This window comes from Schistocerca piceifrons, chromosome 9, assembly GCF_021461385.2.
Source record: "Schistocerca piceifrons isolate TAMUIC-IGC-003096 chromosome 9, iqSchPice1.1, whole genome shotgun sequence".
In the NCBI taxonomy this organism is placed as follows: domain Eukaryota; kingdom Metazoa; phylum Arthropoda; class Insecta; order Orthoptera; family Acrididae; genus Schistocerca; species Schistocerca piceifrons.
This window is the reverse complement of record NC_060146.1, coordinates 220,938,496-221,187,342: the sequence shown is the minus strand read 5'-3', so window position 1 is coordinate 221,187,342 and position 248,847 is coordinate 220,938,496. Positions and strand designations below refer to the sequence as shown.

General features: G+C 41.6%; 1 protein-coding gene across 1 annotated transcript; it reads right to left on the bottom strand.

The window, feature by feature from the left end:
• Positions 1-29,625: 29,625 nt before the first annotated feature.
• Positions 29,626-136,112, bottom strand: LOC124717031 (acid phosphatase type 7). Its single transcript, XM_047243686.1, has 9 exons — positions 135,880-136,112; positions 111,917-112,111; positions 111,523-111,743; positions 105,819-105,916; positions 97,893-98,070; positions 90,530-90,672; positions 64,303-64,474; positions 49,592-49,729; positions 29,626-30,497 (listed from the first exon to the last, which is right to left on the bottom strand). Exons 1-9 carry the CDS (start codon positions 135,968-135,970, stop codon positions 30,429-30,431), a joined length of 1,305 nt encoding a protein of 434 aa, XP_047099642.1. The 5' UTR covers positions 135,971-136,112; the 3' UTR covers positions 29,626-30,428.
• Between the last annotated feature and the right edge of the window lie 112,735 nt (positions 136,113-248,847).

Sequence of the window (248,847 nt, the reverse complement as noted above, 5' to 3'; positions counted from 1 at the left end):
AATTTCCCAGCATCAGTTAGTGAAAATGAAATATCACAAATTGTATTAATGCTCATATACTAATTTTCTAGTCATTATTGTGTTTTTTTTTTTTTTTTTTAATACAGATATATTTCAAGTCATTGTAAATGGGTATATTATGATTTATAGAAGCCAATTACCAAAGATCTATGACCAACTGACCTTTATACTTGTGATCCATTTTGTCTGTCAGCAATTGCTGGTTGTGTTGTTTTGCAACTAGATTTTCACTGAAAACAGTTAAAAGAAATGATTAGTTTTTTTAGATTGGAACCGCAAAACATGTAACAGATAATTACAACAAATAAACAGCCCTGGACACAGGCTAACCTCATTTACAAAATGATATAATCTGGGCACTAAACAGGAGGGCCACCCCCTAACTTCGAGTCAATAGTGTATTTTGTTACTGTCTGAAGAAACAGACTTCTTACACGTTTCAGTATGCCAGTATTTATTTCTTTTCTTTTTTTTTTCTTCACCAGTTGAATGGAATGTTTCATAATTTCTACTCATTATTAAGCCATCCGTTTACCTTCTACTGATGATCAGTACTCTTTCTATGCAATTGTTTACCAGACATCTGGCGTGTTATTGGATTCTGTTTCTGATACTTGCCATCACACGACCATTATCATCATTTATCTAAGGTATGATATTTGTAATATGGTCTATAGAATGAAGAGAAAAGCATCTTTCCTGTTGTATTCAATTTTTACATTCATACAGTATTAACATCCTATAAATTTCTTAGTAGCTGTTACTTTCTCTCCATCTGATATTTCTTTTTGTGTGAAATGTTGAAGGTGATACATGGACATAATCGTATGCCTTTATGTAACAGGATGACTGTGATTGGCTTGTATTTCTGAAAGTACTAGTTATAATGTAGCGTTGTTTATGAATGTCTAAGCTATTTTTCTTCACCATCAGTTGTGAAATACACCTTTTTTTTCCCTACATTGTTGGATGCAACTCAGAAACAACACTACCGAACTTAAATTTGTGTCCCCCCCCCCCCCCTCCCTCATGAAATTTTTCAGAGGAAAAACTGCAAGGCAGTAAAAATACATATGGCTTAATAACTAAAATTAAACAAATGACTTACATCACTGTGGTATAACAGTTCGAAAGAGAAATGGAAGAATTTTCTTAAATTCATCTTTGTCTGAGCATGATTATTTTTTAATGTATAATTTTATATGTCGTAGAGTTCCAAAAACTGTTTTCCAAGTATGTATATAAATAATGGATACAAGGATATAGGGTGTAGTTTAAGATCAAGCAATGTAACCAAAGGCCCAGAGAATTATTTATTAGATGTAGTCATCATGTTACCAATAAACTTGTAGTGTGTTTAATTTGATTTGCTAATAAGCAGCATTAAACAGATTTCCAGCATCATATAAAAACTGACTTCAGTCACAAACTTGGTTCCAAAACATACTCTTATGTCCATACTGGACAAACAATGTAGTAGAGAATGAGAAATTCATGTCATGGCAGAAGTACTATTCTTTCAGTGTGTGTGTGTAACATCTACACAATGGCAGCATTTCATTCAGTGGTTTAACTACCATTAAAAATGTACTGGTAATTTAAAAAAAATGAAAGCTTTAACATTAAAAATAACTAAGTAGTAAAGGAGCAGTGCATTGTGAATCTGAAGTATTATTTTCCTGCATGATAACTTCCAATAATTTATTACTCAGAAACTAAATTTCAGTTTTAACTAAGGAAAACACTGAAACACTTAGCTAAAATAATGCTGTCATGAAACACTCCAGATATTGGCATAAAAAAGTGTTTGAGAAGCATTAGGATGACAACACTGCCATTACAAACAGAATTTTCTTAGCAGTATACTTATCAGAAAATAGTGGGTACAAAAAAAAAAACATGTTTATGACTCTTTGGTTACCATTTCCTGTTTGCTATAGCAGTCATTAGGCACTTTAGTGCATAAATTTTTAACTTTTCTTTATGTCTTAGATATTATTTGATTAAAAATGGATGCATATTTATTTGCCATAATTTTTAGAAACAGAACATTTTATGATGTTAATTTCTTCATAAATTTTAGCTTTACTTGCAGGTCAAAGCTATATAATTGTCAATGATAGGAGGGTCACAGCTATCCAGTGTTGTGTTTAGCCATAAAATTAATTTGATTCTACTGGAGAACATACAGCTGACATTGTCCTGAAAAGAATTTTTTTTATATTATAAACCAATTTATTTATATGCTGCACTTTTGATGTAATTTGTGTCCGTTCACTATCATTCATTTATTATACTTCAAATAAACGTACATTTACAGAAAACTAAGTGAATTACTATTATTTTCATACTACCTCTAAGAGTAGGTTTCTTACAACACTACAAGCAATTTGCTGTAAAAACATTCCAGTGAAAGAGCATGATGTTTCATTTGCAGAATTGGGGGGACTTTTTATCTAACAATGGGAAATTTTGTTTATTAGCCTCCAAAAGGCTGTCAACTGAAACTATTATGGGTATCAGTGTAATGAAACAAAGATGATGTGACTTACCAAATGAAAGTGCTGGCAGGTCGATAGACATACACACAAAATTCAAGCTTTCGCAACAAACTGTTGCCTCATCGGGAAGGAGAGGGAAAGACGAAAGGATGTGGGTTTTAAGGGAGAGGGTAAGGAGTCATTCCAATCCCGGGAGCGGAAAGACTTACTTTAGGGGGAAAAAAGGACGGGTATACACTCGCGCAAACACACATATACAGACACAAGCAGACATATTTAATGACAAGGTCTTTAAATATGTCTGGTTGTGTCTGTATATGTGTGGATGGATGTGTGTGTGTGTGTGTGTGTGTGTGTGCGCGCGAGTGTATACCCGTCCTTTTTTTCCCCCCTAAGGTAAGTCTTTCCGCTCCCGGGATTGGAATGACTCCTTACCCTCTCCCTTGAAACCCACATCCTTTCGTCCTTCCCTCTTTCCTGATGAAGCAACAGTTTGTTGCAAAAGCTTCAATTTTGTGTGTCTATCGACCTGCCAGCGCTTTTGTTTGGTAAGTCACATCATCTTTGTTTCTAGATAATTTTTCCCACGTGGAATGTTTCCCTCTATTATATTAGTGTAATGAAACAGTGACATATGTTTGTGTGGGACAAGAGGGTATCTTTTTACTACCCTGTCTGGAAGAAGCAATCATCTCTACCTCTTCCAAAGGCTTCATCAAAAAAGGGGCTGCAGGATGTGATACCATGTTTAATTATTCAACAGACAGTCACGTTCTACTTAATAGTTTTATCAAAGTAGAAAAATAAATCAACTCTAATTCATGTAATAGGATATTCAGGCACAGGTAAAATTTATGAACCTACAGTACTGACCTGGTCCCTACATCTCTCCTCCCTTCTTCCCTTTGCACCCAACTTGTCAATGCCATCCTACCATTCTCCATATTTTTCCTTCTCCTTTTCACCCTGCCATGTTTTCTTGACTCCTTCCATAACTCTAATCCATTTTCTAAAACATCTCTAACCTTTAAACTGCTTCCCTTCCATACTACCTTTAAACTTCTGTAGACCACCCCGTTTTCGTCTCTTTCTCGCACTCATCTCTCCTACTTTTATCACTTCTCAATATCTCTACACTACATTCACTCAACCGACTCTTCTCCAATCCACTATTCTTATTTTATTCTATTCTGATCTTGTGTTCTCGTCCATGGAACATGTGGTGTCACCGCCAGACACCACACTTGCTAGGTGGTAGCTTAAATCGGCCGCGGTCCATTTAGTACATGTCGGACCCGCGTGTCGCCACTGTGTGATCGCAGACCGAGCGCCACCACAAGGCAGGTCTCGAGATACGGACGAGCACTCGCCCCAGTTGTAAGACGACTTTGCTAGCGACTACACTTACGAAGCCTTTCTCTCATTTGCCGAGAGACAGTTAGAATAGCCTTCAGCTAAGTCCATGGCTACGACCTAGCAAGGCGCCATTAACCGTATCTGAAGATAGTCTTATTTGTATTATCAAGAGCGATGTACCAAAGGACTATATAAAAGTTAAGTATTCGAGGAGCTGCATACTTTTCTTATTACCATTCACTACTTATCCTGTTCCAGAATTCACGCCTGTCTGCAGTAAATAGCATGCATTTAGGCCTCCCTCTATCTACAAGATGTTGGCACATTTACAAACACATCAGAACATGCACACACCCAACCACCACGATTTGTACTATCACCACTACCAACTATAGCACTGTGTGTGTGTGTGTGTGTGGTTGGATCACTATGACTGTTTTAAAGGAATCCTTACATATTTCTAGTTTTATGTTATTAATTACCTGTTATTGCAGTGTATCCAAAGTACAACACATCCTCATTAACATTTTTAACAACTCTGATTTAATATGAAATGATGAATAACTTTGTTTTTGTAAGAACATCTTATTTTTGTTTATTGTGCACCTAGCTAACCAAAAAGAATATTATCTTCAATACCATCATGTTACAGTGCAGCCACCTGCACCAGAAAAACATTTGGAAAAAGCATTATCTAAAAATTTTCTTTATGCTCATAGACTTAAAAAAAATTTGCTGCTTCGGCAAGATTCAATACTTTTTCTATATGTAAATAGGAATCCATTTTCTTGAACCATGAGTACATTTATTTTATCAAAACTTGTACACTGAATGTGCGGTGCTAAATGACACTACTGCTTTCCTATACCCAACTAAGCTTACTCATAAAATTAAGATAATATCTAGTTATATGTGGCACCCTCAGTTTCTGCACCAAAAAAAATTAATTTATCTTTTCTCTCATATCTGTGATATAACATCTCCCAATGCGATACTATCCAATGATCTATCAATAGAACTCAAATACCATGTCTAACCTGGAAGTAAGAAAATACACTTCCTTTTAATATGTTCTTGCATATTAACATAGATAGATGCAATACCTCAATGAAGTCAGATGCAGACTTCCTACACAAAATAAAAAACTTACACACGTGTTTTTCTACAGACAAAATTGCATCTTCATAAACAGTAAACCCTCCACTGTGAGTAGCCATAATTTTTTTTTCTCCCAGCAGCCTCTGATATCCAGGTTCTCTCCGGTAACTCAGACAGCAGACAATAATTGTAATTAAACAATTGAAGCCCAGGAAAAAAAATCAACAATGTAGGGAAAGACAGATCACTACTTACAGTCAGAAAAATAAGTAAAGTTGCAGACTGGCACAATTAAAGGACCCTTACATAAAGCTTTCGGCCACACACAAGCGAGCAAGCTTCATGAACATTTGACTGCCAACTACAGCATCTCGGACTGGAATGAAACTATCATGTGGGATGTAAACAGCAATCTGGAGTGGCCGGGAAAGGGGAAGGGATTGTAGTGTATGAGTGGGGAGGGAGACAAACATTGTCTGGTGAAGTGTGCAGGGACTAGAATGCCATCAGGTGCAGTGTCAGAAGGTTGTGGGGAAAAAACTGAGAGGAGCGGAGAAAGATGTGTGGGTGCGAGACAAAGAACGGGGAGGAAAAGATAGGATAGAGGGGTTGAAAACTGTTGGATCATAAGTTGAGGCTGGGATAATTACGGGAGCAGAGAATATGTAGTGAGGATAACTCCCTACTGTGCAATCAAAAAGCTGGTTGTGGAGGGAAGGTTCCAGATGGCTTGGATAGTGAAGTGGCCATTAAGATAAAGTGTGTTATGTTCAGCTGCATGTTGTGCTACAAAGTGGTCTACTTTCTCTCTTGGCCACAGTTTGGTTGTGGCCATTCAGCTGGTTGCTAGACATACCAATATAAAAAGTTGTGCAATGATTGGAGCAGAGCCAGTAAATGACGTGGCCCGGCTCCTGGTGAGGTAGGACACACCTAGGACAGGACTGGATTATGGAAGTTCTGGGTGGTGGATTGGGAAGGTTTTGCACCTGCATCCTCAACAGGGATATGATCCTTGTGGCAAGAGGTTGGGATTGGAAGTGGCACAGGGGTGGATTAGGACATTGTAGAGGTTGGACAACAGAACCCCACTTTACGAGGGGATGGATTTATTTCAAGTAGCATGTCCCTCATTTCAGGAGACAATGATAGGTAATCGAAACCCTGGTGACGGATGTGGTTCAGTTGTTTCAGTCTGGGGTGGTACTGGGAGATGAAGACACACTCCTTTGTGGCTGGTTCTTGGGGGTGTGAGAAGGAATGGCATGGGAGATCTGGAAATAAATCCAAAACACGTCACGCACACTTTCTGATCACTAAAGTCATTATTCATCCACTGTACAACATTTTATGCATCCTAGCCAGGTGAACTACAGATCTACGTGTATTTACAAACTATTGTCCTGGCATGCTCTTGTGCAACAAAGGCTTCCTTTCTTAAGGATGAGTTACAGAAGAATACAATTCCACATGACAGTACTCAGTGAAAATAAGCATACTAGTTTACTGATTCATGGCTCTTCAAGGTGAGTGTTCACCGGGTGTGCAAAAGTGTCTGAACAAAGTTTTTAAGAAGAGCTAAAATATGTTGTTGTTTTTTTTCAGTTTCAGTTCCCATTCTGGCATTTATGCTTTATGCCACATCTCCACCTACATTTCAGCACCATTTTAGTGCTACATTTTAACGTTCAGCACAGGAAGATTCATGTCCCTGTAGGGTGGTGAGAAGTGTATAAGTCACACCACATGACAGATGGTCGCAGAGCTGTGTGGTGCTGGAATCTGTACAGACACCAGGAATTCTCCTGTGACGCTTGAAGCGAAGGAGCGTGACTTCCATCATTTAAATTTACTTTTTAAATATTAATACTCATCTCCAACCATGCTTTACTTGCACTGATAACTTCTTGATAATAATTTCAATAACTTTTGATCCACACAGAAAAACTAAATACAAACCTCAATATTATGAAAAGGATAGATTGCTAGTCACCATACAGCAGAGATGTTGAGACTCAGACAGCACAACAAAAAGACTACTGAACACTTACATTTTCAGCCAGAAGGCCTTCTAAAATACCTGACTACATACATAAGCGCGTTAACGTAAGCACACCCCCCCCCCCCCGCACCTACACACACACACGATGTAACCACTGTCTTTGGCTGCCGAGGCTTGTTTAGTAGTCTTTTTGTTCTGCCTGTCTGTAATTCAACATCTCTACTATCTGGAGAGTAGCAATCCTGGATTTTCCGTTGTTTTAATACAAATAATTATTGTTGATATCAATTGGTGAAAACTATGGAACAATCACATGCTTGCACTCGGAAAGCACGCACCAAAATGTTACAACAACTCAATAGGAGCCTACAATCAGTCTCCAGAGAGGCAACACATACTTAAATTTGTCGAGTGTGATTACTAGTAAAATTATTAAAGAAGTCTCATTACATATTTATGTGCAATCTCGTATGAAGCATTTTGTTATGAGTATTCGGAAACCTTATCGTGAGTACTGACTATAGACTGGCTCTCAGAATCTTTTTTTCTTGATTTTATGGTTCTGTAAACTGATATACACATCAAGTAGCATCCCAATATTCCATCATTTAATTTTTTAACAGCTGTGAATTCTTTCTCATTTGCCAGAATGTTGAAGCATGTGGCTGCAGAGAAGAAACAAATCACGACTATGACATTGAGACATCATTACAAGACAGTAGGTACGGAAGGTAGGGAAGTGAGCACAGACATTAATTATTTAAGTCTACCATGTTTATTGATCCTGGCACACATCCTTTTTGTGGGAATTGTTATATTCAGGAACCCATTGTGGAGTATATGAAGGTTAAAATCTGAGTTTACCGTTAGTCTGCTGATAGGAAGAACATGGAGGCATTAATTATTGCACTTAGCATTCCCCCTATTACCCTCACGACCGTTAGCAGCGCACTGTGTGTAATAAACGTGGCAGGAAGTTATCTTGAATGATTTACACTGTGAAGTGGAAACGGTGCATGAACTTCGAAAGACAATGCTCAATGTGTGTCCAGTTCTGTGGGAACATGCAGTTCCTTGTGTAGCGTGGCTAGCTGCATGCTGATAACACTGTCACCCCTCCCCCACTACAATCTGTCAGTCACAAAGCAATTTTAATCAGAGTAAATGCGTGATATTATCTGTTATACACATTGAACATTAGCAGATAACATTATTTTTGAGCTGTGATTTCACAAAAGAACATATTATGACATTTGTTGTGGAATATTGCAGTTGAAAGATACTGTTCATGGATGTTTATTGCCACAAGATTAATCTGATGATGGATGTAAACTGCAAGTGAAGTTGGATGAGAGAAGGTTATGCAGTCAGCTGATGACATGAGCAATTTAGAGTGCTGCAACAGTGGAGATGTGGTACCAGCAGGTGGAGGCAGGCAGACAGACAGACAGCAACAGCTTTGACTTGGCAAAATCACCAGTGTGTGGTGGGGGTGCGAGCGAGGCTTTAAGTGCAGAAGTCAGTACGGGTACACTACCAACAGTCGACGGGGGTCTGGCTGAGTCAGCAGCTCAATGCATATGGCTCCAACTTTGTGACAGTGTAGAGGCAGTGCCTGACTTTGCAGTGATTATGTAAGTTGTGCTTACGTTCTGAATACAGAAAATAACGTTTTTCATATTTTTAGAAAACTTATCTTGCCATTTTAGGACTTAAAATTTTGTGTTCTGTGAATTACTGCCATAACAAGTAAGGCAAGATGAGTTATATTAATGGTGATTACATCACCAGTCAAGCGGGATAATAATGTGGAAAATGTTAATTTAGATGGGGAAAAAGATCTTAATGATACTATAAGTCATGCTGAATCGACAGAATTACCAAAAAGTGATGATGAGCTTACTGTTGGAACTCCAAAGACTGTGATTTTAGGGTATTATTACATGAAATGAGACAAATATCAGAGAATTTCCGTAGAATGACCAATCTAAATAAAAATGAGTTGTCAAAAGAATTTCATAAGGAACTGAAAGCAACCAGTGAACAGCCTAATAAAGATAAGATACAATACTTTATTGTCACATAAAAATCATTCGATTGAGAACATTGGTGACTCGTCAGTCTTTAACCTAAGTTGTTATAGATATTCCATGGAAGCCACAGGTACCAAATTTTTGGTACAGTAGCATATGGTTTACTGTGTCAAATGCCTTTGAGAGGTCACAAAAAATACCAGATACACTTTGTTTGTTGTCAAGGCATTTATTTACTTTAGAGATTAGTTCATTTACAGCTTGTAAAGTTTTTTGTCCCTTCCTAAACCCATACTGGTTATTGAGAATAATATTACCTTCTTTATTGTACTTTTCTAATTCTATTCTATTCGTTCAACTATTTTAGAGAAAACTGGGAGTATAGACACTGGGTGGAAATTAACTAAATCATCTTGTCACATCTCTGCCACTTCCTACCTTTACGATATTTGCTGGAAGTTCATCCCAGCCCACAGGTTTAAGATTTTTTAGGGATTGTATGATGTTAGCTACTTCCTGACATGATACTGCAGTAATGGGTTAAGACAAATTAATAAAGGATGAAAGCAAACTAACAATAAGATTGATAAAGCTAATGAGCAAGCTGATCAAATATTATGATGAATTTATACTCAATTTGTCTAAATCTAAGTTTTAAATCAAACGTTGGAAACTCCAGGTTGTAACAGTCTGAAATGACAGGTGTAAAGAACATGTTTGAAAAAGAAAATAGAGAGAGACTGATCAGCTTAATAAATTGCTGGAGAAAATGGAAGGGGAATTATCAGAAAGAATTAGCACTAATGAAAATAAAATCCAGGAAAACGATGACCAAATTACTGAACTAAAATCTAATGTTGAGAAAGTAGTAACTAAATCGGATAAAACTTCTGGGTTATGCTATAATCACAAAATTTTATTCCAAAATTACTTAAGCAATCCCAAAAAGTAGGTAATGCCAAAAGTCAGTCTCATAATAAGACAAGTAAAATATTTGTAAAAATAAAATAAACTGAAAAATCTACAGCTTAAAATATTGACGTTAGTAAGCAGAAATTGATTGACTATAATGCTTAAGTTTGAAATAGCATTAAGGAAAGGTTAGAAGGTTCGTATTTACAGGAAAGAATTTGAATCTTGCAGGTAATTGTGACACAATTGATCACGGCTTTTTGTATGTGCTGAAGTTCCATTAATGTTTTACAGTAAGTTCAGTCCACCCTGTCACATTTGTGAAACAATTTGAGAATACATTACCTAAATTGTGGTATGATAGAAAGAAAATTGGGTTTGCCATAAGTAGATTGGAAGGTGAAACACTGTCATGGGGTTTGAGAATGGGTTCTTCTTTTAAAACATGACAAATTTGTTAATGTTTTTGTCAGTCGGAATTGGTCAAACACTGGATAAAACAGTGTGCATAGTGACATTTTCATGGAGAGAAATTTTGTTGACGGTGGGTGTCACTGTTACAAAGGATTCTTTCAAAATTACTGGGAATGAAATTTTTACTTAAACAGTCCTTTAAAAGGAAGGCATCAAATTTCGATTGTAGTATTAAAATTACCTTTAAGTGTGCAAGGAAAAATAAAATTACTGGGAATTTTGAACACAGTGTTGACAGCATTTTGCACATTCTTGCACAACTGGATTCATTGCCTGGCATACATCAACATAGAGAAGGATGGAGACAAGGTAACAGGGATGAGGGAGAGATGAAGAGATAATTGTAAGGATATTTTGGGGACCACCTACTATAGGTAGAAGTGGAGTGAATTGTGGAGGTTTTCATAGTAACTATGGACATAAGCAAAGAGAGGTGAGAGATGAGGAGGAAAGAATGAGACCAGATGAAATAAATAAGATGAGGGAAATGGACTGACTGCAGCAGAAAATTATAAAAAATACAAAACATTGTAACAACCATCCTGGTTGAGATTTGCAAATGCCACTTTGGGATAACTTATTGAGGTTCAACAGTGGGATTAAAATTCAAGATGAAAGGATATCAATGACAAATGAGACTGCTACCCTCACTGAAAGTGATGAAGGATTACAGAACCTGTTGAATGGAATGAACAATCCAATGATTACTGAATACAGGTTCAGAGTAAACCGAAGAAAGGTGAAAGCAATGAGAAATAGCTAAAACAAGAACAGCGAGAAACTACATCAGAATTGGGGATAACAAAGTACACAACGTTACGAAAATCTGCTACCTAGGCAGCAAAATAACTGATGATGGATGGAGGAAGGAGGACATATAAAGCAGACTGGCACTGACAAAAATGGCATTACTGGCCAAGAGAAGAGGGCTAGTATCAAACATAGATCTTAACTTGAAGATGAAATTTTTGACAATGTATAGCTGGAGCACAGCATTGTATGGTAGTGAGACATGGATGGGGGAAAACCAGAACAGAAGAGAATTGAGGAGTTTGAGATGTGGTGCTACAAAAGAACATCGAAAATAAGGTGGACTGATAAGGTAAGAAATGAAGGGATTCTCTGCAGAATTGACAAGGAAAGGAATAGATGTAAAACACTGACAAGAAGAAGGGACTGGATGATAGGACATCTATATCAGGGAATAACTTCGATGGCACTAGATGGAGCTGTAGAGGGTAAGAACTGTAGACAGGACAGAGATTGGAATACATCAAACAAATAACTGAGGACACAGGTTGCAAGAACTACTACAAGATGAAAAAAAGAGAGAGTCACGTAGTACGCAGAGGCATGGGCACATGATTAAAGAGAGAAGCAAGCAGTTGTATGTTCTGTCAGTTTGATGTGGCAGTGCATGTGAAAACATCATGATGTTCACATTGCAAAATTGGACAACTAAGGAGCAGCGAGATGACATCAGATTTCTGACTGTGGAAGAGGTTAAACCGGTTGGTATTCATCACTGATTGCTGGCCTTATGTTGGGGGAGACTGCCTGTGTGTCCAACAAGTCAGTGACCAACTGGGGTGCCCATTTCCATGAAGGCCAGGAGTGTTTGAGTGATGACCTGAGACCAGGCCAGGCAAACATGTTAATCACAGACACTCTACAGCCTACCCAAGTCCATCAAGAGCAAACAGCTTTTGCTGTTCACAGAGTGATTGATTCTGCTCCACAATAACACATCCAAAGTCTCCAAGACCACAAAAAGTGTAATGGCCAAGTTCAGGTGGGAGAAGCTTAAGCATACGCCCTAAAGCTTGGACATGTTACCCTGCCACCACCACGTGTTTTTTCTGCTAAAGAAATATCTCTAAGGGAAGCGCCTCAACTTGGACAGAGGATTGGAGGACTGGCTCTTGTCACAGCCACAGGAATTCTGGGAATAGTGAATCCTTTGGCTCATGTAACACTGGGATAGTTGTTATCCAGGCCTTTGGTGATTATACAAAAGTAAACACTTCAATTATATCAACAGTGTTTTTTTGTACCTTTTCTTTTGAATGTCCCTCATAATTAGGAGCTCTGATGAGGTCCAGTTGAGAAGTGAATCTTAACAAGGACCAGTCAGTGTTAATTATTTAGGATATGGTGAGAGGGATGCTATTAAGGAATACTTCATATCTGAGAAGGAAAAGGAAATTAATAAAAGCAATCAGTCCACGTTGAAGGTGATTATGTGGTACACAAGTATTAGCTGTTCTAGATTCAAGAAGTGGCATTTGTGCCATTAATGATGAGCTTCATGACAAGCTAAAAAAGTGAAATCAATCGATTATTGATAAAATTATGTTAATTGGGTAGATAAAAAAAAATCTACTCAACAAGTGGCGACAGAACACACACATAAAGGATTGTTGTGATACACAAGCTTTTGGAGCCAGTGACTCCTCCTTCAGGCAGAAGGGTTGAAGAGCAAAGGAAAGGGACTGCAGAGATCTGGGAAACTCAACCTGAACTGCGGGTCAGAGGAGACTTACTGTACAGGTTGAGAAGGAAAGACTGATTGTTGGGGACTGCATCAGACAAGATTTGAAAACCTGAGAGCTTAAAGGTGGAAGACAGGGTAATATGCAAGACAGAAATTACTACTAAAACATTGTGCACGAGTTTATTAGAGTGATGTTTACGTAGTAATCTCTGTCTTGCATATTATCCTGTCTTCCATCTGTAAGCACTCAGGTTTTCAAAACTCATCCGATGCAGTACCCAGCAATCAGTCTTTCCTTCTCATCCTGTACAGTACGTCTCCCCTGACCTGCAGTTTTGGGTGACTTTCCCAGAATCTACTCCTTTTGCTAGAGCTCTCCAGTCCTTTTCCTTCACCCTTCAACCCTTCTGCCTGAAGGACAGCCATTGGCTCCAGAAATTGCCTATTGCAACAGCCGTTTGTGGTCTGCTGCCTCTTGGTGAGTAGATTTTTTTATATATCCAAATTAAATAAAAAGAGTGAAATGATATTCCAGAATTGCCAGTGGAAGAGGCAAGAATTACTGGAGCCATCCATACTGAGTAAGTTAATACTGAACTGAGCAATGTCGTAAACTGAGATTCAAGGTTGGAGATTTAATGTAAATATAATAACTCCTGTACTGTGTGTGGAATTAGTTATTGGAATCAGATTGTTAATAGTAAGTTGTGACGTGGATTTTGCAAGAGATGTTCAGATAAGTATGGGTGAATACAAAGCTGAGCTGTTGTTTACGGGAGGTGCAATCCCAAAGAAGAAACAGGATGAAGTGCATATTAAAGGATAAAATTAATGATTACCGTGTCTGATGAAAGTTGCAGTGGAATAATGGGAATTACAAGTAGCACAGACACAGAGTGTAGAGATGAGATGACTTATAATACAAGTATGTATGGCAAGGAAGATACGTTACAGAAAAATGTAGAAGGCGACTGAGCTTGAAATATGCTGATTCATGTTAAAATTAATTGCATATTGAGAAAATGTTGGTGATAAAGTAGGTCAAGTGGAAGTTATCTTATATGACAAAAAGAAATCAGTAAAGAGGTTGTTGAGGAAACATGTAAAAGTGTTTTCGGATATACATGACATAAGGAAGGACTTTATCTACTGTTTAGAGGAGAAAGAGCACAGACTATTTAAGTAGTGGCTGTTTGTTATCCCAATGGAAAAACAGGAACTCACTGACAAAAAGATTCAACATATGTTAGAATCGAATATCATTGAGAGGTCACAGCGTCAATATTGTGTCAGTTTGTACTGGTCTTAAGGAAAGAGGAATCTGTCAGAATAGACATGAATGTGAGAGCAATAAATGAAATAATAATTCCAAAAATGGATAGACCAGAAATATTAGTAGAACTGATTCAAAAATTCAATAATATTCAGATTATGACTACTATTGATTTGATGGCCAATTACAGGCAGATTCTACTAGCAAAGGAATATAGTAAGTACACAGCATTTGTTTACATGGGTCGATGTTCTTATTTTGATGTACTGCCATTTGGACTAAATATTTCCATGTCAGCATTTATTTGAATGTTGGATGGTGTGCTGGGAGAGAAATTGCTGTCAAAAGTGGTGTGTAGTGTTTTATGTATATGATGTGCTGATTCTGGCCATCATTGGAAAGAACATAATGAAGTCTTACGCAAAATATTCAGTTCTTTGCCTGATAATGCTGTCAAAGTAAATATGAAATCGGAATTTGGATGAAAAGCGATTAAATTTTTGGAATGTGTTATTTCGGCACATGGCATTAGGCCAAATCCAGAACAGGTGTGGACAGTACAGGAAGCACTGGAACCCAGAAATAAAAAATGAATTAAGAGCTTTCTCTGGTTATCATTTTTATAGAAAATTTGAGAATAATCAGGCCATGAATGCTCCAGCACTACTGGAATTAACTAGAAAAAAATACCACATGGATTTGGTCTGAACAATATATACAAGAATTTCAGAAAATAAAGGAGACTTTTGTGAAACACTAAACCTACATCACCCAGATTTCTGTTGCCAAGGACAGTTCAAAGCAAAAATATTCCAAATAATGAGAACCCCAGAAGGAAGTGAATGAAAGACAACTAGTTTTTCAAGTTGAATGTTGAACAAATGGGAATGGAGTACCCCATGATACAAAAAGAGGCTCTAGCCACTGTGTGGGGTTTTGGCAAGTTTAAAAACTATTTGCTTGATAGAAAGGTTATAGTTTTCATGGACCATAAAGTTTTATCATTGTTACAGGGCTGTAGATTGACTCATGGTAGGCTCACCAGATGGGCTTTATCAGTACAGGAGAACGGGTGGCACAGATAAAAGTAGCCCATGCAAGTATAAAGGAAATGCAGTGAAATTACAGAAATGAAGAGCTGAAATGGACTTGCCACTTATTTTCAAAGAAAAAAAGGTGAAAAACACATTTATAGAAGATACTGAAACTGACACCCTGCAACATTGATAAACAGCTCCACATGTCTAAGCATATTCCGATACACCCGGTGTACAGTTTGGATATCAATCGGGACAGCTTCATGGCTGATGTCTTTAATGTCCTGTATTGTGTGTGGATTTGTTTCTTCAAGGGTCCCCACAGGAAAAAAAAAATCACATGATGTTAGCTCTGGCAAACATGGTGGCCATTAATGTCTGCTGACAGTTCATTCCTCAGTGAAGAAATCATGGACTCGTTCCACGGATACCTTACATGTGTGGCATGATGACCCAACTTGCTGGAAGAAGCTGTATTGTCTCTCATATTAAGGGAGTTGAGCACAAAATTTATCAAAAATTTCCATATACACAACTGAGTTGAGGCTAGTGTCAAAAAATATCGGTCCAATGACACACGTTTCCATTATACTGTGCCAAGCACCAACTTTTTCATCAGAGAATGGTTGCTGACACACAATGTTAGGGTTCCCCACTGCCCAGTACCTTGTGTTCTGTGAATTCATACGAGAAGGGTGAAACAATGCTTCACTAATCATGGATGTTATTCAAAAGCCACATAGCCACATGCGGTAATCTTCAGATTTTTTACTGTCATCCTCCCATAATCACTTCACAACTGTCACACGATATGGCTTCAGATCGTCTACTTACATGCAGCTATTGGGCCAATTTACAATACACTTTTTCGCGCTTTTATAATTCTTCATCGAATGTCTGCAATAATTTACGGTGTGCGAATTGAAGGGATTCCTTGTCATTTTACCTTCTACACAGATCTGTAGGTGTGCCAATTTTTATTCAGACTCTGTACTGCTCTCTTTGCTGGTAGTCCTCTATCTGGATACTTGACCTCAAAAATTTAGCAAGTTTCCTCAATCGAATTCTTCCACAGTTCCAATTATTTCTTCCATTTACAACGTTTTTTTGCATACCAGAGAGAGAAACATCTAACTTCACTGATAAAATAAACTGAAATGCTGACAGAAGAATGCTAACAATCAATTATTGCATAAAACTGTCCACTGTTGTACCTGTTTACTCTATTTTGGATGTCAAAATCTTGCATTCGCATTGAAGGGGGAGGTGGGCTACTTTTCACTGTGCCACTCTTTATAATTTTGAAATAAGGTATCAACAAGAAAAGAAAAACATTTTGGCAGATGCTCTATCTCAGTTACCAATTGGTGTGAATAGTGTCAACTTCAAAGATAACAATGGTAAAGATGTCAAATTACTGCTAATGAAAAATGTCCCGTCTGAAAGTTACGTGGAATGAGTATTAAAAGATACGAGAAGAGAACAGAATGACGATATTTTAAAAATGATTTAAAGAAAAATGGGGCAATAAAGGCAAAGTTAAGCTCCACAAATGTGATGTAGTTAGAGATGGAGTTTTGTTCTGTAAGGCCAGTCTGGAAGATTTGTCTACCAGAACAGGTAAAGGAGAATTTCATACAAGTACGTACACTTTGCACACGGTCACTATAGTGACAAACAGTGCACAAACAAACTTAAAGAAACATGCACCTTTAACAATGTGGAAGAGAGGCCATGGGAAGTGTCAGCAAAGTGTGAATTGTGCCAGAAAACCAAAGCCCTTAATCAACAGATAAAAGGGCTTATGTATATTATTATTATTATTATTATTATTATTATTATTATTATTATTATTATTACCTCTTTACTAGAAATAGTTGCTGCTGACTTGGATATGTTCCTCCCTTCAACTAAGGGAGAGCATACTTATGGGTCAGTGGCTTTGGATGTGGTATTACATAAAAGTACATAAAAACCCCTCCTTTAAGAGAAAGTATAGGAAAGACCACAGCAACTGTCATTAGAAAGCATTACTTTAAAAATGTTGGAAAGCCATAAAACATCCTTAGTGAGAATGGGCCTCAGTTTGGCAGGATATGTTTAGGGAAGAATAGAAAACAACTGTATATATTTCATAATACCACCATGAGGATATTGGAATGTAGTGAAATTAAATCACGTGATACTGAGAGAATTAGATTAGGAAATGAGACACTTAAAGCAGTAGATGAGTTTTGCTATTTGGGAAGCAAAATAACTGATGATGGTCGAATTAGAGAGGATATAAAATGTACACTGGCTATGGCAAGGAAAGTGTTTCTGAAGAAGAGAAATTTGTTAACATCGAGTATAGATTTAACTGTCTGGAATTCTTTTCTGAAAGTATTTGTATGGAGTTAGCCACGTACGGAAGTGAAACATGGACGATAAACAGTTTAGACGAGACGAGAACAGAAGCTTTCAAGATATGGTGCTACAGGAGAATGCTGAAGATTAGATGGGTAGATCATATAACTAATGAGGTGGTACTGAATAGAATTGGGGAGACGAGCAATTTGTGGCACAACTTGACTAGAAGAAGGGATCAGTTGGTAGGCTGTGTTCTGAGGTATCAAGGGATCACCAATTTAGTATTGCAGAAAAGCGTGGAGGGTAAAAATCATAGAGGTTGTAGGTTGCAGTACTTAGTCAAAGATGAAGCTTGCGCAGGATAGAGTAGCATGGAGGGCTGCATCAAACCAGTCTCTGGACTGAAGACCACAACAACAACCACCCATCATCAAATATGGCTGAGAGGGTGATGGCCAGGTCATATAGGGCTTATTGTGCTAAGAAACACTCTGGCTGGGCCAAGTATATAAAATATTTCAAGCACATAATGAATGAACTGCCACACTCAACCATTACCTCACAAGGTAACATCTGGCGAGAAACTGTCAAATAATTTGTTCAAATATATCATATTTCCACCCAAGACACAGGTGTCACAGGATGTGATCAGGAAGGTAGCACTAGACAGATCAAAAAAGAAAGTGGAAAAGAGACAAGAAATACCTAACCACGGAAAAATATCCAGCATCAGTGCATATGAAGTCATTTTAGAATCATCTTTTCAACACTTAGTGAGTGAGCTCATCAAGCTGATGTGAAGGAGTGGTCTCTTCCTGGCTTCCTGAACATCAGCACCTTGACTGCCTTCCAAAAGGTGGGGAAGTGTTGGTGTTGTAGGTTGCCGTTAATCATTTGTGTTAAGCATTCTATGGCTTTATCTGTAAACTCCTTGAGGAAACGGTTTTGAAAGCCATTGGTACCAGGAGCTTTCCTAGCTCAGGAGTACTTTACAGAGCTAGCACGTTCAGTTTCATTGCGCGTGGACTAGGCTATAAGTCGCATAACCTTGTGGAACGTTTGTAGTGTTGATAATGGGTCTGAGGAAACCAGACAGTGTCAAAGATGTTGCTAGAGTTCTGGCATTGGTTCTGCCTTCTCCTCTGCAGAGTAAGCAGGCCTGTTTGGTCTATGTAGAGGGAATGTCTAGTGCCACACACTGGTTAAATGTTGAGCTAGATTCCACACTCCTGGCTGTGTGGTGTCCAGCTCAGCAAGTTTTTGGCCCCATTGAGTATTTTTCAAAGTTCGTATTTTTGGCCATATGATACCCTGGGGCCTGTTAACGTGCAGTTTATACAATGGGTTCCTTGTGCACTGCCATTATCTGCTGAGACAGTTTCTCATTGAGATAAGGTCCCGTACTTCCTGGGACAGCACTGTTGAGTGTTGCCATGTGTGAGAACTGGAATGGCATCGCATCACATCACATCACATTTTAAATTTAATCGCTGCTGTTGTGCCCGTTGATGTGGGAAGCTGAATATGCCCTAAAATCACAGCGGCACAAGGCAATACAGCTTGTATACACATTGTGAACGATTTCCTCAATTGCTTTACATTTCTTGGGGTTGATTAAAATGTAATACAAAACAAGTACCTGTGGTTCTGTCACGGTACTGTTCAGTGTATCAACAGCAAATGAACGCACATTGTATGGAGTTTCCTGAACACAGAAGACAATGATTAAAAAAAGAAGAGGATGATATGGATACTTACGAGATAGAATCTAGCGGCTGGTTCATTGTGGGATGGGTACTCTCCGACGATATAACTCCACGCAAGTCGCCATATGTCTTAGGATGGAATATTTCCACCTGATGCTGACAAGGCACCTATCTGTATAAACTGTTCACTGTTATTGACCATTTGCATTGCTGAGGCAACCGACACTGAGAGCGGAGAGACTGCACTCGACAATGAGAGCTGCGAAAGCAGTGCAAACAACAATAATCCAAAGAGTGCTTTTGAGAATGAAAATACAGAGACTTGCAAGAAACAAACTTTGTATTAGATACACTGTAAACTAATATAATGGAAGGAAACGTTCCACGTGGGAAAAATTATATATAAATACAAAGATGAGGTGACTTACCGAACAAAAACGCTGGCAGGTCGATAGACACACAAACATACACACAAAATTCAAGCTTTCGCAACAAATTGTTGCCTCATCAGGAAAGAGGGAAGGAGAGGGGAAGACGAAAGGAAGTGGGTTTTAAAGGAGAGGGTAAGGAGTCATTCCAATCCCGGGAGCGGAAAGACTTACCTTAGGGGGAAAAAAGGACAGGTATACACTCGCACACACGCACATATCCATGGATATGTGCGTGTGTGCGAGTGTATACCTGTCCTTTTTTCCCCCTAAGGTAAGTCTTTCCGCTCCCGGGATTGGAATGACTCCTTACCCTCCATGGATATGTGCGTGTGTGCGAGTGTATACCTGTCCTTTTTTCCCCCTAAGGTAAGTCTTTCCGCTCCCGGGATTGGAATGACTCCTTACCCTCTCCTTTAAAACCCACTTCCTTTCGTCTTCCCCTCTCCTTCCCTCTTTCCTGATGAGGCAACAATTTGTTGCGAAAGCTTGAATTTTGTGTGTATGTTTGTGTTTGTTTGTGTGTCTATCGACCTGCCAGCGTTTTTGTTCGGTAAGTCACCTCATCTTTGTATTTATATATAAACACTGTAAACTGTATGACATGGATATTTAAACTTTGAAAGGCCCAAAAATTTCAGTGAACAGTACCATATGTCTGAATTTACCATTCTTTATACCTGCATTTTCCTACATTTTTCTTTTACTTTGTTTCTAGTATGTCAGTTAATTATAATTTTTTTTTGAACAGACACGAACCTTCAAAGAAATGGTCCCTATCCCTGGACGAAATGATAAAAGAAAATTTTAGATATAAGTAAATTATGTACAATAAAGCCAAAAATGCAATTGTTTAAAATCTTTGTGAAATATACATATGTACCAGACATACCTGCTGTATGCCATTATTAATAAGAACGCTAATATTTCTTACAGCAGACAGGGGCAAATATAATGTATTGCTTAAGTGTTCAAATCTTGCTGTAGGCTGATGTTTAAAATCACGGAATTCATCCTAGTAAGTGCTAAAAGTGCTGTCAAATGAGAAAGAAAACCAAATAAGAATATTTTATAAAGTATGCTGTAAGTGCCTTGAGCATAAACATTCCATGTCAAGGAATAATTATTGTGAGAGAACACACATCACATACACTGTAGACTTTTGTACATTAAAGACATCTTATTACATTGAGTCTTACGAACTCTACATTGCATTGCTTCAGCTTTTTCCCAGAACTGTTCCTACACCAAAAGTCATTTCTGAATAATAAACAAAAGTTATTACATCATGGAGGTGATAAACACTTCAACTGTAATGTAACACAGCTGTACTTATAGCAAGAATACAGTTTCAAATGAAGGAAAATTAAGTTTGGTCCTTCTCGCTAAGCAATGCTAGGAAGGAAAGTTCATTATTTTAAAATCTAAGTGACATTGTCAATAAAGAAAGGGTACACCATTGTGGCTATACAAAGACTTCAGAAGAATTTTCCTCGTGCAAGAGAGTAATATCGTGGCACAAGAGCTTGGTAAAAAAAAAAATACAAGAAACTTCAAAAGACCTTTAATGAAAGATGTAGATTCCAAAATTGACTTAGGGATTAACGGTAATGATTTTTGTAACATATGTCTAATTTTCTGATCTCAGTCACACCATTATATTATTACCTAACACAATATAGTGTCTTCTATCAACTGTGAGAGGATATGCTTACGTGAATCTGTGATGTCCGAAAGAACAAACACCACAATTTCATATAATTGATTCACCTCTACGGCTAATAGATCCACCACATCAGTGCGGATGCACAATGACGTCCAGCCTCCTGTGGAAATCTCTAAGTAGCAAGCATGAAGGACACGGACATGAGACTGCGAACAGGTGGTGCTAGGTGAGAATGTGGGTCGGCCGAGAGGTGTTTCAACATAGTCTGCACAGTTTCAATAAACAACTGTGTCCAGGAGGTGCAGTGGTTAATGCAACTGACCAGTAAGCGGGAGATCCCAGGTTCAACTCCTGGTGCAGCAAACATTTTCACTTGCTGCCACTGATGCCGCAGAAAGTCCTGATGCAGCTGATGACAATAATCCCTTCCCTTCCCTTCCCTTCCCCCCACCTCCACCTTCAATTTACATAATATATACTTATGTGTTGGTAGCTTTGGATGTGCTACTGATGAAAAAAAATTCTTCTCCTTACGGAAAAGTATGGTAAAGGACATAGCAAGTGTCAAGAGAAAGAATTACTTTAAAAATGTTGGAAAGCCACAAAACATCTTTAACAGTAACGGGCCTCGGTCTATATATTTTTAAAAATACCACCCACCATCAAATATGTCGGAGAGGTAGATAGCCAAGTTATTTAGGGCTTAAGAGACATTCAACCTGGGGAAAGTGTGTAAAAAACATTCAACCACTGAACTTTCACCTGATAAAGTAACATTTGACAACAAACCATCACACATATTTCCACCTACGATGAGGATGTCATTGGATAAGATCAGGAAACTAATGCTGGATGGATCACAAGAGAAAGCAGCGGAGACAGGAAAGACATAACCTAGGAAAAATGGCCAGAATATTTATGGTGGGAAATATTGTGTTGTTGGGGCAAGGGCAAAATATTCAAAGGTAGACAATGAAATAATGAAGTTCTACAAGAGATATGAGGGTCCACACATGATTATTTGTGCAGCTCATGCCAATGCAACGGAACTAGCAACACCTGTAGCAAATGTGTCAAAAATTGTTTACAGTGTGGTAGGTATGAAACACTTTTGTAAATAAATCATCAATTGTTATTATCACACTGAGAGATTAATTACTTTATGAGTCAAGACAGAACTAAAAAGAAAAATCTGGTGTAAATATTAGTGTGATGTAACGTTAAGTTCATTATAATATATTACTAATATGGTGTGGCATTGACCGCAAACTGTGTGTGTACGATATGTTTAAAGTAAGACAGAGGTTTCATACAATGACTGCACACCACATGGACTGCTAAATTCAGTTGAGGAGACAGTAGCAGTTCTGGAGGCGTGGCAAATGATGTATGGGGTAACAAACTACCAGCCACAAGCTGACGCAACAAGGCTGCTGCAAGGGCACTCGACAGAGCAGAATGCAGGTGACACACCATTACGTGGCATGTGACAAGTTGTAAGAGGTCATTTAATGTTTACAAACAAACCAGGCATCTAGCGGGCCTGTAGAATGGATTATGTTGAAATTATTAATCATTTATGTAATTAATATTATTGTACTTTTGTCTTTCTTTCAGGAGGATGGTGAGATTGTATGTTTCTAATGTTTGTATTATTGCACGTACCAATAGGATCGAGAGGAGTGGAGAATGGATGCCGACAACACGAGCAATCTGTGAATCAACAAATCACTCAGCAAGTAGCTACACAAAATAAGCAAATGCAGATGATGTGGAGGTGTCATTAGTGTTGACTATGAAATTTGTTATTTAGATGCATTTAAAAGCAATGAAAGAACAAGGAGAATTTTTAATCAATTGTAACAATATTTTATTGGAGCCAGATTTTTCACATAATTAATTATGTGCATATGTTAGTGTATTTTGACAGTAGGGGTAAGCACCTTAAGATTTAAGGTAATTTTGAGATGCTGAAAGCAGAATAGTGGGAAAAATATCTTGTAACAGTGCAGTTAAGGCCTTGGTAAGGTTTGTGCTCTTGTGTCATTTTTATAAATTTTAACAAAGTTCAAAAACTGTAAACATTTTTGCTGAGGGGATATGTGGTGTTCATGCCATAATTCTGTCAACATTTCATTACAATTTTATTGCTATATTTTAACATTCAGTACAAGTCGCTGTGCAGTAGCAAGAAGTATACGTGTAATTTCACACGACAGATGGTCTCGGAGTGTGAGAATAACAGGATGCGAGAGACATATGGTCCTGGAACCTATGCAGACAGCAAGTAAGCTGTTAAAGCCAGGAGGGGAAAGCAGTAGGCACCCGTTGAGATGAAAAATCAAACATAGTTTTAACTGTATGATGTTTGAATGCCATAAAAGGGAAAGGCAGGCTTACAGAAGCCACCGAGACTGAATGGGCTACCACGAAAGAGAGGCGAGAGAGAGGAGGGTGTCTGATCAGTTTAGAAGCTGCCAGCAGAAGAGAGCGAACACGTCTCTGCTCCCTGCAGCTGGCTGCGGTTCCACCTCCACCTGACCGCCTCCAAGCCTCCCTACTGGTCGGCTCAATCCCACATTACATAGTGGAGTTTGGATACTTTTGATTAGACAGGGTACAAAGGGAGTCCCAGGAGATATGGTCAGTGTTCGGACACATGACTAGAAGGCTCTACATCTACAGTCTGCAAACCACCGTGAAAGGCATGGTACAGGCTACATACCATTGTACCATTTATTAAGAGTTTTTCCCCGTTCCATTCACGTATGGGGCAGGCGAAGAATGACCATTTGAATGCAATAATTATTCTAACGTTATCCTCAAAATCCCTATTTGAGTGATACGTAAAGGGTCATAGTGTATTCCTACAGTAATCATTTAAAGCCGGTTTTTGAAACATTGTTGATAGACTTACTCAATATTGATTAAGTCTACCTTCAAGAGTCTTCCAGTTCAGTATATCTGTGACACTCTCCCACAGATTAAACAAACTTGTGACCATTTGTGCTGCTCTTCTCTGTGTACTTTCAATGTCCCCTGTTAGTCCTATTTGGTACGCGTCCCACACACCTGAACACAGATTAGATTAGATTAATACTAGTTCCATGGATCATGAATACGATATTTCGTAATGATGTGGAACGAGTCAAATTTTCCAATATATGACATAATTAGGTTAATTTAACAACATACTTAAGTTAATATAACAACTTTATTTTTTTGTTTTTCTTTATTTTTTTTAATATTTTTGTTTTTTTTTTTTTCTTAATTTATATCTAAAACTTCCTCTATGGAGTAGAAGGAGTTGTCATTCAGAAATTCTTTTAATTTCTTCTTAAATACTTGTTGGTTATCTGTCAGACTTTTGATACTATTTGGTAAGTGACCAAAGACTTTAGTGCCAGTATAATTCACCCCTTTCTGTGCCAAAGTTAGATTTAATCTTGAATAGTGAAGATCGTCCTTTCTCCTAGTATTGTAGTTATGCACACTGCTATTACTTTTGAATTGGGTTTGGTTGTTAATAACAAATTTCATAAGAGAGTATATATACTGAGAAGCTACTGTGAATATCCCTAGATCCTTAAATAAATGTCTGCAGGATGATCTTGGGTGGACTCCAGCTATTATTCTGATTACACGCTTTTGTGCAATAAATAATTTATTCCTCAGTGATGAATTACCCCAAAATATGATGCCATATGAAAGCAATGAGTGAAAATAGGCGTAGTAAGCTAATTTACTAAGATGTTTATCACCAAAATTTGCAATGACCCTTATTGCATAAGTAGCTGAACTCAAACGTTTCAGCAGATCATCAATGTGTTTCTTCCAATTTAATCTCTCATCAATGGACATACGTAAAAATTTGGAATATTCTACCTTAGCTATATGCTTCTGATTAAGGTCTATATTTATTAATGGCGTCATACCATTCACTGTACGGAACTGTATGTACTGTGTCTTATCAAAATTCAGTGAGAGTCCATTTACAAGGAACCACTTAGTAATTTTCTGAAAGACAGTATTGACAATTTCATCAGTTAATTCTTGTTTGCCACACTCTAGAACAGGTCACATGAGTGATTTGTAAGCAATCTCCTCTGTAGACCGATTGCACTTCCCCAGTATTCTATCAACAAACCGAAGTCTAACACCTGCTTTACTCATGACTGAACCTATGTGATCATTCCATTTCACATACCTGCAAAGTGTTACATCCAGGTATTTGTATAAGCTGCCCAGTGACACACTGATATTACAGTCACAGGATTCTACATTTTTTTAGTTTTGTGAAGTGCGCAATTTTACATTTCTGAACATTTAAAGCAAGTTGTCAGTCTTTGCACAACTTTCAAATATCATCACAATCTGACTTAATATTTATGCAGCTTCTTTCAGACAGTGCTCCATCAAAGATTACTGCATCATCTGCAAAAAATCTGACTTTACTTTTAATATTGTCTGCAAGGTCATTATACACAACATGAACAGAAAGAGTCCCATCACACTTCCCTGGGGCATGCCTGAAGTTACTTCTACATCTGATGATGACCCTCCGTCCAAGATGACATGCTGTGCCCTCCCTAACAAAAAGTCCTCAATCCAGTCACCAATTTCACTTGACAACCCATATGATCATACTTTTGGCAGTAAGCATAGGTGTGATACTGAGTCAAATGCTTTTTGGAAATCAAGAAATGCTGTATCTACCTGACTGACTTGATCCAAAACTTTCAGTATGTCATAAGAGAAAAGTGCGAGTTGAGTTTCATACGATCGATGTTTTCGAAATCCATACTGGTTGGTATTGAGGAGGAGGTTATTCTGTTCAAGATACCTCATTACATTTGAGCTCAGAATACATCCTAAGGTTCTACAGCAAATTGATGTCAGGGATATTGAACAGTAGTTTTATGGATCACTTCTACTACCCTTCTTGTAGATGGGTGTTACTTGTGATTTTTCCCAAAAAGTGAGGGATCTATGATAAATTATGGTTCAAAGTGGGGCTAAGGTGCAAATTCAGTACAGAATCTGACAAGGATTCCATCAGGCCCTGGGTCTTTGTTCAGTTTTAACAATTTCGGCTGTTTCTCAACACCACTGGCACTAATCCTTATTTCAGTCATCTTTTCAGTGGTTCGAGGGTTAAATTGGGGCAATTCTCAATTCTACTGTGTTTTGCTTTGTAAAGGAATATTTGAAAACTGAGTTAAGCATTTCAGCTTTTACTCTGTTGCCCTCAGTTTCATTTCGTGTCTCATTCGCTAGGGACTGGACACTAACTTTGGTGCCATTAACAGCCTTTATATGCAGGCAGGATTTTTTAGGGTTTTGTGAAAAATCATTTGACAACATTCGGCTACAGTAGTCATTGAAGGCATCACACATTGCCCTCTCGACAGCCAAATGTGTTTCATTCAGCATCTCTGTAACTATAGTCCTATACTTTGTTTTACATCTGTTATGCAGTTATCTCCGCTTCTTCACAGTGACTGTATACTACGGAGGTTCCCTCCCACTATGGACTTTTCTACTGGGTACGTATCCATCCAGTGCATGGTCAACTTTTCTTTTAAACTTGAGCCACAATTCCTTTACACGCTCCTGCCTTTTGCTGAAAGTTTCAAGTTACTCACTGAGATATGACACTGTTAATTTTTTATCTACTTTACAGAAAGTATATATCTTTCTGCTTGTTTTAATTGTCCTTTGTACTGCGGCAATCATTGTTGTCACAATTGCACCGTGTTCACTGATAGTAATTTCAATGCGGATGTCCTCAAAGTGGACAGGTCTGTCTGATGCCATTAGATTCAATATATTTTCATTGTGAGTGGGTTCCTAGGTATCTGTTCTAGGTAGTTTCCAGATCATTCAAAGCAAAAAAAGTCTAGTAAATTATGGGTTCTAAAATGCATACCTTGAGAGCTACAAGCACTGTATAACACATCTCATTTTCAGTACACGTGCTCACAGCTTTTAAGGTCTTTAGAGCCAATGTTTACCATCTGGATTCTTCCTCCAGATACCAGTTTCTCAGAACTCTGCAGGTGGGAACTAGCATTACAACGTGTCCTTGGTTCTTACCACCCACCAGGCCTAATTTACATTGATTTCTTCCGTCTCAGCATTTCTTCACAGTAACTACTCCTTTACTCACTTCGTTTTAGTTTTCAGCATCTTTTTTTCTTACCTGTCTATTTTTTGCCATCCCCTCCCACCTCTGTTACATACAACATAATTAGCTTTTCACTCTTATTAACTCACACGCAATGTTTTAGCAGTAATCTCTGTCTTTCATATCACCCTTTCTTTCACCTCCAAGCTCTCAGGTTTACATATCTCGTGCGTTGCAGTCCCCAACAGTCAGTCTTTCCTCCTCATCCCATCCAGTAAGTCTCCCGTGACATACGGTTCTGAGTGACTTTTTCAAAATCTACCACTTTTCCTAGACCTCTGCAGTCCTTTTCCTTCACCCCTTTTTGTTCCACTTCAACCCTCCTGCCTGAAGAAAGAGCCACTGGCTCTTAAAGCTTGCCTATGACCACCTTCTCTTACGTGTGTGTTCTGCCACCACTTGATGAGCATATTTTTTATCTATCCAATTACATTAAACTGCCAAAAATTGTTTTCATTGTTATAATCTATCCTTTTCATGATTTTATCTTTACAGTCAGCATGTTTTGGTGAAATTTTCATTAAGAATTATTCCCTAGCGATGATATTTTGAATTTATTCGCTGTCATTTAAACAGAGGTCAACAAACAGTGAAATTGGGCAAGTGTTTCAATAATTACATACTCAGTCGGAGGAGGGATATTATTAACTGGAATGACAAGAATGACCAATTCACTTGGGAGACAGTTTAAAAAAACTAAGTACATTTCCTTGTATTGGGAGTGTGCTAATTGTTTTTTGAACCAGGTAACAGAGAGAAAGTGCTAATATGAAGTCTGTTTTGCCTGAGGACACAATGGAGGAAACAGTACGGTAGCTTCACTGTACACCTGAGGAACTCCACTCTCATTAGAAAATAACCAAATTAAACTTCTAACCTGAAATCTTTCTTTGTTCACAGACACAACTAAATCCAAAATAATCAGTAAGGTCCACATGTACCATTTTAAAAACATTCATTTGAACTGTTCTTGTAACTGGAATTCCATATATGTGCTTAAATTATTAACACAGTAATACTTTTTAACTGCAGAGAGACAACAGCTAGGCAGGAATTGACACAGTAAGGGGAAATTCATAGTACTTCTGGCAAAAACACTTAAAGTGGAAATGACTGGTCCTTGATTTCTGGACCTTCATGTTTATTTGTATCAAAGGGAAAATTCATTTGGGAAAACTATTAAAAATTACAAGCAGCCAGAATGGCTGGACAATACTTACCTTCAAGAGGCAAAATTCCAAGTACTGCTGACAGATCCATTTACAAGGTGTAGAAAAAAACTACACCCAGCTTTCAGGAATGAGGTTTGAAAGAAGTGGTGGCTCACTCAGGATCCCATATTGTGAGGGACTACTTTCCGAGGGAAAGAACACATTACAGCCCAAAGAGATAGGTTTAGTATTTTCTGCTTTAACTGTTTTATATAGGCTGTATTAGGAATTTTATCTCCTGGAGGTAATACTGGATAGCTATTTCCTTTCCCTATTATTTCAACAGTTTCTCCATCAATTTCCTATTCCATAATATTTTTAACTTTTGTACATGTGATATTATAGAAAATAAACAAATTGACTAAAGCACAATCTGTCATTGAGAACATATACAACAGGAAAGGTCTCTAGTAGCTACAAAATTAAAACATTTACAGAACAAGAAGTAATATGTCGGAATGAAATCACTTTCAAAACAACTAACAGAAAACTGGAGACAGAAAGAAGTATAATAAAAAAGTGCATCAGAAAACTGACATTGTAGACTAGCTTCCAATGAATCAAATGGAACCAGTAACGCGCATGAGGAGAAAGCAATTCATTTCATTCTTTAGACAGCTAATTAGGACAACACAAAACAAAATGACCACAGGAATTATAGAGACATTATGGAGCAACAGTGTATCTTTAATCTCCTATTGTAAGTTGTAGTCCCTCATATCCTCATTTATTTTCATAATTCATTAAAGTGAATCTTGACTTTCTTTCAAGATCTGATAGAAAAATAACCCTTTTTCTAAAACAGAATAACCTGATATTAAAATGTTTGATAGGGTAGCACAAGTTTTGTAAACAACATACAAATTAAATACATGTGTTATTTAATAATACACTTTACTGGACAACATATACACAAAATATACTCTGACCACAAAAAGTAACAACAATAGTGGATCACTATTAACAAGGCTACAGATACAACAATACTGAGAACACGCCTGTTTAATAACAGAACACAACAAAATGATCACAGTTCTTATTGGTTCACAGATAACAATGAACTTTCAGTTTCTATTTTCTGGCAGGAGTTATGGGAAAACACTACGGTCCTTAAAGCATTTTCTGGGGGATTCTACAGTACCTGCCCTCCATATATACTGCCTACACCACAGTCCTTAAATTTGCAATCATCGTACATAGTTTAAGTACCATCACAAAAAAGCCTTAAGAACTGGAATGTACACAATACACTCAATATAGAAAACATGAATCCATATTACATACAGAGAACAGATATTAGAAATTTCACACTTTCAGCAGTATAATTTTGCTAGGTTACTTGTATATTACAGACACCCGTGTAAAATAATATATACCATCTACCATAGGTGTGAATGACAGTAGTGCCATAAATGTCAGACTAATTTTCAGAGAATTTTCAAATGTAAGCTAAAAGTGTTCAACCATGATAAAAATACTAGAAAAATATACCAGGTATTGCTTTCACCTTTAATAGCCACCAAGACAATGCAACAAGTTTCAAAATACCCTATAAAACTATTGAGATGTCATGGCAACAAAAATGTTGATAAATATTGTCACTGTGAAGATTCAAGATATTACTGGAATGGATATGCACAAATTTCAATGGGTGGAATGTATTATTCACAGCCAGGAATTTTATCCTGAGCATTCGAACGGACCATGCTCATCTCTGACCAACCACAGGTGGTCAATAACTGCTCCTTCCTGTAAAGATAAAAAGTTTTAGTTTATTGTGTGATAGAGATCATAAATCAAACACTCATACTGAATTAATGAGTAATTTTATTGTTTGTCTTTGTCTACCTTAATTATAAGGAGGAAAAACCAAAGAGAATTCTTACGTCATGTGATTCACACATTAGCAGAAACACAAAAGTATCTTTACCAAAGCAAACATTTGAAGTCTCTTATAAGCTTGAGCCCACAATTATAGATTAGATTTAATTTGCAAACTCATTTTTCTTGCACTAGGTTGTTTTAATTTGAAATGAAAGCTTTACTTCACTAGCAATTAGCTACTTGTGCTCCCTTCAGAATTATCAAGCAACAGCAAAAAAGTTTCAAAAGAGTTATGTACGAGTCCTTGTTGATGTGTTACAATCCACAAAGCAGTACGAAACATTTAAACATAAACAGCACTTTTACATTACCATCAAACGTCACATTGAGGTGTTTACGATAATAGGAATTCTACTAATAAAAACAAACAATGGAAAATCCAGGCTGGAGTATCAACAGTATAAGACAAAGCTAAGATTGCTACTTACCATCAAGATGACACATTAATTTGCAACCAGGTACAACTAAAACACTTAGGCCCTACTCATTAACTTTTGGCCACGGCCTTCATCACAAAAGGAAACACGCACACACTCATTTGCACAAGCATCCCAAAGACAGCAAGGGCAAGTAGGTGTGGGAACTATTGTAAAATCAGCTCACGCACTTGAGGTGGTCACAAGAATAGTGTACAGATGAATGGGAATGAAAGTTGATGAGCAGTTTGGCTTTTAAGAAAGGTAAAGGGAACAGAAAAGCTATAATGATGTGAATTTACCATGGAGGCAAAAGTTAAGAAAAACCATAGTACTTTTTTATGGGTGAGGGGGGGGGGGGGGTAAAGTAGTTGCAAATGTTTGAAATTTTCAAAATTAGGTATACACTACAGTGAAAGGTGGGTTATATATAATGTGCACATGAACTGCAAAAGAACAACAGAAGGAAGAGCAAGGAACGTGAAGCGACAGGTGCAGCATACAAGCAGGTTTGACAGACTCTGCCAAAGGAGTTATCTTAGATGACAGGGTAGGGATGCGGGTAAACTGAAAGGAATTGTCTGGAAATGATCATATAAAGGCAGTATCTGGCATGAGAGTGCCAATTTGGTGGAAATGAGAATGCATCTCATTTTAGAATACTAGAATAAAGCTAGGGCTACGCAATAGGAAACAGCATTACATGAAAGAGAAAAAGGATGGGAGTAAACATGTTTCAAAAGCCACTCTGCGAGCAGAATGCTATATTAGCCAGACATGATGAAAGATTTAGCCCAACATTTGCTAAATTTGACTGATTAAACACAATAATTTTATTTTACTTACACGTCTAGTTCCATAGGATCAAATTGAGAAGCAACTCTCCAAGGTCATGGAATGTGTCAGTGCATGAAATTAAAACATAAAAGTAATAACACATAAAATAAAATGTTTATGAACCCAAAAAAAGTCAAGCCACAAGTTTAAGTAAACGCAATCAACAATAACATAAGAATCAACTTAATTTTTCAAGGAACTCTTCAACAGAATAGGAGGAGTGACCCACTAGGAAACTCTTCAGTTTAGATTTCAAAGTGCATGGATTACTGCTATGATTTTTGAATTCTTGTGGTTGTTGTTGTTGTGGTCTTCAGTCCTGAGACTGGTTTGATGCAGCTCTCCATGCTACTCTATCCTGTGCAAGCTTCTTCATCTCCCAGTACCTACTGCAGCCTACATCCTTCTGAATCTGCTTAGTGTATTCATCTCTTGGTCTCCCTCTACGATTTTTACCCTCCACGCTGCCCTCCAATACTAAATTGGTGATCCCTTGATGCCTCAGAACATGTCCTACCAACCGATCCCTTCTTCTAGTCAAGTTGTGCCACAAGCTCCTCTTCTCCCCAATTCTATTCAATACCTCCTCATTAATTATGTGGTCTACCCATCTAATCTTCAGCATTCTTCTGTAGCACCACATTTCGAAAGCTTCTATTCTCTTCTTGTCTAAACTATTTATCATCCACGTTTCACTTCCATACATGGCTATACTCCATACAAATACTTTCAGAAACTACTTCCTGACACTTAAATCTACACTCGATGTTAACAAATTTCTCTTCTTGAGAAACGCTTTCCTTGCCATTACCAGTCTACTTTTTATATCCTCTCTACTTCGACCATCATCAGTTTTTTGCTCCCCAAATAGCAAAACTCCTTTACTACTTTAAGTGTCTCATTTCCTAATCTAATTCCCTCAGCATCATCCGACTTAATTCGACTACATTCCATTATCCTAGTTTTGCTTTTGTTGATCTTTATCTTATATCCTCCTTTCAAGAGACTGTCCATTCCGTTCAACTGCTCTTCCAAGTCCTTTGCTGTCTCTGACAGAATTACAATGTCATCTGCGAACCTCAAAGTTTTTATTTCTTCTCCATGGATTTTAATTCCTACTCCAAATCTTTCTTTTGTTTCCTTTATTGCTTGCTCAATATACAGATTGAATAACATTGGGGATAGGCTACAACCCTGTCTCACTCCCTTCCTAACCACTGCTTCCCTTTCATACCCCTCGACTCTTATAACTGCCATCTGCTTTCTGTACAAATTGTAAATAGCCTTTCGCTCCCTGGATTTTATCCCTGCCACCTTCAGAATTTGAAAGAGAGTATTCCAATCAACATTGTCAAAAGCTTTCTCTAATACTACAAATGCTAGAAACGTAGGTTTGCCTTTCCGTAATCTTTCTTCTAAGGTAAGTCGTAGGGTCAGTATTGCCTCACGTGTTCCAAAATTTCTACGGAATCCAAACTGACCTTCCCCGAGGTCGGGTTCTATCAGTTTTTCCATTCGTCTGTAAAGAATTCGCGTTAGTATTTTGCAGCTGTGACTTATTAAACTGATAGTTCGGTAATTTTCACATCTGTCAACACCTGCTTTCTTTGGGATTGGAATTATTACATTCTTCTTGAAGTCTGAGGGTGTTTCGCCTGTCTCATACATCTTGCTCACTAGATGGTAGAGTTTTGTCAGGACTGTCTCTCCCAAGGCTGTCAGTAGTTCTAATGGAATGTTGTCTACTCCAGGGGCCTTGTTTCAGTACTCTGTCAAACTCTTCACACAGTATCATATCTCCAATTTCATCTTCATCTACATCCTCTTCCATTTCCATAATATTGTCGTCAAGTACATCGCCCTTGTATAGTCCCTCTATATACTCCTTCCACGTTTCTGCTTTCCCTTCTTTGCTCAGAACTGGGTTTCCATCAAAGATTCTTGTGGTAGCTTATTGAAAATGGATGCAGCAGTATACTGCATACCTTTCTGCACAAGAATTAAAGAAGTCCGATCCAAATGCAGGTTTGATTTCTGCCGAGTATTAACTCAGTGAAAGCTGCTTACTCTTGGGAATAAGCTGATATTGTTAACAAGAAACAACAGTAAAGAAAAAATATATATTAAGAGGCCAATGTCAAAATACACAGACTAGTGAACAGGGGTCAACAAGAGGTTCGTGACCTTACACCACTTATTGCCCGAACTGCCCGTTTCTGAGACAAAAATATCCTTTTAGAATGGGAAGAGTCACCCCAAAATATAATACCATACGACGTAAGCAAATGAAAATAAGTAAAGTAGACCAATTTTCGTGTCGAACTATCACTTACTTCAGATACCATTCAAATAGTAAAAGTGGTAGCATTAAGGTTCTGAACTATATCCTGAATGTGGGCTTCCCGTGACAGTTTACTATCTGTCTGAACAACTACAAGTTTGAACTGTCTGTTCCACTAATCATATGCCCATTTTTTGAAATTAAAACGTTGGTTTTTGTTGAATTGTGTGTTAGTTTTTACAGTTTCTGAAACTTACTGTGATTTAGCGTTAGTTTATTTTCTACAAGCCATGAGCTTATGTCGTGAACTGCACTATTTGGAACAGAGCCAATGTTGCACATGGCATCCTTTACTACCACACAAGTGTTATCAGCAAACAGAAATATTTTAGAGTTACCCATAATACTAGATGGCATATCATTTCTATAAATAACGAACAGGAGTGGCCCCAACAATGATACCCGGGGGAACCCCCATTTGACTGTACCCCACATCACAGCCATTCTCAACAGACGTTTTGCTGTCTTGCTGAAGTAAGAGGTAAACCAATTGTGAGCTACTCCCTGTATTCCGTAATGGCCCAACTTCTGGAACAATATTTTGTGATCAAAAGAATCAAAGGCCTCATTTAAATCAAAAAATATGCCTAGTGTTTGAAACCTTTTGTTTAATCCATCCAGTACCTCAAGAGAAAAGAGAATATAGTATTTTCAGTCGTTAAATCACTTTGAAAGCCAAACTGTACACTTGATAGCAAATTATGTGATATAAAATGCTAAATTATCCTTACATACAAAGCCTTTTCAATAACTTTAGCAAACAGTGATGGCATAGAAATTTGTATACATTATTACTTTCTCCATTTTTATAAAGCGGCTTTACTACTGAGTACTTTAATCATTCAGGAAACTGACCATTCTTAAAGGAGGAATTACAAATATTTCTAGGTACGGGGCTAACATGTGCAGCACAGTACTTTAATATTCTGCTAGGTATTCCATCACGTCCATGAGAGTCATTAGTCTTCAGTGATTTAATTACTGACTTAGTCTCGACCTTGTCTGTGAGGAGTATTTCAGACATCTCAAAAAGGCATTTTCCAAGATAGTTACATGATTCTCTGTAGAAATTAAGTTTTTACTTAATTCACCAGCAATGCTCAGAAAATGACTGTTAAATAATGGACACATATCCGACTTATCAGTAACAAGAATGTTTAAACTATGGACTGACTTTATATCATTGACCTTGTGCTGCTGACCAGACACTTCCTTCACAACTGATCACATGGTTTTAATTTTATCCTGTGAATTAGCTATTGCATTTGCATACCACATACTCTTTGGCTTCCTAATAAGCTTTATAACCACCTTACAATACTGTTTGTAATGGGCTACCATAGCTTGATTGTGACTACTTCTCAACTTTGTTATTGCTCCTTCTTTGTTCTACAGGGTATCCTTATCCCACTAGTCAGCCACTCAGGCTGCCTCTTGAGCTAGTAACACATTTAGGACGTTTTAGCGGAAAGTAACTCTCAAAGAGCACTATAAATGTCCTGCTGCTCTTGTTCCTTAATGAGGTTTAAAAACTCTCTATTGCCATTGGATTAGCTTTCCTACATAGTTTTTAATTACATGTGACATTTGTTTGAGTACAAAAGCCTTTTAGTGTCAAAATTTGTGCATCATGGTCTGAAAGACAATTCACCCTTTCATTAACAGAATGCCCATCTAGTAATGAAGAATGAATAAAAATATTGTCGATAGTTATGCTACTGTTCCCCTTCACCCTAGTTGGGAAAAACATGATCTGCATCAGATCATATGAGATCTACCAACATCCTTTTTCTTGCACAATCATATACAAAATTAATACTGAAGTCACCACATATAACTAATTTTTAGTACTTCCTATAAGTGAACTAACAACCTTCTCTAGCTTGAGCAGAGTTAGGGGACCTATAAACAACAACAATTAGAAGTTAATAGTTTCATTAAATTCAACTGCCCCTGCACAACATTTAAATATCTGTTCAGTGCAGTGCCTCGATATGTCAATGGACTCAAACAGAATACTGTTTTTTTATGTACATTGCCACTCCCCCGCTCTGCAAGGAACTCCATGAAAACCAGCCAGCTAATCTGTATCCTGGTAAAGGAAGCCTCTCAATTGTCAAATTATTTAAGTGGTGTAGTGATATATCACTAATGTCAGGATCAACATCTATAAGCAGTTCACTAACTTATCTCTAATACCTCTTATATTTTTTAGGAAATATGTTAATTCCTTCACTACTTGGCTACCTGACACCCTCTGAAGCTGATTTCTTAGTTAGAGGGACTTCCTTTAAGCAGTTATACCTATCAGCTGGCTTCAATCTAAAAAAGGTGCAGCTCTAACACCAAATACTGCAGGAATTTTTCCACGAGTGGTCCCAGTACATTGTCACCTATAAGCTTTGCCAGACTCCCCTTCCCCATACCTACTGAGGTGCAGGCATGCCTAGTGAAACCTGATCTACTGATAGACTCAACTAAATCCCAAAGTAGATGCCCCAGGAGAAAAAGGACACCACCTAAAAGTTGGGAGTCCCAATCCAGACTGATACACACAGTGAACCTGAACTTCAACAACAAAGTAACGAAGGCTGTTCAGATATTTTCTGAGTATTTTCTTATGAAGGACTCATGGCTTGTTAGGCTGTGACAGGATTTAATTTCTTAGCCCTTTTAACTTTGTATCTATACTGCAACTCAAGTATCTGCACAACAGCATATCTCTCAACAGTATGTGCTGTATGCCTTGTCTTGTCTGGAAACTTCTCACAGTATTCGCTGTTATCAATGGTAGCACCTGTGTGTGTGTGTTTTTTTGTTTGTTGGCGAAGGCCAATGGCCAAAAGCTTTGATTGTGAGAGTCTTTTTGTTGTCCCCATCTGCGACTCAGCATCTCCGCTATATGGTATATGAGTAACAACTTTCCTTCTCATAATACTGTTACATTCCATCCAGGATATTCCATTGTTTGATTCAAACTAAAGTCTTAGTTCACACCTTACAGTATTTTACAATGATAGTTTTCAGATAATAGCTTGTTAACCCTCTGTTTGAAGGGTTTAGAGTTGCTAATGAAGTTTTGGCAGAGTAAAGCAAAACAAATTATGCATCTCTTAATTTCCATCAACTTCCTTGGTAGAACATCCAAATTTAAGTATACAACCTAGAGCCAGACTAGGACAGGAAGCAGCAGACAACAATGTGGTCACTCTTAATGTTACACAAAATCACATCATTAACAGAGTGCCAGGAAGGGAAACTCACCCAATACATCTAAGAAATGAGCTCAGAAAATCCATCTTATACAACTCTGGGAAAATAATTTGAATTACAAGTATCACAAATTGATATTCCATACAAACATTGGACAAGTCCTGTGTCAAATTTGCAGTGTATAGGTGAATCCCACACCTAACTGGAATTAGTAGATGATTAATCTCATGGTGAAATCTCGCCATAGGAACTTTGTGGTTAGAAGTACCTCTCTACTTCATTCATGTGTGCAGAAATACTCTCATATTCTAGAAATTTCTACCTTCAATGCTTCCTAAGGCAATACACATGAAGTTCTTGGGTCCTCCCTCTGTCAAATCACACAGCAGCAATATTGCAAAATTTATACACAGATAAGCTGCTCAGTATTTTCATTCAGTGACAGGTGGGAGGAGTGGAAGGAAGACTTGTTTGTGTTGCATCAGCTTAATTCAGAGTGTCACAGTGAGGTCTCTCAAAGGATTTTTCTTATCGTGTGCCAACACCCGAGATATTGGACGATGTTTGCGACAGAAGAAAAAGCTGATTACAGGCAAACTTTAACAAATCAGCGATCAGTAAGAAATACATATATAAAGAAACATTTCTGACAAAGACTTTGGTAGGGTCAATTCTCCAGTTTTGGTCACTACCACATTTATGCCCACTTTGATGTAATTAATGAATTTTTAAGATTGTTTTCAATACCAGAAAGTCTTAAAATAGCTTATTATAAACAACACGAAATATACTACTCAAACAAATAGTGGAAAATCCAGGATGGAATGTAACAATATATAAAAAGGATAGCTGCTAATCACCATACAGTGGAGATGCTGAGTCACAGGAAGGCACACCAAAACTGTTCGAAAGTTAGCTTTCGGCCAACAAGGCCTTTGTCAAAAGCAGACAACACACACACACACAAATGACCACATACCCTGGCAGCTACAGCCAGACTGCGACCAGCAGGGCATTATGGGAGAGGCAACCAGGTGAGGGTAAGGAGGACGCTGGGGCATGGAGGGAGAAGGATAGCAGGGTAGGGGTTGCGGAGGGTAAAGTGCTGTTGGGAGTGTGCAGGGACAAGGTGGAGTCTTGGGCAGCTAGATGCAGTTGGGAGGTTAAATGGAGGGCTGGGGACAGGAGGCGGAAGGGGGAGGGGGGTAGCAGAAGAGGAGAGAAGTAAAAAGACTGGTAGCGTTGGTGGAATGAGGGCTGTGTAATGCTGGAATGTGAACAGGGAAGGGGCTGGATGGGTAAGGACTAACAAAAGTTCAGGCCAGGAGGGTTATGGGAACATAGGATATGTTTCAGGGAGAGTTCCCACCTGCACAATTCAGAAGAGCTGGTGTTGGTGGGAAGGATCCAAATGGCACAGGCTGTGAGGCAGTCACTGAAGTGAAGGACGTCATGTTGGGCGGCATGCTCAGTAGTAAGGTGGTCCAGTTGTTGCTTGGCCACAGTTTGTTAGTGGCGATTCATGCGGATGAAGAACTTGTTGGTTCTCATGCCCGTGTAGAATGCAGCACAGTAGCTGCAGTTCAGCTTCTAGATCACATGATTGGTTTCACAGGTAGCCCTGCCTTTGAAGGGGTACGTGAGGTTTGTGACAGGATTCGAATAGGTGGTGGTAGGAGGATGTATGGCACACATCTTGCATCTAGTTCTATTACACGGATATGAGCCACGAGGCAAGGGGCTGGGAGCAGGGGTTGTGTAGGGATGGATGAGGATACTGTGGAGGTTCGGTGGGCAGTGGAACACCGATGTGGGAGGAGTGAGAAGGATAGTGGGCAGGACATTTTTCACCTCACAGCATGACGAGAGGTAGTCAAAAACCTGGCAGAGAATGTAATTCAGATGCTCCCATCCTGGGTGATGAGTCATGAGAGGAATGCTCCTCTGTGGCCAGACAGGGGGCTTTGGTAGGTGGTGAGTTACTGGAAAAATAAGGCACAGGAGGACTGCTTTTATACAAGGGCGGGAGGGCAATTAAGATCTGTAAGGGCCTCAGTGAGACCCTCTGTATACTTTGAGAGGGACCACTCGTCACTACAGGTGGGACCACGGGTGGCTAGACTGTATGGAAGGGACTTCTTGGTATGGAACAAGTGGCAGCTGTCAAAGTTGAGGTATTGCTAGTGGTTGGTAGGTTTGATTGGACAGAGGTGCTGTTATAGCCAACTTTGAGGTGGAGGTCAATATTGAGGAAGGTGGCTTGATGGGTTTAGTAGGAGCAGGTGAAGCAACTAGAGAAGGTCCTGATTTTCTGGAGGAATGTGCTTGGGGTATCCTCACCCTTGATCCAGATTGCAAAGATGTTACCAATAAAGCTGAACCAAATGAGCGGTTTGGGATTCTGGGTGTTTAGGAAGACTTCCTCTAGATAGCCCATTAATAGGTTGGTATAGTTGTGCAAAATCAAATCGATCAGGCCCAAATCTCCTGACTATACATTCTCTCCATCCGTAAAATTCTCTTGCTATGCAATCCTAAATTCCTGTATCCTATAACACACATTGAAAGAGTTGCCCTCCAGGAACTACAGCAACAAGACAACGCCACCTTAAAAAACTCTCCAATCTGCTCACTTCCTACTCCTGCCTTGGACTACCACTGTATGCCACATCTACAACAACCACCAAACCTCCCCTGTGTCCCTGACAAACCCTGTCTCTCGGACCTACTACACTTACACCACCCTCCAAAATTCCCTCCCACCACCACACAGAATACAGAACTCAGACGGACCCAAAACAGTCATGAACCTTTCCTCCAAAAGCCTTAGCCCTGCAGAAGTATGAGTCCTTTCCAAAAGCATCACCTTTTGCCCCACACCAAAATTCAATCAAGCAGGAGCTGTTAGACCTTCTCCCAGACACTGCAGTGGAAACACTTTTTTTCCCCACCAGCACTACCAATCAGACTCAACTGAAGACCAATGTTGAACCCTGCCTGACTCAGTTCACTCCATCCAACTGTGTTCCACCTCCACTGTCACCAAATCACCCTCTGTTAACTTTCCAGAATTTCTTAACCTCGAACCTCGCTCACCATCATTCCAAAAATCCCTCAACATGCAAACTAACCTTACATCTGCAGAAAGATCTGCAATCCACCACCTAAAAACTGGTCCTTACCTTATAACCATACCCGCTAAAAAAGGTTCCACCACTGTTGTTTTGAAGCGCAAGGATTAAAATGGCGGAAGGAGTCCGCTAGTTGTCAGATACATCCAACTACAAACCCTGCCACAGCGACTCCGTTCCAGAAATCCATCAGGATCTCCAGTCTCTCCTCAAATCCTTAGACCCATCCCAGAATCTCTCCCAGGAGTCCACCCCTCTCCTCACCCCTTCCATTCCCCGCACTCCTAACTTCAACACGCTTCCTGAAGTCCATAAACCCAACCAACCAGGATGCCCCGTTGCAACCGGTTACTGTACCCCACTGAGAGAATCTCTGCTCTCATAGACCAACATCTTCAGCCCGTTACACGCAGCCTGCCCTCCTACATAAAAGGCACCAACCAGTTCTGCCACTGACTCTCCACAGTTCCTGTCCCTTTACCGCAGAGTGCCTTGCTTGTCACTATCTATGCCTCCTTCCTTTACCCTAACATCCCTAATGCCGTCCACAGCTTGTAGTCTAGTGGCTATTGTTGCTGCCTCTGGATCACGGGGTCCCAGGTTCGATTCCCAGCCAGGTTGGGGATTTTCTCTTCCCGGGGACTGGATGTTTCTGTTGTCGTCGTCATCATAATTTGTGACAATGACAAGATTGGACTTTGTAAAGAATTGGGACTTTGTATGGGTGCTGATGACTGTGCAGTTGAGCGCCCCACAAACCAATCATCATCTCTAACACGCCCATGGCCTTACCGCTATTGAACACTACCTTTCCCAAAGCCCAATGGATTATAAACTAACCATCTCCTTCCTAACCACCATGACCAATTATATCCTCACCCACAATTACTTCTCATTTGAAGGTATTACCTACAAACAAATCCAGAGTATGGCTATGGGTACCCACATGGCACTGTCCAACACCAACCTATTCATGTGCAATCTAGAGGAATCCTTCCTAAACAGCCAGAACACCAAACCCCTCACCTGGTTCAGATTTATTGACGACACCATCATGATCTGGACAGAGGGTGAGGACACCCTATCCACATTCTTCCAGAACCTAAACACCTTCTCCACATTTGCTTCACCTGCACCTACTCAACCCATCAAGTCACCTTCTTTGATGTCGACCTCCACCTCAAAGATGGCTATATCAGTACCTCTATCCATATCAAACCTACCTACCAACCACCAGCAGCAATACCTCCACTTCGACAGATGCCACCCATTCCACACCAAGAAGTCCCTTCGATACAGCCTAGCCACCCGTGGCCGTCACATCTGTATTGATGAGCAGTCCCTCTTGAAATATACCGACAGTCTCACTGGGGTCTTTGCAAACCATAATTACCCTTCCAACCTTATATAAAAAAAAGATCTCCCATGCCTTATTTTCCCGTCATCCACCACCTTCCAAAGTCCCATTGTGTGGCCACAGAGGAGCATTTCCCTCGCGACTTACAAGGGAACCTCCCCATCGCACCCCCCTCAGATTTAGTTATAAGTTGGCACAGTGGACAGGCCTTGAAAAACTAAACACAGATCAATCGAGAAAACAGGAAGAAGTTGTGTGGAACTACGAAAAAAATAAGCAAAATATACAAAGTGAGTAGTCCATGCGTAAGATAGGCAACATCAAGGATAGTGTGAGCTCAGGAGTGCCGTGGTCCCGTGGTTAGCGTGAGCAACTGTGGAACGAGAGGTCCTTGGTTCAAGTCTTCCTTCGAGTGGAAAGTTTACTTTCTTTATTTTCGCAAAGTTATGATCTGTCCGTTCGTTCATTGACATCGCTGTTCACTGTAATAAGTTTAGTGTCTGTGTTTTGCGACTGCACCGCAAAACCGTGCGATTAGTAGACGAAAGGACGTGCCTCTCCAATGGGAACCGAAAACATTTGATCGCAAGGTCATAGGTCAACCGATTCCTCCACAGGAAAACACATCTGATAGTTAAAACCGGACTGATCTGTGTTGATAATATATGCATCTTTATACTGCTGGAATCTGACATTAGTTTCTGTAACAAACGTCTTGGAATACTCTACAAGTTCTTCCAGTTTATTAGCGTAGTTCTTGCTTACATATTTCGTAATCTTCCTGCTCATAATTTTGTATTTTCTTTTGAACATGACAAGCCAATGAGATGAAGCCTTGAAGTCAAGGCCAATTTATTTAGCGTAATGCAATCCCCAAATCTGTAGATCTGTATCATGCACTGCACTCAATTCATTTCTGGCTTTAATAAATTGTCGGTATACATGGTTTTCTAGTTCACTGAACTTCTGTCTTCGGGTTCCACCTTGTTCCACGACTTCTTTGCAATATTTAATTGTGCTTTTTTCCTCCATCCCTTTAAATTTCTTAAATTTATTTGTTACTTCACTCCATAATCTATATATGCATCTTTTAATTGGTTTGGACAGTAACCTGTATTAGAGCATTTCCTTCATGTAACCCAAAGAAATACCATCAGATTGAAGTCACAGTATTTCCTCTTCGTGTTCTTCGTTATGGATCGTCAACAATCTCATGATCTGGTATATACAGCCCCGCAGCAATCAGCAAGGTATCGTCATCACTACATGTACTGTTTATCAACAAATGTAGGAAATAATCATACAAATGTTCGACAATCATTCGATCCCTTAAAGAACTTTCCGATTCCTTACAGTTCGGAAAATATTCATTGACCTTGTTATTGAAGTCGCAAGCTATATTTGCTGGATTCATATTGGCCACAGAATACATCTCACGTATTTAATGCACTCTAGTCCAAAGTAGCGAACAGTGAACTGCCAGCCAGGGAGCCTCGTTAGCAGGAATACTCTCTCTTCTGTGTGCTGTAGTCAACTGACGTCGTGTGTTTCAATGGTTGGTTATGTGTAGTGTCCCCATACTACGGTGCAATTGCCTCACATCGGAAGGACGGACAGACAGATAATAATTGTCTGAAAATAAAAAATTAAACTTTTCACTCAAGGGAAGACTTGAACCAAGGACCTCTCGTTCGGCAGTTGCTCACACTAACCACGGGACCACGGTGCTCCTGAGCTCACACTATCCTCGATGTTGCCTATATTGCGCATGGACTACTCAGTTTGTATATTTTGCTTATTTTTTTCATAGTTCCACACAACTACTTCCTGTTTTCTCAATTGATCTGTGTTCAGTTTTTCAAGGCCTATCCACTGTGCCAACTTATAACTAAATCTGAGGGGGGTGCGATGGGGAGGTTCCCTTGTTGGTATCACCCAGGACCGGAGAAATTGAATTACATTCTCGGCCAGGGTTCTGACCATCTCTCGTTGTGCCATGAAGTGAGGAATGTCCTACCCACTATCCTTCCCACTCTTCCCACAGTGGTATTCCATAGCCCACCGAACCTACAAAATATCCTCACCCATCCCTACACAATGCCTGCTACCAGCACCTTGCCTCATGGCTCATATCCCTGTAATAGACCTAGATGCAAGACCTGTCTCACACATCCTACCACCACCACCTACTCCAGTCCAGTTCCAAACATCACCTATCCCATCACAGGCGGGGCTGCAACCACTGTGCTGCATTCTAGGTGGGCATGACAACCAACAGGCTGTCTGTTCAGATGAAAGGCCATCAGCAAACAGTGGCTCAGAAACAACTGGGCCACCTTACTGCTGAGCACGTCGCCCAACATGACGTCCTTCACTTCAGTGACTGTTTCACAGTCTGTACCATCTGGATCCTTCCCACCAACACCAGCTCTTCTGAACTGTGCAGGTGGAAACTCTCCCTGTGATATATCCTACATTCCTGAAACCCTCCTGGCCCCAACCTTCATCAGTCATTGTTCTTACCCATTCAGCTGCTTTCCTGTTCCCGTTTCAGCCCCACACAGCCCTCATCCCACCAAACAAGTCTTTTTACTTCTCTCCTTTTCCGCTAACCCTCCACTCCTCCCCTTTTCCACTCCCCCTCTCCTCCACCCTCCACCTAACCCCTCGACTGTACCTAGCTGCCCCACTCTCCATCTCATCCCAGCATGCTCCGAGCAGCACTTTACTGTCCCCGACATCTACCGTGCTATCCCTCCCTCTCCCCGCCCCAGCCTCCTCCTTCCCCCCACCTGATTGCCTCTCCCTTAATGCCCTGCTGCTCACAGTCTTGCTCTAGCTGCCAAGGACTACGGTCATGTGTGTGTTAGTTGCGTTTGCGTGAGTGTGTGTATGTATGTTTTCTACTTTTGACAAAAGGCTCATTAGCTTTCGGCCAACTTTCCGACAGTCTTTTTGTTGTGCTTTTCTGTGACTCAGCATCTCTTCTACATGGTATCAACTATCCTTTTCATATACTACTCAATCAAGTATAAAAGCATTTCTCTCTGTTCTTGTTTGGAGTCATAATTTTGTGAAAAGGTCTGTGCTAAAGAAATTGAGTGTCGTAGAGTTTTTCTTTAAGCAATGCATAATCAGTTTCTCATATTCTACATTTTTAAATAAAACATCGGAAGAATCTGTGATTGAATATCTTCATTTGAAGAGAATGATGCCCAAGGAAATTGTGGAGGACACGAAGAGTACACTTAAGGACAGTGATCTGTCTTATGCAGCTGGGTGTCTGACTTCAAATGTGGAATAATGTGGGTGGAAGATGTGCCAAGGAGCGGAAGACCTGTCACCATTGCCACTGATGAAACAGTGACTGCAATTCACGGTACGATTTTGCAGGATCATTGAACAATATTGCGGCACATTGAAACCACGTCTAGAATCTCCCATGGGTGTGCTCATGACATTGTTGTGGATATTGTGGGAATGCAAAAAGTTTCATCTTGGTGGGTCCCAAAAGACTTGAATGCAGATCAGATACAAGAGTGTGTGCAGTGTTGTGAAGAAATCGTCTGCCAATCTGAAGCAGATGAAGACGGCCTTCTTGCAAAGTATGTGACAATGGGCGTAACGTGGGTTCACCACTTCGATCATGAGACAAAACAACAGTCACGACAATGACAACATCCTTCACCCCATACCCCAAAAAAATTTCAAATTACTTGCAAAAGGGTGTAACTATCAATGCACCATACTATTGCACTCTTCTGTGCAGTTTGAGAGAAGAAATAAAGAAAAAAAGGCATGGAAAATTGGTGCGTGGAGCTCTTTTGCATCAGGACAACGCACTGGTGCACAAAGTCCTCGCCACACTGGAAACTGCGGGTTAGAATTGTTACATCATCCATCATATTCTCCAGATTTGGCTCCATCAGACTTTTTTCTTGTCCCAAACCTTAAAAATACCTCTAAGGATGACAATTTGACAATGATATGCAGTGACAATGCTTTGTTGACCTCGAAATTGAAGACCTTCTATTTGAATGGTTTGCAGAAGTTATCTGAGTGTGCCCGCAAGTGTATTAGTGTACATGGGTATTATACTGAAAAATAAATTGGTATTACAAAATTTCTATCATTCTTTTATTTCTTAGGTTAGAAACTTTTTGACCGCCCCTCGTAAGTCTCCTGCTTTGTTCACTTTTAGAAACATCTATAATACAGATTTGGACTGGATTCTAGCTATGCTTATTTTATTTAAGTACGCTTATTTAAAATATTTCTGGTAATTTTTATATTACTAACAGTCTTGCTTGAACATTTCATATTAATTACCTATCCTTATAATACAGTAAAATATGAAATACAAATTACGAAAATATAACATTTTTTAACTCAAGAGTTTTGAGTCACATCACACTAAGACTAAGATACTTCAGTATTCTCCTAGCAAAGTTAAAAATGCACTGGGGGCTATTGTTGAGGGAATGAAGGTTGTTAATGCAAGCAAGTTTGACATTATTCCAACAACATTAAGAATTCAAATTTATGGCCTATCTCCACTAAAATCTACAGGGCTTGTCACCCACATTCTCTCTTAAGGGGAGGTCAGGAGGGGAAGATGTTGATGGACTTGGTTCTGGACTGCTCCAACATGGGGTTTCTAGTTACTAAGGAAAATCTACGTGCATCTACAGAAAAACTTATTGAAATGCATGTCTGTGAAGTTCTAAGGCTATATTGCACATTATGAACCTGGAAAAAAAGTTATGTCACATCTGTCCCTTGACACAAAAAGATGTTGAATGTGGGGCCCAATTCTATTTACAGGGAAGAAAAATAAGAAATTGGTTCCAGGAAGTATTTGTAACACTGAATGATAAGGATATGTCAATTGATAGCAACAGTTTTAATATTGATGAAACTTCTTTTTTTCTGGTTCCTAAAGTGGAATAAATCATACATTTTTCTGAGCCAATCATTACAATACTTCTTATTAATGATTTTCTGTCCCACTAAATTTCTGTAACTTGTACCTACTTTATGCATGTTTTTTATCTGCTTGTAAAAAGAAAAAATTACTTTCTAGCAGATTGATTCTGGAATTTAAAGCCCCAGTTTTATAATAATATACAGTGGCCAAAAATGAGGAAATTACTTGCCATAGCTAGAATTAATGTGGCCAAAACTGGAAAAATACACCATTTAATATCCAATACTTTTTTTTTTGCTTTTGTTATAAAACTTAGAACTTCTGTTCCTACATTATATTGTAATGTAAAGACTTCGAAACAACAGACAAAAAATATTTGAAATAATTTGTAAACGTTTTCTTATAGTGAACATATACGGGTGTACATGGAGACAAAAAATTCCCAGATTTCCGGTTTAAAAAACACTTCTTTGCCGAGTGAAAATACACTTTTTCCGTGTTAAGTGACAGTATATTTTCTCTTGGGATGGTAAAACATGGTAAAACTTATCAAACCTTTGAATGATTAATGTTTTATACACCAGCGTAGAACTTCCCAACACTAAGGCAAAGATTTCACATAATACTGGTCTCGAAGATAAACTACAAGAGAAGCTAAACTTCCACATATAACACTGGTCTCTCTTTGTGTGCATTACGCTTTAAGATGCATCGCACAAATGTGCCATTAAAATTTAAAATGATGGCATAAATGTCTGGTCTCCTAATTCTTCTAAGTGGCTGGTCCTCAAGGTGTTGAGTTATGAACAAGAGTCAAATACTTTGCTATTTAAGAAATTCATCGCACATTCTCATTCTCACAAGTAGCGCAATTCATCTTGTGTAAAAGGAAATTTACTTTGAAAGTAATGCTTTTCAAACCGCCATTCGCAATACTTTCCTCTGAGTCCTGTTTGAAATAGGGTCGGTTCAGCAGTTGCCAGAGAGTACCATAAAACCAGTGTTACTGTGCGTGCACAACTACAATGACGTAGGAAGCCCATATGTATAAAGCATTAAGAGATCTTACATCATAAAAGAAACAGGACATGAGAGGATACTGCAAGAGCATTGTAATTTTGTAAGCTGTATTAAAACGCACAATTTGTATGTCCAGATTCACAATGAAGTAGGCCCCAAACTGATACTAAGCTTTTCAGTGAGGTTTTCAGGATGTAAATTTTCTTGGAGTACCTGTACTGCACTATCTCCTGTTTGGTTCTTTGCTATGGCTTATTGCCATGTGTGCCAGAAGATGAAAATGTGCTCTTGAAATTCAGTGAAGAGTTTGAACTAGCCAATACTGTGGAATTAAACACTTTGTTTCACATAAATTGACTGCCTCATCGGAAAAGATTAATAAAAGCCAAATTTCTTTAGCAAACTTCACTGTTATGTGAAGCGATTAATGCTTCACTGCCAAAAATGTGGAAATAAAATAAAATCAGAAAACAAACTAATAATATATTTTAGCCTTCCGCAATTATGTGAATGTATTTTAGTTCACCTGATATCTCCCGGCCACAGAAATCTGTTTCGTTTTCATTTGATGTGGGAGCTGTACACGAAGAGGAAACAGCACAATCACTAAATGTAAACACTGGTCATGTGGATACTACCCCCTCCCCACTACATCTCGGACTGCTCTGCGCGTGCATGACTCTGGCAGCTTGGGCGCACCACAAAAATTTTTCTGGTTAGCAGCTGGCATCAAGTAGCCAGAGGCAGTAGGAGGTACTGCTCACACATGACTCAATTGTGCATGCGCATCAGCCTGCTGGCAACTGCTCAAACGAACCTAATGTAAGCACTTGTGACATCACGCTCATCGAGAGCAGTTTGTTGTTAGGATGCATTGCATAGTCTTCATCCTAAGGCCTTTGACGCATTTTGCTGTTGGCAGATGCTTGGGTGCATGCTGTGTTCTGTTGTTATAAATGGCACATTTCCTTTGCAACTGAAGTTTTTTTCTCTCTCTCTCTCTCTCTCTCTCTCTCTCTCTCTCTCTCTTACACGTTTTATTCTGCAGTAGCAGGATGCAGTAATATTCTTTGTTAGAGTACTAGTTCTTACCAGTATGAACTAGAACAATTTGAGTGAAAACTAAAACAATGAAAAAATTCCCAGGTTTTTCCCAGATTTCCCGAGGTGTATACATCCTGATAATACACCCTGCTATAGTCTATCTTGAATTTTCCTTAAGATGGTTATTAGAGATGCCTCAACAAAACTTGCCACATATCCAGAATGGCAGAAAAGATTCTATAATAACGTACCACAGGTACCTCTTTGGCCCCCACTACTATGACTTGCTTGGGGTTAATGAAGAGAAGCCTTTATATTCTTGTCAGTAGTCCCTGCTACAATTGTCTTGATGAAACAACATTACTTTGACTCTTAAGCATTTGCAAACAATTAGATACATATTCAATGCTCTGAAAAGTGAACTGAAACTGAACATTACTGACAAATTCTATAATTTTGAGCTTAAGCGTTATCTCTTAATAACTTATGGACAAAGGGGAGAGACAAAACAGGGAAGGAAGATTAAAGATAATGGAAATTATTAACTAGTTAGAATCTCTTGTCACGAGAACACACAACACATACTAAAATGAAGACATGTAAAGTAATGGAACACAACAGTCACAACTTCTCAGCTTGTCTAGAAATATGAGCAAAGTAACCTTATACGCACCAGGTCTATTGATATTTGTTCCATATAGAGGTGGCTGGCATTGAAAATCTTCATCCGCATGTAGCCGTAGTCCTTAGAGCGGAAGGCCGACCAGGATGGTGCCTCCTCTGTGAAGTTGTCGTGCAGCTCCTCACAGCCCTGCAGACCAACAGACCGTCATCAAACGGGCATCTTGTAACAACATACTTTCTCACATGTCTGTAAAATTTTTTTGAAAACAGGTTTGTGTTTTTATTTGCAAATGACACACTGGATGACCAATTCACATCTATGTTTGTGCAGTGTGTGGCAGAGGGTACACAGTGTGCCAGAATCACTTTCCCACCTCCATCTCCTCCTGTTCTACTTGCAGATGGAGTGCAGAAAGAGAAGTTCTTGGTACCCTTTTGTACACAAACAAATTTATCTATTATTACATGGGCATTAAACAATGCACTCTTAGTCTGCAAAAGTAACATATTTCTCAACTTCTACTGAAATGTGGGCTCTCAGAATTTTGAAACGGTCTGCCCCTCCCAACAGCTGAGTTCGCTGAACATACGTGAGAGTCTCACTCATCCTCACATTGTGTCCTGCAAATCCTGTCATCAAGGAGAGCCTCCAGGGGATGTGGAAAGAGTCAATTTATACAGCAACCAACTGAAACTAATAATCATGGAAATTTCTTGTAGATTACTTTACACACGTGAAAACAAGAGAGAGAGAGAGAGAGAGAGAGAGAGAGAGAGAGAGAGAGAGAGAGAGAGAGAGAGAGAGAGAGAGAGAGAGAGAGAAGAGAGCGCATCTATTTGCCTTCCTACTATACTCAGCTGCTTTCAAACCATGTGTTTACTTTACACAGACTGCGACCAGCTGTGTATACAGAGGGAGTCACGTAAGATGTAACACACTTTCCATTTTTTGAACGGTTCAAGGTATTGGAAAAAAGTTTGCAGCAAACAACAGTCCTGAATCGGGCACAAAAAGAGAAGGAAAAACTGTAGTTGAATATGGGATGAGGGAAAGGAACGAAAGAGGAAGCCGTCAGGTACAATTTTGTACAGAGCATAATTTAATCATAGCTAACACTTGGTTTAAGAATCACGAAAGGAGGTTGTGTACATGGAAGAGATCAGGAGACATTGGAATGGTTCAGAATGATTAAATAATGGTAAGACAGAGATTTCAGATCCAGGTTTTAAATTGTAAGACACTTCCAGGTGCAAATGTAGCCTCTGGTTTATTGGTTATGAATTGTAGATTAAAACTAAAGAAATTACAAAAAGGTAGGAATACAGGGCTATTACAAATGATTGAAGCGATTTCATAAATTCACTGTAGCTCCATTCATTGACATATGGTCACGGCACACTACAGATACGTAGAAAAACTCATAAAGTTTTGTTCTGCCGCCAGAGCGCTCGAGAGAGCAGTGAGACAAAATGGCGACAGGAGCCGAGAAAGCGTATGTCGTGCTTGAAATGCACTCACATCAGTCAGTCATAACAGTGCAACGACACTTCAGGACGAAGTTCAACAAACATCCACCAACTGCTAACTCCATTCGGCGATGGTATGCGCAGTTTAAAGCTTCTGGATGCCTCTGTAAGGGGAAATCAACGGGTCGGCCTGCAGTGAGTGAAGAAATGGTTGAACGCGTGCGGGAAAGTTTCACGCGTAGCCCACAGAAGTTGACGAATAAAGCAAGCAGAGAGCTAAACATACCACAGCCGACGGTTTGGAAAATCTTACGGAAAAGTCTAAAGCAGAAGCCTTACCGTTTACAATTGCTACAAGCCCTGACACCCAATGACAAAGTCAAACGGTTTGAATTTTCAGCGCGGTTGCAAGAGCTCATGGAAGAGGATGCGTTCAGTGCGAAACTTGTTTTCAGTGATGAAGCAACATTTTTTCTTAATGGTGAAGTGAACAGACACAATGTGCGAATCTGGGCAGTAGAGAATCCTCACGCATTCGTGCAGCAAATTCGCAATCCACCAAAAGTTAATGTGTTTTGTGCAATCTCACGGTTTAAAGTACACGGCCCCTTTTTCTTCTGCGAAAAAAACGTTACAGGACACGTGTATCTGGACATGCCGGAAAATTGGCTCATGCCACAACTGGAGACCGACAGCGCCGACTTCATCTTTCAACAGGATGGTGCTCCACCGCACTTCCATCATGATGTTCGGCATTTCTTAAACAGGAGATTGGAAAACCGATGGATCGGTCGTGGAGATCATGATCAGCAATTCATGTCATGGCCTCCACGCTCTCCTGACTTAACCCCATGCAATTTCTTTCTGTGGGGTTATGTGAAAGATTCAGTGTTTAAGCCTCCTCTACCAAGAAACGTGCCAGAACTGCGAGCTCGCGTCAACGATGCTTTCGAACTCATTGATGGGGACATGCTGCGCCGAGTGTGAGAAGAACTTGATTATCAGCTTGACGTCTGCCGAATCACTAAAGGGGCACATATCGAACATTTGTGAATGCCTAAAAAAACTTTTTGAGTTTTTGTATGAGTGTGCAAAGCATTGTGAAAATATCTCAAATAATAAAGTTATTGTAGAGCTGTGAAATCGCTTCAATCATTTGTAATAACCCTGTATAGGAGATGGCACCTAGATAGGTTGAAATAACCACATGTTGTCGGGAGCTTCAGAGGGAGCATTAGGCAACGATTGATTACAACACGGGAAAGAAATACAGTAGAAGATGAATTGGTAGCTTTGAGACATGAAATAATGAAAGCAACAGAGGATAAAATAGGTAAAAAGGCAAGGCCTAATAGAAATCCTTTGATGACACACAAGATATTGAATTTAACAGATGAAAGCAGAAAATATATAAAAGCAGCAAATGAAGCAGGTGAAAGGGAATACAAACGTTTATACAATGTAACTGACAGGAAGTGCACAATGGCCATGCAGCTATGGTTGTTAGAGGACAAATGTAAGGATTTAGAAGCATATTTCGCTAGAGGAAAGACAGACAGTGTCTACAGGATAATTAAAGAGGCCTTTGGAAGAAAAGAGAAGCTAATGTATGAATATTAATAGCTCAGATGGAAAACCAGTACTAATCAAAGAAGGGAAAGCCTGAAGGTGCAAAGACTATGTACTGGATCTATACAACAGCAATATTATAGAAAGGGAAGAGAACATGGATGAAGATGAGTTGGGAGATATCATACTCCAACAACAATTTGAAAAAAAAGGGAAAGAAAAACAAAACTGAAAGAAGGCTTCAGGAGTATATGTCATGCTGTAAGAACTACTGACAACCTTGGCAGAGCCAACCATGACAAAACTCTTCCATCTGGTGGACCAGAGACAGAAAAAATACCCTCAGACTTCAAGAAGAATGTAACAATTGCAATTCCAAAGAAAGCAAGTGCTGACAGGCATGAATATTGCCATACCATCAGTTTAATAAGTCATGGTGGCAAAATGCTAACATGAATTCCTTATAGAAGAATGAAAAAACAGATAGAAGCCGACTTACGGGAAGATCAGTTTGAATTCTAGATAAATGTTCGTACACACGAGGCAATACTGACTCTCTGACTTACCTTAAAGGATAGAGTAAGGAAAGGAAAACCTATGTTTATAGCATTTTGTAGTGCCCCCAGAATTTTACGAAAGTCTGGAGACACTTGCGTTCCAGCCGTTTCGAACACGCGTTATTTTAAAGCAGGGTGTAAGGATGAGCATGGGATACTGCACCCATTTATTGTTTGTGCAGGTGAAACTGGAAGGGAGATAATTCGTCAGCGCTGGCAAGTGTTCAGCGCAACCTGCCAAGAATAAGCAAATACGGCCCGGAAGCTCCGTGGCCAGCTGCAAAGAGTAATGTATCATTGTATTGTTAAAAAACAAATGGAGAGACTCGAAATAGTGACTGTTTATTAGATGTTGAACTGCTGTTGAGAGTATGTGGATAACCAGCCACGATAAAAGCTTATGTATTAATTGTGTTCAAAAATGTGTAATTAACTGATTCTGGGTGCCCGGTAATGTGTGGGCTTACGTCATTAAGTTTAGTTGCTTTTTTTCTTTCTTTCTTTTTTAAGTGGAAATAAATATGTTCTGGTGCATTGAATGATAATCCAATAGTAGCGTATTTTTTAAATAAGAAGAGAGAGAGAGAGAGAGAGAGAGAGAGAGAGAGAGAGAGAGAGAGAGTGAAAATTACCCCTTCCTAGCAGTGAAATCTTCGGAGAAGCATCCGGTGCTAGCAGAAGACATTGGTGCTGCAAGAAAGCAGAACCAGCATTCTTCAAGTCCACGAAAACGCTTAAGCTGTATAGAGAGAGCTTAACATTACACTGGGCCACCGCAATTTGTAGACTTAGAGAAAGCTTTTGGCAATGTTGACTAGAATATTCTCTTTGAAATTCTGCAGGTAGCAGGGCAAAAATACAAGGAGCAAAATGCTATTTACAACTTGTACTATAACCAGTAGGCCATTTATAAGAGTTGAGAGGCATCAAATGGAACAAGTGGTTGAGAAGGGAGTGAGACAGGGTTGTAGCCTGTCCATGATGTTATCCAATCTGTAGACTGAGCAATCACAGGGTGTATACATTGACAAAGAAAAAAAATTCCCAGATTTCCCGGTTGAAAATACACTTTCTCCCGGGTGAAAATACACTTTTTCCGTGTTAAGTCACAGTATACTTTTCCTCGGTACTGTAAAACTTATCAGTCCTTAGAATGTTTATGGTTTTCTACACAGACATAGAATTTGCTGGCACTTTAGAAAACGAAACCCAGGGGAGGAAAAAATACGTTTTGGAAAGATCTTTGATGTGCAGCAACATGTACGCTCCTTTTTTTTGTGTTACGAAGGTATAAATTCGAATTCCACTAAACACAACATGTTACTTTCCGAAGCAATGAAATCAAGATTACAATGCGCTTTTGTAAGCCAGTCATAGCTCATGTCACGTGATCTCGCCAGCTGATGACAGCATAGGACACGTGACGTGGTCAACCAATAGCAAAGATCAATCTTCAGTAGGCCGAACACACAAAAAAGAAAAGTTAATGGTTTAAATTAATATACATAGTGTTGCTACAAGAAAAACAAAGCTTTCACAAAATAATATTGGTCTCGAAGATTAATAGGCTGCAAGAGAAGCTAAGCTTCCACATATAATGCTGATCTTTTTGCGCGTGTTACACTTTAAGATACATCACACAAATATGCCAGTATAATTTTTAATAATGATGTAAATGTCTGATCTTCTGGGCTCGAAATTCTTCTAGATGGTTGTCCTCAAAGAGTTGATTTTTAAATGAGAGTCAAACACTCTGTGATTTAAGAAATTCATCGTACATTCTCGCACATAGTTCATCTATCGTAAAAGGAAATTTACTTTGAAAGTAGCACTTTTCAAACCACCATTCGCAATATTTTCCCTGACCTGTTAGAAATTGGTTCGTTTCAGCAATTGCGAGAGAGCGCCAGATAACAGGCATCACTGCACCTGCGCAGCTACGATGACGCAGGAACCCCGCATGTTCATACGTGTAAAACATTAAAAGATCTTGCATTATGTCATAAAAGAAACAAGACATCAAAGGATACTTCAAGAGCATCGGAATTTTGTGAACCATACTAAAATGCATAATTTGGCTCAAAGTGCACAATCGTATGTCCAGATTCGGGTGTAAATTTTCTAGAGTACCAGTACTGTATTATCTCATGTTTGGTTCTTTATTATGGCATAATGCCATACAAGCTAGAAGGTGGAAAACGTGCACTTGAAATGCAGCGAACAGTTGAAACTAGCCAACAGTGTGAAATTAAACACTTTTCAAATAAACTGACTGCCTCAGCGCAAAAGATTAATAAAAGCCACATCTCTTTAGCAAACCGAAAAAAATAACTTCACTGTTCTGCAAGGCGATTGATGCTCGACTGTCAGAAAGGTGGAAATAAAACCTGAAACTAACAACATATTTTAGCCTACTGTAATTATGCAAATGTATTTTAATTCATTTGGTAGCTCTCAGCCACAGAAATTCGTTTTGTTTTCATTTAATGTGAGAGAAATAAATGAAGATGAAATAGCAAGATCACTAAACGTAAACACAGGTCACGTGGAGACTACCCACCTCCACACTACAACTTAGACTGCTTTGTGCATCAGCACCGTATCTACGATATTTCCGAAGCGGAGCAATTTAGATAGTGGCGCCCAGCCATACATCTGTAGCCAGAAGCAGGAGAAGATACTACTCATACGCGACTGAACTGTGCATGCACAAGAGGCCTCCCGGAACTGCTCAAATGAATCTAATGTAAACAGCTGTCACAACCCATTCATCGGAGGTAATTTCTTGTTAGGAAGCACTGCATATTCTTCCCAAAGCCTTTGACACACTTTGGCTCGCAGACGCTTGTATGAGAACTGGGTTTTGTTGTTGTATATGGCGCATTTCCTTTGCGATTTAAGTTTTATTTTCGTTTTTTTTTTTTTCTTTTCTTTCTCTCGTTCATGTTTTGTTGCTGCAGTATTATTCTGCAGAAGTGGGATACAGTAATATCCTTCGTTAGAATATTGGTTCTTAACAGTCAAAATCAAAAAAATTTGGCTGGTAACGAAAACAATGAAAAATTCCTGGAATTCTAAAAAATTCATGGGTTTTTCCGGTTTCCTCCTGGACGAAAAAATTCCCGGATCATATACACCCTGAATCAGTAAACGAAACAAAAGAAAAATGGGAGAACAAATAAAAACTTTGGGATTTGCCGATGACACCGTGATTCCGTCACATACAGCAAAAGAATTGGAAAGGCAGTAGAATGGAATGGATAGTGTCTTGAAAAGAGCACATAAGATGAACTTGAACAAAAGCAAAACAAGGATAATGGAAAGCAATCGAATTAAATCAAGTGATGCTGAGGGAATTAAATTCACTGTAGAAGAATGCTTAAGATTAGATGGGTAGATCATGTAACTAATGAGAAGGTACTGAACAGAATTGGGGATAAAATAAATTTGTTTCACAACCTGACTAGAAGAAAAGATTGGTTGATAGGACACATTCTGAGACATCCAGAGATCACAATTTAGTATTGGACGGATGCCTGGGGGTTAAGAATCGTAGGTGGAGACCAAGAGATGAATATAGTAAGCAGATTCAGAACGATGAATGTCACACTAGGTATTCAGTGATGAAGAGGCTGGTACAGGACAGAGTAGCACGAAGAGCTATATCAAACCAGTTTTCGAACTGAAGATAACAATAACAGGAGAAGAAAATACTATTCTTGATGCTACAGCTAATAAAATATTAACTTTGTATGGTTACATCCAGTGAATACATGATAACCAATGGCCAGAAAGAAACTATGAATCACCAGCTGAGCGAAAGAATCGTCGCCGAAGCTATCACAAACGTTTTCAGATGCTTCCCAAATTACCTTTCACTGAGAGGCAAGTGCTACTCGTAGTTCACAAAACGTTCTGCCAACCAGGTACAAAGCATTACCTGCTGCCAACAACAATTCTGTACAAGTACATCCTCTCTCCACCTCGTTTCACAGTTCTATGTACACGGTGTCAATAATTAAAGTTGCAGTTTCAAAACGCTTTAGAAGGAGAACCACTGTTCAGAATGATGCCTAATTTGAGGAGGTTATTATTGATACAGGGGGAAACATTATAGAATAAAAGAAAATAACACTTAACAAAACTTTGACCAATTGATGGGGCTGCAAGCATCAGAACACACACACACCAACAGATACGCAGCACACGGCTGTTCTCAGTCTGTGTCCCAGATGCCCAACATGATTGTCTCTATGAAGGACTGCATGCGTTGCTGGTAAAGCTCTTTTAAAAGAACTGTGACTGTGCACCAGTAGCCTGCAGAAGTTCTAGACACTCAATGATATGAAAACAGGCATTGGTCCAATGTCTGCTAAGAGTCTGGAGAAAATGATCACCAAATTTGAAAAGACTTGTTCTTTTAAAGTGCCATTTGGTAGAGGGAGGAAAGCTTTCGGCCCGACATCTGTCAAAGGTGTGGTAAAAGCATTACTGGCGGGGTCGAGCAGTGATGTGCGAATGTGCAGTGCACGGGCAATGGACATGCCTGCGAGAAGCGTACTTAAAATCCTGCGAAACATCCTGCATTGCTAACCGTACAAAATCACTCGCAGTCAGGAGTTGCTTCCCGCTGACCTGCCAAAAAGACAAATGATCAGTCTGGAATTTCTTGCTCACATGAAAGTGGACAATGAATGGCCATGGCACATTTCTGGACAGATGAAGCCCATGTGCATCTCCAAGGATATGTCAATATGCAGAATTTCAGAGTATGGGCTACAGAAAATCTGCATGCCTATCAACTGGTACCACTTCATTCTGCAAAGGTGACAGTGTGGTGTGGTGTGCGTTGACAGCATTGTTTATTGTGGAGCTGTATTTTTTTGCGGAGAAGAGTCGTGTGGGTCCTGTCACTTGTACGCACTATGAGAGTCTTTTGGCACCTATGTCATTCCAAACCTTCAATAGTGTGGATAGGATCATTTTTGGACAAGATGATGCTCCTCCACACGTTTCACAGCCAGTGTAGTGGCTTTTACAGAGGTATTACAAAAATGACACAATTATCAGCTATCATTTTCCTACAGCCTTGCCATCCAGATCATCTGATCTTAATCTGTGTGACTTTTGGCTGTTGGGTTATCTGAAATATATTGTGTTCAGGTCTCCAATGAATGTAGCTAAACTGAAATTGCACAATGTGCAGTGCATTCTGATGTGATCCCCACGACACTCCAGCCTGTTGTGGAACATACTGTGTCTCGATTTCAACCTGTGACAGGAAACAGTGGACAGCACACTGAACATGTATCGTGCCAGTCCCATGACAATAAGAAACCGATCTCGTTTCGCTTCTTATGTAGTTTTTGGCTGCAGGACAGTTAAAAATGGATTTTTCTCATTCGATGTAGTACGGCCGTGCCATGGTGGATGGGCTTACCTTACTAACAACACTACAAATGTAGACTGTCAAACTTGTGCACCCGTGCACACTGAACAGTACGGATGGTGTAACATACAACTCAAACCACTGCCATCATATTGTGGTTCATCTTCCATTTGTAGCCGACCCCATCTATGTTAATATGCTTACAGTATCACCTATTTGTAAGATTTTTGTTACCCTTTTTTTCGTTCCACCGTGTTTTCCCCTGTGTTAATAATATGCTGTTCAAATCTGACTTCACTCTGAGCAGTGGTTCTCATTTACATTGATTTGAATCTGGAACTTAAATCGTGGACGCCCTGTACACTGATCAGCCAAAACATTTTGAACACTGCCAACTGTGAGACTGAATGTTTTTTGGTGGCATTACAGGCACCGTGGCATGGTAACGGAAATATATACACATAGCAAAAGTGAGTGAGGAGACAATACATGCAAATCCACTGTAGTGAGAGACAAAAAAAGGGCTGATTGTTATGGTCTGGTGCCCGAGAATGAGCATCTCAGAAATGTCAAAAACGGTCAGCTGCTTCCATGCTGCTGTCATGTGTGACCATCTCTAGGAGGTCGTTGAAAGACAGTGAAACCACGTGTTGGATGTCCGTGCATTGTCACAGAATGTGGATATGGGGCACTTGACCAGTTGGTAAACAAGGATAGCTGGCAATACCTTGGCAGATCTGAAATAGAGTTCAATGCTGATTCAAGTACTACTATTCCAGAGCACACACTTTTGAGCGTGGGACTCCACAGCAGACGATCCTTCTCTGAGCCCGTCCTGGCCCAATGATGTTGCCAATTACAAGGGTAGTGTGTGAAGTTCTCAGAATCACCACCAAATGACAGTGCTAGTGCAACAAGATTCCGATGTAATGACAGGTTATCGTTTACAAGCATTGAGATCTGTAGTGCAGACATCACTCTGTTGTTCCAGTGTGGTGATTTGTGAAGACGGAAAAAAATTTAGATTCAAGCACTAATTAAGTACTCTGTAGAGAAAGGGTTGAAACTGATGGAAATTCACCCCAATTTTCAGAACATACTGGGGGATTCAACTGTTGCCAAGAGTAGAAACGAGTTTAAATTTGGTGGGGGCAGCTTAGATGACGATTTGCACAGTGGCATGGGAAAGATGTGCTATTGTACCAGAAATTATTGCAGAAGTGCATACAATGATCACATAGAATCGCCGACTGAAAGTGTGAGACATTGCTGAAGTTGAAGTGATGTCATTTGAACAGACATATTACATTTTAACAGTGGAACTCAATATGAGAAAATTATCTGTTGGATGGGTGCTGTAACTGTTACACAAGATGAGAAATGGTACCAGAATGGAAATGTCCCGACAATGAGCAGGGAGCAAGCAACAAGATTGTGTGCATCGATCAGCGACCACAGATAAAATCTGGATCCATACTATATTCTTGAGACAAAACAACAGTCAAACCAGTGCAAACATGTTGAATCATGATCACTGAGGAAAACCAAGGCAATACGGTTGCCTAGAAAGATTATGCCATTAATTTTCATGGATGCGAAAGTGGTTCTGCTTATAGATTCCCTTCTCACTGATCAAATACATGATGACACTAGGATAATCTACTGCAAAACATGCACAAAAAAGGCCAGTTTTGGCCAAGAAGAAAGTCATCTTTCATCAAGATAAGCCCTGCCTTTCCGCAAGTGTCATTGCCATGGCAAAAAATACCTAAACTAAGATGAGAATTGTTGCCACACCTGCCTTATTCATCTTATTTGGCTGCATCAGACTTCCATCTCTTCCCAAAGCTGAGACTTTTCCTCAGTGGATTGATATTCTGTTTAAATGAAGACCTGGCAGCCGAAGTTGATGGGTATTCTGCAGACCTGGCGGAATCTAATTTTCGAGATGGGATCAAGGCAGTGGAACATTGCTGGAGAAAGGGCATTAGTGTACAGCAAGAATACACTGAAAAATAAAAAAGGTTCACTGATGTTACTTGTTTCTTTCTATTCCATTCTGAGAACTTTTCAAACTACTCCTGGGCAACTCCAGTGGGCATAGTATCATCAAGACGGGAACCTGTATCAATGGAAATGTGTCATCTGATCAGGTGAATAATGCTTCTAATTGCATCAGGCCAACTGTCGTGTCGTGGTATGCTGCTGTCCACTTGGAAAGCTACTCGAAACATGCACCACGCCATGGGTGTAGGCTGATGGGGGTAGTATTATCCTGTGGGGGATATTTACCTGGGCTTTAATGGGAGCTGTGGCAGTAACAGAAGGTGCTGTGACAGCCGTGGATTACACAGACGTTGTGGGGACCACCTGCTTCCTTTTATGCATTATGTCTTCCCTGACAGTATTGGCAGCATCGGACAGGTTAACTGTTCATGTTACAAGCTGGGAATCTCACTTCAGGGGTTTCAGTAGCACAGCAGTAAACTCACACTGATGCCTTTGCTACCACCCTCGACTGATCTGAAAGCAATGGAACACACCTGTGATGATATCAAGTGCCAGTTTCACGCCCACAAACCAGCAGCTCATAATTTATGGTAATTTTGCATAGACATCTGGTACAATGTACTGTACGAGGGCTGTGTGCGAAGTTCTCAGCCTCAACCGGGGATCACGCCACTACTTGCACGATTTTCCCCCCTTACATTAGTACACGTGATAGTAGACGCCATGTAACATTGCGTGTCATTCTAGACAGCAGTTGACTTCAGGCTGTCATTTGGAGCAGTTGTGGTGTATGTGGTGGTGTAAAACAAAAATAAAATAAAATGAAATTTATTTGATTACTGTGCAGTGCATAAATTCTTTGTAAAAGAATGTTAAGCACTGACCAAAATCCATTTGCAGTTTCTGAATGTATTTGGCAGCTCTTCATCCTCAATTTCCATCATGAAGAAATGGGTGGCCGGCTCTCTTTAAATGTGGCTGTGAAAGTGTCCAAGATGATCCACATGAAGGACATCCAGGCAGTTAAAGCACACCAGAAATAATCAACAAAGTAAATTATATGATTTTGGAAGATCGGCATATAAAGGTATGTGAAACTGCTAATGTTATAGAATACCAGAGGAACATGTCACTCACATATTGTACCAAGAATTGAACATGAGAAAGCTTTGTGCAAGAGGGGTGCCGTGTGTGCTAACTGCAGATCACAAACGTGTTCACACGACACTTCCCAAGATGTGTTTGGTACTGTTTAAGAAAAACAGAAGTGATTTTTTGTGTCATTATGTGACACTGGATGAAACGCGAATTCACCACTACACATCCAAATTCAAACAGCAGTCTATGCAGTTGATAGAAGACAGTTCTTCAGCTCCAAATAAGGCAAGGATGGTGCCAAAGCCAACAAAGATTATGGTGTCAGTGTTTTGGGACGTGTAGTCCTCAAAACTGAAGCAATTCCTCGTCGGTTAGAAGTTTTCGTTGAACCGAAAAACACTGCAGCTATAGATGTGTACTTTGCAGCAGTTCCAGAACACTACAGAGAGGGGATAATGGCATTAGGACACCACTGGATGAAATGGATTTATATTAGAAGATATTTATTTTTCAACATAAACTTCTTTGAAAACGTAAGTTGTCATTTTCACTATCAGGCCCAGAACTTTCCACTATGAAAGCATAAACTGTCCTTTTTGCCATCATGTTGAGAACTTTCCTTTGTCGAATCCACACGATGCACAATCACTGCTGTATTGCATTCCGAAGTTGGACCAACGCACATTTAGCAGATGACCACATTGTCTTGGCTCATCAGTGTGTGGTCTGAGTTGGGGTGTACTTATTTCAATACTTTAAAAATTGAATGCTGGAAGAGCGCACACCAAGCAGTAACAAAGTCAGTTCTCAGACCAATAAATGAGCAAGTAAATATGAAAAATTTGCACTAGAATAACTGCCAGATAATGAATTAAATTAAGTTTTTTTAATGGCAATGAATACTTTTTGAATTTAAAACTGACTATCTTTACAAACACTCTAATACTTGAGAGTGTTCGGTGACCAGGAAAGTTGAAACTTCCTGCGGGACTAAAACTTTATCCAGATGTTCTACTGACCAAACTATCCGAGCACGGCTCACGACCCACCCTCACATCTTCATTTCTGCTGTCAACTTTCCATCGCTTTATAAACTGCACTCCTTTGTTTCAAGAGTGCTAGTCCAGCAGGACAATGTCTGTAAGTTTCGAAGGTAGGAGAAGAGGAACTGGTGGAAGTAAATCTGTGAGGGCAGGGTCACGATTCTTGCCCAGATGGTTACAGGTACCATTATTGATACTCTTTTTAAAATATCAGAATCAGCAGCTCATTGCTGGCTGCAGCAGACCTAGGAGGAGGTCTGGAAACTACAGGAATGCGACAATGGTAGGCGAATCCCTGGGGACTGCGCAAGCTTTTGAGTCGTGAAAGCGAGTCGGCTAGTGGCGACCGGTCGAGATTGTCGAGACTGTCGGCTAGGGTGCGGCCTACAGATGTGAACAGAAGTTTAATTTTGAAGTATACCGAGTCTGATAGTGAAAATGAGAAACATCAATCATGTACATTTTTGACTACTCAAAAACATTAATTTGTGATGTAAAATCATGTAGAACAGTTCAACTTTGGGAACCTTTTGAAGACTGGGGAATGTGATGAGAATGTTAGCATATAGCAAATAAATTTCTTATATAACTGTGTACAAATGTTGAATATCTGAAAAGTAACTATATAACTGAATTATTGTGCCTCATGATAGTTGAGAGAAGGCAACACCTGTGCTTAAGTGAGCCGAGAGCAGTTTCACCAAGAGAATCTGATGAGGGTCTACAAAATGGAAAAAGCTGAAAGAATAAACAGTGTTTAATTTTGAGACTTACTGCTGCAAAACAATCATTAATTACAGTTCCATATACATAGAGAAAACAGCTTGTAGCTCGGTCTAGCCACACCGTTTAAATAACTGCCACCGGGATAACTGATGCACAAAATCCCTGCCACGTGCCTGACAGCCATAAACTCAAAGGAACTCTTCAAGTAAATTCAGAGATGAGAATAGAGGGTCAGTCATAACAGGTCACTCAACAGAGCATTTTCCAGCAAAAGGCAAAGGTTCTGGGTTTCAGAGTCCCTGTCTGCCACGCAGTTTTAAACTGCGAGTGAAAATTCATTCTTAACTTCAAAAATTATTTACTTCGGCTTAACTCACAGTTTATGCTAAGGTAATATTATTTAAGATCATAATATAATTAACACACTTTCCCTTGTATTTTAAATAAACAGTGAAATTTTTAAATTAAAATTGCTTCATAATTACCACACATTAGATAATACCAAACATATTTCTATAATCAGGAAACTTACAATTAGTACAGGTAAAAAGTTTATTAGCAAGGTCAAAATCTCTTTTGAGCACACAGTACTACATAACCTGAGAACCAAACTCTTCTCTAAAATAAAAACCACTCACAGCGACACTAACTTCACCACAGCAATCTGCAAAACAAAAATTACTGTCTGAATAATATGAATTAAGGAAACAGTCTCTGATGTAACACTGATATTTACCAGGTAATTGTTGTCTGAAGGCAAGGCTATGCACTGAAGTCACACTACTAAGTACATCTGTGAGTACTCACCAAAAGTTTTCTGTACTTTCACACTGTAACATTAATTCTCTGTAAGGAAAGCAGAAATAGCACTGCAGATTGTCAAACAAGATCATCCACTTACTGCCGATCCGGTTGTTACATGGACAGGAGCGCGCGGGTTCCTGTAAGGAGCTTCATAGCTGCCATTGCGTACCACGTAGTTGTAGATGGGCCACAGACGCTCATATGAATGCTCGTGAGCCCAAATCAGCAGGTCCACACCGTATTGGCAGAAAACTTCCTCTAGACCAAACCTTAAAAAAGAAATAATAATAATAATAATAATAATAATAATAATAATAACAATAATTATAATAACAAGCAACAGCTTAAGGTACAAGATGTAGGCACAGTCCTTTCACAGTCTCTCATTAGAGTACCCAAAAGTTGGAACACATTAGTGCCATAAACATGGTAACCAAAATTCCTGGTAGAATGTAAATACTTTAGGAGTAATGTAGATGTGTTATCAGTAGGCACATAATGAAACTCAATAACTTTACTAGCTCTCCGAGCCATCCATACAGCACATCCTACATCAGTCCCGCAACAGGCTTATCCTACATCATCAGATGCTGGGTCACCTGTAAAAGCAGCCGTGTCATACATCAGCTCAGCTGCCCAGGTTTTTATGTCAGTATGACAACTGACCAGCTGTCCACCACAATGAATGGGCCCACCAAACTATGGGCCACAACAAAGCTTACCACCTGGTTGCACAACATGTAGCTTAGAATAACATCCTCTACTTCAATGCTCGCTCCGCCCGGGCCATCTCGATCCCCCTCCTCCCACTCATAAGCACTATTTTTTCTGAATTATGTATATGGGAGTAATCTTCACTACACATCCTTCATTCTCCTAACCCTCCAATAAACAACAGTCAACAGTCTCCTGTGCCCTCCTCCAAACAGTTTCCTCTTCCTCCGTCCTATCATCCCCTCAGAGTTCACGTCCCCACACCACTTCACCGTGCACTGCTTGCCACCAGCTCCGACACCTGTGCACCATGTAGCCATTCCGGATGCCTCCATCCCTGCTTTCTGCATTCCTAGCTGGCAAACTGGCTCTTCCCCCCAGCCTCTAGATAAGCACTCCAAACTCCTCTTCTTACTCCTCTCCCCATCTATCCACCCAACTTCACGCAGTCCCCAATCCAAACTATTCCACTGCTGATTTGCAATCCTGGTACTAAACATCCACCCAGCACTATGTAAGGCATGTGTATTTGCATGCGTGAATGTGTTTTCGGTGTGTATTTGTTCTCTGGCTCCAGAAAGGATTTGCTCAAAAGCTATCAAGTCTCCTTTCTTTTGTGCACACCTGTCAATGACTCAGCACTTCTGCTTTTTGGTGAGTTGTCTCCTTTACTCATACAGTATTTACATTCTACCAGAACTTTCTTTCTATAGTTAATTTTTACATGAAAACATGTGTGTTTTTCAAAGAAAACAGTTACCTCCATTTGTAACAACAGAACATTGATTACGATATGTTATTACCTGTCATGCAGCTCTACAACAAACATTTTTACTTTCCATTAGCAGACACAAACTTTGCAGTCCTTGAATCTACATAATCCCACAGAATTTGCGAAGCAGTGGCTATTGAGCCTTCGTTTATGGTTTTCTTCTGAGCAGTGTGATTTATGTTGCATGGGAGTTTGTAGGATGTCTTTGCACCCAAGCACACATTTGTTCTCTCTCAACTCTTCACACGAACAAAGTGTAGAGTATGGCTGATCGTAATGAAAACTGAGAATAGTCCAGGTGGAGAGGTTAATCATGTTCAATCTTTCTCCCACCTCGTGAGGTTCCTGTTAATACAGACACCATTTATTTGATATTTTTAACTTTGTACTGTGCTGCTGCAGTTTCAACAAATAACTTGCTTTCTTAAGCAGTGGTACAGGTTGCTACACTGATGAGTAAGACTGGAAGTCGGGCAGCGAGACTAGGAGTGCCATTGAAGTCATTCTGCTGTAGGGTGTTAAAATATTATTTATTAACAGAATGAAATTTTCATCCTGCAGTAGAGAGTGCACTGATACGAAACTCCTTGGCAGATTAAAACTGTGTGCTGGACTGAGAAGTCTGGAAGGTGGGAGATCACATATCAGCAGAAGTAAAGCTGTGAGGTTGTGTTGCGAGTCACACTCGGTAGCTCAGTCAATACAGCAACTATTCCCAAAAGGCAAATGTCCCGAGTTTGGGTCTTGGTCTGCCATACAGTTTTAATCTGGCAGGAAATTTCATTATTTATTACGATTGCAGTTTTGACATTCATTGTCAAGCATATTGAAATGTAATTATCCACTCAGCAACATAAAGCTGTGGCATGCTGGAAGTTAATTACCAGCAGTTTGAAAGCATTTGGCAGTGTAAATTTATCTGCTATTCCATACACCAAGTGAGCACATACTAAAAGGCTGGTGAAATAACAGCATGCCTGATAAACACTTAAGTCAAAATCTTGTGTAGCAAATAATCATCAACCACACCCGTTACACGAGATTTTAACTTAAATGTTTATTGTATCTGCTATTATTTCACTAGCTTTCTAACACGTGTCCACATGGTGTATGGGACAGCTGATAAATTTACACTGCTGGGAACTGTCTTCTAAAACTTTACAGCTGTATGTTATTGAGTGGAGTACTACACTGCACAATGCTCAACAATGACCTCGCGTCGAAATTGCAATAAATAATATTTTAACTGCCTAAAGAAGACCAATTTTATTCAGAAACTCCAGTCGGTATTAGGATTCCTTCTAGATCGGTCTCAGTGTCAAATACGCTCCCGTATTTTCCGCATTTTTTGAAGTTAACTGTACCAAACTGAGTGGTTCTGAATTATTATACAGTATTAATCAATAAATGCACTGCAATAGCATACTAGAATATTATTTGAAGTAGCCTAGCCACCCACACGTCCAATTGTAGCCACATAGTTACATTGTTTGCAGCTACAAGATACTGTATCAGAAAGAGTACAGTGCCACAGAATAGCTAGGAGGGAAGTTCTAAGTGCTGAGGCACAATGCTAACCTAGGTAAGGTTGAACTTGAATTTTGCGGTCTCGAGTAGGCAGAAATGACCAGACATACTGCACGCAACCTACGCCACTTTCTACACACTTGTGTCTAGTTAGAGAAATATTTATGGAGATTTAGTACATGAAGGTATCTTGCAACAAGAGCTTTTCTTCATTAGAGCTTGTTGAAGAAAATTATTTATATTTTTCATTCACCAGTCTTCAGTACTGCAGTACACTACACTATGTATTAACAGTTTGTCAACAAAACAGTTTCTGTGCCAGTCACTTGTTTATTTTGCCACTAACTATTTCAGTGGTTCACACCATCATCTTCAGGTGGAGAATTGTTTATTTACATGGCTGGTGTTGGTGATTAGTACAGGTATCTTTCTCAGTCACAGACGAATACCAGTGAAGGTTGTTTTGCATCTCTGCTTTTCATCATTAGCAAAAAAAATGCAAAATAGCCTACACTGCCCTCTGTCTATAACAATGGAAAGACGTCTGTACTCTTCACCAACACCAGCCATGTAAATACACAATTCTCCACCTGACGATGGTGGTGTCAACCACTGAAATGCATACTAGCAAAATAAATGAGAGACTGACACAGAAACTGTTTTATTTGTACACAGTTACAGCCCTCACAATGCCATCTATTATGGATTAAATAGTCATTATTAACAGTTTATTGTATTCACTCTCTCTAAGCAATTCCTTTGGTGTCAGAATGTGCTGATGTGGAAGAACAAACGGCCCCCTCTAAGTAAACACTTGGCAAGAATCAATAGAGATCTAAATACACTGATTGGCCCCATTTCTGCTGCTTCACATTTCAGCTATCAGGAAAAACTGTGTTTAATCCATTTAGCTTGTCAGTAAATACAACGATTTCAAATCCAATCATGCACAACATTTCAGTTGTTGATTATTTTACATTTTGTTTCTGCTTTCATAGATACGGTTGCACTGAACACAGTGTTGTCTGCTACTTAATGTTGGCAGATGCGTAAAGGCATTCAAGACCGGTTAGTATGACTTGATTGCCATTGATTCGGCTACTCACATCATTGAGTCTTGTAAGTCTTGCTGAGAGTCTTGTACGGTTGTGATGTAATTGGCACCACAGTCCTTATGGACACCATGAACACACGGTGGAGGAATCAGTTAACCACTGCCTTGTACTGCTGTCAATACAATGTACATCAGTTAATACGGTAGAAATAATCCTGTTTGCTGACGATACATGCACTGTTTTGGAGCAGTGCAAAGAAGTATCAAATGATGTCTTCGTGCAACTTACAGACTGGTTTTGCAAAAATGGGCTAGCTTCAAACTCAGAAAAACGCAGCTGTTTCAGTTATGTACTACTTCAGAAGTCAGTAAGTTAACATATTTTGCACATTTTCACTCATTAATGTCTTAGAGGATAACATTTTTAATTTTATCACTCAAGTCACAGCTACAGCCATTACTGAAAGTAACAAGTTTGTCTGTAACCAAGTTTGAAAGGCAGTTTCTGATAAAACAAAGTACTACACAATGGTAAACTGCATTTATGTAAATTTGTGGATGCTGGGAGTTTGCAGTGATTGTATTGTAAGCAGATGATAGTTTTTTGTGTGGAAATGATGAAGAAATGTTTCTTTGTGCTAATGTTTACATCAAGTTCCAAGAGATTTATAAGAGAGCCTCTCAATTACACTGCAACCTAAAACTTATTATATTTAAAAATGTATTTGTCTTGTGATACCAGTCTATAAATACAGCACATAATCCATGTACCTGACCCTCTATTTAATTTTTTTCTGTAAGTAAATTTGTTCAAAAATTTCAGATCGCACAGAACTGATGGAAAACCACAGCTAAGCCATCAAAGTGCCTCTAAAATCTGTTCTTAAACAATAAATAAATCTGATTTACAAATGTTTGAGCAGAAAATTTATTAATTTCCTGTGTAAGTAGTTTTTTCACTAACATCTGGCACATTATTTCGGTGGTTGCTGCAATAAGATTTCACTTGACGATGCCCTAATGAGCTGAAAACTGATTCGTGATTAAATAAACAGCTGCTTCAGAAAATCAGGAAAGGGTTTCCTTTTTGTCACTATGTACCATCCCTTTATCCCACATTATCATACAGTCTCAACCTTGAAGCCATATTCAGATGTGATTTACATAGACCAACAAGACCCATCATAAGAAACAATTTGTGGCTTCTTTCTTCGTGAGTATAATTTTCATACTTCACAAACACAAGTATATTTTAAAAATATTATTATATTACAGTCTACATGTTAATCTACTTTTCAGCATAATTTCCACCAATATTTCGGCATTTATCATAATGAGAAACCAACTTCTGAATTCAGAATTACATTCAAAGAAAATCAACACACAGTATCTTGATTGATTCCAATGTTTAACTCTACTGGGGACTAGTTTTGATGAAGCAAGCTGGGATCTTTTTACTTCCTTTATTGTTTTTCCATCTGCCTCCTTAAATTCAATTTATTTTCATTTTTCCCTAATTACCATTAACATGCTTAAGTATAACCTGCTTTTTCATAAAAGAGAAAGGTTGGTCCTCAGTATTAAGGTATGTAACACCAGATCTGATTTTGTTCTTAGTTTTCTGTATGTCATCAATTTCCTAATTTATTTTGGCTATTCCTAGTTAATATCTTTTGTTGTACGGTGAAATCAGTAATTTGTTTTGTGACTTAGATTCTATTGTTGACTTATAAACAAATATAAATTCTGTAATAATTATAAACATTTGGAAGAACAACTGCTAGGATTCTTAAAGTATTTATTTGGCTCTATTCGAAAACATATTAGCAGAGCCATCATTTAAACAAATAATTTGGCTTTACCCTTGTAGTAGAAGAAACTGTTAAAAAGAAGGAATTTTTCTATATTCAGTTAATTGAAGGAGTTATGTTATAGTTGTAATTTCTGTAACTTACACATCAAACAACATACAGTTTCAGTGCCTATTACTGCCAGGATATATAATGGCCAATTTTCAGACGTGAAATCTGTATCAGTTAGAGTAACAATAATACAGTGGAATTAGTTTAATACCAATGGGCTGTGTTAAAACAATGACAGTGTATTCTGTAAAAACTGAACTGTGTGAATAGGTTTTTACTGCTCATAGATGTTCAACAGCAAACTATCATAGCAGTATGTCGATATTTGCCTGTAGCGTATTAATAAGGCTTATCAAAAGTTAACCAATAGTGAACTGGTCATATAACTGTGTAATATTGGGGGTTGTGAACAGTGAAAGAACTGTGAAACGCAACTTTGCAACTGTCAGCTACATCATTTACAGTAGTAAGTGTTGAGCTTCCACACCCCATTTTCTCAGCCAGTATAACAATGCAGTACGTCAACACAGAGGACTATTAATGAAGAAATAAAGAAGGTAAACATCACATAGTGCTTTCTAATTTTTGTCTCCTTGAGTTTTTCATCAAAAGGAGATTTCAATTGAGAAATCCTGAAAATTTCAAGAAGACAGCACTGCTGGGCAACTGCAATTACTGCCAACAGACACATTAGAAAACTCCATCTTTCTCATCCCGTGCGGTAAGTCTCCCCTGACCCGTGATTCTGGGTGAAATCTATCCCTTTCCCTAGACCTCTCCAGTCCTTTTCCTTCACCCCTCTTCCTTCCCCTTCAACTCTTGTACCTGAAGGAGAAACTGGCTCCGAAAGCTTGCCTAATTACAAGTCTATAACATAATGTTCAGCAAAGCTGACTAGTTACGAAAATAAAGAGGATAAAATTTCATACAAAATATGTCATAGTGCTTCTTTTCATCAGGCCAATCATACAGTATGTAGCATATGTTGGAAGCTAGCCGACGTTCAAAGCCGAGGAGACGGGTCAGCTCAGTACCTGTCCCTGTGCCCCTGCCATACTTGGTTGCAAATCCATCGCAGAATTCCATTCTCCACTTGTGTCACAATGCTATTGGATTAGTTGGTAGTTGATACGTGCTGCAGTGGAGGGGGAAGAGGTTTGAGAGACGGCACTGACCTCCGCCTCCTGACTGGAGGGGGGGGGGGGGGGGGGGGAGGCTGTTCCTTCGTGTCAGTCTCCTGCACTGGTAGTTTTTCATGAGTTCACCCTCAGATGGTCACTTAGAATGTATATGCAGTTGGTAAATTCAGCTTAAATGTACAAAACAGTTATACGTAATGAGTTCATATGTCCGCCATTATAGCCAAGTGGTCAACGTGACAGACCCCCAGCTGGGTTTGCCTCCAAGTTCTGCCACAGAATTTTACCTTGTGGGAGGACTGAGGTGCACAAAGCCTTGTGATTCCAACTGAGGAGCTACTTGACTGGGAGGTAGTGGCTGCGAGGTCAGAACACTGAAGACGGCCAGGAATGTGGTGTGCTGCCCTGAGCCCCTCCGTACTGGTTCTGATGATGAATGACAACACGACACAGCAGTTGGTCAGCTATTGCATGGTCTGGAAAGCCTGATTGTGGGGTTTCCATTTCTTTTTTATGTGTTCAAGTCACACAAGTGTGTTCTATGTGATGGTATGTATATATGATACGTGTGGTGTACTGGATGACTGAAGAAAAGTTTCTTCACTCTGGCTTGAATTGACCTTGAATAATGTTCTTGAAGCAAGGATGGGATAGCTGCCCTTCTGAAACGAGAAACTGCGGTTAAGGTTCATGAACCAAGTTGAAAAAAGTACACTAGTGAAATACTAACTGCAGCGGAAGCCAAGAGGGTTGCGGCTGGTTGTAGCCAAAAAGAAACTCAATCTGCATGATGAGATTTTTATTTAAAACCGAACTGGTGTGTGTGTGTGTGTGTGTGTGTGTGTGTGTGTGTGTGAGGGGGCGGCTATTATGACACAATTTCTGTTCCAACAAAACAAGCTTCCAGCCAATCGACAGAAACTAATGAATTGTGTGCATATGCTGGGGCTGTGAGAGACAGTTCTGAACCTTACTGAGTGAGATAACAGTGAAGTAGGGTGACCCGTAATACATTGGACTGAATCAGTTCCTGACTTGGTTGCAGAACATGTCCAGTGCCACATCAAAGGCATGAAGGGCCTGCATGGTAATATGCCACTGAAACTGATGGTGCTGTGCAGCATATTTTCAACAACTTCAGTGGAAAGGTCCTACAAACACATCTGTGTACAAATAATCTTCTATGAAACAATGGCCACTCACAAGATATTCCTCTCTAATTTCAAGAACAAGGACCATTTGATATCAACGTTGATGACCAAATTGGCCAAAGCACGCATAGCTTCCAAGCAAGCAATGGAAGATCCTGATACCTTGATTATCAACAAAGCACTATCTTTGGATTGCACACAGTAAACCGTCATAGCTGTTGGGGAAGACGTGCACGTCTTCATCATTGTAACAGGCCTCAATCAGCAAAGTAATACATTATTGATGAAACCAGGGAGGCGGAAAATGCCACAGCAGTTTTACTTTCAGGGAATTGGTCAACTTGCTTGAGAGAATACCCCCCCCCCCCCCCCTTTGCATCTAGTCAGTGGCTGTGTCACTAATTCTGCTCATTACCTTCAGGGTAAAGTGAAATGCATCACTACCCTGAAGGAAAACCCGAAATGGGAACAAGTACAAGGAGACTATTGTGGATGATTCCTCATCGAGTTGTGTGGCGGTCTAAGTCTCTGAACCACCTTCAATACAGAAGCTACAACAAACCAGCATTCAGAATGACTGCCAACATCATTTCTGTGCCAACACCCGAGGATCGCCAGATACAATAGTGCCTTGGCAAAAATAAAAATCTCAAGTAATCAGGCTGCATGAGTTCCAAGGATCGTCTGGTTCCAACTGTTATGTTCCAGCAGCCAATATTATCCTGACCCATTGCATGCAGATGCAAAACTGAGTTCTGTGCTACTCTTGTAGCTGCTGAAAAACAGGCCTCCACTTCTCAAAAAGTACCAAATATGATACAGCTCGCACAAATGTCAGCCAACATGATTCGCTAGACTTGAAAGCAGCTATGTTGGAAGTAGCGGAGGAACACAAGACTGAAACAAGGACAGTAAATAATTACTAACCTGGTATTCATCTGATATAAACTAAAATTAGTCATCTATAATCTTATTTAGCTATAACATACCCATATGTATTCTCATTTTGCAGATGATGAGGGCAGTGGTGCACAAAGCGCAAAGAGGATGAAACTTTTTTGATTTTTAAAAAATTATTATATTATTAATATACCACTCAGCGTGGCGTCAGTTGCGTTTGTGTATGTGTCTGTCTGTCGTGCCTATCTGCAACTGAGCATCTCTGCTACATGGTGAGTGGCAACTTTCCTTGTCACAAATTCTTATGTTCCATCCAGGGTTTTCCATTGTTTGATATAATATAATCAATAATTATTACCATATTCTAAAAAAGACATGGTTATTGTGGGAATTACATCAAGTATCTGAAAACCTTTTAATTGTGGGAGAGACGAAAGTTTTCATTTCGCCATTTGAATGCACATCATAGCATACTGATGGATGAGGAGTTGGGTCTTGGTGCTGGCACCTGAAATCATGCTAACTTCTACATGTGCTACACAACATACGGTTGGTCTGTCGATAAAGTTCACTCAAACATAATCTTAGGAAAATTTTATCCTCTTCATTTTCATACATAGTCAACTTTATTGAAAATTGCTTCATTTATGAATTGTAAGTAAAAATGTCTGTATTTTTTCCTTAGGCTAAAATTTTGGTGGAGCTGCAAAAATTCGGATTCAGCTCCGTGAAAAATGTGTGAAAAACTAGTTACAAAAGCTTACAGTGGGTTACTTGAGCAACTCACTGATACGATTTATTTTTTTCTTTCCTTCTTTCTTTGTTTGGGTCATCTAAGGACCACGCACCAATTTTAATGCTTCCTTCTTTGTTGTTCTTTCTTTTTCCTCCACTATTCTTTCATCTTTTCACTATGTATCCTTTTTCTCTCCTCAGACCATTTTGACCCTGTCTTCTTCTCCCTCTTGCCTTGGAATCCTTCCATTTATTTTATTTTATATTATTATTATTTGTTATTTTTTGGGTCATCAGTCTTCTGACTGTTTTGATGAGGTCTGTCACGAATCCCTCTCCTGTGCTAACCTCTTCATCTCAGAGTAGCACTTGCAACCTATGTCCTCAATTATTTGCCAGATGTATTCCAATCCCTGTCTTGCTCTACAGTTTTTGCCCTCTACAGCTCCCTCTAGTACCGTGGAAGTCATTCCCTTATGTCTCATCTTTTCTGGTTTTCCCACAGTCCATGTTTCACTACCATACACAGCTGTAATCCAGATGTACAATCTCAGAAATTTCTTCCTCAAATTATGGCCTATGTTTGATACTCATAGATTTCTCTTGGCCAGGAATGCCCTTTTTGCCATTGCTAGTCTGCTTTTAATGTCCTTACTCCGTCCGTCATTGGTTATTTTACTGTCTAGGTAGCAGAATTCCTTAACTTCATGACCATCAATCCTAATGTTAAGTTTTTCGCTGTTCTCATTTCTGCTACTTCTCATTACTTTCTTCTTTCTACGATTTACTCTCAATCCATATTCTGTACTCATTAGATTGTTCATTCCATTCAGCAGATCATTTAAGTCTTCTTCAGTTTCACTCAGGATAGCAATGTAATCAGCGAATCGTTTCATTGATATCCTTTCACCTTGAATTTTAATTCCATTCCCAAGCCTTTCTTTAATTTCCATCATTGCTTCTTCAATGTACAGATTGAACAGTAGGGGTGAAAGATAACATCCCTGTCTTACACCCTTTTTAATCCAAGCACTTTGTTCTTGGTCATCCACTCTATTATTCCCTCTTGGCTCTTTACAAATTATATATTACCAATCTCCCCATACAGCTTACCCCTATTTTTCTCAAAATTTCGAACATCTTCCATCATTTTACATTACTGAACCCCTTTTCCAGGTCGACAAATGCTATGAATATGTCTTGATTTTTCTGTAGTCTTGCTTCCATTATCAACCACAATGTCAGAATTGCCTCTCTCATGCCTTTACCTTTTCTAAAGCCAAACTGATTGTCGTCTGGCACATCCTCAATTTTCTTTTCCATTCTTCTGTACATTATTATTATCAGCAACTTGGACGCATGAGCTGTTAAGCTGACTGGGCGATAACTCTCGCCCTTGTCAGCTCTTACAGTCTTCGGTGCTGTGTGCATGATATTTTTCCAAAAGTACAATGGCATGTCGCCGAACTCGTACATTCTACACACCAACATGAACAGTCATTTTTTTGCCACTTCCACCAATGATTTTAGAAATTCTGATGGAATGTTATCTACCCCTTCTGCCTTATTTGATCTTAAGTCCTTCATACCTCTTTTAAGTTCTGATTCTAATACTAGATTCCGTATCTTTTTTTAATCAACCCCTGTTTCTTCTTCTATCACATTAGACAAATCTTCCCCCTAACAGAGGCTTTCAAGTATTTTTTCCACCTATCCACTCTCTCTCCTTTACATTGAAGAGTGGAATTCCCATTGCACTTGGAATATAACCACCCTTGCTATCAATGTCACCGAAGGTTATTTTGACTGTCCTGTATGCTGAGTCTTTAATTCCAACAATTATATCTTTTTGGATTTCTTCACATTTTTCATGGAGCCATTTCGATTGCATTTCCTATTTATTTCATTCCTCAGTGTCTTGTATTTCTGTATTCCTGAGTTTCGTCGAACATTTTTGTACTTCCTCTTTTCATCGATCAACTGCAGTATTTTTTCTGTCACCCATGGTTTCTTCGCAGTTACCTTCTTTGTACTTACACTTTTCTTTCCAACTTCTGTGATGGCCCTTTTTAGAGACATTTATTCCTCTTCAACTGTACTGTCAACTGAGCTTTCCTTACTACTGTATCTATAATCTTAGAGAACTTCAAGCGTACACTATGTGATCTAAAGAATCCCGACACCTGTCTGAAAATGACTTAGAAGTTCGTGGTGCCCTCCATTGGTAATACTGGACTTCAATATGGTGTTGACCCAACCTTAGACTTGATGACAGCTTCCACTCTCGCAGGTATATGTTCAATCAGGTGCTGGAAGGTTTCTTGGGGAATGGCAGCCCATTCTTCATGGAGTGCTGCCCTTAGGAGAGGTGAGGCGAGGCACGAAGTCAGCATTCTAAAACATCCCAAAGATGTTCTGTAGGATTCAGGTCACGACTCTGTGCAGACCAGGCCATTACAGGATGTTATTGTCGTGTAACCACTCCCCCACTGACCGTGTGTTATGAACAGGTGCTCGATCGTGTTGAAAGCTGCAATCGCCATCCCCGAATTGCTCTTCAATAGTGGGAAGCAAGAAGGAGCTTAAAACATCAATGTAGGGCTGTGCTGTGATAGTGCCATCCAAAACAACAAGGGGTGCAAGCCCCCTCCATCAAAAACACGAGCACACCATAATAACATTGCCTCTGAATTTTACTGTTGGCACTAAACACGCTGGCAGATGACGTTCACCAGGCATTCTTCATACCCACACCCTGCCATCGGATCGCCACATTGTGTACCGTGATTCGTCACTCCACACAATGTTTTTCCATCGTTCAATCGTCCAATGTTTACGCTCCTTACACCAAGCAAGGCGTCGTTTGGCATTTACCGGCGTGATGTGTGGTTTATGAACAGCTGCTCGACCATGAAATCCAAGTTTTCTCAACTCCCACCTAACTGTCATAGTACTTGCAGTGGATCCTAATGCAGTTTGGAATTCCTGTGATGCGCTGGATAGATGTCTGCCTATTACACATAATGACCTCTTCAACTGTCAGTGGTGTCTGTCAGTCAACAGACGAGATCGGCCTGTATGCTTTTGTGCTCTACATTTCCACTTCACTATCATGTCAGAATCAGTGGACCTGGGGATGATTTGGAGTGTGGAAATCTCGTGTACAGACATGACACAAACGACACCCAATCACCTGACCACATTCTAAGTCTGTAAGTTTCGCGGAGCGCCCCCTTCTGCTCTCTCATGATGTCTAATGACTGGAATTCAGATTTTGCATATTTTGCATGTAATTTTTTTACAGTACGTGGTGTTGTATCTTCACGAATTACGATATTTTGGAGGTACTAGGCTACTTTAAATTCAAATTTAAAATGCATATATTTGCATATTTTTGACGTTTGAGCATATTATTGTCATATTTAGAGGAAATGGCCATAAAGATGCACATTTTTTACGTTTAGAGGTCACATTGAGGTTCATTTTGTTCCCTGGCAACCCAAGAACCTCCCACAATATTAGGCCAATAAATTTCCAAAATGAAATAATACTGGATGAGCCATCAGAATAAAAGCCTTTCAGGTATACGTGGGTAGCTTATGGAGAGAAATTTGTTTTTCCACTTAGGTAGTCTCTCTGATAAGGATGCTAAAAGACTTGTGATGGTTCATTGTCGAAAGATGGATTATCGGAGTAGAAACGTGCTTCAGTATTTGTTGCCCGCAGTTTATGCGTGTTCAGGTCGCTCACCTGATCTCTGCAGCGCGCCAACAGTGCCCTACTAGATATTATTGGCATTCTGCAATATGAATCATTCTTACAAGTGTTTCTGTGCTGTTCACATCAACTCTTTGCAATTTCCTTCACATTACAAATACTCCCAGACCAAAAACCAATAATTTACGGAAATGGATCGGGAGCGATTGTGCTTTCACAACAGACGTAAAAATAATATTCTGCCAACTATATGAAAAAGAGGTAGGTTTAATTCTTTTTTTTTCCTTTTTCGATAATTTTTCCAAGAAATTAAAACAATTATTAAGTTCATCCGTAAATTTGCGTGCATGTTTTCTGCGTACGAATGGGAAGGAACAAAAAAAACCTTCAGGAATCACCTTTGGCATTCTTGTAAATTAAAAAAAGAAACGTTAAATGTTGTGAGGGGATCAAAGTTTCAATTTTTAGAAACTTATCTGTAGTCTTAATTCACTTTTTTGAGTGACCATCTCGCTGGTACACACTATTCTCTTACATATTTGTACAATTGTACAAAATTGTACAATATTTATTCACTTCTCCAATGCTGTGGATCAGAGGTGAGAAAAAATTTCAACTGGATGAGCATAAAAAGACATCTCAGCACCAGAACACTGTAACCAAGAGATAGTTAAAAACTTCACAGCAACCATTCATCTCCTCATTTTCAAAGCAAACGAATAACAAAAATGAGTTCGATGAAGATCTTTGCAAGGCTTTAATAAAAGCAAACATCCCCTTGAATAAGCTGGAGAATGAAGGATTAAGGACCTTCTCGAAAAAATACACAGGAAAAGATATTGCTCTCGAGTCTACGCTCAGAAAGAACTATATGGACCCATTGTAAGAAAAGGTAAGGTTTTTCGGTAATTTTTATGAACATAGGTATTTGAAAGTCAATGGGTATAATTTGGAATATACATGGGCCAAAATAATAGTTGTTTGATTTTCAAAAACTTGAAAAATATATTTAAATTATGTTTGAATATTTATTTTTATAAAATTGTTTTTGTTTGTATGTCTCCTACTAGTATCCACATGTTTATGTTTAAAAAATAAACTTAGTTTCTCTATTACAGACATTGGAGAATATTAGGAAAGACATTGGCGACTCTCCAGTCTGCCTATCTGTTGACGAAACCACTGATTCTTGCAGTCGGTATATGGCGCACATCATAGTTCGAAAACTCTGCTGACGAGGCTCCACGAGGACACCTCATACTGTGCAAAGAAGTGGAACGAATGACACATGCCACGATCGCATGCACGGTGCAGGAAGCATTGCCTAAGTTTCACCAACATTGAATAGTTTAAAATAAATTATAGATAATATAATAGTGCAGTTTTCCACATCATATCCCGAGTCAATAATTAGTTTACCACATCATGTCCTGAGCCAATAACAAAATAATAATAATAATAATAATAATAATAATAATAATAATAATAAAAGTAGAATCCTTTTATTTTCTTTCAGGCGTGCTATGGAGAAGTGAAGAACAGAAACATGGGTAGAACAAGGTTTTGGTCACTGTGACGAATAGTGCCGCATGTATGCAGAAGGCCACAGAGTGTCTCTGGATGTTTTATCCTAAAGTTATTCATCTAACATGTCTGGCTCAAGGCATCCATCAAGTCGTTGAATAGGTCAGAGCCACACAGCCAGAGGCCAACTGCCTTATATCTTTGGCAAAGAAGGTTTTCATCAAAGCACCAAGTCGAGTGAGAGCTTTTCAAGACTGCTCATCCAGACTGTCCTCTGCCACCTGAACCAGTCTTGATGAGGTGGGGAATGTGGATTTCAGCTGCAAACTATTATGCAGACAACCACAAAAAAGTTGAAGAGGTATGGATGCGTACGTAGTACTGGATACATTGAATAAGCAAAGAAAATGAACACAACATAGAATTCCAATATTAAGCTTATTTCCCTGTACAGCAGTTTTCAGCTTGAAACCCACATTCACTAGATTACTACTTTCTTGTTCCAGGTCCTAAAGGGCTTTGAAGATAGCGAAAATTTAACTATACCAAAAGCCAAGGACGCCCTGAAGAATTCCAGTGTGATACACAGCCTACCTTTCACCCGAGTGCACTTGGGTGGCCTTCCAGACCTAACTGAGGAACTTGAGACTTGTAACATGGAAGTTACGAAGGCAGTGGCTCCTCGTCAAAGGACTCAGGACACAAAGCAAGAGTTGGCCATGTCCGATCGATCAGAAACTTAGAAGAAAATTGGATGCAGTTCTTCACAGATATCCTGGTTGGCCTACGATTCGGAAGATTGCTCAGTTACTGGAAGGAGAGAAACGCTCCGAGAATCTAGATGATGTCACGTCGTCTGATGTCGCTACTCTTAAATTTTTACCTGTAGTGTCATGAGATGTTGAACGATCATCTCCAGGATTGAAAATGTTATTATCTGACCACAGGAAAAAATTTCTTGTAGAGAATATGGAAAAAAATGTTGGTAGTTCAAACAAACACTAATTTTTAGAATTTACCTAACTTATACTAAAAGTACCTATGTTATACTTCATTTTATTCATTGAATTATAGGCATTATTGAAAATATTTGATGCTTATTCATTAATTTTCCCAAGTAAGATGCATATTTTAAAGAATTTATCTAAGAGAAATGAATGATTAAAGAATGTTAGCTACATATTTAAAGGCATATACTGGCAGTAAGAGCATATTTTAACTGCATATTTTGAGGAGATTTGGTGCATATTTCGTGGGTTTTACGTGCATATCAATCCAAACACTACTAATGACTACTGAGATTACAGATATTGAGTACCCAGCAGTAGGTGGCAGCACAATGCACCTAATATGAAATATGTATGTTTTTTGGGGTATCTGGATACTTTTGACCACATAGTGTATCTCATCATTCCTTAGTACTCCCATATCCCACTTCTTTGCATATAGATCCTTCCCGACTAATGTCTTGAACTTCAGCCTACTCTTCATCACTACTATAGAGTGATCTGAGTCCATATTTGCTCCTGGATATGTCCTTACAATCCACTATCTGATTTCGGAATCTGTCTGACTATGATTTAATATAACTGAAAGCTTCCAGTATCATCCAGCCTTTTCCGAGTATACCATCGCCTCCTCTTGTAATTCTTGAACAGAGTATTCGCTATTACTAGTTGAAATTTAGTACAGAAGCCAATTAGTATTTCTCCTTTCTCATTCCTTGACCCAAGTCCATATTCTTCTATAACCTTTTCTTTTACTCCTTCCCCTACAATTGTATTACAGTCGCCCATGACTATTAGATTTTCGTTACCCTTTCTGTATATCTTCACCTTCAGCTTGCGACATTGGCATGTATATCTAAATTATCATTGTTGGTGTTGGTTTGCTGTCGATTCTGATAAGAACAACTCTATAACTGAATCATTCACAGTAACACACTGTCTGCCCTATCTTCCTGTTCATTTTCTGCTGCTGTTGATATTACCCTATACTCATCTCACCTGAAATCCTTGTCTTCTTTGCAGTTCACTTCATTGACCCCTACTATATCTACACTGAGCCTTTGCATTTCCCCCCTTTAGATTTTCTAGTTTTCCTACCATGTTCAAGCTTCTGACATTCCATACCCCGACTTTTAGAACGTTATCCTTTTGTTGATTATGCAGTCTTTTTCCCACGGTCACCTCCTCCTTGGCAGTCCCCTCGTGGAGATCTGAAGGGGGCTACTCCAGAACCTTTTGCCAATAGAGATCATCATGACACTTTTTCAATCACAGGCCACATGTCCTGTGGAAACACGTTACATGTCTTTAATGCAGTGGTTCCCATTCCCTTCTGCATCCTTATGCTGCTGATCATTGCTGATTCTTCCACCTTTAGGGGCAGTTTTCCACTCCAAGGACCAGAGAGTGCCCTGGACCTCTGTCCGCTTCTCTGCCCTCTTGACAAGGCTGTTGGCAGAATGTGGGTGACTTTCTTACACCGCAGTGGGGGATTCAAACCCGGGACCGATGACGTTTTGATTGCTAATCAAAGATGCTACCCCTACACCACAGGCTATATTTTTCCATCAGAACTGACAGCAAATCAGCACCAACAGTAGTTCAAGTACACATACCAACATCACAAGCAGAAGATGAAGAGATGGAGAAAGTACATGAGGATACTGAATGTCAAACAATGGAAAATCCAGAAAGGATTATAACAATATTATGAAAAGTGTACTTGCTACTCACCATCTCTCTGAGTCGCAGGTAGGCACAAGAAAAAGACTGTCAGAACCTGAGATTTCTGTCAACAGAGCCTTCATCAGATATAGACAAACACATACACACACACACACACACACACACACACACACACATACACACACAGTCTCTGGCTACTGAGTTGCGTTTGCATGAATGTGTATGTATATGTTGTCTATATTTGCCAAAGGCCTTGTTGGACAAAAGCTCACTTTCTGACAATCTTTTTGTTGTGCCTCTCTGTGAATAAGCATCTCCACTACATGATGAGTAGCAACTATTCTTTCCATAATACTGAATGTGAAATTCAGCACATAAATGGAGATGAAAACCTAACAATCATGGGTGACTGAAATGCGGTAGTAGGTGACAATAGAAGACAGGGATATGGGAGAATTTGGGATCAGTAGTGGCAATGTCAGAGGACAAGGACTAATACAGCTCTGCAGTAAGTTTCAGCAAATAATACAGAATACATTGTTAAAAGAGGAGGCAGCCCAACAGATATTATATGTTTGACTGTAAGGCATATGGAGGAGCAGATATAGACCCTTATTGCAAGTTAGTAACAATGAAGAGCAGACTGAAGTTCAAAATAATCAGTGTGGAAAGAAGTGGGATACCGAAGTACTGAGGAATGGTTATGTACGTTTAAGGTTCTCTAAGAGTGTGTGTAGTGTGTTAATGAACACCACAGTAGGCAATTCAGTTGAAGAGAAATGGACACCTCTAAAAAGTGCATTCACAGACAAATACACATGCAAGGAAGACAACAGTGAGGAAATCCCAGATAACAGGATAAGTACTTCAACTGATTGGCAAAAGAACGATGTATGAAAATAGTCAGGAACTGACAGGAATACAGAAATTCAAGTCACTGAGGAATGAAATGTATACAAAGTGCAGGGAAGCCGGGGCAAAATGGTTGTGAGAAGAAAGGTTGTAGTAAGGACAGATTCAGCATACAGAAAAGTCAAAAAATATTCAGCAGAACTAAAAGCAAAGGAGTGAAATTAATAATGCAAGGAGAATTCCATTGTTAAATACAGATGATAGGGCAGATATGTGGAAAGGGGGAAGAAATGTGTGATGATGTGATAGAAGAAGAATTGAGATTCAGTATGGATGATGTAGGTGATCCAGTATTACAGTCAGAATGTAACAGAGTTATAGACGACCTAATGATGAAATATAGTAGAAGGCATAGGTAACATTCCTTCAGAAAACTATGCAAACTGATGTGTGGAACATGTGGGACTGGTGGAAAAATATCAGCTACACAATCCAGAAGATAGTAAGGACCGGTACCTGTGAAAATTATTGTACAATTAGCTTATGCATCAAAGTTGCAAACATGAACAATACACAGAAGAGTGGAAGAGAAAACTGATGATGTGTTAATTGATAATCAGTTTGACTTTAGACACGATAAAGGCACCAGAGAGACAGTTCTGATGTTGCGCTTGATAATGGGAGAAAAATCAAGACGCCTTCATAGGATTTATCGACATAGAGAAAGTGTTGGACAATGTAACATGGTGCAGGATGATGTAAATTCTGAAGAAAATAAGAAAGACGGGTAATAAGCAAAATGTGTAGGAACCGCGAGGGAACAATAAGATTGGGAGACTGTTATAACTTCAAGTTGAACAAATATATTTCAAGGAAGACGCAATACATGAAAGTCACAGAGCAAGACGTGTGTACACTTTAACAGTCAAATCATAACTGAGTCCGAGTCTAGCGGCCGCTGGCTGGCCGCTTAGGTGGCGCTGCTGCTGCATGGCTGGCAGACAGCGCCGCACGTAGAGGACGTGCGAAACTGCGCGGCGGCACTTTGAAAGATCGGCGGGTCACATCACTTTTCCCCCCTTTGAAGTTTTTGCACAGGTCTTGATGGAGGTGGCCTGTAGATTGCTAAAGTCCATAGGTGTTGTTTGACTGGTCTTAAAGTCTCGAGGAGGAGGCTTCCCGTACGGACGGAAGTGTCCCCGATAATAACGGGTCGAGATGACAGGAGACCTGGGGGGCCGTGCACCAATCTGCCTGTTGTGGCAAGCCCAGTTGTTATAACAGGAGAATGGGCGATGTGTCCGCGTCCGTAGGAGAAGGAGGCGAATAGAGTTGCTCTGACAGGTAATGGTCATGTGGTTCCTGCATGGGCACGTCTCCTGCTGGTGTCAGCTCTTGTGCTGGCACTGATACGATGGTGAGAGGACTGCATTGTCAGTAATGAGAGATTCCAGTATCCCGAGTGTCAGGTAGAGCCGAAGGTGGTGTAGCGGCATCCGGAACAGGCGTTGCCGGCACACGAGGCCGAAGCTGGTCCGGATGCCGCACTGCAACACCCGTGTCCGTCTGGATTTCATACAGGCATCGGCCACGGTGCCGTAAGATGCGGCCAGGACTCCATTTTGGCCGCCTGCCATATCCCCGTACCCATACAAGGGTGTTGGCGGTGAACCGGCCAACCAAAGGCACCCACAGCTGTGAGATGGAGGCCGCAGAAGATGACGTAGCATTCAGGGCTGTCGGCCATGTAAGAGCTCAGCCGGGATGTGGCCGCCCGTGGGGGTGAAACGGTAAGAAGCCAGAAATTGGAGAAGCGCATCATCAGCAGCAGAAGAAGTCAGAAGTTTCCTCATCTGAGCCTTCAATGTGCGGACCAGTCATTCACCCCTGCTGTTTGACTGTGGATGGAACGGAGGGGCCGTGACATGTATGACGCCGTGCCGAGCACAAAAATCCACAAAATCGGAAGAAGCAAATTGCGGACCATTATCAGTAACAAGAGTAGAGGGAAGGCCTTCCAAAGAGAAAATGCAAGCTAGAGCATTGGTGGTTGCCGCGGTGGTAGGCGACGTGCAATGGACAATGAAAGGAAAGTTAAAGTAGGCGTCAATAACGAGAAGCCAAGAAGTACCTAAAAAAGGTCCCGCGAAGTCAGAATGAATACACTCCCAGGGCTTCTCAAGCGAAGGCCACGGGGACAAAGATGACTTCCGGGTGGCGGCCTGTGACGCCCAAGGGCCACAGGCACCAACCGTGTCTGCGATTTCAGAGTCGATGCCGGGCCAGTACACATGACGGCGCACCAGAGATTTTGTGCGAGAGACACCCCAGAGCCCATGGTGAAGGAGGCGCAAGACCGAAGCACGCAAAGACCAGGTACCACAACGCGCGGCGAAGCATTTTCGGTGCAAAGGAGGAGGACACCATGCCTAGCCATGAGGTGGTAACGCAAAGCATAGTAGTTCCACAACGGGTCAGAAGTCTTAGCAGAGGGACGATCTGGCCAACTCTTCTGAATACAGCGTAAAACCCGGGAGAGGGTAGGGTCAGAACCCGCAGCAGCTGCCAACCGGTCCCCGGTGATGGGGAACCCGTCCACAACCCGCTGCTCGGCAACATCCAGGTGGAAACACTAAAGTTCGTCCCTATCGAATGCCAGATCAGGACCAATGGGAAGGCGAGACAGTGCATCAGTATTAGCATGTTGAGCCAATGGCCGGAAATGAATCTCATAACTGAAACGAGACAAGTAAAGAGCCCAACGCTGGAGGCGGTGTGCAGCCTTGTCGGGAAGTGACGTTAATGGATAACACAAGGAAACAAGTGGTTTGCAATCCATAACGATGAAATTTGGATCCATAGAGAAAAACACCAAACTTATGAAGAGCATAAATAATGGCCAAAGCTTCTTTTTCAATTTGAGAATACTTTCGTTGGGCATCCATGAGCGTTTTGGAGGCATAAGCAATGGGTTGTTCAGAACCATCAGAAAAACGGTGCGCAAGGACTGCACCAACCCCGTATTGAGAGGCGTCCGTGGCAAGAACAAGATGTTAGGCAGGTCAATAAGTAGCCAAGCACGGAGCCTGTTTCAGCATAGTCTTCAATTTCTGGATATCGCATCACATGACGCAGACTAGTGGAAAGGCACGTTTTTATGCAACAGGCGATGCAACGGCTGAGCCACCGAAGCAGCAGACAGTAGAAACTTGTGATAGTATGCTATTTTCCCCAAGAAGGCCTGCAGTTCCTTAACAGATACAGAGTGAGGAAGGGCATCGATTGCAGCGACAGTTTGCTGAGGCATCTATCACGTACTTGAGGTTTCAACGCTCTCGGGATGGTTCCCGAGAGCGTTGAAACCTCAAGTACGTGATAGATGCCTGAAAAATTTTTATTTCTGAAGATTACACTTAAGACCGGCACTCTGTAAGACATGAAAAAGTGTGCAGAGATTTTGAAGATGTTCGTCAGTGGTGGAGCCAGTGACAACAATGTCGTCCTGGTAATTTGTACACCCAGGGACAGTGAGCAATAATTGTTCCAAAAATCACTGAAAGAGAGCAGGGGCGCTGGCAACCCTGAATGGCAATAGCTGGTATTGATAGAGGCCGAAAGGCGTGTTAAGGACCAGAAACTGCCGGGAAGCAGCGTCGAGAGGAAGTTGATTACAAGCTTCTGACAAGTAAAGTTTAGAAAAATACTGGCCTCCAGCAAGTTTAGTGAACAATTCTTCAGGTCGAGGCATAGGGTAAGTGTCGATAAGGCATTGAGCATTTACAGTGGCTTTGAAATCGCCACAGAGACAAATATCACCATTTGGCTTGACAACGACAGGAGAGGCCCACTCACTGGAAGTGACAGGAAGCAAGACCCCTTAAGCAGTGAGATGATCCAGCTCCCGTTTGACCTGATCACGAAGGGCCACAGGAATGGGCCGAGCCTGAAAAAACTTAGGCCGAGCAGTGGGTTGAACGTGATATGAGCTTCAAAGTCGTTTGCACATCCTAACCCAGGAGAAAAAAGGGACGAAAATGTCATCGACAAGGCATCCAACTGAGCATAAGGAATAGCATCAGAGATGATACTGACAGAGTCCTCTATGGAGAACCCAAAAATGCCAAAGGCATCGAAACCAAAAAGATTCTCTGCTTTATTATGATCGACCACAAATATTGGAACAGTGCAAACGACAGATTTGTAAGATACCTCAGCATCAAATTGTCCCAAGAGAGAAATCTTCTGTTTATTGTAAGTCCGTAATTGCCTAGTGACAGGTGACAGGATTGGAGAACCCAACTGAAGATACGTCTGAGAACTGATGATAGTGGCAGCAGAACCAGTATCCACCTGCATGCGACCATCTCGACCAAGTATTTGGACAGTGAGGAATAACTTCCCTGAAAGGGAAGAAGTGCAATTGACAGACAACACAGAAGCAGAATCAGAGTCATGTGCATGAACATCATCATGTATGTGGTTGGATTTGCAAACGGATGACACATGACCTTTTTTTGCATTTGTGACACAAGGCCCAACGTTGTGGACAATCTTCTCATGAATGTTTCATAAAACAGCGCGACATGAAGGAAGTTGCCGTGGGTTTTGCTGCAGTTTCTTAGAGGTTTGTTTACGGTTAGGCCGAGGCTGCGCTTGGGAGCGTACTGCGGCCACGTCGGCCAGCGGGAACATGCCACACGCTTCGTCAACATCGCACAGAGGTTGTATTTCCCGACATCGCCCCATGCCTCTATTTGCGGTCCAGCGGCGCGAGAAATTTCAAAAGATTGAGCGATGGATAGATCTTCATCTGGAGTCGGATTTGCCAACTGAAGGGCACGTTGCCTAACTTCTTTGTCGGGTGCCGATAGGATAATAGCATCCCGTACCATGGAATCGGCGTAGGATTCTTTGTGAACTTCAGTAACAAATTGACACTTTCTACTGAGGCCATGAAGTTCAGCAGCCCAAGCGTGATAGGATTGATTCGGTTGTTTTTGGCAACGATAAAAGACAACACGAGAGGCTACCACATGTGTTTGCTTTTGAAAATAGACAGGCAGAAGTGAGTACATTTCAGCAAAGGACAAAGACACAGGATCTTTCAAAGGAGCCAACTGTGACAACAACCGATACATTTGAGGTGAAATCCATGAAAGGAACAGAGAGTTACATGTTTGTTTGTCCGCGACATGAAATGCCAAGAAGTGCTGTTGAAGACTTTTTTCATAATCAGACCAGTCTTCGGTCGTCTCGTCGTAAGGAGGGAGAGACAACGACGAGAGACGCCCTGAATTTGATGCTGCGATGAAAACACGAATCGCATTTGTGAGAAGCATTTGCTGTTCTATGAGACCTTGGAATAGTTGCTCTAAAGTAGCCATGGAAACATGTGGGTCAACGGTGGAAAAGAAAAATCACTACCTTGTCACCAATCGTTATAACTTCATGTTGAACAAATATTTCAAGGAAGACGCAACACATGAAAGTCACAGATCAAGTAAACAGAGCAAGACGTGTGTACACTGTCAAATCATAACTGAGTCCGAGTCTAGCGGCCGCTGGCTGGCTGGCTGGCTGGCTGGCCGCTTAGGTGGCGCTGCTGCTGCTGCATGGCTGGCAGACAGTGCCGCATGTAGAGGACGCGCGTAACTTTGAAAGATCGGCGAGTCACAATAGAGAAAAAGATAGAAGTGCTTGGATTAAAAAGGATCGAAGACAAGGATGCAGCCTTTCTCACCTATTGATCAATCTGTACATTGAAGCAGCAGTGACAGAAATGAAAGATAGGTTTAGGCATGTTATTAACATTCAGGATGAAAGGATGTAACTGATGACATTTCTATCCTCAGTGGGAGCAAGAAAGGACATACTGTACAAAATGAACAGGTCACATGAGGAGTAGCAGAAATGAGATTAGTGATGAAATTTACATCAAAATTAGAGACCACGAAGCAGAAAAAACTGAAAGAATTGTTGCCATGAAGCAATATAATTTATGACAGATGAAGCAAGGAGGACATAAAAAGCAGACTAGCATAGGCAAAGAGAGCATTCCCTTAAGTCTACTAGTATGGAGGACAGTGTTGTACAGAAGTGAATCATGGACTTTGTGAGAAGATAAGAAGAGAACAGAAGCGTTCGACATGTGGTGCTACAGAAGCATCCTGAAAAGTAGGTGGGCTGATGGTGGAGGAGGAGGGGGAGGGGGAGGGTGTCTCTGCAATACTGGTGCGAACAGAAGTACATGGGAAACACTGACAAGGAGGGGGGACAGGATGACACGACAAGTTTTAAGACATCAGGGAATCATTTCCACGGTACTACGGGGAACTGTAGAAGGTAAGAACTGTAAGGAAAGACTAACATTGGAATGTATCCAACAAGTAACTGAGGGCGTAGTGTGCAAGTGCTACTCGGAGACATCAACTCAGTCAGATGACATAACTAAAAAAGTAATAGTAATAATAATAATAATAATAATAATAATAATAATAATAATAAATCAATAAGTTTAAAAAGAAGGCATGAATGTAAAAACTGACCAAATAACGCATGAGTCGGCACTTCTGCTATTCAATTTTACCTTTTCCTCATTCTAAATTTTTGATTTTCATTGCAACCTTATCAGTTTTCCATAGACAACTTTGGGTATCACTGGCTATGTAACCAAACTATATGGATTCTTTCAATATCTACTGGCTCGGCTCACTTCCACAAGCTTTCCTCGAATGGGAGATGTGAGGGCTGACAGTACTGTTAATTGTTAAACAGCTCTTTACTATTCACATTTTGATCCAGTTACTTAATTTTAGTTCACTGCACTGGCAAATACAAAAGAACATTTTCCATACAATATCACCTGTCTATAGAGGTACACGAGTATATGTAAGGATTTTCCATTTACTGGAAAAACTGGAGTTGCACAACTTGGCGTTGGGTTTCTTCTATATACACAAAGGATTAGGTGTCTAGCAGTCTCATCTCAAATTACTTCAGACTCTTTTTTCCCACTATAACATGCGATTTGTACGAGACAAATTCAATACTGTATCTCTCTTACAAACCCATGAGAAATAATATGAAAATTTCGTTAAATGTCAATTTTTGAGTTGTTGAGGCCAACCTCTATACAAATTTGGACTGCAAAGGTAAGCAATATGTTAACAACACTCTCGATGCAAGTCTGTGTAGCTGACACGAGTGATGCTTCATCAGACTATAAATCAGGCTGAATGAGTTTCAGTGGTATAACATTCTTTTTAGTGTAATAGATATTTAGACCTTTGTAGAATCTAACACTCAATCAAGACTCTTCATCACAAAATCCCTAGCATTTACATGGCACAGAGGTTGTCATATTCAATTTAATTTTCTGTTCTACAAAACTATGATGCAGAATCTTATCTCTCAGAGATTCACTATTCTCATGCAAAGAATACTTCAATAAAATTTAAAAAAAGAAAGTAAGAAATAAAGAAAAAATGAGTCGATGCCTAGATCTTAATGATCAATGAAGTTGCAAAAATATGCTTGTCTTCATATGAGAGAGCTGGTCACTATTCACCTAAGTAGAAAGAGATTACTCATATCTGAAGCAAGATTAAAGTTATCCGAGACAAAAAAGATTTAATGCAAAATAATAGAAATGCCAAGGCTGCCAGCTGAAGGAAAAAAACCTCACCATTTGACTACGGGAAGACCAATGCGTGTTAATGTTCCATAAAACGTGCAGTCATCAGTGTTGTTGTTGGAGCAGTACATGGGACGGTGGCCGTAGACAACTATCCATGGGCGCACAGCACGATTCTCTGGACGATTAGCTTCCTAGAACCAAAGCCGTAACTCAGTCAACAATGATAAAATTAAGTAAAATAAAAATAGTAAAAATACACACTATTAGGAAAAACACCGCACAAGTGCAAGTAGGACTCACACTATGAGGAACCCGTACTAACGTAAGTATATAGACAGTTCATCTACAGGTTTCAATGTGCGAGTCTGAGAGTATCAAAATATGTGACATCAATGGACGTACCTGTTGACTGCATAGACTTATAAGCTTAAATGTTTTACACTGCCAAGAGACTGTAGATTTCGGAAATTTCAACTTGATGCCTCTGAGCATTCCTGAGAAAATGGAGACATAACAATAAAATGATCCTACAAGGGTCCTGTTTTTACCGACTGAGGTACAGAACCCTAAAAATGAAGTATACAAATGAATTAACAGAGAGAGAGTATTATTATTTAGCCACAGATGAATGGGTGCTACTACAGGTGTGAGCTTTTCAGACTACATTTTTGCTACCGTTTGCTTGTCATGTCAGCTGGTCCTATATTTTGTCCAGTTATAAGGTATGTAATTCCCTTCTTGCAGTTATTCAGTGTAACTGAAAAAGCAATAGCTCTTCTTCAAATCTACCAGGCTACGATTAGCTGTCATAAAGACAAACAGTATTAAAGTTGTATAGATGTTAGTGTTAGTGGTGTCCGTAAGCAGTTGAAATTGCTAAAATTAAACAAGGCTGCATGTTCTGATGGAATCTCTCATATTCTGTACAGAATTTTTTTTTTCAATTGAGTAAGCTCCAATTTTAAATACAAAACATGCTTTGCACTAAAAACTGTGTCAAGTGATTGGGAGAGAGCACAGGTCACATCTGTCTACAAGAGTGGTAGCAGAAGTGATCCACAAAACTACTGTTCAGTACCATTGCCACCAATCTGTTTTAGAAATCCTGGAATGTACTTTGCCATCAAGTGGTACAAGGTATCTCAAACAGAATGACAAAAACATCTGTCATATGAAACCCAACTCACATTTTACTCACAATATTCTGAAAGCCATAAATCTAGGACATCGTGTGGATGCAGTATTGCCCCTGTGCGTGGTTTAATTAGTCAAATTTTGCCTCTGTAGTGTCCGTGGAAATGGTATGTACAGGACTGGTGACATCTCTCGCTTCTACACTCACCACTGGTTCTTAAAATGTCATGAGTAGGGTTTAACTGATAGTTAGTGTCTAGCAACTCGGGTTTACTGACATTTCTGTGATGCTCTCCCATAAGTCAAACAAACATGTGACCATTGGTGCTGACCCTTGTAGCAGTTCACCTACTTTGTTTCTTTGTTTGTTTGTTGCCCTCAGTGTCAATGTACTGAATTGCTACAGTGGTTGAAAAATGGGGTTTGTAATTTGGACACTGACAACTGTAAATAATGCAGCCAACAGATGCACAGTTGCGATTCACAGTCTTTTACTTTCACTATTCACAACCGCCCAATATTACACAGTTATATGGCCCGTGCACTATTGATTAACCTTCAATAAGCCTCATTAATAGGTTTCAGGCAAACCTCCACATACTGCTACAATAGTTTACTGTTGAACATCTACAACCAGTAAAAGCCTAAACATACAGTTCACAGTCTTTCAAATAAATAGACTAGTCACTGTCATAGCTTCAATGGCCAGTTGGTGTAACACTTATTTCACTGTTAAGTTGATGCACTGTTGTCGTTCTAACCAACACAGGTTCTTCGTCTGAAACTCAGCCGTGGACTGATTGTCTCATGACCAAAAACCAAGCCCTTATATATTCTAACAACAATAGGTGCTGAAACTACACATTGTTCGAAGTTAAATTTACAGAAATTACAATTAAAACTTAACTCATTAAATTAACTAATACGTCAAAAAATTCATTCCATTTAACAGTTTCTTCTACTACCAGATTTAGGCCGAATTATTTGTTTAAATGATGAAATTCACAGCTATTGTTATGCAAACAATACTTCTGACAAAACTGTTAATTACTTTGCAGGTATTTAAGGGCTGGCTTCTCTACGATGTTTTTGAATAGAGTCAAATACATACTTTAAGATTACTAGCATTTCGTCTTCCAAATGTTTACAATTATTACAGAATTTATATTTGTTTTTAAGTCAACAACAGAATTTAAGTTATGAAGCAATTACTGATTTAACCCTATAACAAACGGTACCAACCAGGAATAGTCAAAAGAAATTAGGAAATCAATTACATACATAAAACTAAGCACAAAATTAGATCTGCTGTTAAAGAATTTAGAACTGAGGGCCAACCTTTCTCTTATATGGAAATGCAGATTATACTTGTGTATGCTAATGGTAAATAGTTAGAAGTAACAAATCGAATTTAAGGAACGGATGGCAAAACAAGAGGTGAAGTAAAATTATCCCAGCTTGCTTCGTCACACCCTTCTTTGTGTATGCTCTGTGTCCTCCGTTAGTCCTCTTTGGTATTGGTTCCACACATTTCACCAATATTCAAGAATAGGTTGTACTAGCCTTGTAGCAAAAATGTTCAAGATTGGAAGATGACAGAAAAGTCTGTTGAAAACAGTTGTTGAAAATAAAGAAATACTTCACGTTGCTTCTTGTCATTTCTCAAAATGAGAAAATTCAATTCAACAAAACTAAACAGAAAGATTACTGCCTAATGGGAATATTTTGGGAAGAAATGTGCTACTCACTATATAGCGGAGATACTGAGTCACAGATAGGCACACCAAAAAGATTCTCACAATTATAGCTTTCGGGTGTTAAGGCCTTCGTCAGCAACAGACACACATGCACACGTGGCTCCCCCCGCCCCCCCCCCCCCCCCCCCCCACACACACACACACAAAACTGCAGTCTCAGACAACTGAAACCACACTCATATATTGTTACATTCCATCCTGGATTTTCCCTTGTCTGATTGTTGCCTGATAGGAATACTTGCATGTACGACAAGGCCTCCAATGGCAACAGGAATTAGTCTGTTGACTTTTAATTAATTCCTAGTAATTTAACGTTTAAGACTCAATACTGTAAAGCATTCTAGGAGTGTTGCGCAAGAGCACTTCAGTTGCTGCATACATTTAAATCTATGACATGTGAAAAAATATCTATATCCCTTACAGGTAAGGTGTTGTTGCTTCACTTAGAACTACCCATGTAACCATATCAATCAAGCAATATATTAAATCCTACAATTAGCACCTCAAATAATGTCCACATTTGGTATCAACACACAAATACATGTACATATATACCAATTCTCCGTTTCTCTTTCTACATACCATCCACAAATTGAAAAGGCACAAAGAATGTTATTCTGATACACCAAGTACCTACCCCACAAATCATTCAGAACACACACACACACACACACACACACACACACACACACACACACAGAGCTGTGTGTCATAAGCGTTTGGATAATAACACGAACATCCTATGAAAGGTATTAATAGTTGTTATGTGAGGTACTGTGTTGCAGTGTGAGTGTGTGTGTGTGTGTGTGTGTGTGTGTGTGTGTGTGTGTGTGTGTGTGAGAGAGAGAGAGAGAGAGAGAGAGAGAGAGAGAGAGAGAGAGAGACTATACTGCGCAAGCTGCTTAATTTCTGCTACAGCAATCTGTACCTATTTACCGTAGTCACGCCTTTATCTCCTACAATTTTCATCCCACACATCTTCACCCATCCCCAGACTGGTGGTTCACTTTCAGCCTTAGAAAATGTCCAACCAACCCATGCCTTCTTTAGGCAACAGTCAAGTTGTGTCATTTTCTTTTACTGCCTCATTTCACTTCATTACCACCTCATTAGGTACTTGAAGTCCACACCTACATCAACATCTACATATACTGAGTGAACATTGATAAAACCGATAAACCGCAGGGATGGGCTTGACCTGAACTGGAGGAAAAAAGGTCCTAAGAACATCTGTGAAAGTTCCTCGTTGCCACAGTACATGGCGCTGACGAATGACAGTTCCTCTGACAATGTGCCTTGTGTTGCAGCCTTTGTGATTGATGCAGCATACTGTAAGCTGCAGAATCGTTCGTATTCTGTCAGGAACACACGGAGATGGTGTTTGTGGATGACTGAGCACAAGGAAACGGTCGAGAGGCAGCACGACCGTACCAAAACAAGTACCCTCACCAACATCAACCACATTACATAACACTTCAACCCTTTTTTGGATGTTTGTGTCATCACGGGTCCTTTCAGACAGACAAACGTGCACTGATGCAGCAGACAGTGCACACATCAAATTTGGAGAACCAGGTTCTACAGAATATTGAGACGAACCCTAGTACAAGCTCCAGGCAAGTGGGCCACCAACATAGTGCGAGCTGAAATGCGATTATTTGTATTCCTGCATGAAAACCGCTACATGGAGGCCACTCTGAACATCTGTTGTGATGCGGATTTACTGCAGCTCTGTACTGTGTTCCTGAACAATTTTTTGTTGTTATAGGCACACCTTCTGTTTTCGGATACATGTTCATAGGACCTTTTTTCCTCCATTTCAGGTCAGGAATCTGTCCCTGCAGCTTGTCAGTTTTATTGATGATCATCATGTTAACTCCACAAGGAACTGCACATTTCGTGGAGGAGGGTACTGTACCACTACTAGCCATTTGCTTCCCTGTTCCACTCGCAAATAGAGAGAGGGAAAAACAACAGTCTGTATGTCTCCATACAAACCCTACTTTCTGGTTTCAGTGTCCCTTACACAAAATGTATGTTGCCACCACTAGAACTGTTCTGCAGTTCACCTCAGATGGTGGTTCCCCAAATTTTATCTGTGTTCCGTAAAAAAGAATGTTTTATTTCTCCATTGATTCCCATGTGAGCTGCCAAAGCATCTCCGTAACACTGACTTGTTGATCAACCCTATCATTAACAAATCTAGCAGCCCACTTCTGAATTTCTATGGTGGCTTCTTTAATTCGACCTGGTGAGGATCCCTAACACTTGAGCTATACTCAAGAATAGGTGAGTCTACTTTACAGATGAACCACACTTTTCTACAATTCTCCCAATAAACCAAAGTCAGTCATTGGTCTATCCTACTACAGTCCTTACATGCGTGTTCCATTTCATATTGCTTTGGAATGTCATGCCCAGATATTTAAATGATATGACTGTGACAAGTAAAACACTACTATGAGCAATGCTGTATTCAAAAGTTATGGATTTGTTTTTCCTACTCATCCGCATTAACTAACATTTTTCTACATTTAAAACAAGCTACCATTCACCACACCAACTAGAAATTTTGTTTAAGTCAGCCTGTATCACCCTATAGTCACTAAGCATTGTCACCTTCCCGTACACCACAGTATCGTCGACAAATAGCAGCAGATCGCTGCCGACCCTGTTCGCCAGATCACTTACTTTCTATATACATAATAGTGGTCCTATCACACTTCCTTGAAGCACTCGTCACGATAGCCTTGCCTCTGATGAACACTCACCATCAAGGACAACACTGGGTTTTATTATTCAAGAAGTCTTCAAGCCATTCTCATATCTGGGAACCTATTCCATATGTTCATACTTTCACTGATACTTTGCAACGGGGCACACTTTCTGGAAATCTAGACATATGGAATGTGCCTTTTGTCCTTTGTCCAAGATTTAAAGGACGTCATGCAAGGGAAAGCCGAGTTCCGCACAAATGACACTGGAAAACTGTGCTGATGTTTGGATAGAAGCTTTCTGATCTCAAGGGAATTTATTATATTCATTCTGAGAATATGTTCCAGAACTCTGCAGCAAACCGATGTTAAAGATATTGATTTATAAATTTGTGGTTACATTCTTTCACCTTTCTTGTATGTAGGAGTCCACCTGCACTTTTTTCCAATCACTAGGAACTTTGCACTGGGCGAGAGTTTCATGACGAATGCAATCTATGTAAGGATCCAATGCCCCAGAGTACTCTTTGTAAAACTGAATTAGGATTCCATCTGGACATGGTGACTTATACGTTTTCAACTCTCTCAGTTGTTTGTTTATGCCAGGGATGCCTATTACTATGTGGTCCATACGGGAGTCTGTTTATACGATTCTCCAACATGAACCATTTCTTAAGAGCGAAATTTAAAACTTGGGCTTTCCTTTTGCTATTTTTTACTGCCACATCGGACTGGTCGAGTGACTGGATAGAAGACTTAGGCCACTTTAGCGGTTTTATATGGAACCAGAATATTCTCGGGTTCTCGGCCACATATTTTGCTGAGGTATGACAGTGGTAGTAGTTCTACGCTTCATGTATAGATCTTTTTACAGACACAAGAATCTCTACTAACCTTTGTCTGTCATCATTTGTGCATCCTCTTTTGAACCGAGAATGCAACAGTCTTTGCTTCCTCAGCATTTTCTGAATCTCAGTGTTAAACAACTGTGGGTCTTTTCCTTCCTTAATCCACATGCTTCTCTGCATCACAATTTACCATTCATTTAAACTTTGCTCAAAATATCTCTCTGTCCATCAAACTGGAATTGAATGATTTCAGTTCACTGTATAAGCACGATGCTAACAACTGCTCATTTGCTCTTTCTAGCAAAAACACTCTTCTAGCCTCCTTCACTGATGTTAACGTCAGCAACCATTATCACTATGATCATGTCACTAACTCCTGACTCTACACTGAGACCGTAGATCGTGTGAAGTCCGTTTATAGCTACAAGATCTAAAATGTTTCCAATGTGTCTAGGCTGCAAACTAGCTGCCCAAGACAGTTTTCCGAAAACTGCTAGACTGACTGTCTGTCAATCCCTCCTGTACCCATCTGATGTAAAGCATTCTTCTGTACTACCACAGTTCAAAAGCTGCCACTGTCTTTTTACCTGTATTGCTTACTGTCAATGTTTAACTTTCATACAAGGCTACACACTAGACAAGAACCTTTAGAAAGACTTCAGAACACTTAAATTTATAATAGATGTTAACAAATTCTTTTATACTAGGAAAAGTTTTCCTGGTATCTCCCCAAAATACAAAGCTTGTCTGTTACATTTAGTACTTCATTTTCCAATTAATTCCCTCACCATCTCCTGACTAAATGAGACATCACTCCAGTACCATCACTCTACTTCTGTCGATGTTAATCTTATAATCTCTTCTGAAGACATTGCACACAGTGTCCAGTTGCTTTCCCAAGTACTTTACTGCCTCTGACAAAATTACAATGTCACATGTAAAACCTTAAAAATCTTACCTTCAAATCATTCAGAAGCCATTCAAACTGATTTGCCAGAACTTTCAAGCCATACTCCAGGAAATAGTAAACTTCTGTCGATATGGAGACAAAGTGGACAGGCCCCATGTTGAAACTGTAGAAAAGTCCCTCCGTGTCTCCTGGCATTGAGAAGCGTGCACGGTATTCACTGAAGTTGCTGCAACATTAAGGACTGCAGTCAATGGCTGCCAGTCTGCATATGACCATGGAGTGAATAGCAGTGTTTTACTTGTAGAAATAGATGATATCTGACAGTCTAACTTCACCTGCTGGAGGGAAATGCGAATTATTTCAAATGGACATATCATACAAGAACACACTATTTTATAAAGCATTGAATGTCATTTATGAGATGCATTCAAAACGTAAGAAAGGCATGTGTTCATAAAAGCTTTTATTGACTTTTTCGTTTCCCATAAACTTAATACTTTTTGTTATGTTGCACTACCTTGTTCAATCACTCTGCATTAGAAGTTCTCTGTCTAACAAGTGAACCAGTAGACAATGGCAGCCTTTTGGATCGACCATTGCCTTAAAACTATTGCCTACAGTGCCACTGCTTCAGAAGCAGAAAGAGAGAGCAGTCGCTGGTTGTTAGGTCGGGCCTGTAGGGTGCGCGGTCAAAAACTTCCAAATGGTAAATGCCAACCCTAACTCCTAATGCGGGCAATGGTGCTTTGACACGTTTTGTTGTGCTGGATGAGGACTATCCAGAATGGTGAATCTCAGTCAGCATTTTGCAGTATACTTCAGCTGTAATGGTTGATCCATGTTTCCTGAACGTAATCATAAGAATACCACTTTCATCGCAGAAAACAGTAGCCATCATTTGCCAACTTCAGGATTTGGTGAAGTTGATTGGTGCAACTGCAATGACTGTTGCTTTGATTCTGTGCTGGTGGAGAATATCCGCAGCTACACACCCATAACAATGCGGGAAAAGAAATTAGCTCCATCTTGTTGAGAGTGGTCCAAAAACACTTGTCTGCTTGAATGTTTGGCTCTTTGTACAGATTGGTAAGCATTTTCAGTACCCACCTAGCACACAACTTTGAATATCCCTTAACTGGACAAAGCACTGTTCATGCTGCTGCCATGGCAAAGCTTGGACATCAATCAGCCAGAGCATCAATGGTTTACTGTTCAGAGAGCAGTTTTCAGTCCATTCGTTGCAGGATTCCATCAGTCTCGCAACAGCAACAGTGAAATATAAAATTTCTCTGCCATGTCATCACCTTCAGCATTCCACTATGGCCTTGCAGCTGTATAAGAATGGCCTTGCACGTTCTGCCACCAACATACAAATGTCTGCCACCCACACTGTGATTCCTGCAAGCTGCCAACAACCTTCAACATGTTGATAAGTTTATTTTTCCAACTGATTCAATGTAAAGAACATCTCTTAACAGTCTACACTAAGCAACTTTTGCATTATAGGTTATAGCAGCCTTTGTAGATAAAAATGTCGGAAAGTTGACTCACTTTTCCTGATTTCATTCACTAATGTATAACTGTTTCTTATCCTGAGTAAACTCTTAACTGAAGGAAGAAAATTTTCATTGCACAGAATCATGTAATAAGGATAATGTGTTGCGAACACATCACAATCTCTTGTAGACAGCTCGTGAAACAGTTAGGCATACAGCTAACAGTCTTATCACATTTACTCCATTGTGAAGTTTATTGTCAACAATCAATATCAGCTTAACAACAGTAAAATTCGTAAGTATAATACTAGAAAGAGAAATGACTCACATTATCCATCAGTCAGTCTTAGTATAGCACAGAAAGGAATGATGTATTCAGGCACAAAAATCTTGTGACCATTTATCCCGAGATTTCCGGTATTTTTTCTCTGTGAATGTATGTTAGATTTGTAACACATCTGACAAGTACATACAATGTCACAGTGAGAGATCACAATAATTATGATAAACCACAGAGAACAGCCAACTAGATAAATCAATAGTCTTTTGTATATAGAGGTCCACAACTACTTCGTATTTTCTGAGGGGAGTAATTTTTCTGTGTAGGCAGTTTTATTTAGATATAAATACTTTAGTGTTATAATACAATAATTCTTATTGTAATTTATCTTGTTATTTGCTCTTTTTTGAAAAGAAGAATGTCAAAATCAGCTTTCCCACCAAAAATAAACCTCGACAAAAATTAGTACAAGCACTCCCACAAAATTAATACCCCCCTTTTTTTCAAAAAAATTAACACAGGAATTTATAAACTGAACAGTAATAACCGTCCCAAACTCTACATTAACTAAACTGGTACAACTTTTGAAACAATGTTTAAAGAACACCTTGGTGCCGTTTGATTTAATAGCTTAAGCAAACCAGCCTTTGCCATCCAACTTGCAGAAAATAATCATACAGTCAAAAATTGATAGGAAATAACTTGCAGTTTGCAGGCAGGCCATATTGGATGAACTGTTACGAATGCCAGAATTATCTGGAATGGCAGACGTTCTGATGTTTGGAAATATATACAAAACTGCTTACAGATATGGGTGGCACAAAGACTTTTCAAGATGTAAGAATACCTTCTCTGATCTAATACTGAGTGAGCAAACAGTCAGCTACCTGCCTAAATAACTTCCGAGAGGTCTTTTTACCTTTTAAACCAGCATAATACTGCCACAGTGCAATATAGCCGTAGTACACCTTCAATGGTGTTTCATTTCAAAAGAAAAAATATTTTGCCAGTATAAACTACCTATATCTTCACTGTAAAAAAAAATCACATTTACATGGTATTCATAGTCTGGTACAGCTTATTTTTTCCTTTATAACTGCCCAATCAGTAAAATATATCAGACAATTATGTTTAATGTAGAATGGAACTTTATATTGGGTGTTCGAATTTCGTTTTATCACAACAACAAGAAAACGTATCTTACTGTGCTTTTCTCCTGTACACGTTGTCGGTCTTGTAATGCCCAAGTTCAACATTGATTCTCTTCAATGTACTAACATTACAGCATATCTTAAATTATAATTGCCCAATCAATGTAAAAAAATGTCATAATACTGTTTGTCTTACAGAATGGAACTTTAGATTCAATATTCATACCCAGTTTCATCAATGTAGCAAAAAAGAAGCAGAAAACATAACATGTTCTATTGTGCTCTTTAGTTTACACAGTGTTCATCATCTAATGCCCATATTCAATGCACAAATGTCTTATCTGTGCACAATGTAACAAACATTAGATCTGATTAAATTTAACAAACACTCGATCTGATTACACAGCTCACACCTAAAAACCTTTCATTGTTTATATACAATATTTGTAAAATTCTATTGAATGCCATATTATAATTTACTGTACATAATTTTGTATCTCTTTTCGACTCTTTAATTTCACTGTTCTAACAGAGGCATATTTTACAGTGCCCATGCACATTTGTAACCCAACATTCTTACTACTCCAACAACTTTGAAACTATTTTTTTGTTACTCATGTGAAGCTGGGCCACGTTTTGTAAATGATTAGCTGTTACAGCAGTTTCCTGGGAATTAAATAACACCCACAGAGCGCATCTGCAAAAATGTGTTTACTTTATAATACATAACAGATATACAGGATGAATTTGTTGTGCTGAAATATCCACCACGTAAGTGTTCATTACATTTCATGTTTTATTAATTTTAAAATCATTTCACAAATGTTTCCATGAAGATCAAACAAAAAATCTCTCATAAGTTTATTGTATTATGATAAAAAAAACTTTTTGTTGATCTTAGTGTACAAAACCAGTAACACATACAAAAAAGGACCCCAGCAAGACATAAGGAAATCTGTAAGGACTATCCCAAAATGGATTTGTAATAAATCTGAAACTGGTAATAGTTTGAGTCAAACTTTTTTAAACTGTGCTTGTGACTGGCTGCTGCTGCTTTATAACTGTACTACAGCCAAGGTTCTCATTATTAAACAGTGCCATTCATTATTCCAGATAGAAATTCTGTGTTTAATTATGGTTGTGAAACAGAAATCTTTTCCTATACAGATTAGAATCACCAGTCAACAACTTATAATGTTACTGATCCTATCTGATAAACAGCTTATTAATGTTGAGACCATTCTAGTGTATATCAGTCTGCAACTGTGAACCAGACACGTGTACATTCTTCAGTTTGTCAACAGCCAACAATCTCACCATATCAGTAACACGAGTTCCTGCCCAAACACTGAAGTTAAACAATGTCGGACGGACCCAGTTAGTACTCGGATGTACGAACATCCAGAGAAAACAGAGAGCTGTGAAAAAACCGGGTGTTATCGGTTTTAAGAACACACGAGTCGCCAAAGTGGCTCGCACCATGCCGAGGTACCACACGAACTTCTTTGAACTCTGTCAACATTTCTTGAAGGGTCAATTCAAGCTCTGACCTCTCACCCACCCACACATACGCACTGTCACTTTACACCAAGCAGAGCTTCCAGTACACGAAGTTCATTAATAGAACTGCCGCACACAAGAGTGACACGATGTAAACGTCAAGTCTTCTGCGAGACACACAACGCTGAAGACCCGCCTCACACCAACTGACGGGCACTACCTACAAATAGTGATACTGTGAAGAACTGCAAGCTGCCTTCTCGGAGGCAACGAGGACGGGTGTGTCAACCCAGACAGTAGGAAACTGTCTCCACACTATCAGTTTGGTCCCTACGCATCCATTAAGAATAACAGTACGTATTTCCCAATGCTGTGGTACGCAAATACGGTGAGCGAAGGAATAACCTGGAACAAAACCTGGATCATTGGTGCTGAAAGTGTGAAATGTTATGTCCCTTGATCAATTAGATAGGTCAGACAATTTAAAAAGGGGAACGGATAGTGTAAGGTTAGATGCACCGAAGTAAGGTGGCAGGAGTAAGAGTTCTTGTGGTCAGGTGACAACAGGGTTATCGAGGCAAAATCAAATAGGTTTAATAGAAGAATAGGTCTAACAATGGATAAGAAAATAGGAACACAGGTAAGATACTACGAACAACAAGGAGAAGGTAGTTAAGGGAGGTGAAAATTTAGGCATTTTGCAGAGCAGATGTAGATTCTGTCCATAATTTACTAGAAAAGAACTGTAGATTAAAAATTAAGAAATTGCAGTACAGTAGGGAAGTCATCATCAGCCAATTCAATCATTAGATGATGTGGCCCCTTCGAGTCGTGGATTCAGGTAGGCTTTCAGCAGTCTTCTCCAAGTGGGACGGTCTCGGGCACTTCTCTGCCAGGTGTCACCAGCGACCACCTCGATGTCTCTGTCCCATCTGTCCGGTGGTCTTCCTCTAGGCCTCCGGTGCTCTCTCAGACTCTACTCCAGTACTAGCTTCGTCCACCTGTCGTCTTTTCTTCTCGCGACATGGCCAGCCCACTGCCATTTCGAGGAACCTACTGTCTCTGAGATGTCGTTAACCTTCGTCACAGACCGGATGTCATCTGCCCTTTTCCTGTCTTTTCTTGTATAGCCCAGTATTGATCTCTCCACGGCTCTCTGTGCTGTCCTAAGTTTCCCTTTTGTGAATGAGTAAGTGTCCGTGTCTCGCAGCCGTACGTCGTCACAGGAAGAATGCATTGATCAAATACTGCTTTCTTCAGATTTACTGGCATTTTTGATCTGAATACTTTTGAATTCTTCCCAAATGCTTGCCAGCCGAGCTCGATGTGTCGACAGATTTCTGGCCTTATGTCTCCCTTCGTATTTATAATCTGGGCGAGGTAGACATATTCACTGACCTCTTCTAGTAGACTGTCCTTGACTTTCACATCTCCAACCAGCTGGCATTCCGATGCAAGATCTGTAACTGAGTTTTGGAGCTCTGCGAAGTCTTTGGCCAGTAAGGCAATATCGTCAGCAAATCTCAAGTTGGTAAGCCTTCTTCCATTAATTCTAATTCCCTTACCTTCCCAGCTCAGCTTTGACATAGCCATTTCCAATACAGCAGAGAACAGTTTTGGGGAGATGGGATTGCCTTGCTCGACACCCCTCACGATGCGGAATTCTCGAGTTGATCCGCCGATGTTAACATAAGCTGAAGAATTCTCGTAGATTTTGCTGAGCACTTCAATGTATGCTGCTCCCACTCCTTGCTCACTCAAAGCTTGGAGGACAGCTACGTGGCTAACGGAGTCAAATGCCTTTTCAAAGTCAACAAAGGCAATGCAGAGAGGTAGTTGGTATTCATTCGCTCTGCTTATCACTTCACTAACTACCTTCGAGTAGGGAATTACGAGACAGGAAATGGATAAATTGAAAGAGGTGAAATGTAGAAGATGAGCAGAATGCAAGTTTTTGAAATGTCGAGCCGCAGAAGAATGATGAAGACTACAAGGGTAGACAAGGTCACTGATGAAGGGATACTGATTACTTATTTGAACTGGGGAGAAAAGAAATTTATGGCACAACTTGACTGAATGAAGGTATTGGTTGATCAGGAAGAAAAATGGGTTTTTCCAATGTAGCTGATTAACTTCTCATGATCGGGTTTCATAGTCATGTAGGATATTTTAAAGAACCTCACACAGTCAACGGAGATAATGATGTCTTTCAAAAATTATACAAAGTACTCCACACGAAATTACAGTAACTCACAGTGTGAGTTCATCAGCACCAGTCATAGTTTGTTATCAGTATACTTTTACAGATGTAGTCAGCATTAGCTGCTTTTGCCTGTTAATATATTAAGTTCTCATTCGCTTCCCAGAAAACTCCCCTTCACAGTCGTGTTGTGGAATGGCCAAAGTAATGTGACACTGAGGAAATTCAGGACACGATGTTCCAATTATGATCCTGAAGGTCTCGGATGATGACACACCTAACCTGGAGAATATGCATCATTGTAGCAAGACATTCAAGACTCTCCAAATAACCCACACTGTGCCAATCAGCAGTGCATTCCTTTGCCGTCAGAAAGCCGAACGCTGACCCAGTCGTACTTACAAGCACTGACTGAGCCACTGGTCAGAGGTTACAGATGGCAACTGTAACTGGAAGCCACTTTACTGATTGACTGCTGAGATCTAGAGTTCGGCTCGCCCCATATGTACGATGCTGCACTACACACTTTGGCAGCCAGCACTGGATGAGCCACGGAGACCTCAATCGTGAGCTGCTGTCTCGGCACCTGGTGCATCAGTTCCGTCCAACACCCACCCTGACGCCTACTCCACACATCACACACCACAGTGCAGTGTCACTTCGTGCAAGGCAGAGATTGGTGCCTGACCACACCACGCAGCACAGACACTCCGGATCAATGCTACGTTGTGCCACTTGATGAGGGCACGCACCTGTAGCTGCTCTAGCCCTTTGGAACAATAAAGAGTTTTCAGGAGTGACATCTGTCTTGCTGCAGCCACCTTAGTCCTCCAACGGACTCCTGCAGTCTTCACTGACCCGTCGAACCCACCACACTCAGGTGGCAGACTCAAATGCCATCCTGACAACCAGGAGAATTGCTCTTCTGCCTCCATATGCTGGTTTTTGCACTCTGCCCTGCTATAATAGGATTTATGGAGCACAATGTGTGAATGAATGAACATCTATATCTCTACACCCAACAGCCTAGATAATAATCTGCTTCCGAGTCTAAACTTTTGTCTGTTCAGTGCAATTTTTTTCTCCCCTCAACTGCTCCTCCTAGTGTCTAGGTAACTGTTACAAGATATCCCAGTGTGTTTCATCACTCGCACTACTACTAGTTCCTATCGTCTTCTTTCTCAAGCTACATAAATTTCAAAGAATTTTAAAAGTAAAATGTACAATTTTGCTTTTTAGATTTGTCTTCATCTCTCCTGCACCATGCAGCTGGTAGGTAAATCCCCCTACCCCACATCAGGAATAAAATAATGAAATGAATAAACAAATGTGTTCCTCGCAACTTACTTCGCCTCTTCGTGGTTTCCGGGGCAAGTCATGTACGGAACATACGCAGCAACAGGTTGTATCTGATTCATAAATTCGTCACCAACTGTCCCATTTTCCTGAAAGTCAAATGAACAATTAATGCGTTACGAAGTTTTTCATATGTCACTTAAAAACATGCATAAACACCTGATATGACAGTCCTGATATAATGGGTGACCTGCTGTCTCGAGTAAAAAAGGCCGTGGAATGTGGAAAACTTGTGCCATCAATATGACTGTAGCTCTTGATGTAAGAAACTATATCACCATATGTAAATATTTTCTCATTTGGGCACAAAAAGGACTAAAACTTCTTTAATTCTTTGAAATTTAGTACCACAAAAATCTAGCTTAACAGTCTTTATCTTAATTATCTTGCTTTTAAATTTAATGTGTAATATGTTTTGAGTGAAGTGACTGTTTAAGGAAACTGATATTTTGACATGCAAAGCATAAAATTTCCAAAGCAGAGAGTTTTCTCCGAGAAAAGATTTACTGAGGTTAGGCAGACACAAACAGTTCAAACTTTAATAATTAATTTTGGAGTACATATTCAAATGTGGAACAAAAGCCACACATCCCCCTAATTACAAGGTATTTTAAAGTTTGTGTAAGTATTATCGTGTCACACTATTCAAGCTGCTAATATAAAGGGTGCACTTATAAAGGACATTCTGGAGGAAGATGTGTAATGAATTGAAACACAATGGCAGTGAGAACTACGTTGCAGGAAAAAAATGTGACTCCTTCAAGGACTGTGTTCACTTGAACCAGGGTATGATATGTGCAAAATGAGGGGTGATTTATTTGTCGTCATCGTCTGCGATCAGGAGGCCTGTCTGTGTACCCAGTGTTTTGACTCTGCAGGCAGTAAATGTGTTGAGTTTAGTAATGAACACTATTTGCAACATTCATTCTAGGGTACAGCCACACTCCACAGTCAAGTGCACACTCCTGTTGAACAGGTTTAGCCATTTGCACGGGTTCATACTGTGGAACTGTTGGAAGTGGGATGGCCATATTGTTGGATTGCTGCATATGTTGGGTGCTGTGGCGTGCACAGCCACACAAATGCAACGGTCGGCTACTGCGGCAGAGTTAAGCGGCGCCTGCAACTTAGTGCCGGCACGCTCCGCCAGCTGACGCTAGAGGCGTTCCCGCCAAACATTTAATCAGCCGAAAACTACACACACACACGAGCCACACTATGATATCACCTCCACCAGTCAGGGATCGCCAACGGCCACCAATCGTCACTCCGGAATCAGTGGAGGAAGAGGGAGCCACCATGTTAAATAGCCGGAAGAAAGAAAAACCGGCGTCTTTCGACCCGCCGTGGACTGCCGCCCGGAAGATACGTTGACGCAGCTGGAACGTCCAGGTGCCACGTCTTCGCTACGTCGGCCATCGACCCCGGACTCTGGGCCCGTCTACTTCCTCGCCATCTGCCGGAAAGCGTCGAGAGAAAACCCGGCAAAGGAACGTAAATTCAGTTCAGTTGCTAATATTTCAATTCAATAAGGTGGCATATTCTTTGGCTTGTTATAAAAGTTTGGTAGGAGAAGAAGCCTTTTGTTTTCGAAGAAAGTTTATCTTTTAGTAAAATTAAGCGGTGGCCTTGCTCCACCTAATAAAAATGTTTGTTCATTGGGTGTTAATCTGTGGATATAACATTGGGCACACAACAGTGGTCTGTGGCACATTACTGCACCCGTAGACCGAGTTCTGGACATCTATGTAGCACAGAGCGTGTCAACACAGACACACCGTGTGGTCAGTGGTGGCCAAGCAACATCATCTGGGAATGAAATTTGAGCACACATTGTACCTGCTGGGTCTTCAAAGACCACTGCCTACCATCTGCTTTCATTAGGACTAAAAACGTGCATGAATCTTGTCAGGCTACCACTGACACCAAGACACCAGCGAGCACGGCTACTCTATCGTAAGGTAAGGAAGTGGTTTTTTTTTTTTTTTTTTTGGGCACAAAACTTCTATGGTCATTAGGGCCCAGCCCGTGACTTAGGAAACAGTAAAAAACCGAAATTTAAAATCAGCAGCAAAGGTACAACAATAGCATATTTCAGTCTATCAGGGAAAATGCCCTGTTCCAGAGAGCTGTTACACAGGTGGCTGAGAATCTTACTTATCTGTTGAGAACAAGCTTTTAGTATTTTGCTGGAAATGTCATCAATTCCATGTGAGTTTTTGCTTTTAAGCAAGTTTATTATTTTCCTAATTTCAGAGGGAGAAGTGGGTGAGATTTCAATTGTATCAAATTGCATAGGCATGGCCTCTTCGATTAACAGCCTAGCATCTTCTAATGAACACCTGGATCCTACTATATCCACAACATTTAGAAAATGATTATTAAAAATATTTTCAACTTCTGACTTTTTGTTCGTAAAGTTTTCATTCAATTTGATGGTAATACTGTCTTCCTGTGCTCTTGGTTGACCTGTTTCTCTTTTAATAATATTCCAAATTGTTTTAATTTTATTATCAAAGTTGCTGATTTCAGACATGATACACATACTTCTGGATTTTTTTAATAACTTTTCTTAATATAACACAGTAGTTTTTATAATGTTTGATAGTTTCTGGGTCACTACTCTTTCTTGTTGTCAGATACATTTCCCTTTTCCGGTTACAAGATATTTTTATACCCTTAGTAAGCCATGGTTTGTTACAAGGTTTCTTACGAGTATATTTAACTATTTTCTTGGGGAAGCAGTTTTCAGTAAGTTGAAGGTGGTTCAATGAATACTCTACCACACACTTGATTGTTAAATGCAGAGTAATCATGTAGATATAGATGAAAGGAACCATCCCCGCCCTCTGACTCAAGCCTTTTGAGGAAGTAATAGAAAACTTATATGTGGAAGCCACCACTGCCCTGATGACTGTATGCCCAGCGTCTGAGCACTGTGCCACCTCATTCAGGCAGTGCCAACATACTGAGTGCTTGGAAGGTAAGTGTGGCTGGTCATAACTGTAGAGGGAGATCAAGGGTTATGTACAGTGATCAGGTCCAAATGGCTGTAGGTCACAGTAGCCATGTAGAGATAAAGAGGCCTGCACAGGATGACACTAGTGTGGAAAGCCGCATGAAACCAGTCTTAGGTTGAAGACAATGATGACGACAATTATATTGCATTAGGTTGAAAAATTAAATTGTTAGGTTTAGACACAGCCTACACTAGGAACAACAACGTCCGGAGGAATTATCAGCACTACAGAAATATTGCATCACTGTTCCATCTCGTTCTTTGGTACAGCCAGCAAAATCACTTAACTGATGTGATGTCAGACATAAACACAACAGATTTTTTAATATATAATGTAATTTGATACATAAAACATCTACACACCAAGCGTTGTCAGGATAACACAAATATAAAGGTATTTAAATCTGCAAGCTTTTGGAGCCAGTGGCAGAATCATTGAAGGGGAAGGAAGAAGGGTGAAGGAAAACAACTGAACCAGTCTTTCCTTATCGTCCCGTCCAGTAAGTGCCCCATGACCCAGGGTTCTGGGCTACTTTTTTGAACGCTCCACATTTCCTAAAACTCACCAGTACTTTCCCTTCAGACTTCTTCCTTCCCCTTCAACCTATCTGCCAGAAGAAGGAGATGTTGCCTCTGAAAGCTTGCAAATTTAAATACCTTTACATGTGTGTACTCCTTCACTTGGTGTGTAAATTTTTTATCTATCCAATGGCATTATAAACATAACAGATACAAACACGTATCTCCACATCTTATCCTTAGGCTATTTCACCGTTCAGCATTTCACATATGGATTAAGCATACCTCTATGCTGCAATGGATGAAATAGAACTTTTCTTCAACTTAGTAAAATGTATAGACCTTGATAACAGAGTGAAGTTCTTTATAATTATGGATGCTACATTATGTTACTGGGGAAAAGTGTGAAAATTGTGTGGGAAAGCCTCACTACCATCTGACAGTTTGCATGTTAGAATGAGGGTGTGTGATGCAATCTCCAGAGAAGGAGATGGAGCAGCACCAGTGTGCTCTCCATTTCTGTTCCTTGGCCTACCCTCCAGCTCTTGCCTACCCTGGGGACAAGCTATCACTGGAGTGAAGGAGTGAACACCACAATGGGCTGCTGTTTCTGCTTCCGACTCACCTTGGATAAATTTAAATGCTTGGTAAACTATTGTTGCTTCTTAATGTAATACTTGTCATGTCTGCGTTGTTCCACCCACCGTGAAGACTATAGCAGCTAAGTACATTCATTACACTGTATTGGTCACAAAACTGTTGACACTAACTTCGTGCTCCCAACATCGGGGCAATTACAGGTAATGCCAAATTGAACTACACTTTGTAATCCAGTTATTGTAAAATTCATACACAATGAGTTTTTTTGACGCACAATTATTTTAATACATTTAATTTTGCTTTCATAGGAACTAATCTTTTTCCCCTGTGGAGCTAGCAAGTGCTGCAGTCAACTAAAGCTTGTCCACTGCCCACTACTATGCCTGCCAAATAATTATTTTAACTGATTTTTGTTTCAATGATAAAAGGATGGAAGATAAACAAAGTACACATGCTAGATCTATTAAGCACAATGTAATATTAATGAAAGAAAATATACTCGTATATTAGCAAAAGATAACTGCACTACATTGTATGCATAGTGATGGAAAACCTATATCACTTTTTGTAAACATCAGATAAATTGCAATTGTGAATAATGAAGACATTGAAAATTTGTGCCGGACCAGAACCCAAACCCAGGTTTCCCACTTATCGCGACCAATACCGTACCATTTGGCTATCCGTGCACGACTCACAACCAGACCCAAACTTCCGTATGTCTACAAGCTGTACTCACACATCCATTACGTATATTCCTGTACAGAGCAGACGTTGTGCTTGAATGTCGCGTGCCCAGTAACGGCAGATAAATATGATATTGCAGTGTCTCTGTTATTCTGATGACAATGTACTGTGGCAACCACACAGACGCACGGTTGATGATATTTGGAAGTTTGGGTCTCGCCACGAGTCGTGCACGGATAGTAAAATGGCAAAGTGACTTCTCGCGATAAGCGGGAAATCTGGGTACGAGTTCCAGTCCGGCAAAAATTTTCATTGTTGCCATTCCATTCTACAGCCGATCGTGGTCATTATTCGCAATTGCGAATTCATCTGGTGTAATTCGTAATGGCTGTGGTCGCCACAGTGCATCATCATCAGAATAATGCAGGCACTGCAATATCATACTTATCACTTTTTTTCCAAGTTAGCTGCCTTTTATAAAAATGGTCATTAAATCTGCAATCTGAGGAAAAATCAATACAGGGAAAGAACCACTACAATATCTAACCTAAAATGAAAATCGACACTAAACGTTCTCTGTGCATCTGTAAGGACAATGTACAGACGTGGCACTACTGGCTGGAATGTCACAGAGGGCAGTGCTCCTTGCTGCTGTCTATCTACCCACCATCTGCCTTTTTATGTGCACACTGCTATAGGTGCAGTATATTAAATCACTCATTCATTAATTCAAAAGTATGGCTGGTTGTACTTTTTTCTTCAGTAATAAAGCTTATAGTTTTCATCCCTGAACTTCAATTATTTTTCCCAGATTACTGCACAGTTTTCTCCACTGCTTTTGTATCACAATGTATAACTGTAACAACATACCGTATTCATGTCATACGCAAAGTCACCGACATGGATGATGGCATCGTACATTCCCCTCTGCACCTCCTCCTGCAGAAATGGCAGCGACACAGCGTTCTCGTTACCCATGTCACCAAACACTGCGAGGGAAGGCACCCACTGCACCGGGCCTTCTGGGTCGGGTGGGACTCGGAACCTGAATAGTTCCGACCATCCGTAGTCTGGGTTCCCACAGTGATACACTGCAACAAGGTAGGATATAAGTTTACATCATCCATCTTACAGTGTTTTCGCAAAACTGATACCGAATGATTGACATTTTGTAGGGATATAGGCACCTCTGAGCCCAAAATGAAGTGTCGAGAGATTTGCGTCGAAATGTGTAAGTACAGAGGTAGAGAACAATCTGGCTTACCGTATATACTGTCCCATGTGAGATTCGCTAGTACAACTCTATGGATGTACTGTATTCTCTCCAAACTGCCAGCACTCTGAAAAATCTTCGATGTTCCCTTTGATTCTAAAATGAGGCCACCTATGCCATACTCGACAACAGATTTGCCAGTGTTATTTAAAGTGCTCCACGTAACGACGATTGTGTTGGGGACATCTGTAAAATTTAATAACATCAAATTACATGAAGAAATAACATAATTTCCAGGTAGTTGGAGGAAAATAGTATCCTTACATAGAATAAATTAATAAATGGGTCTGTTGCTAAAAAGGGAGCAGAGGACACAGAGTAAAAATACGGGGCAGCAGATGGGTGACGTCTGGCTGTGACCAAGATGTTATGAAAAATAGTAGAGAAAAATACAAGCAGTAACTTCATCCACCATACAAAGAAGACAACTGTGTTATAGGTACACACACAGACAATGACTAGCTGATAAGAAGACATGTAACTTTAGAACCCCCACGAGTAAAAAAACTGAGATGGTTCTAAGAATGCATAAATGATCTGCAAAGTAAATTCATTTCTCCCTGCTATGCACATAGCAAACTTGTCTCACTTTCTTGATCTGCAGACAGGACTGCTAGCATACTCTGCATGCCTCCACTTAATTCTGCCCTGCAACACCCTCTTCTTGGATAATGCAGCTCATAAAGTACTTATTCTAGAGAAGAGTGCAGAGAGAATATTATGTAAAGATGATAATCAAAGATTATGCAGAAGCCTCTTCAGGACCAATGAATTCTTATGCTTACAGAGGTCGGACAAAAACGCGGAAACCTGACGAAAAATGCAGGTTTTTAGCTTTCCCGATGTATGCACATGAGTATTCTATTGCTTATGGTATCATGACAGGTGGAGAATGCTAGACAACTATTTTTAAGTTTCATATCCACCCCGGTCAGTTCTGATCCAATTCAGCTTGCACGAGTATTGTCGGGACAGATGAAAACCTGCTGGTCGTTCCCAGGGAGTTTAAAATGGTCGGTGATGCATCGAGGAAATTTTCTTCTGCCATTAATTGCTCCTGGCACCTTGCAGGTAGAAATTATTGTTGTGCAGACTGATTGCTGTGTGCCACAATGGTTTTCTAGACTTCAACCGCTAGGGTTATGTTGATGAAAATTATGGCTGAATCGGTAATTCTGGATTGGTTTTTGTTCTTGTATACACACTCATTTTCATCTGCACCTACATACATACTCCACAACCACTGTACTGTGCAGAGCTGCTTACCACTACTACTCATATCTTTTCCTGCTCTACTCACGAACAGAGCGACGGAAAATTGACTATCTATTTTCCTCTGTACAAGACCTAATTTCCCTTGAGTTGTCTTCGCAGTCCTCACACAAAATGTACGTCAACAACACTAGAATTGTTCTGCAATCAACCACAAATGATGATTCTCTAAATGATCTCAATATTGTTTTGTGAAAAGAACGTTGTCTTCCCTCCAGAGATTGCTATTTACATTCTGGAAGCATCTACATAATACTCTGATGTTCATCAAAACCACCAGTAATAAATCTAGAAGCACAAGTCCGAACTGCTTCCACGTTTTCCATTAATATGACCTAGTGGGGATCTCAAACCCTCAAGCAATACTTAAGAGGAGGTCACACTAACGTTGTACACTCAGTCTCCTTTGTTGATGAGATACACTTTCCTAAAATTCTTCCAACGAACCAAAGACAAATATTCACCTTCTGTATTACCATCCTTACGTGTTCATTCCATTTAATATCGCTTCGCAACACTATGCCTAGAAATTTAATTGACATAACTGCATCAAGCAACACAGTACTGATGCTGTATTCAAACATCACATACTTTTTTCGCTACTCATCCACATTAACTTACATTTTTCTGCATTAAGAACACCAACTAAAAATTCTGTTTAAGTCATCTAGACTCCTCCCCTATAGTCATTTAACGACAACATTTTCTCGTTCACTACACCGTCATTACTAAACAGCGGCAGATAGCTGTTCACCCGGTCCGTCAGACAATTTACCTATGTAGAGAACAAGAAGGGTCCCATTACTTTTCCATACATTCAACAAGGACTGTGATCTTCCCACAGATGGTGATGGAATATTACTACGAACCAGTACTAAATGCGTGTTTGTGGAAAAATCCACCTTGTTACGAGGTGCACAGCTTGACTGAGCTGAATGTCTATTTTCAATATGCATCAGTGAGGTTATATAAATGTTTAATGTGAAGCTGTAGATAGAAACCCCAGCTGAGCAGTCTACGAGGGCAAGGCACTTTCCAAAGTAGTTGAGTTTCACAAATAAAGAGTAACATAGAAGAAACTACCATAATTGTATATTAGACAAGATTAGCACAGGTCATAATTTGCTGGTGGTATACTTTACAGAGGTCTCAAACAGCTGCTACTTCTGCATATCAGTGTATACATTTATTCATGCCACGTCTGTGAAGGCGCTCCGTCATGACAGTGTTTCGAGAACATTCTGGAAATTCGAGCAAATGATTTGGCTGCCGACATCACCTGACATTAATCCCATCATCATGTGTCAATGGATGGCATCTGCTGTCATATATGAAAAATGTAAAATTCCCAAAAGAACTGAACTGATATCCAAATTCAGACAAAAAAATATATCAAATGGCGAACTCCTTATGTACACTGAACTAATTCCTCACAATAATATATAATATGACAGTACTCCTCAGTGATGCAGTCTTCCTCCCATGTACTATGTTCCTCAAATGAATAAACAGCTCGATGCACACGGAACTACTGACAGTGGAGTATTTTCTCTTTTTCTAGCCTGGCTTGCCCAGACCTTCACGGTTCTGGTGATGACCACTGTTGACAGCTACAGAGCTACTGTCTTTAGTTTCCAGCGTGATGTGGCCACGCACGGTGAATTTATTTACACAAAGACAGCAAACTAGACTTTTTTATGGTCACTTACTTATATGGGATGACAAAAGCTCAAAACCGCAGTCCTTCCCATTAAAGATGTTGGTTTAAATAACCCATGTAAACAAAATGTTGTAGTACTGTCTGTCTGCTTGTGTCTGTATGTGTGGATGGATATGTGCGTGTGTGCGAGTGTATACCTGTCCTTTTTTCCCCCTAAGGTAAGTCTTTCCGCTCCCGGGATTGGAATGACTCCTTACCCTCTCCCTTAAAACCCACCTCCTTTCGTCTTCCCCTCTCCTTCCCTCTTTCCTGATGAGGCAACAGTTTGTTGCGAAAGCTTGAATTTTGTGTGTATGTTTGTGTTTGTTTGTGTGTCTATCGACCTGCCAGCGCTTTCGTTCGGTAAGTCACCTCATCTTTGTTTTTATATATAATTTTTCCCACGTGGAATGTTTCCTTCTATTAAAATGTTGTAGTAATTGTGAACTGGCAGTAGAAATTCCACATTATTTTATTACACATCATTATCACCATCTGATGATGACTGAACAGTGCACAATTCTTTTTCTGTTCCCATCTCCACGGTTTCCTGTGATCTACAAACTGAGGTGATAAAAGCCACGGGATACCTCACAATATCATCCCTGACCTCCTTTTGCCCAGTGTAGTGCACCAGCTCAACGTGGCACGGACACAAGAAGTCATTGGAATTCCTCTGCTGAAATACTCAACCATGTTACCTCTACAGCCATCAATATAACTGCAAAGGTGTAGCTGGTGTGGGATATTGCGCACGAACTGACATCTTGACTGTGTGATGTTTAAAGCTTTCCCGGAGTACTGATTGTTCCATAAAAACACGGGAGAACTGCCGGATATCAGTAACGTCTTACCACGATATTTCAGCGAAGAGTCTTCTGGCCATCTTCAGGTGAGTGCCACTGTAGTAGTACTACAGAGGCAGAATGTTACTGATATCCGGCAGTATTCCTGTGTTTTTATGGAACATCTCGACTGTGCATTGTAAAAGTCTCATGGGATTCGAGTCAGGTGATCTGGGTTGCCAAATCATTCCCTCAAACTGTCCGGAATGTTCTTCATCTACTCCGCAAGCCACCTGACAGGTGTGTGGCGGTGGGTACCGTAAGTACCTCTATCAGTACACCCTTCTATTCCAGTCTCGCATTGTTTGTGGAAAGAAGGATTGTCGGTATGCCTCTGTGTGGGATCTAATCTCTCCGACTTTATCCTCACAGTCTCTTCGCGAGATATTCGTAGGAGGGAGCAATATACTGCTTGACTCCTCGGTGAAGGTATGTTCTCGAAACTTCAACAAAAGCCCGTGCCAAGCTACTGAACATCTCTCCTGCAGAGTCTTCCACTGCAGTTTATCTGTCATCTCCGTAACGCTTTCGCGATTGCTAAATGATCCTGTAAAGAAGCGCGCTGCTCTCCGTTGGATCTTCTCTGTCTCTTCTATCAACCCTATCCGGTATGGATCCCACACTGCTGAGCAGTATTCAAGCAGTGGGCGAACAAGCCTACTGTAACCTACTTCCTTTGTTTTCGGATTGCATTTCCTTAGGATTCTTCCAATGTATCTCAGTCTGGCATCTGCTTTACCGACAATTGACTTTATGTGATCATTCCATTTTAAATCACTCCTAATGCGTACTCCCAGATATTGTGTTTAGTCCTGAGGTTTGATGCAGCTCTCCATGCTACTCTATCCTGTGCAAGCTGCTTCATCTCCCAGTACTTACTGCAACCTACATCCTTCTGAATCTGCTTAGTGTATTCATCTCTTGGTATCCCTCTATGATTTTTACCCTCCACGCTGCCCTCCAATGCTAAATTTGTGATCCCTTGATGCCTCAGAAGATGTCCCACCAACCGGTCCCTTCTTCTACTCAAGTTGTGCCACAAGCTCCTCTTCTCCCCAATTCTATTCAATACCACCTCATTAGTTATGTGGTCTACCCATCAAATCTTCAGCATTCTTCTGTAGCACCACATTTCGAAAGCTTCTATTCTCTTCTTGTCCAAACCATTTATCGTCCATGTTTCACTTCCATACATGACTACACTCCATACAAATACTTTCAGAAACGACTTCCTGACAATTAAATCTATACTCGATGTTAACAAATTTCTCTTCTTCAGAAACGCTTTCCTTGCCATTGCCAGTCTACATTTTATATCCTGTCTACTTCAACCACCATCAGTTATTTTGCTCCCCAAATAGCAAAATTCCCTTACTACTTTGTCTCATTTCCTAATCTAATTCCCTCAGCATCACCCAACTTAATTCAACTACATTCCATTATCCTCGTTTTGCTTTTGCTGATGTTCATCATATATCGTCCTTTCAAGGAACTGTCCATTCCGTTCAACTGTTCTTCCAAGTCCTTTGCTGTCTCTGACAGAATTACAATGTCATTGGCGAACCTCAACGTTTTTATTTCTTCTCCATGTATTTTAATACCTACTCCGAATTTTTCTTTTGTTTCCTTTACTGCTTGCTCAATACACAGATTGAATAACATCGGGGACAGGCTACAACCCTGTCTCACTCCCTTCCCAACCACTGCTTCCCTTTCATGCCCCTCTACTCTTATAACTGCCATCTGGTTTCTGTACAAATTGAAAATAGCCTTTCGCTCCCTGTATTTTACCCCTGCCACATTTAGAATTTGAAAGAGAGTATTCCAGTCAACATTGTCAAAAGCTTTCTCTAAGCCTACAAATGCGAGAAATGTAGCTTTGCCTTTCCTTAATCTATTTTCTAAGATAAGTCGTAGGGTCAGTATTGCCTCACGCATTCCAACATTTCTGCGGAATCCAAACTGATCTCCGCCGAGGTCGGCTTCTACCAGTTTTTCCATTCGTCTGTAAAGGATTCGTGATAGTATTTTGCAACTGTGACTTATTAAGCTGATAGTTCGGTAATTTTCACATCTGTCAACACCTGCTTTCTTTGGGATTGGAATTATTATATTCTTATTGAAGTCTGAGGGTATTTCGCCTGTCTCGTACATCTTGCTCACCAGATGGTAGAGTTTTGTCAGGACTGGCTCTCCCAAGGCCGTCAGTAGTTCCAACGGAATATTGTCTACTCCCGGAGCCTTGTTTCAACTCAGGTCTTTCAGTGCTCTGTCAAACTCTTCATGCAGTATTGTATCTCCCATTTCACCTTCATTTACATCCTCTTCCATTTCCATAATATTGTCCTCAAGTACACCACCCTTGTATAGCCCCTTTCTGCTTTCCCTTCTTTGTTAAGAACTGGGTTTCCATCTGAGCTCTTGATATTCATGCAAGTGGCTCTTCTCTCCAAAGGTCTCTCTAATTTTCCTGTAGGCAGTATCTATCTTACCCCTAGTGAGATAAGCCTCTACATTCTTACATTTGCCTTCTAGCCATCCCTGCTTAGCCATTTTGCACTTCCTGTCGATCTCATTTTTGAGACGTTTGTATTCCTTTTTGCCTGCTTCATTTACTGCGTTTTTATATTTTCTCCTTTCATCAATTAAATTCAATATTTCTTCTGTTACCCAAGGATTTCTACTAGCCCTTGTCTTTTTACCTACTTGATCCTCTGCTGCCTTCACTACTTCATCCCTCAGAGCTACCCATTCTTCAGCTACTGTATTTCTTTCACCCATTCCTGTCAATTGTTCCCTTTTGCTCTCCCTGAAACTCTGTACAACCTCTGGTTTAGTCAGTTTATCCAGGTTCCATCTCCTTATATTCCCACTTCTTTGCAGTTTCTTCAGTTTTAATCTACAGTGCATAAGCAATAGATTGTGGTCAGAGTCCACATCTGCCCCTGGAAATGTCTTACAATTTAAAACCTGGTTCCTAAATTTCTGTCTTACCATTATATAATCTATCTGATACCTTCTAGTATCTCCATGATTCTTCCATGTATACAACCTTCTTTTATGATTCTTGAACCAAGTGTTAGCTATGATTAACTTATGCTCTGTGCAAAATTCTACCAGACTGCTTCCTCTTTCATTTCTCTCCCCCAATCCATAATCACCCACTATGTATCCTTCTCTCCCTTTTCCTACTCTCGAATTCCAGTCACCCATGACTATTAAATTTTCGTCTCCCTTCACTACCTGAATAATTTCTTTTATCTCATCATACATTTCATCAATTTCTTCATCATCTGCAGAGCTAGTTGGCATATAAACTTGCACTACTGTAGTAGGCATGGGCTTCATGTCTATCTGGGCTACAATAATGCATTCACTACGCTGTTGGTAGTAGCTTACCCGCACTCCTATTTTTTTATTCATTATTAAACCTACTCCTGCATTACCCCTATTTGATTTTGTATTTATAACCCTGTATTCACCTGACCAAAAGTCTTGTTCCTCCTGCCACCGAACTTCACTAATTCCCACTATATCTAACTTCAACTTATCCATTTCCCTTTCTAAATTTTCTAACCTACCTATCCGATTAAGGGATCTGACATCGCTCCGATCCGTGGAACGCCAGTTTTCTTTATCCTGATAATTTATGGAATTAACTGCTTCCAGTTGCTGATCTGCTATATTGTAGCTAAATGATAGGGGATCTTTCTTTCTATGCATTCGCAGAACATTACACTTGTCTACATTGAGATTCAATTGCCATTCCCTGCACCATGCGTCAATTTGCTGCAGATCATCCTGCATTTCAGTACAATTTTCCATTGTTACAACCTCTTGATATACCACAGCATAATCCGCAAAAAGCCTCAGTGAACTTCCGATGTCATCCACAAGGTCATTTATGTATATTGTGAATAGCAATGGTCCTACGACACTCCCCTGCGGCAAACCAGAAATCACTCTTACTTCGGAAGACTTCTCTCCATTGAGAATTACATGCTGCATTCTGTTGTCTAGGAACTCTTCAATCCAATCACACAATTGGTCTGATAGTCCATATGCTCTTACTTTGTTCATTAAATGACTGTAAGGAACTGTATCGAACGCCTTGTGGAAGTCAAGAAACACAGCATCTACCTGGGAACCCGTGTCTATGGCCCTCTGAGTCTAGCGCGAGCTGGGTTTCACACAATCGTCTTGTTTGAAACCCAAGCTGATTCCTACAGAGTAGATTTCTAGTCTCCAGACAAGTCATCATACTTGAACATAATATGTGTTCCAAAATTCTACAACTGATAGACGTTAGAGATGTAGGTCTATAGTTCTGCACATCTGTTCGACGTCCCTTCTTGAAAACGGGGATGACCTGTGCCCTTTTCCAATCCTTTGGAATGCTACGCTCTTCTAGAGACCTACAGTACACCGCTGCAAGAAGGGGGGCAAGTTCCTTCATGTACTCTGTGTAAAATCGAACTGGTATCCCATCAGGTCCAGAGGCCTTTCCTCTTTTGAGCGATTTTAATTGTTTCTCTATCCCTCTGTCGTCTATTTCGATATCTACCATTTTGTCATCTGTGTGACAATCTAGAGAAGGAACTACAGTGCAGTCTTCCTCTGTGAAACAGCTTTGGAAAAAGCTGAAACTGATAGAGAACAACTGTGGCCCCATAACATGACATCTTTGTTTAGGAACATGAAGTCCATAAATGACTGAAAATGGTCTCCACGTAGCCAAACACAACTATTTCCAATCAATGATCAACTCAGTTGGACCAGAGAACACAGTCCATTCCATACAAACACAGCCTACACCATTAATGAGCTACCACCAGCTTGCATAGTGCATTGTTGACAAGTTGAATTGGGACTCACCTGACCAGGATACTATTTTTCCAGTCATCTAGGGTCCAACCAATATGGTCACGAGCCTAGGAGAGGTCATGCAAGCAATTTTGTGCTGTAAAGCCCGTCTCACACGGAGCACGATTCGCTCTAAGTTTCCTTGCTGGCTCGCGCGACGGCTACCTTGCGGGCATCGTTGTCTGCTAGAGAGCTACCTTGCTGGGAACCTTGTAAGATTTCCAGGATTTTTCTTGTAAGGTTTTCTTGTAAGGTTCCCTGCATGCTACCTGCATTGGCCCATCATGAGACGTTTCATTTGTGATGTCAGACACGGAAAGCTTGGGCGGGAAGCCTTTGCTGATAGTCGCTTTTCTGCTGTTGTGAGGTGCGGTAGGAAGTTCTTTTAACTATTAAGTAATGGCACCGCAGTGGTCCAAGGAAGCAATTGAAGCATTGATATGTACTTATAGGGAAGAACAATGTCTGTACATCGTGAAAAGCGCAAACTATTATAATAAACACTTGCGTGCAGAAGCACTCGAAAGAGTTGCAAGTGCCGTGTGTCTTGTTCGACCATATACGACGAGCAAGAAGTGCAATAGCAAATTGCACAATAAAGTCGTATATAACAGTCATTATTGGTGTATATATACATATGAAGTCAAACAGTAATGAACTGGTGATACTTTTCAAACAAAAGTAGGTGTTATGCGAACTAACCTCAACTCTTTATGAAGCATGGAGAGCACACCTTTTCCATCGTTTCTCCTCTTCATCCAGTTTTTCGTCCATTCTTTCTTTCTTCTTATCTCTTTAGCATGCATTTCTGCATCGTTTAGCAACAAAACAGCTAATAACGCCAGTTTGCTCTGAACATCTGTACCTGAAGCAGCCATCTTCGTTCGATACAACATGCAGCCGATCACAACACAACTAGCTGCCGATCTTGCACCGTGGGAGAGCTTCGGCATGGAAGATAGCCGGCTCCTTTCCCTGCAAGCTGGCAGGCATGCATGCCATCTCGCAAACTTGCGGCGAACCTTGCTCCGTGTGAGACGGCAGGCTTTAGCAAAGGCTGCTGCCACAGCCCAATTAACACCAAATTTTGCTGCATTGCCCTAACTGATATGTTTATCATATATCCCACATTGATTTCTGTAGTTGATAAAGCAGTGTTGCTCGTCTGCGAGCACTGACAAATCTTTGCAAACGCCACAGCTCTCGGTTGTTAAGTGAAGGCAGTCGGCCACTGTGCACTGTGTTGTCCATGATTAGAGGTAATACCTGCAATTTGATATTCTCGGCACACTCTTGACACTTTGGTCCCAGAATACTGAATTCCCTTAAGATTTCCAAAATGGAATGTCCCACATGTCTAGCTCCAACTACTACTCTGCGTTCAAAGTCTGTTAATTACCATCATGTGGTCATAATCGTGCTGGAAATTGTTTCACCCAAGTACAAGTAACAGCTCCACCAATGCACTGTCCCTTTATAGCTCATGTAAGCGATATGACCACCATCTGTATATAAGCTTATCACTACTCCATGATTCTTGTCACCTCCGTGTAATATTGGTACTAACAAAATGTCCCAACATCCCTTTGTAGTTGGCCTAGCAACATGAGGGTCGCCTTGTTTTTACCAAAAACCGCTAGATGACACTGCTGACATGTGACACTATTATTTTAAAATTTGCATTTATTGTTGTAAAAAAAATGACACATCAGACACTGACTGGTAGTTTGTGTATAGTGAGTGTTAAAGAAACAGTTTGGTGAAAAATGTGGAATTTTCAGAAGAGATTTCATAAGATGATTTCTGTAACAGCCTAACTCATCAGCAATAGTGCCTCCATCAGTTACAAGTTTCATGAAGGTCAACCAAAATCAGTTGTTGCTCCAAAAACCAGGGATGCTGTGTGCAGCATAACTGAAGAGCATCAACATAATAGTGTCACATTGAAGAAGGTGTAATTAGATGAATGACGAACACTAACTTCACTTAACAAAGGTTTATTCAGCACTTGCTGGTACAAGAGTGCGAAGCGAACTGCCTCCGGCCAGAACACATACAGTATATATACAGCTACAGAACATTCCAGTACAAGACTCTTGATATTGGTGGATACTTCTAGAATGTATTTGAACCGAATATAGAAATTAAAATTGTACAGTCCAGGTGAGTTTTGAACTCATGACCCTCCTTGCAACAGTTCACTTAGTATCACTAAATTATGATGATGCTCACAAGGGAACCTCCCCATCGCACCCCCCCCCCCCCCCCTCAGACTTAGTTATAAGTTGGCACAGTGGATAGCCCTTGAAAAACTGAATACAGATCAATCGAGAAAACAGGAAGAAGTTGTGTAGAACTATGAAAAAAATAAGCAAAATATACAAACTGCATAGTCCATGCGCAAGATAGGCAGCATCAAGGAGAAAGTGAACTCAAGAGCGCCGTGGTCCCGTGGTTAGCGTGAGCAGCTGCGGAACGGAAGGTCCTCGGTTCAAGTCTTCCCTCGAGTGAAAAGTTTACCTTTTTTTATTTTCGCATAAAAGTTATGATCTGTCAGTTCGTTCATTGACGTCTTTGTTCACTGTAATAAGTTTAGTGTCTGTGTTTTGCGACCGCACTGCAAATCGTGCGATTAGTAGACGAAAGGATGTGCCTCTCCAATGGGAACCGAAAACATTTGATCGCAAGGTCATAGGTCAACCTATTCATCCACAGGAAAACAAGTCTGATATATTCTATACAACACTGGTGACGGCATGTGCATCACACGACAGGAATATGTTGTCGACCCACCTAACTTGTACACTTGGGAAATGGGTAAAAAGATTCTTCTACCTTGCCCGATTTAGGTTTTGTTGTGGATGTGATAATCACTCCCAAAAAAGTTATCGCATCAGACGGACGGACGGACAGATAATAATTGTCTGAAAATAAAAAAATTAAACTTTTCACTCGAGGGAAAACTTGAACCAAGGACCTATCGTTCCGCAGCTGGCTCACGCTAACCACGGCACTCCTGAGCATACATTATCCTTGATGTTGCCTATCTTTCGCATAGACTACTCAGTTTGTATATTTTGCTTATTTTTTTCATAGTTCCACACAACTTCTTCCTGTTTTCTCAATTGATCTGTTCAGTTTTTCAAGGCCGATCCACTGTGCCAACTTATAACTAAATCTCAGGGGGGTGTGATGGGGAGGTTCCCTTGTCAGTTTCTTCTGTGACATTGCTCCCTCCTTAAGAGAACAGCATCTCGGTGTTACGTCCTCCTAGTCTGGGAACAAGTAATTAGTCTTGCATACTCTGACTCCTGAAGACTGATTCTCGCCCTGGCGGTGATCTTCTTAGAACTTCATTTGCCAATACGCTCTTTGTTACCTTTCCGAATGTTGCCTGTCGCTGGAGCATCGAATTTACCCTGGGTTGCAGTATCATTATACGGCTTCATTCGAAGGATGCGGACCATATCTCTGATCTTTCATCGTTTTGTGTCAGGATAGAAATCTTCAACTTCATAAGTAACAACAGATAACCGTCTTACAACCTTATAAGGTCCAAAGTAGCGCCTGAGGAGCTTCTCAGAGAGACCAACCTTTCAAAAAGGAGTAGATCCAGATGAGGTCACCAGGCTTATAGACAACAGAGCAGTGGCTCACGTCATACCATCGGCGATCGTTTTCTTATGCCTGAAGCATGTGGAGTCGAGCTAACTGCCGAGCTTCCTCAGCTCTGGTTAACAACTGGCCAATGTAGTCGTCGTACACATTATTAGGATATAACGGAAACACAGTGTCCATCGTCGTAGTTGCCTCACCCCCATGTACCAGGAAAAATGGCATAAAATCTGTGGTGTCTTGTTTGGCGGTGTTGTAGGCAAACGTCATGAAAGGTAGTACCTCATCCCAGTTGCTCTGCTCAACATTGATAACATGTCAGCCAAGGTCTTAGTAAGGCGTTCAGTAAGCCCGTTAGTTTGTGGATGGTAGGCAGTCGTCATGTGATGAGTAATGTAGCACCAATGGTTTGACACAAGATTCGACTGAAAAACTTTCTCACGATCCGTAATTAATGACCTCGGGGCACCGTGTTTTAATACAATGTCTTCCACAATGAATTTGGCTACCTCAGATGCTTCGGCTGTTTTCACAGATTTTGTAATGGTATAACGTGTCAGATAATCAGCGCAAACAATAATCCATCTATTGCCACTAGCAGATGTTGGAAATCGTCCGAGGACGTCAACCCCAACATGCTGGAGAGGAGTTTCGGCTGGTGGAATTGGTATGAGTCGGCCAGGTGGTTTCTGAGGAACTGCCTTTCTCCTCTGTCACTCAACAGTGCGACACATAGTGACAGACACTCCTAAATGAACCTGGCCAGAAAAATCTCTTGCCGATTCTATCGTATGTCTTAATAAATCCTAAATGTTTGGCCTCAATGTGTCATGGAATTTCCATAGAACATCTAAGCACATGTATTTAGAAACCACTGGTAGCCACCTCTTTCCAAACGGTTCAAAGTTTTTCTTGCAAAGTAATCCATTAACTATCTTACATTGTCCTTTCACATCCTCTGACCGATTTAAAGCAAGCATAATTTGCGATATCTTGGTGTCCTCCTCCTGCTCAGCAGAGAGATCCTGGAGTGCAGCGAGTCAGTCACTGTCTTCATCAAAGTCTTGATGGTCTTGCACAGGGTTTCCTGAGATACAGTCAGCATCTTGGTGTTTTCTTCCACTTTTGTACACTATGGTAATGTCATACTCTTGAAGACATAGTGCCCACCTGCTGAGTCGTCCTATTGGACCCTTAAGACCTGTCAACCAACAAAGTGAATGACGGTCAGTAACAACTGTGAATGGCCTTCCATATGGATGCTGTCGAAATTTGCACATGGCCCAGATCACAGCAAGATATTCTCTTTCTGTAGTTGGGTAGTCTCTCTTGGCTTTTGTAAGTGTCCTAGAAGCATAGGCTATAACCTTCTCCTTTCCATCCAAAATTTGCACCAGAACAGCACTGATCCCATACCCACCGGCATCTGTGTGTAGTTCTGTAGGTGCTCACTCATCATACAGACCAAGTACAGGATCAGTTGTTAGAGCTTTTCACAGCACATCGAAAGAATCTTGTTGAGCACCACCCCAGATAAATTTAGTATCAGCTTTTAACAACCCTTGGAGTGGCCTGGCTTTGATACAAAAATCTTTGATAAAACGACGGTAACAAGAACATTATCTGAGGAAGCTTTTCACATCTATAATACTTTTAGGAAATAGAAAATTCTGTTATAGATCTCACCTTTTCTGCGTCTGGCCACACACTTCGTTTGATACAAGGTGTCCACGTATTTTGATTTCATTTGCTCCAAAGAGACACTTTCCTGGATTAAGTTTCCGTCTGCCTTGTTGGAGACACTCAAGAATGGTCCTCAGTCTTATTATGTTCACCAGATGTCTCTGAGAACACTATAATGTCATCTAAATAACAAAGACGCGTCGTCCACTTCAGATGCCTAAGAAGATCATCCATCATCCGTTCAAAAGTTGCTTGTGCATTACACAAACCAAATGGCATCACCTTAAACTCATACAGGCCCTCAGGTGATGAATGCAATTTCCTCACGAATAGCCTCATCTACTTTGATTTGCCAGTATCCCGAGTACATGTCCATCATTGAGAAAAACTTAGCCCCCTTCAGACAATCTAGTGTGTCGTCAATTCGTGGAAGAAGGTAAATGTCCTGTTTAGTTATCTCATTAAACTTCCTGTAATTAACACAAAAGCACCAACTGCCATCCTTCTTCTCGACGAGGACCAATGGTGACGACCATGAGCTCTGCGAAGGCTGAATGATGTCATTCTTCATCATTTTCTCTACCTCATCGCGAATTATCCGACATTCTGTTGCCGACACATGGTATGTTCTCTGGCTTATTGGTTGATGGTCGCCAGTGCTAATCCGGTGCTTCACCATAAATTTGTCTAATTTGCTCTTCACCTGTGGATTGAAGCATTCAGAGAACTCTTGAAGAATGGCGAGTAGCTTCTTCTGTTGTTCCTTAGTGAGATCTGGTGATAGTCGAGCTAGAAGATCTTGTCTCATAGTGGTAGCCCAAAATTCACGCACAGACTCAGCATGGGAGGTTTCTATGACGCTCAGCTGTTCTTCAATTAGCGGCTCAGCATTTGCTACGTGCTTGCGTCTTGGAAGGATCTGCGGTTCTCGGCGACAGTTAACTATCCACAATTCATCGAATCCATTCTTAAATGAGATGACAGAGGCTGAGATGGCCAAGTTATTCTTCAGTGGTATGCTTCTCTTACATCCTACTACAAGATCCATGGGTTGATGCATGGCATGACACGTGACACTTACCTTTCTAGTGGTGACTGCAGGAATGATCACTTCATCCAGCACACACAGTCTCCACACACTCGGATGCATATCTTCCTGTCCACAGTATCTCATCTCGTCTAGCATAAGCTTCGAGTGACCACAATCTATAATAGCCTGAGAATCTTTCAAAAAGTCCTATCCGAGAATGACATCATGACTACACTCTTGTCAGACGATGAATTCTAAGGGCTGTGTATGACCACTTATACCCACACGAGTGGTACATCTTCCTGTAGGTTTTACATATTTCCCATTAGCCACCTTCAGCACAGATGTTTTGTTGTCGACAAATATGGTTTTCTACAACTGGTGATGGTACTTCTCCGAAATGACTGAATATGATGCTCCAGAGTCCACAACACCTTGGGCTGGTCAGCCATCCATGAGGTTATTGACGTAGTTCCCAATCATTTTTGTAGTGATCGATGGTGGAGGATTTTTCTCTTCGGCGGCCTCACCTCCAAGGAAGGTCACAGCCTTTAGTTTTCCAGGTTGCGGCAGCTAAATGATCAGCTGGAGACCTCGACTGGCGGGTTGGGGAGCGTCCTCTCCAGCGGCTAGCTTATGGCGATAGTGACCTGTGTCATCCTGCACCCACATTTTCTTGTTCATCTTCGTCGTCCCGGAATTGGCATCGTCTAAGATCAGTCTGCTGTCTTCTGGTGCGGGCGTTGTCATATATCCGCCGCCTTTCTCGACAATAGCGTACCACGTCCTGGTCATCCACAGTAGAAACATACTGGTTGGTTATCCTGGGTCCTCCAGACGTCAGTTTTCCTTGGCGCCCAAACAGGTTCCTCATGCCACATTATAGGAAAGTAACTCTGGTTGGGTCTCGACTTTTTCAGGACGAGAGATTGGGTTCAGTGTCTGTTCCACTTCCTTCCCGATGACCTCTTGAAGTGTCTCGGTTTTTTGCTCGCCGTGCAATCCAAGTGCCTTTTGAACCTCCTCTCTCACTATCTGACGAAGAACACTTGTGAAATCAGTTGCTTTCTCCATCACAGACATCGTACGACATTTGAAAGCAGTTCAAACTTCTTGCGTGTAATTCTTTTTTGATGCATTGTCTCGATATATTGGCACCATTTTATGAAGTTGTCTGCTGTCGAAACCTCCTTCAGGAGTAGGGCTTGATACTTGTCCTCAGCAACACCTTTCATGAGATGTGCAATCTTGTCTTCCTCCTCCATTCTAGGGTACAATATTTTACACAGCTCCAAGACATCTTGAATTTAGGATGCTGTAGTTTCTCCTGGACGCTGTGCCCTGCACTTTAGTTTATCTTCAGCCATGCACTTCTGTCGTCGTGTGTCGCCGAAATACTTGTGCAGTTCTGCCTGGAACACTTTCCAGCTTGTGAACTTCTCCTCGTTGTTCTCATGCCATTGCTTGGCAGTGCCCTCCAAGCAGAAAAATACATTAGCCAAACACACGGTGTCATTCCACTTCTTAAATGTGGCTGTATGCTCATATACATTCAGCCACTTGTTTGGATCTTGGCCATTGTCAACAGAGAACCTGGAAGGATGTCTCATGTGGTGGCAAGGAGTTGCTGTCATCGTAACGTCCTCTTCTTCGTCTGTCTCCAATAGATTGCAATCTGTGAATATGGCTCAAACTCAGGTTTCTTGCCACGTAAATGGCAGCTCCAATACACAGCGCTTCCACCAGAATAATGTCACGTAAAAGAACGTGTAATTAGATGAATGACGAACACTAACTTCACTTAACAAAGGTTTACTTAGCACTTGCACATACAAGACCACAGAGCGAACTGCCTCCAGCCAGAACACATACAGTATATATACAGCTACAGAACGTTTCCAGTAAAATGATTCTCGATAGTGGTGGATACTTCTTGAACGTATTCGAACCAAATATAGAAATTAAAATTGTACAGTCCAGGTGAGTTTTGAACTCATGACCCTCCATGCAACGGTTTAGATTTTTTTGGTTTTGTTTGAACATTTATCAGTGAAAAAGATTTGTTCCTGAGGATTCCGTACAATTCAACCGAAGCTTGAACACTTATTTGTGTTGACTGGTTTAATGAATAGCTCAATATCTTCATCAGAGGGAATGTAAAATCCATTTACAGTATCATAAGGAGAGCCAAAACTTTGTCATATATATTGTTACAAGCCAGGAACCTCGCAGCAACTAATTGTTTGGGTGTTGTGAGAGAATCCGAAATAAATGGATGTCGTATGTTTGTGAAACATTTCCAAGAAAAACACTTGTTCCCATAGTTATGCTCGATACATACTGACCATTATTGTAACACAGCATGTCAAACAATTGAGTATTTGATGAAAAAAAACCAACATGTTGATGTCTCATTGTCCATATTCACAATTTATCACCTCACAAATACTTTTTGTTCCCTTACCTCAAACAACAATAGGCAGGACTGAGATTTTCGTCACCTGCAGAAGTTACTGTATCTGTGCAAAACCACATTTTTCGGGTACAAACGTCAGACTAAAACACGTGTTTCCACAACTGGCTGGACAGCACCAAAATGTGTGTAAATTTTAAAAGCAGATATTCTGAGAAACAATAAAACAATTTGTACAAAAAAATCCTTTGACACTGTTTTTATGGCACTTGTAAGAAGTGTCCTTCACTCTACTGACTTGTAGACGAAACTGCTAGGTTGTGTTCATGTTCGTACCATGTTGGTAGGCAGAAATCATTTTTGGGGTCTGCAGCTTAACTCAATAAACTAAGGAATCATCAAAAGCAGGCAACATCATCAGCTTAAGATATAGCTTTACACACTGTAGGTGACTCCAAAAATCTCTGGATTTTTGTACTCACTCACCAGATTCAATTCCTGGCTGGGTCGGAGACTTTCCCCATTCGGACTCTGTGTGTGTGTGTGTGTGTGTGTGTGTGTGTGTGTGTGTGTGTGTGGTATCTAACCTTCAGCCACATGCTGATTTCCACTTCGCCCACTTCCATTTCGCTGACAAGTGAGAAGACCTGGCAGCCTACACTTTGCCATTACTAGAGGCAGTGAAGTCCTGAGGTATCCTAAACCACTTAGCAGTGTCCCTTAATACGAAGGCTTACGATACTGTCGATAGCAATGAGAACACTGAGCCCACCACACGTAAATGTAATGTATTGCAAATTCAAAGGTGATTAGTTAGGCAAAGAGCCCACTGGGTCAAAAAATTTCCATCCTATTTTTTTTTTAAACAGCCACCTAGATTAGCTACCTGAAAGAATGATTCTGCCAAGAATAACAACCAAAATCGATAGAAAACTTATCCCTCAAAAAGCTGGTTCCAGACCAGACAAACATGTGCTGGTCAAATAATGTTATGATTCAACACACAGAAGACAGTTTTGAATGGAAAAGTAATAACTGAGCACTGCTGTTTGTGTTGATCTTTCTGCTGTGTGCAATACAGCAGGCCACAAAAACATCCTCACGAAGGGCAATGAAATAACAAAGGACATTTGACTGACTGATATGTTAACAGGCATGCTGCAGAACAGAGTATTTTACATAACACTCCAGCCGCCCCCGATAGCTGAGTGGTCAGCGCGACAGACTGTCAATCCAAAGGGCCCGGGTTCAATTCCCGGCTGGGTCGGAGATTTTCTCTGCTCAGGGACTGGGTGTTGTGTTGTCCTAATCATCATCATCATTTCATCCTCATTGACGCGCAAGTTGCCGAAGTGGCGTCAAATCGAAAGACTTGCACCAGGCGAACGGTCTACCTGACGGGAGGCCCTCGTCACACGACATTTCATTTTCGTAACACTCCAGGGGAAGAAACGTAGATGGAGAAACTGAAAATATATATATTATAACAAGAGAGTGTTCTTTTCCCTACTATGTTCCGCGTGTACACAAATGACAAGCCACATCAGCCAGAAATAAAATGATTCACACATGCAGATGACATCACCATCACTCATCAAGGAAGAAAATTTGAAGACACTGAAAGAAAACACACACTCTCACTCTCTCTCTCTCTCTCTCTCTCTCTCTCTCTCTCTCTCTCTCTCTCTGTGTGTGTGTGTGTGTGTGTGTGTGTGTGTGTGTGTGTGTGTGTGTGTGTGTGTTTGTTTTTTTTCTGAAAGCCTGCATGGGCAATGTACAAACCCCGTCAACAAATGCTGTAATAAATTGGTCGTTTAGTTCAAAGTATTTTTCTGGAGTATCTAAAGCAGGCATGAGTTGTGCTCGTATTAAAGAATTATAAGAAAAAAGAAGACAGATATAGGCCTGTTTCCCTACTCTCGTCAATCTAAAAACATAACAGAATCAATCATTAAAGGCAGACTACTGATTCACCTGAATAAGTAGAACCCTTTTGTTGTTGTTGTAGAACCTTTTTAATGATGTGAATTTTTTGCTTTTACCGTAGAAAATGTACAGTATTTGCCATAACAAAATTTTACAAAAACTGACAGGGGTGACTGTGTTAGAAGTATATTTTAGACTTTTCCAAAGCTTTTGACACCAATAACCATGAAATATTACAAAATAGGCTACATGCAGTAGGCAAAAGAGGAAACTCTAATGAGTAGTCCCAGTAACATCTGGAAAATAGGATGTAAAAATGTGAAGATAGCCCACATCTATGAAAATGCTAAATTTTTATTGAAACAATTATTATAGCCAAAACACAGTGTTCCTTCTCAAGGCTGCACACAGGAAAATAAAAATCAATGAAAGCAGGCTAAAATTGGTGGTCTTCAGGACCAAATAGTTTTACAATGATTTACATGATATGCTGTATGTGAGAAATGGACAAAAAAGTTGAATTAATGGCACCATTAGCCAACTGTGGGGCTGAAGGAAGACCATGTATGAGATATAAAGATCTCAGCTGAATCAGTACTGAACAGAAATTATGAAAGTAGGAATAATTATGGAGAAACAGAGTGACATATAAATTGTTAAGAGCACTTCAACTATTGATGCTTATTTTCACTTACACTGTCAAGGTTCACTTAACGCTTACTCCGTTACTGAAGTATAGACCCCTATTTCTAGACGTGTTCATACATCTCACAAAACAGCTTTTCCTTCTGGTTTCCAGAGATTCTTTCCCTTAATCATTTCATTTAACATCTGTAATATTTCATTCTGTAAATCAGAATTTTCATTTAGAAAGTGGGTTTTTTTTATTTTAGTGGAATTGAAAGTATTAGCATCCACTGAATGTTTACAGTGATGGGTTAGCATTATAAAACTCTACTTCTTCACTAATTAGTCTCTTCCAAGAAGGCAAGTAAAATGCCACAGTTTGCTACAAAAGAATTGCTACAAGACGCATGACCACAAAGGTGCAGAAGACTATTGACCTCTCTCTCTCTCTCTCTCTCTCACTCACTCACACACACACACACACACACACACACACGCACGCACGCACACACACACATCAAGCATAGAACACAATTTCTTGTACACCCTATAGCAGCCCTTCAAAAAATTAAAGAACGATAAGTGTTCCTACTAGGTATTTCCCATTTTCAACCTACCTACATCAGTTTTTAATTTTACTCAAAATCACAACCAACAGTACGTTGCAGATGATACCTATCACTCAGTCTTAGCAAGCACAGAAAGGAGCAAAGTGACCAGCCATAACAATCTCTGACCACTTCTGCAGTGATGGAAAGAATTCAATAGATAGTAAAATAAAATTCAAACACAAAATGAAATCTTATTTGCTTGACAACTGCTCCAATTCTGAAGAAGAATAGTAGGAGTAGGTGTAGGTGTGTGTGTGTGTGTGTGTGTGTGTGTGTTGAATTAACTGAAGCTTTCAATATCGTATGGTCTGACTGACCACAATGGACAGTTGCATATGACATTATGTTTTAACAATAAATCTTAACCAGTTTTTAGGTCTTTCAGAACAATCAATATGGACACATTAGAAAAATTCAAACAGCTTTTGCAGCATAAGACTGACTGGAGCCCAATATATGAAGAAAGAAATGTTAATATCAAATTTAAGTTAGTCACAGATGAATTCAAGTCCCTATTTGAAGCAGTATTTCACAAGAAAACTGTAAAAATGAATCCTCAGGTTTTCAAAGTGAAACTGTGGATTAGAAAGCGATGAAAATTTCATGTAAGACAAAGAAAGTTAGATACAACACAAAGAAGTTCTAATGTGACTGCAATAAAAGAACACTATAGATTATATCATAAAATCCTAAAAAGAAATGTAACGTGCTCCAAATCCTTACATTTTAAATCTAAAATAGACAACTCAAACAGTAAACCATCTTGAGTGTTATCAAAAGGGAGTTGGGACAAAAAGATGAAAATGTATCCAGCATGGAAATTATTGACATTGTGGTAGGCCTAATTTGATTAACGAAACTGGACGCACTTACAAATGTCATTAATGAGCATTTCCTAACAGCTTCTGAGAAAACTGGTTGCAAGGGCTCACAGTCCATGAGGCTACTGAGCTTCAGAAAGGATCTGGATTGTGCAAGGTAAGTCAAATGCACATAGCCTATGTTATGGTCAATGAGGTGAAAACGATCACCACTAAAATGCAAAACAAAAATTTTAAAATGATATTAAAGATATAATGTGAGAAATCGGTCAGATAAACGATCAGTGTGTTACCATATTTTTCACTGAGAAACTGTATTGCAACTGACAAGTTTTGTATCACTGCCTCTTGCTGATATAAGCAATTGATCTTTTCTGAAAGGTACATTTCCACTGTGTTTAAAAATTGATAAAGTAGTCCCTATTCATAAGAAAGGAGACTAACTAAAACTATAGACCAACTGCCATATTATCAGGATTAAGTAAAATCACAGAAGATGTGACGTATAACTAGTTAACAAAATTTTTAGAGAAAAACAAAATTCTCACTGATGCTCAGCATGGATTCAGGAAAAACTAGTGCCATATTGAAATTTTCACTCTGCAGCCGATATGAAACTTCCTGGCAGATTAAAACTGTGTACCAGGCCAAGACATGAACTCGGGACTTTTGCCTTTCGCAGGCAAGTGATCTACCAACTGAGCTACCAAAGCAGGACTCACAGCCAGTATCTCGTCTCCTAAACTTCACAGAAGCTCTCCTGCAAACCTTGCAGAACTAGCACTACTGGAAGAAAAGACACTGGCTGAAGTAAAGCTGTGGGGACTGGGCGTGAGTTGTGCTTGGGTAGCTCAGCTGGTAGAGCACTTGCCCGTGAAAGGCAAAGATCCCGAGTTCGAGTCTCATTCTGGCAAACAGTTTTTATCTGCCAGGATGTTTCAACTAGTGCCATCGATGATTTTAGTCACACTGCCCTACAAGCAATGGACCACAACATACTGTTGGACAAGCATGTACTACAGGAAAATGACTTCCATCTTACCTGACAAAAAGGAAACAGAAAATACAAATAAAAATGAACTAAAGGAAAATTATAGGATATGTTTCTCAGATGCAGATTTTTTTTTGCAGATGACACAAACATCCTTATTACAGGAAACACCCAAGTCAACTAGAAGCAGCTGTAAATAAAACAGCAGCACAGCTAAATAGATGATTTGATTGGAATGAACTACTGATAAACACAAAAGAAACACCTAAATTTCTCTTTAAAAGTGACACATGCAGCACTGGTGTGACAATAAACTAACAAAATTTCATTGTCTCTGGAAACAACTTTTTTAGGCATGTGGCTTCAAAATAACTTCAAATGGCACATACAAATAAACAAAACAAATTTAACACTAAATAAAACGTGTTATAGTCTACAATTACACTCTATTAAAGCAAGTTTTAACAATGTCTAAATTACCTACTTTGCTCAATTCCATAGCATTCTACTGTACGGAGTTACATTCTGGGGTAATACACCACCTAGTTCACTCATTTTCCTAAACCAGAAAAGAACTGTTACAGGAATGCAACATGCTCAAGAAACTGATTCTTGAAAACCTCTCTTTAGAAAGTCATCAATCCTCCCATTGTAATGTACGTACATAGGGCCTATAAATCTATGAGTACGTAAGAAAGAATTTGCAAACAGAAATGAAAACTGTATCCATGAGCATGTTACAAGGAAAAGCTTCATGTCCACTCAGTAAGGCTATCAGCCTGTAAAACCTCCACAGCAAACAGTGGTATAACAAATTTACAATAGTCTTGAAAATACGTTAAAAATCATACCACCGTTCACACTATTTTCTAAAATCCTAAGCACATTCTTATTAGATCGTTGCTTCAATTCAGTAGCAGAATATTTCCAACATTTGAGATATAAGACACTTGAAGCAATACAGTGCAACTTGTGCAAAATCTTTCGTGGCTGTGTCCCCACAACCTGGAAAGATTTTTTGACGGATAACTAAAATAAATCATAGTGAGTCACCGCAATTGTGACGAGCATTTTTAATACGCTGTTTTGTTGTAGCCCGATACGCAGTTTCAATTTAGCCCTATAAACTTTATTATGATTTCTTTTGTTCTCCATGTTTGATCTGGAATTTTATTTAGGCGGACAAGATCGGAAATAACATAACGCAGGAAAACACTGATAAATTACGAAAAATTAACATCCTAAAATTCACTGTGATGATATATTTAATTTCTCATCACTACTCTCCGTCGAAAGTGCTACAAGTTTCACTCTGTGTTTGCTGCCTGTAGTTAGTATCTTAATTTAGCAACAAACACAACATTTCCGTGTTGTCGTACACAAACGCAGTTTACGTAGTTTTTATTACCTCGTTCATCAAACTCAACGAGTTCACAGTATTTCACATTTAATTTGGACTGTCAGTATTGAAGTCGTGAAATGTACATTTGCACGACAAATTAGCAAATGCTTGGAAACGAAATGGTAATTCTGCATCTGACAACTATTTACAACATACCTCCATATGAAAGGTGTATCTGCTCTGGTTGATAAAACACAAGACAGCTTGCAACGTGAATACAGAACAAAACAGTCACAAATCTCCACATCTTGAAGTTTCACTGAGGCTAGCGTTGCACTGACGTTATCGAAAAGTCACACGGATAACTCATAACAATGCCCCCTCCACAATCAAACCGCAAACAACCAATGACAACAAACGCACACCACACACTGCGGTAATGCAAAGATCATTGACACCATGTAAAGATATAATCACTTCTTCACCAAACAAAGATAAATGCTCAATGTAATTATCTCTAACAAATTTGACTGTGCGGAACATTCGAGTGATCTCCAATATGGTGACATCTAAAAAGACGCATTTTATATTGACATTTCCTGCATTTGCGCAGTCGGGCTTGTTTGACCTTGCATACTGTGCATTTAACCGCTATTCCACAAATAAACGATATCTTAAATCAAGTAGAAATAATTCAATGGGGTGAACGGAGATCAGATGCAACGTTACTTATATTGGTAATACAAAGTAAATGCTGGTAACAATGGTGTTCCCCTAAGGTCAGTTTTAAATCGTGTGACTGTCAGCTGATTCTCCCCGGCAGTTTTGCAGCTCATTCGGTATTGTTTACTTGAGAGGTCATGTTATGCTTTTTTCAAGGAATTGGAAATTCAGGTCAGCTGAAGAATAGGATACAACCAACACCTTCTAGATGGTGTTGATACAACTCGTTAGTTTTGATGAATGACTAAAATATGACGTCATTGTTTGTTTTCGAGCCATAGAAAATAAATACTTATATTCTGTGGCAAAGGTCATAATCATAAATAAATAAACGTTATTAAGAGAGAGATATTGTGTACGCTTTTTGTCGCTTGTGGTAATTTTAAATCCTTTTGTGTACACAATTTGAATTATACCTTCGTCTGATAGTGAGTCATTTCTATTGATGTTTCCTCTGTAGTTGTTTCATATCCTGTACTATGTAGGTCAAGTCAAGAATAGGCTACTAGTATAGCGAAAGCAAAAAAGCCACATACATAACACTGGCATCATACTTCCCAGTTGAACTACGAAGGTTGTATTCTGTTCTTCAGCTCACCTATGTAGGACAACGGAAGTACAGGATACAAATTTAACATTTGTCGAATTTTTGGCCTTCGCTCGTTCTAGTATCCTATTCTTCAGTTGCTACTAGTAATCGTGAAGGTGAAAAACATGACATGCGTCAAATCTGTATCTTGTACTTCAGTTGATCTATATGGCTCAACTGAGGAACAGGATACAACCTATACATGTCAGCTAAGGTATTCCATAGCAATGTTATGCATGTCCCTTTTTTTTTTTTTTTTTCTTTCCCTAGCCCTATGTCGCTTTTTTTTTTTTACTAGCCCTATGTCCTTTTTTTTCTTTCACAAGCCCTTGTATTCTATCTTTCAGTTGACCTATATAGGTGAATTGACGAATAGGGTAGTAGGGCTTTCTACTGCAAAAAATAAAAATAAAAGAGCGATATGCGTAAAATTACAGTCGAAAGTGGGTACGTGTGGTACATGTCTACGAACTGTTTTCTCCATGGAGGTAGAATAAGGGGAGATGGCGCTACAGACTTGCGCTGCACGTTGTTTTGAAGCCAGTGGGCGGGGCCTGCCGCCATCTTGGTTCCCCCAAAACATCAGCAGACGAGTGTTTACAATTGCTTCTTGTTCGTTATTTATGTCGTGCGCACGTGATATTTGTTTTATATAGTAAATGTTACTCGATTTTAGTGAACAACACAGCATAAGGAACGCAACTTCAAACGTTTTTCTGGTCTTAAATGCGTATTCGATACAGTAATACGTAAAAATATTACGCTTCTTGCCTCAGTACTGTAATTCCTTTTTGTTTATACACTTAGAGTAACGGAGAAGAGACGTATGTGCTATGAAAAGCGTGCTTTTGTAATCCATTTCTATTCACTTTCATTGTGTTTGTGTCGATAATTGATCAATCCAGAGCTCCAAAAACAATGATTGATAGTTTAGAGGCACCGATTTGTATTCGTTGCATTTTCAAGTGAAATGCAAATTTTAAATGTTCACGTTTGCAAGAAACTTACCTTATTTCCTTTGGTGTCCCATAGATGTATGCAGGGATGATATAAACAAGCCAGCTGTCATGTCAACAAAGTGAAAAATACGTTAAATTACGAAGGAACAGAACTGAATTTCAGATTGTCAGGCCCATTGCAATTTCCACATCTGCTTTCTTTTTAAATTGTACCTACCAAATGACATTCAGTGTGGCAAAGAACAGAAATTTACAGGGTAATACAACAACACAGTGATTAATGTAATGATCTAAGCCTGGACTTCGATAGGGGACTTTGCTTTAACAAATATATAACCATTTAAGTACTTATAATTTAACCACTGTAACAGGTGTTCCATACATTTTACTGAAGATTTAATTAACTACATGTAGTTACATTACTTTTATATTAAATTATTGCATTTTAAAACATTAGTCCCCATTTCCAGGATATTTCTTGCCAGGACTTTTCAGTTACTTCAGAATAACCACACAGTGAAAACCAAGTGTAATGCTCACTTCCAGGCAGCTCTTCGCCTTGGATTGATAGGAAATCTAAAGTTAAATCACAGAAATAAAACCATACTGTAAAACTTTACAGTGCATCAGAATTTCAAGTATATATAAGAAAATAGCGCTTAAATAAGTCCACTTACGAATGAAATGTGATTTGTTTAAACTTTAGACTACAATTAGAACGATTAGTACACCCGTAAGCGACGCAGCCGGCATTTTTTTATCAAAACACTTCACGACTACACGGAATGAAACCACCAGAAGCGAATGTTTTGGGGTAGCTAACATGGCGGACCTTCTCTTGGGTCGGCTTCAAGTTTGTGATGTCATGTCAACTCCTCTTATTTTTACCTCCATGGTTTTCTCTGCACTACATTCTTTGCTTCTCAACATTCATCTGTGTCTTTGCAATGTATCATCTGTCGTTAGTTGTGACATCATTTTTCAAAGCCAATGGGTTGTATCTCATTCTTCAGTATTCCCAGAAACTTCACTTACCAAAGATATACCCTACATTTGAATAAAGCTGAATTTCTCGTAAAAGGTAAGAAATATATCATGATTAATAACTTGTTATTGTTATTCAAAATTAAAAAAATGGTTCTATTTATGATGAAGCGGTATCACTCAACCTAAATTGAGTGAATTCAACTTTTTTTTCAGCTATAACAAGATACTCAGGTTTTACAAGAGGCTCTTGGGACATATTCTTTAAATTGGTGCAGTGCTCATAACTTAAATAAAGCTATGAATGAAGTAAGAAGTGGAAAATGAACTGTGTGTTGCTTCAGAAAAGTATCACATAGACAAGATGAAGATATTTTGGAAATACAAAAACATCCACCAAAAGGCTCATGGTGTGCACACAACTCCTGAGTTCCATGGAAGAGCTTTTTAGAAACTTAGGCTTTATCAATTTGCTGCGCTAAAGCACATTATGCACAGGTACCTAAATAAACGTCTTCATTGTAAGCTGTTGAGCAGTTACCATAGGTAATTACCATACTTGTACCAGTATCAGCAGTATGTGTTCGATGTTTAGGCAGAACCCATCTAGGCCTAGTGTATCACATTATAATTAAATTATGTAATAAGTCAAACACATCAAGTTATTTACACTTTTTTTCAGATAAAACCTTCTCCTCTGAAAATGGTGTTTTCTGTTAAGACATACGGATTTACACGTTGGACAAGCAAGAGAGGACCATACAGTAGTTCAGAAATTATCAGCCAGATGAGGATTCAGTCATTTCCTTTTTGACAAGGCACAAAGAGCAGCTTAGTTTAAGAATGAGCCAAAATAACAGAAAAGCCAGGGCAGGTGCACAACCAATAAATGGTTACTTTGACACTCTTGAAGAAAGTCATAGTGGTGTAGAGCATTGTAGCATTCTAAACTACGATGAAACAAATTTGACTGATGGACCAAGAAGCAAATAGATAATTTGTAGAAGGGGTAAAACTACACTGAAAAATCATCCTCCTTCTTCTTCCTCCTCGAACCTTGCTACTAAAAGGTTGTAAATTACATTGTGAAATAATAACTTGTATGTAATTTATTTGTGTGTTTATTTGGTAGCACTGTGCTTACTCATGTTCTCCACTAGTAATAAAGATCTTTGTCTATTTTTCAACCTTTTAAATTCGTTGTAAGTGGTCAGTTTTGTGACACAATGATCATGTGCTATAAGTGTGCTGTCACTTTCACACATCAATATTTGTAAGTCGAACCTGCAAGCTGTGTTTTTTTTAACAAAGTCCAACTGTAATGATTATGATTATGCAAAGTCTTTCATTGCATTAAAAATTAACAAAACCATGGTCTTTCATCACCAAGCTTGCTGCTCTCTAAACCAAGATATCTGTGCTGTGTCTATTAATTCGTAGAATAAAAGAAGAAGGTATAATGCAATGAGAGAGAAAAGAACTTCATACTTCCATTTCAATCTTTTAATTAAATGTTTTCTCTCTCTCTCTCTTCTTGTCGGAAATATAATGGGACCTTCCTTTTTCAACATTTTGTCTTCTTCGTTAAATTTCAAAAGCCAACAGTGAAAGGAGGGAGGCAACATTACTAGGTGAAATGGAAAGTTTCAGGTTGAATAAGGAAGATGTCTGAAGAATGTTGGAGAGGATGAACCAGAAACAGAAGATGGTTAGGAAATTTCTCATGACAACAACGAGGAATGCAATATGGATGCCTTAGAAAAAAGCAAGGAAGAAACTGAAATAGTTGAGACAACCCCAGAAGCTGATTACACGGCCCTCAATGTAGGAAAAAGACCAAGTAACAAAAAAGAAGATGGGAATGACAGATACTGTTTGCAAGTGGGCAGTGATTTAAATAAATGGAAAAGTTGAAAATTTGTGTTGTATTGTTCAGAAGTCTCATGTGTGTCAGAAACCAGCAGTGGCTGTGAGGGGTCATATCTAAGTTATCTAAAACAGTATAGATGTCATAAGGAGACTTTTTTATGGCCAGAAATCGAGTCAAGCATCTTCCAAACCTAGAGACTCTTCACTAAAGTTGCCTTCAATTTCGAAAAAAAATGTTTTTTTTTTCAGTTTTTTGTTAGAATATTCTGTTCACCTTAACATTGTTAATTCATGATACAGTAGACATTACATGTTGTATCATTTCACCCTCTTATCTGCAGTAAACTGGTAAATAAAATAAAAAAATAAAAGAAATGATTCTTTGGATATATACTCCTGACATAGATCTAATCAAACAGTGATATAAATGTATTAAAACATTTGTGTGTGGAGATAGGTTTTTAAAAATTTGCAAACTGTATTAAGACCCTAAGACAAAAATGAATCCCAATACTCCAATTCTATGGACTTTTACGTACATTTCAGCTCAAATCTCACAAAATGAAAGAATTTCTTCAGAAAGTCTCTTGCATAATTACACAGTATCATTTCTGTTAAATTATTACAAGATTCCAATCAGCCTTCTAAGCGAAAAAGTCTGATGTAAGTTGAGACAGACACTCAAATTACTGTAAATATTGCATCCACAAAAATACACATCAATATTTGTTTATTTCATGTGGCCAGTGTAACGTCCCATTGCCTGATCAACTCTCAGAAGACCGGTAAACAATTTTTTCTACAGCAACTGGTAGCTGAGTGCACTTGCTTACTAAAACAACTAAGCAGGGTGGCGCAATGATTAGCACACTCGACTCGCATTCGGGAGGATTACAGCTCCAACCCACATCCAGCCATCCTGATTTAGGTTTTCCATGATTTTCCTAAATCACTTCAAGTAAATGCCAAGGTGGTCCTTTGAAAGGGCATGGCCAACTTTCTTCCTATCCTTCCCTAACCCAATGGGGCAGATGACCTCCCTGTTAGGCCCCCTCTCTGAATCAACCGACCAACCATCATTTACACTACGAGTTAAATGCAATTAACACTTCTTCTAGAAAGACAGGCATTACTGCAAAATAAAATGAAAAAAAATTAATGTTCCACAGAACTGTCTTAAAAATATTATTATCCTGATGGTTAGTTAAGAGGCTCAAGTAATCATGCCTACATGCTGGTTCAGTCAGAAGGCAGGCTTTTTTAAATACTGCCATAAATCATTTAATGTACTATGCAAGCGTATATTTTCAATAAGAATCAGCTTAACCAAACCGCCACATTTTAAACAAAGCCTGTGCATAGATAGATTTGAGGGACACTGTGATAAAAAATAATGTATCAGTCATTTTTCTGCTACGCACATTTTACATAACGTGACTTTTACAAGATAACGATGACAAGGACATCCTAAAGAGAAAAGCCACTAGAAAATGACAGTGGGGACAGCCACGTTCTCAGGAGAAATGGTAGCTGATGGACAAAGGAATGGAGACGAAGGCACAGAGACAGACCACAGGGAAAATACGCCAAACCGACAGGATGCAGACCTATGGAAGATCGCTGGAGTCAACTGGCTGAATTCTCCCAATGTCGTTCCTCATTGTAGGAGAAGTTGCGGACACCTGAGGTCAGTACTTGGAGATGCCACATAATGTGACGATAGAAATAGCTGATAGCATGGTTCTATGTTTGCACATTGTTTAGTAACAGGCTTCACGAATGAGAAATTAATATAAAGCGCAAAGTTTTGCAAAACATTTTGGCTGCATTTCTCCACTTGAGAGAGTGTACGCTATGACAGCAAAAGCAGACACATTTATCGATTTAAAACTCATCTGTCTGTAACAAATTCTTTGTAAGCCTGAAATTTTATGACATTGAGATTGCACTAAAATTACAGACCTGTACGCAGTGCCATTGGTTTTATTGATCACTGTGCACTTGCTACCACAGCAGTGGTGTTCTTGACAGCTTGTAGTATCTTTACCTACACATCTCTCCCGAGTCTAGGGCTGCACTGTTAAGGCGGCGAGATTAGCGCTAGAAATGGCGCAAAACTAAAAAGGGAAAAAATAAGAAAGACAGTTTAACGATTTACTGGGAAAGGTATCCCTGACAGTTGCAGTGAACTGGGCGCAACAGCTTCAAGGGCCTACACACAGTTTTCTATTACGGCGGGAGGATCCCCCGATTTGTGATGCTTGTGGCGTGCACATCTCTGTCCGGTACATTTTAACAGACTGTATTTTGTACCGTGATGCAAGGGCAGAAGCACAAGTTGATGGGGATCTGCCCTGTGTTTTAGCTAATGATGAGACGTGTGTGTGTGTGTGTCTAGGGTTTTTAAAGTTTTGTGATGTGCCTGGACTCTGGTCTAAACGTTTAGGCTGGAGGTTTTAGTGTATTGCAAAGTGACTGGTTCCTCCCTTTTTCCTTCCAGTCAGCCAGCCACTACCATCTGCTATATTGTTTTAGCTCCCTCTACCACTTTCTTCCTAGGTTGTCCATGTTTTACTACTGGTGGCGTGCTTCGTCCCACGCTTCGGTGTGGGTAGGCACATATTTTTCCAAGCTAGTTTCCTGTGTCTTACGTTCTGTTTTATCTTACTGTTCTGAGTCTTTTCTTGACAACCATCTCAATCTGTTACTGAGCAGGCACTGAAGATCTTGCCGTCGTGTGCCCTTAAAACCCTCTCCATCCATCATCAAGGGCCTACCTCAGCCAATAACGTAATGCGATTTTGTGAACGTCTCTATGGCAACACCTCAGTATTGTCACTGCCCTGTAGACGGCTACTGTTTTCACCTGCGGCCGTTAGCGCTCCGCAATTTAAAGCTGGCAACAGCGCTGAGAGCTGTCAGGGAAGTTATGCTGTCTCCATGGAGGTAAGAATAGAGGGAGACGCCGTGACGTCACAGCTGCGAAGCTATGTGAAGCCATCTCAATCCGACCAAAACATTGCTGCTGTAAGCTTGTGTGCATAGGCTTGTCGCTCGCTTTTGGGAGGATTTTGCGCTATTATGGTGACTTATGTGGTGTTCGGATGTACGAATCGTTCTGATTGTGATGCGAAATCGAAGGGAATAACATTTCATGTGTGTCTCGTTAAGTGTGATTTTACAACTTCATTGTGAATGAACGTGTGCTACATCGGTACTTGTACTATAGCGTGTTGTATGATTTTAGATTTCCTAAAAATGAAAGTCGGAAAGCTCTGTGGGAGAATGCCGTGAGGAGGAAGAATTGGCGTGCGTCTAAATGGAGCACTATATGTTCTCAGCATTTCCGAGAAGAGGACATAGACCAAACTTCCCTTTCAACAGTAACGCTCCGAGAAAATGCTGTACCATCAGTTTTCCCTACACACCCAAAACATTTGCAAAAGGTATGTTAATTCAAAGAATTAAATTCTTAGTTTTCAAGTTCACGTTTCAGTATAATACGTACGTATTGTCGATAATCGAAGTGTTGAGTAACCACTTTGTCTTCATCATGTACCAAATTAAAAGCTAACACTACATTAACTGGCGTAAAGTATAGGCCTAAACAGGACACTGTGTAGATTTGCCATTATATGTACCGTATTTCAGTAAATATTGGTGGTAATGAACAGTGTTTCCCAGTAGTATAACGTAACTGAAATGTTCCAGTACGTATTACAAACAAGATGTGTTTATGGGGCTTTGGAGGGAGGGTATAGCTAACTTAGTTTTCAGTTTCTATTATTTAGTTTGTGATACACGTTTACTACTGAATTAACAAAATTGTATCGTTTACATTGAAGGCTAGCTATTCGTAATATTACATTAAAAACTATTTTTAATCAGAAGAAACGCGGAATTTCGCCTTTACGAGATTTTATTTTAAACAAAAACTTTGAAACAACCAATCTGATAACGTTACATGCGTATATGGTGCAATTAGCGACTGTAATACACGCAGCGCTATAGCACACTGGCAATGTTATGGTCAGAGTGTCATGGCAGCAAGCCACGCCCCCATGGCTTCAAAACGTAGTACGGCTGGGATACGTAGCGCCATCTGCCCTTATTCTTACCTCCATGGCTGTCTCGACTATAGTGCTCGTATCCGCTGCCTGTGAAAAGAAGCCTTTCTCCCTCCTCCCGAAACTTTAAACGCGCGCTGTTGCCACAGCGTCACTTCTATGCTGTCATTTTGTTCAAGTAACTACAAAGAGAAACCACCAGTCCGAATAAACGTATACCGTGAACATGATTTATGCGGAAACACCGCACCTGGTTCACACAGCTGCCGTCTACACAACTCGCTCATGCTCAACAATGGAAGTGGAAAAGAGCGTTTGGCGTCATTGGCTGGGAGGCCCCTTGTGGGGCAGGTCTAGCCACCTTGGTGTAGGTCTTAATTACATTCGACGCCACATCAAGGGTAAGAAGTCGAAGATCAGAAAGGTAACAAACGAGTGATTCATTTCATATATTTATAGGGCACGACTATACGACATAAAGAGAGCACTGATACTGCTTGAAATCAGGAAGGCTCATCTAAAAAAACTAATATTACAACTTCGACCTGGCGTCAATGCAGAAGAACATAGAGCTGCTACGTTCTTCGGTATTGCCCTTACGAAGAGGTAAGTTTAAACATTCATTTAATGAAATTAGTTTGCATGTTAGCTACCCCCATATCCCCCACCCTCCTTTTAAGTTTCATTAAAACTTTTCAATTTTTTTTAAAGACTTTTAAATCTATTACACAAAAATATTTAAAACCGAAACATAAAATTTGGTATGGCCTGTAGTGTCAACGAGTTTACGATCAAGAAACATCTTTAATATTTTTTGTTATACTTATCCCCCCCCCCCCCCCCCCGAAAAAAAGTGAGACCCATATTGCCATGGCTGTTCTTTACAAATTTTCAATAAAATAATTTTTTTCAGGTAATAAAAGAGATCAGAGATGATATTGGGGATTCAAACGTATGGTTATCTGTAGATGAAACGACTGACTTATGTGGGAGATATATTGCCAACGTTGTCGTCGGAAAAATGGCGGAATTTGCACCAGGAACACCTCATCTCATTGTCTCCAGAGTACTGGAAAAAACAAACCATTCTACTATTGCTAGGGTTGTTCATGATGCATCACGCGTTTTGTGGCCCGCTAAAGAAAACGAGGAAAAACTCCTGGGATAATTACAGATGCAACAGCATATATGATTAAGGCTGCTAAAGCTTTGCAGGTATTTTATCCCAAGGCAGTTCACATAACTTGTTTAGCACATGCTCTTCACTGACTGGCTCAAGAAATTCGAACGTATTTTCCAGAAGTAAATGCCTTAATTTCCTCTGTGAAAAAAGTGTTTGTGAAGGTGCTATCAAGAGTAAAATTATTTACTGAAATGATGCCAGGTATTCGTTTACTCCCACAGCCGATCATCACGAGGTGGGGAACATGGATAGAAGCAGCTCTGTATTACAGTGAGCATTTAGAAGACTTGAAAAGGGTGCTGGACGCGATGGACAGAAATGAAGCAGCAAGTATCCCAGCTGCAATTAGTGCTTGCAATGAGGAGAGTGTCCAGAGGAAATTAGTGTTTATTAGGACCTATTTCAGTAAACTCCCAGCCACACTCACGTTTGGAGGAAAAAGCAATGCCTCTATTTTCTGCCCTTGAGGTCTACGAAACAGCTATCGTCGGAGACATATCAGGAGAAATAGGAAAGTGTCTTCGTAACAGAATTGAGAAAACTGAAGCAAGGAATCCAGGTTTAATGTTTCTTCGGGATGTGAATAAGGTGTTGCAAGGAGAACCTGAAAAACATCTGATGGTTATTCTGTTAGTGACATAGCCTCTTTTCGATGTTGTCCTGTGACTTCGTGTGATGTACAGAGATCTTTCTCTTCATATTTTAAGTGATCGAAGGAAATCATCTCTTCCAGAAAACTGTGAAAAATATTTAATTGTTTATTGCAATAAAAGCAACTGATGCTAAAATAGACTAAGAGAAAGAGACAGACAGTAATAAATATTAACTTTGTTAATCAATGTTTTAAGAATAATTGTATAATCAGATTACCTTAGGAGGTTTAAAAGAGGTGAGAAAGTTGAAATAATGAATTTTATTTATTATGCATATTTATCAGATTTTTAATTTATAGATGCATGCATACATACATTCATACTTTTCAGTGCATATAAATCCGAGCACTAGTAATATGTGCTTTTATTACACGAGTCTTCGAGACTTCAGTATTTTCACTGAAAATGGTCACAGAGTGACTGAAATCGATTTACTGTAATAAATGGTTTTAAACCTCTTACGACTGATGCTGCCAATTTTCTTGTGCTTGTGCTTTGAGAGAATTGGTTAAGCACAATTTCAACTAATGCTTTACGCGTACCTCCGGAATTAGACACGTATTTTCGCCAGCATATCAAGAGTAAATTGATGTCGCCACCAACTATAATTGTATCAGTCCGGTATGTGTTTAAAATTAGACTCAAGTTTTCTTTGAAGATCTCAGTAATTGCATCATCTAAATTGGGAGGTCGGCAGAAGCATCCAACTATTATTTTATTCCGGTTGCCAAAAATGACCTCTACCCATAGTATGTCTACTTCAGTTTCGCTACAAGATAAACAACTAACAGCAATAAACATGGCACCGGCAAGTGTATTTAGTCTATCTTCTCTGAACACCGTTTGGTCCCTCGCAAAAGTTTCGGCTGAACTTATCCGTGGCTTTAGGCAGCTTTCAGTGCCTATAACAACATGTTGAATAGAATGATAGAATGAACAGTCTAATGAGAACAGACTGTGGACTGAGAGTAAATCGAAAGATGACGAAAGTAATGAGAAGTAACAGAAATGATAACAGCGACAAACTTAATATCAGCATTTAGTATGACGAAGTTAGGGAATTCTGTTAACAAGACAGCAAAGGTCGACATCAGAAGCAGAGTAGTACTCACAAGATGGCCATTTCTGGCCGAGAAGACTTAATTTGAGGAAGGAATTTCTGAGAATTTACGTGTGGAGCACAGCATTGTATGGTAGTGAAACATGGACTGTGGGAAAACTGGATCAGAAGAGAATCGAAACCTCTGAGATGTGCTGCTACGGAATAATTTTGAAAACTGGGTGGACTGATAAGGTAAGAAATGAGAAGATTCTGCGCAGAATACGGAAAACACTGGCAATAAGAAGGGACAGGATGACAGTAAATCTGTGAAGACATCAAGCAGCAACTTTCAGGGTAGTGGAGGGAGCTGTACAGGTAAAAACTGTAGAGGAAGAAAGAGATTGGAAAACATCCAGCAAATAATTGAGGATATATGATGCAAGTACTATTCTGAGGTGAAATGATTGGCACAGGAGAGGAATTCGTATGACTCAAAAGATTTTTCTAAATCTTCAAATGCTGTAAACTTTGGTTTGCCTTTCTTCAACCTATCTCCTGGGAGAAATGGTAGGGTCAATATAGCCTCGCATCTTCCTACATTTCTCCGAAATGAAAACTGATCTTTACCGAGATCGGCTTCAACTAGTTTTTTTCCGTTCGTCTGTAAACAATTCATGTCAGTATTTTGCAACCACAGGAGGCAGTTCGGTAATCTGGCTCCTGCCAGCACCTACCTTTTTTGGAATTGGAATTATTGTATTCTTCTTGAAGTCGAAGCGTATTTCGCCTGTCTCATTTACCTTGCTTACCTGGTTGAATGGTTTTGTCTTAGCTGGCACTCCAAAGGCTCTCAATAATTCTGAGACAATGTCGTCTACTCCAAGCGCTCCATTTCAATACCTTGTCAAATTCTTCTCGCAGTATCATACCTCCCACCTCATCTTCATCTACTCCCTCTTCGCTTTCGACAGCACTGCCTTCAAGCACGTTTCCCTTGTTTAGCAACTCAGTACACAGTGGTTCCGTGATGATGTTACCAACTTTCAGGGATAATGGAGAATGGTAACTGCGTAACTTTGACGTAAGGAACCACAGTCCGTTAACAGTCTGACAATGCACCTCTTCTACTGCAGGCTCTTGGGTTTCCATATTTTGAGAAGTGGTAGCATGAACCAAAATGAGAAAGAATTGTCTAGTAAACGTGGGCTCTACAATGGGTATCTTAAAAGGTATCAGCATTTGCTCAGAAGAAGGATTTTTCTCGCAGTAGCAAAGATGGAAAAGTGTTCGTAGCTCCTAAGGTGTGCACTTTAGAGCCCATGTTAACTGGATATTTTTTCCGTGTTTCGGTCCATACTACGAGGGTCAAGTCAAAAATTAATGCCTCCTTTTTTTTCTTCTTAAATGAAGTTTGTTACGAAAAGATTTTGATTTTGGCGATATTGAGCAAAGCTTATCCTCCAACCCATTGCAGTAATAACTTTCTGCGTCATCAGATACCAGTACTGCAGACGCTTGCAAAGTGATTGACATCGATGTTCATATTAGACAGTGTTCTGCGATATACTGAGAAAATGTTTACGGTGCTTGAAAAGTGGGTAGGAGCTCTGACAGAGGATGGGTTCGTCGCTGTAACGTTGGTTGACGAAATGCGAAATGACAGGCCGGTGAATCCCCACTCCACACAACATTCAGAGAGTCGATGGCATCATTCGTGGTGGCCGCCGGGTGACTGCAGATCATTTGGCGTCGCATTAACTCCCCGAGTACAGGCAGTGTGACGACGATTATTCAACAAGAGGATAGTCCAAGGTTTGTGCAACCTGGGCACCAAGAATGTTTACCGACCAGAATAAAGTAACAAGAGGCCGGCCGAAGTGGCCGTGCGGTTAAAGGCGCTGCAGTCTGGAACCGCAAGACCGCTACGGTCGCAGGTTCGAATCCTGCCTCGGGCATGGATGTTTGTGATGTCCTTAGGTTAGTTCGGTTTAACTAGTTCTACGTTCTAGGGGACTAATGACCTCAGCAGTTGAGTCCCATAGTGCTCAGAGCCATTTGAACCATTTGAAAGTAACAAGAAATACAGTTGCCTCCTAGCCATTGCAGCGCTTCCTTTTGAAAGGAGAGAAGTTTCTGGAAGGAAACCGTGACTGGAGGCGAAACATGGGTTTATTCGAGTGGCTGTAAGCACTATGGGACTTAACATCTTAGGTCATCAGTCCCCTAGAACTTAAAACTACTTAAACCTAACTAACCTAAGGACATCACACACATCCATGTCAGAGGCAGGATTCGCACCTGCGATCGTAGCAGCAGCGCGGTTCCAGACTGAAGCGCCTAGAACCGCTCGGCCACCGCGGCCGGCCATGGTTTTATTTATTTTGAACCAGAATCAAAGAGGCAGTCAATAGATTAGCATCACAGGAACTCACGGAAGAAGAAAAAGTTAAAAACTTCGTGACTGGCAGGCAAATTTGTGGCTACAGTATTATTGGACGTAGTGGGTGCGATTAGGGTTGATTTTTTGGAGCAAGGGTACTCAATAAATTCTGTCCAAGAAGCCAGAAGCCTCAAACAGTTTAAAGCACGTCTTCAGCGAGTTCTCCCAATAATAGTGTGTCAGCAGTTGTTGACTGTCAATGCAAAACCGCACAATAGTCGGCACGCCACTGAAGATACTGTGAAAGTTGGATGGGAAGTCTTGCCTCGTTCCCCATAAAGCCCTGACCTGGCACCATCGAACTTCAAGCGGTTCAGCTCCCAAAAGAAGTTCATCGTGAGATTCGCTCTAAAGATGAGGCGGCCGTGAAAACTTCCATACGACAATGGCTTCGAATGCAGGACCGTGTGCTTTACCACACTGGAACACTTGTTAAAAACGGATCGGAACTGTGGAAATGGATGGAGACTATACTGAAAAGTCATAAATTAATAGTCGATGTTATGCTTTTCAACCTATGTAGTTTGCATTTGCAATTCTTATCAAATAAAGAGAGAGGGAGCATTATTTTTTTTGACTGACCCTCGTACCTCCTCCCAAAATATGGGATACAGGGAGTTTGCAGTAGAAGAGGTCCTCTGTCGGATGAATCAGAACTCGGTCGTTTCCAGTTAAGTCCCTCACCTCAAATTAATATCTTTACCCCTCTCCATCATTCCTGAAAGTTTGTAACACCATCACTGAATCATCCTGTATATTCCTTGCACTTCTCATCTCTCTCTTCTTTTCTCCATTCATCAGTTAAAATCAGTATCTCCTCTGCTATCTAATATTTCTAATAGGCCTTGTATTTTTACTTATTTCGTCCTCTGCTGCCTTCACTATTTCATATCTCAAAGCTACACGATCGTCTTTTATTGTATTCCTTTTCCTCTGTTTCCGTCAATAGTTGCGTAATGCTTGCAACTGTCAAATAGCTCTGGTACTTGTTACTTATCCAGGTCCGACCTCCTTAATAGTCTACAATTTTGCAGTTTCATCAGTTTTAATCTACAATAACTTAAGTAGTAAAAGCTGGGCAGAGTCAACATCTGCCCCTGGAAATATCTTTAAGCTGTTTTTGGTAGCTTATCCGCATTTCTATTTTCTTTTTCATTATCAGATCTACTCTCGCATTACCACTATTTAATTTTGTATTTGTTACCATACACTCACCTGACGAGAAGACCTGTCCCTCCTGCCAACGAACGTCAGTAATTTCCACTATAACTGACTTCAACGTACTCATTTCCCTTTTAAAATTTCCTAACCTACTCGCCCACTTCAGAGATCTCACATTCCACGCTCCGATCTGTAGAACGCCAATTTTGTTTTTACTGATGGGATCTTCTCCTGGAGATCCTAATGGGGGAATATTTTACCTCGGAAATGTTTTACCCAAGAGGGTGCCATCATCATTTAACCATACAGAAGAGCTGCATGTCCTTGGTGAAAATAACGGCTGTAGTTTCGTTTGTATTTAGCCGTTTTCAATACTAGCATAGCAAGGCCATATTGGTTGATGTTACAAGGCCAGATGAGTCAATCATCCAGACTGCAACTACTGTTCGTCTTCAGGAACCACAAGTTAGTCTGGCATCTCAACAGATACCCCACCACTGTGGTTGCACTTGTGGTATGGATGGTTATCTGTATCACTGAGTCTCGAAGTCACCATCCCTCAACAAAGTTCAAGATAGTTTTATGTCACGCAACAATCGTTACATTTCACTAAAAATGAAGTTTTATGTGCACATCGATATATTTTGAAACAGTAGAAAAATGAAACTGAATTTAAAAATGTAATATAACACCTGTATTACTGAAACTTTACTTGCTAATGTGATTTTCCCTCACTATTAATTAATATTGCAATTATGCAAGCATTAAATTACAAATGTATATTCAGTTCATTTCTTATCTGTTATTAAATATAATGATATGCACTTAAAAGTTTATTTATCATGTGTAACTAAAGGTAAATATTTCGGCATAACATAATAAATGTAAAACTTTACGAAGGAAACGCTCCATATATCTATCTTCTGTATCAGTAACTTACATGTGTATGTAGCACGTCATTTTATCCGTGTTTGCGACATCCAATTGTCACCTAGCGATGACCCTAGGTGCCAAAAGCAGATTCATAAACAAATGAATACTGGAATGAGATTTTCACTCTGCAGCGGAGTGTGCGCTGATATGAAACTTCCTGGCAGATTAAAACTGTGTGCCCGACCGAGACTCGAACTCGGGACCTTTGCCTTTCGCGGGCAAGTGCTCTACCAACTGAGCTACCCAAGCAGAGTGAAAATCTCATTCTGGAAACATCCCCCAGGCTGTAGCTAAGCCATGTCTCCGCAATATCCTTTCTTTCAGGAGTGCTAGTTCTGTAAGTTTCGCAGGAGAGCTTCTGTAAAGTTTGGAAGGTAGGAGCCGAGATACTGGCAGAAGTAAAGCTGTGAGTACCGGGCGTGAGACGTGCTTGGGTAGCTCAGTTGGCAAAGCACTTGCCCGCGAAAGGCAAAGGTCCCGAGTTCGAGTCTCGGTCGGGCACACAGTTTTAATCTGCCAGGAAGTTTCAAATAAATACTATTTTTCAGAACTTCAGTAACAGATTTCCTATTAATATAGTATTCTTTCGTTTATGTACTCTGCAGATATATTAAAAGGTCACTGGAGAAGAAATCTCTCTCCTGCTGAGCCGATATTGTTTGTTACACACGAACGATGAATAGCGTTATTCACTTATCAGCAGTTTTATCGCACAGATGCAGCTCAAGAGATGCTCGCATACTGGAGTGAGTTTGCTCAAAATAAGTGTAAGTTTATACCATAATTGGCTGCACACATTTATTTATTTTTTTGGAAATCCAAAATTTGTATCGATGTGCTTTATAGCGCAGCCGGATCAACAGCCACTGATAACTAAACAAAAGCAAGAAAAGAAGGGGTTCGTTTTTAATAAAATGGTTCAAATGCCTCTGAGCATTATGGGACTTAACATCTGTGGTCATCAACTACAGTCTGGCCAGTGAGACGTGAACCTGACGACACAGAGGTAAACACAACCAACCCGTCTACCCACAGTCCAGCCGGCCAGACCCGGTGTAAACACAGAGACAGACACAGCAGGAAGTGGAGGACTGCCGGAGCCACACACGGCCGGGGTCCTCGGTGGTCTAGCGGTTACAGTCTGGAACGTTCCAGCGCCTCGGCTGGGGCTATTCGCCCCAGCCGGGCCGGGGTTCAATCCCCGGCCGGCGCTGGAATTTTCAGACTCCCTGACCCTAGCCTCCACCTCTCCCCTGGCATGTGGAGCATGCCGGGAACCCCCGTGGGATCCGTGCTTCGGATCCTACGTGGACCACACCAGCAAACTACAAAACACAGCCTGATTATGCTGCTGCTAACAATGATCATTATTCAACGATACATTTTTCCTTTTCCTTGTTTATGTACTTTAGTTCTGCACCTGAAGATTTGAAATTATGTTTTGACAGTGGGATATTTCGAGGAAAAGGAATTTATGAAACTTTGAATGTGTAATTTCAGGATACCTTTCCCCTGAAATCACTCACAGTCACAATCAGTCGCACGACATCATATATCTAGGTTTACAACAATGTAAAAACTTTAAAAAAATTAAAATAGCTTGTTTTTATGGTCTTTGGTCTACTGAATGCCAATGTCACAAAAAACCGTATTAGGGATTATGTACAGTTAATACTGAATACATTAGAAAACTTTTTTGTTTCTATTTTACTAATACTGCACTGCATACATTTACCAAAAACGACTAGAGAGAATTTTTCCTTAAAATATCTCACAATCGGTGGCAAAACGAAATGCATGATATCACGCGTTCTAACAATGAAAACAAGTTTCTGTGGTAAGTAAGTAGCTTACTGCTGTTCTCTTCAGTATGTACAGTACTAATTTTACAAAAATAACGTCTTACGATTATCACTCACTAGTTAAAAAATACTGGAATTTCTAAGTGACTTTAGTAATTGACCCATATATTTCATATAGCTACTATTTCGTTGGAAGTGGTTGAATTTGTTAGTATATCGTAACTACTATGACAATTTCCTTTGCTCTTCTCTCGTGGATCAGAAAAAAATTATATTACCACGTCTATACATACATTGGGCTTAATAAAACGGTTCGTCACAGCCGTAACCTAATATGCAAAACGGTTCAAGTACCTCTGCGAGGCGTTTACTAGTCTACAATAAGTGAAATTGAAGAAAATGATTAAAATCTATTAAGGTTCTACAACTGATGTTGCATTGCGAGAAAAGTTATTTACTGTTCTCTTTAAAATTCCTGTTTTACTCTACAGTGCACATTAAGATGAGCAATATACTTGGAACGAAATAAAAAAATAAACATTTACTATCAAACACAGTGTCACACTACCATTTTAAATGCTTAACACTGTGCATGAAATTGTGTTTAATAATATTAATTTACGTGGAAAGAATGTTTAATATTACGCCCCATGTGTGTTAAAGTCACTAGAGATAAAATTTCCGTTAAATATTGTGAGCACAGAATTACTTTGTAACATGCGAAATACACAACAATGGGTTAACTTATAAACAGTGAAACGATTATGCAGTTCTCTAATAATCGTATAAACTAACATAAGTACCTCAATTTCTGCCGCCACTTTGCTGTTTACCACTCCGCTGGTAGATGGCTCTACTGTTCAGCTATCTGTAGTAGAGGCGTTCTCTGCCGGAGGGCGCTAGTTCCGCTGGCGACGACTCCGCTGATAGTTCGCCGCTTCATTCGACATCCAGGCAGGTGACGTGACCCAAAACCATCTGACTAAACGAGAAACGTAGTAATCTCAGTACCAAAGAAGAAAAGCGTCGATAGGTGTGAATATCACCGAACCAGGGGTTTAATATTAGTAAGTCATTGTAGCAAAATACTGACACAAATTGCCTGTAGAAAAGTGGAACAACTGGTAGCACCAAGCCCGGAGGGAATATCAATTTGCAGACTGTACGAGTTATCAGACGGGTTGAAGAAAGAGAAGGCCACGTTTTAGCATTTTTTTATGTAGAAAAGATTTTAGACAATGTTCATCGGAATTTACAGTTTGATTTTGTTATGTTAACAAGGGTAAGAAAGAGGACGTGAATGGTTATGTAGAACTCGATCACAAACCAGGCACCAGTTGGAAATAAAAGGAAGGCCACAGTTGAGAAACTAGTGTGACAGGACTGAGGTCCATCACAGTTTAGTAATTTTCTGTACAGAAGGCACAGAATAAGAAATCCACGGCAGATCTAGGAAACGAATTTATGATCAGAGAGAAGAAATGCAAACTGTTTCCAAAATGAATTTTCACTCTGCAGCGGAGCATGCACTGGTTTGAAAGTTTTTTTTTTTTGGGAGGGGGGGGGGGGCATTTGTGTAGAGCATTTGCAAGTGGAAGTCTAAAGTTCGAGTCCTTGTATGGCATACAGTTTTAATCTGCAAGAGAGTTTCAAAACAGTGCACACACTGTTGCAGAGCGAATATTCATTCTGTAAACATTCCTCTGGACTGTGGTTAAGCTATTTCTTCGAGGTATCCTATCTTGAAAGGGTGTCAGTTCCGCAAGGTATGCGGGAGAGGTTGTTGAGGAAGTGTTCTCAACTTACCGAGCACTAAAAAGTTCTTTATTTATCGATCGGTATATGGAACCAAAGAGCTGAGAGAAAAAAAATACGATTTTTCAAGCTGTTATATCTCGGATTCTATTGATCACAGAGAAAAGGGGTCAAGTGCTTCGAATAGCCTTATGCCTACCGGAAGGAACGGGCAGACTGTAGCTAAGCTACAGTAGACGGTCCAAATTTAAACAACACGAAGTTCCTCCAGCCCAGGCAAATTGAGCAAATTGGTTCGTTCTTCTGCATTAGGTGTGATCTAGGGTGGCCTTAGACGGCTTGTATAACCACACTTTCTTCATGGGCGTCTGCTGAGCTAACACCGAAAAACCATGTTTTTTTGGGTACAAAAAGTACCAGTTGTGGGATGATCACTTCTTTAATTTCTACTCATGGCAAATTGTTGAAATTTTTGGCAAATGTTATTCAGATAATGTTCTCGGAGAGCTTAGAAACTTTTTTCGATATCATTACCCGTTACCGAGGTCAAAAGGTTAAAGGCTGCCGTGCTCATGCACGCGAAGTAGTCAGGAACAACTGGCGATGGTTCTGAGGTCACCAAACTCTGTTTTCGGTCGTCACTGTTTCAGCAATAAAACTTTACGACCTGCTGCCTCTGTACAATGGGCGCTTAATGGCTGTAGAGGTTGTCCTGACCTGGAAATTATTCGATGGTGCCCGCTGGCAGAGGAAGCACCTCACAAAAAAAATTTTTTTTTAGTTGCAACTCGAACACCAATAAAGTAAACTTGTGTTAGGTGGGAGACTGTTTTGTGTTAATATTGTATTATGTGTACTTATTTGTTGTTTGTGTGTGTCGAAATATATACATGAACTGTGAAAACCTTACTGACGTACAGAATGCCTTTTACATAAGCTGCACATCCTGTTGTAACAGGTAAAGTAAGGTAACCCGCAGAAAAGATGGTTTTGTCAGAGCACAGATTAGGCGAATACGTTCCTCTCTAAAAGACTCCGGCAGAAAAGTGGGAAACCAGCTGTCTCAGTCCAGCTTCCTCACGAAAAATTTTGGCACACGAACACGTTCACCCTTTCTTGTACTGATAGGGAGTACCACAGAGACAGTAAAGTAAGAAGGAAAGAAAGTGGCAGTAGGAGAGAAGGAAAAAGGAGACAGATGAATGAAAACAAAGGCAGTGGGAGGCAAACAAAGAGGAGATACTGATGGGGAGTGAAAGACAGCGGGAGAGAGAGAGAGAGAGAGAGAGAGAGAGAGAGAGAGAGATGGAGGGGAGACTGTGGAAATGAAAGAAAAAGAGAGATGAGTCGAGACCGCATACACACTTGGGGGATACGGATACTCACAGACTGACGGACTTCAGCGCAGAGGTGTAGGACAGGACGCATTTTGGATTGAAATTTTAAACGCGTGGTTGATGGGGAAAAAATAAGTTGAACCTTCCCTCAGAAATTTTGAGCTGCCGAGTATAGTGGAGACAGTGACAGTGAGACAGAAAGACACTGTGAGACACATGAAAACGAGAGGTAGGAGACAGTGGCAGAGGGAGAGAGAGGCAGAATCAGTCAATGGAAGCGAGAGTGAAGACAGAAGGAGATAAGTGCGGACAGAGGAAGCTACATGTGGCCAGTCGACGGTTTGGGCGGTGAGACGGCGTCTGTCAATTTTCTCCCATCGTGCTATACCTACGCGTTAAAAAAATTAACTAGTTTTCCCCTATACCACTATAACTACTGGTCAAAGTTTTTCAGTCTAGGGAAGTACAAAGGCTTAACTACAAAGAGCGACCGGGTAAAGGTGTGTAGCGTACGCTGTGCTAAGAGAGCGCAGATGTGTTGACGTACCAAAATTTTTCCATGAGGACTGAAGCAGATGGTTCCCCACTTTTCTGTCAGCGTCTTTCAAAGAGGAACATATTCGTCTTTCAAAAATGGTCCAATGCCTCTGAGCACTGTGGGACGTAACTTCTGGGGTCATCAGTCCCTTAGAACTTAGAACTAACTAACCTACGGACATCACACACATCCATGCCCGAGGCAGGATTCGAACCTGCGACCGTAGTGATATTCGTCTTTCTTGTCCTCCAATAGAAGCATTTTTCAGATGGGTACTTCCCCTCGTATGCTAAGTGTAGACAACGTTGTAACTACCACTTCGAAAAAATGTAGTTACATAATCAATTCTGTTGTTTATTCACGGCAGGGTGCACAGGCCGCGGTCCGTCATTGATCAGATGGCGGGCGCCCCTAACTGTTCGTTATTGTAAATCTTTTGTAGAATTCTTTCATTATGAAATGAATCTGTTCAATTTTTGTCGCTGTGTCGCTGGATAAAATTATAAGTTTTTGCTTGATAATGCATTTAAACTCGGTAGCCTCTTTGGATCAACCTATGAACAACGTTTTCCCACAACGAACATAAAGAAATAAAAAAGAAATAGGAACTGCTTGACGAACGACAAACTCGTCTCAGACTAAAATTGATCCAGACATTAAAGGAATTCTAAAATCAACGGAGGGTTATGTTTCAAACTCAGATGGTTCAAATGGCTCTGAGCACTATGGGACTTAACATCTCAGGTCATCAGTCCTCTAGAACTTAGAACTACTTAAATCTAACTAACCTTTTTTTTTGGTGGGGTTTAAGGGCGCTCAACTACTGAGGTCATTAGCGCCCAGTCACTGTTGTTAGAGCACATGGAATGTAGTAAAACTCAAGGGGAGGGGGGGACACCAGAAAGACCTAACAAAGATGTAGATAAAATAAGTAAAAAGGTTAGATGTCTTTGGACAAGCCAGTCAAAGTTATAAAATGCAGAACACGAGCAGCTGCTCAAGCGTTATCAGCTAAAATATCCGGTAAAGTAGATGGCAGGGACAGGACAACACGAGATTGACTAAAGCGGGGACACGACAATAAAACATGGCGCACTGTTAATGCCTCACCACAAGGGCACTGCGGGGCTGGGTCACCGGAGAGCAGGTAGCAGTGGCTAAACCGGCAATGCCCAATCCGCAACCTGGTCAGAAGGACCTCCTCTCGCCGAGATGGTCGGAAGGAGGTTGTCCAAGCAGTTGGGAGCGGTTTTACTGCCCGGAGCTTGTTTCCTTGGAGGGATGACCAAGCATCCCACCACAACGACACAAGCCTCTTACAAACATCCCCACGAACGTCACATGACGGGACACAATGGGAGGCTGGCCGAGGCAGGAGGACTGCAGCCTTGGCTGCAGCATCCGCAGCCTCATTCCCAGGCACTCCTACATGTCCGGGAACCCACAGAAAGCTGACAGGAGAACCATTATCAGCGAAAAAATGGAGGGACTGCTGTATCCGTTGAACCAAGGGATGGACTGGATAGGGAGCTCCAAGGCTCTGAAGAGCACTGAGTGAGTCAGAGGAGAGCAAAGAGCTCGGCCGTAAAGCTGGAACATTGGTCGAGGAGCCGGTATTTAAAGGTGGCGGCCCCGACGACAAAGGCACAGTCGACACCATCGTCAGTTTTGGAGCCATCGGTGTAAATAAAGGTGTGACTGGCAAGTCGAGCACGAAGTTCAACAAACCGTGAGCAATACACTGCAGCCGGAGTACCCTCCTTCGGGAGTGAGCTGAGGTCGAGATAAATATGAACCGGAGCCTGGAGCCAAGGTGGTGTCGGGCTCTCACCCTCCCTGAAGGTGGTAGGGAGGGCAAAATCCAATTGTCGAAGCAGGCGACGGAAGCGGACTCCAGGGGGCAGCAGGGCAGACACATACAACCCGTACTGACGGTCGAGAGAATCGGCGAAGAAGGACTGGTAAGAGGGGTGGTTGGGCATAGACAACAGCCGGCAGGCATACCGACACAGCAGTACGTCGCGCCGGTAGGTCAATGGTAATTCAGCAGCTTCAGCATAAAGACTCTCGACAGGACTAGTGTAGAAGGCTCCGGTCGCAAGACGTAACCCCCGATGGTGGATGGATTTGAGACGGCGTAAGAGGGATGGCCGAGCAGACGAATAGACGAAGATCCCACAATCCAGCTTCGATCGGACTATGGACCAATACAAGCGAAGCAGGCCAATGCGATCCGTTCCCCAAGATGGATCACTAAGAACTCGGAGGACATTAAGGGAACGTGTACAACGGGCCACCAAACAAGAGACAGTTTCCTGTCCAACGTGAGCCCTAGAAACTTAGTTGTTTCCACGAATGGGAGAACAACGGGGCCGAGATGTAACGATGGCGGCAGGAACGCTTTATATCGCCAAAAGTTGATACAAACCGTCTTCTCTTCAGAGAACCGGAAGCCATTTGCCACGCTCCATGAGTATAGGCTGTCTAGACAACGCTGAAGGCAGTGCTCCAGGAGGCATGTTCTCTGGGCACTGCAGTAGATCGCGAAGTCATCGACAAAGAGAGAGCCTGAGACATTAGGTGGAATGCATTCCATAATTGGATTGATCGTGATGGCAAAAAGGGCTACGCTCAAGACGGAGCCCTGAGGCACTCCGTTCTCCTGGAGGAAGACGTCGGACAATACGGAACCCACACGTACCCTAAACTTTCGATCCGTTAAAAAGGAATCAATAAAAAGGGGCAGGCGACTGCGTAGGTCCCACCTGTGCATAGTGCGGAGGATACCTCCTCTCCAGCAGGTATCATAAGCCTTCTCCGAGTCGAAGAACACGGCTACTGTTTGGCGCCTTTGCAAAAAGTTGTTCATGATGAATGTCGACAAGGTCACAAGGTGATCAACAGCAGAGCGGCGGCAACGAAAGCCGCATTGGACATTGGTAAGTAGTCGTCGAGATTCAAGAATCCAAACTAACCGAGCATGAACCATGTGCTCCATCACCTTACAGACACAGCTTGTAAGAGAAATGGGGCAGTAACTAGAAGGAAAGTTTCTATCCTTCCCGGGTTTGGGTGTAGGAACAACGACTGCGTCACACCAACGCATGGGGACCTGACCTTTGGTCCAGACGCGATTGTAGGTACGAAGAAGGAAGCTTTTGCCCACCGGAGAAAGGTGTGCCAGCATCTGAACGTGAATGGCATCTGGTCCCAGAGCAGAGGACCGGGACAGTGCAAGAGCACGTTCGAGTTCCTGCATAGTAAAGGGGGCATTATAAGTTTCCAGATTCAGCGAGTGGAAGGAAGGTCGCAGAGCCTCTGCTGCCTCTTTCCTGGGAAGGAAGGCAGGGTGGTAATGGGCGGAGCTTGAAACCTCCGCGAAAAACCGGCCGAAGGCGTTGGAGACAGCCACAGGATCAACGAGGACATCTGTACCGGAGGTCAGGCCAGGTACCGAGGAGTGGGCCTTAATGCCCGACAGCCGGCGCAGGCCACCCCATACGACAGAAGAGGGGGTAAAACTGTAAAAGGAGCTGGTGAAAGAGGCCCAACAAGCTTTTTTGCTGTCTTTGATGACTCTACGGCATTGCGCTCGGAGTCGTTTGTATCCAATACAATTCGCCAACATAGGATGGCGGCGAAAGATGCCTAAAGCACGTCGTCGAGCACGGACAGCGTCTCTACAAGCATCGTTCCACCAGGGGACGGAAACGCGACGTGAAGAAGAGGTAGTACGAGGAATGGAACGTTCGGCAGCATTGATAACAGCCACGAGGTATTCGACCTGACTGTCACAACTGAGAAAATCATGGTCCAGAAAGGTCGCCAGGGAGGAGTAAAGTCCCCAGTCAGCTTTCGGTATGTTCCAGCTCGAAGGACGTGGGGATGAGGTGTTGTGCAGGAGACGAACGACACAGGGGAAGTGGTCGCTCGAATAGGTGTCAGAAAGGACATACCACTCGAACCGACGGGCAAGGGTGGTAGAACAGATCGAGAGGTCCAAGTGGGAGTAGGTATGAGTAGAGTCTGAGAGGAAAGTCCGGGCGCCAGTATTGAGGCAGACAAGATTGAGATGGTTGAAGACATCCGCCAAGAGGGAGCCTCTCTGACAGGATGAAGGAGAGCCCCAAAGGGGATGACGAGCATTGAAGTAGCCAAAAAATAAAAATGGCGGAGGAAGCCGAACAATCAGGTGCATCATGTCACTCCGACTAACTGCGGATGACGATGGAGTGTAGATGGTACAAACTGAAAAAGTAAAGGCAGAAAGAGTAATACGCACAGCTATTGCTTGGAGTGGGGTGGTCAATGGGATGGGATGGTAACAGACATCGTCCCGAACGAGCAACATGACCCTACCATGAGCTGGGATACCGTCCACAGGGGTGAGGTCATACCGCTCCGAGGTATAGTGGGTAAAGGCAATCCGGTCAGTCGTGCGCAACTTGGTTTCCTGGATATTAAGGACAAGCGGACAGTGCAGGCGGAGGAGCAGTTGTAATTCCTCCCGATTAGATCGAATACCTCTGATGTTCCAATGTAACAAGGCCATCGCTAGTCAAAAAAGAGGGGGAACGAGACGGGGTAAGAGCTGGTCACCTCCACGGCCGCGGAGGGCCAGGTTACGAGGGAACAACGCTACAACCGGCGGGAGGCGGATCCTGTTCCATCGAGTCGTCGCCAGCTGCGGCCGCTGTCCCTGGTAGTGTAGGAGGGGCAGCATCATTTGCCGACGAAAGGCCAGCTGAGCGCCTGGCAGCAGAGTGTCCCGGCGAAACTGAGGACGGCCGGGAGCAGCGACTCAGGGATGGAGCGTCACACGAAACGCGCCGGGGTGGTGAGGGGGATAGAGACTTCTTCTTGGAGGCCTTCTTGGAGGTCCAAGGAGGCACAGGGATGGTGGGCTGGACCCGAAGAAGGTCCGCACGCGCAGGGTCCTTTTTGGAACGCCGGACCTCGGAAGCTGGGGTCCGGAACGTTTCCCCGATGGACGCCTGAGAAGAGGATCGCTTCTCAGGCGGCGGGGGGGGGGGGGGGGAGGAGGAGGAAGGGTGGCCCCTGGGGCAGAGAGGGCGGGGGCCACGGGGGATTTGGAAAGGAGGGATTTGGGAGGTGGAGGCAGAGACCCCGGATGGGGGGAGGAGGCGGAGGGGGGACAGGATAGGGGTGAGGATACCGCGGAAGGAGTGGACACAACTGAGGCAAACGAAGTGGTCAACGGGATGGGATGGAGGCGGTCATACTTCTTCCTGGCCTCAGAATAAGAGAGACGATCCAAAGTTTTGAGTTGTATCTTCTTCTCCTCCTGGTATGCGGGGCAGTCTGAGGATCTAGGCGAGTGGATGCCAGGACAATTAACGCACCGAGGTGGTGGGGTGCATGTATGTTCCTCACGAAGAGGACGTCCACAATCGCCACAAAGGGGCTCAGCCTCACACCGTGACGACATGTGCCCAAAGCGCAAACACCGAAAACAGCGCATAGGAGGTGGGACATAAGGTCGCACGTCGCACCGGTAGCACATCACCTTTACTTTCTCCGGGAGAACGTCCCCCTCGAAGGCGAGGATAAAGGCCCCGGTGTCGATGCGACGGTTTTTGGGGCCGCGCTGGACTCGCCGGACGAAATGCACGCCTCGGCGCTCCAGGTTGGCCCTGAGCTCCTCATTAGATTGCAGCAGGAGGTCCCGATGAAAAATAACCCCCCGCGTCCTATTTAGTGCCAGATGCGGGACAATGGACACTGGGATGTCCCGTAGGCGGTCGCACGCCTGGATCGCCGCCGACTGTGTGGCGGAGGTGGTCTTTATAAGAACGGACCCCGAATGCATCTTACTGAGAGCCTCGATTTCCCTGAAGATGTCCTCAATGTGCTGAACAAAGAACATGGGCTTGGAGGTGGCGAACGTCCCCCCATCGGTTCGAGAACAGACCAAATAGTGGGGGAAGTACTTCGCTCCAAGCCGGCAGGCCCGTCCCTCCTCCCAGGGAGTGGCCAAGGGGGAAAGGGCAGGAGAACCAGAACCAGAGACAGTACCTTTCCTTTTGGAAGACTCGGCCGCAGAGCGACCTGATACGTGTTGACGTTTCATCTGCGAAACGTCTGCCCCGATACCACCCACTCTGACCAGGGGCTCTCCCCACGGGCGCCACCCAGCCTCAGCAAGGGCCACCTGGCAGGACGACCGTTGCCGGGAGTCCTGATGCCCCAAGGAGACGGGCATCTACTCCTTGGCTGACGTGGGGAGGGTGCAGCTCAGGTATCGGCAGTACGATCCCTGAGTTGTCAGGGGGCTACAATCTAGAGGGTACATGACGACCCCACCACAAAGGGCTGGCTACCGTGCTGGATTTCTGGTGCCATGGTAAGTCCATCATGATCGTAGGTGCAGATGGGGACGCACTATGGGCGTAACTTGTACAACCCGTCAGGCGTTTAGGCCCAATTTGAGGAATAGTGGGTATGGTGACAATGCCGGTACAATGCTGAGTGCCAAGGTCTTAGTGCATCACGTAAGGCGTCCTTCCCCAAAAGGCTCGTACTTCTGTAGAATTTTGAAAAATGGAGGTCAAACCCCAAGGGGGACCATCACATGGAAGGCCGAAACGGTTGAAACTCCTTTTAGTCGCCTCTTACGACAGGCAGGAATGCCTCGGGCCTATTCTTACCCCAGACCCGCAGGGGGATCTAACTAACCTAAGGACATCACACACATCCATGCCCGAGGCAGGATTCGAACCTACGACCGTAGCGGTCGCGTGGTTCCAGGCTGAAGCGCCTGGAACTGCTCGGCCACCCTGGGCGGCTATGTTTCAAATTAAATCGTGTAAATAACATTTATGTAGTAATACACTGTTGGAATTATATTTACTAAACAAATGATGTGGACTAGTTACGTAAATTGTTAGTTTATTTTTAGGGTTGCCTTACCTCAGTCGCTGAAAACTGAACGTTTATGGAATCACATTGTTGTCTGATTGTTAACAAACCTATTTCTCAGGACGTATCAGTCTGAAATTTATGTCACATCCTAAGATGTGTAGCCCTTGCTGGTGTAATAAATGTAAGCTAAGTCAATGCTGTCGAAAGGTTTGACCATTTATGTCACATATTCCGATACTCGTAAAACCTACAGGAACTGGTTGACATGTATATTGTTTGTCAGAAGCCAAAAGCCGGTTTGCGACCAAACAATATTTTGCAGAACATCAGGTTCAAATGGCTCTGAACACTATGGGACTTGACTTCTGAGGTCATCAGTCCCCTAGAACTAGAACCACTTAAACCTAACTAACCTAAGGACACAACACACACCCACACCCGAGGCAGGATTCGAACCTCACTGCAGCCGTCGCGCGGTTCCAGACTGTAGCGCCTAGAACTGCTCGGTCACTTCGGCCGGCCAGAACATCAGGGAATCGTTTCCTATTTAATGCAGTATTTTCTCACCTCTTCTGCTAACTTGAGCAGATATATCTCTGCTGCCATGACATCATTTGTCATTGACAAAAAATGTGGAATGAAAAATTGAACAGTGTCTCTCTCTCTCTCTCTCTCTCTCTCTCTCTCTCTCTCTCTTTGTCTGGTAGCAGTCTGATCAGAAGCACGATCTCAATCGTGAGTGAGTTTGCTGAAAATACACCTAATCTCATACCATAATTTTTTAAATTCCCTACATTTCTTAGAATCCTAAAATCATATCGACATACTTTTCAAGACAGCCAAGTCTGCAGCCACTGAAAACGGAGTAAAAGTTACCCAGAAGGTTCAGTAATTAAAAAGCCACGCAAATGACGAATTCGATCAAACGAAACTAGAGTAAGATAAGTGAGTAGTGAACCTGACGACTCGGCCGACACACGAGGGTAAACACAACGCGTCTACCCACAGTCCAGCCGGCCAGACCCGGTGTAAACACAGAGACAGAGACAGCAGGAAGTGTCGGACTGCCGGAGCCGCATACCGCCGGGGTCCTCGGTGGTCTAGCGGTTACAGTCTGGAACGTTCCAGCGCCTCGGCTGGGGCTATTCGCCCCAGCCGGGCCGGGGTTCAATCCCCGGCCGGCGCTGGAATTTTCAGACTCCCTGGCCCTAGCCTCCACCTCTCCCCTGGCATGTGGAGCATGCCGGGAACCCCCGTGGGGTCCGTGCTTCGGATCCCACGTGGACCACACCAGCAGACTACAAAACACAGCTCGATTATGCTGCTAAACATTGATCATTATAACAAGTTTCATTTTTTTCCTTTTGATTAAAGTATGTTGTTGTTTATGCACTTTACTTCTGCGGTTGAAGATTTGAAATATCGTGCATTTTGTTTGAACAATCGGGAATTTCAAGGGAAAGGAATTTATAAAGTTATCTAAAGCATGTCAGATATATCTCCTGCACATTTTTCCCTTAAAATACTCACTCAAAACAATTGCATTATATAATATCCTTATGACTACGCCACAGTAAAAACTTTTCAAGAAAGGAAAATTGGTTTTTCTTATTTAGTGACATGTGCTGAATGTAATTGTAACAGAAAAATACCGTATCAAAAATATTTTACAAATAGTACTGAAAAAACACAATCAATAAATTACAAAATAATTTGTCATAGATTTTTACTAATACTTTACTGCATACGTTTCCAAAAACAAATGGAGCGTATTTTTTCTTATATTACCTCACAATCAGCAGCAAAACGAATTGAATGATATCACACAGGCTAACAATGAAAACAAGGTCTCTTGAGAATACACATATTTCCTAGAATGTCTTTGCATTTTTTCGTGATACTTTTTCCCTGAAATAATTCAGTGCCAAAACAAGATGCACAGAACCAGAAATATAGGGTTACAGCAATGAAAAAAAAAGACTTAATAAATGAGATTGGCATAATCTTTGGTTTCTAGTGTTCTGAATGCCAATATGGTGCCAAAAAAATTCTACATCACATATTTTTTTACAATTAGTACTCAATATTTTTAAAAAAATACGTTTTACTAATAGATAAATTTCATATGTAGTACTTCACACATTTTCAATCTGAAACACAGGATTTTCTTTCTTTAGTTGTTTCAGTTTAAAAACGAAATCCATGAAATCACTCCTACATCAGTAACAAAAGAAGCCTTGTTGATACGTGAGAGGCACATCCTTGTGCTTTTTTAATGTATTGAATGGTAACATGACAAAAATATCGTTTCACTTACGATTTATTTTGCACTTAACACTCGAAGAATCTCATGGAGTCGAGAGAAAGAAAGTTGGCTCTGCTCCTCTACAGATTACGTTGGGCTAAATGAAACAGCCTGTGAAAACCTCACCCAAAGACGGACAATGTATGTAATATCTCTGTGAGACGTTTGCTAATGTACAATAAGTGAAATAAAATTCTGGCACTCACAACACATTTCAATTATTTTTATACTGTGTAATGCAAAGAAGCACACTTCCTATACACTGTAGAACAAATTTAACCAACGCTGTGCATGCCTAAAGTGCGGATCAAATTAATTTCTAAATATTAATTTACACAGGATTATTGAATACAACGTACTGTGTAATAAAGTTGAGATACAGCTCGCATTAAATCTTGTCAGAATATTATTACTTTATAGCATGTAAAGTACACAAAAATATGATAACTGACTAACAGATATACAATGATGCAATGTTCTTTGTGATAACCGTATAAATCTAGTCGCTCATTTTTCCCGTTTTGCTGTTCGCCACTTCGCTAATAGAGGTCTCTACCAGTCCCTTATCCACTCAGCCGTCCGTATTGCATGTCTGAAAGAACAGACACCATACCTATATTATGTGTGTACGTATATAAAACTAGCCTCTGCTTAAAATGTAGCGCAGATTATCCGGACTATATTCATCCAGAGTTTCATAATGAGAGCACTTGGTGACTTCCAACAAGTTTCAAAACATTATGAAATTTTTTCTCGCTGACATTCCCCACAAAATCACGAGAGGAGAAAAAGTTCATCGCTTACCACATTTCCGTTGTTCGAGTAAAGCTTCAGTATCAGGAATGACGTTTTAATTTATTGCTTCTTTAGTACCTACTCGACTCTGAACACAATTCGCACACATGTGCCACTGAATGTACCTGATAAACGGTGTCATTGCACGATACATGACATTATAAATACCGAGATGCATAAAATAACAGCTTCTGCCTAAAACGGAGCTAAAATCACTCAGACTGCATTCATCAAATATTTGATAATGAGAGCATTAGCTACTTCCAAAAACCTACCTCGTCTACCTACTTTACAGCATATATTTAACACGTTATGTGGTTTGTAAAGTAATCAGAAGTTTGAAGCTGTATTATATACTGGAGTTCAGATCTGTACAGAACCGTGCGTTTAGTGGTTCAGCCCTGACTTCTGTAACGTGTGCTGGCTGCGGTGGGTTGCTCTCCCGCGGACACGGGAAGCAAGTTGCTGGTTCTTCCTCAACTAAAACTTTCATATTTCTTTACGTACTACACGAATATGTAATAAAAAATGGAGGTTCCTATTTTAAAAAAAGGCAGTTGATATCCGTTTGACCTATGGCAGCGCCATCTAGCGGGCCAACCATAGTGCCATCTGGTTTCCCCTTCAAGCTAGACGAATTTCGTTCTTTGTAGTTTTTTCGTTTGACGCTTATTTCGTGAGATATTTGGCCCGGTCGCCATCAATGAATGGACCACACTGTATAAGACTAAGGCTTCTGGCGCAGTGCCTCCGACATCGGTGGATTCCGCCGACGGCCGAGCTTATGAGATCAGTACGCCACTTCGTGCGCTGTCACAATAGAGCCGATCCTGTCTTCTGAGCGTACAGACTCGGACGGCAGTCGGTGAAATTCGTATCACTTTGTTTTCTGCGGTCAAGTTGTCCGACGAGCTCGCACGCGAAATATGGAGCGTGAGAAACTGATACACTTAATCGAAGAAGAATGAGTTTGTGGCACCCTGAGGATGAAAATATAATAATCTGGATATAGCTCAGAATCTATGGACTGAAATCAGAGGTTTATTCGAAACTTCGAATAGGCAAAATCTTCTCTGAAAATTTTACGCATTGATTATAACCTCAAAAAATAATTTGTTCGATTGAAGAGGGTAGTGTGTCTTATATGCGTATAGTTACTGTACTGGATTTTGCTTGTGGTAGGTTGCCATTTTTTTTTAGATTAGATTAGATTTACTTTCACTCGAATTTATCCGTAGTGAGGAGGTCCTCCAGGTTGTAGAACATGTCAGAAAAAAAACAACACGTGACAAATATTTACAGCTCAATCAAATAAGCTAATGTACCATTCCACAGGTGCCAAATGGAATGATTGTCGTTTTTTAGTGAACACTATATGAAAGAGTCATTTTACAAATACTAATGCATTGAATTTAAAATAAAAAAGTTTTTTTTATTTATTTATAAGGTAATAAACGTGTAATACAACTACTATAATACTTAATACAATGAACACATTACTGCACTGAAATTTTGCAGAAGTTATATTGTACTTATATACACACACACAAATCAGTTTGTTTTACTGAGAAATTCATAAATGGAGTAGAAGGAGCTGGCCACCAATAAATCATTTAGGCTTCTCTTTAACTAAATTTCATTGGTTGTTAAGCTTTTTATAGCTGTTGGCAAGTTATTGAAAATGTATGTTCCTGAATAATGCACACATTTTTGTACAAGACTAATTGAATTTAAATCCTTGTGAAGATTATTCTTATTTATAGTATTGATTCCATGAACTGAGCTGTTGGTTTGAAAAAGTGATATATTTTTAATGACAAATTTCATTAAGGAATAAATATATCCCTAGTTCCCCAAACAGGCTTCTGCAGAATGTTCTTGAGTTCACTCCACATATAACTCTTACTGCACGTTTTTGTGCCCGGAAAACTTAAGCTTGGCTTGATGAATTACCCCAAAATTATTGTTGGTGCTTACTGGCGTTTTATGTCAGTAGGATAGCGACTCTGTTTATATGAAGTGGCTTGCAAGTGTGGAGTACGGTATGTCTCTCCACTTTTTAAGTGTCTTATGTTATCAGAGTATCTTACGCCACACTTTATGCTTGTCTTTCACTCTTGTGCTGAGTGACAGTAATTGAATGTTAATTGACATACGTATGGACAGCTTTAAATCCGATCGTGGGTTTCTTATGGCATCTAGTAGCGCCTTGTGATCTGTGTGTACGATAAGTCGTCGGCCTCCAATGTCTTCAAAGACGTACCGGACGGCAGAACAGACTACTAGAAACTGCCAGTCGAACACATACCACTTGGGCGGGAAGGTGACAGTGTCTTGGAGAAAAACCGGCAGCCGCCGAGATTCACCGCCAGGTAGCTGTTGCAGAACTACTCCAGCAGTAGAATTGCTCCCGTCAGTAGTGAGAGTCAAGTGGGCGTCGGAATTGAGGTGTGCCAAGGTTGACAGCACGTGCTAAGCATTGCTCGGCGCTTCGAAAAGCATCCGCCATCTCCGAAGTCCACTGAATTTTCTTCCCGTCCTGTTCTTCGGTGCATGCCCGAGCGTTCCCTAGAGGTATGTGTACCTCCGCTGCACGAGGCAAGCGGTGACGATAGAGGTCTGAAGCTCGAAATTAAGTGCGGATGTAAATGCCAGATCCTTTTAATAGTTTCCACAATGAAACATTGTCTCAAAATATGGAAGAAAACCCAAAGAGATTCTGGTCGTATGTAAAGTACACCAGTGGCAAAAACAGTCAATACAGTCACTGCGCGATAGCGATGGAAATGTTACCGATGGCGGTGCCACTAAAGCGGAGTTACTAAATACAGTTTTCCATAATTCCTTCACGAAAGAAGACGAAGTAAATATCCCAGAATTTGAAACCAGAACAGCTGTTAGCATGAGTGACATAAAAGTAGATATCTTAGGTGTTGCGAAACAACTCAAATCACTTAAGAAAGGCAAGTCTTCCGGTCCCATAAGGTTCCTTTCAGAGTATACAGACACAATAGCGGCTTTCTTAGCAATCATATACAATCACTCACTTTACGGAAAGCCTGTTCCTAATGACTGGAAAGTAGCACAAGTCACACCAATATTCAAGACAGGAATTATAGACCCTTATCACTGGCCTCACCCCCATGAACCATGGACCTTGCCGTTGGTGGGGAGGCTTGCGTGCCTCAGCGATACAGATGGCCGTACCATAGGTGCAACCACAACGGAGGGGTATCTGCTGAGAGGCCAGACAAACGTGTGGTTCCTGAAGAGGGGCAGCAGCCTTTTCAGTAGTCGCAGGGGCAACAGTCTGGATGATTGACTGACCTGGCCTTGTAACACTAACCAAAACGGCCTTGCTGTGCTGGTACAGCGAACGGCTGAAAGCAAGTAGGAACTACAGCCGTAATTTTTCCCGAGGGCATGCAGCTTTACTGTATGGTTAAATAATGATGGCGTCCTCTTGGGTAAAATATTCCGGAGGTAAATTAGTCCCCCATTCGGATCTCCGGGCGGCGACTACTCAAGAGGACGTCGTTATCAGGAGAAAGAAAACTGGCGTTCTACGGATTGGAGCGTGGAATGTCACATCCCTTAATCGGGCAGGTAGGTTAGAAAATTTAAAAAGGGAAATGAATAGGTTAAAGCTGGATATAGTGGGAATTAGTGAAGTTCGATGGCAGGAGGAACAAGACTTTTGGTCACGTGAATACAGGGTTATAAATACAAAATCAAATAGGGCTAATGCAGGAGTAGGTTTAATAATGAATAAAAAAATAGCAGTGCGGGTAAGCTAATCCAACAGCATAGTGAACGCATTATTGTGGCCAAGATAGACACGAAGCCCATGCCTACTACAGTAGTACAAGTTTATATGCCAACTAGCTCTGCAGATGATGAAGAAATTGATGAAATGTATGATGAGATAAATGAAATTATTCAGGTAGTGAAGGGAGACGAAAATTTAATAGTCATGGGTGACTGGAATTCGAGAGTAGGAAAAAGGAGAGAAGGAAACATAGTGGGTGAATATGGATTGGGGGAGAGAAATGAAAGAAGAAGCCGTCTGGTAGAATTTTGCACAGGGCAAATCTTAATCATAGCGAACACTTGGTTCGAGAATCATAAAAGAAGGTTGTATACATGGAAGAATCCTGGAGATACTAGAAGGTATCAGATAGATTATATAATGGTAAGACAGATTTAGGAACCAGGTTTTAAAGTGTAAGACATTTCCAGGGGCAGGTGTGGACTCTGACCACAATCTATTGGTTATGAACTGTAGATTAAAACTGAAGAAACTGCAAAAAGGTGGGCATTTAAGGAGATCGGACCTGGATAAACTGACTAAACCAGAGGTTGTACAGAGTTACAGGGAGAGCATAAGGGAACAATTGACACGAATGGGGGAAAGAAATACAGTAGAAGAAGAATGGGTAGCTCTGAGGGATGAAGTAGTGAAGGCAGCAGAGGATCAAGTAGGTAAAAAGACGTGGGCTAGTAGAAATCCTTGGGTAACAGAAGAAATATTGAATTTAATTGATGAAAGAAGAAAATATAAAAACGCAGTAAATGAAGCAGGCAAAAGGGAATACAAACGTCTTAAAAATGAGATCGACAGGAAGTGCAAAATGGCTAATCAGGGACGGCTAGAGGGCAAATGTAAGGATGTAGAGGCTTATCTGACCAGGGGTAAGATAGATACTGCCTACAGGAAAATTAAAGAGACCTTTGGAGAAAAGAGAACCATTTGCATGAAAATCAAGAGCTCAGATGGAAACCCAGTTCTAAGCAAAGAAGGGAAAGCAGAAAGGTGGAAGGAGTATATAGAGGGTCCATACAACGGCGATGTACTCGAGGACAATATTATGGAAATGGAAGAGGATGTAGATGAAGATGAAATGGGAGATATGATACTGCGTGAAGAGTTTGACAGAGCACTGAAAGACCTGAGTCGAAACAAGGCCCCGGGAGTAGACAACATTCCATTGGAACTACTGACGGCCTTGGGAGAGCCAGTCCTGACAAAACTCTACCATCTGGTGAGCAAGATGTATGAGACAGGCGAAATACCCTCAGACTTCAAGAACAATATAATAATTCCAATCCCAAAGAAAGCAGGCGTTGACAGATGTGAAAATTACCGAACTACCAGTTTAATAAGTCACAGCTGCAAAATACTAACGCGAATTCTTTACGGACGAATGGAAAAACTAGTAGAAGCCCACCTCGGCGAAGATCGGTTAGGATTCCGCAGAAATGTTGGAACACGTGAGGCAATACTGACCCTACTACTTATCTTAGAAAATAGATTAAGGAAAGGCAAACCTACGTTTCTAGTGTTTAAGTCGGGTGATGTGGAGGGAATTAGATTAGGAAATGAGACACTTAAAGTAGTAAAGGAGTTTTGCTATTTGGGGAGCAAAATAACTGATGATGGTCGAAGTAGAGAGGATAGAAAATGTAGACTGGCAGTGGCAAGGAAAGCGTTTCTGAAGAAGAGAAATTTGTTAACATCGAGTATAGATTTAAGTGTCAGGAAGTCGTTTCTGAAAGTATTTGTATGGAGTGTAGCCATGTATGGAAGTGAAACATGGACGATAAATAGTTTGGACAAGAAGAGAATAGAAGCTTTCGAAATGTGGTGCTATAGAAGAATGCTGAAGATTAGATGGGTATATCACATAACTAATGAGGAGGTATTGAATAGAATTGGGGAGAAGAGGAGCTTGTGGCACAACTTGACAAGAAGAAGGGACCGGTTGGTAGGACATGTTCTGAGGCATCAAGGGATCACAAATTTAGCATTGGAGGGCAACGTGGAGGGTAAAAATCGTAGAGGGAGACCGAGAGATGAATAAACTAAGCAGATTCAGAAGGATGTAGGGTGCAGTAAGTATTGGGAGATGAAGCAGCTTGTACAGGATAGAGTAGCATGGAGAGCTGCATCAAACCAGTCTCAGGACTGAAGACCACAACAACAACAACAACAACAATCACTGACCTCAATTTGCAGTAGGATTTTGGAGCATATACTGTACTCGAGCATAATGAATCACCTTGAAGAAAATGACTTATTGGCACACAACCAACACGGATTCAGAAAATATCGATCTTGTGCAACACAGCTAGCTCTTTATTCCCATTAAGTAATTAGTGATCTTGATAAGGGATCTTAGATCGATTGCATATTCCTATACTTCCAGAGGGCTTTTGATACGGTTCGTCACAAGCGACTATTAATCAAATTTGGTGGATATACACTATCGTCTCAGGTGTGTGACTGGATTCGTGATTTCCTCTCAGAGAGGTCACAGTTCGTAGTGATAGACGGTAAATTATCGAGTAGAACAGAAGTGATATCTGGCGTTCCGCAAGGTAGTGTCATAGACCCTCTGCTGTTCCTGATTTACATAAATGATCTAGCTGATAATCTGAGCAGCCCCCTTAGATTGTTTGCAGATGACGCTGTAATTTACCGTCTAGTAAAATCATCAGACGATCAATTCCAATTACAGAATGACCTAGAGAGAATTTGTGAATGGTGCGAGAAGTGGCAATTGGCACTAAACAAAGAGAAGTGCGAGGTCATCCACACGGGCACTAAAAGAAATCCGATAAATTTTCGGTATACGATAAACTGCACAAATCTAAGGGCTGTTAATTCGACTAAATACCTAGGAATTACAATGACGAGCAACTTAAATTGGAAAGACCACATAGATAATATTGTGGGGAAGGCGAAACAAGGACTGCGCTTTGTTGACAGAACACTTAGAAGATGCGACCCTCACCCCTAAAGAGACAGCCTACATTACATCTGTCCGTCCTCTGCTGGAATATTGCTGCGCGGTGTGGGATCCTTACCAGGTAGGATTGACGGAGGACATCGAACTGCAAAGAAGGGCAGTTCGTTTCGTATTATCGTCCAATAGGGGTGAGAGTGTCACTGGTATGATACGCGAGTTGGGATGGTAGTCACCGAAACAAAGGCGGTTTTCTTTGCGGCGAGATCTATTTGCGAAATTTCAATCACCAACTTTCTCTTCCGAATGCGAAAATATTTTGTTGACACCCACCTACGTAGGTAGAAATGATCATAATAATAAAATAAGAGAAATCAAAGCTCGAACGGAAAGATTTAGGTGTTCCTCCTTCCCACTCGCCATTCGAGAGTGGAATGGTAGAGAAGTAGTATTAAAATGGTTCGACGAACCCTCTGCCATGCACTTAGGAGTGAATTGCAGAGTAGCCATGCAGATGTAGATGTTGAGATACTCTCCTCGGTTGGCTTAATGGCAGAAGCATTGAGCTTATGTCCTAGGACCATGGCTACCGGATGACGTAACAGCGATTTGGATTCGCTTGTCTATAGCGAAACAGTGCTAATGTAACTGCTTTTCAAGGTCTCCACGAATTATCTGGAGTATGTAACAGAACGTTTCTCTCGTCTTCTCACATATTCGTAAAACTTGTCTGGTTATTCCAATAACTGAGGACAGTGTGTATAGTACTCACCACGTTCTTTAGCAGACATGAAACCTCATTCACATGCATTCCGCATTTTAACAGCAGAAGCCGCTACGCAGCACTCGTATCCAAACACAGAGGCGTCGTCGTATCCGCCCCAAACTAAGAGGTTAAAAATCTGACCTACATTAGATTCTATTCCAAACTAACCTAACTCCTTGACCCTGGCAAAAACTGACGAATGAATTCGGACGCAGGGTGACCAATCTGCCGGTCGATGCTATCGTGTGCCCTCTGGCGGCCACGCTGACCGCAGCCTAACAGTGGAGCGGTCGACGACGCTCATTTTTTGACACGGCCGTATTACTGGTGGTGTTCTACCGAACCGTAGTGTGGTGCTTATACTCCATCGGTGACCCCGCGTCTACCGAGGAACACGCATTCGTTCGGCGTTCGCGGGGCTAACGTGCTGCTACAGTATAGCCGCCCCACTTCGTTTCGTCTTCTTCATCGACTTTTCCGGACTACAGCTCAAGGTTTGCAGTGCACAACGCGCAGTGTGCCAACCGTGTGTTTAAAACTGATTGTGACGTTCAACAGTGCGACGTTTCTGTGTTTAGCCCTAGCCTTACCGTCCCTTAACAATGGCCGCCTGCTCCGTACCCATTATCAGCCTTCGTGAACAATACCTGTTCTGGCCCTGCCTCGATTCAGCAATGGCCACAAACTATGAACAAGGGATAGGCAAAATAATGTGAACACCTGTACTTACTTGGGAATTGTTTATTAATAAGGAGTTGGACCCCATTTATCCCTAATACATCTGCGATTCTTGTTGGAATACTGGCATATAATGATTGTATAGTCTCCAGTGGAATGTTACGCCACTCTTCGATCAGAACCTCTCCTAACTAGTAACGCAGGAAATGCATATCCTCCTATATCCGTCTGTTGTACTATAAATTTTTTCCTTACTTTGTTACCTGAAAATATGACGTTTCTGTGGCTTTATATATTGTAATTGTTTTACTATTTGTATATATATTTATGCATCTATGTCGATGTGTAATTGGTTTGTTTTGTAAATACTATTTGTATTTTTACGCTGGGTCCTGCCTAGGGAAAACTATGCTATCGAACGAATACATCGATATGTCGTGTGGAGAACCAAAGTGTTTAGGACCTTTGGTAGGGTGAACTCGGCCGCGTGGAGCGCGGGCAGAGCAGAGAGAGTCTGACTGGAGGAGGGCAGTGGAGCATTTTCTGACACGGTGTCGCGGACGGGAAGCGTTAGCTGGCACACATCAAGAGCCCGTTTCGGCTGGAGACCGTGTTGAGAAGAAGGCGCGCCAACATCCAGCTTCTGCAACAGCGACGGCCGACAATGAGTGACTGTCGCCACCTCCTCGATCGACGACTTCAAACCTTCAATCAACCAACAAGGAAGACTGGTAGCACGTTAAGTTTTAGCACTGTGTGGCAGACCTCAGCTTTTCAAACTGTTAAATTTTTCTCACTAAATTACAGCAACGTAGCATGAACCTTTGTTGCTCACTGTCCCAATTGCATTACCAAGCAGGGTCCCTTCCTTTTCCGGAATGAACCCGAGTGTCGATGAAATTCCAAACGCCAGCATTAAAGTAATATCATTCGATTTCACTGCCTTAATTTCAAAGTTCAGTTAAGGTATTCATAGCTGGCTACAATATTTAGATTACACAAGCATAAATTAAGAGTGCGAGTTTTGTTACCGTATTTTAGCTTACCTGTGACTGCAGCTCAGCTTGGTACGTACTAAATTTTACTATTGCTAATTGTTCAGAATCATTTAATTCAAGTTCAAAGTTAAATCTCTTATTTATAAATTGCGTAGATTCAAGTGGCTTTTAAAATGATTGTTGAGGTAGCCCAAGACTAACCGTATTTTACTGAATTTCGACGTGCTTCAGAAACAAAGCTCACTATTAATTTCAGACACTAAATTAACTTTCGATTTTCCGGTTTTATTAATTCTTTTGCTAAATTAAGTCAGAGTGTAGCGAAATTTATTACCTCTGACAAACTTTCAGTTTTCACACTACACGTGTCAACCTTCAGTTGCCACGCTTCTAGTGCTAATTATGTGTGTAATAACCTTTCTTTTTCAGTTACTATAGTAATTGTCCATAGGACTGGCGACTGTAATTTCCCCCAAATCTCAAATATCTAATTACCGCTAGTTAATTGTTAACGTAACGGCCGCACATTTACTTTCATTAATAACTTTACCCCTTTTCAAAATTAATTTCCACCAGTTTCATTTGCATTTTTCCTTTCATTTAGCTGTAACCCTTTCCTCCCTCTTTACCGACAGATTAACTTCGGTGACGATTGCTTTTCCCAAATTTTCATTAGGTACACGCGGTTTAATTTTTCACTGTCATTAAGGTCGATAAGTGAGGGGGAGGTTACAAACTCCTGTTTGGACGAGGGAGGCGGAAATCTGCTCCGGAGTCTGCGCTCCAATATCGTTCAATAGGGTTCGATAATGTTAAAGTCTGCGGACTGTGCCGGCCAGGGAAGACGCTGCAGTTTAGTTTCATGCTCCTCATACCACGATTGTACTGTCCTGGCTGTGTGAATGGGTGCATTATCGTCCTGAAATATGGCATCATTGTTGGGAAACAACATCTGAACCATGGGGTGCATACGATCAACTAAAATGTTCACATAATCGTTGGCTGTAACATGGCCTTTGAGACTAATGATGGGACCAGTAGAATACCATGTAACTGCCCACACCATCACACTTCCACCTCCATGCTTAACCGTTGGAATCAAGCACTGACTTCTTTTGGCGTTCCCCAGATGTAAATCCGGCCTGGTGTTGGAAATAACGAAAACATTGACTCGTCGGCTCATATGACGTGTTTCCACTGATCAGCCGTCTAGGATTTATGCCCCTGACACCATGTTTTACGCTTCTTTGTGTTGATTGGTTATCAACACTAATGGTTTCGGTATAGCAGCTCGTCCACGAATATTCGCTTTATGGAGTTCTCGGCGGACAGAATCGATAGATACGTCTCAAAGATGGCTATTGATCTCTGCAATGACTTTAGCCGCCGTAGTTTCGTCTCGTTTAGACACAATTCGTGATAGCGTACGACGCTCTCTGTCATTTAGTTTTGATTTGCGCCCACTACTACGTTTACACGATGATGTCTTTCCATGTTTTGTGTAGGCTGTCATGAGTGTTGAAACAGTTGCTCTTGAAGCATTCAATAAGTTGGCCATCTTGGTACTGATGCTCCAGCTAATCGGGCCCCCACAATCTGCCCTCTTTGGAACTCTGTTAGGTCTTTCATTGCACGTCGACTTCGGCCTCTGAACCCATATCCGAAGTGTGCACTACTCGTGAACAACCTGCACTGATGCTTAGTCCGTACTAAAAACGCACAATTCCAGGGCGACATGTTTCTTACCTGTATTGTTGACCATCAAACACAACCATACCACTGTTCACATTATTTTGCATGTCCCCTGAACGATTCTGTGTTCGTATCCTCCACGCCACGCATTGGATTCGAGAAATCGCTAACCGTTCTGCCTTAAACAGCTGTGTGCTATGCACATACACAGGCATGTTGCGCAATGCGACAAGCGATGTGACAGTTCACCCCGCCTTTATCGTCACAACAGGTACTCGTTTAAAACTACAGCCATTGGATGCCACACAGCCAGCATTATGGTTCGTGGCCGTGGAATGTACAGGGCGACAATTATTGAACTATATATATATAAAAAAAGTAAATTGGTTACAAACTTCGGCGTTCACACCCTTTATTCAACATGTAAACATCACTAAAGATATTCGGATTTAGGTTACGACGTGTTCGGCATGTGTGCCATCACTGGCGATGATGTGGCACAGACGAATAATGAAATTCTACATGACCCGCTGAAGTGCCGGAACATCGATGGTGTCGATGACCCCCTGAATGACTGTTTTCAGTTCAGTAATGGTTTTCGAGTTATTGCTGTGCATATTGTCTAAAACCCCTCAAAAACGAGTCGCAGGTGTTTAAATCCGGAGAATATGGCGGCCAATCGAGGCCCATACCAGTGGCCTCTGGGTACTCCAGAGCCAGAACGTGGTCCCCAAAGTGCTCCTCCAGGACATCACTCTCCTGCTTCTGTGGGGTCGAGCTCCGTTTTGACGAACCACATCTTGTAGAAATCAGGGTCACTTTGGATATCGTCTTCGGTTCGGTAGTCACCGTGCCATCGAGGAATATCGAACCGATTCTTCCGTGACTGGGCATTGCACACCACACAGGCACCCACTGAAGGTGAAGAAACTTCTCGATCTCGAAATGCTGATTCTCAGTCCCCCAAATGCGCCAATTTTGCTTACTGACGAACCCATCCAAATGAAAGTGGGCTTCGTCGTTAAACCAAACCATGCATAGGCATACTAATCCCCATCATGCCCGTCTGCCAACCGTACAGTTTGAGCGTCCTAACGCAAACCGTTCAGAAGTTATCATGATTTTATTTCACACAGTTCAGTAAATGTCACCCTGTATTTTCGACGATGCGAACAAGTCTGTAGGTCTACTCAGCCATCCATGATCCAACGGCGGATGGCCGAACTCATTAGTGGCATTGTTCTGAGAAAAAAAAAGTTCGAATGGCTCTGAGCACTATGGGACTTAGAACTACTTAAACCTAACTAACCTAAGGACATCACACACAACCATGCCCAAGACAGGATTCGAACCTGCGACCGTAGCGGTCGCGCGGTTCCAGACTGAAGCGCCTAGAACCGCTCGGCCACACCGGCTGGCCATTGTTCTGACCATCCGCATAAAAAGAAGTATGTTGCAGCGAAAGCCACCCTGTTACAGATACTTTAACGCTCTTCAGAACAGCAACTGCACGAGGTCAGATACAAGTGACAACTACATGAGAACACACCATCGGAACTTTGACGTCAACTCCGTGCAACCACCGATGTCTCCCTATCTTTATGTCAGACAGGACATTTTGAACCCTTGCCTAGTGAAGTTGCTGACGGACCTACAACTCACAAGGATCACCCACAACTCACCTCCTTTGGAAGATTGACTCGTGCTGGGAGATCAAACGTCTTCAGTAATCCGCCACTGCCACAGGATTAGTAAGTGCATGGCTATCATCTCTAGTGGCGTGGGAGGTGCACCTGAACCAGCTGAAATCAATATGACTATCTGTGGAGAGGACGCCACACACCCACGATTGTGGGCAAACTGACGTAGCTCGGCCACCCAGATTACACCGCATAACAACAATGCACCAGATACCACTCCCACTGCTCAATGGATGACTTGCTGGCTGCACAGCTGATTCAGCAGCGCTGCTCCTAAGAGTTACGAATCTCGTAATTACCCAAATGCCGCCAGTGGTCTAGTTTAGGCATACCGGCCTGCCTGTAAGAGTAAAGTTGCCTACAACTTTCACACACTGCACAGGCAAGTGTCGCCATGACGTTGCCCACATGGGGACACCTCTTCATGCCGAATCTCTCGACACATCGACACTTCTAGATAGACGTGGGAATGGACATCAGCTCCCTTCCACGAATCAACGCGTCGACATTTGCACCAACGACGACTTCACACCTCCATTCAGCAAATGACACGGAAATCACGGTCCATGGCACCACTGACTGCACTGTACACCTTTCACTGACTCTGCAGTGTACTTGGACGTTTTCATCATGAACATCACTGAGCCACTCATTGGCATAGACTTCTTACAATTTCACCAGCTCTCAACAGACGTCGTTCACACTGTTCCCATTCATTAGTCCACCTGTGCTAGTATTCAGGAGCTCATCGCCTCGACCATGCCTGCACCTCTCACATCTGTCCCACACTGACTTGAGACTTCAGCTGGTGTGGTGGGGAGCATACTGCGGCACACTTCATCAGTGCGTCGCACTGGTGGATAATATACCCAGTACGCATCAGTGCTACATTGACTGTCGCAATCGGATTCACAGTGAGAAGCAGGGCCTCAGGTACTGTAACAACAACGTAACAACTGGTCGGAGAACGCTTACATGCGGCAGAGTAACAAGGACAGGGGAAGCCACGTGTTGCGCTAACCTCCGCCCCGTTCCCCTCTCTTCAGCCTCAACTTGCCACGATGCATCAACAGTCTTCCCACGGTCAAATGAGCCCCACCTGTGGTGTTTGTAAACTGTGCCACTGACTCGGCCACCGACGGAGCCCACGCACGTGCTCGTCCTGTCTGGGACGGGACAATGCATCATAGCATGACCACCAACTGTCCACCAGGTCACCACTAACCGCGGCGCTTGTGGCCTGAAGACTTATCAACTGCAAGTCGGTTATTAACAAACTGTTCCAAGCAGATATTTACGTCCTTCTAACAGCCCTTTGACGTCTCACACTGAAACGGTGCCCAAAAAATATGGTTCAGTCAATCTCTGCAGTGATTGTCGTCTACTGAAGTCTATGATTGTAGACAATAGTTATCCCATACCTAATATCCAGGAGTTCACACCTGCACTCGCTGGTGCGACAGTGGTTAATGACATTGACTGCAAATGAGCATGCTTGCAAATCCCAATGCATCCATATGACATACAGAAAACACCATGCTGTTCGGACTGTTCAATTATCTCTACATGCCTTACCGTCTTAAGAAGCCCTGCAGCCAGGCGAAGGCGCGAGTTTTGGTGTTCTCGTAAAGATAAGTAATTTTAGATTATAAAACATATAGTTTACTACTGATTACGTCGTAAATAGGTGTATTAGCGTGCCTTTTAAGTGTACCATTAAAGGTTTAATTTTTCTGTACGTAATATAGCAGAAAACGCGAAAAGATCGTACAGTCGGATTTTCTGTTTACATTTTGCCGCAGAAAATCTACAGAATTTCGTTTAGTCGTTCTTTGCTCTCTCCAGCAATTTAACTGTGGCGTACCTCTTCATTATTCAACTAGCATTTCCGGAAAGTAGCGTAAAGTTTAAGTTGTTGTTTCAGAAACTTCGCACTGTTGTTTTTGTTTACACACAGTTGCGTATAGGCCAAATTTGTGGAACCACATTTTCGTGTTTATCTGTAATTTAACTGAGTTATTCTTAATAAACTATTACGTTTATCATGAGTGAAAAGTGCTTGACTTGCCGTAGAATTGTTAGGTCGGGGCTTTGGTGTGATGGGTGCTATTGTTTTTTACATGTGGGTGACCGTAGTGGCGTGGGAATAGGGGAAGTAAATGAGACTCATCAATGGTTTTGTAAGATTTGTAGTAGAGATAGGAAGATACTAGAACAGGAGGGGAAAATTGCCGCCCTTCAGGCTGAGTTAGACAAGGCCAGGGGAGAGCTTGACAGGTTATGGAAGGAGAAGGGTAAAGAGACGTGGGAAGTGTCAACAGGCAACAGGAGGAACAGGCCTAGAACTTTGTCTGACAGCTTCGTGGTGAATGTGGAAAATAGATTTGACCTGTTGCTTCAGCTAGAAACTGGTGAGCCTCAAGCAGTTGCAGGTGTAGACAGGGCACAACAAACTTTCAGCAGCAAATTGAAAAGTCAGAAAGTACGGAAATCAGTCAAGAGAAAGAAAGTGGTGTTGTTAGGTAGTTCCCATGGAAGAGGTGTTGGCCAACATTTGCAGGATGAACTAGGATCAGAATATCAGGTCACCAATTTTTTTTTTAAACCTAGTGCTGGTCTGGAGCAGGTGACAGAGGATTTAGGATCACTTTGCAAAGATTTCACTAAGGAAGACACCGTGGTTATAGTGGGTGGGGCAGGTAACAGTATTGACAGAGATCCTCGGTACAGTATAGAGTGTGACCTGGCGAAGATTGCATCAGCATCGAAGCATACTAGTGTTGAGTTTGTATCTGTTCTTGGCGCCATGACCGACCTCATTTGAACTCTCCTGCCTAGAGAGTTAATTTGGAGTTGGAACGGCTGCTTATGTCGGGTGCAGGGTACACATTCGTGTGGTTCCTGTTGATTCTCTCAATAGATGGGATTATAGTAGGCATGGCCTTCACCTCAACAGGAAGGGGAAGGGTAAGCTGGCTGGAAAAACAGCAGGAAAGTTAAAGGAAGGAGGCACTGTCATGAGTGATAAAATACCACTGATTATAGGGTTCAGAAAAGACCCTTCTTTAGGGTAGTGAGGACAGAAATAAACAAAATTTTAAGAGAGGTTAGGACTGAGACGAACCTTCAGTTTGAGAAAGAAACCAAAAAACATAATTCTAGTTTATTACATCAGCATAAACAGCCATTGGTTAAGAATTTTCGACAGTCAGCAGATATTTTAACTCTACCCAATTTTAACTCAGTCAATGTGAAATGTCAGCTATCTTTATTGCATCAAAATATTCGAGGACTGAGAAATAAAATTAATGAATTAATTATCTGCATAGACGAATTAGAGTCTTCAAACCCAGCTGACATAATCTGCCTCTCTGAACATCATGTAAACACTGGTATAGACCCTTTAAGTGTTACAAGGTTTAGGTTAGCATCTCACTTTCGTAGATCAGAAATGGAGCAAGGAAGAGTTGCCACATTCATCAGGAACTGTCATAAACTTAAGAACATAAACGTTCATAAATTTTGCCTAGAACAGCATATGGAAGCATGTGCAACAGAAGTATAATTTCACAAAAAATCCTTCATAATATTAAGTGTATATCGAGCACCCGCAGGTAACTTTAATCTGTTTGTAAACCACCTTGAAGCTGTACTGGCCCATTTGACAACCAAAAACAAAGAAATAGTGGTTACTGGTGATTTCAATGTAGATTTCCTTAAATACTGTCGCAATAAGAACTTATTTGAGTTAGTAACACTATCATTCAACTTAATTCCCACTGTAAAGTTCCCCTACTAGGGTAGCCAACTGCTCACAGCCAGCCATTGATAATATCTTTATAGAAAAGTCCAATGACCAAAATTATATTACAAAACCAATAGTCAATGGCCTCTCAGATCATGACATGCAGTTCCTTCTGTTAAATGTCAACTCTGAACAGGATATAAAATCCGCTAAATCTGAGCTCAAGAGAGTAATCAATAAGCCAAAAATTGATTATTTTAGGACATTCCTCAGAGACAGTCACTGGACTGATGTTTACAGTGCTCTTGGCAAGAATGAAAAATAAAACGCTTTTGCTAATAAAGTGCTTACCTTATTCGAACACTGTTTTCTCCCAAAACTTACCAAGGTTAGAGCTTTTAAAACAAAAAGAAAACTGTATCTGTCGATCCGAAACAGTTCCGATGTTGATGCTATAGCACATTACAAGAAATACTGCAAAATATTAAAGACTGTAATATGGCCACAAAGCAAATATATTACAAGGAAAAGATATATCAGATAACAAAATAAAGACAATATGGGATATAGTGAAGGAGGAGACTGGTAGAACCAGACATGAAGAGGGACAAATAGCATTAAGAGTAAATGATACATTGGTGACATGTGTATAGTGTTGCAGATCTTTTTAACAAACATTTCATAACTGTTACTGAAAAGATGCGGTTGTCAGGTCCGGTAGATGCTGCTATGGAATACCTCAGACCAGACATTTCAAGTAACTTCCATAATATGAATTTGACCCTCATTATCCCAGCAGAAATAATGTCCATCATAAAATCTTTAAAATCAAAAACATCTAGTGGGTATGATGAAATATCAACAAAGCTCATTAAAGAATGTGATTCTGAGTTAAGTAACATATTAAGCTATCTGTGTAACCAGTCGTTTATCAGTGGAATATTTCCTGAATGGTTAAAATATGCTGAAGTTATGCCACTGTTTAAGAAGGGAGATAAAGAAATAGCATCAAATTTCCGTCCAATTTCACTTTTGCCAGAATTCTTAAAAATTTTAGAAAAAGTTATGTACAATCGGCTTTATAACCATCTTATCTCAAACAACATACTGTGAAAGTCACAGTTCGGATTTCTAAGGAGTTCTGATATTGAGAAGGCTATCTACACTTACAGTGAAAATGTGCTTAATTCATTAGATAAAAAATTGTAGGCAACTGGTATATTTTGTGATCTGTCAAAGGCATTTGAATGTGTAAATCACAATATCCTTTTAAGCAAATTAGAATATTATAGTGTAACGGGAGATGCTGCAAAATGGTTCAAATCTTGTATCTCTGGCAGGAAACAAAGGGTGATTTTAGGAAAGAGACATGTATCAAGCCATCAGGCATCATCCAACTGGGAACTAATTACATGTGGGGTCCCACAAGGTTGCATTTTAGGGCCCTTACTTTTTCTTTTGTTTATCAATGCCCGTTCATCAGTAACAATACCAGATGCCAAGTTTGTTTTGTTTGCCAATGATACAAACATTGCAATAAATAGCAAATCAAGTGTTGTCTTAGAAAGTTCAGCTAATAAAATATTTGTGGACATTAATCCTAGCCAATTCCTTGTCACTAAACTGCATGCAGTTCAGAACTTGTAAGGGGTGTCCCATGCGTATATGCCTAACATATGATGACAAGCAGATAGAAGAAGTGGACAGTGTTAAATTCTTGGGATTACAACTTGATAATAAAGCCAACTGGGATAAGCACACCACAGAACTGCTGAAGCGTCGTAACAAATCTCTATTTGCAATGCGAATTGTGTCAGACATAGGGGATATAAAAATGAAAAAGCTGGAATATTATGATTACTTTCATTCCATAATGTCATATGGGATTATTTTGTGGGGTTGTGGCGGTTATCGACTGCAAGAGTCGAACGCATCATCTCTGAGAACGAACTTCTTTGAAAACTGTTGATCTAAGTGTGTTCTGAACTCTGTATTCGAGCGGATGTGTTTGTACCGACGTGATCAAAATACAGTTAATTCACTATAAACGAGTGAATACTTAATGTTGGGTTCGATATTACCGTACGTAACATCTCGATCCCCACAGGGTAAGTCATCAAGCCAAGCTAAATTTTTCCGGGCACAAAAACGTGCAGTAAGAGTTATATGTGGTGTGAACTCAAGAACATCCTGCAGAAGTCTGTTTAGGGAACTAGGGATACTAACTACTGCTTTCCAATATATTCATTCTTTAATGAAATTTGTCATTAAAAATGCCACTTTTTCAAACCAACAGCTCAATTCATGGAAACAATACTAGAAATAAGAATAATCTTCACAAGGATTTAAAGTCACTTAGTTTTGTACAAAAAGGTGTGCATTATTCAGGAACACACATTTTCAATAACTTGCCAGCAGCCATAAAAAGCTTAACAACCAATGAAATTCAGTTTAAGAGCAGCCTGAAGGATTTATTGGTGGCCAACTCCTCCTACTCCACTGTAGAGTAGAACCAACTGATTTGTGTGTGTGTGTGTGTGTGTGTAAGTACAATCTAACTTGTGCACCATTTCAGTGCAGCAATGTGTTCATTGTAAATAAGTATTATAGTAGTTGTATTACATGTTTATTGCCTTATAAACAAATAAATAAACTTTTTTTGTTTTAAATTCAGTGCATCAGTATTTGTAAAATAACTCTTTCATATAGTGTTCATTAAAAAATGACGATCATTCCACTTGGGACCTGTGCAATGGTACATTGGCTTATTTGTTTGAGCTGTAAATATTTGTCATGTATTGTTGTTTTTCTGACATGTTCTACATCCTGGAGGACCTCCTCACTACGGATCAATTGCAACGAAAGTAAACCTAATCTAATCTAATGTCGCTCAGGCATGTCAGTGGTTGATCAATTGCCTTCGATTGTGTTTCTCATTCAGTTATGCATATCTGGATGATCTCATTTTCTCCAAAAACAATGGTGTCCATTTGAGCCATCTAGAATTAATTGAAACCAAACACTGCAACGTGATTTTGTTACTGACGAATCCAAATAGCTGTTATGTCAACCGGAGGTCATAGTCCTAAGACACAAGCACAACTCTTCTGGCACCAAGCCAACTGAGGAGTGTATCTCGATAGTGAGCAGTCTCCCCCTTACTGAAACGTAGCATGACCTGTGGCTCTTCCTAGGGATTCTATATTTCTTTCGTCACGACACGCGTCGTGCAGCTGAGCTACAGGTACCTCTCACGAATGCTCTGGTAGCCACCGACAAACAGGACAAGAAGAAAATTCAGTGGACTTCGGAGATGGCGGATGCATTTCGTCGTGCCAAGCAGTGCTGTTATCTTGGTACACCCCAATCCCGATGCCCAACTGGCTCTCACGACCGACGCGAGCATTCCCACTATAGGGACAGCTCTGCAACAAGTACTCGACGGTGAACCTTAGAGGCTGCCAGTTTTTTTCCTAGAAACTCACCATCCCAAGCCAAGCGGTCTGTATTCGACTGGAAACTTCTATCAGTCTATTTTGAGGGCCGACAATTATCGTATACACAGATCACAAGGCGCCAGCAGATAACATAAGAAACCCATGATCAGATTCCAGCCCACAGTGATTCTGGCATTTGGACCACATCTCACAGTACACCACAGACATCCGTCAGGTACACAGTACAGACACAATTACTGCCGATTATGTTTCACATGTCAGTGCTAAATCCATGCAACACTTAACACGAATAGTGAAGGAACAGGTGAATGACCCGATCATCCGAGAGCTGCGCAGCAATCCAATTACTGGTCTCCACATCAAACATCGTCCACTCCCGTCATCTGCTGAACTATTATTATGTGACGTGTTGTAAGACGCATCATGTCCTTTAGAGCTTCTAGCGATACATAAGAAGATATTTATCCCGCTACACAACGTGAGTCACGCTGGAAATAAAGCCACAATAGCACTTCTCACAGACAGATACGTGTGGCCGATCGTAAAGCGTCATTGCTATTGCTGGGCGGAGGCTTGCATTCTCTGCCAACAGAGTGAGATCGGTCGCCACGCTCAGTGCCTACTTGGATACTATGTCCCAAAAGCACGCTATCAGCACGTTCGTCTCTGTACTATCGGCCACCCGCTAGAATCAGGCGGCTATCGCTAAATTCTTTTGGCGTTCGACAGCATGTCAAGATGACATTACAGCCAATTCTACCACTCATGCGTTCGTCCATTTGTGTATCACGCATTCGGGACCCCAGAGCTCATTACCCCTGATTAGCACCGTCAGTTTAAGTCTTTTCTCTTTAAAGCCCTGTGCTGCCTCTGTAGAATATCGCACATGCGCACCGCTGTCTATCCCCACAAAGTAATGGGCTCATGGAGAGGGGCATAGGATCGTGAAACAGGCCTAGATGTTCCATGAGGAGGCTTGCACCGAAGCCCTACTGTGGGTTCTACTTGGGATGTGTACAGAGTACAAGGACGACCAGCAGGTGTTACCGACAGAAGTACTATTGGCAAACCTCTGACACTGCTAGCAGAATTTGCACAACCAGCAGTCACCGGTTGGTCGGGTATGCCAGGATATTTGCACAAATGTCGTCGCACTGCCAGTGCCACATTCGACACTGAAGATTTTTCAACGCAAGTATCAGGTGCAGTGTGAATATGTCCTGGTGTTGGATGACTCCGTTTGGGCCACCTTGCAGCCTCCATAATGAGGACTATACAAAGACATCAGCCACAGCCACAGACCTGCAATATCTTATTATGTAGTAACTGACGACCATTTCCATCTCGTGCCTAAAATCGGCGTGGATACTACGACCACATCTCGTCCCAGGCCACTGACCAGGGGCGACTGGGAGTCAAGAAAGATTGACACGAGCCCTCTCCATCCCATGCTGCTATTGAATCCTTAAATGGTGCCATGGATGACAAAACAAGGTCCATCATACAGATCGTACCCACAAAGCCCTCAGAATCGCAGTACGGTTGCCTTCTCCACCCTCCTGCACACTTGGCTCAATACCAGCTATATGGCATCATCGTGCATTCGCACCATCAATGACACAGCCTTTGGTGCAGACCTGCGCACGTCGACACTCTCTGTGTTTGTCCACCACAGGACTCCATACTTAGCCGGCCGTTGTGGCCGAGCGGTTCTAGGCGCTTCAGACCGGAACCGCGCGACTGCTACGGTCGCAGCTTCGAATCCTGCCTCGGGCATGGATGTGTGTGATGTCCTTAGGTTAGTCAGCTTTAAGTAGTTCTAAGTTCTAGGGGACCTCAGAGAAATTTGAAGCATTTTTAAACTCCATATTTTCGGTGGTGAGGGGGGGGGGGGGGTTGGGAATACCGACTTCAACTACATTCAGAATCTCATTGATGAGGCAGTCAAAAAGGCCTTTGACTAACAGTGGAGTGGCAGTGCGTTATTGATGACGCTATTGTATGGACATGTAACTGTAGCGTGTGTAATGAAGCGTGTATCGCATAATGTACCTAGTACTACTAATGGTTTCCCACCGACCTGTAGCCCAATATCTCCTACATACTTATAAAGGAGAAACGTTGTTAGCAAGAGTCTCGAAAACTTCTGACTGATTTACTTTAAATATATGCAAGGTACCCTAACAAACATTCACATACAGTATATTTTTGTAACAACAATCTGTTTTCTTTATAGCTGACAGACGAGGAGGAAAATGCTCTTGTGTGCTGTGAAAATATGCGTTTCGTTCTCTTTCTCGCAGTTACACTACTGGCCATTAAAATTGCTACACCACGAAGATGACGTGCTACAGACGCGAAATTTAACCGACAGGAAGAAGATGCTGTGACATACAAATGATTAGCTTTTCAGAGCATTCATACAAGGTTGGCGCCGGTGGCGACACCTACAACGTGCTGACATGAGGAAAGTTTCCAACCGATTCCTCATACACAAACAGCTGTTGACCGGCGTTGCCTGTTGAAACGTTGTTGTGATGCCTCGTGTAAGCAGGATAAATGCGTACCATCACGTTTCCGATTTTGATAAAGGTGGTATTGTAGCCTATTGCGATTGCGGTTATCGCGACATTGCTGCTCGCGTTCGCCGATATCCAATGACTGTTAGCAGAATATCGAATCGATGGGTTCAGGATGGTAATATGGAACGTCGTGCTGGATCCCAACGGCCTCGTATCACTAGCAATCGACATGGCAGGCACCTTATCCGCATGGCTGTTACGGATCGTGCAGCCACGTCTCGATCCCTGAATCAACAGATGGGGACGTTTGCAAGACAACAACTATCGGCACGAACAGTTCGACGACGTTTGCAGCAGCACGAACTATCAGCTCGGAGGCCATGGCTGCGGTTACCCTTGACACTGCATCACAGACAGGAGCGCCTGCGATGGTGTACTCGACGAAGAACCTGGGGGCACGAATGGCAAAACGTTATTTTTTCGGATGAATTCAGGTTCTGTTTACAGCATCATGATGGTCGCATCCGTGTTTGGCGACATCGCGGTGAACGCACGTTGGAAGCGTGTATTCGTCATCACCATACTGGCGTATCACCTCTCGTGATAGCATGGGGTGCCATCGGTTACACGTCTCGGTCACATCTTGTTCGCATTGACGGCACTTTGAATAGTGGACGTTACATTTCAGATGTCTTACGACCCGTGACTCTACCCTTCATTCGATGCCTGCGAAACCCTACATTTCAGCAGGATAATGCACGACCGCATGTTGCAGGTCCTGTACGGGCCTTTCCGGATACAGAAAATGTTCGACTGCTGCCTTGGCCAGCACATTCTCCAGATCTCTCACCAATTGAAAACGTTTGGTCAATGGTGGCCGAGCAACTGGCTCGTCACAATACGCCAGTCACTACTCTTGATGAATTGTGGTATCGTGTTCAAGCTGCATGGGCTGTAAACGTCATCCAAGCTCTGTTTGACTCAATGCTCAGGTGTATCAAGGCCGTTATTACGGCCAGAGGTGGTTGTCCTGGATACTGTTTTCTCACGATCTATGCACCCAAATTGCGTGAAAATGTAAGCACATGTCAGTTGTAGTACGGTATATTTGTCCAATGTATACTCGTTTATCATCTGCAATTCTTCTTGGTGTAGCAAATTTAGTGTACAATAGCAGGGCATTTAAAGCATTAGACAAATTTCTTCAGTATATATTCTTCCTAATTGTATGTGAGTATAAACAAAATTGTATACTCAATTTAGTCGTAGTCGGTTTTAAGAAAAATCCCGGAAAGTTGAGTTAATGCTTGATAATGTCTAGCATATATTGTATTAATAGCTTGTTGGGTTATCGTGAAAATACCGTTACAGGATATGAATCGTCTGAAATTTTGTAATACTACACTTTCCGAGATACTGTCATTGAAGTTACTATCAGTCCATGTCCAGCAGCTGGAGACGTCTCTCTCACACTCAGTACACCAGTAATAGGAACCGATTTACCCATTCATTTTGGTCGACTTCAGTTCCCAATCAAGGTTTCGCTTGCAACTACAATGAACACTGTTCTACGTCACAGAGAGGGAGGAAGAGGGGAGAAGGCCGGGGGGGGGGGAGGAGGAAATGGACACAGAGAGGGGGAGGACGAGATGGACAGCGATGAGGGGGGGGGGGGGGGGAAGGAGGAGGACATAACGGGTACAGGCAATTCCCATACGTATTTAGCAATGCCGTGTTCGCTAGTGTTTTTACAATCGCAGCATCGAGTCAACGCGAAACATTTCATATTCAAGTTGACGCGGCTGTTGGTGAGGCGGGGCCAGCACATCCTTCCGCTGCAAGTGGAGCGTGACGTCAACTCAAGATCCAGACGCCAATGCCAGCGTCTTAGCCGATACCTTTGCGGCCAACTTTAGGCCGGCCGAGGGCGTTGTAGATGAGACCGTCTACAGGTGTTCGTGGCGAACTGACGTGATGCTGACGAGATCGACAGCATCACACAAAAAGAGGAGCAGCGGCAGCGGCAACAGCTCGCCCATCCCAAGTCCAGGGAAGCAGGAGTGTGCGGCCCAATGATAACGCACTGCTGAAACAACTGCTCCCAGACGCATTGTGCAACCTGGCGGCGATTTTCCACTCCGTCCTCAGGACGTGTCACAATCTTTCCACGTGAAAACGCCCGGAAGTACTCGCCATTCCTTAAGCCGTCCTCATACGGGCATTGGCATTCAACGAGCAACGTGCTGACGCGATCTCCGTCGTGACGCTGAACGCTCGCAGGCGATCCCGCTTGTGCACACGGTACGTGTGCCTCAGCGTGGCGCACGCGACCACAGCCGGCTCCAGCGGCAGGGGAGCGCGCAAAGTACGCAGCACGCACGATTCTCAGAATGGACCAGCGCGTGAACTAGCTGCGACAGTTTCACGGCGTCCTACACGTGACGAGGCTGCTGGGGCCGACGTGGATACAGACGCTAAAACCAGCCGCACCAGAGGCAGTGTCAGTATCACATGGGACGTGCTCACTAACGTGATTTGCCTGTGCAGGAAAAAAAACAAAACTTTTTGTGATTTGCGACAGCAGTGCTCTCTAGCAGCAGTCGTCTGGGGTCGAACACCGTGGATAGTTTATTTTAGGAGAAAATTTCTACGGTATCTCGGGCAAAACGCGCATTTCCTGCCTTGTCAATGTATTACTCGTGTTATTCTCCCTGTGGCATAAAGAAAATTAAAACTGAAGTATCCATGAACGTGTCATAAGGCAAAAAGAATATTCCATGTCCAGACAGTACGGACATTAACTAACAGAGGTTCATTACAACAGTACAAAAGAAATCTACAATAGTCTTGCACATAAGTAAAAAATAATTTCATTTTCCTCAATTTTTAGTGAAATCCTACGGTCACCTTTATTGGATCACTAGTTCTATTCAGTAGCAGAATCTTTACAACACGACGTAGAAGATGGGAGTGCAAAATATCTTATTGCTGGTAGTGCATGCTCTCAAGATTCTTATATTTACACAACATAGAATATTTCAGAACATATTTCTATTAAATTAACAAGGAAAGTCGCAGGACCTTTTAGCAAACGTTTGGGCGAAAAAAATGAATGTGGCCTCATTTTGCAATGATCTGTGACGTATTTAATATAACTAAGTGCTGAAGTCTGAATGCGTGTGACAATTTTTTATAAGATTTTCTGTTGACAGCAACCAAACTGTGGCGGGGAGAGGGGGGAGGGGAGAGGAATTTACTTAAATGTATTCCTGAACTTAGAACTAATTCCAGACTTTAATATAGTTTCACTGCAGAAATTCGTCAGATCTGCAATTCTCAAGTCACTAGCATGAACATCACGACAAAAAAAAAAAAAAAAAAAAAAAAAAAAAAATCTTCATAACATGATTTGGTGCACTGTTTTGAGGAAAAAAATTTGTGTTCTATAATGAGATAATCTTTGCAATAAAAATAAGAAATACTCTTCGTTCACTTTCGAATGGCTACGTAATTGTATTCTTGTACCTTCACCATTCAAACACGTGAGTGAAGTGGATGAAGACGTTGAATGATGCATCCATGCACTACGGTATACATTGTCTCCTCCATTCAAGGGACATATGTGGCAAAACATTTTATTTCAAGCAGCCACCATGCCTGAACTTAATATTTTGATAACAGAGATGAGGTTACGTCTCAGAAAATTAATTTCATTTTTGTATCTCTAAACTCTAAAAGATATTTTCCATCCTCTTTTGTTACAGTAATAGAATGGATATTGATTTCATATTCCTCGAGAATCGGTGATTTAATGTATCATTCCTGTACGCTGTAAATCTGTGTTAAATAATGATGCTATTTGAGTTATTCCATCTGTATTTTGGCGCTATAGTACTAAACTCCGTGTTCTCGAGCTAATGATGTTGGTTTTGTAGAATTCTCGGCCTGTAAATTAGTTGGAAGTTTTCAGTTCGGTGCCGCGACGATCGCGTGCCATAAAGTTGCTATCATCTTTCCATTTCAGCATTTGGAAGTCCGATTGTGATTACTATTACCACGCAAAACTAATCTTTTGCATTAATGATTAACAAGAACATAGTTCTGCGTTACCATACTCGCTACTTTCCTACGACAGCTCCTTGGCCAGAGGCTAATTATTCCGAGAGAATTAAATCAAACATGCAATCTCTTACAGAATCTCTCAGGCCATAATAATCAAGTAAAAGCACCAATACTTCCTTTCTTATTTTATGATTACATGTTTACTTTTTTTTATTGGCAATGTGGTGAATCCTTTCTTCGATAACCTTTTACTCTCATGGGCAAATTTAGAACCTTCGTATGCCGTTCGTCGGACGTAAACTCGACCAGAGGTTCCAAATACTGTGGAAGAAAACTCAAAAATGTCTTCCATCGCGCCAAGATGCATATTTTGTGGCTTCGACATCACATTCACCTCCTACGGGCTTTGCATTACTGATGACTGGTTTTTGAATTCCAGCTCGCTCTGCTTCCAGAGTTGCCTTGGTGGTATTCTACTGGTGACAGCGTTCACGAGTGCAACATTCTGTTTTGCAGTGACTTGTGCATCTCTAGTCCTTTTTCGTCACATTCCTCTCAATGACCGTCTCTCACGCTAGCTCAACACACACTTCCGCCCGCGTTGTGACTTGGCCGATGACGTTTCTCTGCTTTCCCTGTGTGTCGAATAAATCGTCGATACGTTGCTCCTTGAAACAATGAACACTTCGGCTACCTTTGTTAGGGAAACAATCAACCATTCGAGCAGCAACGACTCTCTCCCGTTCGAATCCACCCAGCTGCGACATGATGCACTCGCATCTGCACAGAACGCTGGGTTCCAACACCGGGCACATAGTGATTATGTTGAACAGGTGCCGTTCGTGTCAAATATGTCAGCGCAATTTGTAGGCTAGGCTATTATCTAAATTTACTTGTAAATACGAATTTATCGCGCTGTTTACATATTTTTCACAAAATATAGCGTCACAAACAACAAATATGGACTAAAATTCTGTATAAATAAAATATACTCGGACGTTCCTCCCGAGCGTACAAGAAAAAGCGTAAAAAGATCAGCACCAATATGGACAGACGTTTTACAGATGCAAAGGAAAGCAATATTTTATAGGCAATGCCTGCTATATTTGAAGACAATAAAAATTAGCTTTGGTGTCCTTAGTTTTTTTCTTTCACTTCGGTTGTCTCTGTGGCATTGTTACGAGCTGATCGATGGGCGTTATGTAAAATGGTTTGTAGATGGAATAATTTAAAATATCTGTATTAAATGTTGCATTTGTTACTTCAGTACTAACGTACAAACCAGCCATGTCAAATATTTAACCAAGTTCTAATATGAAAGGTTAATTTTGGCCATCCTGTAACTAACATCGCTAATAGGTGTCTTGGAAGTGCAACAATATGGCGCCATTACACTAAATAACTGGCCGAACCCTTACTCCCTGCTAATAGCAATAAATAATTTTGACTGCAATTGATGATTTACATATTCTTAGTAAGATATAACTTGAGGTTACACTCCTGAGTACGGCTACACTCAGATAATGACTTCGGCCTAGACTGCTCCATAAGTAATTAAAAACCATCGCAATAGAGATTATTTGTTGTTGTTGTGGTCTTCAGTCCTGAGACTGGTTTGATGCAGCTCTCCATGCTACTCTATCCTGTGCAAGCTTCTTCATCTCCCAGTACCTACTGCAGCCTACATCCTTCTGAATCTGCTTAGTGTATTCATCTCTTGGTCTCCCTCTACGATTTTTACCCTCCGCGCTGCCCTCCAATACTAAATTGGTGATCCCTCGATGTCTCAGAACATGTCCTACCAACCGATCCCTTCTTCTAGTCAAGTTGTGCCACAAATTTCTCTTCTCTCCAATTCTATTCAATACCTCCTCATTAGTTATGTGATTTACCCATCTAATCTTCAGCATTCTTCTGTAGCACCACATTTCGAAAGCTCCTATTCTCTTCTTGTCTAAACTATTTATTGTCCACGTTTCACTTCCATACATGGCTACACTCCATACAAATACTTTCAGAAACGACTTCCTGACATTCAAATCTATACTCGATGTTAACAAAATTTTCTTCTTCAGAAACGCTTTCCTTGCCATTGCCAGTCTACATTTTATATCCTCTCTACTTCGACCATCATCAGTTATTTTGCTCCCCAAGTAGCAAAACTCCTTTACTACGTTAAGTGTCATTTCCTAATCTAATTCCGGCAACATCACCCGACTTAATTCGACTACATTCCATTATCTTCGTTTTGCTTTTGTTGATGTTCATCTTATATCCTCCTTTCAAGACGCTGTCCATTCCGTTCAACTGCTCTTCCACATCAGAAGAGAAATTTCAATAGGCTTATAGCTTTTTCGTTCTCAGTACTGGGATCACATAAAATATGTAACAGTTCGCGGCGATACGACCCGCGTACGAACAGGCAGACAGCGGGGCGCAAAAACTTACTAAAAAAAATAAGAAAAACAAAGACGGTTATAGAATTAACTGGGGAAGGCCTACCCGCCGTGTCCCATCTCCTGCTTACGAGAAGCAGCCTTTCCGTTGGTCCGCGTCTGGTAACACAAGGTTCTGTGACTCATTTCGCCCACGTAGCATCATGAAGCAGCTACTATCACAGAATAGACGTGTATCTTTAATATGGTTTATGCGTCAATAGTGCGCTTGATCCTCACTGCTGCCTCCAATTCAGCGCGGCTCCGTGTACTTTCCGACCCTTTTGTAGGTGCCGCAGATACAATGGCTCTTCGACCAACACTTTTGCACCGTGGCATTTCCGAGCAGAGCCTCCTGCAGCTTGCTTTGACAGACGGAAAAGCTATGGCTAAAAAATATTTCTGGTTTGACACACCACGTTGACATTATAAGTCGGAAAGTCCACGATCGTTTAAGTCTGCGACGCCATCAGCTCGCGTATGTTCAATAATGGAATTTGCTGCTGCTACTTGTCTACGGAATTGTTGGATCTCAAAGGTCGGCGAATGGGCGTTGAAGCATGTAAGGTGGCTATAATCTCGCACCTTACAAGCAGTCACCCACATACTTTGCCGCGATCTACAACCGCATCAGGTATTATTTGATAGGTAGTACATCGTATATATATGAATATTTAAAGGAGATTGCCTTGTAAATAATTATTAACGCCTGTTGCATGAAATGTGACGGAGTGTCTTTATTATCATACTAGTAGAGGTTGGAACGACAATGGAAATGAAACGGCAGACGGAACTGCCTGTGGTTTCTGTTTTTCAAGTCCTCCTTGCTCCGTCCATCATGAGTTACTTTGGTTCCGAGGTAACACAACCCCTCAAACTCGTCAACTTCTTTATCACCAATTTCGATGTTAAGGTCTTCTCTATTCTCGTTTATGCTGCACCGCATGGCTTTTGTCTTTTCCGGTTTACTTTGAACCCATTTCCTGTTCTCATTGGACGATTGATGCCATCGAACATATCTTGTGATTCTTCTTTACTTTAACTGAGAATGGCAATTTCATTCGCAAATTTTATCACTGATATCCTTTCACCCTGAATTTTAATCAATCTCTTATTTTCTTCATTGCTTTTTCGATATATAGACTGAAAAGTAGGGGTGAAAGTGTACCCCCATATCTTACACCCTTGTTAATCCGAGCATTTCGTTCTTGATCTTCCAGTCTTACTGTTCTCTCTTTGTTCTTGCGCATATTGTATATTACCAATCTTTCTTATAGCCTACCCTTTCTCAGAATTTCGAACATTTTACATCATTTCACATTGTGCACTTTTCCTAGGCTGTCAAATCCTAAGACAGTGCCCTGCGTTTCTTCAACTTTGCTTCTATTATCAGTCGCAATTTCAGAACAACCTCTCGATTGTACACCAGTTCAAAGCTCTATTAAATTAATGACTGCTGAAACAGGTATCTCAGAATATTGAAAGCATTTTAATTCGGGTTTACCCGTTGGAACTGATTTGCGAGTTAGGATTTATGCTTACATGTCGCCAATTTCCCAGCAGCACACACACACAGATATGGGGTATTGGGGTGTCTTGCCCTCGTGGTAACTGCCTACTGGCCCTAATTGAAGTGATTTGTGTACAGAGTTTGGTCGACATTTTGTAAAGCTATCCCCTGTCATGTCACTTGTTAATTGAAATTTTTAATTAAATACCTTAATTTGGCCCTGTACGTGTGACATAAGTAAATCACCACCCATTAAAGTAATCATAAAGGAATTCATCTGATTACAGAATTAGACAAAGATGTCAATGAACTCAAGTTTATTACAGATGTACTAAATTAAATTCACAAGAAACAAATGGAACGACCATTAAAAAGAGTGAACTAATGGCTTGGCAATCTGGATAAGGGGTCAAGAAAGTGATTCAAGTGGAGGCACGTCTGGAAAAAACATTAACATTCGTGTTAGTCGTGCCATGGCTGCCAAAAATTAGTGCATAGAAAGTACTACAGAAGGATATGTTAGGCATCCACTGCGACAGTTGACGGCCTGTTGAACGTCAGTTTGCAAACAAGTGTTCAGAGCAAAGATTGAGATTGTTGAGTATTGTCACAAAATATCCATCTTTCCCTACAGCTGACTTCGCTGCTGCGGCCTGGTTTCCGCGTACTTGTAATGTCAGTGGCGGCCGATGAGGCTGCGGAGTCTTCCAATGGCCCTGAACCAACAACTGGACTCTGAGTCGGCTCAGCCAGATGGAGACGTCGTCTAGAAGTGAAGTCTACTCATGGAGAAGCCTGCTCATCAAGAGGCTGAAGTAAAAAGCAGTCTTCCCTTTTTCGGTGCCACGTAATCTTGATTGGCTGAAGAATAAATCTTATGAGTGCTGACCAGTAAGAAGTCATCCCCCTTCGTTACTCCTATTTGAGGTGGTTAACCAATTGCAAAACTTGTCAGTGTTGGCGCTCCCAAAGTGTGCGATATTCTCCCCCTCTCTGTCTGTTCTCGTACGCTGGCCAATACTGAAGGACCTCTGTAAGCTCATTCACACTCCTTACTCTAATTTCTAAATCATTTACATGAACTACTGGTAACTGCGTTTACTTTTCCCTATCTACGACGGTTGGAACTTAAATAGTGGCAACTATTTATTCACAACCGATACAAAAAAGTTACATGTTTCAACCTATTACTGTCCTTCAAAGTAGTCACGAGCGTTGTGTAAAACCTGTTGCCAGCGATCTGGAAGGCGTAGTATGCCGTTAGCAGAGCCTGTTCTGTTGATGGTGCAAATGAAGCGGTCTACTACCTGTCGAATCTCTGGAACAGTTCTGAAGCGAATGCCACGAAGTGGTTCCTTCGTCTTCGGAATCAAATCAAAGTCACAAGGACTAAGTCCGGGGAGTATGGCGGATGGTACAGTACTTTTGTCGTGCAAAACGATAGGTGGGTAGCGCAGAAAGTGTCGCCGCTTCTTTAGCAAAACTGGTCGCAGGTGATGCACCAAAAACTAACAGTAATACTGTGCACTGACGGTCTGCCGTGGAGGAACGTGATGCGTTAGCGTAACACCATCATAGTCGTACACGAGAATCACCATAACTTTCACCATACTGGGGCTCTGACGCGCTTTCGACGTTCACGGCGACCCATAATGACGCCATTCGTTGGACTGGCGATTCAGTTTTGGCTCGTTCGGTGGCCCACGCCTCATCCAGTGTTACGATACGGCGTAAGAAAGCCTCTCCTCCTCGCTCATAGCGCTCCAAGTGCGTCTGAGCAGCGTCGTAATGCACCCATTTCTGCATTTCCGTCAATTCATGCGGAACACATCGCGATGCAATTTTTCGAATGCCCAGGTGTTCCTTCAGGATTCGAAGCACGGTCATATGCGCTAATCCCGTTTCGTGGGAGAGCTCACGAATAGTGTGGCATCGATCACTGTCCACTAACGCGGAAACAGCAAGCACTTCTTCAGAGGCGCTAGGACGACCTGCCCGATGCATGTCTGCCACAGTTTGCCGACCTTCGTTGAAGGCTTTTACCCAACGTGCCACTTATGTGCGGCAATGCCGATTCCCCGCACGCCTCTTGAAGACCTTGATGACATTGTCGTGCTGTACGACCTCTGGCACATTCAGTCTTGATCCAACTCCGTTGTTCCTATTTCGAGTACATAGTGACACCGTTACGTTAGATCGCTCGCTCACAAGTGACCGTGTTTCCCTCGATTGTGCGCACTCCGGTGACGTGGGACGGGCGAGTCCATTTGCTCGGAGGTAGGGTAGGTACGTCAACAACGTGTCCCATGAGCAACAATAGTAGATTCCAATGCATAGTGTCTCCACAGCAGTGTAGCCACCACTTAAGTTACAACCTACGTATTTGGTTTAGCGGCACCTGAGCAAAGTGTCGGCATCCCACGACCTTCAGAGGAGCCCTGAACATTGTTCCCTTTCCGCTTTCTGATATGTTATCATAACAGCTCCCGCTCGTCGGCGAATTTTGAATGCCCGCTGTTTCCTTCCACAATGAAAGTTCTTCCGGAACACTGACATTTAAGAGCATGCATCTCGTGACCACACAGCTCACGAAAAACAGACTGTTGTCCAGCACATCTTAGAGAAATAATCTGTATAGTTTCACTTTGGACCTTCGGCGTCATGGCGGCCTCCTTTCAAAACACAGCACGGTCAGACATTACTATCTGCCTGATATTCCCTTCGCATGGGGGCGAGCGGCGATTCTACGGGCAGGTGTGGGGGACTGGTTCTCTGCAGTTCATGGCCTTACTGTGTATCCCTCGTTTTCCGCAGCCTAGTTGCTTCCACGGTGGATCCCCATTCAGCTATGTATACAGTTTAACGTACAAATTGTAGTTTAATTAGTTAAGTACTGGCAATTTGGTAATGATTCACATTGAACCTTCCTGGCAGATTAAAACTGTGTACCGGACCGAGACTCGAACTCGGGAACTTTGCCTTTTGCGGGCAAGTGCTCTACCAACTCAGCTACCCAAGCACACGATCCGTCCTCACATCAATACTGCCAGTACCTCGTCTCCTACCTTCGAGAGTTCACAGAAGCTTTCATGCGAATCTTTGAGAACTAGCCAGGCAAAGGTCCCGAGTTCGCGTCTCGGTCCGCCACACAGTTTTAATCTGCCAGCAAGTTTCATATCAGCGCACAATCCGCTGCAGAGTGAAAATCTCATAGTGGGTGATTCACATTGTTTCAGAACAAAAACAGTCTCGTTTGCGAAATTATTTAATGTCAGTGACGCGTTTCACCCTTTGGGGCACCAGATCGTGTAAAAGTTGATGGCTACGTGACCCAACAGTCATGAAACCACATATAACGTTAAATTGACACCAAGGTAACCGGATATATAACCCATTCATCATTTTCATGAAAATGACACATGGATTATGCATCCAGCTACTTTTACATGATCTGGTGCCTCAAAAGGGTGAAACGGGTCATTGACATTAAATAATTTCGCATCCGAGAGTGTTCCTGTTCTGAAAAACTTTTAATCCGGTTGCCGTATCAGCCTGCCACGATGGAATGGGAAAACTTTTTGATTCACGTTACATCATCTGGTGGGTATTAATTTATTGCAATTTGATTTGACTTTTTCTTATGGGTTTTGCGTAAGTTATTGGAACAGTTTGGAAAAAATAAAAAACGGTCGCATAGCAGTGACTCAGCCGTTTTCGATCTATCTTGATCTGCACACACTGTAAGATCTTGTATAATACATCGTTGTGCGATATTTTGAAATGTAAACAACTCAGACGAATTCTATTACGAGAATTTTCTACAATAGAAAACAAATAATTCGAATTACAACTTAACTGTCTCACAAATTAAGTGAAGCGCCAGAAGAAACGGTCGAATGTCAGAGTAACTTTGTACACCTGCACGCCATCGACGGGTATGTAAATGATTAGAGCAGTTCTGTAAGTGGTTGGAGCTTCAGTTCTCTGTGGCAGGCGGAACAGCTACCTGAGAGTATTAGCGTTGTTCGTGTTTAGTATTGTTACCAGGCCTGGCAGCGTCTGTAAGGGCCGCCAACTGTGTCAGACGTTCATTGATCTCTGAAGGACAGGAGGTGCCGTGTAATGGTGCGAGCCAGCGTTATCAGCACCAGACGAAGGGTGAAAGGGGCATCACTGTGGGTGTCCTTTTGGCCGGCTGGTTGAATAGTGGAGTGTGCTCATTTTTGGGGCGTTCTGATGTAGCAGTGGTCCTCACATGTGAATGTGAGGGCAAGCATACTTGTTGTCCACGCCTGGCCACCGCAGGAGAGGATCCCCATACTGTGCAGTGTGAACCAAGCACTAAGTAACCCTTTCACAATTGTGATATACATTTGGGAACAAGTAATGAACTTCCTGCAACATTCTCTATTACCCATCACCATTGGCTGGGACCTGGCAGCCGGACTAGGGAATTACCGACCAGAGCTTTGGCTCCCTTTAACGTCACAGAGAGAAACAGCTGCGTCTGGATTGGTGCCAAGACTGGGAATCATCAACTACTGACGACTGGAACCGGATTGTGTACAGCGATGAATCTCTGTTCTGCACCACTCCGAATGACCTTAAGAGGCACAGCGATGTTACCCCTGGTGTCACGTCGTGGGGAGCCTCAGGTCTCGGCTGGTAGTCGTTGAAGGAGTTGTGACGGCCAGGCTGGACGTCACGGACAACTCATGTGTTACCTGCAGCGCAACACGACAATGCTCGCCGACACACGGCACGTGTGTCTATGCACGGTGTGAAAGTATTCCCCTCGGCCAGCGAGATCCCTAGATCTCACAAGCTGAGACATGTTTGTGAATGGAGTGGTGATCCGAAAATGTAGAACAAATTTCTTTTATTTCACGTCTATGAATACAACTACTGTAGGTCCTTGCACTACCGGTTTCGGTCAGCAATAGCCAACTTCGGATCTGTTTTATGAAACCATGTGGTAATATACGGGACTCCACTATGGCTCCAGTGTAAAACAAATCTGAAGATGGTCAATGCTGACGGAAACCTGTAGTTTGAGGACCTACAATATTTGCAATCATAGACATGAAATAAGGAAATTTATTCCTAGATCTTTCCCCAATAGCAGGTATGTGGGACCAGCTTGGACGTTAACTCTGTCGAAGTGTCAGTGTCCAGGATATGAAGGACCAACCACTGTCGCTGTGAGGCAGCTTGGTCCAGGAGAGGATACAATGGCGTCGTGACTCCCTTCCCAACCGAACCAGTGCCTGTATTCTAGGCAGGGAGGGTGCAATATAAAACTGGTAACTGGGCTCATGCGGCCAAGTTCTTTGTAAATGTGACTCGATACTGTAATCGCTGAAATACCACCACACGTCCTCTCCACCTGTTTCCTCCTCGCCTTACTGGGGCTTCACTTTTTGTGTCAGGCGGTGTGTTACAAACAATAGTGTATAAATAAGAAAACATTGTTTGGAAAGAAAACGAATGGTCCATCGAATAAACAAGTTCCAAAGCTGTAATATGCAACACGAAAGATAGTATTTGCTATTTTTTTGTTCATAATGCAGGGCCAAAGTCATAATATATTTGTTTAAAGTCAATCCCGCCATTAGACTTGTTTATTTACAGTGTTACATTTACACTTACACAATCACGATTTCGGCTTCAAAATGCCATTATCAAGTGTTTTAAGTGTTATAAATTGCCTAAGATGGTATACTGTTATACTAAAATACACTGTTAGACACGTTGTCTAAGAGTCGAAATTTCTGGCAGAGCCTACTGCTTTGTTTCATTACTGAGTACGCGATCTTGACTGAATAACAGTATTTGTTGTAAATAAGGAGTAATTACTTTCAGAAAATACACTTTACCTATCTAGGTCAAGTGGCTACTGCGATACGCAGTACCGAATGATGCACTTATCAGTAATAATTCGTAATTAGTATGAAAAGAGCAGCGTTAACTTTTTATCAGGAAGATAACGAAAGAAGTATAGTAAAAAACAGCTCTCCAGTTGCAATGGAGACCTCTATATACAGTTCGAACTAAAAATAAATATCGTAAGGAGGTTAACCTAGTATCGCAGAATACACTTAAAGTATGTGGCTCAAGTGGAGACTGTGATAACAAATGTGCGTATCAGTAGTTAAACCTAAATGCTTATGAGAAAAACAATTTTTATTATTTACAGGAATTAAACCGAATCTGCTGTCGTAAGAAAGCAGTACAGCTGCAGTGAGGACCACGATTACCAGTACGAATAAAGAAAAGCATTTTCGTAAAGAAAATAGAATACACAACATTTTTTCCTTACGCATAGCAGAGACTAAAAATTTCTCTCGTAATCAATGCAAGTTTGACATCCAATAGCGCTCTAAAGAAATGTAATTAAAAATTCGCACCAATAAGTGACGTCACAGCAGCCATTACCATTCGTCGGTGGTCAAAGCAGACGCCTAGTATCGCAAATTTCTCTTGAACCACAGTTGCCTCCTCTGGAGACGACTTACACGCTGTTCAACTAATGGGTGCTGAGGTTCTTTTCCGAACATGTGTGTGGGTGTCGACCGAACGATAGGACTGGCTGCAAAATGCATGCTGGGTGCGGAAAGGAGGACACACATAGAAGAGACTAGCTACTACCGTAAAACAACACCTACTAAATGAGTTAACTAACGAATTAGACACCATTTAATGCCGCTCTCTTAAGCTTGTTCTTTGAAAGAAAAAGTACTGGCGTTCACACGTGAGTTTAGGCAACATCGGTAAATGTCACAACACGGTCTTGGCGAAATTATTGTTCTCTACAGTCTCTGAATATAAACATAGGATGAAGAATCTTGCCTAAATACGGCTTGTGATTCATGAAAATGTTGGTTAATAGTTAAATCAACACCAAATGACGGCTCTAAACTCACGTATGAATGGCAGTATTTTCATATACGTTCAAAGAACAAGAACCACAGAGACCTGCATTTAATGATGTCTAATTAGTTAGTTACTTCCTTTAGTAGTTGTTGTTGTTGTAAGGTGCATGGGGGCTTAATTAAAAAGAAAAGACTAATATTAATGAATAGATGCAATAATTTTACTAGCTGTCTCGTAACCGTTTGGCCCTGACTATTATTAGCAGGCAATCTGACTGCGTAAAATAAAAATAAAGAATGACAAGGAATTTCCATTAACACAATTGATTAATTAAGTCCCCTGCAACAATAAAAGCTACGGAACAACAAAGCAGAAGTGTAACTGCTCTGTATGTGGTAGTGTGACTCAACGTACATCTGGCTCGGTTCTTTCTCAATACGACACAATATTTTAAACACCATTTGCAATGAACTAATTGAAAAATCAGAAATACTATAATTACACACTAAACCAGCATTACAAGTCCAATAAATGAACACGAGTCAGACGCTTTGTTGACTCTACCTGTGAGCAAGAGGGATTGTTATTAAAGAAAACTGTAATACCTTTTTACCTCATAATATATTGACGAAAATATTCCATTACACCAGCATCATAAATCAAAAGCCCACCTCCTTTCTCAAATATATTCTGACAATTGCATCTTCTTCCATCTATGCATTACATCAACCGAACAGTACAACATTTCAGTCAACGCTCAGATCTTCTGCTCTCTCGCCCAACAGAACAACGACTGACCTTGACATCCTCTGAACTGTTATTGCGCCAGTGGAGGCGGCGGAATAATTATCTTTAGCGCAATCTCTGGCGCTGTGACTCAGTGTAGCCACCTTTCAACGGTAATAGCCGGCCGGTGTGGCAGAGCGGTTCTAGGCGCTTCAGTCCGGAACCGCGCGACCGCTACGGTCGCAGGTTCGAACCCTGCCTCGGGCATGGATGTGTGTGATGTCCTTAGGCTAGTTAGGTTTAAGTAGGGGACTGATGACCTCAGATGTTAAGTCCCATAGTCCTCAGAGCCATTAGAACCATTTTGAACCAACGGTAATGGCTAGTCTCTCTTCTGTGTGTTGTTCTTTCCGCACCAACATCACTTTGCAACCAATGTGTGTTATAGTCACTGATTTTTAATACTTTTAGCACTTGATAATTGCCCAAGGCTGAAATCTAGATTGTGGAATAAAACATGTTGCATAGTCAAATGGCAGATATACCTTTCAAAAAAATCTTAAGATTGTCGGAAAAAATAGGATTCAAATTATTCAACGAGGGAGGCAGCCAATAAGTTTGTGGAGGAGACCCCTTCAGACAAACACGTGGCATCATACACTCCCTGGTCAGAAGACCACTAGACGTCACGAGAGGCGGACCCACGAGTATAAAAGGAGTCAGGGTGTGGAGTGTTGCCAGTAGAGAACCAGTAACAACCGAATGGGTCAGTCACGAGAGATCGGCGACTTCGAACGTGAAGTAATCACTGGGCGTGGCACGAGTAACAAATCGATCGGGGGTATTTCAGCCCTTAGCTGCCCAAATAGGCAGTTGGTGATGTGTCTGAGGAGTGAAAACGCGCAGGAAAAGCCACAGCTGAACCAAGACCAGGCAGAACTAGTGTTGTCAGACAGCGACCGACGAGCATTCCAGAGGGTGGTTGTGAAAGAAATCGCGTGAAACCAGCGCACAGACTCACTCGTCAGTTCGAAAGTGCGACCTGCAGTCCAGTCAGCACCGCGGCAGTCCTTAAGAGAGTTATATGCCCTTGTGGGGCTAGTACTGTGCTTAATGGGCGAGACAGCGATGTCGAAACTTTACTCTCTCAGTTCGACTCTGCCTCTTAAATACTGGGGCCACCAAACATTTCATTGTGGCTCCTGGTAGTTACTCGGCCATTGATTTATCAGTTTGCAACCCAGGACTTCTCACATCTATCCACTGGAGAGCACATGACTACCTGTGTGGTAGTGACCACTTCCCCATCTTCCTGTCACTGCCGCAACGTCAGGACCACGGACGCCTGCCGAGATGGGCTTTAAACGAGGCGGACTGGGAAACTCTCACCTCTGCTTTCACCGTTGAATCTCCACCACACGGTAACATCGATGTGAACAGGTAACAACAACAACAACCGTTTCTGTGGCAGAAAACACGATCCCTCGCTGTTTAGGGTGTCCCCGGCGTAAGGCAGTCCCTTGGTGGTCGCCGGAAGTCGCCGAAGCAATTACGGAGCGTCGGCGAGCTCTACAGCGACATAAGCTTAGAGACTGCTGGCGACGGACCACCACCAAGAGATGAAGTGCTACGCCTCGTGAGGTGTCATCCGACCTGATGCCACCCACTCCGTCCAGGGGCCCTCGGCACGGGCGCCACCCAGCGTCAGCAAGGGCCACCTGGCAGGATGGCCATTTCCCGGAGTCCCAATGCCCCAACGAGATGGGCATCGACTCCATGGAATACGTGGGGAGTTAACGGCGCAGGCATCAGCAGAGGGATCCCTGTGTTGTCAGGGGCTACAACCAAAAGGGTACATGGCGGCTCCGCCACAACGGACTGACTACCGTGCTGGGTATCTGGGTATGAGGTGCTAAGCGGTCCATGGTCATCGTCGGCGCAGAAAGCGACTCTGCATAGTGCTTGGTGGAAAACGCACCCGGGAAGGTGGCCTCGTCTAAGAGATGGAGAATGAGCGGGACTGCAATGCGACCATCACATAAAGTCCGAAATGTGTGAGACTCCTCTTATGACAGGCAGGAATACCTGGGGCCCTATTCTAACCCGCAGGGGGGGTTCAGACACTTCAGCGGGTCGTGCAGGATTTCGCTATTAGTCTGCGCCATATCATCGTCAATGATTGCAGGCATATCGAACATACATACTCTAAATCCGAATATCTGTACTGACGCTTACATCATGAATAAAGTGTGTGTAAGTAATTTACGTTTTTTTTTCATATAGTTGAATAATTGTCACCCTGCACATCCCGCATAAGGGCCGTCAAGGCAAGATAAGAGAAAATAGGGCTCGTACAGAGGCATATAAACCGTCATTTTCACCTGGCTACATTTGAGGGTGGAAGAGAAAAGGAAATGACTTAGTGATACAAGGTACCCTCCGCCATGCACCAGAAAGTTGCTTACGGAGTATGCCTGTAGATGTAGATCGTCGCCAGGTCCGCCTTAGTACGTACTACAGTCGGCATGGACTGCGTTCCACGAAACCCGAACGACAAGTGTTTCGGGCAGCGGCTGATGGGCTGAAGTACTGGTGCGGTACGTCGATTGGAAACAAAGTTGGATTGGGACAGTTGGACCCTGCCGCCATTGTCTGCGGCGTGCTATTGTGCGGCGTTGTTTATGTGGGCCGCGGAATGTTATCGCGGCGCTGCGGCTTCGCCTCGTGCCTGGCGCGACACCGCAGCCGCTATCAGCGTTCCACTGCATGGGCTATGGCGGCTGGGGGCCCCCCTCAGCCAGTCCGATAAGACGCCGTGTGTCGCCACTGTCAGCTGACAGGAGGCGGTGCTGCCGACACGCATTTCCCACTCTGACAACTTGAGTACTTGACCCACATGTACTGTGTTGCTTCAGAGCGTTTCTTCGCAGTCAACCGGACAACAACATAAATCTCCTATTATACTAAGGTGGCCTTACGTCTTTATTTTCTGGGGGCAGGCCTCAGTTTACATGCTTTGTCCTCAGTTTCTGTAAAACTTATTGAGAATAACAAATGCCCTCAATTCCTTATTTTTTGTACTCCGTTTTCGAGATTTCCCAAAACAACTGAAATAGGAAGACTGTGCTGGACATTTTAAACCAAAACTGAACTGGATATACCAGTCTAACCAGTTTTCTTTCTGTTTAATTGCAACAATTAGTCTTACTTAATGGTAGAAACGACCCTGCTTGTGGCACAGTACGTCACTGGGCTCTCCTCAATTAAGAGCGGGTTTCGAATCCCGGGTGTCCCATCCTGGTTTACGTTTGCCGTCGTTTACCTGCATCTACATCTACGTGATTACACTGCAATTTGCGCGTAAGTGTTGGGGAGAGAATTCGTAGAAACATTCTCTATCGTTTTACTGTTCCATAAGGATGTTCCTGCCCTGGAGATGAACAGATTGCGCTCAAGACACCCCTCTTTTAAAAAGGCAAAAAATACGCATCCTCTCAACCCGGATTATGGCAACCTCTGGAAAATGCGGTGGAGAGAATCTGTGCCCCAAAACCTGCAGAATATGCCTTGCATCAAATGTCCAACCACCAGGATTCAATTTGCCAAGGAAAACTTGGACGACCCTGAATCGAATTCGGACAAATAACGGCAGATGTGCAGACAGCCTCCACAGGTGGGGTAAAATCACCACCCCGAGATGTGACTGCGGTGCGGACCGGCAGACGATTCGTCACATCGAGGAAGATTGCCCTCTGAGACGTTTTGCAGGAGACCCCAATGAGTTTCTGACCGCGACTGAAAGTGCAATAGACTATGTCACAAATCCGGATGTTTGTTTGTGAACTTTTGTTTGTTATATACACTATTTTTAAACACTTTTATATCTACAACTATATGTGACACACTGTGACTACTCTTTATTTCTGTGTCTTATGATTTTTATGTCTTTCTATATGATGTGTTATATGCCATAAGCTAAATAAATAAATAAATAAATAAATAAAATTACAGTTCCAGTGACGAATTTCACTTGTGGAAGGTGAATATCTAATTCTGTCCGTACGAGCTCAGATTTCTCTTACTTTATAACGATGGTCATTCCTTTCTGTGTCAGTGGAAGGCAACAAAATATTTTGGCATTCTGAGGGGAAAGCCGGTGAATGAAATTTCGCGAAAGGCTCTCGCCGCAGCGAAAAACGCCTTTGTCTTAGGGACTGCCACCTCAACTCGTGTATCATATCCGTGACACACTGTGCCCTGTTTCGCGATAATACAAAACGAGCTGCCTCCTTAGAACTTTTCCGAGGCCCCCTGTCAAACGTGACTTGTAAGACTCCCTAACCACACAGCTATAATGTCGAAGACGAAGGAAAATCTCAGTGTAGACACTTTCTTTGACAGATTTATTGTACCCTCTAAGCCTCTTTCCTATAAAACTGCCTTTGGTTCACCTTTGACTCTATAATTATTAAATTTGTGTGATTCACAATGTAATCGAAATGTAACGCATTCCTTTCAACACTCATGTGAATGACATTACACTTTTTATTGTTTACAGTCAATTGTCTCTTTTGACATCATACAGATATCTAGTCTAAATCATTTTACAGTTGGATTCGATCTTCCGATAAATTTACAATGCTGTAACAACAGCATTATCTGCAGACAAGAGGGCTGCTCAGATTGTCTCTTCTAAATCGGTTAAATAGTTCAAGTACAGCAGAGGACTTACAACGTTCCTTGGGGAAAACCCGAGACGTAATGACTTGCCCTCAGTTATTAGTAACTGCAACCTTTCTGATACGGAGGACTTCTGCACAGCTACCGCACCCTACCTCCGCTTGGACCTGCCTTGGCCTTGCTGTACAGTTTCCCCTCTCCTCTCTTCCCTCCATAACAAAACCGACGAGTCACTGACGTTTCAGGATATGTCACTTCTTTCAGTCAAATTGTCCCATAATTTATTTTCCCTCCATGAAAATTCGCTCTCTCTTCATTGGTCACTCGATATACCCAACTAATCTCACCCATTCCTATCCCTTCTCGTCTCTACAAGGCTACATCCCAGAAAAAAATCTTTCAGAAAATCCTTTTTTGTCTCTTAATTTATATTCGTTAATAAGAAATTTCTATTTTTGGGAGAAACCTTCCTTGCCAATGTCAGTCTGCAGTTTGTACGTGCCTACTTCCCTGTCGAAATAATAAAGTAATCTATTACTGTCAGTGTCTCATTTCCTAATTTAATTCACTTAGTACCAATTTCGACAGATTCTACGACGTTACCCTCGTTTCATATTTGCTGATGTTCACCTTACAGCCCTTTTCTCTCGTACCTTTAATTCCTTTTCGAAATTTCTCCTTGATCTCCTTTACTGTTTGCTCACTGTACAGATTAAATCAAATGGATGATCGTGTGTCAGTTTCTTCTCAGTTACTGCGCCATCTGGAGTTCATCGACTCATGGAACTGCAAGCCACACAATATTCCTACAACAGTATCACAGGTAGGGTGTTATTCAGTAGCACAGAGATACTCAGATCTCTGTTCAGAGTGGTGTGTAAGTTCAATTGCTAGCACTGAGGGAAAGCACACGTTGGTCAGTCACGCAGAACTGTGGCAGTCACTATGCCGGAATATGAGAGAGAAGCTGCAACTAGCAGAGACAGAATCAACCATTGCGGGACATCTGTTAACAGAAAACCACCCGCACAATATAGATTATAACGTTCGGTATAATGTTAAGAAAATTACAAAGACGACAGCTTTGGAGTGTACTTGAAATCCATAAATGTATGTCACAGCTCGTTTTAAGTGAACACAATGCCTCCTCCTGCCGTACCTCACACTTTATGGAGAATACAGTAGAAATATTAACTTTGTTAATCATTTTAAAATTAAATGTACTCCTCTGAAACTCTTTTAAAAATATGTGAGACTTTCTATTGTAAGATCATTTTAAGTGTTTCAGTAATTTGTCTGGAAGTCGCACGTCCTTTAATTGTACTTCCAGTATTCAGTTGTCACCTGTTGCCCTCCTAAGAAGACGAAAGTCGGCTTGTGTGTGAAACTGTGTACCACATGGTGCATATTCTGCTACGAGAGCTCGTAATAAGAGCTCTAGTCAGTAGCGATATCTTGTGCCCGGCGCATTGGCTGTACAGTAGTTCTCAACAGAGCAAAGTCTTGGCTGATGAAGTGAGAACCAGTTATTAAGTTCTCTGTTTCTCTGGTGGCTACTGTCATCTCTCCTCAGCTGGAACCCTTTTACATTCTGTAATGCTTTCAGAGGCGATACGGCAGTTGTCACAGTTTAAGATTTTACAGTCGACCACTACAGCCAGTCCACCTCATATCCGGAAAAATTTCAATTTGAATTTCCCGGCCTATCGTAGTTCCGTCGGAGGTCGCGATTGGCATTCAAATTCAAATGGCTCTGAGCGCTATGGGACTTAACATCTGAGGTCATCAGTCCTTAAACTAACTAACCTGAAGTCATCGCACACATCCACGTCCGAGGCAAGATACGAACCTGCGACCGTAGCAGCAGCGCGGTTCCGGACTGAAGGGCCTAGAACCGCTCGGCCAAATTGGCTTTCCTGATAGGCATACGCATCTAGTAAACAGTCAGAACCTCAACATGGCCGAGATGTTACGGAGTACAACCGAATAGACGCGATTATGGAAAGTTTTCGCGCTGGCCGATTCTTCGGGTATTAGAGATTAACTGTTTACGATATTGTGGCCAAGTATAATGCTTCGGAGAAGTCTGCGGAAGGCTCTGCTAACCCGGTGGGGAAATCTCTTCCGAGGAAAGGCGTGTAAAGAACTGCGGCAGTCATCTAAAAGGCTCAGGCGCTGATGTCGGAGGACGCGGGGCAGTGAACAGTGCGTCGGATGGCAGAGGAGGACCTCATACGAGCCGTTTAGTCGAAAACTGGCTCCCGGATAACGCTGACGTGTTCTGGTCACACGAGTTCTGGCCCCCTATAGCCCTGATTTGAATGCCCTCGACTACTGTATTTGGAGCGTAGTCGAGAGAGTTACCAGTTAGTCGAGACACCCTGAAATTGCATCTCTGTGCACCGATAACGAAGCAGCATTCGCGGATATGGACAGCGCTCTTAACGAGTGCGTGCGATCGCTTCTAGGCAAGACTGCAGGCGGTCGTTGCGGCTGAAAGGGGTTACATTCTTATTTTGTTTTAATAACTTTGCTTTTTAAAGAATAACTTTACTTTTAATAACTTTGCTTTTTGTGAGGATTTAAGCGCCGCAACCTGTAGATGGCGCTACTGCTGCGACATTGGAAGTTGGCTGTTACACTCGCAACATTCACTACGTAATTTTAAACTTCCATTATTCAATTACTTCGCGTATCATTTTATTGTAGGCCAATTGCAAAGACAGTTTATCTTCAAATCGGTATGTGAGGTGTTCAGAAAAATTCTGGTCGTATGTGAAGTATGTTAGCGGCAAAAAACAATCAATGCCTTCTCTGCGCGATAACAATGGAGATACTATCGAAGACAGTGCTGCCAAAGCAGAGTTACTAAACACAGCCTTCCGAAATGTCTTCACAAAAGAAGACGAAGTAAATATTCCAGAATTCGAATCGGGAACAACTGCCAACGTGAATAACGTAGAAGTAAATATCCTCGGAGTAGTGAAGCAACTTAAATCACTTAATAAAAGCAAGTCTTCTCGTCCAGACTGTATACCAATTAGATTCCTTTCGGAGTATGTTGATGCATTAGCTCCATACTTCACAATCATATACAACCGTTCGCTCGACGAAAGATCCGTACCTAAAGACTGAAAAGTTTTACAGGTCACACCAATATTCAAGAAAGGTAGTAGGAGTAATCCACTAAATTACAGGCCCATATCGTTAACGTCTATATGTAGCAGGATTTTAGAACATATATAGTGTTCGAACGTAATGAATTACCTCGAAGAAAACGGTCTATTGACTAACAGTCAACATGGGTTTAGAAAACATCGATCTTGTGAAACACAACTGGCTCTTTATTCACACGAAGTGCTGAGTGCTACTGACAAGGGATTTCAGATCGATTCCGTATTTTTGGATTTCCGGAAGGCTTTTGACACTGTACCACGCAATCGGCTCGTAGTGAAATTGCCTGCTTATGTAATATCGTCTCAGTTATGTGACTGGATCTGTGATTTCCTGTCAGAGAGGTCACAGTTCGTAGTAACTGACGGAAAGTCATCGAGTAAAACAGAAGTGATTTCTGGCGTTCCCCAAGGTAATATTATAGGCCCTTTGCTGTTCCTTATCTATATAAACATTTGGGAGACAATCTGAGCAGCCGTCTTCGGTTGCCTGCAGATGACGCTGTCATTTATCGACTAATAAAGTCATCAGAAGATCAAAACAAACTGCAAAGCGATTTAGAAAAGATATCTAAATGTTGTGAAGATTGGCAGTTGACCCTGAATAACGAAAAGTGTGAGTTCATCCACGTAAGTGCCAAAAGGACCACAAACTTCGGTTACACGATAAATCGGTCAAATCTAAAGGCCGTAAATTCAATTAAATACCTAGGAATTACAATTACGAACAACTAAAATTGGAAGGAAGACATAGAAAACGTTGAGGGGAAGGCTGGAAGGCTAACCAAGATTGTGTTTTATTAACAGGACAGTTAGAAAATGTAACAGATCTACTAAGGAGACTGCCTAAACTACGCTTGTCCGTCCTCTTTTAGAATACTGCTGCGCGGTATGAGATACTTACCAGATAGGACTGACGGAGTACATCGAAAAAGTTCAAAGAAGGGCAGCACGTTTTGTATTATCGCGAAATAGGGGAGAGAGTGTCACAGAAATGATACAGGATTTGGGCTGGACATCATTAAAACAAAGGCGTTTTTCGTTGCGGAGGAATCTTCTCACGAAATGACAATCACCAACTTTCTCCTCCGAATGCGAAAATATTTTTTTGACGCCGACCTACATAGGGAGGAACGAACACCACGACAAAATAAGGGAAATCAGAAATCGCACGGAAGGATATAGGTGTTCATTGATTGTTCCGTAATTTTCACATCTGTCAACACCTGCATTCTTTGGGATTGGAATTATTATATTCTTCTTGTAGTCTGAGGGTATTTCGCCTGTCACATACATCTTTCTCACCAGATGGTAGAGTTTTGTCAGGGCTGGCTCTCCCAAGGCTATCAGTAGTTCTAATGGAATGTTGTCTACTCCCGGGCCCTTGTTTCGACTCAGGTCTTTCAGTACTCTGTCAAACTCTTCACGCAGTGTCATATCTCCCATTTCATCTACATACTCTTCCATTTCCATAATATTGCCCTGAAGTACATCGCCCTTGTATAGACCCTCTATGTACTCCTTCCACCTTTCTGCTTTCCCTTCTTTGCTTAGAACTGGGTTTCCATCTGAGCTCTTGATATTCATGCAAGTGGTTCTCCTTTCTAGAAAGGTCTTTTTAATTTTCCTGTAGGCTGTATCTATCTTACCCCTAGTGATATACATCTCTACATCCTTACGGTTGTCCTCTAGCCAGCCCTGCTTAGCAATATTGCACTTCCTGTCGATGTCATTTTTGAGACGTTTGTATTCCTTTTTACCTGCTTCATTTATTGAATTTTTGTACTTTCTCCTTTCATCAATTAAATTCAGTATCTCTTCTGTTACCCAAGGATTTCTATTAGCCCTCGTCTTTTTACCTACTGATCCTCTGCTGCCTTCTCTATTTCATCTCTCAAAGCTACCCATTTTTCTTCTACTTTATTTCTTTCCCCCATTCTTGTCAATCGTTCCCTAATGCTCTCCCTGAAACACTGTACAACCTATGGTTTAGTCAGTTTATCCAGGTCCCATCTCCTTAAATTCTCACCTTTTTGCAGTTTTACAGTTCATAACCAATAGATTGTAGATTAAAACTGAAGAAACTGCAAAAAGGTGGGAATTTAAGGAGATGGGAGCTGGATAAACTGACTAAACCAGAGGTTGTACAGAGCTTAAGGAAGAGCATAAGGCAACAAATGACAAGAATGGGGGAAAGAAATACAGTAGAAGAAGAATGGGTAGCTTTGAGGGATGATGTAGTAAAGGCAGCAGAGGATCAAGTAGGTAAACAGACGAGGGCTAGTAGAAATCCTTGGGTGACAGAAGAAATACTGAATTTAATTGATGAAAGAAGAAAATATAAAAATGCAGTAAATGAAGCAGGCGAAAAGGAATACAAACGTCTCAAAAATGAGATCGACAGGAAGTGCAAAATGGCTAAGCAGGCATGGCTATAGGACAAATGTAAGGATGTAGAGGCTTATCTCACTAGGGGTAAGATAGAAACTGCCTACAGGAAAATTAAAGAGACCTTTGGAGAAAAGAGAGCCACTTGTATGAATATCAAGAGCTCAGATGGAAAGCCAGTTCTAAGCAAAGAGGGGAAAGCAGAAATGGAGAGTCTATACAAGGGCGATGTACTTGAGGACAACATTATGGAAATGGAAGATGATGTTGATGAAGATGAAATGGGAGATATGATACTGCGTGAAGAATTGGATAGAGCTCTGAAAGACGTAAGTCGAAACAAGGCCCCGGGAGTAGACAACATTCCATTAGAACTACTGACAGCCTTGGGAGAGCCAGTCCTGACAAAACTCTACCATCTGGTGAGCAAAATGTATGAGACAGGCGAAATACCCTCAGACTTCAAGAACAATATAATAATTCCAATCCCATAGAAAGCAGGCGTTGACAGATGTGAAAATTACCGAACTATCAGTTTAATAAGTCACGGCTGCAAAATACTAACGCGAATTCTTTACAGACGAATGGAAAAACTGGTAGAAGCCGACCTCGGGGAAGATCAGTTTGGACTCCGTAGAAATATGGGAACACGTGAGGCAATACTGACCCTACGACTTACCTTAGAAGCTGGATTAAGAAAAGGCAAACCTACGTTTCTAGCATTTGTAGACTTGGAGAATGCTTTTGACAATGTTAACTGGAATACTCTCTTTCAAATTCTGAAGGTGGCAGGGGTAAAATACATGGAGCGAAAGGCTATTTACAATTTGTACAGAAACCAGACGGCAGTTATAAGAGTCGAGGGACATGAAAGGGAAGCAGTGGTTGGGAAGGGAGTAAGAAAGGGTTGTAGCCTCTCCCCGATGTTATTCAATCTGTATATATGAGCAAGCAGTAAAGGAAACAAAAGAAAAATTCGGAGTAGGTATTAAAATTCATGGAGAAGAAATAAAAACTTTGAGGTTCGCCGATGACATTGTAATTCTGTCAGAGACAGCAAAGGACTTGGAAGAGCAGTTGAACGGAATGGACGGTGTCTTGAAGGGAGGACATAAGACGAAAATTAACAAATGCAAAACGAGGATAATGGAATGTAGTCGAATTAAGTCGGGCGATGCTGGGGGAATTAGATTAGGAAATGAGACACTTAAAGTAGTAAAGGAGTTTTGCTATTTAGGGAGCAAAATAACTGATGATGGTCGAAGTAGAGAGGATATAAAAAGTAGACTGGCAATGGCAAGGAAAGCGTTTCTGAAGAAGAGAAATTTGTTAACATCGAGTATAGATTTAAGTGTCAGGAAGTCGTTTGTGAAAGTATTTGTATGGAGTTAGCCATGGAAAATGGACGATAAATAGTTTGGACAAGAAGAGAATAGAAGCTTTTGAAATGTGGTGGTACAGAAGAATGCTGAAGATTAGATGGGTAGATCACAAAACTAATGAGGAGGTATTGAATAGGATTGGGGAGAAGAGGAGCTTGTGGCACAACTTGACTAGAAGAAGGGATCGGTTGGTAGGACATGTTCTGAGGCATCAAGGGATCGCCAGTTTAGTATTGGAGGGTAGCGTGGAGGGTAAAAATCGTAGAGGGAGACCAAGAGATGAATACACTAAACAGATTCAGAAGGATGTAGGCTGCTGTACGTATTGGGAGATGAAGAAGCTCGCACAGCATAGAGTAGCATGGAGAGCTGCATCAAACCAGTCTCTGGACTGAAGACCACAAAAACAAATAGATTGTGGTCAGAGTCCACATCTGCCCCTGGAAATGTCTTAAAATTTAACACCTGGTTCCCAAATCTCTGTCTTACCATTATATAATCTATATGAAACCTGTCATTATCTCCAGGCTTCTTCCATGTATACAACCTTCTTTTATAATTCTTGAACCAAGTGTTAGCTATGATTAAGTTATGCTCTGTGCAAAATTGTATCAGGCGGCTTCCTCTTTCATTGCTTACCCCCATTCCATATTCAGCTACTGCATTTCCTTCTCTTCCTTTTCCTAACATCGAATTCCAGTCACCCATGACTATTAAATTTTCTATCTATATCTGTATAGATCTAGCATCTATGTATGCATTATTTATTAGTTACTTTCTTACACATTCGTTCGGACGATGCTGACATTTCGTTAGATATTGTGGAAACATCACAACAAAGAGGAAGTAACTCTGACAACTGGTGAATTATAATTCGAACGATGACTGTTTTGCTAATTAAAGTTCAGAATAAAAATTGAATGAACCCAGTGCCAAAGAAAACGTGTGCAATAATAGCTTTCCGTTACAAAGAAAAGGCTGTAAACTTTGTTGAATGAAGGGGGGAGAGGGGAGAAAACGCTTAAATTGAAGCATTGCGCAAAGTCGTTTCGTAAACTCTGAACATGAACATTACGAATGATGGTAAGATTTACACCAAGTACGAAATAAGCGCCAAAATGAAACTCGCAATAGTGAGAGAAGAAATGATGATTCAAAGATTTGTAATTGCTTGTGTGAGTCAGTGTACCGTTAACGAGGAAGATCTAGGACTGGGCGCTCAGAATCGTAAGTGACATGAACATTACTGATTCCCAAGCTTATTCGACCTGGTTAAACGGATTCAGGAAAGTATATGGAAAAGGAAGTCGCAAATTACCAAGTGTACCTCAGGTAAATGTATAGAGGAGATGTGATTAATAGATAACACCCTACAGAAATTTGTAGCTGACGTGAATATGAAGCTTCTTGTTTTCCCCTGAAACGCTGTGCTTAAAGCCAGTCACCTACGTTTCGTGCAAGATTTGCGTGCAAGTGAAAACAGACAGTCGCTTGTGCAGTCGATAAATGCTGTGACACATTCATACACAACAATGCCAGTGTTACGTATCAGTGTATTATTGTTTCCGCAGCTTTATATCCGTCTTTAAGGTCATCAAAGAAAATTAAGACAAATTTTGAATTTACTTGCAAAAATCTTGTAATCTTCGAAGCAAAATCCGGAAAAATGTGAGAAAATAATTTTCAGTGTTACATCCGAGACGTCGTCTGACTATTTGCGGAAAATAATTCATTGCTTTTATAGCCCTTTTCCTTTAGGTAAGTGATAAAAGGCATATAACACGGATTCCACCCGAAATAATAGTACGAGTCAACCAGTTAAATGGTTCAAATGGCTCTGAGCACTATGGGGCGTAACCTCTGTGGCCATCAGTCCCCTAGAACTTAGAACTACTTAAACCTAACTAACCTAAGGACATCACACACATCCATGCCCGAGGCAGGATTCGAACCTGCGACCGTAGCGGTCACGCGGCTCCAGACTGCGCCTAGAACTGCACGGCCACACCGGCCGGCTGAGTCAACTAGTCAATAAAGAAAATTTTCAGTTGTGAAAAGCACTTTTTAGAAAATTATCGGACAGTATAGCTTCCAATAGTTCTTTGTCATTTCAAGTTAATCAGCCGAATAGTACTGTAAAACTTCAGTCCAGTTTGGATCACCACATTTTACTATTTTGATCAATTATGCCTGCCTGGCACGTAGGACAGTATGCAGAACAATGGCGACGGCCATTTTTTAAACTATTCCAGTTCAAAGAACTAGTAATGACTGCGAAGGCCTGAATGCATTTATTTTTCTGTTGTGAGGCGTGTCTGGTGTAAGGAAAATATTTGTTTTCGTCACCCAGTAGACTCTTCACACTTTTGTGACAATTACAGAAAATAAACAAGGAACTGTTAGTAAAATCTTCATTATTCAACAATTATTACAAGAACTGTGCTTCAGGAATTGGTATAAAATACTTGAAGTCAACCAATTAAAGTCCTGAATGATGGAAGTCGTCTGTAATGTTGACGTCATACACTGCCTTGATTTTCTTTCTCTGCTAGTCACTTGTGCAACAATTACATCTGCAACAGTGTAACTGTTGGTATGAACTGCAAGTTGTTGAAAAATTAATGATCTGAGACACTTTCGGTATGGTTTAAGGGCTTAAGTTGCGCCTGTGTGCACTTCGGACTTTGCGTTATGCGGCGCTATGTTCTCTTGTCACGACTGGGTATGCTACGCGGAAAGCCTCCGTTATACTCTTAAGCATTTCGTCGTGGGGCAAAAATGGGTAGTTTCAACGTTTCTTCAAAAGAAGAAAAAAATTCTTGCAATGCGCCTTAGCAGCTAAAATTTTGACAGTGCACTTCTTTTGGTGTATTCTTCGTGTGTGACAACTTCCCAGGTAGATTTCGATATGTCGGATTGGACGATTCCCTTGTTACTCAGTCCCTTTTTTAATGTACATAATTTCATGTATATACTCGTATAATTTAATTTATTACTGGTCACCGGCTTACTGCAAAACTCAGTGTCCCCCCCCCCACACACACACGCACACGCACACACACCCACACACACACACACACACACACACACACACACACACACACACACACAAATGGTTCAAATGGCTCTGAGCACTATGGGACTCAACTTCTGAGGTCATCAGTCCCCTAGAAGTTAGAACTACTTAAACCTAACTAACCTAAGGACATCCCACACATCCATGCCCGAGGCAGGATTCGAACCTGCGACCGTAGCAGTCGCGGGATTCCAGACTGTAGCGCCTAGAACCGCTCGGCCACTCTGGCCGGCCGGCCCCTCCCCCCCCCCCCCCCCCCCACACACACACACACACACACACACAGTCAACTGACATCAGGACTTTTGTTTTGCATTTTGTGTACTGCAACTTCCCATTTACTGACTTGCCTGAAAAATCTGACTCAGAATCATTGCGTGACGAATAATAGGTTGGTTGTTTGTTTGGGGAAGGAGACCAGACAGCGTGGTCATCGGTCTCATCGGATTAGGGAAGGATGGGGAAGGAAGTCGGCCGTGCCCTTTCAGAGGAACCATCCCGGCATTTGCCTGGAATGATTTATGGAACTCACGGAAAACCTAAATCAGGATGGCCGGACGTGACGAATAATACACTACCTGACAAGAAGTTAATATTTTAGAAAGCATTCTTGACTGGAGCACAGGTATCGGTGTAAAATGTTAACAATCGAGAAAAAACAATCTCCATTACGTTCTATGGATCTCGCTCCGTCTGTTGACACTAGCAGCCACAACGGCGGCGTAAGGCTGAAGATGATCCGAGGAAAAGGCCCGAAACCTGTTGCCAACAAAGAATAAAATCTGAAGACGCGATCGAGACGATTTTTATGGATGTTTAAAATCTTATCAAAAGTATGGGGACACCTCCACGCAATTCGGAATTGACCACTAAATATCACGCGAGGGGGACCCGCGAAATGGGAGGAGGTGGGGAGTGTTACGCTGTCAGTAGATAATCTACACCTACATCTACATTTATACTCCGCAAGCCACCCAACGGTGTGTGGCGGAGGGCACTTCCCGTGCCACTGTCATTACCTCGCTTTCCTGTTCCAGTCTCGTATGGTTTGCGGGAAGAACGACTGCCGGAAAGCCTCCGTGCGCGCTCGAATCTCTCTAATTTTACATTAGTGATCATCTCGGGAGGTATAAGTAGGGGGAAGCAATATATTCGATACCTCATCCAGAAACGCACCCTCTCGAAACCTGGACAGCAAGCTACACCGCGATGCAGAGCACCTCTCTTGCAGAGTCTGCCACTCGAATTTGCTAAACATTTCCGTAACGCTATCACGCTTACCAAATAACCCTGTGACGAAACGCGCCGCTCTTCTTTGGATCTTCTCTATCTCCTCTGTCAACCCGACCTGGTACGGATCCCACACTGATGAGCAATACTCAAGTATAGGTCGATAGAGTGTTTTGTAAGCCACCTCCTTTGTTGATGGACTACATTTTCTAAGTACTCTCCCAATGAATCTCAACTGGCACCCGCCTTACCAACAATTAATTTTATGTGATCATTCCACTTCAAATCGTTCCGTACGCATACTCCCAAATATTTTACAGAAGTAACTGCTACCAGTGTTTGTTCCGGTATCATATAATCATACAATAAAGGATAACTGGACGGACTGCAGCGGTCAGCGAAATTGAACGCGGATCAGTCACTGGGTGTCACGCGAATAGCGGATCCAGCAGCGACATTGAAACTCCTCTCAAGCTGCCCACGTCGACTGCTGGTGACGTCATTGTGAAGTGAAACCGCGAAGCAACAATCACAGCCAAGCAGAAACCGGCAGAGCTCATGTACTGACTGGACCAAGACCTGCGAGCATTGCGCAAATAATAGCGTGGAATCGGCGCAAGGAGTCGGTCTCTGAGTTGCAAAGTGCTAGCAGCAGTCGAGCTAGCTCAGTGACTGCGCCAAGGCAGTTAAAAAGTGTGTCGCACAGTGGCGGAGCTGACAGGCAGAAAATCCGTACAGACGAGCAACCGCCGCACGCCGTGTGGTGGACAGTCTGACACACTCGCCGTCGCCTTCGTTTGCAGGGCCAGCCGCAGCTAAACAGCTAATCGGCTGACGCAAGAAGCGGTTTCTGCAATCGCGCGCGCATACACACGCGGCTTTTCCTGCTCGAAGGTTACGAGCAGGTTCTCGTCTTCAAGCGTCACCGCTCCTGCTGGCTAAGCGAAAACTTCAAGTTTCACGTCCGCCAAAGGTCTGCGAACTGAGTGCGATAGCTTTGACACTACTAGGGCACACAATTTAACAAAAAAGCCAAATTATACTTCTTGTTACAAAACGTTTTATTGTTTTTCAAAATATTCGTCTTTAAAATTTTACGCACTTTTGCATGCGTACGAACTACACCACTGGCCATCAAAACTGCTACACCAAGAAATGCAGATGATAAACGGGTATTCATTGGACATATTATACTAGAACTGACATGTGATTACATTTTCACGCAATTTGGGCGCATACATCCTGAGAAATCAGTAACCACAACAACCACCTCTGGCCGTAAAAACGGCCTTGATACGCCTCAGAGTTTGGATGGCGTGTACAGTTACAGCTGCCCATGCAGCTTCAACTCGATACCACAGTTCATCGACAGTAGTGACTGGCGTATTGAGACTAGCCAGTTGCTCGGCCACCATTGACCAGACGTTTTCAATTGATGAGAGATTTGGAGAGTGTGCTGGCCAGAGCAGCAGTCGAACATTTTCTGTATCCGGAAAGGCTCGTACAGGACCCGCAACATGCGGTCGTGCATTATTCTGCTGAAATGTAGGGTTTCGCAGGGATCGAATGAAGGATAGAGTCACGGGTCGTAACACATCTGAAATATAACGTCCACTGTTCAAAGTGCAGTCAATCCGAAAAAGAGGTGACCGAGACGTGTAACCAATGGCACCCCATACCATCACGCCGGTTGATACGCCAGTATGGCGATGACTGATACACGCTTCCAATGTGCGTTCACCGCTATGTCGCCAAACACGGGTGCGAGCGTCTTGATGCTGTAAACAGAACCTGGATTCATCCGAAAAAATGACGTTTTGCCATTCGTGCACCCAGGTTCGTCGTTGAGTACACCATCGCAGGCGCTTCTGTCTGTGAGTCTGTGATACAGCGTCAAGGGTAACCGCAGCCATGGTCTCCGAGCTGATAATCCATGCTGCTGCAAACGTCGTCGAACTGTTCGTGCAGATGGTTGTCTTGCAAACGTCCCCATCTGTTGACTCAGGGATCGAGACGTGGCTGCACAATCCGTTACAGCCACGCGGATAAGATGCCTGTCATCTCGATTGCTAGTGATACGAGGCCGTTGGGATCCAGCAAGGCGTTCCATATTACCCTCCTGAACTCACCGATTCCATATCGTGCTAACAGTGATTGGATCTCGACCAACGCGAGCAGCAATGTCGCGATACGATAAACCGCAATCGCGATAGGCTACAATCCGACCTTTATCAAAGTCGGAAACGTGATGGTACGCATTTATCCTCCTTACACGTGGCATCACAACAACGTTTCACCAGGCAACGCCGATCAACTGCTTTCTGTGTATGAGAAATCGGTTGGAAATTTTCCTCATGTCAGCACGTTGTAGGAGTCGTCACCGGCGCCAACCTTGTGTGAATGCTCTGAAAAGCTAATCATTTGCATATCACAGCATCTTCGTCCAATCGGTTAAATTTCGCATCTGTAGCACCTCATCGTCGTGGTGTAGCAATTTTAATGGCCAGTAGTGTATTTACGGAAACATTTTCTGGACCAAGTTGTTGTAACTCACACATATTTTCTTGGGATGAATCAACAGCTTCTTGACTGAAAAAAAACGTCTGTTCAGGAATTTTGTGTCGGACGTAACTGAGTGAAAAGACATCGTTAGGGGATAAATGAGTCGAATGATGGCAATGAGCCATTAATTCGACGTATTTCTCCATCAAATAATAAACTGTTTCATTTGTTACGAGACAATTGGCGTTGTCACGTTTTCGATTATTTTTCCTGATTCCGTCGCTGACTTGTGGCAAATTCAGAACTAGCTGTTCTTTCATTTTCCGAAGAAACTGTCGCGGTATGTCTGCATCTACGTAGACATCCCGGAAGCCACCGTACGGTGCGTGGCGGAGGGTACCCTGTACCACTACTAGTAATTTCCTTTCCTGTTCCACTCGCAAAAAGACTAAGGAAAAAAAAGACGACTGCCTGTGCGCCTCTGTATGAGCCCTAATTTCTCGTTTCTTATTCCGTGGTCCTTGCGTGAAGTGCATGTTGACGTCAGTAAAATCGTTCTGCAGTCAGCTTCAAATGCCTGTTTTCTAATTTTTTTCAATAGGATTTCTCCGAAAAGAACATCGCCTTCCCTCCACGAATTCGCATTTGAGTTCCCGAAGGATCTCCGTAAGACTACCGGTAACAAATCTAGCAGCCCGCCTCTGAACTGATTCGATGTCTTTCTTCAATCAGACCTGGTACGGATCTACATCTACATCTACATCTACATTGATACTCCGCAAGCCACCCAACGGTGTGTGGCGGAGGGCACTTTACGTGCCACTGTCATTACCTCCCTTTCCTGTTCCAGTCGCGTATGGTTCGCGGGAAGAACGACTGTCTGAAAGCCTCCGTGCGCGCTCTAATCTCTCTAATTTTACATTCGTGATCTCCTCGGGAAGTATAAGTAGGGGGAAGCAATATATTCGATACCTCATCCAGAAACGCACCCTCTCGAAACCTGGCGAGCAAGCTACACCGCGATGCAGAGCGCCTCTCTTGCAGAGTCTGCCACTTGAGTTTATTAAACATCTCCGTAACGCTATCACGGTTACCAAATAACCCAGTGACGAAACGCGCCGCTCTTCTTTGGATCTTCTCTATCTCCTCCGTCAACCCGACCTGGTACGGATCCCACACTGATGAGCAATACTCAAGTATAGGTCGAACGAGTGTTTTGTAAGCCACCTCCTTTGTTGATGGACTACATTTTCTAAGCACTCTCCCAATGAATCTCAACCTGGTACCCGCCTTACCAACAATTAGTTTTATATGATCATTCCACTTCAAATCGTTCCGTACGCATACTCCCAGATATTTTACAGAAGTAACTGCTACCAGTGTTTGTTCCGCTATCATATAATCATACAATAAAGGATCCTTCTTTCTATGTATTCGCAATACATTACATTTGTCTATGTTAAGGGTCAGTTGCCACTCCCTGCACCAAGTGCCTATCCGCTGCAGATCTTCCTGTATTTCGCTACAATTTTCTAATGCAGCAACTTCTCTGTATACTACAGCATCATCCGCGAAAAGCCGCATGGAACTTCCGACACTATCTACTAAGTCATTTATATATATTGTGAAAAGCAATGGTCCCATAACACTCCCCTGTGGCACGCCAGAGGTTACTTTAACGTCTGTAGACGTCTCTCCATTGATAACAACATGCTGTGTTCTGTTTGCTAAAAACTCTTCAATCCAGCCACACAGCTGGTCTGATATTCCGTAGGCTCTTACTTTGTTTATCAGGCGACAGTGCGGAACTGTATCGAACGCTTTCCGGAAGTCAAGAAAAATAGCATCTACCTGGGAGCCTGTATCTAATATTTTCTGGGTCTCATGAACAAATAAGGCGAGTTGGGTCTCACACGATCGCTGTTTCCGGAATCCATGTTGATTCCTACATAGTAGATTCTGGGTTTCCAGAAATGACATGATACGCGAGCAAAAAACATGTTCTAAAATTCTACAAGAGATCGATGTAAGAGATATAGGTCTATAGTTTTGCGCATCTGCTCGACGACCCTTCTTGAAGACTGGGACTATCTATGCTCTTTTCCAATCATTTGGAACCCTCCGTTCCTCTAGAGACTTGCGGTACACGGCTGTTAGAAGGGGAGCAAGTTCTTTCGCGTACTCTGTGTAGCACTCTAGCAGTACTGAAGAATAGGTCGCACCAGCGTCCTGCAAGCGGTCTCCTTTACAGGCGAACTACACTTTCCTAAAATTTTCCCAACAAACCGACGTCGACCATTCATTCGACTTCCCTGCCACAGTCCTAAGGTGCTCCTTGCACCTCATATCGCTTTGCAACGTTACGCCCAGATATTTAGACGACCTGATTGTGTCAAGCTGGACACTACTGATGCTGTAGTCTGTATGTGCTACACAGCCACATTAACTTACATTTTTACATATTTAGAACTAGTTGCCATTCATCACACCATCTAGAAATTTTGTCTAAGTTGTCTTGTATTTACCTACAGTCACTCAACCCCAACACCCTACCGTACACCACAGCATCATCAGCAAACAACTACAGATTGCCGCCCGCCAAATCATTTGTGTGTGTAGGTAACAGCAGCGCTCCTGTAACACTCCCTGGGGCACTACTGACAATAGCCTTGTCTCTCATAAGCACTCGCTGTCGTGGGCAACGCCAGCATACTGGATTGTATTACTTAAGAAGTCTTCCAGCCACTCACATATCTGTAAACTTATTCTATACGCTCGTACCGTCGTTAACCGACTGCAATTGGGCACCATATCAAATTCTTTACAAGAGTGTACAGATATGGAATCTTCCTGTTGCCCTAAATCCATAGTTCGACAAATGTCATATGAGAAAAGGGCAAGCTGAGTTTCTCACCAGCGATTCTGTCTGAAACCATCCTGATTCGTGCACATGAGTTTCTCAGTCGCAAGAAAGTTTCTTATATTCGAACTGAGAATATGTTCAAGGATTCTGTAGCAAACCGAAGTTAGGGATATTAGTCTGCAATTCTGCGGGCCCGTTCTTTAGCCCTTCTTATACACAAGACTCGCCTGTGCTTTTCTGCAGTCGCTTGGGACTTGTGCTGGGCAAGAGATTCGCGATAAATGCAAGCCAAAGGAAACGAGTGGTCTGTTTTTGGGAAATGTTTAGCGAACGAACTTCTTTTATTGGTTTCACATCACGTTGGAATATCCAAAGAGTTGGTAGTTGCTAGTTTTCGGCTAGTATGAATACGCAGGCAGTTGTCGCTAACTGGGGACAAATTGCAGGAAACGGTGCGTGAGACCATAAGGAGCGAAAAACATCACGTGGACGTATGGCCGGAGATGTATTCCAGCGGAGGAGCACGCACTGGCAGATTGAGGAAAAAACATCGAAACCAGAAGACACCACGCAAGTGGCAATGTTCCGTCTGCACGAGTGTTTTAGTTCCACACACTGGGCGGCAGTGAGCTGGAGCACCATCATTTTAGTAGCTACGCTGCACTTCGCACCAACGAATCTTCGATTTCCAGGAAGCGCGACAGAGTCAACCGCAGGAAGTGCAGACGCGCCTCGTCTGTGGTGCGCTGACGGAGGATGGCTCGTCTAGGCGGTCGCAAGTAACCCCCGCCACACACTGAGGCTGAACCGCCGCTGCTGGTTTCGCTGCCACCATACCGCTGGGATTCTCCGTAGCCCGCAACTGGGGTGTGGTGAAGGTTCACGATGCAGTCCCTAGCAAAGGCAGGCTCATCGTGAACAGGGTGGATGACAGAAATCCCAGCGCCATGCTTCCTACGAGATGCTCCTTCAAAGTTCCCCTTTTTCTTTTTCACAAGACCGTTCAACGCTCACTGTGAACTTAGTAACCGACCAACTGTTTTAACTAGCAAATGATAAATTTTAAGACAACAGTATCGATAAATCTTAACAGCCCCGTCTCCCAGTTGTGTCCAGAAAAGGCCCTCGTATAGACTGCTTTTTACAAAATCAGGAATTTGGAAAAAGGCAGATCGAACTTCTGTTGAAGTTAGGCGTGGTCCTAAGACGGCAACTCGGCATAAAATACCACAAAAAATAACAACTCTGTAAACTGAATAACGACTTGAGTCTTTACTGTCACACACAAAAAAGGAATTTTTAAATACAGTTTTATATCCAAAATATGGAAATGTCATGTGGCTAGGGCCTCACGTCGGGTACACCGTTCTCCTGGTGCAATTCTTTCGTGTTGACGCCTCTTCAGTGACTTGCGGGTCGATGGGGATCAAATGATGATGATAAGGACAACACAACACCCAGTCCCTGAGCAGAGAAAATCTCCAACCCAGCCGGGAATCGAACCCGAGCTGTTAGGCACGACATTCCGTTGCGCTGACAGCGAAAAGTTATTTACCATTTCTACAATGAGACACCAGTTAATAAGAGTCAACCAATATGAAAGGGAAGTAGTGGTTGCGAAGGGAGACAGAGTTGTAGCCCGTCCTTGATTTATACAGTCTGTGAACAGAGCAAGCATTGGGAGAAACCAATGAGAAATTTGGAGAAGGGGGTTAAAATTCAGGGAGAACAGGAAGAAAAGCTATGAGATTCGTCGAACACGGTGCAACCCTTTCAGAGACAGCAAAGGATGTAGAAGAACAGTTGAGTGGAATGGACAGGCTCTTGGAAAGAGATTATAAGATGAACATCAACAGAAGTTAAACGATTGCAATCACAACTGTCGAAGTACTCGTAATAAAGATACTGAATATACTGCTCTCCAGGAAAGTTCTCCGGCTCAAATTATTCTTTTGACCGAGAGCTGGCTGAAACCGGAAGTGGAAAGCTGTGAGTTATTTAGCGGGCCATGGGAGGTATAGATTAGAGGCCATAGGAGGGGCGGGGGGGGGGGGGGGGGGGAATGTCCACTGCAATTGACAAAAATATTCTCTCTATGGAGGTCGGAGTTGACTGTCATAGTGAGTTATCTCGTCGCTTATAACAGGTCTATGTGAAATCAAGGTAATTGGTGGACGTTTTTACCGACCTCTGTGACAGTTTCAGAGTCGTTCAAAGGAAGTCTACGGTCATTAGCGCGTAAATATCCAGATAATGCATACTAGAAGGAGGCTACTTTAACCTACCGAGTATAGACTAGAATGTGTATGGATGCATTGCTGAGGGGTACTGACAGGCAGCCATGCGAAATATGAGGGTCATTCAGTACTAAAGAGACGGTTTGGGGAAAAAACTGTTAATAGGGCAAGTTTGGTACTGTCATGGCTTTAAGTTGGCATCACTGAGCTGATGTATCAGCTGATGTATCAACACTGTTTTGTTTATAACCTCAAAAATACATCTCAAGATGGCGAGTCCGCTTGAACCGTCCAAAGCAGTTGAACAACGTACTGTTATTCGTTTTTTACTTTCTGAAAGCGAGAAACCAGTGAATATGTAATGTAGAATGTCTTATGTTTATGGTGAAAGTTGTATCAATCGCGCAAATTTTTACAAGTGGGTAGAGCAGTTCAAAACTGGTCGCGACTCAGTGACTGACAAACACCGTTCTGCCCGACCAGTGGCAATTTCAGCTCGCCTACTTGAAAGTCGAATTTTTGACATCATTTGTCTCGATCGCCGTGAGACTGTTGAACTGGTAGTTGATAAGGTTCAAGTTAGTTCATAACATTATCTGTAATAAGCTGAAGTACCGCAAAACATGTGCAAGAAGGGTCCCAAAGGAGTTGAAGCGGCTACGCAAGGAAAAAAATTTGACAGTGCGCACAGAGCTAAAGCATCGTTGTGAAAGAGAAGGTGAGCACTTCCTGAACAAAATTTTAACTTGTGATGAATCTTGGGTTCACTTTTATGAGCCAGAATCAAAAAGACAGAGCATGGAGTGGAAGCACACTAACTCACCTGTCAAGAAATAACTTAAAACCCAAGCACCAGCAGGAAAACATCATGTTGAAGGTGTTTTGGAATGCTGAACCGGTTGGGCTGTTTGGGGGAGGAGACCAGACAGCGAGGTCATGGGTCTCATCGGACTAGGGAAGGACACGGAAGGAAGTCGGCCGTGCCCTTTCAAAGGAACCATCCCGGCATTTGCCTGAAACGATTTAGGAAAATCACGGAAAACCAAATCAGGATGGCCGGACGCGGGATTGAACCGTCATCCTTCCGAATGCGAGTCCAGTTTTTTGTGATTATCTCGAATAGCAGCGTACAATGAACAGCCAGTACTACTCGAGTTTGCTTTTAAACAAGGCGAAGTCAGCCATGAGAGAGAGACGTCGTGGATCTCAGAGGAGAGGTGTGATTCTCCAGCAAGACAACGCACGTCCTCCTATTGCTCAACTAACACGCGAAACCATCGACAAAGTGGGCTGCGAAGTACTGCCTCATCCTCCTCACAATCCTGATTTAGCACCTGGTGTTTTCCATTTGTTTTGTTCACTGAAGGTGGCAGTATGTGGGAAGAGGTTCGAGGACAACGAGGCCGTGGAAGAGTTTGTGGGAAATTGGTTCACACATCAAGATCGAGAGTTCTTTGTAGCCGGTATAAAAAAGCTTGTAGCCCGTTGGAACAAGTGCATATCTGTTGACGGGGATTATGTTGAAAAGTAGAAAAAGTATTGTTTTGTAAAAAATAAACGCTTTTTTCTTCATACCAATTTATTTAATTACAGAATGACCCTCGTACTTTTGAATAGGTTTTCTGAAAACGGTGTTGAGCAGCTAGCTCGGCAACCTACAGGCAATGGAAATATCTTTGATCTTGTGGCTACTACCTTACTGACAAGTGCAATATAGAAACGGGGATCAGCGGTCATGTCATTATAGCAACTACGATTACGGAAGTTAATGAAACAGTCAAGAAAGCTAGGAGGAGAGTTCCCACAAGATAGAGCAGATAAGCAGTTCTTAACAAGTCACTTAGACAGTGAATTGGCATCACTTAGTTCCAGTAAGATGGAGGCAGAGGAATTATGGGCAAAGTTTAAGCAGATTATAAATCGTGGTCTGGGGAGTTACGTACCTAGTAAGTGAATGAAGAATAGAAAAGACGCACCATGGCTAAATAACGCAATTCGGAAGATGCTGATGAAGCAGCGGCTGTTGCACTCTCGGTTCGAAAGCGAACGCACAAATGACGGCAAGCGAAGGTTAATAGAGATTAGTGCGTGTGTGAAAAAATTTATGCGCGAGGCATGCAACAACTTCCACCGCGACAACTTAGAGAAATATGTGGCAGAGAACCCGATAAAATTCTGGTCCTATGTAAAATCTCTAATCGGGTCTAAGGCTTCCATTTAGTCCCTTGTTGACCACTCTGGTGTCATAGCTGAAGACATCAAAACGAAAGGCGAAGTTTTAAATTTAATTTTCAAGAAATCGCTCACGCTGGAGAATCGTGCAAACATACCGTCATTTGACAATCGGACAGACTCCCCCATGTACGACATAGTACGAGTAATAAGCATCCCTGGCGTAGAGAAACAACTGGAAAATTTTAAAGCAAATAAATCACCAGGATCGGATGAAATCCCAATTCGATTTTACAAAGAGTACTCTGCGACATTTGCCCCTTATCCAGCCTGCATCTCTCGTCCAGCATAAAGTCTCAGCGACTGGAGAGAAAAGCACAGGCGAGTTCTGTGTGTAAGAAGGGCTAAAGAACGGACCGGCAAAATTGCAGGCTAATATCCCTAACTGCAGAATCCTTGAACCTATTCTCAGTTCGAATATAAGAAACATTCTTGAGACAGAGAAGTTTATGTCCACGAATCAGCATGGTTTTTAGAAATCATCGCTCGTGAGAAACCCAGCTTGTCCTTTTCTCACATGATATTTATGGAACTATGGACTTAGGGCGACAGGTAGAATCCCTATTTCTGCTCTCACGGAAAGAATTTGACATAGTGAAGGCTGTTAATGAGCTTTCAAGCTTATGGAATAAGTTCATAGATATGCGAGGGGCTCGAAGACTTCTTAAGTAATGGAACCCAGTATGTTGTCGTCGACGGCGAGTGTTCATCAGAGACAAGGGTATTCTCAGGATTGTCCCAGGGAAGCGTGAGAGGACAGCTGTTGTTTTCTGTATACATAAATGATTTGGCGGACAGGGTGGACAGCAGTCTGCGGTTGTTTGCTGATAATGCCGTGGTGTACGGTAAAGAGTCGAAGTTGAGTGAATGTAGGAAGATACTAGACGACCTAGACAAGATTTCGAGCTGGTGTGACGAATGGCAGCGAGCTCTACAGGTGGAAAAAGTAAGTTAATGTGGATGAGTATGAAAAACAGGCCTCTGATGTTCGATTACAGCAATAGCAATGTACTGCTTGACAAGTCACGTCATCTAAATATCTGGCGTAACGTTGCAAACCGATATGAAATGCAACGACCGTGTGAGGACTGTGCCGGCCGCTGTGGCCGAGCGGTTCTAGGCGCTACGGTCGCAGGTTCGAATCCTGACTCGGGCATGGATGTGTGTGATGTCCTTAGGTTGGTTAGGTTTAGGTAGTTCTACGCCTGGGGGACTGATGACCTCAGATGTTAAGTCCCATAGTGATCAGAGCCATTAGAACCATTTGTGAGGACTGTGGTTGAGAAGGCGAATGGGGGGGAGGGGGGTTGTTTGGGGAAGGAGACCAGACAGCGAGGTCATCGGTCTCATCGGATTAGGGAAGGATAGGGAAGGAAGTCGGTCGTGCCCTTTCAGAGGAACCGTCCCGGCATTTGCCTGGAGTGATTTAGGGAAATCACGGAAAACCTAAATCAGGATGGTCGGACGCGGTATTGAACCGTCGTGCTCCCGAAGGCGAATGGTCGACTTCGATTTATTGGGAGAATATTTCGAAAGAGTGCTTCACCTGTAAAGGGTGCCGCATATAGGACGCCTGTGTGACCTATTCTTGAATACTGCTCGAGTTTTTGGGATCCGTACCAGGTCGGATTGAAGGAAGACATCGAAGCAATTCAGAAGCGGGCTGCTAGATATGTTACTATCACTATTGAGAAAATTTAGAGAACCGGCATTTGAAGCTGACTGCAGAACGATTTTACTGCCTCCGTATATATATATATATATATATATATATATATATATATATATATATATATATATATATATACACGAATACAAGATTTATCGCGAATCTCTCGCCCAGCACAAAGTCCCAAGCGACTGGAAAAATGCGTAGGTGACTCCAGCATATAAGAAGGGTAAAAGAACGGCCGGCGAAATCGCAGACCAATATCCCTAGCTTCTGTTTGCTGCAGAATCCTCGAACATATTCTGAATTCGAATATACTAGGCTTAGTGGGGATACGGAAGCACACAGCCAGTCGTCTTTCCCTAGATCTATTTGCGAGTGGAAGAGGAAAGGAAATGGCTAGTAATTGCAGAGGGTATCCGTCGCCACGCACCGTACGGTGGCTTGAAAAGTATCAGTGTAGATGCAGTCGAAGTGATTCAGATGATGCTGAAGGAATGAGATTAGTAAATGAAACACTAAAACTAGCAGCTCATGTTTTGCTATTTGGTCAGCAAAATAACGGACGAGTACCGGGGTAGAGAGGATCTAAAATGGGGAGTGGCTGTAGCAAGAAAAGCGTTTCTGAAAAAGAATAATTTGTTTCTATTGACTATAAACTGAAGTGTTAGGAAGTCTTTTGAGAAGTTACTTGCCTGGAGTGTGGCCATGTTCGGGGTTGAAATGTTGGCGATAAGCAGCTCAGACGGAAGAGAATGGAGCTCTTTATGATGATGATTAGATGAGTAGATCGAGTAAGTAATAAGGTAGTACTGAATCGAATTGGGGAAAAAAAGTAATTTGTGGCACAGCTTGGCTAAAAGAAGGGTCACATCCTGAAGCGTGAAGGAATCGTCTATTTGGTAATGGGAAAGCGCGTGGAGGGCAAAAATTATAGTCGGAGACCAAGGAATGAGTGCAGTAAGCAGCTTCAGATGGATGTAGGTTGTATTAGTTATTTGGAGATGATGAGGCTTGCAGAGAATAGGGTAACACGGAGAGCCGCATCAAACTAGTCTTCGAGCTGGACAGCACAACAACAACAGGAACCATAGCAACATACACAAAATTGAGACACCTAACTTGTTTAGCGGATAAGTTGATAATTAGCAAATGATACAGTTCTCATAGTTATCTTCTCTCTTGCTATTCGCTAGGTATGGTAGTACGTTCTGTTAATGTAATTTCGATGTATATTATTTCAGTCTATAACCATTCATTTTCCCCAAGATCACTATATGGTTGAGCATGCCACGAGTGCTATAAAAACTCAACTGCGAGGTAGCTGGCTGTTAAGACCAACCTGGTAATTTCAGCGTGTAATACATCTGTAGTTTTCCCTCATATCTCGGTTGCAAAAGTGATCTTTTCTTTCTGTGAGGGACGTCACTTTAGGACGGCAATAAAAGGTAATAGCGATCATAAAGGGTGCTGTTTCCTTGCTTAGTTCGACTCCTTAAACAAGGCCCGGTGGATGACACAGTTTCAAGTGTATCTGTGCTCTGGAATAAACTCAAGACGGAGCTCTTGCTAGACGCCACATTGTCGTGCACTCAGAGCTCAAGCACTAAGAGCAATAGCGAGCGCCTGTACTGGAGCTGGTCACGTTCACCGTGAGTTACCTCTGTGATCCGCTGTCACCGGCGGGAGAGAAACCACCTGCCGCAATCTGCGGCTGCACATGGAGATGCTGTCTGCAGCCCGCACTGCAAGCTACATACACTGAGGTGACAAAAAACACGAGATAGCGATAAGCACATACACAAAGGGCGGTAGAATCGCGTACCCAAGATATGAAAGGGCAGTTCATTGGCGGAGCTGCCACTGGTACTGAAGAGGTCATTTGAACAGGTATCCGACGTGATTATGGGCGTACGACGAGAATTAACAGACTTTGAATGCGGAATGGTAGTTGGATCTAGATGCACGGGACATTCCATTTCGAAACTCGATAGCGAATTCGATATTCCGAGATCCACAGTGTCAAGAGCGTGCCGAGAATACAAAATTTCAGGTGTTACCTCTCGCCGCGAACAACTCGGAGGAGGATGGCCTCTGCTTAACGACCAAGAGCACCGGCGTTTGCGTCGCTTTGTCAGTGCTAACAGACAAGAAGTACCGCCTCAAATTAACGCAGAAACCAATGTGGGACGTACGACGAACGTGTCTGTTACGACAGGGCTATTGGCAGCAGACTAGCGACGCGCGTGCCTATGCTAACAGCACGACATCGCCTGCAGAGCTTCTCCTGGGCTCGTGACCTAGACGACTGGCAAAACGTGACCTGGTCAGATGAGTCCAGATTTCAGTTGGTAAGAGCCGATGGTAGGTTCCGTGTGTGCTGCGGACCACATGGAGCCATCGACCCAGATTCTCAACAACGCACTGCGCAAGCTGGTGGTGCTTCTATAATGGTGTGGGCTGTGTTTATATCGAATGGTCGGGATCCTCTGGTCCAATTGGACCGATCATTGACTGGACATAGTTATGTTCGTCTACGTTGACACGATTTGCAGCCACTCATGGACTTCGTGTTCCCGATCGACAATGGAACTGACACCGAACATCAGTCTGACCGACTTTTTCCGGACAAACAGTATTCCCAGTGAGAGCAAAGAGTCAACCGGAAGTGTAAAGACATTCTAGATAATACAGTGAAAGTAACTAAAGTACACAAGCCTTGGCATTTCAGTGTTAGTAATAGTGCAAATTATTCTTACGTGAAGGTAACAGCATTCAGTTTCTGTCGAAGAATTTAAATGTGGTAATGTCACATGTGACCATTGCTAAATGTCGCTACGTGTTTTCATTCTTAATTGAGAACGTCACATCTTGATCTTTGAATAGTTAGATCTCATTGACACAATGCTGCTGATGTTGGCTGATGCAGCTTTCTTTCCTCATAAAATGTTTCCCTTTATATTCCATCTCGAGTCCTGTGGTACACTTGCAGGCTCTTTCACAATTCATGTTACACGTTTCTAGAAGCTGTAGATGTTACTTAGTAGATCAAGTTTTACGTAGGACCCCAGGTCCGGACACGTCATCGAACGAAGCTACAAGCGTTTAAGTTACAGCCACTGCCGCCTGTAAATGTATGTATATACAGAGTAATTCAGTGATGGTGTTACAAACTTTTTAGGGCGATGGAGAAGGATAAATGTATCAGTTTGAACTAAGGGTCCTGTACCGTAAACGTACGAGTTTAAAGTTATAAGGGAAAACCGTTCTGATACCTCTGGCAGTGGGTTACAGATACTGGTACTGTTTTTGCTAAGATTGTAGGGTAGGCAACTTTCAAAGGTGGTACTATGACCAAAACAAGAAGAAATGTCTTGTAAACATGGGCTATAAAATGCACACCTGAGTAGCTACGTTCAATAGGGGCGATGTGTTTCACATTAGTGAAGATGAAAACGTGCCCATAGCTTCTCAGGTATGCAGTTTAGAGCCCATATTTACTGGACGTTTCTTCTTTGGTTTCGAGCACACTGCCACCTATGAAACTTGCCTACCCTACAATCAGCAACAACAGTACCGGTACATGTATTCTGTATATTGTCAGGGGTATCAGAACGCTTTTCTCTCTTAACCTTCGACTCGTTCGTTTCCGGTGAACGGACCCTTATCTAAAGTTGATACATTTATCCTTCCTCATCATCCTAGAATGTTTGTATCACCACCATGGAATCACCGTGTAAACACGTATATTTATGGACCCCGGCGCCTTTAACTTTGACGCTGTGCACCGTCGCTGGATGACAATTCCGGACATGGGATCCTATGTAAAACACGATCTACCAATTCCCCTCTGCAGCTTCTACAGGTGTGTCACATTAATTGTGGAAACACCCTGTGCATCGCGTAGAAAGATATCGATACAAGTAAAAATAGTTGGGGAAAATACAAACATTAGCTTACTCACTACACATTGAAAAAATGGTTCAAATGGCTCTGAGCACTATGGGACTCAACGGCTGTGGTCATCAGTCCCCTAGAACTTAGAAGTACTTAAACCTAACTAAGCTAACGACATCACACACATCCATGCCCGAGGCAGGATTGGAACCTGCGACCGTAGCGGTCGCGCGGTTCCGGACTGTAGCGCCTAGAACCGCTTGGCCACTCCGGCCGGCCGGACTACACATTCAAGAAACATTCTAAGAATTGTTACAGTAATATGGGACACAGAAATTAATTTGATCTTGAAAGGGTTAATGGAAAGGAATCGAGAAGCTGAGATAAACCTCTCCTTTCGTAACCTGTAGAATGTTATGTAAATGAGAGAGAGCACAACTGCGGGGTGAAGTAGCGTTTTAAAGAATTCCACCGGCGCGTGCTCAAGCTGAGTACGTCTCGCCAGGGAGGAATTAAAGAGAAAAGAGTAATTATCCTTAAGAAGCCATTTGCTAATTGCATCTGCGTTTCCACTTTTCGGAGTGTCGGAAAAACAGAGCAGATATTGTTTTTATGCAAAAGGCCTCGGAAGCTGAACCCCTAGTTAAGACGTTCCTGTCAGGTGGTGCGGTGCTGTAGGCTCCACGAAGGGAGCTGTTCCCGGAGAAATATATCCCGGCCTAGCGGTGATAAACGAGCAGTCTCGGCCCTTTGCCGGGCGGACAGCGGCAGCGGTGATCGGGGAATCCCCCAGGGGGGCTGGGGGGGCGACTGGCGAACCGGGGACTTTGGAGGGCAGCTGGGACTTTCCAGCAGCGGCGCGCAAGTGCACCGTCCGGCTCCTGAAACTTCTTCACTTCCAGGAGGGCGCGCGCACCTGTTTGTTGTGGCCAGCTGCAAGTTCCTGCAAGCTACTGCGTGCGACTGCTGTCAAGAGCTTAGAGGAACAGAGCTTACAGAGAGACCATATTTTAATGTTTGATAATCTTCGGTAATATGTCTGGACAACACTGAGTTAAAACTGCGAATAGCCCTTACAGCTGTTTCCGGTTTTGGCATTTGTGTGACGTTTAGGAAGGCAGCTGAAGAGAGAGAGAGAGAGAGAGAGAGAGAGAGAGAGAGAGAGAGAGAGAAAATGTGGGCTGCACCTAGCAAGTCAGTGCGATGTAAACATCCACTCACTGAACTATAGGGATGGCACTTAAGAGATGTGGATAAGTTAGGACCAGAAACAGATATTAATAACGATGGAATGCAGTAAGTTAACCAAGTCTTTTACGGTTACAGTGTTATTTCTGATATAAAAATGATGATGTGAGTAGAAAGCTACAGAAATTTCGGTGTCTACGTCGTAAAATCAAACCTTTTTTTCCAAAATGGTACAAGTATACATGATTAGACTATTTGAAGTAATGACGGTATCTAACACGTTTTACGGGTATGAATGTTCGACGCTAACTACACAACAGATCAGAAAGACGGAATTTTTCGGAAGTGAAATTTCTGAGAGCAGCAGCTGGCCGATTACACATTATTTGATGTGAAGACAACTACAGGTATCAGGAAATAACTGAACATATTTTAACTAAACGAAGAAACTGTCACGTACAGAAATAAATATGAAGAGCATGTAACAATAACGCAAGCAATCAGAACACGAAAGTCACAGCTGAAACGTAAATCGGAGAAATGGAGGAATAAGATCATTCCATTTCACATGTCCTGTAATTCTTCCTCTGTTTCACTGTGGGCAACAGTGTCATCACCGACCCTTAGCATTGCTATCCTTCCACCGTTAATTTGAAGCCTACCCTTGAAACTCTTCGTTACTTACTTTACAGACTAAACACCAGTCGAGGAAGTCTGTATACCTATCTACCTTTCTATTTAATTCGAGCACTTTTTTCTTCATCTTTCATTCTTTTCGGCACACTAGAGATGCGTTAATCCGTTGATGCAGCTGCTGGTGGTGGTGGTTGTTATTTTGTACAAGTTCCATTCGACGCAAAAATCTCTGGTACGCATGGGTTCTAAACGAAATGCATACCTTAAGAACTAAGAGCACTGCTGTATCTCTGTATATAAAGAAGGGTTTTTCTAAATTGTGGCCCTAAAGAAGCGGTAAAATACGTGGTGAAAGGATTTTTGGGAATATAAAGCTATTGAGGGTATTTTGAAGCTGCAACAATGAAAATTGGTTTTTCGTTTTCGATCAGAAAAAATACATGGTTTCAGCGTTTGGAATTTTAATCCCTATGGGGGGGGGGGGGGGGGAGGGGGGTGATATAGAGGGAGAAATTTTTCTTGAAAATAGATCATTAAATAATTACTAAAACATTTTTAACGCTACATCTATGAAAATTGATACTTGTCTTCTCAGTTGGAAAAAAAAAAAATACGTTGGTTTTTGGAAATTCAGCCCATAAGTGAGGCAAATAGGAGTTGAAATATTTTACGGGAATATTTCATTACGAAAGAATTTTTAAACGTAATTCTATGAAATTCGAATTTAGCATTTCGGTTAGAAACAAAAAAAATACGTATTTCCGTGTTTTTGGAAATTCGACCTCTTAATGGGGCTACAAAAGCAATTTTAAATCTAAAGCAAGAAAATTTTTTATTTTCCTTCCCGGTTAAAAAATACTTGTTACGTCTTTTTTGGAAATTCAACCCCTAAGGGATGAAAACCCCTAGGGGATGAAAATTTTCATGGAAGTATTTCGTTATATTAAAACCATTTTTCAAGCTCAATATATAAAAGCTGGTATTTGACTTCTGTGGCAGTATGTGTTACGGGATGAAAGTTTGTATGGAAATATCACGGCAAGAACTCAAAAGGCAGAACTGACAAAGACTTTCGACTCCATCCAACAGAATCTCTTTTTGCTAAGAAGTATGGTCTTAATTAGGGTGAAAAGCTTCGATGATGTTGCAATTTGTGGAAATAAAAATCGATTAAAGAAAGCTGGCCGGTGTGGCCGTGAGGTTCTAGGCACTTCACTCTGGAACCGCGTGACCGCTACGGTCGCCGGTTCGAATCCTGCCTCGGGCATGGGTGTGTGTGATGTCCTTAGGTTAGTTAGGTTTAAGTACTTCTAAGTTCTAGGGGACTGATGACCTTCGAAGTTAAGTCCCATAGTGCTCACAGCCATTTTTTGATTAAAGAAAAACAAAAAAACAAAAAATCTCTGCAGACCATACAGTCTACGCGAGCTAGACTTCCGTACTGTGAAACGAGTCTCTTATACTGGAAGCTCTTTGCTTTCCATATTTTGATAGGGGAGGGGGAGTATGATCAAAACAAGAAAAAAAAATCCCGTAAACATGGGCTTTTAACTGCAAGAGCAGCGCATTTTAAAACCCAGGTTTTCCAGATTTATTTGCTTCGAATGACCGTCCCTGTCGTATCTCTGAATACTGCCCATTGCTCCTGGGACGCCCTGTATGACAGCCACAGCTCGTGTGTGTGGTTCAGTTTCTTCATCTCCTACGCGACTACACGAGGCGAGGAGTTCCCCAGTTGCGATGCGCCGTGTGTGCTGGCGTTCCGCCACACGGCCGCAGCCGCGGTCTCGGTCAGGGGATTCCCGCCCCCTAACCTCGCTACCCGCGTGACGTCACCAGGTTGCGCAAACTTCTCACGTGGCTCGTCCCCGCTGCTAGCCGCGCTGTGCAGTGTTCCGTCTGTACGCACGCTCGCTGCGTTTTCCTCTCGACGTTCGCACCTGTGAGTTTTACAGCAACAGTTTGAGGGCGGACGACGGTAGGAGGCGTATGGAAAAGCAAAACAGAAATGTCAAACACTGATTACTGCGAATGAAGCTGATAAAACAGTCTGCTTCATGGTAACACGCGACGTTCTGGTGGTGAGAGTTGAGACTAGTTTCATGAAATTTTGTCTTCGTGAATCAGTGAATAGCTGACCGTTAACCAGGTGAGGATAGACAAGGCAAGGCGAAAGTAATACAGCTTATAGCGTGACAGAGTTAGTTGGTGTTTATTTGGTCTGCTCTAAAAGAGAAAAACAACACGAATGTTTTTTTTTTTGGGGGGGGGGGGGGACAGGAACGATTTGTCCTAGTCCATACCACGCAAGGCGTTGTGCAGGGCGTGGCGGTGGTTACCCTAACACCATCGCTGGATTCAAATGGCTCCGAGCACTATGCGTCTGGGAAACCATAGAAAAATAATCCAGCGACAGCCTTCTCTTGAAATTTCTATTTCTTTCGCAATCTTTCGTTTTAAACACTTACTCCAAACTACTCGGTCAGTTTGAGTTGCCATCGTTTTAACAACGAACGACAGAGCAGGAAACAATGCCACCGTCACATTTGAATAGCGCCATCTAGCCGTCACGAAGGATTTCGTTCCAAACTTAACTGCTTTCTAAAATTTCCTCTAGGCTCTGAGCACTATGGGTCTTAACATCTGAGGTCATCAGTCCCCTAGAACTCAGAACTACTTAAACCTAACTAACCTAAGGATATCACACACATCCATGCCTGAGGCAGGATTCGAACCTGCGACCGTAGTGGTCGCGCGGTTCCAGACTGAAGCGCCTAGAACCGCTCGGCCACAAACCCACGCTGGACACACTTCTTCCCATTCCACTCACAGATGGAGCGACGAAACGGTGTTGGGTAGTATGCCTCAGTGCGAACTCCAGCTGTGAGCCCCAACTAACCTGCCCAGTTTGGCATCGTCGTCGTCTTCGTCGTCGTCGTCGTCGTCATCGTCATCGTCGTCGTCCTTACGCAAGAGCGGGCATTCGATGTAGCGGAATCGCTTTGTGGTCTGTCGCAACTGCATTTTCTGCACACTTCAATAGCGTTTCGCGAAAAGATCACGTTTTTGACTTCAGGTACTCCTGTCGTAGTTCACGAACCATCTCCGTAACAATGGCGTGCTGACAGAACCTACAGGTAACAAATCTAACACCACGGCGCTAAGTTGGTTGCTCTTTCCTCACACGATATCATGCAAATAATGGACGAAGAGGAACAGGCAGATTGGGTATTTCTAGACTTCTCCTGGAAAGCGCTTGACAGGCTGCCCACCTGCGGACAGTTAATAAACATCTGAGCGTAAGGATTAGGTTCGCAGATACGTGAGTAGCTCCAGAATTGCTTATGTAATAGAATCCAATATGCTGTCCTCGACGATTAATGTTGATCAGAGATAAGGTTATCGTCCAAGACTGCCCCACGCAAGTGTGATAGGACCGCTGTCCTCTATAAACGTAACTGATGTGACGTAAAGGTTCAAATTCAAATGGTTCTGAGCACTATGGGTCATCAGTCCCCTATAACTTAGAACTACTTAAACCTAACTAACCTAAGGACATCACACACATCTATGCCCGAGGCAGGATTCGAACCTACGACCGTAGCGGTCGCGCGGTTCCAGACTGTAGCGCCTAGAGCCGCTCGGCCACAGCGGCAGGCTTGGCGTACAGGGTGGGCAGCAATCTGCAGTTGTTTGCTGATGATGCCGTCGTGTACGGGAAGGTGTAGAAGTTAACTCACTGTAGGCCGATACCAGATGAGTTAGACGGAATTCCTAGCTGCTGCGATGAATGGCAGCTAGCCCTAAATGTGGAAAAACATAAGCTAAGGCAGATAAGTAGAAAAAAATTACGTTATGGTCGAATACGCCGTTGATAGTGTGTGCCTTGACACAGTCATGTCAATTAAAAATATAAGTGTAACGAACACTAAAGGATTGTAATAGGGAGGGCGAGTGGTCGACATCGGCTTATTGGGAAGATTTTACAAAGTGTGCTTCATCTGTAAGGGAGACCGCATACAAGACAAAATATAAGTGTAACGAACACTAAAGGATTGTAATAGGGAGGGCGAGTGGTCGACATCGGCTTATTGGGAAGATTTTACAAAGTGTGCTTCATCTGTAAGGGAGACCGCATACAAGACGCTAGTGACAACCATTATAGAGTACTTCTGGAGTGTTTCTGATCCACATCCGGTTGGATTAAAGGAAAACATCGAAAAAATTCAGAGGCGGGCTGCTAGATTTGTTACCGGTAGGTTCGATCAACTTCCAAATGTTTCTGAGATGCTTCGTGAACTCACAATGGGAATGCCTGGAGGGAAGACAACGGTCTCTTTGCGAAACACTACTGAGATGAGGTTTTTATATGCATATTCAACTCGTTTTTGCTATTTGAAAGATCTGAAGTGGAATGAACCAGAGTGCACACTTTGCCGTATACAACAGCCCACAGTAACCAGTCAGGCGGTTTATTATCCACTACAGTAGAAAGCAAGCCACGTAGGTTTACAGAAACGACCGCTAGATGGCGCTATTCAAATGTGACGGTGGCATTGTTTCCTGCTCTGTCGTTCGTTGTTAAAACAATGGAAACTCAAACTGACCGAGTAAGTGTTTAAAACGAAAGATTGCGAAAGAAATAGAAATTTCAAGAGAAGGCTGTCGCTGGATTATTTTTCTATGGTTTTCTTAAAGACCTAGCTTTGTTGAGCGAGTTTTTACGGTTCGTTTTTAGTATTTCGTCACAATTATGGAGTGAAGAATTTCATGGTGGTCAAGTAAAATCGGTTATAGTTTCGAAAACTCTGGATGTTGTGCGAAACGCGATTGAAGAATACTGGTTTGTGCTTCTCCGTGACATTATGACCTTCCGTTTTGGCCCCCCTTCCTTTTCTTCTCTCTCTTCTACTCTTCCTTTTTCCTTCGTCGTAACACGGCTATATCTCAGGGTTTTGAACACAAAAAGGGAGGAAGAAAGGGGGAACATGTGTGTGCTTGATCACGATGACACAGTGCTGTGTGTGTCACCCTTATCTCCGTTTTGAGGAGATTGACGACTGAAGCAGAAACATTCCTCTAAAAGAAAAATGGTAAGTGCTGAAAAAAATAGTAGTGTAGACTATAATGTCTATCGTTCTACCAAACTGAAGGAACACGACACTGTAAAGTTTCGTCTTCGGAGCTGAAGCAAAACCCATCTGTTCCAAATGTCATTCACAACGAGAGTAGTTTGTTTTCTGCTGTGTGTATATTGGTCACTAATGATTGAAATGGTCGTTCCGGTAATTGTATCACAATCTGTTTATGGGTTGCTAAGCAATGTATCAACTCGCTGACTATTCCGTGATTAATATCTGTCGTTTTCAAACAGTAAATCAACTCACACTTGCCTTAAACATCAAGAACACATACTATCCCTTCCGACAATTCTTTGATAATAATTATTAAGTTAATGCCAATAAATCACGGTCAGTGTTACTTAATCCTTCACGCGACTAAGATAGCCCACTGCGTATCTCAAATTTCGCGCCGATTATTTCAAACTCCGCGCGCGATTTGTTTGTAAGAAAGTTTGGCCGTGATTCCCTAGAATATTTTCTAAACCTACTCCGGGTTGTGAATTATCAGTTCTATGTCCATCCATAAAAATTAAAGAGGACCCGCACTCGATTACTACTTGTCCGCACACTCGAGCAACTCGGAAGGTATCATCCTTCTCAAAGAGAAAAAATGACGCAGCATTGTGATCTGCTATGTATGGAGTGTAGCCATGTATGGAAGTGAAACATAGACGATAAATATTTTGGACAAGAAGAGAATAGAAGCTTTCGAAATGTGGTGCTACAGAAGAATGCTGCAGATTAGATGGGTAGATCACATAACTAATGAGGAGGTATTGAATAGGATTGGGGAGAAGAGGAGTTTGTGGCACAACTTGACAAGAAGAAGGGATCGTTGGTAGGACATGTTCTGAGGCATCAAGGGATCACAAATTTAGCATTGGAGGGCAGCGTGGAGGGTAAAAATCGTAGAGGGCGACCAAGAGATGAATACACTAAACAGATTCAGAAGGATGTAGGTTGCAGTAAGTACTGGGAGATGAAGAAGCTTGCACAGGATAGAGTAGCATGGAGGGCTGCATCAAACCAGTCTCAGGATTGAAGACCACAACAACATGTCAAAATACATTTATATCCATCTCATGAAGACTCATTACCTATTCATCCTAAAACATATTGTACTGAATTTCTTTACTCCATAAATAACTAACAAAATTTAGAAATGATTTACATGTATACTGTGTCAATCGCTCAGGAAAGATTTCACAATTAAAAAATCTCGACTTGAGATGACGTCATGGGTTACTACCTGTTTTGACTGTCGTACTCTCACGTGACACAGGGTATATCCGACTGTAATGGACATCTCCACAATATTGTTTCTTAAAGATTTCGAGGGCTACACGGACGATTACCCGTGTAATGCTACAACATGGAGGCCATCTTACCCATACATCATCAGACCGCAGTGTATTCGATTTTGCTCGATCATTCTGCTGTGAAAGAGCTCTGTTTCCCGATCAATACAGCACGTTGTGGTCGATGCTCAAAAACAGACTGGTGGTGTACAGACAAGCGCTTCAGATACACGACCGAGGAAAAGCAAAATCCTTTTGTAACATTGGAACAGGGAACGAAACTTGGTCATATTCCTACGGCCCGGAAACTAAACAGCGATCAACTGTTCGGGTTTGAAATTTCCTGGTAGACAAACTCTGTGCCAGACCGGTGCTCGAACTCGTGACCTCTGCCTTACGTGGGAAAGAGCCTTAGCGACTGGGCTATACAAGTACGATTCATGACACGTCCTCACAGCTTTACTTCGGACAGTACCTCGGCTCCTTCCTTCCAAACTTCACGCAAATTCCCCTGCATACCTTGTGGGACTAGCACTCCTCGAAGAACGGATATTGCAGAGACATGTCCTAGCCAAACTTTTAATCTTCAAGGAAGTTTCAAGGCAGCGCACACTCCGCTGCAGGGTGAAAATTCATTCTAGAACTAATTAGCGTTTCCCAAGCTGAACCGACAAAACTTATATTCTCGAAGCACATGCAACAAAACGATAGCTTATCGTTGGCTGCACTGTACCAGTCGAGACCGTTCCTTTAGGAGATCCAAGAACAGTTTATGCTGAACGGTATAGAAGAATCTGTTCACCCACAAATCATCCATCGATGGAATCAGGCGCAACAACCGTTGATGTCACACCATTCTCCATCACTTTTAGTACTGACATCTTTTTCCAAAATATTCAAAAATGTAATGTACCCAATAGTAGTCTCACACGTAAATGGAAACAATTTACTCAGCATATCACAGTTTGGACTCCACAAGGGTTCTTCGACTAAGAATGTTATTTATACATGGTCCTCAACTAATACAAGCCTTAAATGATGAAGTATCGACAGTCAGTATTTCTTGTGACTTAACTGCGTTTGATGGCGTAGATCATGTCACTCTCTTAGAAAAACTCAAGTTTTATGGAACTGATGGCGTTACACACAGCTGGTATGAAGCGTACTTAAATAGAATGCAAAATGTTGTGCTGAATAATTCAAACAATGTCGGAAACGTAGAAAATTTTAATGCCTGAGGAGAAAGTACAAAGTGAGTCCCACAAGGTTCTATTTTCGATCCACTCCTTTATATACACCACATGAATGACCTCTCACTTAACATTCAACAAGCAGTATTGGTAGTTCATGTAGACGATACTAGTGTTACAATAAATCCCATTAAAGAGAAAGCAACAGAAGAGATATTAAATAATGTTTGCCAAAGAATTATAATTGGTATTCAGAAAATGGACTCTCCCTGAATTTGGAAAAAACGCACTTTATTTACTTCTGTACAACGGATAGTCATACCAACAACTGATGTAGCACATGAGCACGTCTCAGTAAATAGAGTGGAATGCTCGAAATTTTGGGTGTACATACTGCACAAAACTTGAACTGGAAGAATCTATTATCGACATTCTAAAGCTACTTTTGCTCTTCGTATAATTGCTAATATTGAAACGAATCAACCTGTTGGCATATTTTGCATACTTCGACTCAATACTGTGTTATGGAATAGTTTTTTGGGGTAACTCATCACTTAGAAAGGAAATCTTGATTGCACAAAAGCGAGCAGTGTTGGTTACCCACGGACTTCATGTAGGTATCTCTTCAAGGAGAAAGGCATTTTAATTGCTCCATCACAACACATATATTCGCTAATGAAAGTCGTAATAAATAATAAACCACAACAGTTTAAGAAGAACAGTGATGTAGATACCTACAACACTAGATGGAAAAATGACCTTTTATTACCCATTATTAAAGCAATCAGTTGCACAGAAAGGAATTCAGCATGCAGCAAGAAAAATTTTTGATCGTTTGCCCAATAGTATAAAATGTCTGACATGTAGTGAACCACGCTTTAAATGTATTTTAAATATAACTACTTCTGGAATTTTTGCTTAAAAACTGGTAGCTAGTAAAAAACGTGTTTATTAATGTTAACACCAATCACGCAGACATGTCGTATAAATTGAGTCGTTCCATATAGTTTACATAAAATACTCATTCACATGATCTATGCAACATGTAACTCTCATGACAATGCCAACAGTCACAGGGAACTTCCAACAATTGGTCTCTTAACAAAGAAAAAAATATTACTGTTTCGTCGCACGTGTTCTCCTTTCTTATTGCCTGATGTCTTCTGTTTTTTCTTGTGTAAAAAAAAGTGAGCACACTAATTTTCCAAAACCATCCTTTTAAGGTGCTAACATCAGACCCAAAAACAATGTTTCCACACTTTGTTGTCAGGCACGCACAAGTACACTAAGACGCCAAAGAAACTGATAAAATCATGCGTATTCAAATACACAGATGTGTAAACAGGCAGAATACGGCAACGCCAAGATCGGTTACTGCTGTTATAATGGCAGATTATCAAGATTTAAGTGAGTTTGAACGTGGTGTATAGTCGGCGCACGACTGATGGAACACAACATATCCGAGGTAACGGTGAAGCGGGGATTTTCCCGTATGATCATTTCACGAGTCAACCGTGAATATCAGGAATCCGGTGAAACATCATATCACCGACATCGCTGCGGCCGGAGAAAATCCTGCAAGAACGGGACCAACGACGACTGAAGAGAATCGTTCAACGTGATAGAACGGCAGCCCCTGCGCAAAATGCTGCAGATTTCCATGCTGGGCCATCAACAAGTGTCAGCGTGCAAACCATTCAACGAAAAATCATCAATATGGGGTTTCGAAGCTGAAGGCCCTCTCGTGTACCCTTGATGACTGCACGACACAAAGCTTTACGCCTTGCTTGGGCCTGTCAGCACTGACATTGGACTGTTGATGCCTGGAAACATGTCGCCTGGTCGAACGAGTTTAGTTTCAAATTGTATCGAGCGGATTGACGTGTACCGGTATGGAGACAACCTCATGAATCCATGGACCCTGCAGGTCCGCAGGGGATTGTTCAAGCTGGTGGAGGCTCTGTAATGGTGTGGGGCGTGTGCATTTGGAGGGATATCGAACCCCTGTTACGTCTAGAATACGACTCTTGACAGGTGACACGAAAGTAAGCATCCTGTATGATCATCTGCATCCATTCATGTCCACTGTGAATTCCAACGGACTTGCTCAATTTCAGCAGCACAACAGTTACACAATTGTTCACTGGTATATGCCCTTCGTGACTTTTTGGTGTTCGCGGTATTTGACGCCACCCCACTCTGGTGACCCGTGCATCGGTGAACATGAGATGAAATCACTGGGAGAACATAAATACCGAGTCGCGAACAGAATTACCATCCCGATCGGGAATCGAACCCGTGACCCCGCGATCTAGAGAGTGGCGCTAACTGCAATTTTCATTTTCCGGGCCTCCATCCACCCCTTGTAGCCTGTCCTTTCGCTCGCCAAGACTCGCCTCCATCGGCGTGGATTTCCTCGGCCAAGAGGAGAAGTGAAGGAATTCCTGGAAATGCGTTGTCATTTGGAAAATAATACCGCTTCATTTTAAAGC

Coding starts and splice junctions, on each gene's coding strand:
- LOC124717031 (XM_047243686.1), bottom strand. CDS start 135,970: ATGTGGAGATTTGTGACTGTTTTGTTCTGTATTCACGTTGCAAGCTGT. Junction 111,744..111,916: donor CACATGGGACAGTATATACG/GTAAGCCAGATT, acceptor ACCTTGTTGCAG/TGTATCACTGTGGGAACCCA. Junction 98,071..105,818: donor GGAAACCACGAAGAGGCGAA/GTAAGTTGCGAG, acceptor TTAATGTTGCAG/CAACTTCAGTGAATACCGTG.